The sequence below is a fragment of the Cyrtonyx montezumae genome, unplaced genomic scaffold, assembly GCF_038088225.1.
Source record: "Cyrtonyx montezumae isolate F1298 unplaced genomic scaffold, pur_monq_1.0 scaffold_12, whole genome shotgun sequence".
NCBI lineage: Eukaryota > Metazoa > Chordata > Aves > Galliformes > Odontophoridae > Cyrtonyx > Cyrtonyx montezumae.
Genome location: NW_027071848.1, coordinates 11,243,727 through 11,532,084, shown reverse-complemented (window position 1 = coordinate 11,532,084; position 288,358 = coordinate 11,243,727). Strand labels below are relative to the sequence as shown.

At 37.3% G+C, this 288,358-nt stretch overlaps 2 protein-coding genes across 3 annotated transcripts; one reads left to right on the top strand and one right to left on the bottom strand.

Annotated features, from left to right (window-relative positions):
* Positions 1–107,270: 107,270 nt before the first annotated feature.
* Positions 107,271–242,676, bottom strand: DYNC2H1 (dynein cytoplasmic 2 heavy chain 1). Its single transcript, XM_065730035.1, has 89 exons — positions 242,440–242,676; positions 239,277–239,447; positions 238,532–238,667; positions 238,026–238,144; positions 237,338–237,482; positions 235,901–236,133; positions 235,485–235,619; positions 235,275–235,388; positions 234,977–235,088; positions 234,668–234,792; positions 233,128–233,303; positions 232,187–232,382; positions 231,636–231,731; positions 231,053–231,205; positions 230,858–230,956; positions 229,001–229,140; positions 228,679–228,907; positions 227,802–227,929; positions 226,467–226,582; positions 225,138–225,265; positions 222,325–222,474; positions 220,599–220,804; positions 219,712–219,867; positions 219,505–219,619; positions 218,959–219,129; positions 218,360–218,742; positions 217,888–218,020; positions 217,683–217,800; positions 217,402–217,514; positions 217,195–217,314; positions 216,089–216,239; positions 215,234–215,436; positions 214,592–214,774; positions 214,189–214,371; positions 213,817–214,040; positions 213,043–213,158; positions 211,299–211,498; positions 210,383–210,647; positions 209,844–210,051; positions 209,326–209,455; positions 208,186–208,341; positions 206,912–207,171; positions 206,043–206,289; positions 205,105–205,256; positions 204,057–204,201; positions 203,251–203,353; positions 201,800–201,967; positions 201,546–201,670; positions 200,282–200,530; positions 199,424–199,532; positions 198,914–199,027; positions 197,945–198,087; positions 195,850–195,928; positions 193,633–193,787; positions 191,724–191,861; positions 189,487–189,600; positions 188,082–188,242; positions 187,810–187,933; positions 187,242–187,363; positions 186,431–186,517; positions 185,313–185,439; positions 183,298–183,439; positions 182,699–182,808; positions 180,934–181,032; positions 179,866–179,989; positions 177,921–178,084; positions 177,369–177,488; positions 175,368–175,502; positions 174,452–174,595; positions 172,348–172,437; positions 171,262–171,327; positions 167,521–167,571; positions 166,710–166,787; positions 165,569–165,700; positions 164,152–164,224; positions 162,624–162,784; positions 159,913–160,038; positions 158,291–158,401; positions 156,828–156,983; positions 155,228–155,303; positions 153,941–154,152; positions 152,126–152,230; positions 144,217–144,333; positions 135,583–135,792; positions 132,358–132,447; positions 118,929–119,038; positions 118,532–118,613; positions 112,292–112,408; positions 107,271–108,651 (listed from the first exon to the last, which is right to left on the bottom strand). The coding sequence occupies exons 1-89, from the start codon at positions 242,629–242,631 to the stop codon at positions 108,493–108,495; spliced, it is 12,909 nt and encodes a 4,302-aa protein (XP_065586107.1). The 5' UTR covers positions 242,632–242,676; the 3' UTR covers positions 107,271–108,492.
* Positions 242,677–242,910: 234 nt separating this feature from the next.
* Positions 242,911–255,127, top strand: DCUN1D5 (defective in cullin neddylation 1 domain containing 5). Of its 2 annotated transcripts, XM_065730033.1 has the most exons (8): positions 242,911–243,060; positions 245,720–245,811; positions 247,864–247,934; positions 248,129–248,220; positions 252,111–252,219; positions 252,312–252,416; positions 253,230–253,332; positions 254,136–255,127. In XM_065730033.1, the coding sequence occupies exons 1-8, from the start codon at positions 242,972–242,974 to the stop codon at positions 254,189–254,191; spliced, it is 717 nt and encodes a 238-aa protein (XP_065586105.1). In that variant the 5' UTR covers positions 242,911–242,971; the 3' UTR covers positions 254,192–255,127. The 2 variants fall into 2 exon arrangements, with proteins under 2 accessions (XP_065586105.1, XP_065586106.1); XM_065730034.1 differs by lacking the exons at positions 242,911–243,060; positions 248,129–248,220 and having other exon boundaries at positions 245,796–245,811.
* Positions 255,128–288,358: the final 33,231 nt, after the last annotated feature.

Genomic DNA, 288,358 nt, shown 5'->3' with positions numbered 1-288,358 from the left:
AAATGGTGTCCCTTAGGGGTTGGAGCTTAAACAGCTACAGTAATGACATAAACATCAGGGTCAAGAGTACCCTCAGCAAGTTTGCAGAGACACCAGTGTGTGTGGTGCAGTCAATATGCTCGAGGGACAGGATGCCATCCAGAGGGACCTAGACAGACTTGAGAAGTGGATCCAGGAGAACAACATGTGGTTCCACAAATCCAAGTGCAAGGTCTTGCACCTGGATCAAGGTAACCCTACCAACTGGGAAATTATTAAGCACAGCCCTGCTGAAAAGGACCTGGGCATACTGGCAGATATCAAGCTGGACATGCATCAGCATAGTGCCCTCACAGACCAGAAAACCAAACATAACCTGGGATGCATGAAAAGAAGAGTGGACAGCAACGAGGAGGTTATCCTGCCCCTCTACTCTGCACTGGTGAGGCCTCACTTCTGCATCAAGATGTGGAATCCTCAGTACAGGAGGGACATGGACCTGTTGGAGTGCACCTAGATAAGGGCCACAAAAATGATCCATAAAATGGAACGCCTCTTCTGCAAGGGCACGCTGAAAGACCTGGGGCTGTTCAGCCTGGACAAGTCTCTGGGGTGGCCTGATAGCTAAAAGGGAGGTACAGGAAAAAAATGGGATGGATTTTTTCACAGAGTTTGTGGTAACAGAACAAGGGGAAATGGTTCAGGTTGGATAGAAGGAAGAAGTCTTTCACAGGGAGAGTGGTGAGGCACTAGCACAGGTTGTCTTGAGATGCGAAGGATGCCTTGTCCCTGGAGACTTTCGAGGCAAGGCTGGATGGGGCTTTGAGCAACATGATCTAGTTGTGAATGTCCCTGTTCATTGCAGGGAAGTTGGACTAGATGGCCTTTAAACGTCTCTTCCAACTCTAAGGGTTCTATGATTCTTTGCTTCTGAATTGTGGATATTTCACAGCCTCTGTGGATATATTGCTATGCTCAATCCGAATTCTCAGTCTAATCATTCCTAATAATAAACATAATCATGTTTAGTCTAATAATTCTTTATTACAATGGGGAATTTCCTTCCTTATGACTTGCAGATATTGGTGTGTATCCGATCAGTTTGTACCACCAAGAAATATATGCTTCCATCTTACTGATAATTCTTCTCAGGCAGATGAAGAAATCAATTATATTCCATCCCTAGTCTTTTCTCTTGCCTGAACAATGCCAAGGAACAACAAGAAACAATTTATGAAAGTAAATAAAGTGACCCATTTATTGTTAGGAAGTCTAAATTAGGTTCATCAAGACAGAAATATGAATATGATGATGTATGTATGTTTTGGCACATAACTGATCAGATGGTGCCCTTGGATACATACAGATATAGTGAATTTCAGTGATATCTGCACATACACCAGAACAATATTTCCATTTAATTCTGTAATATGGTGAATAGGAAAATATATTGCTCCTTAATACTTACACTGATTTCAAACTCATCAATATTTAATTTACTCGATAAAATATATTGATTTATGACAACAAAAATCAGCTTCTGCGTCTTGTTTGAAATCTAGATAGAAATGAAGGGTAAGACCAAGTTAAAACACAGGTACAAAATCATTATGGTATAAAATGCAATATATAGAATTATGCATGTTAATTCATCATTTATTTTCAGATTACCTTGAACTGCAAGAAAAAATTACTCTAACTGCCTAGTTGCCTCATCTTTAAATAAACTCATATCTGAAGTTACAAAACACATATATATTTAATGCTGGCTTCATTCTCCTGCTCTTTATTTTCAGCCAAGAATATAAATTGTGAATGGCAATCAAATGATTGCCATCAAACTATGAATAGACCTACAAACCCAGAGAAACCTGTGGGTAGTGAGTGACAAAAATGTAGACAAAAAGCTCCCATATAGGTATCTGCAGTCTTGCTTCAGTAAAAGTAGGAACATTATATATGTTTCTGCTCTCCTAAATACTTAGAAGAAAACCCTCTCATTTATGAGTGATAGCTGTGAGTAATACTGGGTATTCAATACTGATCATCACAGAAGCCTTGGAGCTTCATCCCAAAAAACAGAGCTTTCACTCCATGACTTTGCTTTGCTTGATTTCTCTTGTGCAGAACAGAACAGGTCTTTTTGGAAACATCGTTTTTTCATGCAGACAATATTACAAGGAGTAAGAGTTGAGTTCTCTGTCTTGAATTTACAACTGTGCCATTGAGGGTCTTGTGAGTCACCATTTCCTGATTTATTCTCTCCAACTGTAGATAAATAAAAAGGCAAAGCCCAGAAGAAGATTCTCAGCAGGCAAGAATTAGTAAGAAGATGCTGAATCCAAGGTGAAACCAAAAGAATAAGAGCAATATTAACCATCAGGTTCAACGTGATCTTCACAGATGGTCACTAGGTTGAGACAAAGCAATCATATTCATCTACATTACTGAGAATGCATTGCAGTTTTCTGCCAGATTACTTGTAACTGACACCTGCAATGGGAAGGTTTCATAAAATGATAGACATATTGGTTGGGTGGACGTCTTGAGGCCATCTATTTCAATGTCTCCCTCAAAGTGGTTCTGTTGCCAACATGAGATCAAGTTAACCTTGACCACGTCTAATTAAGCTATGCCTAATTCTGAAAACCTTGAAGGGTACAGACTAAGTAATTTCTTGCATTTTTATGGTATCTTCCTAGTGAAAATGTTTTCCTAAGGTTTCTTAAAAATGGAAGATTTCGTTTGTTCTTTTTATCTGATTCTAACACGCTAGACTCAGAAAACAATAATAATACTTTAACTGGGATGTGGATGAAATTTATCTGCATAAGTCCAAAACTGTACTTACTTTCACAAAAGATCTACCATTGAAAAGGGTAGCAATATTGTGCCTTTTTAAGAGTATTTCAAATATACTTCAAGTATTTCAAATATTTTCAAGGACGATTTCAGAAGTATGAATCCAATGTGGATACATTCAGCAGCTTTAAGAAAGAACCTTAAGAAACAAGACTTCAACACTCAATCTTTTCCTCAATATTCTCTGGAATTATTTCAAGTCATTCCATGTTCAGTATATATTTTCTGGTTCCTAACACAGAGTTGGGATTCTTTATCATGGGCAACTATACCTAAAATGTTTATCACTTTTTATTGGCTGTCATGTAATTAATTCTCTGAGGTGCAGTCAAGAAATCATAACTTTAAACCAACTGAGGATTTTCCATGGGACAAGAATGCTAAAAGTGTGTGCTGAGATTTTAATGAATATAATAAAAGTTTAAATGATTTGTTCCACAGGGACAGGTCATTAAATTTAATTAACAGTCATATGCTTTGAGATCCTTTGATATCACGAACAGTGTAAGTGTAAGTTATAATGATTTCTTTGTAAAATAGAATCAGTGAAATTCATTGCTATACTAATTTCAGCAGTGTTATTCAAGGACTAAAATCTGCTGAACGGAAACAAGAATTATCTTATATTAGAATATAAATAAACTTTCACATGATTCTGAAAGCTTCAAACAGTAATGTCATCAAAGTACCTTCAAGAAAAAGCATACAATAAATATTACTGATAACTTTCACTTTACTCACAGATTTTTGTTCTTAAAACCCATGATAAATAAATTGACTCTATCATTTCATGCAGAAAGAGGAGTTCATTTTGTTTCGCTTTTCACTTGGTAACACGGTGTTTAAAAAGCTGAAAAGGAATGTAGTTACATGAACACATGTGAAGTATAATGGGTACTGAGTAGTCTTCAGTCTTGCCCTTAAAAATTTAATTATACTCTTTGTATTGTCTTAAATAGGTGCATAAGAAAATTGTCTGTATTCTGTAATCTGGGGGAGGGGGAGTAGATTTGTTAAGAATTATTTCATGTAATTTTCAAATTTTGTTTATCAATTCTTAGAATTTTACTTAAAGTTTTGTTTTGTTGAATCTTCCTTCTGTAGAATCTACTATGGAAAGCAGTAACTACCCTTGAAATAAAATTAAACATTGCATTGTATTGAAGACTTTACCAGGAGAAAAGAGTTAACTGTGTAACTCCCTTAATGAGCAAACACTTTGAGAATTGTTCTTACTTCATAGGAAGGAGATCACATTTACATGTATTTATTTGTTTGTTTGTAATGTTCGTTTCTGCAATTGATCTTCTGTAAGTCACTTATATGTAGTGGATTTTCAATAAGTGAATCTTAACTGCTGCCCAGTGATTTTTTACTTCATTTTGTACTGTTGTTAATTCAATTCATCGATTTAACTTCCATTATCCTAGTCTGGAGGACTGCAGAAATAAGATTTTTTGTTCAATTACAGTTAGTTTTGGTCTTACAATTTTAATGTTTTCCATTTGGTGATATTTAGCTATAAAATCTATAAAAATGATAGAAGTTCTGTGGTATTTTTTGTATGTTTGGTTTTTTTTGTTGTTGTTGTTTTTTGTTTTTTGCTTTGGGTTATTGTTTTCTTTCATTCCAAATTATAATAGGGATGACCAAACTGAGGAAAAAAACATAAGCTTTGGCAGTAATTTTTCACATTGTTTGGACTCCAAGTCTCAATAAGTATATGACATAAATAGAAAGTTTTATCCTCAGATAAAGAAATCATATCTAATCAGGAAGTAATATCAAGTCATCTTGTTTACTACTGGAGTTTTTAAAAAAATCTGGAAAGCAAGTCAGAGAATTACAAATACACAGTTATGTTCATGGTAATTAATTTATCTTAGTTAAAAGTTAAATATCAGATGGATGTTGCAATCTAATCTGTATCAGTAGAGAGAAATAATGACCTTCATATGGTATTTTATCCAATATTATAAAAGCTATTTAATGTGGGCATGGCTATCCGTTCTAACCTGAAGGCACTCTTGTCTCCATAGCTGCAAGGGTGCACCAATTAATGTGCTCAGACCAGGCACTTAATTCTTTTAACAGAACTTGGGTACAGAGAAGTCCATGTCTAATATACATAATTCCCTAATATTTCTAAGCTTTGTGCATTCATGAAAATTAGTTTGAAATTTTAAAAAAGCAGTCTCTCATAATTTTTCAGTGCTTCTAATTTCAATCTGAAATCAAAACGTACTTAAGTAATGAAACTGAAAATCTTTTTCTACTCACGCATTGAAAAAATGAAAATAAAAAAAATAAAGAAAACAGTATGACAGGGCCATCACAAAGTAGCATGAGAAATCTAATAGTAACAACTCAGAGGAAACTTGAGTTGTTCCTTGACCAAAAGCAGCAAAATCTGATCCTTCATCTGAACTGATGAAGGTGGCTGTTACATGTATGTGTGGTACTAACACTTTCTGCTGGTGTTAATTAATTGGTGCACCCTTGCAGCTAATGGAGACAAGAGTGCCTTCAGGTTAGAACAGATAGCCATGCCCACATTAAATAGCTTTTATAATATTGGATAAAATACCATATGAAGGTCATTATTTCTCTCTACTGATACAGATTAGATTGCAACATCCATCTGATATTTAACTTTTAACTAAGATAAATTAATTACCATGAACATAACTGTGTATTTGTAATTCTCTGACTTGCTTTCCAGATTTTTTTCACATTGCACAGTAACTATCAATAAATGGAATAAATCATAGTTTGCTGTGGCTGATCTGAGACACAGTAAAAGGAAGAAGTCCCTGAGGTTTCAGTGGCACCAGGAACACACCAAAGATCTGTGAAGAAATTGAAAAAAAAAAAAGGGGGGGGGGGGCTGGGATTCTTCTTTAATCTTTGGATAGTTTCCTCTGGATTGCTTCATCTACAAGTAAATGAAGCCTGATTACTAGTCAAACTGGTTTTGATATTCTGTATCTCCTGTTCAGAGCCAGTTTCTATGAAGGAATTCATGTTAATTCTTTGAAGAAAATTATTTTAATTTGTTTCCTAGTAAGAAAACATCTTCATAACCAAAAATCCTTAGCAGAACATCTGCCATGATCAAATGGAAAGAAATACTGACTTTCTTTTACAGTCATTTTTGAAGTATTAAGGTCACCTATTGAAGTCTTGGTAAGAGAAAGCTAAAATGCAAATTGGATTAATTCACTGAAACTTCTGTAATATATACAGAACAAAGAAAACTGAAGTTTGTGCTACTTAGAAGGAATAGTCACTTTTTTCTGTGTTTGAAGAAATATAGCTAATGGTAACTTGTGAGAATACAAATTCATGATAATTGTGATTGCAGTCATTAGCAGTAACAGAGCAGTATTTCACTATAGGACAGCTTATGCTAATATTTACTTTGAATTTAAATGTTGCTACTGCTTCTCTGCCTGTTCATCCCTCCCTGACAGGATGCAGGTAACTGTTTCTTGCAGGCAACAGTGGTGATAAAAGCTAGGGCTTGCAATCTAAAGAAAGCTCTTCCCAATGGCATCTAAGCTATTAAACAAAGCATAGAACGTGATCTCTCATTGGTTATGAATTCTAGCCCATTTCTTTTCTACAGATACATAACAGAGAGCAGCTGCTCCGTTAATCGTTGTCTGGAGACCTTAAACAGTATCTCCTGGATTCCTCTCAGTCTGTCACTGATCCAGCCACCTCAGCAGCACAAATAATGCCTTCTTCCCCACCTGTTTTTGCACTGGCAGATCATACTAGCAGGCACTGCAGAGCTGGACTGTATTTTACCTTTCAGTAAGTCATGAAAGGAGTCAGATAGTTAAAATTGCAGAATCAATTTCATATGTAAACCTTTTGTCTAGCATGCAGAACACCAGATGATCCATATTTTTAACAGCTTACACTTCTTTGTAGTTATTAGTTTGGAAGAGGTCATCATAGACAAGGAACATTTAGAAATCCAGTCATGTTGCCATGTTTTGTAATTGTGAACATATCTCCCCTTACTCCCACCCGTTTCTGCAAACTCCCATTTCTCCAGCTCTGACTTTTCCAGGGTAAGAACACCCTTATCTAAAGTCACAGAGTGGGATGTCCTGATTGAGTTTGATGTTCAGTGCTCTGAGTCATTATGCTTCTAGGCACACACCTTGTAGATCTTTCCCCTTGGATCTAGTCACAGAAGTTTCTGGAAGCAGGTGGTAGAGCCTACCTAATACGAAAAAATGCAACTGCCTTTAACTTGCATCACTGAGACTATGACACTCAAACTATCTGTGGCTCAGACACTGAGGAGAGTTCATAATGCTCTGATAATGAAGCTGTATTTGGTATTATAGGTCAATACTAGGAAATAGCAGGACTGAAAGCTAGACAAAAATGAACGTGGCAATTAAATGCCTGTAAAGTGTTAGTTACTTTTTTTGCCTTCTTTGTGATGATGGATTTACATTCAGCTTCTTAATTTTCACTGGATATAGAATTTAAGTCAACTAATAGACAGCTTCCCGTTGTTTTCAAGCAACCTCTGACACCTTGTTGCAGAGCACTTTGAAATCAGCTTTGGACTTGTTTAAAAAACAAATTCCAAATGCTTGTTTTCTCATTCCTTTCCACTGCAAATACATATGAGAAATTTCACCAGTTCATAACAACAAAGCAAGTAGCAGAAGGTGCTAAGATAAGAGATGATGAGGTAAAAGCAGTTGTGGGCTGATGGTAGTCCAGCAGCTACACTGGATGCTCTCTCTTTGTCTTTTTGGTCTACATGTGGTATGAGAATTAGTCTAAGCCTCCACAGGAAATATTGTACAACTCTGTTGCTGAAAACCTGCAGCCTGTGATTGTACTGGAAAAATTATCAAGGCTTAAAAGTCAATGACTGCAGCTATACTGCAACAAGAGTGATGCTCACATTTTAAGGATTGTATTTGGTATAATACATTCAATGTAATACATTTAAAAGAAAGTGGGTTTGTTCAGAGTACCTTGTAGGCTTATGCAGAGATAGAAAGGAAAGTGCTTTAAAGAGAACAGCACCATGGGAGTCCAAAATAAGCCATAAACTAAATCCACAGGAATAAAATATTAATGCGTATTCATATGTGCAAAATAAATAGAAATTAAAAATACAAGGAGGAATGAATGCATAACCTGTGAAGATAACAGCAGTATATATCATATTTTGAATGTGTGGACTGCCAAATCTTTGGTGAATGGGACAAGTGTGTGCAATTGAAGACATAATTTATCCCTGAGGGTAAGAGCTACTGTAGGAGGACATGATCAGGCAGTGATCTGGTTAGACACATTTCAAGTTGGCCATTTGTGCCCATTAGCAGTTGGAGGAAGAAGAGTCTTAATTAGCAACAGTGTTGGAGGATTTTAAAAATAAAGGTCAGAAAACTTAGTGGATGACTGAATAAATTGGAAATTAAAATTGTGTTGTGTTCTGCTGCTGTCTAGTTGTGGATAAATCACATCACAGGAAAGACACTATAAAAAATCCCCATAGAAGACCTGATGTTTGGAGCATGATTAAGTATAAACTGGAGCAGATGGCTTTTCATCTCCTTGTTCCCCTCTTCATTTCCCATGTCATTTGATCTCATATACTGGGCTTATACTGGGCTTACCACAGAAGCAGACAAACATTGATGAACATTGTTTCGAATGTCAGGAGCCTTTAAGGTCTGTAACTTGGAAAACTGCTTCTCCCAAGAACTGAATCTACACGAGATCTGAGTTTCTGAGGCAGCATCCAGGTGGAGGTGCTTCAACCTACTTGGAATTCAACTCAGAACCACAGAGTGCCCTAGGAGATGGATCAGCAGATAAAAATGTAATTTCCTTTTTCCCCAAGGTTCCGGTCCAAAATTCACCATCTTAAAGTAATAATTAACAACAACAACAACAAAAAAAAGCAGAATTTTAAAAGTTAGAAGATGAACTGTGAAAAAATTTATGAAGCTTCATTTTCTTGCTATCACACACTTCTCTAAACCTTTTTTTTTTCAATAACTTTCTAAAAAAAAAAAAAGAGTTCTAGATCCGTGTCTTTTATTGATAACCTAAGTAGAGATGTAAGAGTTAGAACATTTTCATAATACTAGTCATATTATTTCTTTACAACCTGTGAGTACTCTAGGAGATATTCACATTTGACAGTGCCAGTGGATGTCCAGTTTGGATATTGGGAGAAATTTCTTTTCAGAAAGAGAAGTGAGGCATTGGCACAGGTTTCCCAGGGAAGTGGTGGAGTCACCGTCTCTGGGGGTGTTCAAGAAAACAGTAGATGCCTCACTGAGTGACATGGTCTATGGTGGTCACAGGCATAGGATGGTGTTGATGATAATGATCTTTCCATCCTTAATGATTCTATGATTCAGAAAAAGCAAGGGGCCAGTTTTGTATTTAGTATTAAATATTATTAGGTATTATTTTGTATTTGATGTTAGGTAGCAATCATTTATGCAAGTTAGTCAGTGAAGGATTATCCAAAAGGAGTACCATTAATTTTGAAATTTCACCTATACATTAAAAATTAGAAGGATGTATGGAACCTCAACAGAAAGAAAACTTTCTTGCTCAGTCAGTACACCATTTCACTCAGTGCACTTTAAGGACTATAAAATGTAGACCAACTGTACAGAGTAATACAAAAAGAAGAGATTCAGAAATACATATGGAAAGTTTAAGATTATTTTTTTACTTTTTTAGCTAACAACATTTCAGCTCTCATAGCATGTTTTCCAGAAGAACAAGTTGCATTTCTCTGAGGCTGCTAGGAGAAGGACCAGGTGAAGGAAGATTAACCTTTAGTTAGAATGTTTCTTGAATAGTAATTAAGGGTCAATAAACAGCAGAGCAGATTAACCAAGAATGTCGGAAAAGTCCCTTCCTAATAATAAAAAAGCAACTATTAGGATTTGTCTACATATGTTTATAATTCCGTACTGCAGAGAAAAATCCCGAGGAAAAATTTCTGTTCTTCTGTGATCACAGGAAATGTAGCTGAGGTCTGACTCTTCACATGGTGACTACTGTTAGGTTATGTGATTTGAGGCCCATCCCCATGGGCAGGAAGAAGCAGAGGGGTCCACTAGCACTTGAGCACATATCACCTCCTCAGGCCATCAGACAGCCTCCACCTCAGTGAGGTCACTGCCTACAGGGCTGTGGAACTCATTATAGGTTGCAGAGAAGGAGCATTTGGCAGCTGTACAGACATCATAAATCTAATGAATATTTCAGAATTTAGCATCAAAGCTAGGGCGTCTACATTAAAAATGGCTACTAGCTTCTTCAATTTATTATTGTGTCTTTCCCTGGATTTTTTTTAAGCTCTGTGTGGTGCTATGTCTCATGGATTTATTTCAGTGGTCCTGTACCTTGGTGTTTTTATTAGAGCTGAGCTGCAAGACTTATACAACTATAAGAGAAACTCAGTTAAAGAGTCATAATGCCAGCGTTACCCTTCAATCATAAAAATATTAATGTACAAATTATAGAAATAAAAAAGTAAAAACAAAGGACAGGACTAAGCATATTTATTAGCTCCTGAAAAGTTGCAATTTTGTGGTCATTCATTAGCTTATCACACTCGGGACTGGTGGTCCTGGACCCACCTCTTTGTTTTAACTGTCAACCCTATTTCTCAGCATCTGGCCATTTTTCCCCTTAAACTGTCAGGAGCCTGTAATAGCTGTCCTGCTGAGAATTGCTTCTTCAATGAACATCTCCAGTTCTACATAAAGAAAAGAGGACAAAACACTGGCATCCACAGAATAAGATTGCAAGCTTTATAAACCTATTATTTGGGACTGCTGTTCTTTGTGATTGATGGTCTATCTACTTAATTAAGTAGGTCTTTAGTCTTTCGCTCACTTAACTTTACTCTGACATGGTCCTGGGCCAAGTTCCACTGTTTCCCCACAGTGATAACTTTACTGGGTCTGTTATTCAGATAGCAGTGCTTGGTTTTACATAGGATTTCATTTGGGAAGGATTCTTGCCTTTAAAGCTGTGGAAATGGGCTACTGGAGAGTGCTCATTGGATCTGTGTGTCGTTCAAAGATCTGCATTTAGGATCTCCTAGGGAAAGCATCTTTGAGGTAACCAGAACTGATTATTGACAAATGATGGTCAATGCCATCTTAATTTATCTTCAGATTTTCCATTTTAAAAGTTTGAAATACTGCAAAAAATCTATATCCTTGCGAGTCAAACTTTGGGTTCAACAGAAGCTACTTCTTCTTATTCTCCAAATGGAAATTTTTGTAACTCCGATAACACCCACCACAATGTCTATGGAACTGAGTACATAAAACAAATACACAGCAGTGGTTAACATAATTAATTGTAGCTACTGACTGATTGAGCTTCAGGACAAACGTGCAACTGGGAGAACTAAGAGCTTGGAATAAAGTGGTAACTGAAATGTTACCAAACTTATCTTTCGGGTACCATAAGAAGGGATAGGTGGGTTTTCCTTTTTTGTGCTTGACTGAATGACATGCACAAACTGGGCTCAGAAAAGTTCCCTGACACTGAGAATTAGACCTAAGCACGAAGAAGCTAGACGTGTTGTAGTTTAGATTTTAAAGAATGTCTCCTTTTGTGTACCTTTGCACCTTTCAGAAGAATAAAAAAAGGACCTCAATTGTGAAAAAGGAGTCCTTTAGCAAAGATCTATTATAAAGACATGAGTTTATCATGGGCATATATCACTAAGTACTCTAGTCTGGCATGTCCTGAAGTCTGAAACATAATCTAAAATCCATTATATTTTCAAAGCTGAAGCACAGAAACCAAAGCTAAACTAAAGCTGAGTGAATTTCCACTGTAACTCACCTAGGGATTGTGGTCTTGCATTACAGACCTGCTGTTTTCCTGTTATTTTCAATGCATAGTGCTTCTTTTAGTCTAGTCTTCCTTGCCCAGATCAGGAACTGGAAGGCACCAGAAGAGAAAGCAAGAAGAAAATACGGCTTTTGACAAAAAGAATAAAAAAATATCAGTCTTGAGCTGTGTCAGAAATCTAAATAGAAAGTAAAGGTGGACTGCAGGAGCTGCAGCTGGAACTTCAGTGGCAGTTGCTGGAATGTCACATGCTTAAAATGAAACAGAAACTGAATTCTGTTAAAAATTGAACCTAAAAGAGATCAAACTTTAGATCTATTTGTGCCCCACTGCTTAAAATTGCATGGGATAAGTCCTCTTGCAGGAACAACTTAATAAACTTCACTCCAAGCAAGACAGATATCCCATTTCAGCATGTCAGAGTAAGGCATGGCAAAGACAAGTTCTGATATTTTCCCTCCATTTAGTATTTTTTGAATGTTGGAAACCATGGTTTTACTTATGTGACCTCTCTGCTAACTCACCCTTTCCTTGATAATATTAATTTTAAAAATCCTTGGGTTACTGTATAGCTATTGCTGACTTGAGCACAAAAAGATGCATTTAGCTGTTATTACCCCCAAAAGCTGTGTTCAAGCCAGTATGAGTATGTATGTTGTTATTTTTGCTCTCATGCATCGAGAGACACCCTACAGGACTCTGTCACTGGAAGCTAACGAACCTATTGCTCACACCAGTAATACCAATGGCAGAATATATTGCAGAAAGTGTGGGCTGAGGTGCTGGGGATTGGTCCCCATCACCAGAAGGAGAGAGCCTAGATGAGCTATGTTTGCATGGCTTGCATTCAGGGCAAAGTCCTTGAGGACATTCAAAATAAAATTGGGGATAAGTAATGTTGGGACTCAATGAAAAATACAGACATCAAGATTAGGTTTGTGTACAGGATATGGTGCCAAGTCTTTGCACTGCACAGAGAGCTTGGACATGGATTCACCTACATACAAACACTTGTAGTGATGTTTCTTAGCCTACCCGCTTGCTGAAGTCTAAACAGCCATTTCTGCTTTGCATTAAAAGGAAAAATCTGGGCTTCAGGATTTTTTTTAACAGGGACAGCGGATCCAGGAATAGCAATGGCTTTCTCTGACGACATACTGATTAAATGAACTCCCACATACTGAAGCTTCTTTAGCATACTTCAGCACACCTTAGAGAAGAGCTGACCAGTCCATTCCTGAGGACAGAATTACTTTGAACAAAAGTATGAAGTGTAACCAAGAACATCATGTTTGTGGGAGCTTTGCTGGCACGATCTGCTGACATCTGGAGCTCAGCTGTCACCATGCAGTATAGACACACAGGGCTCTTTACACAGACAATTTAAGGGAGGAATTAGAGAAGCCAGTGGAGGAGCTGTGATGAAGAAGGATATCTGACAGAGAGACAGTCGACTCATTCACCAGATGGACAACTCCAGAACCCAGACCAGTGCATACACAATTAAGGGCCACTCTCACCTTTGACAAAATCAAGGCAATAATTCCCATGCTAACAAATTGCTTGATTTGCAGAGCCATCAGTCAGCTTGTTACCCTGTGTGCTCTGAAGAAGATTTAATCCTGAATGATATTTAAACTGCTTGCTCTTGTTCTCTGAAGGTGCCAATTAAAAATCCAGCAGGGTATTAAGATGTTTTTAGGTTGGTTGCATTGAGAATTTGCTATTAGTTATTAAAGATTTCTAAATCACTGCTGGAAGTGATTCTCCAAGAAAATACCAAGAGCTTCTCAATACATCACAGAGGACCATCACTTCAACAGTGCACACAGATGCATTTTTGTAGCTAAGCCTTTTTAGGTTTCCTTTGTGTTTATGCATAAAACATAATGCTATCATAAACATTTTAATGACTATATAGTTTTAGCAACAGCTTTCTCAGACTTACAAGCCAGAGGTTAAGTACATGAATTTGCTTTGAAAAAACATACTGTGATAGAACATAGAAGTGAAAAAAATTAGATCACCTACTGTACTTTCTTGGTGACTACAAAATTGTTCCCTAAAATGTATTTTGCAATGCTTTTGTCCAGAGTGCTTTTAGCTGAACTGAAGATTCGAACTGCTGACCACTGCTGCTCTTGGGACATCTTACCACAGCTTAATGGACTTCACATTTAGGAAGCATTTTTCCAGATATTCAATCCTGTAGGTTTTATTTCTGTTTTATGTCTGTTTATAACACACCTTCCATAAATAATTGAAATGTTTACCCAAATTATACTGTTATGAAATGGAAAAATCATTCCAAACTGGATAAATAGCATGCCTCTTCCTGCCACAAACTTGTCAGAAGTTGCATTCTTGCTTTTAGTGACTGGCCTATATAAAAGATAAGAATCTACTGTTACCAGCAATTTTTGGAGTTGCTTTTTTTTTTTTTTTTTTTTGCTCAAAGGAAGTTTTTCAGATTCATCTCATAGCCAGAAACTCCAAAAAAATCTCAGGCACCTAGACTAGCACTTAGAGAGAATGCACTCAAGAAAGTTCTAGAAGGAAATCATGAAAGCTTCTGGGTCAGCTGCTGTGTAAATATGAAGGCTGAGTCCTTGCAGCTTAACTGTTCAAGTCTCAAATGACTCTTTTTGCCAGAGAAAATCTTAAAGTAGATCTGTCAATTTTAGTTTTCACTGAGGACATCTCTGTTTCTCTTCAACTCTCTCCTACAGTTGCTATGTCACTTCAAACCTGGCATACTAGAAAAGACAGATTAGGACAGGAGCTTTTGCCAGTGAGCAGCAAGAATCCCTTCCACTTTGACAAAATTCATTGTATATATTCTCCAGTACAGTACATCTTAAGACAAGAATGCAGGCAAAGAACATATATATATACAATAATACATATGCATATATATATCATATACTATGTGTATATATAAATACGCATTTTATGTATATATAAAGCAAAATTGGATTTGCATAATCTGAGACTGAGTATCATGTTTTTTCCTCAAGCTTTACTTTCCAAATGTTCTTAGAAAGTGAAGCACTGCCAGATCAGAACTTCAGGATTAAATTCAGCTGGAATTAAAGTTTATGTTTTACAAAAGCAGAGATTTATGCAGCAGTTCCACCCCGCAACTCATGGTCCCCTTACTGTTTTTAATTTGCTCACCTTTCTCCCCATGTCATCTAACAATACTCCCCTGCTCTTTGTTCATCTTTATTACCATCTGAGATCTTACCTTCCCCCTCAACCACAGTGTTCTGTTCACAGTGTTCAACCCAGCTTCTGGGATGTGTTTAATCACTTAAGTAATTTATCTTGGATAGAGAAGATGAAGGAAAGTTGCCAGTTTAGCTCATTTGTGCTTTTAGGAAGGAATCATTTGCATCTAAAGAATTTGAGCAATATTTCTTAGGGATGTTTTCCACCTCAACATTGTTTGGAAACAGATCTCATCAGGCACATGACAATATCATATTTCTCCTATGTTTCTACTACTCCCACATCATCCCACATAAAATCACATTTGATTTTATTTTTTTCCCTTGCATTAGAGAAAGGATTGAAACATGGGGATTATCTCTTTCAAGACTTCCACACAGGACCACACCTGAGTCCTGATGAAGAGCCATAGAGCTGGTGTTCAAGGCCAGGTTGGATGGGGCCCTAGGCAGCCTGATCTGGTGGGAGGCAACCAGCCCATGGCAGGGAGCTGAAGCTCAGTGATCTTTAAGGTTCCTTTCAACCCAAGCTTTTTTACATTTCTATGATTCTAAGACAAGCTGATGACAACTCTGCTGCAGAAGTATTAGCCATGAGGTACGCCTTGGAACCTGACTCTATGGGACTGCACAGTACAAGAGCTATGTTCTGGTCTGTCTTTGTCCACACCACAGCCTTTACATACACATAAAACACATTCATCCTCAATAATTATTTTCTATAGCTTGTTGTTTGTCTGAGCCAAACTGCAATGTCCTTAAGAACCAGTAAACTCTCACATAAAGGAGTAAGGTTATACACAGTGAGAGCTACATTTCTATTTTTATAGGACTTTGTGTAGTATTGAAGTCTGTGTGTTTGAAAGCTTATCTGTCTTTTTATCTGCATCAAGTAGGCATAATACAAGCCATTGCCATTCTCCCCAGATATTGCACTGTTTACATCTTCAGACACTCACAGCCATAACTCTGCTGATTCATCCACAGCATTACTGTTGTCACTGCCGGATGACAGCTGGAGTTGCTGCAAAATAAGTTCTACGTTGATATCACAAGCACCATGAAGTCTATCTCTACTATTAATCATGTTATATGTGAAACTGAAAAAGTCAAGAACTTGTACCAATCTCATGGCTGATGTGCCACCTTTGATTACTGAATGTGTCATTAACTAAAGTGGGTCAGCTAGGTAGATGAACACAGTGCTAAAGAGACTGGCTCTTCTGCCTCTCCTGACAAGGAGACATATGGTGGAAATACCCAGATTGCTCAGCGGCCCCCACATGCTGTTTCTGAATACTGTTGGGTACAGGGATTCACTGGTGATGGCATGGGGAGGGCTTGGTGGCCACTCTGCTCCCACTGGCATTGCCCACCCTGCACTTTCACAGCTGATAGAAGCCCAGTGAACAAATCCCACTCCTTCCAGTGGTGGATATCAAAAGCTGGGTGAAGGGTTTAAATCAGGATATGAGTCATAGAACCTCTAATTCCACCCTAAAAGGTGAGTGCTGAAAGACTCCTTTGTCAGTAGAGCTTGTTTTGAAGAATTCTCTCACTGAAAAGCATTGCTTAATTCATCCCTTTGAAATGGAAAAGTATTTAGAGCAAAGTTGAAATACACAAGAAACCTTGTATGCATGGGAACTATCTCTCTCTCTCCATCTTTTTTTTTTTTTTTTCCGTTTGTTTGTTTCATCTGTCTTCAATTCAGCTTAACTCTGCCTCAGAGAGTGTCAGCAGCTCCCAGAAATGTAATGCTGTGCATTCAGGGGAAGCCCAACCAAGCTGACTTACACAGCAGGCAGTTCAGGGGGTTTCCTTGTTAGACAAACCATGGCCTCTTTAGCACATCCTCAGAGTGAGAGCAGGGAGAGGACACAGGTCAACAGCCACCTCATGGCCGGGCCTGGGGACATTGGGCAAGGGTGGAGGAGGGCTGCAAGAGCTGCACAACCCATGTCTCTCTCTTTTGCCTTTTAGGCAATGTCTTTGATGGGAGTTTTTGCACTTCCTGTGCAACCACATACCTCACTGCTTTTGAGCAACCAAGCAACCAGTCAAGCTGACATCATTCATTTTGTCTGCTCAATAGCTATATCCTCCATTTTGTGATCAAATGCACGGAGCAGTACCTCCATTATCCTTCTCTGAATAGTGCAATGAAGTCTCCAGAGGCAAAACACTACATGATTATTAAAAACTTTTTTCTAGTTTTCCTTCTTATTAAGCACCCATAAAATTTGTTTAACTTGAACTCATAGTGAACTTTTCAGTAATGCAGAAGCCCCAGTGTTCAACCAAATCAACTCCTTTAAAACACATGTCCATGTTGTAGCATTATGAGTCTCCACTGTGTGAGCCCTGTTACTCTCTGGGAAAACAGAGTGGATAAGAATTGCTTAACTAAACTGGAACAGTTTCTGTAAACAACAGTTTTCCTTGTTTAAATTAAAACCACTTACTTTTTCATGTACAAGATGGGAAATGAATCTGGAACCCAGAAAATGCTCCACTTGTTCCTATTACAGGATCACACAGATTTCATATATAAATTATTTGAAATCACCCAGTCTGGTCATTTTTAAGGGAAGAAATGTGAATAGAGAATTCATGCACTGTGTTACAGACGCTAGTGAGTCTTTACAACTGAAAACAGAAATTTGTAATGGAAACTGCAACTCATTCTTAACTACCCCAGTGCACGCATGCTGTTGTAAAATGTATGGTAAAAAAGTTATAAAATAACACAACTGCAGAGTTTACTGCAGCAACTGTGCATTAACAGGCAATAAAGCACACGTCATTTACAGCAAATTCAGTCTGTTATAAACTTCAACACTTAACTGCTATTTTATTGCACCTATAATGATCATGAAACTGTGATTTGCATTCAGATTATGCACAAAAGAAGCAGTTCAGGAAGCCATGCCGTGCTTTCATGAACACAGCACTGTCCTATGTTGACTGCAGAGTAGAATTTGTACAGAGGTATGAGGCAGTGTTCCTTGAACACTTCCAGTAAAACAATCCTGTTAATGGGGTGCACTGAACACCTTTACATTCATAACTGTTATGTCATAGCTACAGCAGAAACGGGTCAACTTTCTTGAAATGAAATTCAGTGCAACTGAATACAAATCAGCAGAACTGTTAATGAAAAGTGTAGAGAAGATATTAAGAAAGATTTAAGCACACTAGGTTGGTTCTTCAAGTCTGTGAATCTCCTATTTCCCTGTTTACAAAAGCAGAATTACTCTTTGTTACAAGTAGTCACTGGTGCTAGTAACTGGCTTTAGGTCCTCAGAAGAATTTGGCTCATTAAATATATCATGAATGAAGGCATTCCATTGTTCAGCTGTGACTGGGACTGTGCTCCAGCTCTCGCCCTGAGTCCACCATAGGATGGCAGTTCACTGTCTGTATTAATGGAAGGAAGGTGGGTTTGGAACTAGATCTTTATGACAAAAGCGATCAGTGCTTTTTATTTCCTGGAACCAAGTGAACATCTCTTTCCTAACTTGACCACATGCAAAAGGCAGATCCTATTACTTCTCTCCTGCTCCCTAGGACACACATATTAGAGAGGAACCCACTACAACTTGCCAGGCACTCTGAGCAGATGCTGGTCTAAATGATTAGCAGAAAAATATTAAGCTATTCTCATGGCCTCCAAGAAATGATCCTCACTTCTTTTTGTAATATTGGGTCCTGTAGACCATTTATTAGCTGAATTTTGTATATTCACAGAATACCCTAAGTTGGAAGTGACCCTGGGGGATCACTAAGTCCAACTCCTGGCCACCCATAATCCAAACCCTATGTCTGAGGGCATTGTCCATGCATACCCAGAACTCCAGCAGTCTGTGCAGATCAATGCCCTGGGCAGCCTGGTCCATCTCTGTCAACCTTCTCAGTGAAAAACCTTTCCCAAACTCCCACCTGACTCTCCCCTGATGCAGCTCCATGCCATTCCCTTGAGCTCTGTCACTGTCACCAGAGATAAGAGCAGGACAGCCCCTTGCCTCCCTCCAGCCCAATGCCTGACCTGATGCAATTCAGTGTACAACTGACCCTATCGGCTGCCACGGTGCACTGCTGGCTCATGTTCAGCTTTCTATCAAGTCAACTTAAAGCAGTCTGTTAAAAAGTATTCACTAAACAGATTGTCTGCTTCTACTGTTTCTGTCTGGGATGAGATTAATTTTCTTTAGAGCAAAGCATATGGCACAGTAGTTTTGATCTGTGACTAAAGCAGAGTTAGTAACACAGTCTGATTGTTGTTAAACAGTGCTCAAACAGCATTAAGACCTCTGTTTGTCAGTTTGCCCCCACTAGAAATAAGGTTGGGATTGACAAGGATTCTGAAGGGGACTCAGCCAGGATAGCAGATCCCAGATGACCAAAGTGTTATTCTATACTGTATAACACTATTAAAAAATAGTGTTATAGCAATTAAAAAGAAGAGAGGGATGATAGTATTCCAACATAGACATTACTCCCTGATTTCATACACGTCCTGAAGTCTGTTTGCATTTTGGCAGAATGACATTAGTTGGTGCAAAATTTTAAGGAACCAACAAGATTCCTTTGCAAATGGTTAGAATGATTATCTATGCATTGATAACTATAATTTTTTTACTTTACCTGTGCAGATGACCTGCAGCTCATAGAAAATGTTAATCTGATTTCCAAGTTACCTATACAAAAATAAGTTATGTTGATATATAATTAAATGTGTGCTTTTTCTTGCCAAAATTGAGAGCAGTCTTAACAAATAGTCTGGATAGAATAGGGCCAATGATAAGTGCTAGGACACATTCTTAACATCCTCTTCTCAGCAGTGAAATAGCTTCACTCCAGTCTGTGAAGTACTACTGAAAATAACAAAGGCTTCAGGAATATGGAAATATAATGTAATAATGTAATAGCTAAAGTTTCGTTTGTTTGTTTTTGGTTTTGGTTTGGTTTGTTTTTTTTTTATAGGAAATGGGAAAATGTAGTGGGAGAAATAAAATAATTTAGAAGTAGTGCAGAAAATCATGTTGCCTAAGAACAAAAGGTTTTGGCCAGTTCAGAAACACTGTTTTTGGTATTGCCAAATCTAACTGTCAGTCAGAGATTTTGTACTAACACCTGAACAATTCATAAGTTAAAGACCTAATGTATTGCCACCTTCCAGGTGTATTTGTGCAATGGAATATTTGCACACCATCCCAGGAGCAAGGTAGAATGTACTTTCTTAAATTCTATTTAAAAAAGATTATGTCAGAAATATATGCCCCCCAAAATATTTTCATCAATTCCTATTTCAGCATCAGAATTTAATCAGCTCACTAGCTCCTATGAATCTCAATAGATGTGAGTTTGTGGAGAGAGAGAGAGATAAGGTTTTGTGGAAAGTTGAGTCATCCAGAAGAAATTGATGGCAATAACCAGAATTCAAGTAAAATTAATTTTCTTTATAAAAAAAGTGTGTTTCAATAAGTCTCTCTACCTATGTCACTAGAAAGTATATAAACAGTCTTTTCAAGTTAAACAAATTTTCACAGGGGCAACAGAAAGTATTGAGAGTGCATGGACTACTGGAGAAAAATACTCACAAAATTATTGCATTTTGATATATTCAATGCATTTATTTTTTTATTGTTTTTTTTTTCTTGTAGTAACTCACTCCCCTCAGTACCAGTACCAAACTAAGTTCTTTTGGACTTTTTCTAGTAGGTGCATCAGAGTTAAAATAATGAATTGATGATCCGAATGGGGAAAACAATTGCAAATAATGAATACTTAGCTATATTTTCCCTTTAAAACTGCCTAACAGGTACCCTGGATGACCAACTGCAGTCCATTAAATAGACACACCTCTTGTTGCTAGAATTAGGATGATTCCCCTGATGACTTGATGTTTTCCTGTGGATCAAGGTCACTGAGACATCACACATCAGTGTCTGGCTGTGATCTATCATCATTTGCAATGATTTCAACATTTTAAATAAACATTACCAACTGTTCAGTTTCTTGAATTTGAAATTACATGTAAGTAATCTCTGGCTGTGAATGTGATTAAATGCCAGCACTGGTCTCTCAGCCACGTGCATGATGTATGCCGGAGGTCTGTGGGCTGTCTGCTGCTGCCCCACATCATTTAACCTTGGCAGTGTGGTAGGAATCACAATGGCCCATTCTTCTCTGGCAGGATGCTAGGCCAAGCTGAAATTCAAAAAGTGCCTGCAGAACTCTCAAGAAGGGGCAGAAATCTCAGTTAACATTCAAAGGCTGTATTCATTGCTGCTGTTCAGTTGAAAAGATGGCTTGACTCACCCTCAGGGATTTGACTCCTCAGCCACCCGTACAGAGTAGCAATGGTTCGTTGTTTGCAATCAAGCTGTCTCATCTTCCTGAGCTTATTAGAAGAGCAACTGTATTTCCAAATCTGGAGAGGAAAACTAACTTGCAATATATTACAAAAAAGTATTGCTGCACATTGAAGATAAGAATAATTTTTTGGCCCTGTAAGATGGACACTGCCAGGTGTAAGCATGAGTTAAGGCTGTTGTTAGCAAACTAACATTAATTCTAGTTGATGTGATGCTTAGTAAACAAGACTGATGCAGAAGTACTAGTTACAAGTGTGGGCACACATAAACCTCCTAAAAGGGTGGTAACTTCAGTAGATGAGATCTAGTGGTTATTGACCTTCATATATTTTTTGGACTTTGGGTTTTAGTTTATTCAGGAATCTTTTAGTGTTTCAGTCTATGTTAAAAAGGCAATAGATGTGTGACAAACACGCTTTAAGCAGCAGCTGCTAGAAGTACTTATCAAAGATTTTCCCTACAACCAAAATGTCTCAAAATAAAAAGTCAATTCATTTTTATATTGATTTGATTTATTTTACTTTTTTTCACACAGCTAGATGAGTTTTGGGGTTTTTGTCTATAAATAAGAAGAAAGCATATGTAAGATCAAAGATTGGAAAATTCTTGCTGAATCATCTTTTCTCTTCAGGCACATGTCACTGGAGAATCACAGAATCACAGAACTGTAGGGGTTGGAAGGGACCTCTAGAGATCATAGAGATCATCTAGTCTAATGCCTCTGCCAAAGCAGCTCCCTAGCCCAGGTTGCACAGTTAGGCATCCAGGCGGGTCTTGAATGTCTCCAGAGAAGGAGACTCCATCACCTCTCTGTGCAGCTGTGCCAGTGCTCCATCACTGCACTGTAAAGAAATTCCTACATACATTTGTGCAGATGTTCCTATGCTTCAGTTTCCGGGTATTTCCCCTCGCCCTATTACCACACACCACTGAGAAGAGCCCAGCCTCATTCCTTTGCCTCCTGCACTTTAGATATTTATGACATGGATCAGATACCTTCAGAGTCTTCTTTTTTCAAGGCCGAACAGACCCAGGTCTCTCAGCTTTTCCTCATAAGGGTGTCTTTTTTGTACTGAGGAGCCCAGAACTGTGTACAGTATTCAAGGTGAGGCATGGTCAGGGCAGAGTAGAGGGGGAAGATCACCTCCCTTGATCTGTTGGACACACTTATTAATGCACTCCAGGATCCCATTGGCCTTCATATCCACCAGTGCACTCTGCTGTCTCATGGCCAACCTTTCATCCACCAGGACACCCAGGTCTCTCATAGCTCCTCTCAGGTCATGCCGCGACTTGTACTGGTGCATGCAGTTATTCTTCCCTAGATGCAAGACAAGACAGGATGTTCAGCAAATCGTCCAAATTTTTCTTTTTTTTTGGGGGGGTGGAGAGTAACTCTTTCTTCATATGCAATGTCCAGGACACTATTGCTATGCAGTGAAACCATAACATACTAATGGGAACTGGAAATATTCTTGAAGTCTTATGTATTTTTCAACATATTGAAATGTGCCTCAGCATATTTTACTAGCATATGGCATTGTCATTTTCCATCAAGTGAAGAGCAAGAAACAAGAGAGGGAGACATACTTTCTTCCCATGAGCATTGTAGTAACAACAGTTAAAATTAGAATGAGACACAGTAATTGCACTGAGACTTGCCCCCTCTGTCTCAGAGTGATTTCCTGCAGAATCATACAACCCATTTTCCTAAAAAACGAATATCTATCCTGAAATACAATTTGAAATCAAGTCATGTATTAGGCTCCATCAGAGCTTTAAGTTCATTATAGGTGAGAATTGTACCAAAGTACTCAGTGCAACTATTTCCTACATTTTACTAAGTACCTTGTTTTGACATTTTTCCCATACACAGAAGTATGAGACATCACATGATGTTTAATACTATACAACTATAAAAAGTTGCTTTCTGTCAACAAGGAAGACTGATTCAGTTCAGCTGATCTAAAAACAAGAGTTTCCATCTTCATCACAGTGTCTAAGATGTATTTATTTGCCATCTAGTATAAAGTTAGTGCCATATTTGATAATTTTTGCTGTGAAAATATATATATTATCTTCATATACATTTCTTTGAGTGAGTGTAGAAGTTGACATCTATTGTTACAAAATTGGATTTTTCCATGGATTTGATATGTTGGAGGCTGAAGCGTGACTAGCTGACAATTGGATTTGAGTGTTGTCTCAGAGACTATTAGTCAGAAAATTCATTTTGAAAATTGGACTGAAAAGAACTGTGGCAGAATTTTTGATTAAAAAAAAATGCATTTATATTTCCTATTCTTTCCTGGCATATCTATAATGCATGTGAAAACATGTTTAGAGATATAGACATTGCTCTTTGGGAAACATCTGAAGTATTTAATAAATTTTGGCCAAAGTTGTCCTTGACCAAAATTTCAAGATAGATGTTCAAATATGCAGAGATCACACTGTGCAGATGACTAGAAAACTCTGAAAATATAGCACTATCTCCTGTCCTACTTTGTACCTGGAATTTCACAGCCTGTCTAACTTCTGTTTTCTTCAAGGCAGTAAACAGAAAAGCCTTCATATTTTTCAGTTACAATTTGGTGTTTTTACTTCAAATTAATTGCTCTTAATAAATTGCAAACTTGTAGCAGGGAACTAGCCTGGAAGAATAATTAACAATGCAAACTTGATAATACTGAGTATTTGGAAAAAAAAAAATGCCATCAGTATGAAGCTTTGTAAAAAGGTCTACTGAATTTTAGAAGATCATGATGCTTCCCAGTTCTTCAGCAAAATAGAAGCAGGAACACTCTTGAAGTCATTAAATTTGAGAATGCTATAACAGAACATAAAAAAAAATTTTAAAGCACTATTCAGTTTAGTAAGAAAGCACAAACCATACTATAGCTTAGCTCCAAGTTTCTTTCTTGGGAACCATCATTTTACAAATTATTTAATAATAAAATGGTTTTGTATTCTTATTATTTGAATATGGATTTGAAAACTTAAGAGGAAAAATTCTGGCATTGTCCTACAACATTTTCCATCTTTACTAAGAATAGGATCAAAAACACTGAATTTCCTCAAATTATTCAATTTAAAAACATATTTCTCAGAACAAATACATGTTGATATGAGAATCTGATCTCAAAATATACCTTGCCTTAACTACCGATTGTCATACTTGCAGACATGCATGAGCAAAGGGGCAAAAAAGCATGGATAAACTAAGTATCTGCTGTGTGATTTAATAATCAAGCAATTTTGAAGTGTGTAAATCATCTGTTAACTGGAAGGTTTTCAGTACATTACTCTGAACTGACTGATTACTCCATCTGCCATCAAGAGCAATGGTGCCATTCTGCCTTTTTTCATTCCCAGGGCTCTTATGGTGCCATGTACATGGCTAACATTCTTTGACTCCTAGCTGGATTTACTACTCACCCAAAGTACAGTACTAACACACTGCATCATATGTTAAACCAGATCATTTGTTGTTTTTACCATATAGGTAAATGACTTGACGTTTTCTCAGGCATGAGGCAAGCTGAAGCCCGTACTGTGAGGTGAAACACAAAATTAACTTTCTAGGTCATTTTTATTCTGTTTTCCTTGAAGACGAGTAGCAGTCAGAGATAAGATTTAGCATGAGAAAGAAAATGAATAACAACAAAACTCTCCTAAATCATGACACGAGTTCATTTTCTTAATGAAATTTGGAAGAATGTCTCTCCCATAAGTCAACTGCTGAACTATTATGAAATTAACATATTCCTATTTCAGTCTGCATATTTTCGTTCTCCTTATTTATCACCACAGCACCTCAGCATCTTAAGATTGTTATATTATTACACACAGCATTTGTTTGTCAACCTCCCCTCTGGCAAAAAATACTTGTAATTTTGTTTGGTCAGCATCTAGGTTGCTGCTGATTGATTAGTGGATGGAACTTCTGTGCATTTCTGTATAAGAATACAAATAAAAATAAATTTATCTTTATTATGCAAGAAGCCAAAAGATTTCTGTCAGTTCCTTATTCTTGCAAAATCTCACATAGTACCACAGTTCACTCCCCACTCCCCTTGTAGGACAGTATTTCCCATTATTTTCTAACATGGCAAAGGAATTTATTTATTGGCCCAAGTTATCATCACTGGTTTTGAGCTCCTTCATACTTTACACCAGAGACAGACCATTAGCTTTACCAGAAGCAAGAGCTGAAAGAACAGAATGGAGTGTATGCTGGATCATCACAGAGTGGAATCTAATGGAGCTATTTATCCAGCTAAATGAAACTGATTGAAAGTTATTCCTAGGTCCTACTTTGCAAGAACTTAAGAGGAAAATCAAGACTGTTCCTTAACTACAGACTGTTTGCTCAATAATGGGCATCTCTATTCAGACAACATCTACAGTGCATTTGAAGTGAACTCTGTTTTTTCAGATCCATCTCACACAAACCGTTTTTCATCTATAAATGTATATTGCCTTGATAGTGGCAATAGAAATAAAACCATATGCGATGGACAGGTTCAAATGAAAGATGTGCCTATATAGTGAAGGCAGTGTAATTATGTAGAGAATACTGAAAACTGAGAGACACCAGGGGCTACTGCTCAAATACAAACAGCATGTATAAGTTGGTTGAGGAAAAAAAAAAAAATTTTCTTTTTCGTTGATTTTGTATCAGAGCATTAGTTAGTGTCTTAACCAGAAGCAGTAACATGCACGAGCCAAGTATATGTACCTCTGCAAGTTGCCAAATACAAAGTGCTAATTATACATTCAGATTTATTCCACTGTTGCAATACATATGACATCAAAATTTACGAACAGAAACAGTACTACATCACAAGTATGCTCTGATTTTGGCAATACTCATGTTCAGATGCCAGTGTTTTCTGCCTCAGTAAAGTGTAAGATTTCAAAAGAGAATGAGAGTGCTGCTTGCTGCTGCTGAATGACCACTGAACACCATGAATACTTCTCTATCCCCAAAGCTGGGCATTAGAAATATTCCAACGTTTCATGCTAAGTTGACAGAAGTAAAGAACATCAGATCTGCAGTCTCAAGGTTATTCTTTAAAGAGATGTGTTTTTGCCTTCATTTTTTCTTCCTTTTTTCTTAAAACAAAAGGTTTAGCTAGTTGCTCATGAGAAGATGCAAAATAGAATGAAATGTCCATAATCTAGAGTGAGGAAGTGGGCTATTGCTCTATTCATTTCCTTGTGGTTAGCTGAAGTTTCTCATTTCTCAGAGCATAGCTGTCAGTGGACATAACCTCTTAGGAACCCAATTTTCTCACCATTTTTCTGTTTTAAAGGCCATATTCACATCTGCAGCGTTTGCAGATTTTTGCCCAGTTACTAAGCCTCTTTCTGGGGACAGACAGAAGGGTTAGCTCCAAACTACAGGTGTTACTCTGCCTGTGAAGAGTACTAAGTGTCTCTGTTTATCACTGACTTCTGTCTAAAATGCCCACTTCCACAAAGACTGTCCACAGTTAATGGAATATGAAACTATCTATGTGTGTCTTATTGCCCTTATTATGACAGAGAAATGATTTCTTCTTATGACAGCCAACCTTGCATGCATTGCTCATGTTCTCCGGATGTTCAGATGGTGCTTGATGTCTGTTTTGGCAGCACAATTCCACCTTGGGGTAGAATTAAGTTCATGACTATGAGATTTAAAAGTATTTTCTGTAAATATGTGCACCAAAGGAAACCTGCCATCTATGTACAAGTCTTCAAATGTATCTGTGTTTATCTTTGACTTTCAGAAAACCTTCACATAGATGTCCTAACCAAATTCTAAGCACTACAGCTGAGTAAAAATTATTTTGTCTTTAATACTTAGAGATGACCAGCATTGTATTAACCATTAACTTAGTTATATAGATTACTCAGATTCAGCCATAATTCTATTAGCTTAAGATAATTTTAGCCAAGACAGCAATTGTCCAGTGGGCAGATAGCTCTATTCCATATTGTTTTAACTTCAGCTTAGCTGTGTGCAATTTTGTGGTGCAGCACCTACTGCTAATTAATATGCAATGATAACAAGTAATTTTCTTGTGCAGAGCAAACTGCCTGTGATTCTATAATAAAAGTTTAGCATAGTATAGCAGCAGATAGATACCGAAAACACAAGGACTATAAACACAATTGGCAGTGTTCTGTTGCTGGTCAATTACTGTAATCATGTGCATTTAGTAAAACAATTTTTAGGGTTAGGAAAAGTGTAGAGGAAAACAAATAATGTATGGAATTAGGAATCACTGGAAATAAGGGAAGTGTATTGTATTAGCATATAAAAAAATGCAGAATATCAACACTATTGACTTATTGAAAACTACCTGCACCGTCCTCTCATAGGCTTGGGACAGAGGGTAACAGAATGGTTGAGCAGAACAGTTGGGAAAAGGGGTGTATACTGGAATATTTGTATATATCAGCTCTCACTGTATTCTCATTGTAATGAGATAGTTGCGTCCAGACTACCTGCTAAAGCAGGTACCCTACAGTAGGCTGCACAGGAAAATCATCCAGGTAAGGTTTGAATATCTCCATTGAAGAAGAGTCCACAACCTCTCTGGGCAGTCTATTCCCTCAAAGTTCCCTCATGTTTGTATGGAACTTCCCATGCTCTAGTTTGTGCCCAGTGTCTCTTGCTTTGTTGCTAGGCACTGCTGAAAAGAGCCTGGCCCCATTCACCAGCTCCAGACCTTTATGTATTTATAAGCACTGATAAGATCTCCTTTGAGCCTTCTTTTCTTCTGGATGATTTCTTAGCCTGTCCTCCATTGGACTCTCTCTGATAGTTGCTTGTCTTTCTTGAACTGAGGAGACCAGAACATGACACAGTACTCCTCATGTGTCCTCAGTAGAACAGACTAGAGGGGGAGATCACCTCCATTGACTTGCTGGCCACACTCTTTTTAATGCATCCCAGGATACTGTTAGACTTTTGGCCACAAGGGCACACTGCTGACTCGTGGCCAGTTTGTTGTCCAACAGGACACCAAGGTCCTTCTCCTCAGAGCTCCTTTCCAGCAGGTCTTCCCCTAACCTGTACTGATGTGTGCAGTTATTCCTTCCCATGTGTACAACTCTGAAATTGCTCTGAAACTGCTCTTGTTGAACTTTATTAGGTTCCTCTCTGCCTAACCTGTCCAAGTCCTGATGCACAGCAGCACAGCATTCTGGTGTGTCAGCCACTCCTCCCAGCTTTGTACTGTCAGAAACTTGTTGGGGTGGACTCTGTCCCTTCATGCAGGTCATTAATGAAAATGTTGCATGATAAGAAAATTACCAAAATTGCCAATTTATTCAAGTTATTGTTTTATATTAGCAAGTTTCATATGTCTCTGTTTATTGACAAGTAAATATTTTCATGAAGGTTTGAGATATTGTTCCATTAAAATTCATCAAGTGAGGAGAAGGAATTCAGTAAATATTCACTCTCGTCCCATGGAGAATATGAGGAGGCCTCTCAGCATGCTCAGGGAACACAACAGCTCTCTGCTGGTGGGCAGCCAAGAGCAGAGGGAATTCTCCCATGGCTCAGTGCCAGCCCGACGTCTCCTGTGTTGTGTTCAGGCTATTAACATCAGATGGAAAGTCAAGGCCAGGGCAACTCTCTGTCAGAAAACACGTCACCACGGCTTCTGGCAGCGGCATGGAGCAAAATCAGGCTGTTAGACCTGTGCGAAGAGCCAGACTGGGGCCAACTGAACCAGAAACCAGATGTTGCAAGGGAGTGTGCAGTCAGCTTTGTGCTCCTCCAAAATTGTGTCCTGTGGGCCCCAAGGGTGCAGTCAAAAATTGAAATTCGAGTCTTTTGTACAGTGCACTTCCTTGCCCAGGATGCTGGCCTTCTCATTTTGCGTGGTACCTTTTTTTTCCCCAAACTACAGACACCGATTTCCTTTGGAGTCATACTCAGTAGCTGCTCTTGTTTGTGTTACACTACACGCGCACTGGAACAGGAAGTCAAATCATTTCTAATGCATTGATAACAAAATAGAATAGAAAGAAACGTTCTACACAATGACATGTAACTTCATGCGTCAGTACATTATGTTTATAGATAAAAGCTTCACTTGACTCAAAACCTTTTTCCATTATTTTTACTTAAGTAAAGTAAATGACATTTCCTTTTACTTCTGAACAAATCAGTAAATACTGGAGATCTCTTTCAGGTGCCTAAATTTAGGCTAAAATCCCATTCATGTTGCCAATATACTCTGGACTCTAGATGACGCTTATATGCCCTAAATTATATCCATTACTTACCTACAAGACCTGTGAGGAGAACTTAGAGAAGCTGGGACATTCTGAGTGGAAAGAGTTTACTTTTCAGAACACCGACAGAATTATAGGGGTTGGAAGGGACCTCTAGAGATCATGGAGTCCAACCCCCCCGGCCAAAGCAGCTCCCTAGACCAGGCTGCACAGGTAGACATCCAGGTGGGTCTTCAGCATCTCCAGAGAATGAGACTCCACAACCTCTCTGGGCAGCCTGTGTCAGTGCTCCAGTGCTCCGTTTTACATGGTTAAAAGTGGCATCCTGGCCCAGAGTCTTTTAACACTGTACTGAGGGCAACCAGAGTTCTCTACAGAGAGAAAACAATAGATGTTACTAAATGTTAATAAATGTTTCTCCTTTGTACTACGAATATCAGGTGTATAAAAATTCTTAAAAATAGGGTGGCATTACAGATGATTATGAGAATTGCTATGCTATGTTCATTGTCTTTGCTAGATTCCAGTGTTCAAAAATATTACTTAGACAGAACATCAGAAAAACTTACTTGATGTGGTATTTATTGTGATCTGTCATCGTATGAAATTTACTTCCAAAGGCGAGATTAGTTCTTTTTTATTTCTTATATAATCAGATTTTATCAACCAAAAATGGAATTAAACATTTCTGGTGTCCCAGATTCCACTATAAACTGAAAATATTGTACTGGTGAGCAAAGATAGATTCCTCAATGAGTCACAAAAAATGTAGATTATCAACACGCAACACAGGAGACAAAGACATACCATAGCCAGGTTCTAAGCAGTGGTAAGCTGACCTGTTGCAGGATCTGATATCAAGATATGTCTGTAACATATAGTGGATTAAAAAATAATAATTTTCAAAGAAGTGTGCTAAGCATCACTGGTAATGCTGTTAAGGCTATTGGTGTTACAATGACTAGGGAGGCCCAATTACTTCTTACAACTAACTGGAATAAGGTTGCTGTGGGGACGGCGTTGATCCATTTTTTCAGATGACATGTGGTATGACATGAGGAAATGGTCTCAAGTTGTGCCAGGGGAATTAGAAAGAATTAGGAAGAAATTTTACACAGGAAGAGTGCTTAGGCCTTGGAATGGGCTGTTGGGGAAGTGGATTCTCCACCCTTGACAGTATTAAAGAGATGTGCGAACATGGCATTAAGGGGCATAGTTGAGAGGTGAGACTCAGTAGGGAAGGTTGATGGTTGAACTTTGTGATCCTGAAGATCTTTTCCAACTTAAATAATCCCATGATTCCATGATTCTACTGCAGGGAGTAGGGTAGGAACTTGACCATTTCTCAGTGACTGTAAAGTCTGTGCTGTCAGTATTGGCACTTTGTTCAGTATTAATCTTATCTAAATAAGTCTATGGGAAGGAACCACCAAATTCATTTTCTAGAGAACAATCTCTGCAGGAAGCCTGTGTTATTAAATGGTAATTACCTTACACACTTCTCCACAAAGCCACATTTTGCTAAGTGATCCTGGCTGATTCTTTGTCTCAGGTTGTTTGTTTTCATAGAATCATAGAATCATTAAGGTTGGAAAAGATCTCTAAGATCATCTAGTCTGGTTGTTGACCCATCACCACCATGCCCACTAAATTGTGTCCCTCAGTGCCACACCTATACATTTCATAAAAACATCCAGGTGTAGTGACTTCACCACTTCTTTTGTTGCATCAGTCATCCAGGTATGAGGCTATTCACTTAGAATTAGAACATGTCAACTGTATATGGCTAGATAAAGGTCTAATATCATTCAAGAGAAAAAAATCAAAGCTGCCATTTTATGAGAATGGTGTGTTTAGTTGCACAAGAGTGTAAGAGTCACAAGGATCCATGTGGCTTACTGGCCTCTGAAAAGCCAGTGTGAGCACGTCTTCTGGCTGGGTTGCTATCTCCCACTTGAACTTTCATCCCATCCCATTACATTATAAAGTAGACCAGTGAAAAGCTAAGAAGTTGCCAAGAGATCTGTGTCAGATTAGCTCTTTTGCTAATAACAGGAAAATGAGGATGTGAGCCAGTTACATCTGAGTCAGAGTCCGGCTCCCACCCTGCTCCAGGCAGGGCTTTTATGTGGCCTCTCATGCAAGCTAGATTAAAATGTAAATTCTGGATCTGGAGCAAACAATTTTATGACCTGTAACTTCAAATCCAGAGTTGGGAACAGCTATGGAAAGCCCCTTAAGCTTCTGCAGGATTATTCCTTTGTGAGGTGGGAAGGTAGACAAATGTACTGAAAGGGAGGGAACGATGTAGGACAGGGAAAGAAAAGAGATTATCCAGAAACAGATACTAAACTTCATAAAAGTGATATGAAAGGTGACCAACCCAAGGTTTTCTAATTATAAAAGTTCTTCTTTCACTTTATGTTTTTGAAGCTAACACTCGTATGTACTGACATCACTCAGGCAAGCACCTTAAACAGAACAGCCAATATCTACTGAGCCATGGTTATTTGCTGATCATAATGAAAGCCTTCCTCTTGAAATTACAGTTGCCAAGTCCTTTTCTCTGCAAGCGTATAGTGAAGTGAATAGTACTGCTGAAGTGTTGGATTCTTTCCCTCTTACACTAAATATTTTTGGTGTCTATTAGCAAAGATTTTACCTGCAATTTAGCAAAAACTTCAATAAAATGTTGTTCATAAAATCTTCTGGCATTTAATCAAGATCAAAGTTTTAGAAATCATCATAATGTCGGCATTTAAAAAAAAAAAAAAAAAAACCAGACAAGAACGTTGCTTAAAACATGGGACTGTAGTTTCCCAAAATGAGTTGTATAGAAGTTTTATGCTGTAAAGCAAAAGTACTTCTTATTCAAAAAGCTGGGTCATAGCTCATGGCTGCTAACAGAGGAGACTCTGGGGACTGTTAATATATATAATTTATACCTAATTAATTTCAAAAGAATAATATATGAAACATAAAATGCAGGCACGAGTCCCTTTCTATCTACCCTTTCAGCTCAAACTTTTTTAGGACAAGTTCCGTCTCTCTGTATATTGTTTCTAAACTATTTTGGCAGCTGCTGTAATATGAGGGGCACTCTGAAAGTAATGTCTCTTATTTTGTGATGCTGGTCCACAACATCAGAGGTAGATGTTGGTGGAATGGAGCAGAGATTGAACTTTCCCAACAATATTCCATTACACTTTGTTGCTGTGTGAGAGACAGCAGCAGAGGGGCAGTCTGACAAATCGATTCTGACATGGAAGTGCCTTTGAAGCTAAAGCATGGAACTGAATTCTTCCAAGCTGAAAAAATGGCACCCACTGGCATTAATCAACACTTTCTGAGCATTTATAGAGATCACACAATAGATATCAGCACAGTGAGGTGATGGGTGGTGTATTTCAGCAGTAGCAACAGCAGATGGCCATGCACAGTCACCCCACAGAAAGAAGAGCACCTCTATCATCCACATATGTTGGGCAATAGTGGTAATTATGTTGAAAAACAGTTTTTTGTAGCTGAAAATTTACTCTATCGACTAGCTCTTGGTATTTGTTGTACTTTCCATGGAAATAAATAGGAGGCACTATTTTTGAAGCAACTTATGTATAAGTCATTCCACAGTGGTATATAAAGAATGATGAGTAAAAAGATAGGGAAAAATAGTGTCTGGCACTGATTTGGGACTACAGATAAGAAGTGGGGGGAGACTCATCCAGGCCCATCTCTCAGTACTGCCTCTGCAGTCAAAAGAAAGTAATAGGCAATGCAGAAAATGTTCACCTCCCTGTAAGCCAAGTATTTAATACATGCATATCCAGAAAATGGTTAATATGACCTACTTCTCTTCACCAATTATGAAGGAAACACTGAAAGTAACTTTGTATTTAGAGGACTGTTCTTTAGACACCCAAAGGCAACCCCAGCCATGGTGGCTGCCCCTATGGCAGCAGAAAGTCTTCACTCTGTGGTTACTGATGGAAATCCTCACACAGCTCCATTCCTTGCTGATTCATCCTGTACTAAGACAACTAACTGTCACAGAGAATCCAAATAGCTTAATAGTTAAATTTAAGGTACTTGCCAGTCTTCACTCATTATTCTCAATATCTTAATATAACACATTAAAAATACAATATCATTCTGACATGATTGTTCAAATTCATTAATGCTCTTTCCTATGCAGATCCTATGTTATCAAAAAATTGTAATCTAAGGACCACAATCAGCATTCAGGAAACAAAATGTTTTGCCATTGCCTACAGATTGGCTTATTTTCATGCTTTTGGTTTTGCAAAAGCGTAACAAATTCTTCTAGTTTTTGAAGAAAATCATATGTCCTGTGTTAGCAGTCAACAACAGAGTGAAATGCAAAAAAGAGGAATAATCCTCCAGGTCACATGGAGGTATGAAAAGCCAAAATCAGTAGGACAGTCCCTGCTTCTTAGAAAAGTACATCTGTTCCCTCCTATTGCACAACAAACAAGCATTTGATGTGTTTATTGCATTAGGAATTTTCCCCTTTCTTGGATATCTTTAGAAAGTGGTCAGACATAGGAAAAAATTATCTATCCTTTGGTTTCATGCCTGCTCCTTATGTGACTTATGTGACCAAGTGCTTTGCAGACAAACCCACGTATTTTCTATTGTGACAGTTTAGTTTAGTAATTATCTCTTTCAAAACAGGATGCTTTGCCCATTATCACTCTGCGCTTAGCCTGACCAAACCAACCCATGAATTTTTGGCTCTCTCAGAAAAAGTCTGCAAGACAGTTAGTACAAAGGAGTACCACACCACCGATACAGAGATTGCCTGTTACCTGTCAACAGGATTTATGTTGACAGGTAACAGGCCTTGTGCTTATGTCAAATTCTTTCTGGATTAGTCTACAGACAAATATCACAGACAGAAGTAAAGTTGCCAAGTGGGAGGATTTCTTCTCCTTTGTGTGCTCAATTTCTCTATTTATTTCAAATTGGAAGTTCTTTTTCAGAAGTTAATGTCAATATACCACTTATTAAAGAAAATGAAGAGATAATTCTTTACAGAAAGGGTTCATAAGCATTGGAATAAGCTCCCCAGGAAGTGGTTGAGTAACCATCCCTGAATGTGTTTAAAATCCATGTGGATGTGGTGCTCAGGGACATGAGTTAGCGGTGGGCTGTTACAGTTTGGGTAGTAGGGTTTGGTTACAGTTGGATTTGATGATCTTAAAAATCTTTTCCAACCTGAGGAATTCTATGATTCTATGAAATTAAAAAAAAAAAAAAACAACAACAAAAAAAAAAAAACCCATGAATATTCTTAATTTATAGTTTAATATCAGTTAGCTTCATCAGGGATGCAAACTGTTGTGTGCTAAGCATTAAATGGATAAGACAAACTAGAGGAAGTCTGCTCTACATGTTGAATACTGCCTATAACATTGGCTTATCTGGCCTGTGGCCTGCCTTTGTCATTTTCACTTCCAAGCTGACTGTATTGCATAGTGATAAATGTAGTTTGTGCATGTTGTATTTTTTCATGGGACAAAATGTTTTTTTGTTTTCATGAATAAAATGTCATTTCTCCATAAAGTGAACAGATTAACAGCAAACAGCAAATAGGATTCCATCCTTGACAGCAAAACTGAAAACAGTTAAGAACACAGCTCATCAATAACATGTAACAGTAAACCATAAACAGAAACTCCATCTTCCCTACAGGTTATTACATAAAACCTGAGACATAGCATAGCTGCATCTGCAGTGAATGCCCCAGCAGTGCTTTTTCCAGAGCACACCTAAAACCAGACCCACTTGACAGCCATCAGTGTGGTCCTCTCAATCTTCTGACTGCCTCTGCTGAGGAAACTAACCATGTGCCTCTTTTAGAGGATATGAAGAGGAAAGAGATTCTTGTTCTCTCTCTTGGTGTTCTCTTTGACTTTCATTCTACTTCTTTCATTTACCAAGAATCCAGTATGAAGAACTGCAGGACTCTAATTGCAATGATTCACTCTCCCAACTTCCTGGCTCTTTGCTGAGTTTCATTCCCCTCCATGGGAGTTCCTTGGGTGTATACGCCTCACATAGTCCTTTAAGAGTGGTTTCTTCCAGCTTGACCAATTTGGTGTTTGGAGAAGAAAGAAAGACAAAAAGCCTCACATGCAAGACAGTATAGAAAAAAACATCACAGCCAGTTCAGCATTATTGTTTCTCTGAAGATTCTGTCCTGCTTTATCCCTAGTTGTCCTGTGATGACTAGGCTATGGCATTTTCACTGATGTACAGTGACTGAGTATGTTTCATCCTGAGGGAGTCCTGGCTCAGGCACTGTCCTCCAATATGATAAGAGAAAATGTCCTTAAGTTGTGAAAAAGGAAGTTCAGATTGGATATTAGGAAGAATTTATTCTTAGAAAGGGTGGTGCAGCATTGAACAGGCTGCCCAGGGAAGTGGTGGAGTCATCATCACAGGAGGTATTTAAGGAAAGGGTAGATGTAGTACTTGGGGTCATGGTTTAATGGGCAATTTTGGTTGGACTGGATGATCTTAAAGGTCTTTTCTAACCTTAATGGCTCTATGATCCCTGAGCTGGTAATGCATTCAGGAGGACTGGAGCCTCTGTCAATTCCACAATGCCCCTTCTTCAGCCAAGTTTCAGCCCTTTCACTTGGGTCAAGGATGCAATGGAATCACTTGACATAAAGGGCTCTTAAAGAAACAGGATAAAAATTAGGGCAAGGAATTGAAAGTGTACATGGGAATAAGAATGGGATACACTAGTTAGAAATTTAGGAGGTAAAGTCCAGCAAGGAGGAAAAACACAAAACCTTCTAACTACTACAGAACTTGCAATTGAACTTGTCTTTCAGATCTGCATGCTCTCTTCTGCCCTGGAGGATTGTCAGCAGTTTCACAGTTAATGTGCCTCCATGGCAGACAGCCAAACAACTGTAACTGGAAATTACAGAGGTTATTCTGACTTGCCAGAATCAGCCTTGCTGATACCTTATCTGTGGTCAATACTGTCCCACATGAATTTTTTTTTTCATTTCTTTTTAGATTAAAATGCTTCACACAGGCATTCAGGCAGCAGAGAGATGGAGGTTTTATAATCATTGTAGCTCCCCCTCCACTATCCTTAACTGACTTAATACCTTGGATGAACAGTGCTGCCTCAATAGCAGCTATTCATAATTTATTGCCTGCTTCCTCGGGAAGTGGTGAACTGAATTCTTTATTGTGGAACTACCCAAAAATATATCTGCACTGGGACTATTGTTATAGTATCTTGAACTAAAACACTGCATATATTTCTTCACAGAGAAACTTGCAGGTGAGAATGAAGCTCAATGAAACAAGAAAACAGAAATGGGGAGAGGAAGGGAGTGCTCTTTAGACACTAGCTGAGAGTAACTGTAGGTACAAATTTTTCTTTAGAAGTGGGATTTAAAAATTGCCAAAGGCCATGCTGAAAGTAATCTCTCAGAATCAAACAATTCCCAGGTAATTACAGAAGTAGAAATTAATGAATATTTCTGGGAGATTACTCCCAGTACCCTCAAGCTTTTTGTTCATAGGCAGACAGATATCAGAAGATAATTCTGTTTTACCTGCTTTATAGAGGATGTCCACACTCCTGTGACAACATAGAATGAGAGGGGTGATTCAGTGGTCAAATGAGCTGACAAGACTGCAGCCTCTCTTCTAAGTGTATTGTGAGCAGAAGTTAAAAGATTTTGCAGTATCTCTGTGTGACTATGCAGTCCCTCTCCCCCCACCTCTCCACCCCCTCCTCAGCCTGGTCATCATTCCCAAGGCCTAGTGCATACAATGAGGATCAGAAGTTCTTGTCCTTGGGACTGAACAATCAAAGTTTCACCACAGGTGCTCAGACATCTGACAGCAGACACCTGGTTCATCAGAACCAGTTCTAAGTTGTGTGACTATGAGTCAATCATCTTACCCCATAAATAGCAAGGAGCCTATGAATTCCCTGGAGAGGTCTTGGCGAGCAGCTGGCTGCACACCAGAATCTCCCCTTAGTAGGGACACTGTTCATGGTGCACAGAGATTCACCCAGGACAATAGTAATGCCTTGCCAGCAAATGTTCAACATGTGATTTATTGTTTTAGGACATACTAGCTTCACTAAGTTTTGATCGTAGATCCATTATGTATCCCCTACCCTCTACATAGCTAATAGTCAAGTGAATCTTGCAATTTTTAACCCTGTTAAGTCACTGTTATAATCATTCATATTACCATCTTATATCTATTTACATCAATAAATATAAATTTCTGCCTTCCTCTGACAAGTAAAGAATGAAGTGCTTTTGTCTCTTCCTGCTAAATTTTGAAGCAAGGATGAGAGAGAGCAGAAGTAATGTAATAACAAATCAACATCTATAGAATATAATCTACTTGGCCACAAAAAAGTACAGCACATAAACATCCTTGGGTAGTTTATCCAGGTTGCTGAGGACTAGGAGGAATGCTTGGGCCAGCTCTCTGAAGAACAGCTAACGGAGAACTGCACATAGGTTCATAAATTCATAGGTTCATAAGGTTGGAAAGGACCTACAAGATCATCTAGTCCAACCATCCTACTATCACTATCCCTATCCAACTACTAAATCAAATCCCTTAGCACCTCATCTAAACGCTTCTTTAACAGACTTACTGGGCCTTATTTGCTTACCAATGATGCTATGTAAATATGTGCAAAATGCTGTTTCCATTTTAGAAAATTGTACGTGGTCCTACACAACACAAACAACAGACAATAAACCCTGCAAACATGAACAAGGTCCATGTATATCCAAAGGAGACAAACCAACACCGTACTGAGATCAAATGCCAGAACTCCACAGAGAGCCAGCATGGGGCCACGAGGACCCATGAAAACCTGTATCCATGCTGCCTCTGTGCAGAGCAGCTTAATGCACTTATGCATTCACAGAAATGCTGATGGGTGTTTAACAACTAAAGATAATAATCTATAAATTAGGTGGAGCACAAGAAAGGAAACGAAAATCTAATTATACCTATCTGAAATTAAAGTGGAAATAAACATATTGTCATCAATATTACCATCAATTAAAGACCAACAGAAGTGAACCGATGGATTAATGTGTGTTGTCCTGAGGCCATGAGATCAGCACTACAAGAACAGTAGGCAGTTTGGCTTTGGATTGCTGTATTGCTCCATGTGGCAGTATGTGGCTCTGCATGCACTGCCCCATTCTGTGTCATCTCCAGGAGTATAGGGCACTCTCCACAACAGCTCTGTCCTGGGAACCAAAGCATGGACACCAGGGACAAACAGGAGGCTTTTACTTCAGAACTGCACTCCTGATCCAAGAAAACAGCAATGCAGACATATCCCTAAAGGTCTTCCTCAGCCACCAGAGGAAAGATACCAAGAGAGCAGTAACATGTATGGCATCCTGTGTGGTCCACTGAGGGATGAACTGATGCAGACTCTCCCTGTTTGGATCACTTATTTCCCTTGGTAGATTTGTTTTGGTTCAGCTTAGTAATAACAATTATTAGCAAACATTTACTACCAGGATTGCTGATTTATTTTCTAACTCAAATTCTCCTATCGACAATTTTTATGCTAAGGAATTTTAGCTAGATACTCAATCCTGTTCAATCACACCATACTGAAATCCAAAAAACTGATTAATTATTATAATTAATACAAATTACAGGTTAAGAAATAGCCATCTGTCAGTTTCTATCTTCACTCCCATTCTTTGTAAGCATTCCAGGAATGTAAATAGCAGGCAGGGAAAACAACTGTTTAAGCTAAAGGCCATGCTGACACAAGAACAAATGGTTATAAATTGGCCATGAATAAATTTAGGCTGCAAATTAGGAAAATTTTTAGACAACACTGAAGTTCTGAACCAACACATTTATGAAAACCATGGGGGACAAAAAAAACTACTTTTGAAGTAGGGTCAGATGTTGAAGAAAGACATGAAGTGATATGGAATTGGTGAGACACTAGAAGAAAAGCAGTCACTCCAGAAGGCTCTTGTGGAGCCACGTATGTGACACTGCAGCTACAGCCAGATCTCTATATGGCACAGGAATAGGGGGAGATCAAGCTTTAAATGAAAGAGAAGTTTCATACTATCACACACCAACAACTCCTTTACTTTACCTGGCCTAGATAAGATCACACAGAATAGAGCTCAGCCATAATTTATTTGAAGATCAAACCATGCAATTCTTCCTTGCAGCAATAGAACACCCTTTAAACAGTTAGACAAAAAGTTTGCTCAAATGATATTTGTTATGTGTGTAAATCATAACTAGCTACTGCCGTTCTGGATGTTGAAATGCATCTCTTCCATTGCAGCAATTTCCCCCTTTTGTTTTTTATCAGATTATTACCTTATATATAGTTTAATAGAGTGGGCTTATAGAGTTTATGCTAACAGTAGTGATGCACTGGTCCTTATTGGTTGCCCAGAGAAGTGATGAGTGCCCCATCCCTGGAGACGTTCAAAGTCAGGCTGGATGGAGCTCTGAGCACCTGATGGAGCTGCAGGTGGCCCTGTTCAGTGCAGGGGAGTTTGACAAGGTGACTTTTAAAGGTCCCTTTCAACTCAAATGATTCTATTATTCTATGATATCATACCATGCAATCCTTTTCAGAACATTAAGGGACCTACAGAGATCTGAAAACAAATTTGGTACACGAGAAACCAAGAAAAGGAAGTCTTTCATGGATGGATGATAGATGAAAATATATATTGAATTCTGGAAAGAAAAATTCCGTTACATAGTTTAATTTAGGCAATGAGTAGTCAAACAATTTGTTTTAAATACATTTCTGAAACCATTTCTTACTCTTTTTGCAGCATTTGTACATATTAAAATTTGTAATAGAGATTATGTGGTTTATGGAGCATATTTATTAAATTATCTCCAATTCCTGCAATCTTTTCAGTCCTCATCTTTTTCCTGTTTGCATAATATAGCCATAACTCCCTATTTGCATTGCAATTTACTATTCAACATAAGTAGAAGGATTGGAGTTTCACCTTAAAATATTAAATGAATTATATCAGAAGAATTAGAATAACAATTTTGTTGCTGCTAGCAGTATAGCAGAAATAAATAAAATATTTTTTTCTATTAAAAATGCATGAAGTTGCAGTTTTTCCTGTGGGAAAACATCACCAGTAAAGAACGGGAATGATCATCTAGCTTCACTACAGCTGGAGGAGAACAGTTTTTTGTGAAAATAACCTACTTTTTACTTTTGAATGGCTCCAATGTCACATTTGCCTACTCTGCACCAATTCAGACGATTTTGAAATTAACAGATCCAGTGTACAATACCTGAAAAACAATTTTAGTCTCAGAAAAAAAGAAGAGAGAAATGTGACAGCATGAACATTACCAGCTATTCCCAATGCTGAATGAAACATAAAAAAAAAAACACCAAACAAAGCAGAAATTCAGAGGCTATCTTCATTACTCTATTAGCTCAGAAATGACAAGGACAAAATATGGCTTTGTCCATCTATAATATTAAAAGTTGGCCTGTCCTGGATTCAGCCCAGACAGAGAGTTGATTTTTGTGTTTGTCTGTTTGATTTTTTTTCTTTAATAGTGTCTTGTGCTGTGCTTTGGTTTTAGGAAAAAAAATAATGTAGATAATACACTGATGTTTCAGTTGTTGCTGAGTAGTGCAGTGCAGAGCCGAGGACAATTCAGCTTTTTATACTGTACTGCCAGCGAAGGGGACTGATGGAGCATAAGGAGCTGGGAGGGGGCAGAACCAGGACAGCTGTTCTAAACTGGCCAAAGGGGTATTCTCTAACATATGATATCACGTGAAAAATCTTTAAAAACTGGGATTGGGCAGCCGCTATTAGGGACTGGCTGGTGGTGAGCAACTTCTCTGTACAGCACTTGTTTCATAAATACACATGATATTATCATTACTACCATTATGATTTTCCATTTCTCTTCATTTTCTTGATCTTTGTAAATGTTTTTTTAGCTCAACTCAGGAGTTCTACTGTTTTTTCTTTTTTTCTTTTCTTTTTTTTTTCTGACTCTTTCCCCCATCCTCCTGGGATAGGAGAGTGAGGGAACGGCTGCATGGCGCTAAGCTGCTGCCAGGTTAAACCACTGCATACCCTCTGAGCCATGGTCAGTTGTAATCCATAGATTGTGCTAAGACATTTCAAAAACTGCACTTAAAAATAAATAAATCACAGCTGTGGTATTTAATCATTTTTCCACCTAAAAACTCATCCAATTGGAGATGTTCACCACCCTAAAGCTTTTGAGCAGGACTGAGATAGATATTCTCTCCAGTGGGACTGAGGCTGGGGATGACCTTTTATCCCAGCTCCTCAGGGGATTGAGACATCTGCTGTGCAGTTCTGAGCCAAATGCCATTTTTGGCACAGTCCTATGCCATTGGTTTGCTTTACACAGCTCTCTACTCAATGTGAAAGAGCACTGAATGACTCTGCTGAAGGATGAATGTTCCCTGTGCAGTCAGCAGAAACAAGTAAATGCTCCACACTTGATCATTATTGAAAGACTTTCAGGGGTGGCTGTATCTGTTGAGTCTATAGGGAGTCTGAGCAGATGCCTCAGGGCTTTGAATCATGCTGGTCTTACATTTAAGACAATGCAATGCCTAACTTACAAAATGAGCAATATGGAACCACAAACAGGCTAGTTTTGAGTCAGGACTTCAGAATTCTCACTCTTGGGACCATCTGATTTAAGAGAGATATGAGCAAGGAGAAGCACACCAATGGGCGATTACTGAGAGAGCTGGGATCTGGAGCACAAGGTGTGTGAGAAAATGTTGAGAGATTTAAGCTTGTTAAGAATAAGGAGGATGTGGTTTACAGCAGTCTACAAATGTTTGCGTGAGAATTAAAAAATAAGAGAGCCAAACTCTTCTTGGTATGACAAGGAGCAACAGCCGCAAGCTGTGGCTTGAGAGATTCCATTTGTTCATTAAGGAAAAATTCCTCACTTGTGAGAGATGGAACACTAAAGAATGTTATCCAGAGAGGTGTCAGATCTTCCTTGTTACAGGCTGCACTGGCCTGGTCTGGTGTTGGTATCCACCTTACATGAAGTAAAAGAAGAGATGAGATGATCACTGAAGTCCCTTCTAGTCAAACCTAGTAGAGTTCTGTGATTCCATCAGCACCTCTGAACTCGTCTTGTCAAAGCAGTCCCCCAAGTTCACACATTTGGCCCCTAACGAAAGGTAAGAGCTTCTGTCAGATTAAGTTCCTAAAAACTGAGATCTTGTATCTTGTGATTTGTATTGGCAATTATGTGTACAAAGTTCTTGTTTTACTAGTCAAAACAGGCAGATCTATGTAGAGGACCACAAGACCTGTGCTGACCATTTGTGTCTGCAGTGAACTTAATGCTGCAGACAGTCCACATTTACTGGGAAGCAGAAGACATGGGAGCCAGTTAAATGCTTACCTGTTAGAGACATGGAGCGGGATGTAATATGCAAACAGGTTTTTTTGCAGTGCTGATTTTCTTACAGCAAGTTTCTGTGTTGCTCTGAAACAATAAGAGTTACAGTTCATATTCAAAAGCAAGAGTATAAGACTGTCTTTTACTTTGAAGAAATACAGACTGGAATTAGTAACAAGACAGAAGTGTTCTAAGAGAGTAAGAACATCCACAACAACATCAAACGAAAAGATCTTCCTATCAGCTTTGTATGCTTAAAACATACACAAATGCAAAATGAAAGTTAACGTCAGCTCTGAGCAGGCATTTCCTTTTGGGTGAATGATGGAAGAATGTTTAAATGTTCATAACATCAATTACGTTGGAACTTTGGAGAAGAGAAAAGGTTCCTGTGTTTCTTACAAGAATGATGCAGGAGAAGAAGTGATTAAGATCACTTTGAATGTTTTTAAGTTGATTGGCTCCCAGATCTGTTTTTTCCCCTCAAGGGCATGCAGTTTTTAAGAGAACTGAGAAATAGTAGAACTTAAGAAGTTGCTCACATTCATTGTGACTGATAGCCATAGATGAGAAGTAATTGCAAAGAACTTTGTTTTCAGAGTCGACTCTAGCATTAGGATGCTCAAATCAGCCAGACGTAAAAGAAGTGGCTGACTTTGGCCTGAGTTAGGGAACAGTCTTATAACGTTATATCTGTTATCAACACATTAATGCATATTCCTGCTTTCCTCATGAACAATTCCCCTAGTGTAAAGCACCATCACTTTTATGACCAATGCAAGTAAGCTGAGTACGAAATCCCTGGACTGCACACTATATACTTCTCATGTATAATCCAGTACTAAAATAGAATGTAATGAAAATATCACAATTATTAGCATATGTGTCCTTCTAATTACATATGGAAAAAGACATACTAGTAGAAATCATTAAACTCAAGTGCTTTTTCTCAAGTGCCCAGAAAGTCCTAGCTCTGACTGAGCCAGTCCCTCTGCAATAGTCTTATGTTATGATTAAGGAATCTATTATAATAAATGGTATTTATTAATGATATAAAGTTTCTGATTTGCATCTCTTCTCAGGTTCAGTGAATCAAATCAACTAATGTAATTTTAAATGATGCAAGCATAAAAATAAAAAGTGGTACAGATGTCGCAATACTGAAATTCTGAAGATTAATTTAATTTAGTACTAACATGAAATGAAACCAGGTCAGTCCTAAACAGTTATAATTGTATTATATTTTTGGGATACTCTGAGATCACGAAAAACTGAATTTGTCTACCACCGTTAGTAGTTTCTGTGTAAGAAAAATGACTTTTCATTAGTTTTCCAAAGTCATTTTCAGATGTTTAAGAGCAGTGTAGTGTCCCAAGGAGATCTAAAGCTCACAAATATAGTAATAAATATTGCTACCATGTAAAAGAAGGTGATTAGACACAAAAAAAAGCAGGGAATAACTCATGAGCACACCAGAAACTAATGAGGTTTAACAAGGCCAATTGCAAGGTGTTGCACATAATCATATCATAAAATAGCTTGAATCAAGAGACCTCAAAAATCATCTAGTTGCAATCCCACTGCCATGGGCAGGGTTCTAACCACTAGATCAGGCTGCTCAGGAGCCCATCAAGCCTGGATATGAATGCCTGCAGTGTTGGGGTATCCACAGCTTCTCTAGGTTAAGGCAATTCAAGATCTGAGTACAGTCTGGGAGAAGAATTCATTGAGAGCAGCTCTGCAAAGAACTTTGGGTCCTCATGGACTAAGAGCAGGATAAAAGCCAGGAGTGTGTGCTTGCAGCCCAGACCAACAGTATCCTGGAGTACATCAGAAGAAAGCTAGACAGGAGAGAGGGGGGTGACTGTCCCCATCTAGTTTGCTTCTGTATGGTACCATGTGAAGTACTGTGTGCAGGGCTGGGGCCCCAAAACAAGAGGACATGGAGTTATTGGAGTGAGTCAAGAGGATGATCAGAGGGCTGGAGCACCGCTCCTATGAAGAAAGTTGTGGGAGCTGGGCTTGTTTACCTTGGAGAAGAGAAGGCCCCAGGGAGACCCATTGCAGCTGTCCAGTAATTGAAGGGAGTTTACAAGCAGAAGCAAGACCAACTTATTACATGGTTTAATAGTGATAGGACAAGGGGAAATGTCTTTAAACTAAAAAATAGGAGAGATTTAGATTAGAAATTAGGAAGAAATTTTTCACTGAGAAGGAGAGAGGGAGCTGCCCAGAAAGGTGCTCCGAAGGTGTTCAAGGCCAGGGTGGATGGGGCTCTGGGCAGCCTGATCTTTTGGGTGGAAAATCTGCCCATGAGAAGGGGATTAGAAGTAGATGATCTTAGGTTCCCCTCCTACCTAAACCATTCTATGATTCTATGAATAACTTCCTCTTATGAATTATGTGTGTAAGACATGATGGTGGTTTAAATTCCACGCCTAAGCAATGCTAAACTGGATCCAGTCTCTGGGATTGGCTTACAGGAAGAAAGAGCTATCAGAAGTGAAAGAGGAGAGTAGCTGATAGACCACTATGACATGCAGCAACGCATTTCTTTTTCTTCCCAATATCGGTGTCATTGTTTGATATTTTGATTACAGACCTCTGGAGGCTTCTCAGAGTTTCTGAAAATGTGGCAGAAGTACAGACTAAGAGCTAACCAAGTCCTACTGCATACACCACTCAATTGAATTAAAAGAACTTTGTACTGTGTTAGAATACAATCTCATTCATCAACTCAACTTTTAATTGAAGTAAAATTTGAACCAGAAAGCAAACAAGTAGTAATGAGTCAGGAATAGAAATGGTAACTGGAATTTTTCATTGAAATTTGAAAGCTTTGTATAGCCCAGTCATTTAGCTTCTCTAACACTCAAACCCCCCATTAAACCCATTTAAATCCTGCCACATACCTTAAATATCTCCTGCTGAAGATTCTCACAAGTGATCTCTGTGTCTTCTGTCCTCTTGCCTAAGCGATTATGTCTGTCAATGTCAATGGCCTCATCACAGGCAGATCCTTCACTGGCAAGAGGTATGTATGACCTGGGGTGTTGAGGAGGATGTTGAAGTGTGTCAAGGAGGGCAGAACCATCGCTGTTAGGAGAGGCCAGAATGACCTTCAAGAAACTGAAATCCTGTACAGTCTTTCACTTAAATAATGTTGTATCGCAAAAATATTATTCCTTTTCCAGAAGGCTGTACCCCATGGAGAAGGAGGTCCTTGGGCAGTCTAAGTATAGACCCTAGCACTCCAGCTCCAGAATACCACTGCCAAAGGGATAAGAAGGAACATTTGGTGCTTTGCCTCAATCAAACCAATGCAAAGTGAGGTACTGGGTCCTTTTGCATTATATTGGGTAGGAGTTTCATTGTAAGTACCTCAGCATTTAAAATTTGACCACACAGTATACTACTGTAGACAATTTTACAGGAAGATGTAGAAATATGACTAAATGGGCCTCAACTGTGTAATGGAACACTGTGTGTTACATACATACTGAACAAGATAAAATAAAGTCAGAACTTCAACATCTGCTGCTGTCATCTACAGGGCAGATTCTTACAAAAGGCAAATTTTCTCTCACTTTCATGCCTTACCTGACTATGCTATTTACTCCAGAAGAGATCTATCCTGTGGAGTATGATGTGGAAGAAGCTACAAATGAACAAGAAAGAGATCCCAGGGGAGGATAATGCAAGAGAAACACAATGCAAATTCAGCCAAAAGAGCCAGCCAAGACCCAGCTGAACATTTCAGTAACAAGAAACGAGGCAGGGCTGTGCATAGCAGCACACCAGAGAGTTGTTCAAGCTCTGTGACTGAGAGAGAAAAGTTGTCACCATACTGCAGCTGGTTTTTATTACATACTTCTTGTTGTTCATCAGAAGGCACTTAATAAAACAGATCAGCAAATAAAACACAAACGGAGTTTACAGCCACAGCATAAAACCAAATAAGCAGTAAAAACCTAATGCTAAAAGATATATTTTCAGCCCTAGCTTTGGGAGCACAACAAGCTGAGCTCTGTGCATTTCAGGCTGGAGGATTTCAGAGGAAGTCAGAAATATGTGATCTGAAAGAGGTTTTGCAACCCTCATGGACAGGCCCAAGAGCACCTCTGCACCTTTATAGTAAAGCTGCTGAAAGTGTAACAGATCAAATTCTGCTTTTAGCCATGTTCCATGTGACCACACAAGCTACAGAAAACAAGGTTGGTGTGTTAATGAGAGAAAATTTTAACTGAAAGGATAGCAATTTCTTCCAAAGGGCAAAATGAAAAGCAAGATGCAGTTTTCTTTCTGGCATTCTTTCTACCACAGCTACCCAGAGGAAAAACTGTAGCCAAAATCTTATAATTCAGTTCAACTAAGAATAACTTCAGTCTAAGCTGATGTGATCATCTATGGCTAATAACTGGATTTCAAAATATCTCTAGGAGGAAAAGAAAAGGCAAAACTTTGTAAATGATACAACTCTGTTTTCACTATATTATCTTTGTTTTCTGTCAAAACAGAGCAAGTCAATCACTTCTCAGGGTTCTTTCCAGTTCACCTTTTTTTATCTCTCCATAAAATGGAAAACATGCAAGTTTCGTAAATTAAAGAATTTCATGATCTTCAGTTAAAAAGTAATTCGGAAAACAGATTATTATTTTGGACAAGAAAACGCTATATCTCAATGCTAGAAAAGAATAATCTGATTGCTGTTGGAAGAAATTGAAAGCAGCAAGAAAGAGACTACAAAATGATTTAGGAAAGCAAAGACTCATGCCCTCTGATTTAACAGATTTATATTTGTCAAATTTAGTAACACTAACAGAATATGGTCAGTATGCTTTAATAGCAAAGGGCAGAATTCCTATTGGCAAAGATTGACCTCTGGTTGATTTGATGCAAGAATGTTGTTGAATTAATCAAGTGCAACAAATGATAAAGACCTTAGATATATTCCAGTAAGAAGTGAGCAGAACACATATATTTTTATTGCAATGGTACATAGAAACAGGGAAGTCTCTTTGAGTAAAATCACAATTTAAGTGAAACAATGAATGTGACATATATTAACGACTACCCAACTTCCTGCTACCCTCAAAATTAAAAGGGAGATGAAGTTCCATATTCAGAATATACTAAATTCAGACACAGGTCTGCTGAATATGGGAACAGACTTGTATGTAATTTACATCACCTTCCAGACCATTTACCAAAAAAATTCTACTAATAGATTTTGACACTGTGACCAAGTAGGTCTGTAAGTATCTGGATTATTGCTGGATAATCTTATGTACATGTATAAATTATTTACACTCTGCTTCTAGGATAATTTATTAGTAGAGCAAATAAACCTGGTTTTCCAGTTCACTGAAAATTTCAGTCTTTCATAATTTGGTTTAAGTCCAATTCAGTCAATACTGTTTTTTCTGAATCCTTTACATATAACAGTCATCTAAAATGAGGGGACAGTGCTATTTGGAGTGCTATCACATCTGAATATCTCTCAATCCATTGCCTTTTTCCAAAATAAAGTAATTCCTTCTGCTTTGTCAGGAGGTGCTCATCCTTAAGTACCAGGCCCTGGAGATAGTTTGCAGGACCAGCTGTTCCCAAGCTGTGTGTCTGGACAGAGCTTACTATCTATTTCCACAACACAGAACATGGCTATACTCAGCCTCCACAGCAAAGGGATGTGAAACCTAAAGGCACAGAGTCCACTCAGGCCCCTCCTGGAGAAACATGACTCTTCAAATGCCATGTTAGATCAGGGAAATTGGAGTCAAGTGCCTGAAGTGCACTGCCACAGATTTTGTTAACCTATTGAGCAATGAGGGGATCTGCAAACATTACTTCAGGCAAATGGAATATTTTCATCTGTTGCCATGAAATTCTGCCCTCTTTAACCAAGGAAAACTTGTTTTGCACAAAAATGAGTTAGCTTAAGTAAAACTGCAGCTTCTTATCTCAGGAAGCAAATTTAAAAGAAAAGATTATAAAACAGAAAAATAATTCATGTTAATAGAAAAGTCACTGGTTCATATTACTGGTCCAAGCTAGGGGATTCACACACTTAATGTGAGAAGACTGCTCTGAGTTATAATAGTTAATGTAGGCATCTTCAAGAGGTAAAGAGATTCCTGGATTTAGCTAATCTTTGTTTTAACAATAATCAAGTCCACTTTGTGCACAAGCTCACTATTCCTGCTCAAGACAACTGAAGTCCATACAGTTTGGATATGGATTAGAGGTAAGTTCATGTTCAAGATACATCCCTGTATAGCACAGACACCACAGACACCATCTATTTTGCTGATTTTAAGGCCTTGATCCAGTTCTCTAGGTGTCCTGTGTAATTCTGATGGCCTACCTGGCCATCAGTTGCTGATCTTAAAAAAGCATGGACATCTGTGGGCATTGCAAATAGTCCCAGGCATCTCAAAGTACATAGTATATGCAAATATACACATCACAGATCACAAATTGATAAAATGAGTCCCAGTGTACAGACTGGTCAGCAGTGAGCCATGACAGCTGCTTTTACTGATTTACTCTTAACTGTCCTGTCTGGTGGAGTTGAGTAGTCTGAACAAGCAGCACAGAAGAGAAAAGCATACAAAAAAAAATTATATATGTATATGTATGTATATATAGAGAGAGAAGGGCTATGGGAAGATCTTATTCTCTGCACATTTAAAGTTAGCTTTCAATAATTGCTTTTTTTGTTCTCACTCATGAATTTAATCATGTAGTCAGGTAACATCTAGCATATGCACAGGTTATCACCAGCATTTGCAATGAAAGCATTCGGGAGCAAGAAGTGTGGGTGGAAGTCCATCTCCTCAGGGATGTAATTCTAAAACCCCGCTGTGGGATTATTTTCTACTTGTCAGCAAAGAGCAGCAAATTAATAGCTATGTTTAAAGACTATTGCACATTTCTTCCAAAATTAAATGGCCACCCCCAAAAATTGCAAAGTAGCTTAGTGGTATGCTACAAAAGATGTTCATCAGTAAGTATCCAAACAGCAGCAGAGGCAGCTTTCAGAAACAGAATCCTCAGGGGAACAGGAAGACATAATATCTTTTTCTTGAGAACTTTTTCTTGATATTCAGCTTTACCCTCCCCTGTCACAGCTTCATGCCATTTCTTCAGTTTTATCTCCTACTCTGTAACCCTGTTCCTCCTGCATTCCTCTGATTTCCTCTAGCTGCCCAGAGGTGAGATAATTCAGTCCAGTGTATTATGTGCCAACAGAAGGGAATCTTATTACTTGTTTCTTACCTAGGCTCACCAGCACTGTTTGGCAATCAGGAGCTGGCCTTAGTCTGTTTAGAAACCATAGAAAAATCTGTAGGTTCCTATGGCAGCCAATGCTAGTCCAGCCTTTTTCCTCATCATCCTTCTTAGGCCAGAGCTGAATGCTAAAAGAATAGCCATGATCACAGAGGAGCTGCTCAGCAGCATGCTGTTCCCATGCTTTCTGTCTTCCTCTACTCCACAGATTTTATAGACATTCCAGTGGCTAGAGCTTGGCTAATGGAAAATGGACTCGGGACCACAGATGAAACTCAATTAATAAACCAAATTCTTTTCTGTAAATAAATGACAGTAATTTCAGTGAAAGGCAGATGTAATTTGCAATATTAGAGTCAGCTCAGTAAGGGGAAAAATCAAGAGCAGGGGATTTTGAATTAACTTAGAATGAAAGTGGCCTTGAATTAACTGGAATAACCTGAGAAGTTCAAAAACTCACTGTAATTGTTGTGATTTAATTGAAATACTGGCAAATGTTCTTAACCAGTGATTACATTAGCAGCTGTGGAAATTTTAGATGTGATTGCCCATCATCAGTCCCCTCTGTCTCCCAAAATAAAGCTGTCACAGACTCCTGCACCTCCTTCAGCCTTGTTCCTAGACTTCACAATCTTCAGTGCTGCCAGCTGCTTCCAGCCAAGCCAGGTGTGTGGTTGGCCCTGGACAAGCTCTACCACTCTCTGCAGGGTTGTGTGATACACTGTGAAAGCCATAGAACTGTAGGGTGCAGCCCTCACTGGTGCTCCTCTAGGAGCCCAGAGAAGACAAAAGTCATGCAGAAAAATTCTGAGAGCCCCAAGAATCCACTTCTTACATATAGTTTAAAGACATTAAGAAAATCTTACAGTCAACTGTATTCTGCTGATTATCTGAGAGGATCCAGCTTCCTGGATGCTAGGGCACTGGAGGATGGCTATCTGGGTGCCTGAAGGAAGCTCAGCTTGGCAGCATGCTTTCCATGGACACAAGCATGCATTGATTTAGGAATGAAATAGCATAGTGGACGTGTAATACAGCACTTCCCTTTGCAGACAGGTTGCTAACCTTGAAACTCCTGTGCTGAGCTTCTCATTCACATTGTGTCCACTAAAGACATAGGGCAGAACTGGGAGCAACTTGATGAATCATGAGCTGAGAATGTATCCTTCCATACAAAGGCCAACATTCTCAGTCAGAGTTTGCATATGGGATTGCAGGGGAACAGCAATTTATTATTGTTTTTATTCTTACTTCATTTATGTTTAGTTTTACTTCTAGATTAATTAAATCTGGGAAAGAAGCGGACAAGTCGTTTTAACTTGTGATACTGTAAACATAAATTCATTGGGGAAGATTTATGGAGAAATATCAATTGCAGTGTTCACAATAATGAAGTGAATTAATAAAGCAATTAAAGTTCATCAAGTTGAATAATTGCTGGCAACTGGCTTTACTAATGACAGAACGATCTGAAAACTTCACAATAAAAGTCTCTTTGCAAAATGTAGCCTGCCTCATCTCTCTGAGAGTTTCCAGAAGAATGAAATAATGAAGTTTGAGTTTTCTTGAGATAGTCACCATGGAATATCACCTTCAGTCAAAGGGCTTGCTTTGTGCATCTTCCTCTTTGTAAACCCAATGGCTCTAAGAATTATTTGAGATAGTTTTCATTGACAGCTATTCATACAAAGCATAGCTGTCACAGAGGAAGTCCAGTCCTGTCCTGAACAATGGTCATTTGAAGGTTATATTATATTCTTTCCAAGGCCAGAGAGAAACAGAATATGAACCCACTGTGTATACAGGAAAATCTTATGAGAGAATCTGCTTATGATTTATGCAGTTTTTATATCATTAACTCTCTAATCAGTTTACAAAAAAGAAAAAAAAATCTGAATGCAGTTCACTCTTACAAAATGGGCATTTTTAATAACAAAAAGACAGTTTCCATCCTGATCTTACACTTCAAATTTTACATTCATAGAATAATTTGAGTTGGAAGGAACCTCTGAAGGTCATCTAGTCCAACTCCCCTGAAATGAACAGGGACATGCACAGCTCAGTCAGGTGCTCTGAGCTCCATCCAGCCTGACTTTGAATGTATCCAGGCATGGGGCATCCACCATGTCTCTGGCCAACACTGGGATCTCTCGTTCACTGGGATAATAGTTTTGAATTATCATAGGATCATAGAATGGTTTGGATTGGAAGGGACCTTTAAGATCATACTGTTCCAATCCCCATGCTATAGGTCAGGACACCTTCCTCTAGATCAGGTTGCTCAAAGTCCCATCCAGTCTGGCCTTGAAGTTATGTCATTTCCTATGTTGAAATATTTTAAGTAGCATGTATATGGGTTCACCCACCTTAACTTGCAGGCTGTTCTTCCCTCAGAACTTGAGCAGAAACATGATCATCATGGCAGTCATACAGCATGATACCTATATACGCTAGGAGTACTACAGAAAATACCCCAAACTCATGAGTTTAAAATACTTATTGTGCATAAAAGGATACAGAGAAGCCTGGTCTACTTATTGCTGACAGTATTTGTACTTGCAAGATATGTTAAAAAAATGTAATGCCTGTTAATCCACAGCAAGGATCATGCAGAAAAGCCCAGCCTGGTGCTTTGCCTCTGACATAGGCAAGCAGTGGGCAAGACAAGAATGTAAGGGAAGAACAAATAACAAGTGACACTATTTGCAGTTCATCTTCCAGAAAACTACAGCTTTGGGCCTCCTTGAGTGAGGGCTTTTCTCTGCTCCTTCGTGTCTCGGAGCAGGGGGGCTCTTTCCTGAGAATGGTTCCACCTGAATCTCAATAACTCCTTGCTCTTTTCTATGCCATTATAATTTTTGTGTTTATGCTTCTCTTTTCCAAACTAAAGAGTCGTTGCCGATTTATCCTCTCTGTATAGCCATACTATCTCACAGACCTTATTATATGAGGGCTGCTCCAAAAGCAATACCTCCTATTTTATTATATTGGCCCAAGATATCAGAGTCAAATGTTGAGCTGTTGAGGTTGAATTTTCCTGCCACTATTCCATTATATCTTGTGCAATAGATAACAGCAGAGAGGCAGTCTTACAGAATGGTGTCTGACATGGAAGTGCATATGAAGTAAAGGTGTGTACCTGAGTCCCTCATGCAGAAAACGTTGCACCCATTGACATTCATTGATGCTTACTGAATGTTTATGATGACCAAACAGTAAAAGATGTAAGCACAGTGAGGCACTGGTGGCACTTCAGCAGCAGTGATGTGAAAGACAAGCCACATTCTGAATGGCCATGCAGATTTTTACAAGCACAGCATGCAGGCTCTTGTTCATCACTGGTGAAAATGCACAGCTAGTGGTGGTGACTATGATGAGAAAGTGTTGTGAAGCTGAGAATTTGCTGTACAAATAGTGCTACTGTATGTGTTCTAGTTTCCATGGAAATAAATAGGAGGCATTACTTTTGGAGTAGCCTACACTATTGCCATCCCTATTGGTTAGCTTATACCTGAGTGCCACGAAGCAAATCAGGCTTTTGATAGACCTGTGGCCAGTTAAGGATGGCGACATCTGAGGAGCCACCCTCACACAGGTTTTAGCTTCCAGGGCAGATTTATGGCAATTTCAGTAAGAATGATGAAAATAAATGAAAATGAAAATGAAAATGAAAATGAAAATGAAAATGAAAATGAAAATGAAAATGAAAATGAAAATGAAAATGAAAATGAAAATGAAAATGAAAAATCCTTACTTTCATTCCTCCCAAGAATTCACATTGAGTCTTTGATATCCCACTCAGACGTCCAGCTGAGGAGAATTGTGTGCCTAATATCCATAATTACCCAAACTAAAAGGCATGGACTGAGACCAGCAGTGTAAGAAAAAGGCATGGCAATGAGCTCTGCCTTGTCTGTGCAACCAGCAGTGCCATCCTGCTGGCCAGGTGCACAGTTTATAAGTAAAAGTCCATTTCAATTTGTTTAATTTCTAAGGCTCTATGCAATTTCCATTCCTGTCTGTGTGTACAGTTTTGTGCTTCATAGTTTATGTCATGCAAACAGTCAGTAAATCCTGAAGACCTCTCTTCATGCAATTGCCTCTATCCACTGACCCATTCATGTGTTTTGTCTCCAGAAAAATCTGCATGCTGAGCCAGCGTGGCAGCATCCAATTCCTGAGGGCACATAAAATGGCAACAATGATCACTGGTTTAAATAAATATAGCAGCAGTGGCAGCAATGCAATCTATTTCCACAGTGAATATAATTTAACATCCATGTTCAGACACTTCCTGTTATCCATCAGTTACTGGATCAGTAAGATATAGCATGCACAGAGCCAGCTGGGTAATTGTGCTGCAGATAGCAGTTATGGCTGTTCAAGGAGTAGGCAAGTCAGATGGTTAAAACCTAAAGGAAAGCTAGCAATTTCTGCCTGAAATTCTTAATCTTTCACCATAAAGACAAAATAATTAAAAACTTCTAAAAATCATTTCTTCACAGTCAGAATTTCTACAGCACACTCCTGGCAGCTGCAGGAAAATAGGGAGCAGAAAGATCAACTGGGTCTGCTGTCCAGTGGCAGTGCCAGGTCCTTTTCTATATAGCTTTTAACACATCACAAGACAGTCATTTACAGTAAGGTCCTTTTCAATATAGCTTTTAACACATCACAAGACAGTCATTTACAGCAAAGTGATGGGGTTCCCACTGTTTCCCTTTTGTGGCTATTTCTCAATCACAGAATCACAGAACGGATTGAGTTGGAAGGGATCTTAGAGACCATCAAGCAGACCATCAAGCTCCAGCCCCCTGCCATGGGCTGGTTAACCCTCACCGGCTCAGGCTGCCCAGGACCCCATCCAACCTGGCCTTGGGCACCTCCAGGGATGGGGCACCCACAGCTCTCTGGGCAGCCTGTGCCAGTGCCTCATCACCCTCTCAGTGAAAATTCCCCCCCCCCTAACATCTAATCTAAATCACCCCTCTTTTAGTTTAAAACTGTTCTTTCTCATCCTATCACTAATCTACCTGTGTAAAAAGTTGATTTCCCTTCTGTTTATAAGCTCCTTTTAAGTATTGGAAGGCTGCATTGAGATCTCCCTACAGGATTCTCTTCTTCAAGCTAAACAAGCCCAGCTCCTTCAATCTTTCTTCATAAGAGAGTTGCTCTAGCACTCTCAGCATCTTCATGGCCCTCTAAACCCACTCAGTCTTGAGCCCTAGGCCTGATCACAGTACTCCAAATGGGGCCTCAATCTAATCACAGTATTAAGTTTTGTCCTGACACTTTCTAAAATTTTTTCCTCTCTATCACTTGTTTTAACCGTCTAAAAGCCCTGAGATTCCTATTGTATAAGAACACATATTTATTTCAACCAGGGCCTTAAGCTAGGACTCGTCTGGCCCTATATAAGATGATAGCTCAGATCTCCGGCGTATTCAGTAACATCCACTAGTCAATATGACTAGCTAGATAAAGTTCCCCCCAGTTCCTCTATTGAGCTGATATGTTTCTCTTATTCAATATAAAGGAAAAGCCTAACAGAGACAGAGAATCCATGTAAATGTGGGAAAGTAAAACTAGGAGACAAGTATCAATCTCCTTTTCAACAAAATTATTGTTACTGCAAATAAAAATGGAAAGCTTGAGGTGTTCTTTCAACCAGCATCTTCAGAAACTTATCATACCAGAGCACCAAATGTCCTACTCCCTCCTAAACAATCTAAGTATGCTCATATCCTCACCAACTCAGTAACTGCAATAATAAGCCCAACAGTATCTTCAATACTCTACTTTCTATAGTATTACTACCTCTGCCAAACCCCACGTAACTGCAACACTGATTTAGTGAAATTAATTCTGGCTTAATTTGCAGCAGACTACAGTTTTGAATGAAGTACTGCTCTTACATGCTTATAACAATGCAGGAGGGAGTTCTTCTCACCCCTAGAGCAAATAAATAGTAGAGAAAAAATAAAAGAAATGGAAATGTAAGACCAAAATTCAAGTAATAAGAAACCAGCAAAAGGCACAGCCCTGGCCTCCAGCTCACATCCTGTCTTATTTCTACTGTTTGTTATAGACATTCGGATTTATGAAGGATCCTTAAAAATGTTCTCAGGAATGTTTTAAAATAGGAATTATTAGGTAAGGTGCTACCAGATGCTCTTAAATCAAGGCATTAAAAATAATCTTGCTTTGTTATATTTTACCTATATTTTCCCCAGAATTCTCATCCCTGTTGATTATTTGAATCTCAGATCATTTTCTAGTATGAGCATTTCCCACAGCTTAACTGACTTTACTGTTTGTTGTTTTTCTTTGTTTGGTTGGGTTTTTTTTTAGGGGGGAGGTGTTTCTGATGTTTCATTAAGTTTACACTGGAGATTTCACAGCCATGTGAAGTGCTTCAGCTCCTGGACACACACAGCAACAATAACTATAGCTCACTTTCCTTAGTTATGGCCAGTGCAACACCTTCTGTGCATTTAGATTGTATTTTCACATCAGTTATTTTTACATATGTGTTTTTCAGCATAGCCATGTTCACCCTTCACAGCTATCACAAGAATGCTCAGAGATTCCACCGTGTGCCCCACTGGAGGAATCCGTTAATTGCATGTATTGTTAAGCACAGGGACATATAATGTTTTCAAATAATGCCAAATGTGAGAAGATCTTGTTTGATCCTTATTTTTCTTTATCCTGCCCACTTTGAAACTGAGATCGCTCACCCCGACCAGGAGCCCTTCCTGTTACTCAGTGGACTACATCAAATACATTGGTCCCTTTGTGCAAAACTCATCTGGCAATGGCAGATGTAAACACCAGACTGCAGCAATCACGTTGCAGGTATAACAGTTTGAATTCATCACTACAGCTCTTAAAAAAAAACCAAACATGTCTTTCTTGCTGCTTCCCAAACAACATCTGAATGGCTGGGGTGGCTTGGGAGGCTATATGATAGAAATTTCTCAGGGACACCCCAACTCAAATAAGGAGATAGATTCCCAGTGAACATAGGCCCATACAATAACCACAACAGCACAGGTTCTAGCTTAGTCTCTGTGTACATCTTCTCTCTTATTCCAGAACATTCAAAGCTTTCCTGAAATTATGCCTAAGTACTGAGTGGCTGAAGACACACCTGGTAGGTACCAGAAACAGGTAATTCTGACTACAACCCACTTTTCAGCTACTGTTTTAATACAAGCTCAGCTGAGTGGAAATATTTTAGGTTTGTGCTGGTGTCAAATCAGAAAGCCTAGCTTTCCTTCACCTGGAAACTTGCTTTCTCTGCACTGTGTTCTCCTTCTTATTAAATAAAAATAAGTAGAAGATTAAAACAAAAAACAACAACAAAAAAAAACAAAAAAAAAAACAAGGAACTAGGACTACTTCTAGCATGAAACCCAGAATGGCTCTGTGTTATCAGTCCCAGATTGAATGAATTTGCAAGAGGAAACATAAGTAAGGAAATGTGTGAAGTAGAACAGAACAAAATATAGGGAAGAATGGGCAGTAGCACATCCCTCGCAGTCCAGGAACTGGAAAAAATTGTCAAGCATGCAGTGTTGCACACACAGAGTGTTCTATAGCATATAGCCTAAAAGGTTTAATGACACAAATATGAACCAGCTAGTTTAAGCTTCTGAGCAGGACTACAAGAGCCAAGAAGATGGACTAAAGCCATTTAATCATTCTTCTTGAGTACATTTCATTTATATCTATAATGGCAAGTTAGGAGTTGCCAGGGAATTTTTCAACCCCTGGTACTCAGTAATTTATGCCACTGAACTACAGCATGTAGCCCCTTTTGGTCCATCCTGATACTGTCCCAAAGAATTCTTGGGCACACTTTGGGTATTGGCACAAGCCACAAACCATTTTCTACAGGCAACTTAGATATCCTCATGGTATAGCAAGGTATGATTGTTCAGTTTCATGACTACAGACTCTTCTGCATCACTTGGCTATAGTGTCAAAGTACAACACCATACAAACTGTTTCCTAACATATATACACTCTTTTTGTTCCTTTTTTTTCCATTTCTTAATCGCTTACTGTTAATGATGACTGTTCAATATTTGTTTTCCCAAAATAAAAGATTAGAAAACTTCTTCGTTATTTCATAATTACCGTTCCTTATTTTCACAAGGGATTTGGTGTCTGAATTAATTCTATTTTAATTATGTTCTTTGTGTGTAAACAAAGTGCTCTTGTTCCCATGGTATAACAAAATATGACAATCTCTCTCCTAAAACTAATGCATATTAATCAAATTGGATTCTTAAAAGGGAGATCGAGGCATAAATTAAAGCTCTGACTAGGGCAGCTTCAGTTAAAATCTGAGTATTTACATTAGATTTTTTCCATTATTGATTCTACCTTTGCAAGGAATGAAGAAAGCAGAAACACCAATTGTCATCCTGAACACATCCTGAGTGGTCCTCACTTTCTGAAGCATGGGAGGACAGATAAATCCAGCAGGAAATTAAAGCTTGCAACAGCAGGGTCAGTAGAACTTTTCTGTTTGCTCCAGTGTAGAGCCCAAGACTGTAAGTGTGCATTAGTTAGAGTTTCTCAGGACTGCATAGGGCAGCAAAAGTAGCATGAAACACAGTTCTGGTAATTTGGAATCCCAGGTGCCATAGAAATAAGAATAGACATGCTAGTGCAAATGATGCAGACTAGAGAACATATGACAAACTCCTTTCCTTAAAATCCACACTGGATAATTTTCCATGATCTTGTTCTGTCTTCATTTTTCTGCTTCTCTAGTATCCACTTTCTCATGCTTCAGTTAAACTGGAAGAAGAGTCTGTAACTACTTGCACGGTTCTTCCTTCTTCTTTCCCTAGATTCTGTTTTCCCTTGTAGCATAAGGACACCTTTAAGATTATTTTTTCACACTGTGTATCTTCCCCTCCTTCTCTCAAAGGGATGTAGAAAAAATATCCCAGTAGATATGTCTGTCCAAGAGCGAATTTTTGTCCCAAGAAAAAATGACAAAATCCCACCACAGTCAATCAAGAGACTTGTTTCTGTCCTGTACTTTAAATGTATGTTAAATTGAAATTTAATTATGCATTTATGAACTGTTATAATCCAGTCTGTTTGCTCATGGAGGATGGCAAGGAGACGTCTTCATGTCCATCTGGACATGTCCTTCTCTAAAGACATGCCTTTTTTTCTAGAATACCCTTATTAAGAAGAGATAGTGTTTTGTCTTTTTTTCTCAGAAGAATGTTTTCAGTCATCAGAATACTCCTGATTTTCTGATTTATCAGGTTACAGGCAATTACTGAGCGTCACATCACCTGGAGTGCCATTATGCAAATTTACATATGGCTTGAAAGCTCAGCTTAGGCAAATATTTATCATCCTTTAAAGCTTCTCTTGGAAAAAAAAACATCATACCTTCTGTTCTCCCTCATCACTTCCCATGAACCATGATTTAAACAGAAGCTGCAGCTAAAGGGAAGGTCTGCTGAGGAAACGTCTGGTGCCTGTAGAGAAACTCCCCTCAGAATTCTGTGGAAGTAAGACGAAGTGAAGAATCACGAAGAAATGCCATATAAAAAGACACATGTAGGTAAAGATCCTCTTTGTCCAGAATTAATTTAACTCTCTTCTCACCGATTCTGTGCTGTATACTCTAGGGGAAGGTGCTCATTTACAAGGATGTTGTTCCAGAGCAAGGCTTTCTCCCACCAAAGTTGCTGGAAAATTTGCTACCATCCAAAAAAGAAAGATAGGTGTTATCCTTTGCTCTGCCCACTGATAAGCTCTCTCATGAATTTTGGTAATCTAGAACAGAGTGGTAACCAGCATAACAATATGCAATGTAAAGTTTGTAAGAATAAAAGGTGAGAGATTTATGACCTTAATTAGATTTCCTTTGGAGGTATTAATGACTGTTGGCCTGAAAGTGAATGTGAACTAACTCTGATAATCCTGCTTAAAAACAAAGCAGCCAGTGCAGAGCTGCCATCTTTGATTTTCTGCAGACAAACTCATAGGCAAGCCACTAACTGGGGAGTACAGACACTATCAGGCAAGTCCAGGGAAGACACTAACTGGTTAGTAGAGACTTGAACTTGCAGTTGCTGAAAAGAGAGGGAGAAAAAATGTGAGCTCTCTTTTGTTAAATCTTTGTGTTTAGGCAAATATCAGATCCAAGCATGGCTTGAAAAAAGTTCAATCATTTATAAACACTCAGGGCTGACTTCTCCAAAAGGCAGAGAGGTGGCAGAGAGGCAGACACAGGGTATATCTGCCTGCCCATGCCTGGTGCTTACAGGGTCTGTACGTGAGTTTGTAAAGGTCACCATGCTGCCGTGATGAGCTGTTACATCTGGAACTGAATGTCTATGAATTTTTGTTGATTGGGCAGAGAAGTACAAAGTACTGGTGGATGTAACAAATGTGCACCACTGACTCAGCCAGCTAGAAGCCATTTTAGCCATCCAGAGTAACCAGGTTTCTGTGGGCCTTGTCTGCTTCACTCCATGCTGTGTTGATACTTCTCACAGCCAGGAGACAGCACACTGCTGTCCCATCAGCTGAACACCACACTCTTCCTTGTCATTAGAGGATGCCATTCACATTGTGGAGATTTTATTTACCTGTATAAACTGAACATAAGTCACACTAGCAAACTTTTTCTACCAGTTCTTCTTTATTGCTCCTGACTACACAGTACTGAAAAAGATATATGTTGCTTTCCCAAAGATACAACATAATGTAGCTCCTGATTAATGCTAGAACAGCATCCAAGAAGTAGAGGAAGAAAAAGCAGCTTTCTCTAAATAATAACTGATTCAGTGTTATGTACAGCATGCTGACCAGGTCCAAAAATAGGTGTATAAACCCAGAAATTCTATCCCATAGCATAAGGGAGCTTAAAATCACTTCCAGAGGCTACTGATTTTCACTCTATCAGCTAAAGCCAGAGGTACCTTAGCATACATTCAGATAGCAATTTGAGCTGCCTTGAAGGAGTCTTCGGTCAGAAGGAGGTGGGGTGAGGGTGGAGAGAAAAATCTTTGTTAAGTACGAATTAGTAAAATAACGATTTGCTCATTTTCTCACCTGTTTTTCCTTAATTGTCTTCTTCGTCAAGAGAAATTTACAACCTAAGTTGAATCAGAACATAGTCGTACTCTGTTAATGGCTCACATAAATCAGGCAAATTAGCTATTTTTGCAATTTTTCTTCTTGAAAGCTTTAAGATCAATTTATGCTGTCTCCTCATTAGAAGAAAAATGCCTGTGCTTCTGTGTTGATAATGTCGAAGCTGTAGGAACTGTTGTATTAACCCAGATGTTTCTTAACAGATGATTTTCCTAAAACTACCTCGTTCTCCTGCTCCAGAGCTATCTCGCTCTACTTCTTCGTAGTACTAGGAAATGCTCACAACTGTGCTCTGGGTAAAAAAAAACAAAAACAAACAAAAAAAACCATTGCCATTATATAAGTGCAGTCTCTAAAGAAACACTGCACATTTTCAAGTGTAGCAATTATTCTTTTTTCCTTCATTTTGGGGATTCTTTTTTATAGAAATCTTAAAAAATCAACACTAATTATCAGAGAATGCTGACCTTGCTATATCCTTGGGCACCAAATTACTTTGTGATTATCTGCCAGGTGAACTGACCATTTTCATACAAGCTAAATCCAGGAGCCAAATCCTCATTAGGAAATGACAAGCAACTGTTCTAAATGATGATGAAGAGTATATAAAAATTCTTTCTTCATATATTTAAATAATACTCTTCCAGCACTGCTAAACTAAATCCTGCTCTGCTTTTTGTGTTTCATACAGCTTGCTTGGAAGTCCAAGTAGTACGGCTATGAGGAAAAGTGTGTCTGTCACCAGGAGTGGAGAGCAAGTCATGATCTGTAAGTAAGAGAACCTCCTCAAATTTTTAACTGTGTACATATTTCTCCATTAACAGAAGCTATGTGGTCCAGCCCAGAACTAACATATATATTATTCAGTGTGGATCTCATCAGGACATAGAATGCTGGTGCATTTATATCAAGCTATTTAATACTTACAGATCATCTCCTCCAAGGTCAGGAGCACTGCATCCCAATGAAGAGGAAGCCAGAAATGCCAGAATGCCCTCATGGATAAATAAGGAACTCCTGGCCAAACTCAGACACCAAAAGGAAGCCTACAGAGGGTGCAAGCAAGAACAGTTAAGCTGGGAGGAACATGAAGGCACTGTTCAAGTTAGACAGGAATCAAGTTCAGAAAGCTAAAACCCATATTGAACTGAATCTGGCCAAGGACATCATAGATAACAGGTGGAGCTTGTGGAAGTGTCTAGTTGACAAAAGGAAGACTTGGGAAAATGTGGGTCCTCTCCTTAAGAAAATAGAGACTTGATTACTTGGGACAGTGGAAAAGCCAAGGCACTGTATTCCTTCTTTTCTTCATTCTTTACTAGCAAGACCAGAATCCAAGGTCCTAGAAGCTAGGCTGAAAGGACAAGGCAAGGAAGAAGTACCCTTGGTAGAAGAAGATAATATCAGGAAATAGGTGAGCAAACTGGACATTCACAAGTCCGTAGGCCCTGTGAGACGTAGCCACAAGAGCTGAGTGAGCTGGTAGATGCCACTGCAAGGCCACTCCCTGTAATCTTTATTCAATCATGACAAGTGGGAGAAGTGCCCAAAGACTGGAAGAAGGCAAACACCATTCCAGTCTTCAAAAAGGGCAACAAGGAGGACCCAGGGAACTATAAGCCAGTCAGCCTTACCTCAGTCCCTAGAAAGATGACACTCATCTTGGAAACCATTTCCAGACACATGAAAAAGAAACTGACCAGGAGAAATCAGCATGGATTCAACAAGTGGAAGTCATGCCTGATGAATCCAGTAAGTTTCTATAATGAATTCATCAGCATGATGGATGAAGGAGAAGCAGTGGAGATTTGTCTTCCTTGTCTTCAGTAAGGGCTTTGACACTGTCCCACATAAGAACCTCAAAGAAAAGATGCTGAAGTATGGGCCAGATATTGTGTAATGGCCAGACCCAGATTATACTGATTAGTGGCTAGAGGCCAGTGGTGAGCAATGTCCCCCAGGGTTCAATACCAGGGGGACAAATATCAGTCTTGTTTAACATCTTCATTAATGATCTGGACAGAGGAGCAGAATGCACCCTTGGTAAATCTGTGGATAACATGAAGCTAGGAGGAGTGGCTTATGGTGGGCCATGCATCCATTCAGAGGGATCTCAACAGGCTGTAAAAATGAGCTGACAGAAACATCACAGAGTTCAGTAAAGAGAAGAGCAGAGTCCTGCACATGGGAAGGAGCAACCCCAGGAACCTGTGGTCTTAGCAATTTCTTTTGGTAAGAGAGAAGGGAAGATGTGAAGAGTCCAGAGCCAGATTCTTCTCAGTAGTGCTCAGTGCCAAGAAGCTATTGCCTCTTTTAGGCAGTTGTTCACAATAAGGGAGAAAAATTTTAACCTACTCAGTAGTATTCCAAAAAGAAAAGTTCACACTGTGGAGTCCTGCTGGTTCACTGATCCCTTGGTAGGCAATCTGTCCCTGCTATGTACTGCATGAATCACAGATGAATAAGTAGAAATGATAGTTTGAGTGATTAAACTATGAACTTACTACAGGAACTCTAAATACTTTACATATAGAAAAAAGACCCTGCAGGACACCAAGGTTGATGTTCACATGAATTCTCAGTACAATAAAGGCAATCATATCCTAAAGACAGAAACTGGAAGGCAGATTTATTGTACTGTCACACTACGTGCCTTCCAGCAGACAAAACTACCATTTGTTTCCTCTTTTGATATAAATTGATTGTGTAGGCACTCTCAGAATTCTGGTGATATTTCAGGTGTCGAGTGTGATCCTTGACAGAGAGAAAAAACAGTTGTAAAACATTAGCTATCTCCATCATGTACCACTGCTAAAGAGGCCAATATTTATAGACAATAGTAAGCCTGAAATTATTTAAAACTTCATTAGACTTCCAGCAGTAAATATTCTCTTCAGATGTTACCTTGATTTTCATGAAAATGTGGATTTTTATTTCAAAATTAGTAGAATAAAGAACATCATCTTTGTCCTGTAATGAATTTCATGGGAAAAAAAAATCATAATTAGGTAATATTTTTGTTCATTCTATTGTGACTCTATATGTACTTCTGCATTCTGAGACAAGCTAGTGATCATTTGATCATTTCTGTTGGGACAAGCAAAACTTAACAGTTAAATTTCCATGAATCTGAAGTCCTTATTTCAATCTTGCAGCTTATTATTTATTTATTCGTTTGTTTGTTTGTTTTTCTGTGGATGAAGCAGAAGTAGGTATTTGTGAGAGCAGGAAGGACATATTCAAAACCGTTCCTTCTCCATCTTTTCTCCCTTCCATGAACAGTATGGTTCAGTAGGAGAGGCCACCTCTGCATTTGAGAGCTTCTGGGACTGCTTTTGGATTTGTGCACCATCTCTCAGAGGCATGTTTCCACAACTTGGCATCCTACTGAGATGGAGCTGCTGGTAGATCAATTCCACTGTTATGACTATGTCTCTTCTCTTTGAGTTGCGGCAGTGTTAAAGCTGGTAGAGAACAACTGCCTGGTAGTTGCTTTCTGTTTCAAAGTGAAAATGGATCACAGGACACAGATTTATGAAAAAATAGGAAAGAGATAATGTTTTCATAGCTCTCTTTGTATCTTGCAAGAAATTCAGGTTCCTGTTGTCTTCAGTAACTTAAGAATTTCCAAAGGACCATGATAAGACTGTGGAGTCTTTTGTTGTCTCTCCACCACAAGAAAATATGTCTTCTCTTAGAAAACCCCAGAAGAAGTATTTTTCACCAGAGATAGATTAAGAAAGCAAGATTTTATTTCTGTGAGAAATTTTGAAATGAGCTTCTGCTCTGAACAAGGTTGTTTATAATGAATGTAAAAATATATGGAAAGAAGATTGCCTCTGTTAAAAAAGGGAAATGACAAGGCTAAAAATGTTGGCATTTTCAATTCAAATTAGAGTACTCAATTTGCTATAAGAAAATCAATTTTAACCTGCTATATGAAAGGTGTGCTGCTATGATTTACCCATTTTTGACATGCTGGCTCCAATTTTTCCTTGTTTACTTTCCCCATCATATTTTTTATTTAATTAACAAAATTAAGATTTGCTCAGGTAAATTATTTGTTTTACAGAATCATGTTTTCTGAATTGAATGTTGCTGTGTCAGTATGCCTTGATTGCAGCATGCAATACATGCTCCATGTGTACATGACCGTCTCCACACAGATATACTCCATTTTTTTTCTGGAGTTCATATGAAATCTCCATTTTTTACAAAAACAGTCTATAACTTTTATTCTGTCAGTCTTCCACCGGGGTCCCTCCACCTCACTGCAGCTTGTATTAAGCATTACTGCTCTGTCATTTGTATGTACCTGCAAAGTTAATTCTGTCTACCAAAATATTACTGGAGCCCTGATTTAAGTGTGGGAAATGTATCTGGAATTGAGAATGCTACTAAAACCACAGCAAACTACTGAAGTGTGCCTTATGTTTCTCTAAATTGCATCTGCCTGTGAGATGTAACACTATATGCTTTGGGATTTGTTTTATTTGGCCTGTTGTCTGTGTAAGGCTAAGACCATAAGCAAAATAAAATCTGAGTAACTAAAATGTTCAACTTTGAAATAAGAAGCAAAGGAGAAAAACATGTATTGCTTTTTCTCGGTCTCCAGGTGCAATGTTATTGCAATCAAAGTAATTATTTTCCCAACTTCTTCTATGCCTTCTTCTATTCTATTTCAGAAAACAAAAGGGAGGGAGGGAGGGAGGGAGGGAGGAAAAGGAAATGGGAAAACCTTCTTTAAACTCAAAAGACACACAAAACATCTTAGATTCATATTTTTCCTCAATATTTTCAAAGAAGATTTTGTCACTAAATTACCTTCATGTCCCTCACAGTTAGCTTTCCTCTGGCTACACAAGCAGCCCTTTTGCCTTTAGCATGATGGGAGTATTTTGCAGACATCAGTCTTTATCCTGAGTCACAGCAGCACTAAAGAATCCTGACTGTGGCATTGGATGTAAAACACAGAGTGATTTGATTAAGTTCCCTCTTGAAAATCTGATATGGGCAGCTTTTTTATACTATCTTATAATGTGAAAACAAAATGAAAATCTGAAATTAATAGGCTATAGAGAATTGAATCAGCTGCATGAGAGATTGGCTAGCACTGCAGTCCTCTATATTTAGTGTAAGAGCATGCTGACCACATACAGCAGGGATAATGGTTATTTTCAGGCTGGTATTTATCAAAAAGGCCCATAGTGTTTAGGTACAATAATTTATAATACACCAAAGGTTTAAATTGGTGAATGGATTAACAAACTTGGAGATAGGTGATGATACCCTGGAGTCCTTCATCAAGATGGCAAAAATGCTTAATGCCTGTGCATCTTCCTCCTCCAGAAGGTACAGAATATCTCAAAGGCACATCCCAGTGGTAAGATGAACATGCTGTTTTTTCACAAGCAGCATAGAAAGGGATCAAGAGACAAAAGAAGGCGGAAGAGCCTAGAGGAAATTATATTGATTATTGTCAGCACGGTCCCAAGCATGTATTGTGCTACTCATCACTGAACAGAGATTATATTGTGAAGCCAATAGGAATTAAAAGTAGTGGAGCTCTCAATCTCACAGAAGTCACTCAGTGCTATGATGCTTGTATGACTTCTTGAAAGGATGAGTGCAGCATGAAAATTAAAAGATTCTAAGCAAAACATGATTAAATTCTACTCCAATACACATTCTTAGGACTCTTCAACAAAATAAGAGTACATCAAAGGCCACTGATGTAATATATCTCTTTACACAAGATAACTACTGTAGTTCACAGACATAGCTTTGGCACAAATTATAAGATGGGTCCCATGAAGTATGTCCCTTGTCAATGCTGTGGATCTAAGAATGATTAATAAATACCATTTGTTCCTACTTTATACCACTTACATTGTTAAACCAAAGACATATTTCTAAGGTACATGCTGTTAAACATATTGATTGATTTGAGTTATATCACTCAACTTCCTGGCGTGATAAAAGAGCTCATCAGTTTGAAAAATCTTTCGAGGGAAAACAAAACACTCAGATTATATATATTCTTTAGTAACTGTAGCCTCATATATGATAGTGGAATCCTCACAGAATCCTAAATTCACTGAAAATGTAGGATGGAAATAGAGTTTGGAGGTCATCTGGTCTAGCTCTCCCATTGAGTTCAGCGCTAGAAGATGTAGGTAAAGTTGTTGGGGAATGTTGTGAAGCTGAATTCTGAGTATCTCCAAGGATGGAGCCTCACAGTCACTTGTAATGTCTCCAGGGTCATCCACCTCTGGGCAACATATTCCAGTGCCTCACCACTCATCAGTTATTGTAAAAAACTGCTTCTTTGTACCAAACCTAAATCTCCCCTCTTTCAGTTTTTGCCCTCAGTTTATCACAACACACCCTACTAAAGGAGTCTGTCCATCCCCTTCTTCCTTACAGTTCCTCTTAAGATACTGAAAGGCCGCTATCTGGTCTCCACAGAGCTTTCTCTTCCCTGGACTGAACAGCCTTAGCTCTTTCAGGAGAGAGGGAGGGTGCTCCAACTCTTGGATCATTTTTGTGGTCCTCCTCCAGACACACTCTTAACAGGTCTGTGTCTCTACGGTACTGAGGACTCCACATCTGGGTGCAGTTCTCCAGGTGAGGTTGCATCAGAGCAGAGTAGAGGGGCAGGATCACCTTCCTCAACCTGCTTGCCATGCTTATTTTGGTGCAGCCCGAAATACAGTTGGCTACTGTGCCTCCTCTGATTAGATAGTTGTAGACACCAGTAAGATCCCCCTGTACCTTCTCAGTCTGAATAGTCCCAGCTCTCCATACAACCACATACAACAGATGTTCCCACGCCTTTGCCATCTTCACAGCCCTCATCAATCTCTCTCTGTTACATCCATGTCTCCCCAGTTCTGGACAGCTTCCAGCTTCCCTTGTTCCTCTCCAGGTTCAAGACTTGACATTTCCCCTTTCTGAGCTTCATAATTCTCCTATGGACCATTTCTTCAGACTTTCAAAGTCATTCTGAATAGCAGGCCTGACCTGCAGCCTATTGACCAAGAAATTACTGGGAAAATGCTATGCTTTTAATACAGCAATGCCATCTGAAGGGGGGAAAAATGGCTATTTTACAGCATAGACATACTGAAATTGTTGTTCAATGGAACCAGGGAAGCCATGGACCTGGGACATAATGCTGGTTTGGTCTGTGACTAGCAGAGACTGAATTCCATTGAGAGAAAAAGCAGGGAAAATGCTAATGTAATTACTTTCCTTTGGAACAATACTGTCTAAGTGAAATAGCAAATCTGTATTTCATGTAATAGGTTTTTTTTACAGTAGTTAATAATATAGAAGTGTGAAATATCGGGAAGTTAGAAATATTCAGATTTTATTTTACGACACATGAGAAACCCCTCCATAATACAGCAACATTTTTTTTCTATATGCTATTTTTCTGAAAGTAAGATCTGACACCCCACAAGCATGATTTGCTTGTCCTGTGCAATTTAAACACTGGCTTAGGTAAGGTCTGTTGTAACTCTGTGACACTTCATGGTATACCCATTGCCTACAGAAGACAGAGATTTATGGGATGGACATATTTTATAAGAAGAAATAACCTTAATTGTTGTAATGAATTTTAAATTAATTGTCATATTTTTTTTTTGTATAGTTTAGAGGTTACAAGGGAGAGAAGTGATTAGCTAATATGATTCACCACATAGCACAGGCCACAGCTGAAAGCCTAACACTGACTGCACACCATAATCACAAATGAGCACTGCTCCTTTTTTCCACTTTTGGTACACAAAGTCTACTAAGAGAGACTTAGTAGAATGTTTAGAAAAATAAATAAATAAATAAGAAAAAGAATATCAGAATTTAGAGATTAGTTTATAGAACCATAGACTGTCTTTGGTTGGAATGGACCCTTAAGATCGTTCATCTTCCAACCTCCCTGCTATAGGCAGAGACACCTCCCACTAGACCAGGTTGCTCACAGGCCCATCCAGCCTGGTCTTGAATGCTTTCAAGGAAAAGGCATCCACAGTCTCTCTGGTCAGCCTGTTCCAGTGTCTCACCATTCTCACAGCTAATGATTTCTTGCTAATATCAAGTCTAAATCTACTCTCTTCAAGTTTGAAGTCATTTCCCCTTGTCATGCCACCATATGCCCTTACGAAAACACCCTCCTCAACTTCTCTATAGAGCTTTTTCAGATAATAGAAAGCTGCTATAAAGTCCCCACAGAGCCTTCTCTTCTCCAGGATGAAGAGTCCCAACTCTCTCAGCCTGTCCCCATCGGGGAGGTGCTCTGACCCATCTTCATGGCCCTCCTCTGGAGCCACTCCAACGGCTGCATGTCCTTCTTCTGTTGGGGGCCCCAGAACTGGGCACAATATTGCAGGTGGGGTCTCAGAAGAGCAGAGTAGAGGGACAGAATCATAGAATTGTGGTGGTTGGAAGGGACCTCTGGATATAATCAAGTTCAACCCCCCTGTTAAAGCAGATGACATCCTGTGATATCACCTCCCTCTACCTGCTGGTAACACTTCTCCTGATGTAACCGAGGATACAGTTGGCCTTTTGGGTTGCAAGTGTACATTGCTGGATCATGTTGAGTCTTTCGTCAATTGATACTCCCAAATCCTTCTTATCAGGGCTGCTTTTAAGCCATTCTTTGCTCAACTTCTATCTGTGCTTGGGAATGCCCCAGCCAAGGTGCAGAACCTTCCACCTGGCCTTGTTGAACTTCATAAGTCTGTCATAGTCCCACCTCTCAAGCCTGTCAAGGTCTCTCTGGATGACATCTCTTCCCACTAGTGTGTCAACTACACCACTCAGCTTAGTGTCATCTGCAAACATGCTGAGGGTGCACTGTTCATGTCTCCTACAAAGATATTAAATAGAATCGGTCCCAGAAATGATCCCTGAGGAATGCCACTCATTGCTGGCCTCCATTTTGATAATGAGCCATTGACTGCATCTCTTTGTCTGTGACCGTCAAGCAACTTGTCCATCCATCAAGTCCATTTTTCTCAAATTTTGCAACCAGGACCATGCAAAAGTGTCAAATGCTTTGCTCAAGTTCTGGTAGGTGACATCAGTTGCTCCTCTTTTATCCACTGACACTGTAAATCCACCTTAAAAAGCTACCAAGTTTGTCAGACTTGATTTGCCCTTAGTGAAGCCATGTCGGTTACCACCAATCACCTCATCTTTATTTTCCATGTGACTTAGTAGGGCCTTCAGGAGGATTGAGATTAAGAGCTCCTAAGAAATGATTTGGGAGCAATTGAGAGGTGGTGAAGACCTCAAGAACAGCCCACTTGCTGTATCATCATCTTTCAGGCCACCTGAAATGTGCCAGTGCTCCCCAGTACAAAAATGTCAGGGATCTCTGGAAAGAGTCCAGAGGAGGGATACAAAGATGATAAAGGATGTGGAACACCTCTCGCATGAGAAAAGGTTGAAATCTGGGTCAGTTCAGTCTTGAAAAAAGAAGACTCAGAGGGGATCTGATCCACATCTATCAATATCTAAGGAGCAGGAGGAAAAGAGATGAGGCTGGACTCAGCAGTGTGTGGCAATAGCACAAGGGGAAATGGTCACAAACTGATGCATAGGAAGTTCCACACAAGTGTGCATGGGAACTTCTTCACAGTGCAGTGACAGAGCACTGGCAATAGTCTGCACCGAGAGGCGGTGGAGTCTCTGGAAATGTTTGAGACCTACCTGGACGCCTACCTGTGCAACCTGGGCTAGGGAGCTGCTTTGGCAGGGGGGTTGGACTAGATGATTACTAGAGGTTCATAAGTTCATAAGTTCATAAGTTCATAAGGTTGGAAAGGACCTATAAGATCATCTAGTCCAACCATCCTCCTATCACTATCTCTACCCAACTACTAAATTAAGTCCTTTAGCCAACCCCTACAGTTCTGTGATTCTGTGGTAATTTTTCTGCGAAGAGAGGCAGTTCCCTGAAGTGACACTGACAATAGGCCCATTACAGGCATAGCCTCCAGCAATAGCAACATTTCAAACTCCCATTCAGCCATCTAAGTGAACCGGGAATTTTAGATATGGTTTCAAGAGCTGAAGACAGTGTATATATTTGGACTTTGGCATCGATAATTTTTCACGTTTGTAGTTTTGAGCAAAGAAGATGAATGCACATGAGAATTTGAACAGACTGACACAAACCATTTACATTTGAAAATATCCTTTCTACAGAAAAAAATTCAGAGCATGACTATTCCATCTTGGTGAGCATATCACCTGTAGGACTGCTGAGCTTGCAAGAAAATATTAAATGAGTTTTTTAGTAGAGTACAATTTTTTAATACTAATGACTTACCTGCGATCTGATGGTGTAGAAGGAAGATTCACTTTACAAATTTAAGTATCTATGATCAAATGCATTTTTATTCTAACACAACAAGAACAATGCTATAATGCACATCAAAGACTCATTTGCATATACGGCCTCATTATTTTACACCTGCTGAGATCTCTAACTTTTTGTCTACTGCATCAAAGAAAGATTCAGACCCTTAAAAGTTATGTAAGACAAAATGTCCTCAGGCATCCATCTTTTTTAAAATAAAGTGAGAAGTGCACCTCATGATCTTTCTTGGATAAAGGGAAATGAAGGTCTCAGTTAAATTTTCAGTGTCAATTACAAGAAAGTGTTGGGAAAAGAAATCTTTTGTCTAAAAGATTACATGGCATAAATTATTAACTGTAATATTGTGCCTGTCTTATTGGGAAATACTTCTAAATCACAAAAACATATTTTCATACAAAAAAAAAAAACAAACCAGCTAATTGGGAATTAACTTTCAAATAATGCATCTACATCAGTCTATCTTGTATGAGTGGGTGATTCAAGCAAACTAAAAACAGTCTTGTTTAAGGAATTCCTCCCAGGTCATACAATGTAATGGACTCAGTCTGGTCATGCCTCCTTCTGGATCAATTTTAAGGGCTAAATAATATCATCAATTGATTTAGATGTGGTTTTTGAGCAGACAAGGCAGTAACAAGGTAGAGGAATGAGTACTGGTCAAGAGAAAGACCACAGCTGGTAATGTGGCAAACATCTGAAGAAATAAAGTTTGGGAGGAGCCAAAGTGTTCCTGACTTTCGCTTGGGAGAAAAAAAAAAACAAAACAAAACAAAAAAAACAAACCACAAAGTCGAGCTATTTCCCTAAAACAGTGGGTTGTGCCAAGAGCAGGTGCCACCAGAGGGTACAGTGGTTCGCAGGTCAGGAGCTGGGGCCGGAGCAAGACTGCCGGGGTTGGACAGGAGGAAAAGGCCATGGAGAGGCCCCTGGTGGGCTGCCTGCCCTGGGAAACACTGACAGGCATTCACCTAGCAGGGACCCCCACTTGGACAATACTGTATTTCTAGGAACAATGTACTTCAGGAATGTTATCTTTGTGGAAATTGAGCTTTTCCTCTCCCTTTCCTTGCTTTTCCTCTGACCAGTTTCCTCCTCTCCAGATAATGTTCATTTCCAACACAAAGACTTTTTAAAACACAAATGATGTCTCTATACCAAATAGAGGCCACAGGCATGCTTCTCCAAGCTCTTAACCCCTGAGAGCAAAGGTGAACAGCACTTGTTTCTAAGGTATTGTGGTTTCCTACAGGTACTGTTTAACTACCCTGCCAACAGTACTTTTCACTCACAAACATAGTTGTAGCAAGGCCAAGTTTCCTTCTTCTGACAAGAGTTATGAGTATTTCTGAAGTCACTGATTATAATTTCTGGGTGTGCTGTTTCATAGCTCTAAAACCCTTTATTCATAAGCCTGAAAGGTGTGACAAAGAACAAAGCAAACGTGCTATATGAAAAGAGCACAGACTAAGAAATTCTGGAAGATTTATTTTCTCTATTCCCATCCAGTAACAATTAGTAACATCAACTGAACAAAGAATCCATCAGCTTAGCTTAGTTTATATTAAAGCACTTAAGGTTGACACGGTCCATAACCCACCCTTTAACTTAATGACCAGAAAGCCCTAGGATGACTCCAGCTGACAGGAAATTCAAGTGGAAAACTGATGTTGGTCAGTTTTTCTCCTATACCTTTCCTATTAGCTTGTGGGAATGACAAGTTCTCAAATAGCTTGTGTCATTCCCCCTGAATCGATGCTTTCAATACATTTGTGTCTGAACAGAAATGTTCTACTGTACCTTTTGAGGTAAAAGCCAATATAGAATTAAAAGAGAATATTTACCATCTCAAAAGTGATGGCTTCAAATGTGTTTAGGTTACTTTGCTTTTTATTTAACAAAGTTTGAATTTTAACAGTGGTGAAATGATGAAATTATTTCACTGTTCTTTTTCCTTAATATAGATCAATACTGAAATAATGATGTCAGTGTCAGACCAGAGTCATTATGGTCTATTAGATGAGTATATGTCTGAATAAAAATAAAGCATTTTAAGAAAAAAAAAAGGTCATATTTACCAGACATAAGTAGATATAGCTACCAGAAAGAAAGTAGAATCCCCAGCTTCTCCATTTTATGTAATGCTAAGAGGACAGGACTATAGCCATCTTGTGTTATCTTACAATCTGTATGATTTATGATTCTGTAATTGTAGAAAAGGTCTAGGCTGGAATATTGTCACGCAGTAGTCTACAGGCTACGATGATGGATGAACTACCCAGGGGCAGTCCTAAATGGGAGCAAAGAAAGGTTATGACCCTCTGGTGTGGAAAGGACCCCTTGGGAAGGGTCAGGTGATTCTCCATTTGCACAGCTTCCTGCTCCGCTGCTTTTCTTACTAGTTCATCCTTAGTAGCAGTGTTCTGCCCCATTCTTCCTGTTGATGAACCACAGCCCAGGCTGCCAGCTGTTCAGAAACCTCAGCTGAGTTGGGAATATATGTCGCCTGTGAAGTACATGTTCCCATATGGTACTGCCTCAGTGTGTGTGCTTTGGTTAAACAGCATACAACATGGGATAGTCCTGTCCACAAGTAAGAAGAGTCTATTTGTAGCTGCACAAGATGAATTCTTATTCCTCATAACCCCTGGGCAGGGTCTTTTCACCATCCCAGAGCAAACATCATTTGATGATCCTTGGATCAAATTGTAACTTTGCACATGTTGTTCTCATACAGTCTCTGCACTTATGCTCGTTTTGCATTGCCTAGGTCAGGCTTAAATTTCATCCACACTACAATTAATTAGAGCCCAGGAAGAGTTCATTATGGCATATTCAGTGCAAACCAGATACCCTAATGATCTAGGCTTTGTTAATGCTTGAACTTCTCCACATAGGAGCTCTGGAGATCTCCTGCCACTGTCCAGGAAGCACAGGAAAGCAGAATGGATAGTCCAGGCTTGAGAAGAGGCTCAGAGCCCCTCTTAAGTGACAGTGTAAGGATGGACATGGATACAGATGGTTCCTTCTGTACTGCTACTGTGATTTATTTCTGGGGTCCTGCATTTGGCATCAGGGGGTACAGGGTGGTTTTTGTCCATAATGCCATTAAAGAGGTTCTGCATTATCTTGCTGTGCATCTGGGAGGTGCTCTACATGTGTCACACTGCACTGTGTGCCAAACGTCCTTGGCACTGAGTGAATCCCATTATCGTGTGCTGTATCTCACCAGGGCAGATTTCCAGAAGAATGGGCCTTATTACACTTCAAGCCCCACAGCTCACAGCTTTGAACCACTCAGTGTGAGGCCTCCTGCCTATGTCCTGAGGTGGCCAGGGAAGTCCTGGACTTCTTTTTGAGCTTCAAACAAGTTCAGAATTTGTATTACTTTATGAAATAATGAAAGAATGGTGGCAGCCTGGTATGCTTATTACCTGAACAGCATAACAGTCGGGTGAGATAATAGCACTGCGTGAGCACCTGTAGAAAACAAAGGCTTTCTGGAATACTCTCAAAGGAGCAGTCTAAGCCAAAGCACCAGGACTTGGGACAGTCCCACCCATACAGAGAGGTGGAGCAATCCCACTAACCAAACCATCCACAGCTTTTACCTACAAATCTCTTCCATCTTCATGGAAATATTCGGAGTAATGTAGCATGCAGACCATGGTTAACAGGACCTTGGGATGAAATGAGAAGAAATCCAGACTGAGAGGGTAAGTACAGCCAATGGCTGCAACACTGATACAAATGCTGACTGATAATTCCTTTTCAAATTCTGGAAAATTTTTTTACAGGAGCTGTGACAGGACTGCTGAAGATCCATGTAGGAATATTTCAAACATGGTTTGAAGGCTTTCTGATTCCTGCCTTGCCGCTCAGCCCAGCCCACATAGAGTGCTCTGAGCCATGCCCCTTGGTCCATGGCTAACTACACATAGATAATCCAATAGAAAACTGCAAATACGGATTCCACATAGATTCTCACGGAGCATGGACGATAATATATCTCCTCTGCTTTCTCTTTCCTCAGCTGAGGATTTAACCTAAAGCTACACATGTCTGTAAAATTACTTCTGGAAGAATATAATTTCCCTGTTCACTAGATTTACTTGTATTAATTAAAAGAAAATTCTCAGTCACATACTATTTGGCTGGGACCATAGCATACAGATCTTTCTGAATAAAATATACTGATTGCTTAAAGTAAATTCCTTCTTCAACAACTCCAGTTAAATTATCTGCCTATGCACATTTAATCAGCTCATCCCATTAACAGTTAGGCATCAGTCAAAAACCTAAAATCCAGAACAAATTCTATTTATATTGCCTCATTCTGACTCTATCTAGATCTACGTATGTTCCATGAAAGTCTGATCAGATCATTCTGAAACTTGACTCGATTGTATTTATATATATATATTACATTGTATTCTTTATTCCTTTCCTTAAATTGACATCTTTGAATAGTATTTCCATTTTTGATCGCAAAGCATGCTGAAGTCATAGGCCGCTTATTACAAAAGTTTTTCATCTTGGTCAGTCTTGACAGGGCAAGAGAGGATCTTTCAGAGAATTCAGATTTGGAAGGGAATTCAGTGTGGGATCTTATTTTTTTATGTTAATTTCTAGTTGTTCTTTTTGTGAAGAGTTCTATTTCATGACAAAGAAGGCCATTTCAACATGATTTCTCTTTAATCAAACATCACAATATTCCAGGCAAGATAAGTCAGACTACTCTTCTATAAAAATATTTTTTACTAAAATTGACAATGGAGAGTACATCTATATATCCACAAATTGAATCTATTTTTCTCTGTTTTTACTCAACAACAGAATAGGAAAAATCTCAGAAATCTATACAGTTCATTAAGATTTAGATAAGCAGACATTAAATATGCAAATACTACACGTGTTTCATGGTAAACATAGCAGTTACTTTTCATTGTGGGGCTTTTTTAACACAAATGATATAGACAGGCAGCCTTTCAGATGCAGGTTGAAATCTTATCAGGAGATACACAACCCAGAGCAATGTACTGAACTCCTTATCATTAACATGGTCACAAAAATCTCTGTAGAATTCTTAATTCATATTTCTACTGAAACAATGTATTTGGGTTCATGACATTACTTGATTCATAGCCCTAGCTGGATCCCCACTGTTAACAACTCTCTCTCAAGTTGTCAAAAAACCAGTAGGGCTCATGATCTTTAGCACTGTGCTCTTGGATGTTCAGTGATATTTTAAAATAGATCCAAGCTGTGCATTCAAGGTGCCAGTGCCCTGAGCAGAAGGGATACAGGTCTGCAATGTAGTCGCACTCATATTCTATGGGTTTACAAATCTTGCCAAACAACTATTATCACAACCTCACTATGCCTAGTGAACTTCTATTGTGGTAGAATGGTCAGCTTGTAGAATGGCTGCCTTTGTCATTTAATAAGTGGGGTGCCTGTTAGAAATGTCTCTCTTACTGTGATTGCCTTTCTTCCCCATAACACAACATTGTCAGATTCTTTGAGTATTTATTATCCATTTAGTGAGTAATTATCATAAAGTATCATAGAAACTACAGATTGGAAAAAAAGAAATCTTTTTAACTTATAAACAAAATTACAACAGAAAGTAACATTATTATGAATTTACAGAAGAAATAATGTATGTAATATCGATTCCTCAGTAGACAACTATCACAAAGGTTATCAGATTGATATTCTCCTGTGTGTGTAATACACAAGGCCTGTAGTGGTTCTGAAGACAAGAACAGCTGTGTAATACAAACTGACATCTGTCTGGGTGCACTATCACAACTCATCCCTTATATTCCTAGATGCCAGTCTAAGATGTTTATTCACATCCATGAGCTCTGAATGAACAATTCCCTTCCAAGACAGGTGTCCATTAGCAAAATAGCATGTCTCATTTGGCCTTAAGCATGAGTGACAGCTAATAAAAGCATATGAACATGTGTTATGCATATGTGCCATAAGGCATAATCCTATTTGCAGAAATATTTCCTATTGCTCCAATTATTGTGAATACTGAAGAGTATTTCAGCATGGACAGTTATGTACATAACATCTGTGTCCAGGATGGGAACAAGCAAATATTGTAGAGTACTATTTACAAACATCCTTTTAGAGGCTATGCAGTTTCTGATGCCTGTTGACAACAGGAGCCATATAAAGACAATTTACTGACATGTGTTGCTTTTGTGCCAGCTGTTGCAGTAACTGCTGCTGGTCCCCGACACCGAGCTGGAATCAATGAGCAGCACAAAGCTGATGCTCTTCTTAGTGCAAAACTGTAGTCCAAAAAGCAGAATAATTCAGAATAATTTTCCTTCTTTTTTTTTGGGGGGGGGAGGGGTGTTACTTTTTGAAGCACAGCTTGAATGGAGCATCTACCCAATAATCCACCAGGTAGATTTCAGCATTTGTGTCCGCTTTCTTGCCCAACGCCATACAAAGAATGAAATGTTCAAGCTCCTAATATGCTCCCTGGTCAGAAAGACACATTTGGTTTTAAGTCTTTTATGTGACACTGTTTCATCAAGAAGATCATAAAAATTTAAATTACTTAAGAGGAGGAAAGGAAACATACAAGTGCTATGAAGACTACTGAGAGCTAGTACAGGTACGGCTCTGCAGCACACTTTTCATTTATGGAGTTGCCTTCTTTCTCCTAAAGAGCTCTTCTAACTGAGACAGACTCCAGCAGTCAACATTGATTTCAGCTGCATCTCTGCAATACAGTTATCTGTGATGAACGTGTTTAAGCTGATAACTCAATTGCATCTGAAGGCAAGCTGTTTCAAAAGAGGAACTGCAGAGCTCTTGCTAGATGGGTTTTCCACTACAAAGCAAGGAACAATGCTTATCTAAAGCAGTGTGGTATTTTCTTCCCAGCTGGCCAAATTAACAGGCCTGTGGGAGTGTCTATCTCAGGTACTTTGACAGCAAAGAAGGACTGCTGCTATAGAGCACAAGCTCTGTAAGATCAGAGAAGTGTAGGAAAATGTCCAACATATCAAGAAATTGGTTTCTGCATATGACAGCCCAAGTTAGCATCCTCACTGTCCTACTGTTAGATTTCCTATCACCTTCAGTCTTTCCTCAGTTATGCAGTCATCACTTCTCAGCACCTCCATAGAAAAAAGACTGCAGAAAACAAAGATATTGGCCATAACTATGCAGTGGTGATTATGAGCAATACAGTTTCACAGCCTCATTGAGGCTAAACACTATTTCACAATATTGTTTGACTGTACATGCAGACCATCATTGCCTTCTGGATTTGTATACAGCAGGTAGCAAAATGGTAAATTAACTCACGAGGCCTTGCCAGATGACAGAGCAGCAGCAGAGGTCTGTTGGACACATGGAGGCAGCTGACAACAAGCTGCTGCACAAGGGCTTAACAAACAGATGAAAGTCACTGTTTCACAGTCCTGTGCCCAAGAGCTAATTACAGTCCTTATTATTCCTGCAGCCTCAGCTGTGGTCTTTTCCTCAGCATCTTGTGTGCTTCTTATTCTACTCCTCAGACTTCACGCCACTTTGGATTCCTGATCCTGGGCTTAGCTTCCAGTTGTATTTCTGTCCTGCTGTCTGCATGGCTGCATATCTTGATTCCCTGATTTCAACCTACAACCTCTGCCTTGGCCTCCAAACTGTGGCTTAATCCCAGCATACATCTACACCAGTCCAAGGCATTGCAGCAGGGCTTGTTCCCTAACTGGGACTTGTGGTTACACAAAGGAATAGTAGCAGCTTACACCCATGGCAGGTAGATAGGAGTAACACATGCAGTTAATCTTTCTGCTGCAGGGAGCATCTGGTAATTGGGCTGTGAGTACACAGCACAGGGGTGAAATGGTGAAATTCCTCAGTGCAGTCTTCAAATTGGATTGAAGGATCAAAAAATTTTAAGAGTTTTCAAAAATGACGGAAGCTTTATTGCTCAGCTTGTAGAATCCTTTGTATTATCACATTTGGAGACAGATTGCAGCAGAAATGACAGAAAAAAAAGGAGATGAAGGAACCAATGCCATGCCATTGCTGTGTGGTCCAGGCAGCAGCATGCTCTATATCAATGAAACTGCTGTTGTGGAAATTGTAGCCCTCACTGGCATCAACAGCACATGTCCAGCTGACTGTCATTGTCCCAGGGTTTAGGCACCAGCACCATCTTGCAAAATGATTTAGAAAGAGATCTGATTTACTTGGCTTAATCTTTACTTGGCAGGTGAGATTTTTAGCATACTGTAAGCTGTATCCCCAATGTACTACCCCAATTAATGTACCATCCCAAGCCCTGTAGGCATAAAGGGCTAAGCTGTGCAGACAGCACCCCATGCACAAAAACTACAAAACCTTCTCCCTCTTTCTGAGTGAACGTGCAGATGTCCTCTCCCTGAAACTGAGGCACAAACAAGCAGGCCAGAAGTGGGTTTGTTTGGAGCACAGAAAGCTACCACTGCTGCAATTTGGAAGGCTTTCAACACCGTTCTCCTCGTGGAGGCAGATGCCACAAGCCACAGAGTTTAATAAAACAGTTCTGACCCAGGGTTTACAGCACTAAACTGCACGCTTGAGGCCAGATTAGTAAAAACAGATGGGCAAAATATAAAGCTGCATAGACTAATTGGGCGCCCTGTTGGTGGATGCTTCCTGTAATCAGGGGAATTTTGAATGACATATGTTTATCTTTTCCCCCTCCTTCAGATACCATTTATTATATACAGTAATTAGGTACCTGGCCCTGTGATTGCTGGGCTGAAAATCCTGACTAAGATTTTCACATGATGTGTGCAAGTTTTTCTATTGGTAAAATATAGATCCTCTACCCTTACCACTCCCTGGGGCTCAACACAGGACCAGCTGTCAGGAAATCACCGTGATTAGAGTTATTAGCATTAGGGAGACATCTCTGACTCTGTAGAGAAAGGCACTTGGAGGTCACTTTTTCAGTCGGGAAGGAAAGGGAGAAAGGGAAAAGGATTGAAGGATGTGGAAATAACTTCAGGCATATCACATACCTGCTTCAGCTGAAAGTACACACATTTATGCCTCTGTCCAGTTCTTCGGCCTTAGACCCTTTACATATATATTAATTGCTCTTGATGGACACAGGCTCATGCTACCTGTCCTGGGAAGTGTGTCACAGCCAGAGAAATGCAGGTGCATATTTTCACCCACCAATAATGCTGCTGGGATTTGGGGTACGGGGCCTGGGAGAGGAGCTGGTTCCAGCCACAGATGCTACACAGAACACTCCTCTGGCTGAGTTATTGAAGACAGGCATTGAGTAATCTTGTTCCTACCTGTATAAACTGGAATCAAAAGTGAGTTATTCAGTCAGTGGAAATAAATGGATTTTTCCAGCTGGTGTGGCTGGCGTGTACTGTGTATATCACATTTATATATCTTCCTTCCACCAACCAGCTCCCTTTTCAATAATCAAGCTCTATAGCTATAACAATTCTACTGACTGGAAAGAAATGTGTGTTCAGAACATGCACCAAGAGATAAATCCTGATACAGCAACAGGAACACATTCTGTGCATTACATGTGCCAAAGGAGTAGGATTTATTCAGGTCATTTATGCTCCACTGGAGTGGAAAAAGGAAAAAAAAATAGGCCTTTCTGTAATGAATTGAACCCTTTGAGTCCTGCAGAGAATAATCCCTATGCATTAGCTAACAGGGACTACCATCCATCAAGACAGCAATGGATGGCTTTGTAGGACTACCTTGGACCCACAGCCACATGTTCATAATACCTTCCTCAGGCACGAGCTGGAATATCCTTTCCCTGCAGCAGTCTCACACATGACCATGGCTAGGATGCTTCCCATGAGTTCTGTGTGTGCAGGAGATGCTATTGCAGTCAGTCCCAACAGCAAAATACCTCTTGCAATTCCCTGACCTTTCTGGACAGGCTACTCCAAGTGGTGAGTTCAATATTGCACAAATTATGGTTCATTCTGCAAAAATTCCCTGTGGCTTCAGTGTGACCATCCTCCAATTGGTTGTGCAGCTGCAGAGCCACAAAGATCTTGTGATCTAAACAGGGAAAAAACAGAGGGAAAGGAGCACAGCTGGCAGAGCTGCAGCTGAGACCAGAGTTGACTTCAAAGGCACTAAGCCATCACCATTCCTTTCTACAGAGGAACGAAGACTAAACTTGGGAATTTCTGTCATTCTCTATGTTTATTCCTATAACTGTGAACATTCTTCCTTGATGCTACAGAAATAGCTCATGCTCAACTGTAGAATAACCTGACGTATGTGTGCAGGCATGGGCTGGTATGTCACAGTTGTTCTAAACAAGCAGTGTGTCCATCTATGCACTGAGGCACCAGTGTGTTTTCTTTCTCCATTGCACTCATGGCTTATTGGCAATTAGGAAAGAGGGTTGGAGAAGAAGAATAGGGCAGGGAGGAGATGGTCACAGGTCTTTATTTGTACTTTACCACCAAATAGAATAAATCCACTGGGGTATCATGGGCTGCCAGTCCACAAAAGGAGATGAAACAGCAAGCTCACTGCATCTGATGCACCCTCTGATGGGATCAGCACCGAGGGTGCTGTTAAACTTGATTGGATCATGACCCCCCCCAGAAAACGAATGAGGCCAAAACAGCAACAAATTTTCATGGAATGCAAGAAACACTGGTGGGAGCTGTGCTCATGGAATATTTATATAAATCCAACCACTTCTGTAGTGTTTTTAAATGAAAATGGAATAAACTTATCTAGATTGCTGTCAGTGTAGTAATGTACATATAGATCCAGAAGGATGCAACCTTTTGTCTTTCGTTGTGGAGGCATTTTACGTAAACTCTAGATTTTTCCTCTTTTTGAGTAGAAAATTGCAGACTTTCAGGATGATGCACTTCAAAGAACTTCAAGCTACACCAGAGGTCATCAATTATGTACTTCAAAGAATCATAGTATGGCCTGAGCTGAAAAAGAGTCTCAAAGATCATCCAGTTTCAACCCCCTGCCATAGGCAGGGTGGCCAACCAGTAGATCAGGCTGCCCAGAGCCACATCCAGCCTTGCCTTGAAAGCCTCCAGGGATGGGGCATCCACAGCCTTTTTGGGCAACCTGTTCCAGTGTGTCACCATCCTCTTTGTCATTCTAGCTATCTGTTCTACATCTGTATCAAAACAGGGAGGGAGAAACAAGAACTACTACACTATGATTAAAACAGTCCTCTCCTGGGAAGGTAGGGTCCTTTGGAGAGTGTTGGAAATTGTTCATAGAATCATAGAATTGTTAGGGTTGGGAAAGATTTCTAAGATCATTTACTCCAACAGTCCACCTACCACCCTACATTTTACTGCCTCTGGACATTTTCTTACATATCTTACAATTTTCTTTAAAATTAACACTTCTTCCTGTTTACCTAATCTATGTCTGTGAGCTACAGACTAGTGGTAGTTCTGACACAAAAATCAATATAGATGTGACCTATCAATTTTGCCAGTCTGAAAAATCTGCAATTTTTACCCCTAAAATCTATTGTAAGTTTACTGTTGCATATTCTGTTAAGTTTAATTTTATGATACTTTCTCCTTGACTCCTAATGTTCAGGTTTTTTCTCATTCAGAAATGCCAGGTTTTTGTGTGTTTTTGTTTGTGTGTCTGTTTGGTTTTGTTTTAGTTTTAAATTCTGTATTCTGCTGATGTTAAACCAATGGCTGCTTAGGGCTCTCCTCCCCTCTTTTATGAAATGGAAGCACTATGGGTTTTTAATTTCTGACAAGATATTTGAGAGGACAGTAATGTCAAATGAAAAGAGATGAACACATACAATATACAGTTTTGCAGTCCAATAAACATTGGTAAAGGTCTTTCACATGGAGGTTTGCATTGAATCTCAGCTCAGGCTGAAATAAGAATGATATCTATGCATATATATGCATTCCACAATCATGATTTTAGAGAGACAATTATGGAAATTGTTCAGAAACCCAAGAGATTTCCAGTGTATTCTCCTATTTTCAAAGAAAAATAGAACTTTGCCTTAACACAGAATATGCAAAGCCACACAACAGAAACTGATTCATGTTTTGCAACATATGCAGTGCATATTTATCCCTAAGACAGTAAACATATTACCTGAATCAATGAATTCATAATGGCTAAAGCAGATATTCTGAGTATGTGTGGGTGCCCTGATACTTCTGCCTTGCTGAACTCAGTAGGAAAACAGAGCAGGAACCTGGAGCAGGAAACAGCAATGATTGCAGCAAAGTCAGCAGAATCCAGTTGCACCACTGGACTGGATATCCAAAGTAAGCACAAAGAATTGTCAGTGAAGCAGTTACTGATGTATTTTTCACAAAAGACCTCTCAAAATAATGTAAATCTTAGAAATACACCACCAATGAAGTAACTGCTCTGTTTTTTATACAATCCTGAGCACAGTTGTCCAGTTCTCTTCCCCAAGTCATTATGTTGAATATGAGGACATTAAAAACAAGGAAAAGTTGGGAGGAGATCTGAAGATTTTCACAGATAGCTTGCATCTAGGCCTCTCTCCTACTCCACAGCTCAAGGTCTATTCTTATCATGGGGTAACTGAGGAGTATCAATGTCATCAAACAGCCCCAAAAGGAGTGATAAACCAGAACTTCCTCCAGCAGAAAAGCAGGCCTTTCTCAGCTGAATTTGATAACAGGATCAACAGAGAAACACTGTACTTTCTCTTCACCACATCCTCTATACATCTATTAACTAGAAAAATTACCCCAACAGCAGGAGACTTACACTTTTTATTGGGATAGCACATTAAGTATTCCTGGTGCTTCAGTAGGGGGAAAAAAAACAGATGTAATTGTTCTGAGCAGAATATATTTCCATAACAATGAAATCTCAAAATCAGTCCCCTGTTCATTTCAGCAAAGGAAAAATTAGCATATCTCCAGATATTTTGGGTCAGTGGGGATGCCATTATCTGAATCTGCAAGAACCATTTCAAGTTGTATTGTTTTACGATGGCTCTGTCACTGCATTGTGACAAAATGGCATGATTTTTGGCCTAGACCAATAGACAGGGATTAATCAAGCTGTTATTTTTGTTCTTGTATACCACCAGTGGAGACTTTTTAACTAATCATCTGAGATACTTATGACTATGGAATTTGTTGAGGGTTTTTTTTTTGTTTTTTTTTTTTTTTGCATATTCATAAAAGAGGAGAATTGTTCTCCCTTAACAGAACAGTCTGTAGAAGAGCAGAGAACCAACATTTCCAGTGAAAGCATGTACATGGCCTTGTTACAAGTGAGATGAATCTCTGCCTCTGAAATGATTTTTTGAATGCTCTGAGAATCTGGACTAGTCTGTAAATAACTGGGAATTTTTCTTTCAGACAAAATTCCTGCAGAGTTCAAAGGGACAGCAGGAAGCACTAGATCTTCTCCTGAAGCCATATAAAAATTCAGTAAGAAGAGAAGGATCTACAGTTCAGCTGTAACATGGGAGACCATTACCTCTACACCTGGGAGATAGTACATTTGAAGGATCCAAAAAAACTCTGTAATCTTCACCAATCTCCATGCTAAAAGACTAAAATTCACAGACAAAAATTATAAGCTGCTGCTGGGAACTTGAAATTGAGTTTCGGCACAAATGAGAGTCCAGGTCTGACAGACAAGAAGTACGATCATCTGAATTTGTTTCATGAGAAACCTTTCTTCTTAATCAGCCGAGGTACAGTCAGCACTAAGGCAAAGGGCCAAGCCATAACAAAGTATGTCTGACACACCAGTTGAGCTGTGCATTTGACTGGGCAGTGTCTCTCACCACCTGACAAATCACAGCTCAAATTGCTTTCTGAGAATCTGTTTCTTCAATGCCAAATCCTCCAGGAGTATAATTTCCAGAAATATGTAATGGCTATTTAATAACAGCTCCATAGAAAGGCTGATCATATTTTAATATTCCCAATGATAGAATTTTTTGTTGCTATTTCATGGTTATGGTCACCTGTGCACAGCCTGGGATCTCAATGGAGCACATCCTGTGAAGAGCTTTTTCAAAAGTCTGGAAAATACTATGAATCACGGAATCACAAAATTGTAGGGTGGAAGGGACCTCTAGAGATCACTGAGTCCAGCTCCTCCACCAAAGCAGCTCCCTACACTAGGTCACACAGGTAGGCGTCCAGGTGGGTATTGAGTATCTCCAAGGAAGGACAATCCACAGCCACTCCGGGCAGCCTGTTCCAGTGCTCCATCATCCACACTGTGAAGAAATTACTTCACACATTGGTGCAGAACTTCCCATACTTCAGTTAATGCACATTTCTCCTTGTCTTGTCCCCACAGATTACTGAAAAGAGGTTAGCCATGTCCCTTTAACTCCCACTTAATATATTTATAAACAGTAATAAAGATCACCTCTGAGTCCTCTTTTCTCAAGGCTGAACATACCCAGGTTGCTCAGCTTTTCTTCATAGGGGAGATCCTCCAGGCCCTTCACCATCTCTGTGGCCCTCCACTGGAATATTTACAGAAGACCTTTGTTTTTTTTTGTACTGGGGAGTCCAGAAATGGATACAGTACTCCAGGTGAGGCCTTACCAGGGCAGAGTAGAAGGGCAGATCACTTCCCTCAACCTGCTGGCCAAGCTTTTTTTAATGCATCCCAGGATGCCACTGGCCTTCTTCGCCACCAGAACACACTGCTGGCTCATGGTCAAACTGTTGTCTATAAGGACACCCTTATCAAGGTCCCTTTTGATAGAGCTCCTCTCCAGCAGGTCATGCCCCAACCCATACTGATACTTGTGGTAATTCCTTCCCAGGTGCAAGACTCTACACTCGCTTTTGTTAAACCTTATCTGGTTTCCTAATGCCCAGATCTCCAGTCTGTCCAGATATTGCTGAATGGCAGCACAGCCTTTCGGTGTGTCATCCACTCCTCCCAGCTTTGTATCACTGGCATAGAGGGTAGATAATATCCCCTCATCAAGATCATTGATGAAGATATTCAACAAGACCAGACTCAGCACCGAACCCTGAGGAACACCATTTGTCACAGGTTTCCAAACAGACTCTGCACTGCTGATCACCACCCTTTCAGCTCAGCCAGTCAGCCAGTTCTCAGCCCACCCGACTGTCCACTCAATCTAACCCACACTTTCTCAGCTTTGTTATCAGGATATCCTGGGAGATAATATCAGAAGCCTTGCTAAAGCAATGGTAGACGTCATCCAGTGCTCTCCCTCCATCTACCCATCTGGTGATGCCATCAGAACATGGTATGAGCATGATATTCCTTTGGTGAATCCATGCTGACTATTCCTGATAATGTTCTTCTCTTCCAATTGCTTGGAGATGGCATCCTGTCAGAAGTTTATGGACCAGTTCAGCTCGGTTCTGTGACTAGTGGGGTGAGGGACCCACGGACTCTCAGTCCAGAAAAGGGGAACGGGGAAAATGGAGAGGGTAGGGAGATGGGCTAAAAAACAAGACAGTGGCAACAATCTGAGGAGGAAAACTAATTGACTAAATAAGATACCTGTATCTGTTGCTCTTTGATTCCTAGTAACCCCACAACAGACAGATCATCTGACAGGACAGGTAAAACAGACAGCTGCTTAATGTTGTCTGTGTCTACAGCAGCTATTCCAAAAGCTCATCAATACCCCTTGGGATCCTTGAAATGTCCCCTTCTGAGGTAGTCAGTACCAAGTATACATGCAGTCCCTGAGCCAGTCACTAATAGGATGATTCTTCCAGTCTTTACCGGGGAGGCTTATTTCTGCCTTCATCACAGTCAATTCTTGAGATCCCTCAGTCACTCCAGAATTACAGATCAGTTCTGTCCATTCATGACTCGAGGGCATCAGAGTGCATTGTACATCAGTGTCCACCAGTACGTTGTATTTCTGTGTGTCTGATGTGCCAGGCCATCGAATTCACACAGCCCAATACACTCTATTATCTCTATCATCCCTTTCCCCCACACGTCTGAGCTATTGGTTACCTGCAGTAGCTAGAGCAATTGCATTGGAGGTTGATCTCTTGCAATTGTCTCACCTGTGCTCATAGTACAGGAGTGGGTTTTTTATGGCACTTCTTCATGTCTTCTCCATGCTCACATAAGTAACTCCACGAGGCAACACGCAACAGATTTATTGGAATGCAAAATAATGCAGTATAACACAATATAATTGGAATTGAAGCTAATAAATCAAATAAAATAAGAGAGAGAGGGCCTTACACTAAAGCTGAAGGCTAGTGAACTTCCACTGCTAAGAGGACCAGTAAAAGAGGAAGTCTCAGGATTTGCCTGCAGTTTTATCTTTCCCTCTGGGTGAAAAACAGGAATGCAAAGTCCTTTGGTGTATGTAGTTCTCTTTTGAGAGCCAGATACCTGGAAATTCAGCAGTCCATGGAACTGGAGCATTAACTCTTTAACTTCCAGCGCCCCACTTGGTATTACAATGTGGAATACTGATTAAAAAATGAATAAAACCAAAACCATGACACATCGAGAACCATTATCCCATCACCTTTCCAGAGAGAGTTGTGAGCTAAGCTTTTTAGACTGGATGAGTGAAAACAAGATTTCTGTAACCTGTTTCTTTCCTAAGAGCACCAGCTGACCACCACTGGGTGCATGGTAAGAATTTACTTCCCTACCTTCTGCCTGAAATGCTCAGAGCAGATGCACATTACTACAGTGCTCAGTCTTTCCTTGAAATGTGAGGAGAGGTGGAGTATGTGCCCAAAGGTGGAAAACAGTGTTCTCTACGAAGTGTCCACACCCCAGCTGCATCTAACCTTCCCCTGAGAGCAGCCAAGACAAAGCAGACTATCTAGAAGATGGAGTGGTGTTCACATCTCCCATTTAAATAGTCTGAAATGTCAAAGGAGCATAGAACTCCCCATTATATCTGCCAAAGGTGCAGATTTCTCAATCAACTTGGCTGCCCCTTGCTTTCCTTTTGATCACGGAGCCAGATCATAGAATTGTAGAATCATTAAGGTTGGAAAAGACCTCTAGGATCACCTAGTCCAACTGTCAACCCACCCCAACAATGCCCACTATCTGTGTCCCTCAGTGCCACATCTACATGTTTCTTGAACTCCTCCAGGGGCAGTGACTCCGCCACCTCCCTGGGCAGTCTGTACCAATGCCTCATCACTCTTTCTGAGAAGAAATTCTTCCAACTATCCAACCTGAACCTCTCCTGGTGTAACTTGAGGCCACTCCCTCTCTCCAGTCCTATCAGATCCTGTACCTATACCTGTGATTTATCCTGGCTTGTGAGAGATGTGTACTAAGTCCATGTGAATCAAGCTGCTCCCTGATGGAGATGTGATAGCGCACGAAGTTATGTTTGCAAGGCAAGAACTTGCTAGATTAGAAGGCCACATTTTTCTATAGCCAGCTGACACCGGAGTTCAGCTCACAGAAACTCCATGCTCTCAGGTTTGGAAATGCTTGGCATCACTACTGGCCCATTTTGCAGAGTAGTTACTATGTGCTTTACTGTATGAAGTAAAACCTAAAGGAAGAGAAAATTTACATGAGTTTTCAGACCACTAAAAGGCAGTTTCTAGTAATCGGATTATCAGCCCAGTTGAGTCTTACTCTTGGCTTCTGTGATTTATTGCTGGCTTCAACAGCTGCTGCTCTTCTTAGGATCAGCTTCCTATGAGCTGGGGAAGCAAAATATGTTCTTAAGGCACTTTGCATTCTTAATGGGCATTGAAGTAATCCTAGACCTTGTTACATTTCCATTTTTAACTGAATTAGTGAGCCTGTTAATATGTGCAGCAATTAGGCTTTTCCTTGCAAATAGAGACAGTTAGAGGAGAAATCTTTTTTTAATATATCTATCCACATCACTATCAGGGAACCATTTACTCTACATTAATTACCAGTGCATTGTAATTCCATTTTGAATAGGTTTCACAAACCCAAGACCCTTGAAGGACAGTACCTCCAGGGAAAGAACATCCATAAAAAATGTTCTGACCATTGTAGGATAGTGATAGGGAATCAAATTGAGAGCCTGGAGGGTTTATGCCTATTCTCACAAGAATTTTTATGGGATATTTATATCTACCTGGAACTGTCACTTTTTAGGGCTATCTTTAAAAATATTCCACAGCAGCCTAGGACTTTCAGTTTATATATTCTGTTTTTATTTAAAAGGGAAACTATGCCTCACTGTATTTCTAGCATTTAAAATAAATCTGATGTAACACACAGAAAGCATTGCTAAATTCATTGATTAGGTATTGATCATTTTAATTGTGCCATTGGAAGATGAAATGCTCCCTGGGATTGGAGTGCTTCTTTCTGCATTCTGTGTTGTACATCAATTCCGGAGAATTTACTTGTATAGTTAAGTGAGTTATTGATGTGACTGCTGCAGTTCACGTAATCCAGATTTCTTCACTGCTGTGATGCAGGGAGCAATAGATCATAGGAACCTCTGATGCTTGGTCAGTTAGCTGCAAAGCAAAGCTAAGATTTTATAGATTTGTTTAATACCTTGATCTGTCACCCTTTTCTAATAGCTAATATAACCAATTACTCTTAATGAGCCTTATAGGACAATAACAAATGAATAACTCTCTTTGAGCAGCACCCAAACTACTATGAATAAGAAAATACAAACACAACTACAAAAAAAAGGGATTGCCACCCCATGAACAGATGCAGGCTGGATCTGCGCCTGTAATGGAAGAGCAAAACCTGTCTAAACTGACCTGGGTTTTGTATCCGGCAGTGAGAGATATGATGAGGCCAAGGCTATAAGCACATCACTTCCTTGTTAAGATTTCCTGATCTTCAACATGCTGTTTCAAATTCTGAAGAAAAGGTTATTCCTTTAGAAAATGAAGTAGTCCCAAAAGTGGAAATGCATGTATCAAAACCCCAGGAAGATTCCCCAAATAAGAAGCATATAGCAAAATACGAGGAAGTTCTGTGCATCAGCAGGTCTTTGTTCTTCCTCTTTTGCACTTTGTTTAGAGAAAAACTAAAGGTGTTCTGGTAGGAAAGTTAACTCAGAGGGGTCTGTAAAGATATGGAGAGAGGAAGGAAATCTCCGAAATGAGACTGGGACTGGTCAGTATCCATGACCAAACACTTGGGTTGAGATTGGTCAGATCTAGAAGGAAGAGATGAAACAGTTTTCAGCATATTGATATATCTACCAACAGGTACACGAAGTATTATTTCTCTTCTTTACTCAAAAAGATCATCACTGATGTTTTTTATAACATTTCTGTAAATTTACTGCCTTGAAGTTCTCTGCCTCTCTAAGAAACCTGAATGAAATTACACACTTTCCCAAACCAATACTCCAATCTGGGACAGAAAATGGACAAGTAACCTCAGTAAATCACAGAATCATGGATTGTCTGAGCTGGGAATGGACCTGTGGATCTGTCTGACCCAAGCCATGCTCCAGCAGGGACACCCAGAGCAGGGTGGGCCATGTCCAGGCGGCTTGGGGAGATCCCCAAGGAGGACACCCCACAACCTCTGGGCAGCCTGTGCTGGTGCTCCATCACCTGCACAATAAAAATAGCATTTCCTTAAAACCTGAGAAAACACAGGTGTTTTCATGCCACCATAATGCAGCTGCCACTGCAGAGGTAGAAGTGTGTGCCCTCGCAGTGAAGAGACAGCGTCTCTGTGCCTGTGGTGTAGTGTAACAAGGTATGATAGTGTCTTTACAGACACAGATGTTCAATTTTTTCCTAGAGAAGTAAACTGAATGTGTTTTTTCATGTACTGAGCTTGATAGGTTTACCTGCTCCTGTCCAAAACCTGCCTGAGATCCCTGGGTCCAAACAGTCTTTTCTTTCATTCCAGACCATGATCTGATGCTGAAACAACTGCCTGATCTTCTATGTGGATAGACTATGGGATCAGCCTAAGCAACATGTCTCTTAATGGTTGGCTACAAACCCAGATCAAAATATCTACACTCATCCAGAATATGCCCAGCATCAGCGATGTGAGGCATGGTGATGTGGGCAATGATAGCTGCAGTGCAGCCTCCTCGCAGCACTGAGATGTGCAGTGTGATTCCCTTCAGGAAACCTGGTTAGGGCACTGAGCCAACAGGGAATTGCCCTTTTTCACAGGGTCTAAATCAAAACACAGGTCCTAGAACTGCATGACTTCAGTAACCTTAGTGGAGCCTCATTAGCTTTGATGGAACAAGTGGACATGACATTAGATGCTGAGGATTTGCTTGTCATCTCCATCGTAGCTTCACGTTGGGATGCTTGCTGAGCTACAGAAATCTGTCGCAGACTAATCTGCTTGGGATGTCAAAGAAGCTGGAGCTGAAGTCTTGATATATGAATCTTCTATGCTGATAACTCTCTGCTGAGCTCTGATGAATGCATAAAGGATTGGCAGATGAGTGGAGTTTTTTGATTAACTGTGCCAGTCTATGCACACTCAAGCTTCAGTGAGATTGTATATTGTCAGTCTGCTGTCTCCTGTGTGCTGAATTCTCATTTAAGCTTTTGTATTTAACTGGAAATTCTGATTTCTCTTTCAAGATGCAGTTTAAAATGAAGTTCAAATCAGACATAATTTAGACCATTATAAAGACCATGTAATATTTTCTGTCTCTGTGAGTAGCTTTGAGATGGAATTACCTTTAATGTTTATAACTTCTTGTATTCACTTTTGCATTAATGCATTTTCCTTAACAAGATAAAAATATTTCTCTGCCATTCTCGAGCCATGCTCATGAATATTTCTGTCCTAGGTATCAAGCTCCTCCATTTCTGCAAAAAGAAGTGAATTTCTGATGCCTTAAAGGGTAACTGGAGTGTAACTGAATCATCCAGACACAGATGAGGACATAACAATCTCTAAGAAGATCAGCATTTGTATCGCTGTATGCAAAGATGAATAGGTACAACCTGGGCAAGGCAAACAAATGTAAAGCAAATTCTGCATTCCCAAACTTACACAAGAAGAGAAACAGTGCATCCTATTCTTGTTGTAATAATGCTGTTTGTTGGAGTAGTGCCTAAGCAGCCATTAATTTAACTGTGGACAAACAATGGGTTATCCAATGCCTGCTCTGCTCCACCTGACACATAAAATGAGGCTATGAAAACGTGGGCAGAATATAACAGAAAGAAACCAATGTAAGAAGACACAAATTTGCCTCCACAAGCCTAGTGGAATTTTTTGCTTTCAAGCTGTGGGTGGCAGTTTGGTTCTCAACCTGTTCTTACAGTGTTTGCTTTTCATGGTGTTTTCAGTGGGTCAGTTTCTACACTGGTGAGAACCAGCCTGGCAGTGTTTAGCTGACTCAGATTAGCTCAGGTGTGGCTCAGTGCACTGCACAGAAGCTCCACATAACCAACGTCTGATCCCATTTTTATAGCCTAATTGCACTGCCTGTAGCAGTTAACCCTGTTTGCAGTCATGAAGGTGAGGCAGTACCCTCTCTCTCCAAAAATTTTCACCTCCCGGTGCTTGACTGAATGCATCCCTCTGTCTGCAGTGATGTATTTATCAGATTCAGGTATAAGCAGGCCTGTTCTGCATTGTCCTTAAATACACTCCCCACAGCTGCTATACATTTTCTCCAGTATAACAGTGATAGAGATTTTACCCAGCACTACGTGTTATTTAATAATTATGGTGATTTATTGTTTCACTGCTGCATCTTGAGACTTCTCCGTCCGTTGGTGTTAGGAAGTTTTTGTTCTTAGGAATTCCATCTCCTTCAATTATCCTTTGTGTACAGGAATCCTCTAATCTGTTATTTTAGTTCAGTTAAGCAGAGCATAAAATCAAACTCGGTACAACATTGATCATCACAACAGAACAATTTGTTAAGGCAAGTGATCTTCACAGTAGGATAGTCCTGGTAAGGGAGGGACAAGGGGAGCAGTGTGAACTGGGTTTGGCCTGAGGTGTTCTGCATTGCTCCCTGCACATCTTTCAGAGAAGGCTCAGCCTGGTTTTATTCCTTCTCACTGTGGAGGGCAGTAGGCACGTAATGCCTGCATGCTCTTCTATACCATTTACTATTCCTAGGCCATGCAGGACTCCGATCAAAATTTATGGTCCAGGAGTGCTACTGGGGCTTTGCTGGTGTGGTTATTCAGCCTGATGTATTTACAACGCTTAAATGCAGGTATTTATTGCTGATGTGTATCCCTTAAGCTGTCCTTTCTGAGGAAGCCCCCAAGAGGTCTTTATGAACAATTGGTCATGACTGAAAGTTTTTGAAAACAGTTTCCACTGTTTCCTTATGGGGACAGTGCCTGCAGATATTTCTGGTAGAGTGCCCAGCAGAGCTAGGAGAAACCGATGAGCTGTGGCTGAAATCTTTCTTATACTGTGATGGGGAACCCCCAGGTTTGGGCTTGGACTTGAAGCCTTAGAGAAAATACATTCCAAAGACAATTCATTTTGCTTACGTTGGGATTTAACAGACATTAAAAGGTCCATGAACTGCAAAATGCATTATCCATTTGCTCTTAATAGCCAGCATGGCTTTACCTGAAAGTGTGTTAACAATTAAACGGAACTAAGAGTCAGTGAGAACAAGGGGAAAGGGGAAAAATATCTCACACCTTAACAAAGGTTCTAGTTCAATACTTCTGAGCATAGTCTAGAGTTTCCAACAAACTTCAGTGTTTGTTAAGATGTTTTTCATTATGACAGCATCTTTCAGGGCTCTGTCTTCCATGTTTGTGGAACCTGAGCTCTGGGGACAGCTTTCTTCAGCTGTTGATCATCCAGTCCTAATTTAATCATTCTAAGCTTTACTTTCATCTTGAAACTTCATCCCTAGCTAAAGAGTTTTAAATATCTTGGGTATTTGTCTACTTAAAGTATCTCTGAAATTTATTTGTGACATTATGTTCTACTTATTTATTTAATAAAGTGCAAACATTGGAAGACCACAATTTGTGCATTACTCAGTGCTTTGGTTACCTGGCTCAACACACCTCTAAGGTGAAAACTCACTCCCTTTGAGCAGTAGTCCTTTCAAAATGCCTTGGTTGAAATAGTAAATGTCTTCAATCACCACAGATCGGACTCATCAATCTATAAAGTGTTGGCCAGTCATTCAGAATTCATTGAAAGCCATTGGAAAGAAAGAGACATCTCTCTTGACTGCAGAGACTGCTCACTGAAGACTTCATGGAGGAAAGTATTTACAAATTCATGAGATGGTTCATTCCACTTGCTTTCCATTCTAGCTTTATCATTGGATGAAAGAACTGATGAAAGGGTGGGAGCTTTTTTGGTCTCCTTCCTTCTAACTCCATTTCTAATTTTTAATCTATAGTTATATAAAGAGACAATTAAAAGAAGATATAATATTTTTCTATTCTGTTTCTTGAGAGACTCTTACAAGTGTTTTCTTGGAAACTGATTATTCACTGATGTAGTTCATGGGAGCAAGAAAATTTATCCAATGATGTCAGTGGATAAGAAAAAACTGTTCCTCTGCAATGTGTATCAAAGTATTCTCAGAAGTAACTGGTAACAAAAGACATTTGAAAAAGAAATTTCAGGCAGAGGGGTGGCAGTGTAACTTCAGCTGTGGGAATACTCAGAAGCAGTTTTTGAAATCCATTGTGGCATCTATTGCAGCTCCCACTTGTGTGCCATGTTGAATGCTGCTGTCTGCACACAGGAGCTGAGATGGGTGCTGCAGCTGCAGCTCTGCTTGGGTGGCACAGGGAGCCACTGTGGAAGGCCTGGGCTGTGGCTCGCAGCATCTTTCCCTGAACTTCATATTGTAGGACATCGCAGACATCTTACTAACTGAATCTGAAAACTTAGCAGACTTCTGGTCTGCCTGGAAATACTCATTTTTTTTCATTTTTCATTCCATTACACAGAACAAACGTGTGTTGCAGGAGGAATATGTTACAGGAAAACAGTGCATGTCTTAACAAACCCTGTGAATGCAAACTCCTATCATAAGCCTATTCCACTTTATGACTTCTCATGGTAGCCTAGTCCAGTCAAATACCACCTGCTTTGGAACCAGACAGATATTTTCACCAGAAGGGATATAACATTTTAGTAACATTTTGGATGAAAGGTTGTGCTACATACTCTGAAAGTGCCCAGACTCTGAAAGCTGAATTCTCTACAAGTGGAAGTGAGTCTCCAAAGTCCACCACAAATGTATTCCTGCATCTTGGGTAAAATTGAGCATTTTGTAAATTAATTCTCTTGACCTAAAATTTTATCATTAGCTGCTTGAAGACACTATGTTTTGATGCTTCACTCACTCTATTTTGGTACTGGGCTTATAAGCCCTTGCACAGAATTTCAGATATGAAGAAATAAATTTAAACTTCAAAATGGAAAATTCCTTATAACTGAGGAATACAGTATTTAATATTGCAGCAATGATAGTAGGACTCTTTAAAGCATTTTTTTTTCTTTTTTATTCTTTTTTATTCTTTTACTTAGGACTAGTTTCGTTATACTTTCCTTCTCAGGAGTAGCCTTGTTTCTAATGAGCTGTCATTCTCCAATGCAAAAAAAAAAAAAAAAAAAAAAAAGTCATCATGAATTTCTTAACTGGCACCATGAAAATACACCCCAACCAATGATTTCTGCTGTTCATCACAGACATGGCCCCATTACACAGAACTGTTCAAGGTTAAATTAATTCTGTGAAGCATTTGGTCAGCTGGTGTGAAGCAGCACAGTATCCCTGAAGGCAGAGAGGGATGTTGATTCACACTTACTGACAGTGTCCACATAAACTGTTCTCAGTTTTTCCATGACCTTTTACTAGGCCTACGCCTTCTGATGGTTAAAGTGACTGATATTCCCCTAGACATGTTTTCATATTGGAAGATGGCAAAAAAAATAATTTCTGTGATATGAAATTCACTGTAAAATCCCCCATGGATTAAACAATCCCCAGAATATTTCAGGTCAAAGCCCCACCTCAAAGTCTCCCATCTCCCTCTCTAGTGAGACACCATCCAGCATTCCTCAATAAGCATGGCAGATCATTATTCAGGATTCTTCAACTATTTTATTTTTTCACTTCCTTTTTAGATTTTGTTTTTTAATCCAGTTCCATTCTACTGACAATTTTACATTGTTTTGTTACTTTATAGTTTTTCACTTGCTTTTTTTCAGGGTGCATCAACTTTCTCATACTTTATTGTGGGCTTGTTTACACTTTCACCAATTGAACATTTTCATTTCCATTCAATGTAACAGAATAAATTAAATGAATAGTAGAATAAAATACATTTCAAATATCTCTTAAACTATATGAAAATGATCTTTACTGGGATTATTTACAGTGGCATCACAAACACATGATAGAGTAATTCTGACTTGCCTGTTGCACTACGAATTTCAAATCTCATCACTTCACTCTCATACACAGATTTGTGCTAGGAAGAGTTCAGCCTGAAACCTTCAGGTCTGTTCCTTGGTACATCAGGATTCCATCTGGAATTTCAGTCAAGGTACTTTTATTCACATTAATCCTAGTCATTATGCTGCTTCTGCTCCAAGAGATCCCATAGAAGCAGATGTAATCTAGACTGTTGTTTTATATGAGCTACATCACAACTGCCATTATAGAAGATTCTTCATTCTCTCCCAACAATTGTTTAGGGTAAGTTTTCCCTCATTTTAACTTGTCTTAATGGCCACTGAGTAACAGACAAGTTGGTGAAATTAAGGACTGAGCAAACACATGGATCTCCCTTCTTGCTATTAACATGTTTTTGCACTGATTATTTGACAAAGCAGCAGCATCTGCAACGCAGAAATTGTTTGCTTACATCTTTGCCACCTTTAAGGATGATTAATTATTCAGTGTCTAAAAGAAAGGCACTGAGGGTCCATGGGTTAAGAGAAAACCCATTCTTAGGGATAGTGTGGCTGAACAAAGCAGAACCAGAGAACTTAATGCAGACTTCTTGAATGAGTTTGCCATTGCATGAAGAAAGACAATAAATATCTGCCCCCAGATTCCTCTTTTAGTAAAGATCAAGTAAGAAACTGTGATCCTCAGCTGGTGTAAAATGCCACACCACCATTTCATCCCTCGCTTACACATCACTCCGCATGTTGTACAGTTTAGCTTTTTTTCCCAACATTTCCCATATTTTGCAAATCCTATGCTCTATAGAATGATTTTCTTGACTCTATCAAAGAAACTTAAAGCTATTTTTCAGAAGTTAGCAAATTGTTTGTCTAAAATATGACCTAAAGTCCATGCTGACCTTTCTTCAGTTTAAAATAGTTGAGTATGGGGTATAAATGTGACATGGTTTCAATATATTTTGCAAACACAGAAGTATGGCTTCATAGAGGACCGTTAAAGAAAGTGAACTTCTCTTTCCTCTCAACCACAGCCCACTTAAATGGTGGGTTAGGTATGATGTTGAGTAGTGAGGAACTTGTAATTATACATAAGTAGTTGGTACATAAGTCCCTTGAGATCTTTCAGAACTGTTGGATGAGGAACATCTGGCACTAACAACTCAGTGTTTACCACTCGTTTTCTCAGTGTCTTCTAAAATTTCTTATTCGGATAGATTAATTTTGAAGAATGACAGGGTGAGACTGGAAGGGACCTCTGGGTCCCTCCAGCCCAACTGCTGCTCCAGCAGGGACACCCAGAGCAGGGTGCCCAGGGCCACGTCCAGACGGCTTTGGAACGTCTCCAAGGAGACTCCATGGCCTCTGTGCAGCCTGTGCCAGTGCTCCAGCATCTTCACAGCACAGCAGTGCTCCTGGTGCTCAGAGGGAACCTCCCATGTGCCCCTTTGTGCCCATTGCCTCTTGACTTGGCTCTGGGCACCATTGAGCACAGCCTGACTCAGTGCTCCTTGCAGCCCCCCTTCAGGTATTTACTGATATTGATGAGATCTCCCTCAATCTTTTCTTCTCCAGGCTGAGCAGTCCCAGCTCTCAGCCTCTCCTCACAGCAGAGGTGTTCTTGTTCTCTTCCAGTATGGTCATGTGTCTCATGTAAAATGAAATAAAAACAAAAAGTCAGTGGGAATCTCTCTCAGCTTTTCTGGAACTAATATGGAGGTAAAGATTTTAAAATCATATTGTGGTTTCTTCTCCAGTACTCTTTATATATTTCAGTACCTTAACAGCCCACCATTCTTCTTGGCACACATCCTGCTTCTGATGTGTTCAGAACATAACAGCTTCTCTGAATTGTTTGTGGCCTGCTCTGTTATGGTTTTACATTATATTCATCTATTTATTCTGTGAACCGCTTTGTTTCCCATTGACTTAACCCTGAACTTGTTGATGGCTTATGAAACAGCAGTAAAACTGAAGGACTTGTAGGTCATTTCTGTATGGAGCACTAGGTGGAAAGAGCAGAGCAACATTACTTTCTGTGATTTATATGCTTTGCTCAGAATTATGAACATGTAGCTACTCCACCATTCTTTTCTTCAGGGATAGAAGCACTGTATAACTCAGGGTGAAAGGCACCTTGAGAAGTCCCCTGTTGCAGGCCCAGCTCTGAAATCAGGCCAGGTTGCTTGGCTTTTTATCTAGTCAAGTTTTCAAAATATTTGAGGGTGGTGACTGCACAAATTCTCCAGGCAAACTGTGCCACTGCCTAACATCATGAAAATATTTGTCCCTGTTCAGTCATAACAACCCCTGCTTTCCTGTCATGGGTCATTGAGCAGACTCCGGCTGCATCTTGTAGAGAACTGCCTTGTAACAACAAGAAGCTGCCAGTAAGTCCCTCCCCACAGAGCTGTCTTTTCTCCAGGCTGAACCGTCCCAGTTGCTTAATCATCTTGGTGGCTGAACTGGCTCATGTCTTTCGTGTACTGGAGGACTCAGAACTGCCCGGTCTTAGGCTGAGCATTGCTATGTAACCTCTGCAAACTGCTGGCTTCTACCATTCTCTCAACCACTGACCACAGTTTTTTATGTTTGAATGCTGCTCATTTTCTCTCACTGTACCTTTTATGTATCCCATAATCTTAGGAAAAAAGTGTCCATAGGATTTATGTCTAAATTAGGTTTGCTAGGAGTGTGTACTTCTTAGTATATTCACATTACCATTCCTTTGCAGTGAGAAGCATCCTTGCATGGCTATTTCTACAGAAATGAGCAAGGATGAGAGGTAACAGCTTCAAGATGTACCAGGGAAGGTTCAAGTTGAATGTTAGGAAAAACTTCTTCTAGGAAAGAGAGGTGAGGCACTGTCACAGGCTGCCCAGGGAGGTGGTGGAGTCACTGTCGTGCAGATGTTCAAGAACCATGAAGATCAGTTGGCATGGTGGGGGTGGACTGATGGTTGGACTTGGTGATAGAGGCCTATTCCAGCCTTAATGATTTTATGATTCTAAGGAGCCTGGACATGGGGTTGTCATATGATGTAGCTTAGTGACTGTCAGTGCAACCCACTTGATGTAAATGGGAGTGAGGGCTGTAATCTCAGCAGATGCTGAAAATAAAATTCCAAAATCTCTAATGAAGTCCAAACAGGATGCTAGTTACTCACTAATATCCTTGTAATGCTTTGAGAAGTGGCCACATCATTGTTTCTTGCTTTTATTTAAATAAAATTAAAAAATTCAATCATAGGAACCTAATTTTAAGTGTGACTATCAAAACTAGTATGGAAGTATCTTCCATAGGTAATAATATTGATGTGCTTGTATTTCCCTTTTATTTTGAAGGGCACAAAAACAGTTACCACATTAACACACACACACACACAAACTTGCTCCCGTGGTTCGTTTTCACAGAGCTCTGTTAGAACCCAACAAGCAAATAACTGGAATTATCTATGATGGAAGATCTTTAGTGCAAATGTCCTTTTCATTGAGAAAAAATTATGGCATTTAACCTCAGATGCCAAAAGGAAAAGTGTAATTTCTCTTCTCTGGCAAAACCTGGGGAGATTGATGCTTCAGGAAGACCAGTGAAGTAACTCCCAGAAAAAGGGCTTGAGGTAAAACTCCCTTATCCTCTGCAAAGAGAAGAGAGAAAAACTGTAAGCAAAAAGAGAAAAGATGGTCTTCTACTACAATACAATTGGCCAGTGTTTTCATTTAAACTTCACTGAGAAGGTGAAAGATCACAGTAATCTTCATGACAGGAGTGATTTTCACTCCTTCATGTGCATCCCTCTGCATCCCACCCCTCCCCATCTTTCGAGAAGAATATTTCCCAACAACAATGTAACCCTGGGTGAAACTCTTTCAGGGAATGGAGGTAAGATGTCTGTGTGTGTTACATTTTGTCCAAAATGATGAATACTGGTTTTGAACAGATGAAAATCAAGTGTTTCTACAGGAGACTTCTTCCATTTTCCTAACATATTTCCTCCTAATTAAAGGTACTCGACTGCAAACTTTTTTTTTTTCTTGGTAATGCTTTTAAAATGATGAAACTTCAGTAAATGTACTCTGGCTTTTAAGTTCAATTTTTCTCCTTTTTTTTTTTTTTTTTTTTTGTCTTCTATTTTTTGGAGATACTGACTTTTAGAAAGGTACACAAGTTGTATCTATAATAAAAATGCAGTCTTAACAGTACCAGTGAACTATATGTAGAATCGATTTTGTGAAAATGCACTGGATTTCAAGCATATTTTGAAATTCATGTCCACCTAGATTTCTTATTTTTAATATGCTAATTCCCTATGAGAATCACAAGGAAAATTTTTCAAAGTCAATTGAGTAGAACATGGACTGGAGAGGGTGAGAAAAGCCTGGCTCCATCTAATAGACTTCCCTCATCAGATGCCCCTCAGACCTTCTCTTCTCCAGCCTGAGCATTCCCAGCTCTTGCAGCCACTCCTCATGACAGATTCTCTGGTTTCTTATTATGTTTGTGACCTTCTTCTGGACTGTCTCCAGTATGTCCACGTCTCCCTGGTACTGGGCAAAGCACTCCAGGTGAGTCTCTCCAGGGCTCAACAGAGAAGGATAACCTCCCTTGGCCTGCTGGCAATGCAATGCCTACTCAAGGAGACAACGAGGCTGTTGGTTCTTCATGCTGCAAAGACATATGTCTCCTCACTGTACCTTCTTGCTATGTGGACACTGAAGTCCTACAGAAATAGTTGCCAACAGCCTGGTGTGGTTAGTCAGTACCTTGTCTATTTCCACAATCAAGGCATCCCTCCGTACTGAGAAATTCATGTGCTGAATCTCTCTTTTTTTATTCGTACAAAGAACTATATCACTACTAACTATAAGCATTTTCTAAGACATAGACGCTTATTCTGCAGTTCTGATAAGAAATCTTCCTTTGGAACAGACTGTTGATGCAAAGCTATATATCCTATAAATTACCTTTTCCCTCCAAACCCCCCTTCCACTCCGGACTGTCTCTCACGAGGGTCTATGCCACAGTACCATCTAGTGGCAGGCGCTGATACGACCATACCCAAAAAAAAAGAAAAAAAAAAAAAAAGAAAAAAAGAACTCTTAATCGTTGATATCTCTTAGCAGTCTCAGTAGAGAGATAATAAGAAACATTCACTTCATCTTGGAAATAGTACCATGTAGGATAGCGAGAGAATAAGTCACCTTGTCAGTGACTGAGTTAGTCAGCTCTGATGATCAAATTACCTCTCTGGTACATTTCATAAGCACAATTACTAATTACTTTCCCCAAAGATGATCTTTTCAGATAGTCGCTTGCTGCTCTGAAAAGGTGACCAAAAATAAGTGAATCTAACACCGGGCAAAGACGCAAGGAACATCTCTAAGACGGGGTTTTACGGGACAATTTGTCTTCTCTTGAGATGCAAAGCTAGAAATGCTTCCAAAACACTCTTTTAGAAATGGCTCTCAGAGGATGTGTGTCTGATACTCATCATAGGCACACAGTTACTTTCATTTAGGTAACTTCACCAGACTAAAATAAACGCCAGACAGAATCTTTACATCATTATATGTGCTTTCAGTTCATCTACATATTGAACACGAACATGGTGATGAGATGGTTTGATATCCAAAAGTATAGTAGCTATGTACCATTACATGACTTGAAGATCCAGATTATTTGCACTGACTAGTCTCTTCAAATAGCATCTTCATACTACAGTGAGTCTAGAATCAGGCTATGCAAAACTTTCATGGGTATCCTATAGCAATTCTTTTGTATTATCAAGTAAAATAACTTTAAAAAGGAAGAAACATTTAATTGGTAGATAAATCTGTAATGTAAAAACTATTTCTCAGGCAAACTGCAGACAATATTAATAGTTAATAAATTATTGGTTAAATTATAATTATTGTCAGTGGTTCTTTGTGGAGTCTCCTCCTTGGAGATATCCCAAAGGTGCCTGAACATGGCCCTGAGCACCGGCACTGCTCTAAAACCTGCTCTCAAACCTGCTAGTGCAGTGTTTGGGCTGGACACGAGTCAGCAGTGTGCCCAGGTGGCCAAGAAGGCCAGTGGCATCCTGGCTTGTTTCAGAAATAGTGTTGCCAGCAGGAGCAGGGAAGTAATTGCCCCCTGTACTCAGCACTGGTGAGACCACACCTCCAGTACTGTGTTCAGTTTTGGGTCCGTCACTGCAAGTAGGACATCAAATCCCTGGAGCGTGTCCAGAGCAGGGCAATGAAGCTGGTGAGGGGTGTGGAGCACAGGGCTTATGAGGAGGGAGCTGGGATTGTTCAGTTAGGAGATGAGGAGGTTCAGGGGAGACGTTATTGCTCTCTATAACTACCTGAAGGGAGGTTGTAGTGAGCTGGGGGTCGGCCTCTTCTCTTGTAACTAGTGATAGGATGAGAGAGAATGGCTTTACATTGTGTCAGAGGAGAGTCAGACTGGATGTTAGGAAATAACTCTTTTCTGAAAGAGTGGTCAGGCACTGGAATGGGCTGCCCAAGGACGTGGTGGAGTCATCGACCCTGGAGGTATTCAAGGAACATTTAGATGCTGTGTTAAGGGACGTGGTTTAGTGACAACTACTGTTGACAGGTGGATGGTTGGACTGGATGATCTTACAGGTCTTTTCCAACCTTGATGATTTTATGATTCTGTGATCATGAGAACTGGAAATAAGAAACCTGGATTTTCAAGAGACACTCCTTGAAACTCATCAGCTGAGTTCTCCTATAAACAGTTTTGGCAGCTAAAATGAAATTATGTCAAAGGAAGAAGTGCTGAATGATGTGGCTTCATGTATGGTGGTACCACGAGCTCAAGTGAAGGAGGTTAGCCTCTCAGGTGGCAGCTCCTAAGAACACTACCTATGTGTGAAGACCTCCAGCAGAGTCATGATATCCTGTCCCCTCAGAGGAAAATGAAGGACTCACAGAGTTGTTTTCTCAGCCGTGACTCAGGCTTTGTCTTCAGAGTCTTCTACACTTAGCTTCTCATTCATAGCGGTTGTTTCCAAAGGATTAAAAACATTGAAAATGATAAGGATTAAAAATAAAAATGGAAAGCTTCATCTAAGAATTTCTAGCCCTAATCAAGCCTGTGTATTTTTAGTATGGTAACCAGTATTATGCACACTTTATTTAAACCGATTTTTGTTGATGAAAGATATTACATCAGTTCAAGATGCTGCATAATGATTCATAAGTGATGCTTTTGAGCATGGAGTCCAGTTTTTCCCCCATCAGCTCTAACAATTATATAGCTGTTTTGGGAGAAAATGGTGCTTTTCTGAGTACTTTTGTCTGAAAACTGAAATAAAAAAATAGGGAGACGAGACCAGTTTCCATGCTCAGTTCTTGGCATAACTTCCCATCCACAGCAGCTTTTACATTCCAGTTCAATTCCAAAAACATTGTGGAAACTGTCTTAAATCAACTCCACAGTTTAACCTTAGTACTATAGCAGTGTAAGGTGTTCTGTCACAACCACACGTCACTCTGATGATAAATTTAGCATGCATGCCTTTTCCCGGCTCGTTCACTTACACTGTTTTGCTAAAGCATTTGATCTAAAGCATTTTGTGCGGGAATTCAGTAGCTAATGTTGAGATGTGCAGGCTGTGAAACGAATGACAAAAAGCAAGTATTTGTCATCTTTTATAGACAACAGAGCATTTTAGAAAAACTAAAATTTGTTTCTTGTTTTGGAAAAGCAGCCTATCTCAAAAAAACAACAAAGAAGGACTAGGGCTTGACTGTTCAACAAATGTGTTCTGTTAGGGAGCACAGCATGCCCTGTGACAGTATCCTTGCTGTTAACTCGCTAAGTGCACCCAGCAGCTTGTCTTCTGACAGATGACAGCACCACTACTTGACACACACTTGACTGCTATGAAGTGCAAAAGGAGAAAACAGTTTCTTTTCAAATATAAGAGAAATGTGTCTGTTAGGAAAAACAAATATTTATTTTAAAAGCAACATTACTGCAAAATCTCCATTATTTTCAGTGGGGTTTTTATGGTTTATTCACTTTGCGTTTCATAACTTTGTTTCCTAATGATAGCAATTTGCACTTCCTCAAGGCAAGCCTCCATTTCAGGTCTTCAAAAGAGACTTTACCGAGTGGTAATTTGTGTTTGCTCAGATCTCTCTATTTCAGCCTTACAAGCTCCTGTACCCTTGAAAGTGAAAAGCAGAGTAGGATGGTGGGTACACCGGTGAGAACATGAAGGCATTTGAGATGTTTTTATTTCTGATGTTTCCTGACTCTTACTTCTGATTGGCCTACACTTGTGACACAGCTGTGCTGCAGCAGTCATACACATTCTAGTTCTGCCTTTTACTACCAGAAATGCCATCCTTCTCACACTGTAGTTATAGCTACCTGAATTATCTTTCCTCTATATTGCAACATTGCGTAGAAAAAATATCAAATCATACAATGTGTATGAACAATAAGTACCAAAACACACATAAATAATCTCTATTCTCTCCTTAGGTCACTTGGGAAACTTCCAAAACATCAGCATTATCATTAGTCTTGAGAATGAAAGATCAATGAATCAGTCAAACCTGCTGCTCAATGCACCACAGTCATGTGACCCAGATAACATACAGATCTAAGCATTTAGTGATGACAGTATCATCAAAAAAATACTAGATATCAAGCTGCCAGATTAGCTTGAGACTTACTTAAATCAGAAGGACTCAGAGTAGAAGTGTGCAGACAGTCTGAGTAATGTGGAAGAGTTCTAAAACACGGGGTAGAACAATCAAGAGGAGATTTAATCAAGCAGATTAACGTCGTTTTCTGCTCACAGCAAGAAGGATCTCTGTCAGAAAGGCAGTGACAACTGCCTCTGAAAACTGGTGTGAGCTGAGAAACATTCTGAGGTTCTGAACATTATGCAGAAGATATTTGCAGATGCAGCAGGAAACAAACTGGCTGTTCCAAGGAGTTATGACACAGGTCAGTTTCTGACAAGAAATACAATCAATTCCTGATCCTGAAATACAAGAGAGGATACTGTGGTATGTGTGTAGGAGCCTCTCTTCTATGTGCTCTATGTCACACAGTCAATATCTATATACAAATAGTATCAGTAAAGGCCTCCTCACTTAATATATATAATGAGGAGACTTGAAACCAGATTCCTGTAATACCTGGCAGGGTAGAGTGCATCTGTGAAACATGCAAAATAGGAGCAAGCAAACAAACAAAAACCCTAAATCCTCAAAGTGTCATACTAATATTTTTCTTTCAACGCTTCTACATCCCATTACAATAAATTTTCTCTCCTCCAACACATAAGAGTGGTTATAGGATACTAAGTGCAGCACCTACTACATTTCCATTCTCCACTCTCTGAACAAGATAGGTTAAAATACTGACTTCTATTTTGCAGACACTTTCACTTTCACCTCATGTTAGTTACCTCAACAGCTGTATGTCATCATCTGTCCAAAAAAAAATAAAAGCTGGAACTAGTAGGAGCAAATACACCCTCAGCTTATGGAAAAATGAAACCCCAAATCCACTCTGCTTTAAGGAAACACAGTGGATCCAAACCAGAGGGCCAAAACACGATGTTTACAGGTAATGAAGAGAACTGAAAGCATAATTTCCCTCAGTAAAAGTTGTTTCCTCTTGTTCCTGATGTTCTTACCAATCAAATTGGTGTCAGGGTTCTCTGAGCAGGTATATACACCTTTTGTTGGAAGCCTCATCATTTTCTTCCAAAATTTTCTTAACAAGCAAGCATTTTCTAAATTTGCTACATTTTTGTTCTTCAAATCAGATTCAAATGTATAAAGGAGGAAATTATCTAAAAAAGTGCAGGTAAATCTAAACTGTTGTTAAAACAGATTCAATTTCTAATAGGTATGTGCTCTTGTAACAAATTATTTAAGAACATATTTTTATTAGCAGAATTAAAATCAATAGATTTCAAGTAGGGGAAAAAAGATCAAGCTTAAGAAAACAACAGAATAAAATCCAGAAAAGCCTTCAGGAAGCTAACTGTAAATGCAGCCAACTCTTTTGCAACCTTCCATCCTCCTCCCTCCAACCATCAATGAAAATGCAAGTGAAATACAGTTTTATTTGAATGCTACCTCAAACTAAAATACAAAATCCATCAGAGGTATGAGAGCCAAGATGCCAATTTTCTTTTGTATGAAAAGTAATAAAGTGCTTTCATGCTATAGTCTTTAAAAATATTTCTTAATGTCAGTCTAGAATTGTAGCTAAATATTATACACTTTCAGTTTTTAGGTTGAGACTTTGCCATTCCTAACACTATTTCCTATGGCAATTTGGACTCCCTGATTCTTCTGGGACTTTGTTCAGGGCACAACAAAGGTATGTCAGCAGCCTGACATGATTTCGTGAATCAATTAAGTCAAACTTGACTATTCTGAGCTAAAAACAAGACTCCCCGGATATCTCACATCAGAAATCAAGAGCATGATTCATTCCCCTGTTAATCACCTAGTAACTGAGTGAAAACTCCTCCTGATCACCTAAGGAACAAGTCTGTCTAACCTGTGCATATATGTACACATTCTAATTGGAATGTAGTACTGTTTCATAACATGCTTTTTTTGCATTAACTTCTAGAAAACAGCCTCGATGGCAGTCTTACTGGATATGTAACTCCACATGAAGTTTATGAAGCTCTTATTATTTACTGTCAATAAAAAAAAAAAGTAATTTCAAGAAAAACATCACTGAAACAGAGTAAAGCATTTATCTTGACTTTCATGTTTAAGTAAAATATCAGATTTCCATGACAACATGCAACTTTTATCATTTCTTTTATGAAATAAATGAGATTTAAGAGTGATAACAGTTACCTGAGAATTGTAACAGTTCAAAAAGTATAATGAAAAAATCTGATAAAATACATTTGGTTTGCATTTATATCCAATGTTTACTGGGCAAAACAGTGCAGACTGCAATAAATCTGAGAAAGAAATGCACTGTGTTACAGTCTAGAGAAATAATAACTCAAAGTAACAGTTTGCTAAGTATTGCTGCATTAACTTCTGCCATGTTCCACAAAGATACAGAGAAGTTCCACTCAAGTAATATTAATTTTAGACAGATTAAAAATGGAAAAAAAGCATTTATAAGCCACTGCTTTAAAAATATATGAGCAATGAAACTGAAGGGTCTTTCTAACAAGGAACAAATGAAGTGTTTAAACAGTTCTGAAATTGAGCAGTTAATTTAATGCAGTCTCAGATTACTGATTTTTTAAAAATAAAGCAGCTCCACACTGAATCCACTGGTCTTGGTTTCCTCCACAAGGCACATCGATATTTGTCACCACACGGTCTCTCTCCATGCTGGTGTAGACTGGTAGAGATATGCACTCCTCTGGAGAATACGGACCATATGCATCCTGTCAATAAAGCAGCACTTAGTTAGCATTTGGACAACAAAATACATGAAAAAGTGTAATTTCCAGAGATATGGTATCCAAAACAGGATACAAAAATAAAGGCCAGAGCCTTCTGCTCCCTGGGTAATGTTGCTCCAGCTGCCATCTGCACCTGAGTCACCTGCAAGTGGGATAAATTCCTTTCATACCAGTACATGACAGTTACATCTAGGGTTCTTTGGCACTTCTGGGAAACAGTCTGATTCCATTAAGTGCCTTAACAAAAAATTATCATGTTAACTTCAAGTATTCAAATTTGAACATTTTGTCCATTTTCATCTACAATTTTGGATTCTTTTGTACATTTACTTTACTACTGGGCAGCATTGCAAGCACTGCTGTTAGAAAGACTACAGGTATGCTTTAAACACTCCTCTGGGGAAGATGCTGGTAGAGGCACAGCTTTCCCTCTCAGGCTGTATATACGCTCCTAAGAAGAAGAACAGTCCCTCTTCCCTTTCTCTCCTACACACTGTGTAGACCTTGGACGTAATTTCCTCCTCAGGTATTGCATAGGTCATTGCAACTATGCATGCTTGTAGAACCGAGCTAAAAGACTGACTAGACTTTTCTACAGCATATAATTCAGGTTTCAGCACGAGATACTTGTAAGTAATTTAGGACTTGAACCATTTGAGATGTAATTTTCCCTCACACTCAAAATCTCCCTTCTTGTCAATAGGAAATTGTCAAAAGTTTTCAAGAATCAAGCAACAAAGCAGCAGCACATGTGTCACAAAGGAATTAAAAAAAAAAAAAAGCTTTTCTTAATGCAAATCACACCTAAGGCAAGTTAGTGAAGCTCCAGTATTAGAAAATAGCTAGAAGCAGAAAAGGTAGACACATAAACAATAACTGTTTGAAACACTTTGCCTTGCATGTTAAGAGTTAAGACATTTCTGAAGAGTTTTGTTGTTCCTTTTGAAAATCAACTTCCCTTGTCTTTTGAACACCAGTGTTTAAATCCCTGCAGAAGGTGATTGCTCTGCAAGAGTTAGATTTAAGAACTTAATACTCAGAAGTTTGTAAAGAGAACTCAGCTGTTCTCAGAAGGATTACACTTACCACATTTGTCCCTTGGTTAACACTATTGAGGAAGACAAAATGCTGGCAAATTTGAGAGTAAAACATCAATCAATGCTCTGCAAGTACAGCCAAAGATGGGAAGCCCAAAGCTGTTTGCCTTCAAAGACATCTTTTTGCACCTTTTTACTTTGCGTTGAAATAGCTGTTCGCACACTGTTCTCAATCCCACTGATGTTTTACAGAATCACATTATTTGAGGGTTAAAGCTATTCTGTTATAGTCTTTTTAAACCACATGACCTTCCCTTACATGCATTCCAAAATTCTTCTTTGTCTCCTTTGCCTCACACACAGTTCTATCTCCTTCAGTTCTATCCCTTTACAGTTTAGGATTAGTCCATGAATTAGAACCAGAAAGTGCTTCCACAATTTAATAAGCACCATGTTAGGAGTTTAAAACACTCCATTTTGAGCATTTTGAGCATTGTTAAGGAGAAGTATCTCTGGATAAATCCTGCAGAAGGCAATTTTAATTCTTCTTCCAGACAGTACATTTTATTTTAGTTTAGTTGAAAATGACCTAAAAGATTTGCATTGTAAACATAAAGATTTTTGTTCAGTGGATTTCACAAGAGGGAAAAAAACACATAGATTAAACCCCAGAGAAATAGAAGATGAATATTCTACTTTGCACACTATTCTTCTACAGGGAAGACAATGAGATCAGGAGAAAGTGCAGAATGTCTGAGATCTACCTTGACATCTGTTTGAGAACACGGTGTTTGATCATGGTCAGTTCCTACAGCGAAGCCTAGAGTAAAACATCTGAAGGATGGGGAAATCTGAAATATTTTCCTTAGATTTTAGGTACATTCATTTAAAATATGAAACACATTGGAAACATTTTAATACACTGATGATTGAAGTGTCTCATACTTGCACAGAGAAATCTCCTCTCTGATGTCACATAATACCTTTGAAGTTTAAAGAATACAGACTGCTGTTCAGAACTGAAAGAAACTGTTTTATGACAAGAAGCTAAATGCTTTTTAAAATAAGATGGGCTTACTTATAATCTTCATCTTCAGTGATGTTACAATTTAAAATAATGTGTATCAACACCTTCTCCCTCCTGTCTCTGAGTTCATATATTAAGAAGTGCGAAATTGTTGTATTTATTCCATGTATCACCTTTTGAGCAAATTAGAAATCTGTTTCTTTCTCTGAAGCCAACAAACATTTGTAAACTACTGAAGAACAGACATATCTATCACTGATCAACACCGTAACAGATTTTGTTCTTGTTGCTGCTGTTTGGTTTTGTTTCTAATTTCCAGTATCTTCTTTCCCATCAAAGCTGGAAGGAGTAAAAAAGATGCTGGCTAGTACCTATTTGTCTGTGTAAATCTTGACCATTATACTTCCAATGCTGCACTCTAATGCAATGACTTGTTTACAGAGCTAGAAATAATATTGAGAACTAAAAAAATGTGGGGATACAGTGCCATGTTAGAAATGGAGCTTGTTGGGCAATATCTATCACAAGATATTATAAACTTCATCATCAACTTAATTAATTATGATTCCTAAACAATTCTAACTGAAAAGTCAGCTACTTGAGTCCAGTGAACTTTTTTCTTTAACATTTCTTTAACCAAACCCAATCTTATCTAATGAAATTCATCTTAACTACTTGATGATGGAATGAACTTCCCCAAGTGCCTAACTTTTACAGAGACCATAGAAGGAGCTAAAATAACCAAATCATATTGGGCAATTAACTTTTAGATAGCTGTTGTGTTGTGGAATCTCCTTGGAGATCTTTCAGAGGCATTTAGATGTGGCCCTGGGCACCCTGCTCTGGGTGTCCCTGCTGGAGCAGTGGTTGGGCCAGAGAGACTCAGAGGTCCCTATCAGCCTCAGCCACCATGAGGTTCTGTAAATTCAGACATAATGAAACCTACAAGTTTTCTAAAACTTTCCTATGTATATGAATTTTAAATGCCATATATCCTTGAAGAAGTTCTGCGTAACTTTTTTTCATTATTTTTCAGACATTTCTGTTATAATTGGAGAGTGGAAGCAGTAACAGTTCTTACTGTTTGATTTACTTCATTTTCATCTTACACACTTGTGTGAGTGTTGGGAAAAGGTTTCCTTTGCTTACAGATAACATGTTATCTATGTCTTCATTGCTGTTACATTTTCATCTGATGTTTAAAATGAAAAAAAATTACACTGTAGGAATGAACTCCCAAACTCACATACACATTTAAGAAATACTTTTTTGAAAATATTTACATTGTTTTAAAAATGAAGAAAAAAAGCATGACTGAAATAATGCCCTTATCTTAATCTACACAATAAAAGTTAAAAAAAAATCAATAAAGTGATAGGTGATAAATAAGTTTTTGTTTTATACTGAAGAAATATTTTTTTATTATCAAATATTGAAAAAAAAATCATTAAACTGAAGGAAAAAGCAACTCAGCAACATCATACTGAAGAGCTACTACACAGAAAAAAAAAAGCAAATTATAGGTCTTGAAAGTTTAGGGCTTTTAATAATTTAGTACCTGTGGAATCCAGGCCATGTAACAAGGGAGAACAGATGACACACTGGGAGAGTCATGTAGATTTTCTGAGAGTCGACTTCCATCAAAACTGCAGCCTTCCAGTAGTAAGCCAGTGATCTGCCATGGAAATACAAAATATCAAAACATATATTCAAAATCGTTAGCAATGATTATTTAATATTTCAATAAACAACAATCCTTTTTACTGTGATGAAGTCTTTCAGGACACTAACTATTGCAATGCCATGTGTGACAATAGGAAACGTGATTTAAAAGCATGACTTGGGCCATACTTCTGTGTACTCTTCCTCTGATTTGGAGTCACAACCTTTGAAATGCTAGAGACAAATACCTGCAAATGTCCTCGCTTGTGAAACTGCAGCTGTCTGGCATTAGATTAATGGAAGAATGATAGAAACAGCCAAGTCCATAATGATTACAGTGTCATGAAAATGAAAATAACTATCAATGAAATAAGCATATATTTCTGCTTGGAAGTCAGAGCATAGCTTTCAAAGAACTGAATTCACAATTATGCAGTTTCTGCAGAGGCAAATAAATTATACTGAAATAATATGAGAGAAAATGTTATTTAACATAATTCAAGATGCCTTAGTTAAATTAGTGTCTGGAAAAAATTAATAAGAGCTACATACATATTTATATAAATAACTTTGCAAATGCTTTAAATTTAACACTTTAAGTATACAATTTCAATAAACCCGTACTTTCAGACTCTGAATAAGACATATTTCATTATTTTATTTTAATTGAAGTCCTGAATAAGTTAATGACAATAATATATATCTTCTATTTCTTCCATAAAAAAAAAATCAGTATCTGTTGATCATTTCATTTTGCCAGTACAAATAATAATGGTTTGCCAGTAAGAATGTTAATAGTAATCAGTATGCCCCCAAAGAAGTGGTAAATTTATTATTAATAATAATAATAAAATTTAACTCAATAATAACTCTCATGCAGCTTTTCAACTAAAACTGGAGCACATGCCTAATGGCAGAATGTGAAAATCACCCATCTGCAGTACTATCATATTAAAGCCCTGTATTAACTACAAAAAATCGAAGGGGGTGTTCATGAAATACAAAATCATTACATAGTGCTGGAACCAGGAAATGTTGGAAAAAGCTGTTGGAAACTGAATGTGTGACCGCATAACCAAAACATCAGATAAAAAGTAAACCCACTCTCCTCTGCCAGAAATGTTTAGATGTGTACGCAGTGCTGAAGTGTAATGTAATGATGAAAGCCTGTAGAACAGAAGATGCAAAAAATAATCTTCCCAGGTAATTATGGTATTTCAAAACTAATTTGCAGACAAGAAAAGTTGCAGATGAGCAGCAACGTTACAAGGGTTAACTGCCTTTCTTCGAAAGCAATGCCTTCTCCATAAGTGCTGAGTGGTGGTTTTAATTGTTAATACTTTACTGACTGTGCAGTAGCTAAGGACACAACTTACATTTTTAATAAATAATTATATTCTTTATGTAAACAGACTAATGGCAGCCTACACCCCAGAATCTTGCTCCTTTAAACCTGTGTTCAAACTCAGGGCTAAGGACTCTTCCTTACAGTGTACAAGCTGTATATATACGTAATCTAACATTTGCTACTGTAGTTAAAAAAGAGAGATAAAAATTAGCTTTGTTGTATCTTGGATAAGATAGTGACATTCTTTGAGGAAATCTATGCTATATACTGAGTAGGACTCAGAGTAAAGCCTCCAAAATTGTAGCAAAACTGGCTCAAACCATCCCCAACCAGAAAGGCAACGGTAGTATGATTTTTTTTTCTCTATCTTCATTAACTTCTCAAATTATTACAACAAAGACTTACTGAAATGTTAGCAATCTTTTCATGCATTCTACTTGGAACTATTTTTCAACTTCTTGTCAAAGCTTAAGGTCCTTTCTCTGGCATGAATGAACTTTCTTGTCCTGTTTACTTTGACCTCCCTAAGGTTTTCAGGTGTGTCACTTTTAAGGTACAGTGTTAACATCTCATTGCATTGTTTCTTTTCAAACACAAAATGTCTCCACACATAGAAGCTGGAAAAAAGCTGTCTTGATCTTGGAGTGTCAGCAGTCATTAATGATAACCTATCTACATTCCAGTACCACCTCATCTGTCTTGCACAGATAGAATTTATGAAGAAAATAGTTTAAAAAACACAAAATGAATAAAGTAGTATTATGATTATACTGATGTTTCTCCAGAGACTTCCTTCTGTACCCTGCTGTTCACCTTGATACCTAAGGCTTCACTTTATTATACACACAGGTCCTATCACATGCACTTTTATCTCACAACATTTCTGACTGCTTTTAAAGCTCTTGTGTATCTCTATCATAAAAGTATTAGGAAGATCCATATCTTGTTTTTCCTTCTGCTCTTTCTGCTTTCTGCAGGCAGTTTTGTTATGGAGATGGGTGTTTGACAAAGTTATTGAAGGAAGACTGATCTGACAAAGAGGTTTTAAAATTTATTGCTGTGTGTTCAAATGTCTGGCAAACTTGAACATCTCTAGAAGGCAGTTGTACAGAAGTGGGTCACGTTGAAAAATCTCTTTTCACAGTACACATGTATTTTCTCTTGATATTGGTAGTTTGTTTGACACTAGTTATGTAAAATAAAAGCAACATAACTCCTGGAAAACTTCAACCAATCACGGGATCTCCTATGAAGATGAAGACCAAAACTTTGACTTTGATTCAATATTTATTCAAAAAAAAAAAATCCTACTGGAACAATGCATTTTCAGATACTACTTGGCTAAGTGCACCCATAGCAGTGTTCTCTTTTCTATGATAGATGTGTCATGGTTTTATGATGTTTTGGTCATTGGTATTCCACATCATAACATCACGTTGTGCACTGGGAGTTAGTTAATGCTCCAGTTCTGTGGATCACTGCCAGTTCCAGATATACCTGTCTCAGAAGAGAAGAAATATGTACCCTGTACCCCAGAGGAGTTAGCGTTACTTTGCATTTTTTCCTCTTCCCTTTCCCAGGGCATAGGTCCATGGGTCCCTTTGCCTCATTTGTCATGGAACCAGGCCGAACCAGTCCGTACACCATTGACAAAATGCTATAGAGAAAATACAACTACTATGAATTACATGGATTTCACAGTATCTATAGCACATGTAGAATTTTTGCAACTCAGGTCAAAGTACTGGCTGGAGTTTCAGTTCCTACAAAGTATTTGCTATTTTGTGTCTATTAGTACTAGGTTTACTTTCAAATCAACTGATGACTCTTTGTACAACGTATGCTGATATCAAGGTCAAAAGTATCTGTTTCCAACATTTCAAATTCTCCAGTTAATTTTTCCTTTTTAATTAACGCCCGTTTCCCATGAAATTATACAGCCTGCTGCAGATGTCAAGCACTCATAATTTTACTTCACTACAACCACAGGCCTCCATTGTTAATTTATTTATTTTCCAGGTTGCAGGTAAAAACAAAAACAAACAAACAAACAAAACAAAACCTTATAATACTTATAAAAACTTATAATAGTATTTCTGACAATTACAAAGAGCACAGCTTTGATATTAATGTTGATTATGTGCATTTGAATACAATATTCTTGCAGCACATTTTATTTATTTATTTTAATCTCTACCCAAGCTCATGTTTCTGCAGACACAAAAGTATGTCTATTCACATATATAATTACTATTTGTATGTATGGATACATACACTCGTGGGATGCCAAGAAACATTCTATATTAATTTTATTCATCATTATTTTGTGGTTCATTTCTAAATGGAAACAGACCTTCAGCTTATTACCTGATTTTTTTTAAATGGGACAAAATTCTTATCAGCCCTATCTGCAGTAAGAAGACTGTCAAATCAGGAAGTAACAGTTACATGTAAGGCTGAGATACACAATATCCAGCTTATGGCCCAATTCACAGAGATCATACCTATTTAATGAGATTATACATAGCTGAAAATAGCAAGAGTAGAAGTTAGTGTTCCTCTAACACTTTCCACCTTGCTTTCACAGACATCCTCTTGTAATTGTTCCAAGCTTTATTCTATTTGAGTTCCATGTAAATTTTTCTATTGGTAAAATCAATATCAGTTAAAATTACTATAGGACGACCTCAGCAATAATGGGTTCTCTTCTGTTAGTGAAGAAAGACCGGTATCTCCTGAAAGAGATTTAGCTACTCTCAGTTCTGAATTGATACATGTCATTTTTCCTTGACAAAATGCAGTTGGCAAATGCAAATTTCTGATTTAGACACAAGGTGGGATATAATAGGGTCCCATCCACCAACAGCATGTTCTTAAAGACTGATGTATTCTGCTGCCTGAAGAGTTGTCTGAGTCACCTTTTTCAAAACACAGCTCTCCGCTCTGCAAGACTTGCTTGAAATCTTGAAAGTGTAGAAACAATAAAAATTTTACCAGTACCAAATCATATTGCATATGTGAATCAAGCTTAACATGCAACTCAAGGCTACCTCAAAGGAGACAGGAGGATGATTTTTCTGTATCACTGACATTTTTATGACTTGGTTAGAGTATATTTTAAATTAGTAACATGCTTGGTATTAAGCTTTATTAATACTTTTTTTTTTCCTTTTTTCCATGACAATGTGAGAACGCATTCATAGGAAGGAATCTGTGTTCAGCATGGCACTCTGCTCATCAAAGATTCAATGTAGAACTGAAGATACCAGTGAATACTTAATGATGCACATTTATTTACTGTTTTTACAGTGGACAGGAAAAGACTCAAATCAAGTGAGTAACCTTGGCAGTATTCTCACCACACAAATATTTCTAAAACAATTAAATGGATTTACACATAAAAATCACAACCAAAATGTGTTGTCATAAAACTCTTTCCCTTAATTAACATCTAATTCTTTAGTTTGCAAGCAGTCATTTCAATCTAGCAACTGTAAAATGCTTAACATTTTTTAGTATACGAAAATTCTTTATCCAGGGACATCAGGCATTTGACACTGATTTCTGATAGTTGACAGAATGATTATGAAGAAGTCCAGGTTTCGAGGATTTGCAGTTGCAATTTAACCTAGAATGAGTCATCTGAAACGTTAAATTCAATTTTTGCTTGTTTCTCTGGACTTGGAAGTCTTGGGTGAATCTGAAACCTCAGAATGTGTGATTTGCACACTCACAAGCATATCTCAGGGACACTGTTCCCTGAAAGTTCCTTGGTTTATTTATTGACAAGTTGTAGAATCTCATTTGGTTCTCATTAAAAGAGGCAGACAACAACTCTTACTAAAATATCCAAAATGATTAATTTCCTAAATGAAATTTTCCAGTTCCAACAGGAATTAATTTGACAAAATTCAGAAGACTATACTGTATAAAGGTCAGATTAGATAATTACAGATATTTTTTTCTGGCATCTTAATATTTTAGAAATATGAAATTCTCATCCACTCTCTATTAATAATTTTGAATACTGTCAGAAGCTGACCTAGGACACTGATATTGCCTGCAGCCTTGTGTCTGCCTGCATTATTAGACTAAAGGAGTGCTGCCACCTGTTTCCTGTGCTGAACACAGTCCTTTGAGTATTATTATCATGGGATCAACATACATTGGAATCAGTACTTATTTTGTGAATTCTCTATAAATTTAAGCATAAGACAGTTGCAAAGAGGTTCACAATCAGAGCACTTGAGTACTCTATCTTGCTCCCTAGACAAGTAGTGAGTTTATAGCTGCTGGCTGTAGCCCTAAGCATCCTTTAACAAACTGTTGTGTCTTTGTCATATCTACAGCTAATCCCATTATTGTTCACTTAGTTCCTAAAAATCCAATTTCAGTGATTCAGGAATTTCTAAGACATGGTCTTAGATTTATACTTCTGTATGTATATCCTCTTGCTACAAGCCACAAGTCTCTTAAAGATCTTCTGGACAATAGCTAGATATTGCCTAAATGAAATAGCAGCTTCCATTTTATCTAAGAAGCAGATGAAGGTAATGGAAGAAGAATCTGAAATTTGAAATTTAAATCAGGACTCTGAAGATTTTTTTGCAGCTGTATACAATTAACCAGCATTTCTATCTCCAATATTCCAATTTATTTAGAATTCATTCTTCCAGAAATTTTAGTGACAGGTAATGTGGACATCTCAGTCAAATGCTATGATAACTATGAAGGGTTTTTTACTACGTTAACTCAAGAAGAACAGACAAACACTGCTAAGCACAATACCTTAACTTGTAGTTTTCCTTCCTGTATTCGTCCTTTCCACGATGCTGCAAATTTAAGGCTGTCCACTGAACAGCTCATTACTCTGCAAGGGAAACACATACACTTATACAACAACAATCAATGAAATGCAAAACCCTAAACCAATGTAAATCAGTGTGCACCCTATCACAGGAAGTCTTACTTTGAAGAAAAATACATTATTAATTTCATTCCTTTTGGTTTTTTAAATCAGTATTTAAACAAGTAGCTTGCAACTATTTCACTGTTCAAGTAATAAAAATGAGATGTTTCTCGATAACTGATGTGATTTGTTGGGTGAAAATGAGATAACCTTCTTTACAAATAGGGAACAATGGCACATTAACACACATAGATAGGTAGATCATTTCTCCCTTACCTTGCAGTCTCCTGGCGTAAGGCATTGAGAAATGAATCTGGATGTAAGAGCTCTGAAAGGTCCAGGGTGTCTGACAGTAGTTTCTGTTTCTCTGCCTTTTCTACCCAATTCTAAAAGAGAAAAAAAAAAGGGAGAAAAAATGAATCCTGAATTTCCTGTCTGATTTTTCAACAGTTTAAGTTGATGTGGATTTGTCAATACATATGATTAATGAAAAATAATTGTGTAAATATACTGTAATCTCGAAATTGAATATTAATTTCAATTACATTACACTGCCAAACAGTCAACACAATTTTAAAGTAAGCAAGCCAGCAGTTTCTATGTAATGTGACTCACTCATTCTAAACAATCAAGCTTTTATTTCATTCCTTACATTCTGCAGCTCACTTCATAGGATGAAACTCATACCAAGTTACTAATGCTCTACTGAAACCCTATTTCGTCTTTACAAAAATGAATGTTCGTGTTTTCTTTGTCCAAATGGTTAACATCACTGCCTTTGCTTTGTTGAATCCAGACAAATAATTAAATTTATTCCAAGTAAGATTAAGATATAAATTCACAGAATTTCTGGTAAGATAAAAGCTGACCTCTTTTAGAGCTTGTAGAAAGAAAATTATACGAGCGGAGGGAATAATTATTCTCATTTATCCTGTTGTCCTAACTTACTTTTTCTCACAACTGTGAAGACTGTCTCTATGAGCACCAATCTTGATAAACTATGAGTAAAGAAACATGCAAAACTCACTCCTACTTTTTTCTATCATTCCATAAAGGGTGCACTCAGTGTACCAAAAAGCCTCGTACTAGTCAACTGTTTCAAACCTGAAGAAGCAACAGTTGCTAAACTCTCTTTTGAAGCCTTCTTTTACACCAAATGGGATGTTGAAGACATCATTTTAGACAGATCTGAAATTCATTCCCAAATCCAGAAAGCTAGGAGGAATGTCAACGATACCAGCTCACTATACATGAATGCCTTCTCATCAGGGTGGGCTACATGCTTGACCCTCACGTGTAGGAATCTGCAAGGTTTGTTTGGGTTTGCATTAAGGGCATGTTATCTGTCCATTGCTGTACAAATGCAAACAACAAGAGTGTCTAAAAAATACCAGTGTACAGGCAAATCATTACATTTCAGCTTCATGAGTGTACATAAAGCATCCACCAGGCATCTGTACTCCATTTTAAAAGTGCATTAGTGTATTCTTTGACATGCTGATCACCTGATTTAATAGAAACATCTCAGAGTGAAAAAAAATCCAAAACATCAGTAATATCACCTTTTTTTTTGTTTTTGTTTTTTTGTTTTTTGCTGCTACTGAGGGGTGGTTTACTTTGTCAGTGTGTGAAATACATCTCCATAATGTTTCCACCATGCACAAAAACTGAATCAGTGACCTTTTCTGTCTGTCACATCATCCCAAATGATAATGAATTAGGAGATTCTCACTTTCCATTTTCATTAACTAAATGTACACAGTTAATGGTTCTTGTCTGCCTGAATTTTTAATGACTTTGCATAACAACAGTATTTGCAGTAAATCTGCAATCAGGTTATTGTTTTGTATAATACAAGTAGACAGAAACATCTCAACTTGCATTTAATATAATCATTCTACCGCTGTCATCAAATAAACTTTTAATGTAATTGCTAAAGAGAAACACCGTCAGGAACATAGATGCTCATGTTTCATCCAATTAAAAGATCAGTATGGGTGATATTAATTCTAAACTCACATAATTAAATTGCATCAGGAAACACAATAGCAAAAACTTTCATTAGATCACAAAAGCAAAGTTTGTAATTGCTGCTTGTATTGGTCTAAATAAAGCAGAAGACATAACTCATTCATGCTGTTCAACAAATATTTAGGTTTTATATATTTAAATATTTAAAATGTAAATCTGTTGCAGGTTAACTCCTGCAGGGACGTCAACCTCACATAGCTCCTTGCAATCTCCCTTCTAAGTGAGACAGAAAAGAGGTTCGGAAGGATAAAAATGAGAAAAGACATGGGCTGAGTGAGATGGAGGCATTTTAACAGATAAAGCAAGCTGTCCCAGCTCTTTTCCCATCCCACATACTCACTGGCAGGGAAGCATGAGAAGCAAAAAAGTCCTGGACTCAGAATACGCACTGCTCAGCAACAACTAAGGCATTGGTGTGCCACCACTTTTTTCATCATAAATCTGAAACAGTGCTACACCAGCTACTATGAAGAAAACAGACTCTATATGAGCCCAAAATAGTGCAAAATGCAATTTAAAAAATGATAATGAAATATATTTAAAAAACATTGTAAAAATTGAGGTTATTCTCCTTTCCACCTCATATCATCATGTGGCAGCATGTTAGTGAAGTGCTATGGTCTAAACAGATGACAACACTCCTAAATGGATCATTTGTCACTAGTACATCCCACACCTCTGCCCTGGATGCCTAGAAAAAGGTCATGTTTTCAAGGAGAGAAACCTTAGGCTGAGCTGTGGAAAGACTCAGGTGGTGTTTCTTTAAAAGGAGAAATCTTCCAACAGATTAGCAGTGATATCTTCATTTCTCTCTCCAACCCTAACTTCAATAAAGGTACACGCTGACTTCATTTGTCAAAATGACGCAAAGTTGTCTGACTTATTGATCTTGGATGGCCATGCAACATTTCAGTCTGAAGTGACTTCTTCCACCAGCAGTTTAGTAAAAACTTTGTCTTTCCAAGTAGGCCAAAATAATCCATGCATTTGTCACTTGCAAGGATTACAATGACAGGATGACCAAATGCACTAAGATGGTGTTAGCCATAGCTAATCATCCCCCTGTGGGTCAGTTCAGCATCCTGATCAGTGTTGGCCCAGCTGCCTCCTCACTCCCACCGCCCACAGTACAGCCCTTGGTGTGCTTGCTGCAACACACAATTAGTTCACACCTTCAAAACAACTAATAGTCAAGAACTAAATTCATTAAACACAGTTTTCAGCATATTATTAACAATACATTTTTAGTTCCCTGCGTTAATTATGACAGTTAATAATAGCTGGGAAAATGCATGTGAAAGCTGAAATCACAGCACAATTAATCAACAGCATTTAGCTGTGAAACTAAATTAAACAAATCCTCAGTCTGTCTTGGGAATGCTATGTAAGTTATTTTTAACAGTAAATTTCCATTATATCAATAATTTCATATATACCAATACTGTAGTCTAGGATGAAAATCCTAGCCCTGAAAACATTTATATCACATTCATAAACTCAAGAAGTTTTTAATACACTCTTTTTAACTGTTAAATTATTTCACATTTCCTAAATCTTTCACAGAATGGTTACTGTTAAACAAAAGTTATACATTTAAATTTGAACTGTCCCTGGTAGATTAATATAGCATTAGATGTGTATAAATATCATATCTAAGCTTATCAGCAATATGCAAAAAGCTCTGCACAGCAATTCCTAGCAGAATATTTCGATACTTCAATTAAGGTGAGTTTCTATTTTGCATAATGAAACAATTTTATTTTCTTTACCACAGTAAATCTGAAAGTACAGTCTCAGGTGGTTCAAATAATATTTTTTTCATGTATCTTAACATCCAAGAAGCATTTACTCTATTTGAAGAACAAGCCTTCCTTATCTTTTATAATCCCAAAGCAAATAGAGCACCTCACATTGAACAGTGGAAGGAATAAAGAGGCTGCCAGATTTTCCTACTATCATTTATACAATTTTAGGCACACCACTCTACAATGAATCAAGTGCTTTTCCTTCACCAGTTTTAATTCATCCTGATTATATTCTATGGTGTTATTCCCTTGCTACGGTCCCAGAAGATAACTTTTATTGAAATAGCAAATCATATAAATCACTACAGAAGTTGTTTCATTTTTGTGCCTAAACATAACACTGTATTTGGTATTATATGAATACACATAGATAGAAAAGATATGTAGTACAATCCTGTCTTTACACCAGTTTCAGAGGCATTCAAAGTTACTAGAGAAAAAAAATGCAAGAAAATAGAAAAGTCTGAAAGCAAATGATGGTGACAACAAACACTGCAGGGGTGGACAGTTGACTGTCACAGCTGTGGTATCTGGTGGAAAACATCAGCTGAAGTAACTGTGATACACTGTAAGGAAATGACAGAGGCATTCATTATGGCACTAAGTACAGAGGAGGAGTGTGGTTACCCAGGAGCAACTGGGATAAAACAATTTGCTCCCTTCCGGAAACTTTATGACATGTGAAACCCTTGAGCAACTGTATTTACCCTATAAAAGCAACACACGAATACTGCAGTATTTCAGATATATGTTATGATGTCAGTACATACCAACTTTTAAATGGTAAACAACAAAGGTATTTAGTTCAGACTTAACGTTTATTTTGGTTTTGGATTTCATTGGTATTTTAGAGTACAAACAAAAACGGCTGTTTAGTGCTTTAAATACAATTCTATTTCTTCATTTCAGTTCGATGTGCCTCAGAAGTTCTGTATTTGTTTGGGGAGTCTGAATGTTAAGGCAATAGCAGATTGTTAGAGCATACAAATTCTGAGTCTATTAGCATCAACTTGCTTGCTAACAATGTGCCAGAAGCAGATGTGCACTAAGGCAAAGCTGAGGGAAGCATTAGCAAATGTGATTTTATTCTGGTTACTGGATTAATTCATTTTTATCAAAACGGGAATTTAACTTTCATGAGCTGCTGGTTCCTACATTTAATAAGGATATCAGAATGATGACTCTACATAAGAGCTGTAATTCTAACACGTTGCTGATCAACATATCAACTTTCAGGTATTTTCTTGACAATCATGGAACACAGATTATGGTCCTACTTCCAACCTTCACTGAAGTTGCAGGGCACAGAAGACAATGGCATATGGTATTTATTTACAGATAACAGACAGGACTGCTGACCCTAATCCTCAAGCCAACAGAGAACTGCTTCTTTTACTGTGCTTCACTTTCCCTGGTGAACCTCCCACGAGGTACGGATTTTCCAATTAAGCATGTCCCTCACACTCCTTGTTCCTCTTCAGAGATAATGACCGAGTTGTGCTGTAGTCATCAGTCAAAAACTGTTGGGTTTTGGGTTTTTTTAGCTGTTTAGCAGCTTTCTGTTAACATTCTCTCGAGACTGACAGAATTCAAAGAAAATCCCTCAACCATGCCTGCTTAACAGAACTCTCCTCTATCAGCAACTATTAAGCCTCACCCTAACTCTCATGTATGTATGCAGTTTATCAAACAGAGTAATCTAATCAGAAATCACTTAACTGCATGGGGTATATATCCCAAAAAACATGACAGAAAAAAGGAAAGAAAACTCTACTTTTCTACAAGGAAAAAAAGAGATCACAGTACAAAGTCCGGCTGGTGCAGCCCCACTGGAACAAAGAACTACATGGCTGCCTGGTCCTGTCCTGGAACACAGCACCCAGGGACACACCGTGTTGACTCGTGTTAAGGCTGCTTACACAGCACTCAGCAGAGCACTACAACTGCTCAGACTATCAAAAAGTTTGTTCAACCAATAATAACTTTGTGTTGACAGAGAAATTAAGATTTTAATCGGTGCGATAAATGGCTATGCATAAATGTTTGTTTCTACACAGTAAAGCATTTAAATTAAATGTAACTCAAGTACAGCTTTTCGTAGCATACAAAACCTTCGTTTAAGCCTGAAAGGGAATTTTTTTGGTGACTTAACCTCAGGAAACAGCTCAACATCAAGGCTGCAGGCTGAACAAGAGATCACTTTCAGACGTTCTGTCTCATTTGTGGGTCAAACTCCTCGGTATGCTTTTATCTAGTCATTGAAGTCCATTTAGTCTCTTTAAGTGGGACATTACTATAGTCCTGGGATCATGAAGACATCTGTTAGTCTGGGCTGGATGAAGATTGCCCACCAAAAAAAAATGCACTTTTCAAGCCTTACTCAGATGATAATACTTTCCCACACACAGAGTAAGATATTTTTTCCCAAGGTAGCAAAGTGCTACAAAGACCTCACTAAGAGAACACAGATGAAGAGTGGTCTTTTACACTGTTGCCCGTAGTATTCTCCTGGAGAAGCTGTCAGCCCATGGCCTACACAGGTACACTCTGCTGGGTAAAGAACTGACTGGATGGCTGGCCTCAGAGAGTGGTGGTGAATGGAGTTATATCCAGCTGGTGACCAGTTACGAACGGTGACCCCAGGGGTTGGTACTGGAGCCTGTTCTGTTCAGTATCTTTATTGATGACCTGGATGAGGGAATTAGTGCACCCTCCGTTAAGTTTGCAGATGACACCAACGTGTGAGGAATTGTTGATCTACCTGAAGTTAGGAAGGCCTTACAGAGGAATCTGGACAGGCTGGATGGTTGGGCTGAGGCCAGTGGGATGAAGTTCAACAAGATCAAGAAGTTCTGCACTTCAACTACAACCCCCAGCAATGCCACAGGCTTGGGGCATTGTGGGTAGAAGACTGTGTAGAGGAAACAAGACCTGGCAGTGTCCAACAAACATTTAGGTGTTGTACTAAGGATCATAGTTTATCAGGGAAATAGCTGAGGTAGGTGGACAGTTGGCCAGGATGACCCCAGAGGTCTCTTCCAACCCTGGTGATTGTATGGCACAATGCTACACTTACGCCTGTTCCCAGGAAGTATCCTGAATAGGCAGACAGAATAACCCAGAGAAAACTTGCAGATTTTCTTAAGGAGCACACATTTGTCAGTGTTACTTTTAAATGCACTGTTTTGTTTTATCTTTAGTGTTCTCAGTTTGAAAATGATTTCTGTTACACAAACATTATTTATAAATCTAAACATTTAGCAGCAATAATATCTGGGATTTTGATAGCTACCAAATACAGTTTCAATTAAATACTTCACATTTATGAGAAACATACAACAATGAAGTGTTACAAATCAAATGTATATTCCTCAGAACAGATTTGACATTTAAAAAATATGTAGTTTTTATATTAAAAATTTAGACTAGAGTATCCCTTTACCCTCTGCTTTATATTTTGCAGCACAGTTTTCTCCATGATAAAGAATGAAAAATGAGTTATTCAAAATTAGGCAACCCATATTTTAAATTTTGAAAATTTAAATACATACAATCCATTTATATTTACCATTGTATGTGTTCACCTTTATCTCTGTATTCTGAAAATGCCTTCTGAATCTTAAAGAGAAAGATCACTGAATGCTGTTTATTTTATTAGACTTAATGAAGTATAAAACTACAGCATTAAATCATACACACACAAAACATGACCCAGTTTCTTCTCAGTTCTGGAGTATGTAGAGAGTAACTTGCAACCATAGAGTACGAAAAGAAACAAATCTGTTTAAAAAAAAAGGAACCAAAAAAAAAAAGAAAAAAATATAATTTTCTTTAATTTTTTAGAATATGCACAATAACAATGACTTATTTTTTATGAAACAAAAAATCTTCCTATGAGTGATTGCCTTCTGCAGTCAACTTTGTACAGTCATATAGATGATCAGCCGTTCAGTAGTATGATGAACAACATTGTTCAAACTTCGGCTTACAAGGTAGCGTTTAATAATGAAAAAAATACCAGTACTCATAAAACATGCTTAGAATTGAGAACGTGATCAACAGGAGTTGAATTCTGTTGAAACAGAATACATTTCAAAAGATTTAAGGCTGAAATTTAAAAAAAAAAAAAAAAAAAAAAAAAAAAGTAACTTGTGGATGCCCCCCTTATAGAGGATCTAAATTTCATTGGAATTGAGCTTCAGTAATTCACAATGAAGCCAAACCAAAGGCAAGTAAAGATATCTTTCCTTTCCCAGTGCTGCATTATAAAACCTGCTTTCACACAAGAAAAACCAATTATTTTCCCAAACAAGGGATAACCCCTGTACACTGACACTAGTCCCATTTAAAAATGCAGAGTTTGCAGACTCGGTGTGGAAAATCACTGGAGTCTGTAAGACCCATTTCATTTAAAGAATAATGATTTCAATATCTCTGGAATGTAAAGCAATCAATCACTGCATAAAGCAAAACAAAATAAATAAAGAAATGAAACAACTTCAGGAACTGTTCCACGTCAGGCACCCATGCATGAACACAGCATCTCAGTAAGTCACAAGAGGACATGAACTCCTTGAGCACACAAAAAAGCTTCGGCTTCTGCTTTAGCTTCCTTGGAAAATAGGCCTCATTTCAGTGGACCACTTCCACTGCAATAGTCTGATATTTTTATTTTACAACACAGCCTTCAGAACTCCTGTTTAGACAGTGTATCTTTACATGTTTGTACTATTCTATATACCTGCAGCTTACCTTAGGAGAATCAGTGATTAAAGAGGGATAAGATATAACACTAAGATCTATTAATCCTTCATATTTGCCTTCTCCATGAGAGAAAGAAAACACATGAATTTTTACTGTGGTCCTATTACCAATTTTCCCAAAGCAGATATCATTTGGATAAAGTAAGTTATTTAAAGATGCCTCCTGGCTGATAAATTCGAAATGCCGTGGCAACCAATTAATGCCAGGTTCTTAGCAGATCATGTTAGTTTATACTTGTATTTTTGTTCCGATATTCTTGGCAGAATTTTTTCAGAATGAAGTGTACTCTTTATAGCATTTTGAACTTTGATTTAAAACAATGGAATGAATAGATTTAAAACAACATTTTTAGGAATCTTTCTGTTTAATTAGAATACTAAATCTGATGTATTCTGCATTGCATTGTACACATAATTAGAGAACACTTGTTGCAATAGAGGAAGAGTGATGGGAAAAGCAATAGCAAAGTGGGGAATGCAGCCAACCCATCCAAATCAGCTACTGCTATCACAGTAGACAAATCATCAAGCTCATGCTCCAAAATCCACTAAGGCAATCCATCAAAAGAAACTCTGAAAAGCTGTGCAAACTAGGCAAGATACTATAAGGGATACAAGCCTTTTCATGGACTGCCAAAGTGGGGGAATACGTAACAGGATATTTAGGGGTAGTACCAAATTTAGGGAAAGAGGGGATTCAGAGTGGATCACGGATGAATGAGAATGGCATCAGCAGAGTCTGTCCTGTCCTTTATGTTCTATCTTTACTTATTTTCTTTTCAAGTGTGTTCTCTGTTTGGGGATAGCGAACCCACTAACAAACCGCATGCCTCACCAGAAAGAGGTCTGAGCTGTGTGCTGCAGACCGAGGGACTGAAAACCAGACAGCACAGAGATCAATAATCAGAATCAAGGAGGATGGTTTTCTTCAGCAGTGAACCAAAGAACCACAATAGGGCTACTCATGCCCTCAGTGTTTTTGTAGCTGCCTGTGAAGGTGCTTCCCTCCTCTCTGTCAGGCTTCGTGTCTGGCTCTGTCTGTGTGGTTGCTACTTATTCTGGAATTCAGACTCAGCTTTGCAGGATGTGGTAAAAGGGAACAAATAGCAGCCCATAATCTCAGCAGGCTCAGGAGGTAAGGAATCCCCTACATCCTTCAGTCCACTGGATTAAGCTTTCCTGAGTGTATATTTAAAGGAAATTTATAATATTTATAATATTTAAAGAGGGAAATACAATTAACTATGAAAAAACAGATGATGAAGTTCATATAAAACTGAACCTATCAAAAAAAAAATCAAAAAAAAACCCCACTATGGCCTTCACTGTAGTGAAAAATTGAAGATAATTTTCAGAACAATGAGAATATATATTTGCCTTTATTACATTCCTGAAAAATCTAAGATATATTTAACTAATGATAACATATATTTATAAATAATAATGGAAAGTCAGAGGAAAACAAAAGCTAATTAATAAATGATTAAGAGAAATAAAAATCTTTGCGTAATATGCATAAAAATAAACTGGAATCACATTTAAGGAAAGAAGATGTTTCAGCCTAAGTGCATAATAAGAAATACTCCACGTTTTTTGGTAAAATTCTTATTAAAATAGGAACACAGAAAATGTGTTTCAGTTGAGATCTGCCTACAACCTTGAGAAGCATAACAGCCTGATCAAGAATTTCTCTGAATGAAACAGTACTATATATTTCACATAATAAAATTACATCAAAAAGGTAATAATCATTTGTGACCAATTTCTGCTTTTGCTAATTAAAAAGAAACAAAACAATTTACAATTATGAATACAGTTAACTACCTACTGCAAAGGTTTGCTTTAATAAGCTGTTCTTCCTGGACTTAATTTGTAAACCATTTAATCATAAATCAAATGCACAACACTGTCAGCAGTTTGACGAAAGAAGAAGAAAGATTACTATCGTGGTAATATAACGCAGTACATTTGTCTCTAGTTAACTGGAGTAATATATGAAAATAAAAGTTTTTTGAATATGCTTGGTTAAAAGCCACGTATCTGTTGGACTACTTCCACTTTGTATGGAAGGTGAACTCCATGAGGAAGCTTGTACTTTATAATCTTAAGTTCTTATTTAAAGAAAACACAGAAGTGAAGAAATTCATACCACCAGATAAATGCTAGAAGACACCAACTGTGAGTTACTCTTGAAGATTAGAAGCACAAGTTCTGTTTTGATTTTTTTATAATGGCTGTTATAATCAGACAAAAGACCCAGAGGACTAAGTCCAATTCCAATAATGTGTCCAAATAACATCTGAATATGCATTATCACTTGCTGCTATACATTTTCAGTTTGTTTGTTTATAGTTTGATCCACTTCTGCAGGAGAGGATTAAGTAAAATTAAGTACTAACTAAAATAAATGATTTCTATAACAAGAATCTTATGGATGCTTTGGAAACTTCCACTGGGTAGTTTCTCTAAAAAAATTAATGACTAGAAATCCCATTCCCCTCAAATCTTCTTTCTGAACATAAGTCAATGCTAATGTTCACAGAAATATGTGTCATATTCCACCAGACAAGACCATCAAAAACAAATGATTTCTATTTCTTGCCTGGAGCTAATAGAAGACTGGTCACTCCTGAAAAAAAACTTCCTACATAAATTCAAAATACAGAAATTTGTGTCTTTAGATATTTATAGAAGCAATTTAATTATCTGCCTACTAGCTCTCTGCCAATATAACTTTCCTGTCAATTCAAGTACTAAAGACATTTCTACACAAAGGTATGTCTGAACACTGAAATTGTAAAGGAAGCTGTATCAGCTCGCTGCTCATAAATCCATAGTGCCTGATGGGATTCCCCTCAGAATGCTGAAGGAATTAGCAGACTTTATTCCCAGACACCTCTCAACATTTTACCAGAGGCTGTGTATGTCAGGGGAAGTCCCCACTGACCAGAAGATAACCAGCTATATATTCCTACAAAAAGGGCATCAGAGAATACCCTGTTAGTCTAACCTCAGCCTCTGGAAACATTATGGAGAAGATTTTCCTAGGAGATATTGAAAGGCATATAAAGATAAAGCTATTATCAGGCACAGGTGGTCTGTGTTGCACTTTCCATTGTGGACAGCAAAGCAGCAAAATCCCAGGCTACAGCAAGCAAGAATTTGTTCAAACACAACAACCACAGACACAAGGAAAAGAAGTTGCGTCCCTTCAGAAGGCCTGAAGTATGCAGGGACCTGCAGAGAGATACCCCCACCTCTGCTGCCAACCCTCAAATGGGGTCTGGGAAGGGAGGGATCCTGGCTCCACCCATTCCAGTCACTCAGGTGCACTGCATGCAACTGAGCTCCCCTGGGTTGGCCCTGCCTTCCAACCAGGGGCTCTATCACTGTTTCAAGTCATGACTTAGCATTTCTACTGCAACAGTCAACAAGGTTTCATCAAGAGAAAGTAATTTATCTCCTTCTATGATAAGGTCACCTTCTTGGTGGATGAAGGGAAGGCAGTGGATGTAATCTTCCTGGATTTTAGGAAGGTCTTTGATGCTGTCCTTCCCAATAGCATCCTTCTGAACAAACTGTCCAACCAAACAAGTTCATATGACTCTCGGTGATGAACTGGTTGAATAGCAGAGCTCAGTGGATTGTAGTGAAGGGGGCTACATCTTGCTGTTAGGCACAAGCAGCAATCCCCAAGGCACAATTCTAGAGACTGTCCCCTTCAACACTATTATCAGTAGTCTGGATGCAGGAATGGAATGCAACCTCAGCAAGTTTACTGTGATGTTCAACAGGGAGATACTATTAGCTCTTTGGAGGGATTTGAGAGATATAGACTGGAGTAGAGGGATCTAGATGGGCAATCAGCAGTGGCGTGAACCTCAACAAAGATAAATGCTGGCTACTGCATCTGGGATAGTGCAATGTCAGACACAAACACAGACTGTCTGGAGAACAGTTCAGCAGTAAGTGATTGGTGCTGGTGCCAACAGCTCAGCATGACTCAGCAGTGTGCCCCAGCAGCCAAGGGGCAAACTGCATTCTGGAGAGCATTAAGCACAGCCTGTCCAGTCAGACAAAAGATGTGACTCCTGCTATATTTAGAGTTTCTGTGGCCTCATCTTCAATACTGTGTGCAGTTCTAGGCACACAATATTGAGGGCACACAATCTAAAAATATTAATGTATTTGAACCATCCAGTGGAAGGCAACAAAGCTGGTAACAGGGCTGGAGGGCATGCCCTGTAAGGAGGGGCTGACATCACCTCAGTTGTCCAGTCTGGATGAGGCCAAAAGGCAACCTCACTGCTCTGCAGCAGCCTGAGGAGGTGAAGAAGAGAGAGGTGCTGGGCTCTGTTCCTGGAACTGATGGCAGGACAGAACAGCACAGAACTGCGTCATGGGAGGTCAGAATGGGCCACAGGAAGTGTTACTATATTGTGAGGGTGGCCACACACTGGAACCAGCTTTGTAGAGAGGTGACTGATACACATGCTTGTCGGTGCTCAAGAAAATGTTCTGAAATTCTGAAAATGTTTTCATTAATGTGCTTTAACTTGTTTAACTGTGAAGTGGTCAGGCAGCTGGACTCAGTAATCTTGGAAGGTCTTTCCAACTTATCTGTTCTAAATCATAGTCTTTCTCTTCTTTGTTGATTGACAAAGCTGCTTTCTTTGTTCACTCTGTATCCTCTATAATATCCCCTTGTAAACCTGGGGTGTTTTATTTATTTGCTCTGAAGACCGCTTTCCTTTTAATTTCTACATTATCTCTATTAGAATTGCTTTTCTTTCTCTCTTATGAATGTCTCTCCACCAGACTGAAGGTTATGTCTTTACTTAGATAAATCTGAGTATTATTTTATCCCCCACAGTTCATCACAAAGACGTTAATGACTGGAATCTAAGACATAAGTCCATTGTAAAGTAGATAACAACCTTAGTATTTTTAACTTAACATATATAAAATTACTGACTTCAAATTGCTTTGAATGCTGTCTCATTTTAACATACATCATACAAATTCTAACTACTGTAATGCAATACACATGATATGCTGCGTCACTGAACAATAAAATACAGATTTAAAATAACTCTTTAAAATTACCTGTATAGCAAGTGCTCGAGCTACAAGACTTCTAATATATTGTAAAGGATCTTCTGGACCTTCCCACTTGCTTTGCCACGTGAGGGGACACTGAAATAAAAAGATAATTAATGAAAGCATTTCAAAAGTATTTCTTTTTAACCTAGTAATCTGAATGAAGTGAAATAATCTGGAATATTTATACAAAAGAAGGAAGTTCAAGTAATATAATGATGAAATCATATAACCACTGACAGGAAGGTCATAGTTTTGCAGATTCCTTATGGGGTCCACAAAGATATAGAACTTATAAGAACCTCTACTATTCAGTCAAGAAACATCAGCAAGTTCCAAAAAAACTTAAAAAAGGCCTAAGTTTCTCTAAACACCATGACATGATCTTTTCAATCTCAGCAATAGGTCCCCATTCCTTTGGTTCTGCCCCTTCATACATCAACATGCAGTTGTGTGGCTTTCTAGTAAAGGGAACAGTGGCACAGTTCCTCCACAGTATCATTTTTTCACCATCTTAAAGTGTTTGTTGAATAACAACTAAGAACAAAAGATCTCCACATATAAATTTGTCATAGATTTCAAAAAGAAAGCCCTATGGGATAGCACTGTTAGATTCCCTCTTGTTAGAAAAAGGATGAAAACATCAATTTTACCAAGTCTATAGAAATTTGTAAAGCATACTGAAATTATCCTGTGAGATTTTTTACTTGAAAGAGAATTGTTGTAAAATACAATCTGGTGAACACTGCAAAATGCTAAACATGCTGGGCATCTCAGTTTATACTGTTCCGCATTTGCAGCTGTGCTTTCATTAAAGTTCCTGATCTAACTGCACATGCACTGAACAGATTTTCACAATTTGATCACAGAAGTTCTTATGAAAAGGTATCTTTCAAAGTATGTTTCACATCTACTTTATAGATAAAATGTCTTTTGGATCTTTGAACACAAATTCTGTAGGATATCTACAGAACAAGTACACAAAGCAATTAGCTGCATGCTTTTTTACGTTCTTCAACAGAGTAAGCATTATCCTTCATTTTGCAGACTCTTACTAAATATGCATTTACAGACAGCTCACCTAACTGTCATTTAGAATTACATTGCTAAAATATCACTCTAAAATAATCTAAGTTCAAAAGGAAGATTTTAGCTAATTGTTTGTATGGAGGCATATTAACATTTCAGTTTTGCATAAAGAGTGTTGAAACCATTAGAAGTCATACATTTATTGAGTTTCACATTTCTGGTTCTACTTAGCAGCTTCTTCAGGAGCTATAATCTTAAAAGAACTAAAATATTTGTTCTTTTAAAATATAACTTTTTAAAATACTCATTTATTATGGAATGCATGACCGCATTAAAATAAACAAAAACAGTGTAGAGAAAATGCATTAAGTAAATCACTTCAGATGACAAATATGCAAAGATGTGGCTGCTGTGGTTACAAGAGACTGCTATACTAATACTCTCTGAAGGGCTGCTGAAAAGATTGCTTTATGGTCACAATGCAATACAGCGATCTGTGTCAAGGTAAATGGTTAAGTACACATATCAGATGTCTAGAATACTTCATTCAACAGATTAGGAAGCACTGCACTAATGCTTGGGAATGATAAAAATGCATAGAATCATTAAGTACATTTCTGTGACAGTGATTGCAGCTTCCAATTTAAGGGTGCAGCTTAAGCACACAAGAAACCCATACTCTTGCTCAACAAGAAGATAAGTATAAATACTAAAAAACTGCCATTATACATATCCTTTGCATTCACTATGACTTGTACTTTAGCACCAGTTTCAACCACACAGTCAAAATGTGTTTAAAAAGACAATGAGAATTGCTACATAAAAGTGCTCATTTATCCTAATTGTACTGCAATTTTGTTCACAAATGCTGTTTTGTTAATCTAAGAAGACAAAGAATTAAATTATTGGTTTAATTAGAAATTTGTCAGATCAATAAATAAGACGATCTGAAACAGGAGTTGTTCCACATATGCAGATATACAAAATATGTGGGAATTACTGTTCATTGTTTATCTATGCATTATCATCAAGACAATTGATAAATAGCTACAGGTGGAAAAAAACACTGAGTTTCACATTAGTGTTTGACTATCTTTGGAATGCAATTATTTAGCTAACACAGACATAGTGTGTGAATTTGCAGACACTAATTGTACCAGTTAATAAACAAACCCAGTTTGATACCTGAAAACACGGATAAAACACATGTATCAATTTTGGTTACTCTTCTCATAAATCAAGAATATAGGGCAATAGGATAGGTTAATCTGATAGGCACATATCTGGTGTGGTGTGGCAGTAATACACAATGAATACGTGCAGATTGCAAACTGATTATGACTGCAGTAAAACTTAAAATTTAAGAAAATCTAAAAATAGAGAATGGGGACAGATTTGCATGTTTTACTGGCTAATATATTTGACTTATATAAAATGATTTGGTGTTTGGTATGGAAATAGTACTAAACAACTTCTAATCTTAATGGATTTGTCAGTAAGAAAAAAGCTTAATGAAAGTATAATATACTCAGAAGCTTCTGCAAATAGTTTAAACAACACTTTTCTGGGTCTCATTCCACAAAAATACATTTCTTTTAGTTATTATCCATCATAAATATTAGTAAATTAAATATTTATATAGAAACACACACATATATGCAACTTTTATATATACAGCTAACTAGAGGCTTTTTCAGTGGATAATCCTTTCTTTCTAATATCAAAAAAGCATTCTGAAAACGGAAGGCTATCTGGAAGGTTTCCAGATAATGAATTTACTTATCTCCAAACAACACACAGCTTATTCAGAAGGAATTTGTTAACCATAAGAACTACACAAATGTGACTAAACTCCAAGCTGTAAAAAAGCTTTGTTTTAATATTGGAAGTTGCTTATGATTGCTTAATAACTGCTGTTTGTAACATAGCCACTCGTCAAAGGACAGAAATAACCTGTCCTACTCAAAGAGTGCTGAAGGCCTTCAGACAGTAATGAACCTTCACGACACATCTGAAAATCCATTTTGAACTTCTTAAGCATAGTCATCACCTAAAGGATCCATGAACGATTAGGAACCTCTGGAACTCACTGCTAATAAAAAAAAAAACCTTGGAATAAATGGTGACATAAAAACATGTACCAAATATAGTTGAGTTTTTATTTTCACTGCTTGTAATATAAATTTGTGAAAAATTACTTACCTTCTGATTTATCAGAGTACTTGCAAGCCTTTGTACCTCAGAACTCAGTAATGAGGTACCTCTAATGACTTTACTTAAAGAAGCAAGTGACTGATGGACACTTTGCACAAGGCGAATAGCACTGAACTGTTCAAGAGTAATGAAGGATAAGATTGGAGATCCTTGTCGCTCCGTAGGAGGAGTCACCTTCTGATGAATCAGGTTAGAATTCTAGAAGAGAACATGTGATAACCAATTAATAGACTGAGGGAAACTACGATGTTACAACACATATTCTTTGTTCAATTTGTGATATGTCAAAAGGTATCACCTGTTTTACCTGCTTTGGCAGGGGGGTTGGACTCGATGATCTCTAAAGGTCCCTTCCAACCCCTATGATTCTATGATTCTGCGAAAAGACCTTGTTATCTTCGAAGTAGTTCAGACACTCCCTTCTTTTGGATGCTGAATCAAAACTACAGTACTTTCAATATTCTCTCTGTGATATTCAGTAAAGGCACCGACCTTCACAGACAGCTCTGTTTACCTTATTACTTTAAAAGCACTGAGATTCCTTAAAATTATTAATCTAAATCACCATTAATACTATTTACATCAATAGTATTTACATTAATATACCAATATAACAATCAGCAGCATACTCTGCATAACAAGACTGCATTGGGCACTATGCACCATGTTACAGATATACAGATATACTTTGATAAGACTACATACCTTTTTCATATATTATGATGCAAAGCATAAAATTCATACATTTCATCCCAAAACTTTTTAGCAGGAGCATTGCATCTCTTAAATACAAGATACATACAGTCATATAGTACTTTCTTTTAGCTATATGTAATTCTGTATGTCTCTTTTTCTTGTCTCATTTGTTTATTCCCAACACCTGCTATATATTACCTTGATATAGAATAAGTTGCCTTACTTAGGGAATTATTTTGAATAATGGGAAAACTGAAGCAATCTTTTTTATAATTAACAGTATAGATAGTGTGACTGTTCTACTGAGAAAAAAAATTCTACTTTTCAGAGTAAAACGTTTCAAAAACGTTTAACTTTAAAAAGCACATTTTAATTTTTGTGTATCACCAAGGATTACCACATAGTAAGTACAACACAAACATATACGTTACCAGTACTTATAAACCTTGCCAGCTACACATGGTATCCATTTAAAGTAGAGTGAATAATAAATAGAAGTACTGTGTGTTTTAAGCAGACAATTACTGCATGTCTACAGAACAATGATGCAAACTTTGATTACATTTCGAGAATCCCCTCCCAATTGGGGATTCCCCTCCACAATTATGTGTGGTACTATTATGGACATCAGTGTATAGAGAAAAGTCACATGGCTTATGCTGCAAAACGGTGTGTGTAATCAGTTCATTACATCATCCTGAAATATTTAAAGTATAGCAATTAATGGAACAAAACTTACATTGTAAAATTTGTTTAGCTTTTTTTTAGAAGGTGAATATTTTACTTTATTTTCAAATCTAGCTTCTGTATTACATACAGAGTAAATACTTCTGACCTTATTATGGATAAATTCCGACTTACACAGACTCTGAGAAGTACCCTTGCTCTCAACTTCACAATGCCATTTCTGTTATTTACTAATGTTACATTAGAGACATTGAAAACCTAAATTTACTCATTAATTTGTATGTCTGATTTCATTCTGCAAATGTTAATTCATATGCAGCTTATTACACAAACATATTTTAGTATGTGTTCTGAAACTGCCAAACAGATGTGACAAGAGGCTACAGTGAATTCTACTTATGGAGCTTAAACCTTTATTCAGAAAGTCTACAAGCCACAAATGAAAAATGCAAAATGCAAAATAAAAAATTCTAGCTTTGGGGAAAAATGTTTCACTAGCTCGTTTTATACTAATTTATTAAAGATAAAAACTGATTTTACTTTCTGTGAAGTATATGTTTTATCAAGAAGTGCTTCTGACTTTTATTCAGATTTAAACTCCTGAACTGTCACATGGCATCTTGCTATCCAGAACATGGGAATTTTGCCTTCATAACCATTCAGAACACTCAACTTCAAAGAAAAAAAGAAAAAAAAAAGAAAAAAATATTGAAAGATTGATAATACTAATACTTAACACTACGACTGACTGCAAAATGAAGGACAAGGTCCTTCCCACACCATAAAAAAATGCATACAATTCACTGTTCAAAGCGTAAAAAACATACAGCATTTATAAAAGTCAGTGAATGAATTTTGCCCTTGCATGAACCCTGAAATCACAGTATGAGTTCCATTTAAGTTCTTCTAAGGCCATAGTTTGTTGAATATATAAAAATATAATTATGTGATCATTGCTCCGGATCATATTTGATATAAATTGCTTCTTGGCTCTGTGGCACAGTCTGGTTGATTATTTTTTGTTGGAGTATTTAATTGCAGAAAGGGACAGAAAAAAAGGCATTGCTTTGCTCAATCTTTCACATATCCTAACTCCATTCATGCACTCTTACTAGAGCAGGAAGCCTCCAAGATCCTCCATGCTGTCCGTTATGTAACTGTCTCCTATGAACTGCACATTCATTTCATAACTCTTTAATGCTTTCTCCTGGGAATTTGCTAAAAGAACCAATCTGTTATTTTTATAGCAAAATTAAATGTGAATACTGGTATCAGCTTATACATTTAACGTTCTATTACATTCTCTTAAAATCTATTATGTATATAGCTCACATCAGCTTTAAAAATTTTCTCATGACCTGCTTGGAAATGAAGATGAAGAACTTCTGAAGCACGGAGTGCTCTTTCCTAATCATAAGAAATTTGAAGATAGGTTCTAATCTTTAACATTAAATACTATATTATACTACCAATATTAAATTAGATGTATTTTGAGACTTTGATCATTTTCCCTCTTTCAGTTCTGTACTTGTTACTATCTCTGTACAATGTAAGATTTTTTACAGTCTCAGCTAATCTGCTTAAGCTTTCCTGCACTATCTTCCAAAACTCAGCTTCTTTAAGTTTCTTTTTTCCTATGTGTCCTGAAAGCTGTACCCTCAGAAATGTAACAGCTATAACGAAAATATATTTTCTGCATTTCATTCCAAATTCAGTTTCATTTGTGGTGTGTTTGGAATCCTCTATTGGTCTTTTGATGTGCTTATTCTGCCCTCCTGTTTCTCTGGCTATTTGCTTAGATATAAAGCTTTTACTGTGTATTATACAATCATTTCTTTGCTGGAAATACATGAAAGAATGGCCCTATATTCCCATTTCAATGATTTTCCTTAGTGAAAAAAAGTAATGCTCTTTTGATAAAGCTGAGGTTTCTATCTTATCTAAAAGTGCAACAACCCACTATTTTTCAACTGTCTTGCAGCATTATGCAACTTTATGTAAACAATTAGTTAACCTTCAGTTACAGCAGAAGACAGAGAACATGATTTTGGCAGCCATGACAGCTTATGAACTTACATTCAGCAAATGCTGGTTTGAAGCAGTTTCAGAATTTTTAGTATGAGTGGGCCTTTTAACTTTCATAGAGGTATGGAAGAGTTTCCCTGAAGCAAGGCAAAAAAAGGCACCCAGCCTGCAAACAAAATGCAGCACTTTTTCCCATCTCTGCAGCAGACCATCATTTGAACATGATGGAACAATAAGGCAGCCCCAGTTGGAGCCTGCAATGTTTGTACTTCCCTGATAACCATCATACAATAGGCAATGCCTGCTTTATTTTGGACAGTGCTGTACATCTGTCATGCTCCAATATAAAGGAGGGAGACGAGGTTCTTTGATTATATGTATACCTGGCGTGAGATTAAGACAGAACAGGTCAAATGTTAGCCCAACCAGTTTACTACAAATCCTAGTTGCTTAGGGATATGGGGAAGGGAAGGTGGGCGATAGAAAAGGGATGAAAAGCAAGGAGTAGAAAGCAAGAGAGGGAGAGAGCATCACCACCGTGGAGTCCAGCAAGGTCTGTAGTAGGTACGTTGATCTCAGGAACTCTCTGGTCACTGTAAGTGATGGGAGGGAGCTAGGAAGCATCGCAGCAAGCAGACCTGGGGGACATTCTTCCACAGTGGTTTTCCCCTCAGGGAATTCTTCTTCAGGAGTTCTTCTCTGGGAGTTCTCTCAAAATCCTTGGTTCAGGGAAGGTCTTTTATCCCCCGTTTCTCAGGTTTTTTTTCTTTTCTCTCTGTGTGACATATCTGGCTCAGCAGATAAGCCAGAAGGGGTGGCACCTTCATTGCCATGCAGAAGCATTATTGGCTTTTGTGGTGGTCACTCTCCAAGCCATACCCCAGAATAAAGACTATCTGCCCCTATTTCCGCTTATCTTTACAAGCGTAAGCAGAGACACTGAGGCACCATGACACCCATCTAGTCTAATCAGCAGTTATCAGCCAGAGTCTTAACACCAGAAAAGGCCTCACAAAGCAAGCTTCGTAAAAAGAGAAAGGAAAACAGTTTCTGTCCTTCATAACATCACCATGTAACAATTACGTATTTATATGGGACCTGGTCTACACTGTCACGGCAGAAGGCAGAGTGGAAAGAGAGAAGGCAACAGAACTCAAAGAGGCTGGATTAGTCTGAAGGTCCTGCCCTGACGAACAGGCAGAGATGGGGCATCAACCAACATCAAGTAAGATGTTTAAAATCTTGTGTAACAGTTGTCTGACAAGTTATTTAGTAGAGCCTTCATTTTCTTCAGTAAATAATCTTGTATGTAGGCTTATACTGAATGTGAGTGGCTTGTGTGGTGTATTCTTTTTTTTTTTTTTTTTTTTACTTAAAAAGAAGCTAAATTTCCTTTCTCAGTAGGGAATAGATTACATTACTGACCCTATGCCTGTTTTGCCAGTGGCAATCATTAGAGAAAGATCCAACCCACTGTTTTTTTGTTTGTTTGTTTTTTTCATTCCTATTTTCTCAACCTGCTCTTTTGAGAAAAGGGAGCAGGAAAGCAGCACAGTGGATCTTAGCTAGCAGTAAGTGTGAAACCATCACATGGGCCAATATCAGTGTTTTATCATCAATTTCTCAAATTCTTTGGCTACTTAAATTCTACCACTGATTATGTACTCCATACTAATTTTATGGGTTTAAACACTGGTGTTTAATTCAGAGAAATATGTAGCTTGTAGCTATTTATTATTTTATCTAAACTTGGACACTCACAAAAATAAAAAAGTGATCATCATACAGTATTAAGACAGTACAGACAAACATACATTTGAAGATTATGATAACATTTCCATAGATATTATATAAGTCAAATCTATTGCAAATTTTCTCATGCTTTAGAATCATCAGCACTTAGATGCTGAATAACTATTTTCACAGCACTTGTAAGATAATCTTTCTTGAGTAATCCTTGATTTACATACTCAGAACTGGAATAAAAATGTTTAAAAACAGATTTAATCTTTGCCTACATATTAATGAGCCTAAGTTGCATTACTGCTTTTGGAATAAAAAATGAGCAATTTTAAAAACAGCTTTAAAATTATTTTGACTATAATCAATTAAGATCTATTCTGGATTATAGATCTATTTGGACCTATACTTCCTGAGTTTCAGACAGTTTGAAACAGTTAACCATAATTTCCAACTACCACTGGGAATAAGTACACTGGACATGAAGAAGACACTTCTTGTAAGAGATGCAGGTCTTGTTAGCATCTATCCCATCTGCTTCTGCTTCACTACTATCTGTGTCCAACAGATAAAGGAAAAAAATATAATGGTAGTATGCAGGTACACAAAAATGATATGCTTCCAGAACTGAGAATAAATTAAAGAAACTTTAGAGGTGTAGGATTAAAGAGGTTTTTTTGTGATTTTATTTCTTTGTAATCAGGTGATCATTTTAGCTAATATTCTGTGTTCATGCACACAAGAATTAAATCATGTGTGGATGTTGATTTGAGCAGCAATTCAACTATTTTCGCTATTTCAGTTCTAGGTCTCACTTTAAAACTTCTGAAAACAAACACTGAGCAATGAATAAAGAACTATAATGTTGTAATGTATGTAAATTTTTTGGATGTAAAGCCAACAGTCTATTAAAACAAGATAAATGCATATATATATATATATATTCATTTTAAAACTTATGCAGACATTGTCACAAACAAAACTGCATCAGGCAAGAGGTCACCCTATTCTAAAGGGGATCTACAAATGACAAAAAAAATAAACCTATTAACAGCAGAAGAAAAAAAATACCAGAAGAAAGGTTAAATAGACTTCTTGTTCTTTTTTTTCCCTGCAAATTATGAGCAGTAAAAACATAAGTCAAATACAGATTCTTTTCCAGATGCACACTGTGGTACTCTTCCCTCTATTTAAAATAATGCAAAAGCATAGATAGGCATCACAATCTTGATTCTGGTGGGCATCTAGCAACATCAGAGATGTCTCACTTTGCATTTACATCCTATCCTGTAGATCAGTGTTCTCCTGTAGCTTCTGTGTTACACCTGCCTGGCCATGAATATTTGATTATTTTGGATATAGAGAACAAAGATTTGTTCAAGGTGACTAAACTACGCCCTTATTACAACGTAGATCAAAAAGAGCACTTTGCATCTCTAAGGAATTTTTCAGGTATAGTGCATCGGGAATATCTACTTTCACATCAACAAAAGAAAATCTTAGAAAAAAACTAGCTGTTCACTTCTCTGAACTATACAAACTATATGGTAACTGATATGGCGAAAATGAAGGACGGTCAGTGTTCAGAGACTGTTCAGAAACCACTGACTGTATAAACTAGTAAGGCTGATACTAACCCACAGTGAACAGAATGATTTTGTAGTTAAACAAAGACCTCCTGCATCCATAGAATTACCACACACTAAGCACAATTTGAAATATTTGTGCTTTTTGGGACTTAAATATATTATATTTAGCATAGCAAAGAATATATAGCATAGCATTTTTGTATACAGTGGTCCTACAGAACTAAAACTGCTAGGAAAAGGCCATACTAACTGGCCTTACACTGTCAGAGGTCCCAGTAATAACTTTCTAAGCTTGCAATCAATCTGTGAAGAGAGCTTGCTCTTTGACAAGGAATTCAGTAGTAGGTATCTCCTGACGTTAAGTATAGGACAACAAAAGCTTTGAAAGTTTTAGGCTAAAAAGAGAACTGTGTTAACTATGAACAGCTAGCCAATGGTCGTCTACTGGTCACTGGAGAAGGGCAACATTATGATCTGGAAAGGAACAGGGATAAAGGATTAAGACCCATTTTGTAACTGAAAACTCTTATAAAGGGGGATCTCAAATTTGAGGGCAATGGGCAACACCTCATTTGAGCCCAGCTTCCCCTGACAAGGAACTCTAAGGCTTGATTATCTTCACCTGGTTATCTAAGATCACCAAGGACCACAGTCATCAGCAACAAATATGTGGCTTTCAATTCATGCTACTACATAGACACAACTAATTTATGACACAAGTTTTAAAGAATAAGTGTTCTGAATATGTAGTCCCGATGATTAATGATGCAAAAGAACTAATTGCTAGCAACAGGAGCTTTTAAGGAGTATTAACGTAGCAGAGCTTAAAACTGGTTTCATTTACCAATCTTCCAAACACTACTATCAAAACCTCTAATTTTCTGATTGTATATGTGTACATATATATGTATGAAACTGTTTCATTAGAACTCTTGAAGAGAAGGATTGCAGGCATAAAGCTATGTAAAGAACCAACCTCCCGTTAGTAAGGTACAATGGAAGGTGTCACATTGAAATATACTTCTGTTCCTTACAGGATCACAGACCTGATTAACAACAGTCCATTTCAGGGGTGGCAGATCCATCATAAATTATTTAGTATCAAGAGATTATTTTGACAAAAAAATTGATTTATCATACACTTAGTATGTATAGGAAAAAGATTCAAGACATTTCAAAATGTAATTTTGAATTCTAATGTATACCTCATGTCACTCTTTTGTATGCTATTATCTAAGTAAGGGAAAGGTTTTTCTCATTCCAGTGTTCTTACGTAGAAGACATATTTTTTGGCTGCAGTGTCTCTGGTCTATTTCTTACCACCGAGGAGACAATGTGGACTAATGTCTAGGTAGGCACCTGACATTTGGTGAGAAAAATCTTTCCCCAGCATGCCTAGTACCTGCATTTCAAAGATAATGTGCACACATTACAGCTAAATGGAGATCAACAAAAACGTCTGGAAACCAAGCTTAAAATCACATGTGAAAAAAGCAGCCACCAAACTGAACCCAGTCAAACAAAAAGGAAGTGATTCTGGATACTGCAAGCTTTGTAGAGAGGATTTTAATGAACCATCAGCTTAAAACTAGTGAGTATACATCAATATCACACACAGAAACCTTTTTGTGAATATAAGATGTTAACCACAACTTATGAGTGTTGTTTCACTTCCATATGAGGAAGAAAGTGATAGGCTGTTATACCACATGCAATCTTCATAGCTAATTACATATACATAACATTATACTTCCCAACTCAAATGCATTTCATTTACTTCTAAACTCCTTATGTTTCAGCATCCAAGACAACTTGTTAAACCTTACTTTTAAATTCAGTTTCTAGGAAGAAAAAAAAAGTTATCTTTTCAAAGCTACTTTCCTACCTGATTAAGTTTCTTCCATAGGCTGAGAATAGGAGAAAGCTCAGCAGACCATATTTCTCTGTCAAATTTGCAGCCAGCACTCACAGACCTGCTTAGGATCCGAAGCTGTGAAATTACCTGAGTGTTGGGAAAACAAATGCAGATCTTGAAGAAGGATAAACAAAAATGTACAAAAAATGCATGTAGCAAACACTCTTCAATTTATCTATGGATACTTTTCTGTGTTCTTAATTACTAAATATAATCCATTTAAACACAAGCAATATCTATATACAAACATAAACCTGAGCCTCATTCAGATTAACCTCAAAACCAAAAACCTTCCTTATTTTTCATATCATATTCATTGCCTGTGTTCAACTATAATTTAAAAACTAATGAGGTATATAATTCAATCAAAATCCTCTTTTCCACATAATCTACAGAAAAAAGTTTGAGCTAAAAAAAAAAATCATATACAGTATGTATCAGGCAACAAAACTCCAAGAGAACTCTAATAAAATTCATTCTGATCTCCCATGGATCTCAGATTATCTTGCTAGCTCAAATTACTTAAATGTACATTTACTCATAAAAAAACGCATTATTTCTTTTTTTAAATTAGCAAATACACATTTAAGTATTAAAAGAACAATTGCTGAATTCTCAGGAAGAAGGGGAGCTCTTGGTTTATCAGATCCAACTGCTTCTCTTGTTAGCAATCCAGGAAACTTCAAACAAATTGATCAAATATATGTGCATATTTGTAATGAAATACCACAATTATACAGAGAAAAGGCAGTGTGACCCTTAAGCAGGGATATTTTAAATATATTAATTAAATTTTGGTTAATTTTCATGGAACATTTTTTGCACGGCATGTTATAAAAAGACTTTGTGTCTTTTACTTTTCAAAGTACTGAGCTTGATAATAGATATTTTGTTAATTGTTCTAAAGGACTGGATTTATGCAATTGGTAGCATATTAAATCAAGCTGTTTCTGCTGAGCTTGCATTTACTTTCTTTTCTTGAAACATATATAATGAAGTAACGCATCCTTTTGTTTTCCTGATAAATTTTATTTAGCTGAAGCAAACATTTTTTTGTTTTTTATCCCAGCCTCCATAGGCAGTATGAAGTACTACAAGATGGTACTACACTGAACTGTTACTTTAACATTTAAAACAATTACTATAGTTTATTCTTATGTTTAACATCTCACAAAACATGAATCCAGATATTAATATCTTATAAACAAGTATATATATAAATATATTGTACATAAGCCTACTTTTAGAATAACAAGTTTGAAGATACTTTAAGACAAGCTAAAATAGTACTGATACAAAATAGGGTTAATTCTGAAAATTTCTTTGTTCTATCACAAATGAAAATATGATCTGTTCTCCTAGAGAATTCTGCATACTCTGTGAATCTTACAGTTCTTAGAGAAGATGAACAGTTCCCTCCATGGAAGTTGTACTCATCTCTAGGCAAAACAAGTTTATATACAACAAATATGATTCTCATAGAAAGGACAGAAACAGGTCTAAGGTATGGCAGGACAGAAACGTGCACACAGACTGGTTGAGAACCTAGAGTGAGACCTTGACAAAGATGAAAAGGGGAATGCTATTAGGCATCAGTATTTAAGGGTAAAAAGTAATTTTAGGGTTGAGAGAGGCCACTGTGCATAGTCACTTAAATAGAACTTACCACAGAGAAGGGCAAATTCACCACAGCTACCTGTAGGCTTTTACTTAAACCATCTAAATAAATCACCAGGACTGATTGACCTTCTCCTCTTTGCTTTTTCAACAAACAGATCTTACGTGGGCTATGCTGTTCTTCGTAACTCCTTCCTATTGTCTAAATACTTCCTATAGATGGGTCTACATTGTAGAATTTAGTCTGAAGTTTTATATTTCCTGAAAACCTAATTTTACACCTCCAGAAGTGAGCTCCTCTCATTAGATTATGATATGTGAGGTAGCTATCAACAGGTCAGATACCTACTCTAAAATAAGAACCATCACGCCTTAAACATGATGGTTCTATGTCCACAAAGAGTGCTTTGGAAGTGACCAGACCCAAATGCAGACATGCAGATCCTTTGCAGTCTATTTTGGAAAGGTACAAGGCAGACAGAGATATAGTTACAATACTAAGCTATCTGAAAATCTAATTATATTTGTATCAAAAAAGATAATCAAAATCACAATATTTTTTACAATAGGTAACCTTTGTATATTTACCTTTGTAATCTCCACGCATTCTGTTAATACATATATTAATATTCTTTAAAGCCCTTGTATGTTGTTAAGTGTAGTTCAAATACACATCTAAATATTTTGATTATATGATAATTAAGGGAAAATTTACCATAAAAAAGGATATATATACCATGAAAGTATGAGAGAATGAAAATAAAAGCAATTAAAATATAAAAGCAAACACAAAAAATGGTCTGGTCACAGATGGGTGGAGAAGGCTATTCAGAACAATGAATCTTTGTAGAAACTGCTTGTTTTAAGTGAGGGAAAATAATCATCAAAATATTTACAGTTAAAAAAAAAAAAAAAAGAAGTGATATAGTAACCAATTCGTGAATAGAGCATCTAAAAACTATGGACAGCACACAGAAACTATTACCGAATATTTTGTTCCTCCTTAGTGGAAAATTCATGTATTGTATACTTTTCTTCCAATGTCAACTTGGGAGAATGTAAATTGCTTACATCAGTAAAGGTGGGGTAGTTGAGATTAAAATGTCAATATTTATTTGCCCTGTTATTAAAACTAATTGAGTACCTCACCTTTTTCATCTATTTCATGCTTCATGGTTTTCTCTATATGCTGCTATATTATTGACTACTGCATTGTAGTACAAGAAAACATATTTAGAGAAATTAAAAGAGTAAATGAAGATTATGGAAAACAATAAAGATAATGAATGATCCCATGTAGCTTTGTATGGAATGACTAGAAAGTCATGTTAGACTCAAACAAAAAAAAAAAAAGGAAGAAAGAAAAAAAAAGGAAAAATAAAAATCAAGTAATGCTAAGATAAAACATTTCCTCAAAGTTTGATAAAAACAGAATTCCAGGAACACAAAATCAATTTCTGTTCTTTACTCATCTACAATACAAAGAAAAAAAGTCTTTGGTAATTCACAGCGACAACAAAAATAGGTATTTCCGAAAATACAATATATAATTAAAACAGACATATATAAGTGTTGTACTTATTTCATAAAGAATCTACATATACATTATACAGCAGAGTCAAACTTCACATGTGGTATTACATGTTGAGAAAGAGGAATGAAATAAAGCCTACAATGTACTGTGAAATTCTATGTCACTAAATGGAAAAAAAAAAATCTAGGATAAATAATTCCTGAACTAAGTATGATAACTGTTCTAGGAATAGAAAACAGAACAGATTTGCCAATATCTACTTCTTCATTTCCCCAATAACTATAGAACAGATAAAAGGATTTTTATTTCTGAAAAGAAAGCTAACAAACTTCTCTCAGTAAATCGATAGGAAATACCAAAGTAGATACACTACTGCCATCTACCAGTTTTAAAAGGCTTCATGTCTTTGCACTGAAACCACATCAACATTTCATTTCCCTGATTGAAAAAATATATCCCTTTATAGAGCTGTTCAAAGAAATATGTCAATTTTTAAGACTTTACCATTTAAACCAGAATAGGAAGTGGTAACACAGTCACCTTGGTACATATTGGCAAAGTAGTAACTCAGGGCACTGTGACTATTTCTTCCTTGACCACAGAGTGTCAGAGCAGGGAACAGATTTCAGTGTGATTTGCCTGCAGACAGAACTAAACGCTTCCACATTGTTCACAGAGCTAATTCTATGGGAAATAATAAGTTTATTTTATAATCAGTACTGCACTGATGCAGTGCAGGGGCAGAGGGTTATGTTTTCCACTGTGGGTTCCATTCTGTTCTGTGGCACAGAATGCCTTTCACACAGCACCATAGGTATATGCAAAATGCTCCTCAGATTTAAAAACTCTTGCTTGGTACTCAAATTGTTCAAATACAGGGTAATAACAAACACAATTTGGCCTTACTCATCTATTTCTGCTACAGCCTATTAGTCACATATATTTGTGATGTGGGACGCATTTAATAAATGTCAGCAATTACATGCTCTGCACAGTTAACACAAACGAAAAAATTAAACTTATTTTAAGAAAACAGCTTTATGTTCATCCTGACATCAATTGCAGTGATGTAAATAGTTCAGAATAATTTCAACTGCATACTTTTCAGTAATCATGCCCATATATTACTCCATGCATCATGATTAGAATTATGGGGAAGTGGTAGATACAAAATTAGATGCCAGTGTTCACAACCCCTTTAAGGATACAGAGTTTGAAAATAAAAATATAATCTGCTGAGGAAAGAACAAGAAGCTACAGCTATTATTGCATTACAGCTGAACTTCAATAAATAACTGCAAACCAGAGCCCCTCTACTCTATATAGTAAAATGCTACAGTTACATACGTAATTTAGTACTGAGTGGACTTATGCACCCTGAATTTACTTTAGCTGACTTGGGTAACAAAAGCAGTGGAGATCAGGTGTATAAGCTCAGGTATGCTTCAGCAGCCTCACAGTTCCAGGTATCCTTGTACACCTGGAACATGTTGTCTCTGTTGCTCTAATTTGTAAAGTAATATCCAGACTGCAAATGTGCTATTACACTGCAAACAAGATCTACAAGACATTGGAGAGAAGAAGTATGGAATCCACCACTTGCTGAAAACAAAAAGGGTTAAAGGTTTTCTTCAAAAAAAGTTGAATAAAAGAACCAAAGGATAAGATGATGTTTTACTGAAGTCAATGGGATTACTGCAATTACATTTAATGAGGCAAGATACACTTCATGTTTTTCGACCTTGGTTCACATTTGCTTGCCTTACTTGGTTGCTTTTACACTCTTTACCATTATTAGTCTGCTATTCATTTTAACTCCGCAAGTATACTCCACAAAATAAAGAGTAGTAAACAAAGGCAATAGTTTTTTCCACAAAAATATCCAATTTTAAGCACAGGCAAAATAGCAATAGCAATCATTTTAGATGAGTACTATATTTAGCAGCGATGCTAAGATATGATGAGCTACTTGCATTAAGTTTACACAGCAAGGCTGAAGTAGCAGTGCATAGGCTGCAGGGGTGGCTGTGTGAGCAGTACCCCATGTCAGAGCACAGCAACTCCAGCTGCTCCCACAGGGATCAGCCACTGCACAGAGCTGCACTGTGAGTGATGCTGGGAGAGAGGATTGCAGGGAGGGAAATGGTGCTGTGCAACTGCAGCTGGGAGAGGGGGTGAGAGATGGGGGAGCAGCGGCCCTGCAGACCCCCGAGGTCAGCACAGGAGGAGGGCAGGAGGTGATTAATAAAACCCCTTTTACATTTCTCAGCTTTTATTAAGAAAATTATCAACTTCTTTAAGACAAATGCATGCTTTACTATCACTGAATTTTTACTTTCTTCTCATGAACTATTCAATTTTAAAATACTTATATATGAAATGAATTGATGATAACTATATTTGGATTATTATAATTCTCAGTGGAGAAATGGAGAAACAACCATGTTTCAATTTGTGGCCCAATTAATATCTATTTCTTCAAATAGTCCAGCATCCCACAAACACCCTGCTAGCTACAGCAGTTCTATGAAATGGCCATTAAAATGCTCATTGCATTATTTTTACAAATACTGACTCACTCTTTTATGTTACGTGCTTATCTAGAATGGCACAGATTATTTCCTGTACCTGTTGGTCTTCCGCCAGTAACACACACACACAAAATAATTAAGATGAGGTGGCTAATATTCATATGATTCAGGTTAGTTGAGATGAATTGAACATGGGATATATATATATATATATATATATATATATATATATATATGTATTTTTTTTTTTTTTAGAAAAACAGAACAAATAGCAACAATTGAAGAACTGGCTGTGGGTTAGGTTTATCATACTTTCCTATCAAAGAAGCTAGACATTAAAAAAAAAAAGAAAAACATCACATGAGATTATTCCAACATTTCTGCATTTTCCTTTCATCTTCCTAGGATGGTTACTAGCAATAATTCACACCAGTTTGCAGGTATGCTGCAAGTCTTGCACTGAATGAGGTAACTTTTAATTGCTTTTTCAAGGTGTAAAATGTATACATAGGGGTCTATCCACCTCAGTGCAGAAATATGATAAGCAGTGTTTCGTTGAAGATATTATTATTCTATTAAAATTAAAATAAGGGATGAAATAAGTTCATAGGTATTCATAAAATGGACAAATACAGTCCTGAAAAATAAGAGAACACTCTTATTCTCAATAATATTGTTCTCAATAATACTGTTCTCAATAAGAGAACAGTACAGCTCTGTGCAACTCTACATAAGAAAAAAGATGTCAGTAAAAATATAGACTGAGAAAGAACAATGTCTAGTAGATGAGAAACACACAGGATAGTAGATACATATTTATAAGAGAATACGCCACATATTTATCACAGACTCTGTGCTCATTGGACACATGGTATCAGATTTGGTCTTTCCAGTATTATTAAAATATTGGCTGAGCTGGTTGCAATATATTTCTGGTTTCCATATTCATTCAACATTTTTCTGGTTTGGCTTGCACCAGGGTATATGACCAGGAAACAAAACAAAACAAACAACATAGGGAAGGCATTCATGTTATTTCACATTACAAACCACAGAATCATCCACCTAACTGACAGAAATGGAACAGGAGTACAAACTTACATAATTCTTACTAATTTCCCTATAACCTTTCCCTATAAAAGGCAGCATGCTACAGCTATGCAGAAAATTAATAGGATTCTTGATATACAGACTAGGTCACTTCACAGCTCCAATATTAGTTTCGCAATCCAATCAATTTTTATGTTATCTGACACAATTAATTTACCAGTCAAATAAATTATTCTAATCACTAAAGATCTGTACTGCTTAACTGCACTTATATATTAATAGAGCAGTCTCAGCCAGACTTTCTTCAACAGAAAAGCAAAGAAGTCAAAAATTACAGAACAAGAACATGGCTGTAAAACAAAGATATAAAAATAAAACACCATCTCTTTACTAATAAAAATGAACCTGGAAACATAAAACTGCAGGAAGTGTCAAGTAAGAACTTAATTATTGAATACATTCTGTTCTGAAGCTCATTATCTCCCAAAGTTCCATCATGAGGGATGGATGCTAGAGACCCAGTGGCATAGCCCAGTTTAAAGATAAACAAAGGATAGGGAAACATGCTGGTATGGAGCAACTTCATTGATAACAAAGTGCCAAAATGGTATGTTTTTTCTGTATTTTTAATCACATTATAATAAATAATACATTTTTTAATAAATGTATAAGAAGCATAAAATCCATTTCGTAAACATAATGCAACTTTTTAAAGGTAAGTATTTCTGCCTTGCAGACTGAAGTTAAAAAGAAAAGCTTTTTCCATCATGACAAAAGAGTTTCTACAGAGTCTGCTTTGATGTATTCACATGTAGGCTCATAATGTCTGTACAGAAATCCAGACTTACAAAAAATAAGCAAACCATTTTATTTGAATGAAGTATTTAAGAATGTCTTGCTTCTGATAATTCCACATAATTCTACTTTACAGGCAAGATGTATAGAGAGTTTATTTGGAAGTTTATGTTACAAAATTGGAGTGGATACTATAAAAATATTCTACAGACAAGTGTCAACATGCTTCAGAAATCCTTCCATTTAGCCTGACAAGCTTATGGAAATTCACATTTATGAAAGGGTGATTGGATTCTAGAACTTACCTTATAGACAGAAAGCATTCAAAGGTAAACAAAAAGTATTTTTTTACCTGTGAACTGATCATACGTTGTGATGAACGAGCAATATTAGCAGGTAGACCAAAAAACTCAGGTTTGTCATCTTCTGGAAGGCTTTCAATAATATGACGATAATCCTACATTTGAAGAAAACACATAAGAAACATAACCAAAAAAACTTTTTGTTAAGTTTGCAAAAAAAAGCATTTAATTAAGTGCACTGTATGACACTTTGATTAAAATGTATATAGCATGTTCATAGTAAAGGTATCTTGGAAATTTTATTTGTATTTTTTTCTTTTTATTTAGTAAAAATACATATTTTTTAACAATGTTTCCACTCTAAAATAACAAAAAGCAATTAAATGCATGATCAATGACAACGTAAAACAGAAAAATGATTTCAGCATTTAGAATGGTAATAGCAAACAGATCTGCATAATAAAGAATACACTTCTGTATAAAGCTCTGTGAAGGTTTTACTAACACTCATAAGAAGTTAAATAATTAAGATAAAAATAGGTTTGCATGATCATTGGAGATGAAGAATAGAGTCTGCAGAGGTTCTACTCTCTAATCACTAGTGAAACTTCTCGTATCAAACAGAAAGACGCCCTGTGGCCTAAAGTAGACTAATGATCACAGATGTCTCTCACTGTGACCCTAAAGACAATAAAATACTTGGTATTTAAAGTCTGCCTGCATCCCGTTGCATTGTCTCATCTGCATTTGTACTAAATACCGAACACATCCATCCATACACATTTTATCACTGCAAATAATTTTAGTGAGTGCTTGCAGGATCAGGTTTAATGTGTGTACGATTTACTATGACATTAAATCTTAGTTTAGTGATAACAACAGTGGCAGATCTATCCACTGAACACCTCAGGAAGATATATTATTCCACTTAACTGAAGTAAGCAAACTTAGCTTCATTACTATTTTTCTATTAATCAAAGCTACTTAGAGAAAATTATTTAAGATATTTAAGTATAGAACTCTTATACAAATTGGCATATAAAAATTCAGAACTATTAACTGCAGTGCAGGTAAAAAGAAGAGTTCATCTGTTTGGCCACATTACCTACCACAGCAGAGACCGGCTTAATTTATTTCTTTGCTCTCTATGATATTAACTCAGCACCTCCATAGAAAATATCATATTTAAAATAAAAATACCTCAAAATCTAAGCAGTCAGATTCCAGGAAGAGAATGTGAAACAAAAGTCATTTATTTTAACTGGAGTAATGCTGTTTACATCAAATCATACTACATGGTGGTCTAGTATGGAGTTCAACACTAAAATGCAAATGAATCTTAATAACAGTAATAACAGCAGTATGTGAAAGGTCAGGGAGATATGAGCTCTTCAGAATCTATTGAATTCCCTTTTGTTTGCCCTCCTGAATACTAAATGAGAGTCAGAATTTATTTCTACCTCAAAATAAAATGTCATACAGCCTCCACAGCGTGGTAACAAAATATGTGAGAGTGCTGACAAATTCTGTAAATTAGGAGATATACCTACATTCTGCTATTATACTAATATTAGTTCATATACTAAGTAATATAAAAATTTAATAACATTCTTGTCATAAGATGACACAACTTCTTTTATTCAGTTCTTCATAGCTCTGCTGCTTTGTACCACAGTACACCCAGGTATTAAAGGAGAAAGAGACAAGCACAGTTCTGACAACTTAGGAATCATCTGCTCCGTGCAACAAAAGTCTCATATAGGTAAAGATATCTTTATATTGTATCTCTGGATTACACTGTGGATGCAATGATTCTTCAAAATAACATATTTCAGTGCATCATAGGACTGAAAATGTATACTTACCAAAATACTGCAAGAATTTGGTAAAGAGATCGAATGCAGGAAAGTAGTCATCTTCCTGCCTCTAGTATGTACACTGCCAATGACACTTGAGTTGAAAAGCTGCTCCAAGTAGGAACGAAGAACCTTCATATCAAAGTAATTATCGATGCGGCCTCCATAAATTGCATTTTCAAACAAGCCACGCACAAATTCCCACTGAAAATCTTTGGAACCTATAAATACTCTCAGTATTAGATTTTTAGCAATTACCTCTGCACTATACACACTTCTTAAGTGAAAGGAAAAAAAAATCACAAAAACATCTAAGAATTCATTTCTAATCATTTCTCGCATTCTCATGTGATGCATAAACTGATTAAAGCAAAATCAGATCACTCACTGAACACTTTACTGGAAACGTCAACTTCCAACAAAAAAGGTTCAGGACAGGGGCTTTGTAAATAATTATAAACACACCACACAGTTCTTAAAGCTAAGCATATTACAGTTAGTTTCCTGGTCAAGGAGCTCTTCAAATTACATTTTTTCTGGCTTAGCAATACTCTCTAATTTCCAATAACCTATTTTACTACCTGTCCATAACAGCTGACCTGAATAACTAAACCAATACACTGTAGCTTCCTAGTGCAGGTAAAAGTCTGATCAAAAAGAACTTCTTAAATGCCCCCTGAGAAAAAGGAAGCAGCAATTATTTTAAATAGGTTTTTGTTTTTATTTTGTAGTAACTGGCATATTACAAGTACTTGATTGTTCCCTCAGAGGAAAAGATATCTTCATAGCAATAGGTATAAGGTATATATAGCAATAGGTATAATAGGTATATATAGCAACCTGATCTAGCTGTAGGTTCACTGCAGGAGGGTTGGACTAGAAGGTCCCTTCTAACTCAAACAATTTTATGAATTTCACTACAAAATGCTCCATTCCCTCATTCAATGAATGTTAAGAGCTCGTACTTGGAAGGGATGGAGACAGATGACTGAAGATTCCCTGCATTCCTGTATTTCTATTTCCTCTTAACTTGGGAAGTAAAGCAGAATAGTTTTGCAGTAGTGTTTGTATTTGCAAAAGCAGTCCACAACTGTTCCAATGAAGATTCAAATGTAAAATGTAAACACATTCAAAGTATACTTCAAGCAGAAAGACCCCACCACAAACAATCACACAAAATAACAGATCTATTAAATATACTGTGAAAGTTTTTAACAAGATAGAACATTCTAAATAAGAAACCCTAAGAAGGGTCAGGCTACAAAGGTAAAAAACTTCCCTTAAGAAGTGACTTACCCTCAAAGAGTCCATCAATGATGTCAAAACCAGCACGGAGATCAGATAAAGAAAATTCATAGAACTTGGTCCAACCCTGACATTTTAAAAGAAATGCCAATAATTCAATTAGTCACAATATTTTAATAAATAGGTCTGATTATCCCAATACAGCCTGCTTTATACTATTATCAACATACTCCTATTCCCTACTGTCAAATAAATATATATAATGAGAACAACAATTACTGCTACTATTTGAGCAAGAATGCGGATGAAAACATGCATATTTTGATCACCATAGTTCATATTTCCATTCTGACCTTGGTGGCATTATTCTTTACACAGACTGAATGTGTACTTTGTGGGTCTCACAAAAGCCTTTCAATGTAAATAAGTACAAATAAATATTGGCATATGATAAAGGAAATCCAGATCTCAGTCTCCCAGTGTTGTATCTTCTTAATGGTTGTACCTTGGCATATGGATCAAATCCAGATAACGTTTATGTGAGATGAGTATTTTCAGGTCAAGACTGAAGCTGATCACAATCATGGTATCAGTCAGCTTGAAGGTCATAAACTGGCAAGATGCTGCAGTCTCTCAACGGTTTTAATATGCCTGTTTTGACAGATCTGCACATAGACTGAAGAGCTTATTGGCTGGGATTAACTGCAGTTCAGCAATGCCAGGAACATAAATCACCACTAAATCTACATAAGACAGATTTATAGTAGAATTAAGGAGAAAGCACTAACCCTGCCCTGTGTCTGTTGGAAAGTTATTGGCAACTTAACACTAATTTGAACAAATGCAAATGAAAGATCATATACTGTATCAGTACTTCAGTGATTTTCAACTATTCTGCTTCTTGAACATCACATTCAAAGTTTGCTCCAGCCAGAGGCAGACAACTTTGTAATTCATAAAGTCAAAACCAACAAAAGAAGTCCATTCCAGGTTCTGTCAGAACAAATCTTTCGGATGACAGGTTAATTTCATCACAAGTCTAATTAAAATAAACTAGACACAGAATAGCTTGTTGTGTTTATTTTCTTCTCCTTTTCCTGTTCAGCTTAAGTGTCCATAGCCAGAAAAAACGTTTTCTTCAAACAAAAACTTTGTTAAAAACCTATGGAAAAAAAACATTTTACAGTCTCAGAAAACCACTATAATCCTCTCAAGAAACAAGTAAATTCCATTGTTCTTCCTTCTCTCTGAATAGGATTGCTATGTAGAAAGAAGAGTAAATATTGCATCCTCCTTTTCACTGAAGTGCTTTTTTATGACTTCCACGCAGTCCTAAATAAGTTTTTTTCCTAACCTAAACAAAAAGGATTCATAGGATATTCTCCATGGGACCTCACTCCTGCATCACAAGCACACAAATCACACGGTATCTCCATGCAGACATTGGCAGTTTTCAGAAGGACAAGAATTTATGTTACCGAGATTTTATTTTTAAATTAAATCAAAGAAAATTATAAACATAGGCACCAGAAGTATCAAAGTTTTTCTCAGCTCCGAACATGATCCAACATATATCTGATGAAAAACAGTTAAGTATAAAAGCTAAAAATAAAAGGGGACAAATTTTTAAAAGTTAGCAAAAAAGAAATACCTGAGGAATATAATTTCTTCTTTCTTGACATACAGCATGAAACCATGCTAAACAAAAGAGAGAGTGGGCTCGAGACAAATTTCCCTTCTTATTAATTTGTTCGGGTGTCCAAGATTCATAGGTGCGTAAGAGGTTCTTTTTGAGGCCTGGAGGTGCCTGCACAGGGAAAAAACATAACCACTTTGTTGTAAATAACTGACACTTTTAAGTTCTATTTTCTTAAGTTCCAATTCATCATATAATTAAGTTATAGTTTATAAGTAGTACACATAACATTTAACATGAAAAAAATCTGCCTATCAAAATTAGAAATAATTGTTAGGAGGACCAAACTACAGGAAAACAACTTAGTGAAATGAATACTAATTGATAAACTTAGTAAATATAAAATAAATTCATTTTTTTCATGCACAAAAGCTACATGTCTGTTTTTTTGAAGCTCAACTACCAAGTACCATTTCAGTGATGAGAACAATCTGGCCTTACAGCATGGCAGCATTCTGTTAGCAAATGTAGGGCAGATAGGTACAATAAATCATTAGTCCTCTGACTTATTAAGTAGCATTTACAACCAGTATAAATAGCAATAGGCTACCTGTACATAAGAACAACAATTGCAATATTTAGAAGTAAAAACAACTTATTACATAGCCAGACATTTTACAATGCAATACAAATGTCGCAGTAAAATTTGAAAGATATTTAAATCATATTTTCATCTTAATAAGAATTTTTAAATAATGTTTGTTGATGAGATTTTGCCTACAGCTGAACTTCATAGTCAATAACCAGTAGAGCTCCTATCATCTCCTAATGATCAGGCCACTTCCATGAAGCTGAGGGAGCATGGTCCCAGTTACTGCTTAGGTTTAGCAGTCTCGAAAGCAAACCTCAACTTTTAGTGAACATCTTTAAGTATATTTTCTACTACATAGGAGGACAGCCATTCCTGCTGAATGATGTCAACATATATAACGTTTCAGAATCAAAAAGAAAAATAAAGAAGAGTCTGATACTGCTCTGCAGAGGAGGACTTCCATCAAGATAAGAGGAAATTCAAAGGTTTTCATCCGCATTCAGGATCCATGTAGGACTTTATTTTTATGAAACACTGACTAAATGCTTATAAAAATTTGGACCAGAAATTAGAAGTATTTCACTGTGGTAAATTAATTTTGTTTTCAGACTTTCAACTGGAAAAAAAATCTTGAAGGAAATCTTACAAACCTTCCCTTTAAAGCACAGCTGATGCAAATTTCTTCATAGACATTACAAATGGTTGTTAAAGATATCTTAAGGCAATTTCTTGCATTTATGGGTCTACACCTGCTTGAAATGTAAACTGAAATCAGTTATTTAAATAGTCCACATTATCCACACTTTAGTGTATGTAAATAAATAATTTCCTAAGTGACAAAATTTATTCTTCTAAAACATTCAATAAAAGCTTAAACAGATCTTACTTCATAAGTGATTTTCAGGCTCGACTGAAGCAAAATTGGAGTAAATTTTGGATGAACTTCTGTAGTAAGCCAAAGGCGAAAGTTTGGTTGAGGCTGCAGTGTATTCAGCTCCTGCCAAAGAGACGTTATATACTGAAGTTTTCTATTTTGTTTTTCATTTAACACACCGAACAGTATTTACAAAATGATATCTTGAATTGATAAATTATGCTTGTTTAAGAATTTTTATGTGTTTTTTGAAAGTAAGGTTATTAAAAATACTTGTTTCTGTACTTTCTATGTGCCTGCTATGCTCAATTTCATCCTGGATGCATCAAATTATTTACAGCTCTCTCCCATATTCTAAACTCAGAGCATAACAATATACAGCATCTCTTTACTTCTCTTAAGTAAAGAACACCAAAAGGCTAGATCTCAAAAAGAGAAGGCTTGGACCATGAGAATTCAGTGAACTTCATCTTAATATACCTTTGCAGCTATATTAATTTCTGTTTTTTTTGTTGTTGTTTTCTTTTATTATTTTTTGTATGCAGTTGTTATATGTATCCTTTCTATATCATGATTCACAGAAAACTCTGAATAGAAAAACTGAGTTTTAAGAAAATAAATATTGTTAAATGCTATTTCAAATACAAAGATTTCACAAAACATACATTTCACGCATTCAAGGCCAAGAACAAAGCATTGCATTTGGGCTGGGGAAAGAACTGGAGAAGGACTGCGGAGAAGGACTTGGGGGTCCTGGTGGATGAGAAACTGGGCATGAGTTATCAGTGTGCACTTGCAGCCCAGAGGACTAACTATATCCTGGGTTGCAATAAAAAAGGGGTGGACAGCAAGAGAGGAATTGTCCACTCTACTCAGCTCTTGTGAGGCCCCATCTGGAGTACTGCATCCAGGCTCGGGGCCCTCAGCACAAGAAAGACGCAGATCTCTTGGAACAGGTCCAGAGGAGGGCCAATAAAATGATCAGAGGGCTGGAGCACCTCTCCAGTGAAGAAAGGTTGAGGGAACTGGGCTTGTCTTGCTTGGAGAAGGCTCCAGGGAGACCTCTATTACGGACACGTGAAGGGAGTGTATAGACAGGAGGGGAAACAAATGTTTACATGGGTTGACAGCGACAGGGGGAATGGTTTTAAACTAAGACAGGAGATTTAGATTAGATGTTAGGAGGAAGTTTTTCACTCAGAGGGCAGTGACGCACTGGAACAGGTTGCCTAGAGAGGTTGTGGATGCCCCATCCCTGAAGGGGCTAAAGGCAAGGCTGGATGTGGCTCTGGGCAGCCTGCTCTAGTGGTTGGTGACCCAGCCCACCACAGCGGTGTAGAAGAGCTTTTCAACCCAGGCCATTCTATGATTCTGTGATAAAATATGAGAAAATGTAACAGGAGCATTTGTTGACTCACGGTGGCAGAAACACTTTACACTATATGAAAATTAAAGCAATCACACAAAGGAAGAAGCTCCTTAGATATGAAGCTCTTCACCTTATTCATGACTCAGAAACCTGCTAAGGTTTATTTTTCAATTGTTGGAATTTAAAACATCACCATGTAAACACATGTTGTTTCAGAACTGCTTAATAAGTTTCCAACACACAGTGTTGGACTAATCACCCTTACCTTTTCTAAAACAGGAAGCCAAGGTATGACAAGATGCAGATTCTTTAAACACAGCCATTCTCCATTGCGTGCACATTCTTTCAAGGTCTGAATAGCTAGGTCAGCTTGACCTTGGCCCATTGCAACCTGAAAAGAAAAATAACTTGTATCAGGAATTTATCATGCTTCACTTAAATACAAAATTAGAAAAATTGATGAAAACAGAGTTCTTTCTTTGCAACACATATAATCTGAACATCTTAAGAAATAACATCCATAGCCTTTTTACAGAAAAAAAAACAACCACACAATACTTGGTGATAGTGATGGTATTCCCAGGGAACTCAGAAGTGATTTAAATATCAGTGACAGAACTGTATTACTGTAGAACTGCTGATACAATAGAAATAAAAGATAAAAGCGAACAAAATTTCTTCTAAGCTAGGAATGCTTTCTTTGAACAGAAACTAACAATTTCGTATTGACAGGAGTGAAAAACTAAGGTTTTTATCTTTCCAGCTGGGAGATACAAATAACTGAACAAGAAGTCTCTTCTCCACTTTTTATGGTTGCCATATTATTCCAAAATAAATTTGGAAATCAAATAAAAAGATAGAGGCAAAACTGAATATCCAGAGAAATCAGTAAAAACTGGAAATAAGGGAAGGACTTTCAGCAGCACAATTACTACAACTGATGTGTGACTTACTATGCATTCACCTAAGCTCTCCTCCAGAATATAATTGGAAAAAGTACTTAAAAATCCAAACAGCCTAAAAGAAACTGTTTTTAATGGCTATAGTAAGTCTTGAACTGACATTACGACTATATCAAAACAGAACTGTTACGATTAATACAATTTATGATTAATACAACCAAATGCCTCTCAATAGGAAATACATTATGTCCTTTTATGCTAAAAGTCCAATGAAACAAAGAAGTTTTGGATCTTAGCTTTATATGTCAATACAAGGATATCCTCTGTCTAAACAGAAGTATAATATCTTGAAATTATTTGAAACAGCCAACAGATAACTTAGAAAGATTGAAGCCACCAGAAAATCTCATAGTATAGCACACAAATTTAGTGATCCATTCTTTATCCCATAAGAGAAACGATTTCACAGAGAAGAAAAATCTGATGTGAAAAATACATGCTACAGCACTGCATACTCCAGGAAAGGAACAATTGCAAGAATTCCCTAAAGGTAACATTTAATTTCATATTTTCCCTTTCTATAATAAGGGATAAGCTAGATAATTCCTCTCCATACATATTTCAAACAACCGAAAAAAAAATGTTTTAATTAAAAGGTATGAAGTGTATGAGTAGTGTGTATTAAGTATATTAGAAAATCACTTGTTTCAGTAGAGTAATTCAACCTAAAACGCATCTTGCATAGCCCAACCTGCTGCTCAGGAGGAGTAGCAGAAACAGTTACAAATGGTAAGATCAGGAGTAGAGGGCTTTGTCCACCAAACTCTAGGAAACATCCAAGGGTTGCAGCAAGCTATTTGTTTGACTGCTCTCATAGTGAAAATGTTATCATTACATCCAGCCAGAACCTATGTCATTACTTTCATTATTTCTTGTCTTTCCATCTTCCCTTGCTGCAGAGTGTGGGCCTTTTTTCTCAGCATCCATCACGTATGTACTGAAAGGCTGTTATTAAGTCATCTAAAGATTTCTCTTCTGCCTGGGCACATGCTGGTTCATGTCCAGCTTCCTGTCCACAAAAACCATCCAGTTGTGTTTTGCAGAGCTGCTCCTCATCCAGTCAGTTCACTGCCTGCATCACAGCAAGGGGTTCTTACTACCCAGGGGCAAGACTTTGCTCTTACTTCTTGTTGAGTGTTATAAGTTTTCTTTCAATCAAGGGAAGCTAAGGAGACTTGTGACCCCAGTGCTTAGTGGCAGGGCATCTAGTGACGAGGCACATGGAAAAGGCTGAGGTACTCACTGTCTTTTTAGCCTGAGTTTTTTATTGGCAAGCCTCATTCTCAGGCCTTCCAGATTTCCCAGGTGTACTAGCAGGAGTGAAGCATTACTCATATAGAGACAAATTCAGGAATCACACATCATATTTAGAAATACTTAAGTCCAGGACAAGAGACAGAATTAATCAAAGAGTGCTGGGGGGACGGGCAGCTAATGTCATTGCAAGGCTACCTGCAATCATCTTCTAATAGTAATGTTCATTTGGGGTGCTTCCTGATAAAAAGGTAAATCTATAATCAAAAGGTCACATCTATCTTCAAAAAGGATAAGGAGGAGGAAATCTAGGTAATTGCAGGCCAGTCAGCCTCAACTGCGTGCCTGGGAAGATTCCTGAGAAAGTCCTCTTCCATTTCCTGCATGGTTGACCTTAAACATTTTTTTTTAATAGACATAAAATATAAGAATTTGGTTCAGGAACTCCCATCAACAGCTTATCAGTTAACATCTACTTGTAGTATTTCTCAAAATACCAAAATACTCATAAACACATAACATCTTATTTATGCTTTCTGTTGAAGAAAGAAATGTTTAAGTTCCATATCAACAGGAAATTATGAAGTCTAGTTTACAGTGGGTTTTGTTTCATATTTTCATTATTCCACCTTAAAAGTAATAATGCTAACAACTGTCAGTTGTCAGTTTTTAATACTCTATTGTAGTTAAAAAAATAAAAAAAGTAAAATGGTACAGAACAAACTGTGGGTTTTAATAAGTATGCTCATCTAAGGCTGACCTGATGGTAGCATTCAGTATTTCCTTCAACACTGGCAAGTTCTTGCAATTCTTGAGAAGGATCAGCACCAGGAGAAATAATTATCAATATGGGCTCAGTTTCCAGAGTCTCTTGATACAGACGTTTCAGATTCAGAGGTGACGGAGACAATTCTTTTATTCCTATAATTAGAAACATTATGGAAATAAAGTGATGACATAGAATGAAGTGCTCTTCAGAAGATTTTTCCTATTATTCAAATAAAATCGACTAGCAAAATGGTGGGATGAAGTAAGATTTCTTCAAAGTATAAAGAACAATACTGTTCTTGCTTTTGTTTTAAACTTGGTCTACAATTCATATATAGTGTCATTTTTTGGTGTACAGATCAGCAGAATAAATGGATAATGAAAATTTTAACTGCAGTATGACTCATAAGTACACATTACTATAGATTCTGGCATACCACAAGTCAGAAGACCAAAAATCTGATTAAAAAAATCTGTTAATAACATGTTACTTAAGTATAGTTAAATTGCCATGAAAAGGTGAGATGTACATACACAAATAATTCAAATGTCAGGATCCGAGTTAGGAAAACATAAAACCTAAAATCTTCCAAATACAAGCGCACTCACAACCTTTAAATTGAGGAATTACATAACTTGCAAGCACTACAAATAAAGCTTTGCAAAATGACCAACAGTTAGGAAATGTTGATGAATTTTCAGAAAACACTGTTCCAGTACAGATTTGTGAAGTTTTTATGTCTTCTATTGACATCTATCATTGCTGAAAACAGCAAATGCTAGACAAACATATCTTCTCCACTTGTTTAGTCATCCTTACGCTCATACTCATGACTGCTTAGCCCCTCCTGACAGATGCGTAAAATAAACCAGTCAAAATAAACCAGAGTCTGATGGCAATGTTGTCGTTCTTTAGCAGTGCAAATTCATGCACCCAGGTTCCTGAGAAGCTGCACTGATTGGCTTTGATATTTTACATAATTTTATGTTAACTGGAGATGACAGCTTGGCCTTGCATTGACTGAGAAACAGAATAAAAAGCTACGACTGGGCAACAGATGAGAACATGTTCACATACAACTTCAGTTATTGGTACCACCTTTAACGATGATAATGATGCTAATTTAAAAGAAGTGCCATTCTTAACAAGTAACTGCTTAGCCTAATACGTTAAAGCATTTGTGAGATTAATGACTTAAGAAAATGAATACAGTGCAAGTATTATTTTAAACAGTTTGGGTTTTAGGAAGTGGGCATGATGTTTTGAGAAAGTAGAGCGATCAAGAATCCCTTAAAAGATCATGTCAGAATTTTAAAATCACTATGCTTCATAAACCAATATAAGCACTTTGTAACAACACTTTATGAAAACAAAATCAGAAAATCCATTTACAACAGTTAACATTCTAAAACTTAGGAATTGCATATGAACCATAAAGTTAAAAAAAAAATCTAACATTAAAAAAGAAGATTTAATGATTTTCTTGTTGTGCAAGCACTGTACTGAAAAATGAACTTACCCAGAGCTTTACATGCAAAAAGAGCCATAGCACTCTGCAACCTGTCTGGTCTAAGAGCCTGGACCACAAGTACCTTCAAATAAAATATATTCAGGGGAAATGAATTTATGAAAGTCCTATGTAAAAACTAACAAAGCAAAGCTCTTCAAAGAAAATATCTTTTTAAACTTTTATCAGTTATTTTCCCTAAATATATACAACTATGTGATCATTCTTTCCCAAGATAACCTATTATGATAATTCTCTTTTATGTACTTTTCCCATTAAATAGAGCTGGAGGATAGTTCTACATCTCATGTCTATTTTTAAGGTGGAACATTTTCTACCATGTTTCAGAATAAACAAATGTTTCATGCAAGTAGCCAGAAAAATAGAAAGTAAATTTAGCTTTATACTGTCATGCCAACATACAATTTTATACATGTATTCAGGCAACCCGCTTTAGCAGGAGAGTTGGACTACATGATATTCAGACATCCCTTCCAACCTCTGCAATTCTGTGATTTTGTGAAACACTCCTAATACTTCCTGTGCAAGGAATTAGGTATGAAGTATGCTGATTATTCCAGATTTATTTACCTGTAGGTATGTTTTATGGCAGTACATTGCACACACAACAGTTTACACTTCTTCGAATATAACGTGACTGAGTAACACCCTTTTGCATTATGGTTCTTCTAAGTTCTGTGAACCATATTTTAGAAATTCTCTAAATAGCCAAACAGAGAGCCCTAATGGCAACAAACATGAAATTGCATTGCTTTAGACACAATCCCTTTCCTAGGCCCAATAGGGCTTCAATTTACATGGATTTTCTTCTTCAAGTGTGATACGACAGCATATTTTGAGAAAAAGTAATGACAACCATGCTTCAACAAATGCAAGAGGAATAACATCTTTCTCTTCCTAGGAAGAAGGATTCTATCAGTGAGGAAGAAACCTGCCTCTCTAACATTATTGGTGAGCTCCTTAATCAAGCTTTCAGAAAGGGAAGTATTTCATGGCTACTTTTCTAAAAAGCAGTGGCTTCTAGAGGACTTCTGTGTTCTTTTTGAGGTGCATTTGCAGATGTAAATATGCTCAGTAAGCTGAGAAATTCTACAATAACAAAGCAAGCATGAAAAAATGTTGACACCTATTCATAAAACTTACTCAGTAAATATCAATAAAGAATGTGTTACTTTGCCATTCTTGACTGCAGCCAATACACTAACACAAAAAAGACTCAGATAAGAGAGAACAATATACATATTACAGAAAAAAAAATCCATAATAGACTAGCTGAGCTATAAGACAAAGACAAAATAGATATTGTCCGTGGTTATAATTCAACAAGGTTTCCAACCTAAATTCTACAGATGTAACAGTCACTTGCAATGCTGAAATAAAAATTTAATAATTTAATACAGAACGTTACCTGTTGAAATAAAGAAATTCTTTTTACAATAGTAGCTGGGAAGTCTTGCTCACACACAGAGCTCTGAGAAAAAGTGCGCCACAGACCTTCATCTTCAAAGCCAAGTGTCTGATAGAGACTTGGAAGAGAAGTCTACAAAACAAATAATGCATATTTAACACTGTATATTTTCCGTAATTTATAAATATCACTATGACTATTAACTTGTAAAATACTTGTGCATTTCATTAAACTCCCTTCAATGTTCATCCTGGAGTTCAAGAATAAAAGGTTAGAACATAAAACTTGCTTATCTACTTCCTGCAAATGATAAGTCTGTATTTACAATAGTTCTGTTTTTAAATTTCAAGGCTCCTTGTTATTAAACTTTGCGCTTAAAGTTATTCTTTTCCTTAAATCACAATCAGGTTCTTTTCCTGTCAGTATACACTACTGATTGAAACTGCCTAACATTTGCTTTTTTTTCTTTAAACCCTAACAGTCATGTTTGTCATACCACTGTTGCAATTGCTTCTGATCTAAAGACAAACTAAAAATAAGCAGTTGTCAGTCAGCAAGAACAAAAATCCCTGCCAAAGCCTGCTTAGGGTTTTCCCTCTTGCTACTGAGCTGCATGGAGGAGGAGAAGAACCTAAGCTAGAAATTCTAGGTCCAAAATTTTTAATTAGTTGTTGTAAAATCAAAAGACTTCAATTACAACTGTGTTAGGATTAATCAAAGCAATTAAGTTTTGTGTTGTTTTAATATGAAATTACTTGATTTGGGCAATTAAAATCTCTGTTTGTATGAAAATCTGTTTTGTAAAAAACTAGTTTCCTAATTAAAAACCTGGCCTATTTTAATACAATATAAACAGATTTCTGAAAAGGCACAACATATGAGAAACATGTTAACTTAGTAATCTTTGCAATTTTTCTTTTCTCAAATTTTTTATTTATGCAAATTGTAATTCCTTGGGTGGACTAAGCGAGGATGATAAGTTCATAACTTGGAATTTTGTTTCAAATGAGTCCATAATAGACCACATCTTATGGAACATATAATAAATGTTTTACAATAACAAATGCTTCCATCTGATGAGTACCCGAGTGCAAATTATAATCACTTTTAAGTTCAACGTAAACTGCCATGAGATATATACCTTCAAAGATGCCACTGCACAGGCTCGCTCCTGTTCTATCCAAGAAGGAATCTGGTCGTGAACACTTCTTTTTGAATCCTCATTGAAACAAATTAAATTTGACATATAAGTTACACGATTTTTTTTGAAACAACACATTCAGTAACAAGTCAGCAAAACCCAAGCTTTTAACGGAAAAAACATTCATAATACGAATGTTTAATCTTTTGCTAAATTCATAATTGATATTAAAAAAAAAAAATCACCAAAATTCCTGATTCTAAGAATGACTAAAACAGGTAAGAATAAGGCATGGTTCACTTTTTTCCTCTACCCTTTTGTACTGAAAGGTTAATTTGAAATCATACATATTTAGATAAATTGAGAGAAAATAAAAAACTACAGCATGATCAGTAAGGCATGCAACAGATGTCTCTTAGTCTAGGCTGTCTCTTAGGTAAATATGCAAGAATATTTCCAGATGCAGAGCTCTAAGGCTGCTGAAAAATGTAATTCAAATTTAGCCAAGCATATGGATGATTCCATCAATCCATACAAAGACTACAATTCATGTATGCTACTGTGGGAATAGATTAAGAAACATTAATTTTAGTTGCAGTAGAGAGGTTAAAATCATTTAATATGCTACTAAATAAAATGAATTGCAACTGTGCTAATAGGAAAAAAAGAGAAAAAATGCAAAAAAAGCACAGAAAGCAAGTTACCATTTTCAAAAATGTTGTAAAATATTCATGTGAAAATTTATCTAGTCTTTTCATATATTCAACATAAATGTTTATTATTTCAAAATACACAAATTAAAGTAGCTTACTGATTTTCTTATGGTATCTCCAATGATCATGCCTGTAAAAGTCTCCCATTCCTAGGAGGAATAAACGAACAACTCAGATAAGTCACCAGACATCTTTAAGAATAAACACTAGTGTACAGCACCATTTAAGTGAAACGGAAATTATTTAGAGGATAAACAACTTAAAACCTAGCTTCTGAAAGAGTTACATGACATTTTTAAATCTCCACATAATATTAACAATATTTACCTCACACAGAATCCATTTAAGTGATTACAGTGCTTTACAAGAAAATAAACATATTCATATTATCCAAATACAGACTAGCAGGAAGTAAGATGGATGGTAAGGACATACATACTGTCTGACTGGGTATCACAAGGCCTACAGAACAGAAAACTACCAGTTCACTTTTCAATACTGTTTCATGTCTTTGAATCCAAACTATACAATTACTAGAACAAGATGAAGTAAATCAGCTTGGTATTATGAATATTTTGGTTGCATTGAGAAAGCTGAATCTATATGTAATTAAATCCTTTAGATTTTGTATTTCTAGCCAGGAAGAGAGTCCTTAACCATTTTAAGACAGATTAGTTAAGAATCTTAGAATACTAGAAATGATACAATCCTGTAATTGGGGATGGTAAAAGATTTATTAATAAATCTTCAGAGTACTGAAAATTCACATCAGCAGCACTGACAAATCTCATAAACTTTATTTTTTGTTTTACAGACAATAGTAACACTCCAAATATAGAAGTCAATCAAGTAAAACCACTGATACAAGCTCTAGCATAGCTTTTTGTACCCATCAGTCTAGTTGAGTCTTGAATAAACTCTCTTTTACAATCATAAATTATGATCCACTCCCCTTAATAAAGAAAACATATGTTCAGAAAGAATACATAAAGCCTCACTAGTTTTAAAATATAATATCGCACAATGTCTTTATGTAGAAAAATCAAAATAGTATAAGTGTAGGTACGTACAAGTATCTCAGAAAAACCTACACATATTAATGCAGGAAGATAATATCTTAACATTAGAATGCTTTGTATCTTAGTAAATGTTGTGCAACAAAATTTTTCACTACTATGGTAAATACTGAAGAACACAAAATTCTTTAGTAGCACAGTAAGCAACTTCTAATCTCACCATATCAAAAGATTTTAAATAAATAGCATTAAAGAATGACCACTTTAGCTTCATTTTTCTCAGTAAACATTTGGAACAGGCAAGCTTTTCCTAGCAATTTGACAACAAAAAAAAAATCTTCCTTTCAGTCAAGTGCGAGGAATATTGATATTTGACTCTCGAGTACTGAGATACTTGGATACTTGTGCATGCAGGAAATAGTCTTGTACATATCCTAGTTACATTAATCTAGTCAAGAGCTCTAGAAGCCATTGGAAATGTATGCTAAACAACAGCAAACAACAAAGAAATCAATACTTCTAAATCCTTAAGAAGCCTAGCCAGCAGGCTCTAGTTTAGTTTAGAAAATGACTTGCAGATTACCACCTTCATGAGTTTATAAATTCAAGGATTAGAAAGATGAAACAGGTTTTATTCAGACCCTTAAGGCAAGTAATGTAGATGAGTTATAGAAGTTCTATTAATGAGAAGGAACCACGTTTCTCAATAAAAAGTTGTATTTGTCAGATATTTTCATTGGAGAAATGAATCCCACAGACAACGAGATTTCACTTGGTCAATCCATACGTCTCCAACAGAACTGCACTGCATTCACAACATCAAAAAGTTTCAAAGTTGTTCACCAAATTCATATCCTTTAAACAGAAAAGTTGTGTTACTTCCATCAAATTTACTATCTGATTTACATCTTCTTCCCTCTTATGGATGCTCCTCTACTGTAACATCTACTGAAATTTGACACTCCTGTAGCCTCCAGAAAAACATGGGCATATTCTTCCAGGCTCTATATCACCATTGTGTAGGTATTGTGAATAATTAAATGGTGGCTCTCACTAATCAGCTTTCAACATTAATCCAACACCTTAGAAGGGGAAGGTTCTGGGAAATGAGCTGTCCTACAGAAATATGAATTAGCAGTACCTAAGCTCTGCCACAATTTTCATGGGAAAACAGCAGCCTCTAAACAACAGTAACTTCTCCATGAATGAGAAGTTCCATTAGGTTTCTTTCACACTGCTGTGAAAGAATAAAAGCATCATATGACTTCTCTAATCTTTTTGTGAATGTGCTAATACTGGTATTGCCTAAAAATTTAATGCACAGACATTTTTATTACACATTATTTGAATCTTTATCAAATTAATCTCAGTATGCTATCCAAAACATAAAACATTCCAGGATGAGATATCATTCCTATCTAAGAATCACAGAATCATAGAACAGTTTGGGGTGGAAGGGACCTCAAAAATCATCTAGTTCCATTAGCCCTACAGTGGGCAGGGCTGCCAGCCACTAAATCAAGCACTAGATCAGGTTGAACAGGGGCCTGTCCAATATGGTCTTCAACACCTTTAGGGATGAGGCATCCACAGCTTCTCTGGGCAGTCTATTCCAGCACCTCACCTCAATTATCTGACATCTAACCTAAATCTCCACTCTTTTAGTGTAAAATCATTCCCTCTTGTCCTATCACTACCTATCCTTGTAAACAAAAAAAAAAGTTATTTCCCTCCTGTTTATAATGAGATTTTTCAGAAGCCTTCTGAACAAGCCCAACTCCCTCAGCCTTTCTCACTGGGAGAGATGCTCTAGCCCTCTGTTCAACCTTGTGGCAGTCCTCTGGACCTGCTCCAACAGCCCCATCCTCTTGTTGCTGGGGGCCTCAGGCCTGCATGGAGAATTCCAGATGGCACCTCAAGAGAGCAGAGTACAGGGAGACAATTATCTCCCTCTCACTGCAGGCCAGTCAACTCTTGATATAGCCAGGGTACAGTTGGCCTTGCAGGCTGCCAGTATACACTGCTGACTCCCATTAAGGCTCTTGTCCAACAAAAGCACCAGGTCCTTCACAGCAGGGCTGCTCTCAGTGAATTCTTCTCCTAGTCTTCCATTACACATATCTGAGATTCCCTATGTCTGAGTACTATCCAAACATTCTTTGAACTCCAGCAGGCTTGGTGCTGTGACCGACATCCCCCAAGGAACCTGTTCCAGTGGCAAATATAATATATAATATTATTATATATAATATATAATTGCTCTCTCATCCACAGATATCTTAGACAATAAGCAGTGAATAATCACTGGATGAAATGCATAAAATGAAACATCATTACTTCACTTTCCTGAAGACTCTTTGCCCTAAGTGTAGTACATTGCAGAAACAGAGTTTTACTTTCTCCTTAGGTACTGCACTCCTTTTCTGCATTTTGACAGCAAGGCAGGATGTGCAAGCAACAGTCAGTCACAGAAGACATGTATGCATTCCTGTACTTGTGAAGGAATATCTAAACTGAAAGGATGCTTAAATGTCTAGCCATGTGGTGGAAGGAGCACTGATACAGCACCCACAAAAAGTTGCACTAACCCTCCATAAGCATCTTGTTCAGTCTCTTATATAAAAGGCAACTCTTTACCTACCTTTCTAATGGTAATCATCACTTTGAACATAATAAATTCGATGCTATTCGAAACACAGAAACCTAAACTCCTGAGTCCTGTACACACTGACAAAAACCTTCCAACCATTTAATGTTAGGTAATGTTAATGCTTTATCACATATTAGGGACATCACTTGCCAATTTTCTTCTCTAGCACTTACATTCTCTTGAAACAGTTCAGGGTGCATTCCTCGTACAAAATGTAGAGCAAACATTAATTGATCAGCCTGAAATAAAAGCAAAAAATTAAAATAAAATATTGCATTTCCGTGTTCATCAGAAGTCACATTTATGCCTCAGTAGTCTTTGAAATCCCACATGGAAAAGAAGCAGAATTAGCAGCAGACTGCTGATCATTCTTTGTTCTCCGAGTCCACTATCAGAACAGGATGCTAAGGTGGATGGATCTTTAGTCAAGCTGCATGGTAACTGTTACACTTTCAACATCTCCCAACCTCCAGCCTGATAACCCAATGTGAAAATCTTTCATACTATAAATCTCCAATATGTACTCAGGCTTTGAAATCAGTCATCTTTTCTGACATATAAAAATAGCTTGCCTTTCACATTCAAATAATGTGATGACTTATTGGAAGGCTTCACAGCCTTGATTTCAAATAAAGACTTTAAATTATTATCAGTATTCCATAAGATTACACGTGTGAACTTTGATCAATCAAAATCCTTAGAAATATTGCTACTTTGGCAAGCTCAATGTACTCAATCTACTGTTGCTAGATTTTTTAGGGGTAAAATCTTCCAAGCTATTTCTATTCTCACCAACCAAACTTCAGACTTGCAATATTTATACTAGTGGTCAGATGGTCTATGCAGACTTATCCTCTCTCAGCCTAGGACTATAGCCTAGGACAAGCATCTCCTCTGTTGACTGCTCCATTTGAAAGTAAAAGTGAAAATGACTATCTATTTCACCACACAAGCAAGAAGAGAATAGCCATCTGATGCAGATAGCAAGCGAATAAGACTTTAAGAGCATTATATGGCCAAACAGAAAAACAGACGGAAACAAACATGCTAACAGGTAAGAGATTTGGGGCAGAGATGAAAAGAGGAAATAAAACACTAAAATGTATGTTCAGGGCTTTTTTTGTTTCCTTTCAAACAAACAAACATAAAAACAATCACCCAAAGCCTTACAATGACAACTGTGTCAAACACTCATTCTTGGGAAACACTAGAAATAAGACCAAACAGAATGAAGAGTGCCCAGAAAAATACAGTCTTACCTTAAACAAACAACGGCAAACATATTCATACACTGTATGTTTCAACGTGTAAATAAGTGACTCGATTCTTTCATCAGTATTGCTTGAATCCTAAAAATAAAGTTATGATTTCTAAAAGTTATGTGGAAGTAAAAAAATACTTTTATTACCAAGTGAATTTCAGTTGGAATGACACAAATTGTCTGCACGCTATGACACTCGTCATTTCTAAAAGATACTATTAGGAGACCTTATTGCACTCTACCACTTCCTGAAGGGGGGTTATGGTGAGGAGGGGGTGGGCCTCTTCTCCCTGATAAATAACGACAGGACGAGAGGGAATGGCCACAAGTTGCACCAGGGAAGATTTAGATTAGACCTGAGGAAACATTTTTTCTCTGAAAGAGTGGTCAGGCACTGGAATGGCCTGCCTAGGGAGGTGGTTGAGGCACCATCCCTAGCGCTGTTCAAGAAGCATTTAGATGAGGTGCTAAGGGATTTGATTTAGTAGTTGGGTAGGGATGGTGATAGGAGGATGGTTGGACTAGATGATCTTGTAGGTGCTTTCCAACCTTATGAACCTATGAACCTATTGAGTTCACTTGTAGCTACCAGTAAGCACAGGACAAAATGTGAAGTTCATGCTTACACATAAATAATTGGGCCTTGAATAATTTGACTGTGAATGTCATTCTACATTACATCTAAGGTAAACATAGAGAGAAAGAGATAATATTTTCTTTTCTTAATTTATTAATATCCTTGATTTCTCACGATTTCACTCAGTAATAAATTGCTCTTGTATTGAATTTTTAAACAAGTAAACCATTTCTAAAAAGTATGTTGACATTACATGTATTAGCTAGACTTCCAGACAGTATTTGGCTCAAGTGAACTAACTAGAAAACAGTAAACATAACTTCACCATAAAAACTTACAGACTAAAAGAGCAATTGTAACAGGAGAAAACTAAAAGAAAGACAGGTTAAAAGAAAGAAGCAAAGAAAGAAAAGAAGGAAAAGGGGCAGTGGAGATGCAGGTAAGGCTTATATAAAACAAATTCCTTTATCTTGCTGAAATAAGAAGAGGTTAACTTATAAAAAGAAGGGGAATGTGGATTCACAACTTGCTTTGACAAACATCTTGTCAGTGTTTAAAAGATTGTATGAGACAATGCAGAAGTGGACAGAGGCAAAGAAAAAAGGAAGAAAGCAGAGGTGGATGTGACTGACAAAGAGAAGTTGAGCTTTAAAAAGGTCAACATAGTAAGCAGGAAAGAGAAATCACAAAAATGTGTGAAAGAAAGAAGTTAGAAATCTCATGGTGGGGAAAAGAAGAAATAGGTGAAGAACTAATGAAAGCAAGAGTGCATCGCTGGAAGCATATCTCTGCTCATTACTGGAGCTGAAGTAAAGTTGTAATCAGAGACATTACAGTAAAGGGGAATCCAAAAGTGACATGATTAAAAGCAAGCAAACACATTTTTCAAGTGGAAACAAAAAGAAGATGAATTTTGGAGATGCTGAAAAAATAGCATATCATTAATCAGTGTGCATTTTTGGGTCTGAAGAATGAGGTGACAAGGGTTAGGTCCACAATTCTACACTTCAGTAAGAAAAATGTAATGGCCATGAGAAGAAGGAAATGAAAAAATGACATTTCCAGACAAATATGCATGCTTAGAAGTGTATAAAAACACACAGAGTTTTGATCCTCCTTCAAATACCTTGACAATGTAGAAATACAGATATTTTCTTACTCTACCCCTTGTTGACAGAAGTAGCTTTATTTGGATATTAGCTCATTACTGAAAGCTTTATTTAAATGGAGTTATAATCAATTCCTAATTCATTGCAGACAAAAAGTAAGACTAAAATTAAAAATAGGAGCTTGTTCTCAGAAGGTTCAGCAATTTTACAATTCATTTGTAATATAAATTACATTAAAAATCATAACACGTTTTGATCATAAAAAAATTGTGCGCATATACGCTGAATAAGTAATGTGTAACAGTTCAGCATCAGTACTTATTATACATTATTCTCTAAAACTGTCCAACTGAAAAATTCTAAAGATCAAAGCGGATCAATCCATCTGAACACACAGCTTTAGTAAGAGAAAATACCTGTTCATTTTGCAGCGCTCTTTGGAAAAGCCGTAGGAAAGCCGCCAAACTAAAACGGTACATATTATTAATTTTGGACAAGTCAGAGATAATAAAATACATCTTGCTAGCGCTCTCAGCTAAAGGGAGATACGCGTTCCTCTCCTGTGGAGGAAAGAAACATAGATATACATAATAAACAATATGTTGCTGCCATCTACTGGATACTGCATACACATTCATGCTATTGAAGAAACATCCATATGACTCTCACTGGTTGAGAAAACAGAATACTTTCTGACTTTTCAAGCTAAGGCACACGCACTCAAGTCTCCCAAACTGTCTTTAGCTTTTAAACATGGCATAAAACATTTTTGTAAAAAGTTTTTTCAGTTGTGAAGAACATCCTGGAAATTAATTCTAATTTCCACTGAGGTCTCCACCCGCCACAGAGCCCTTCCCGAAACTTTATAACAAATTCAAAACAGAACAAATAGGAGAAAAATGCAACAGGAGAAAAAGTTGTAGTGTGTTATAAAAAAAACAGTGTGCCAGATGAACAGCACCACTAATTAATTAATTTTTTGCAGTACTGAGAGATTAATTACATAAGAATGTCCATATGAGTCTTCAAAGTCAGTCATATTTGCAGTTGCCAGTAGTAAAAATAGAAAAAAAATAAAAATCTAGTGATAGCCAATGGGCCCTTGGGAAAAATTCCTTTAATTCAAACTTGCAGACTTTAAATTGTGCAGATAATCATCGCATGAAAAACAAAGGAATTTAAATACTGAAAATGCTTTCTGTACTTGTATATCTCTTACTTCATAACATGAATTCAGTATGGCACTGATTTTATTCTCCTGTGGATAATCTATATATACACAAGGTTACAATTTTTAGCAGAGAAAAAAAGTAGTAGAAAGTTTTTTTCTACCTGATCAAGGGAACTCTGAAGTCTGTGAGATTCAGCAAGTGATTCCTGGATGAGTGCACTACTTGCTTTAGTCTGATTCAAAGAGTCAATCAGATCTTTATTTTCTAGAATATTGCCTTGTGATGTTGCAAGTGTCTGTAAACAAAAAAATCACCTATGTTACACAAGTGTAAAAATAAAAAAAAACCTGAAAAGTAAACATTTTGAAATCTGACATATATCCTTCTGAAGCACTGAATGCACTAAGGGTACAGGTGGTTCACTGCAAAAACTGATTTGCTGTACTAATGAAGGACAGAAAATAAAACCCAAGACCAAACTCTCAAAACCCAGATTGCCAAATTCAGAACACAAGCTGCCAGTTAGCTTTTAAGAATTTTTATGATTATATTATTATGAACCAATATCCCAACGGTAAATAAAAATTAGAAATGTTGTTTATGTCTATTTAACTACCAATTTAACCCAGAATTGGCTACTTGCAATTACTTGTTGTACTCAGTCAAATTCTTTCTCACTCAAAATAAATAACTAAATGTATAAATAAATAAATAAATAAAAAACCCAACTAATTAAGAACTATCCATACAATTTTGTTCTCATTTCAAACTGAGAGATGAATATTCATAATTGCAATGGTTTCAGTTTTGTAGCCAAAAATACCTTCAAAATCCTTGTAATTACCCCTCCTGTTTCCTGAGTTCTCCCATTCAAACACTTATATATACGATAAGAACAGGCAAAATGAATGACTCCTTGTCATCTAAGTGTTTTGATTTTTTTAACCTAGTTTTCAGTAGACACACTTCAGAACAATTTCTTTGTCAGACAACAACATACAATTTTACCTCTTGTCAGTTACATTTCATTGTCAGGCTTCAACTGCAAGGGAAAACTAAATGGGTTTCATACACATTAGACAGTTAAACTTTTATCTTTTTTTTTTTGGAACTTATTCAACAAGTATAAATGCAACTACATTAATTCTCTAGGCCACGAAAACATCTTAATATGCAACATTTACAAGGACAGCCAAGGGGAAAAAAAATACATATATACCCATGTTCTATCCTCACCTTATCACAATGCACACCTAGCATTTGAAAATTAAAATGATTATTGTTCAGTAAAAAATATTTTTTTCAAGCATTTGCTTCAGTCATGAGCAAATAATCCAGTAACAATGATTCAAAGGTTCAGATTTGCTGAACTGAATGAAGACGGTATACAATATTTTAAGTCAAAAACAGTATTTACCAAACTCTCACAGACTGTTTTGTGCATCTGTTTTGCAGGTCTTATAAACTGTCAAGTCTGAGAAGCCACACCAGTATTTCCTATGACAATACATCAAGATATGTGGATGTAGAGATTCACTTAGTTATCTAACAGAAGAGTAGGACAAGACTATTTTTTTCTTCATGGTGTTTGACTTTGCAATGAGAAATCATAGAAAAAGATAAGAGATGACACAGCATGCATGCCTCTACCCCATGGTTTTAGAAAGAAAATCATTTCTTTCCAAACATTTCTTTCCAACATCAGTACTTCAGATAAGAATTCTGATGTTGCTTTAGGATCAACGTGAATTTAGCTCAACAACCTCAACCAGCAATTTCCTTACAAAAATCAATATAGTGCCAGTCAGTTTCTACTGAGCTTTAGGTTAGTCCTTTCAGTGCCAAAATATTCTCATTTCAGCGCAATCAGGAATGCCAAAGCTGAAACCAACCCTGGTTTACTGCAAATTCCTTAGGCATCTATTACTTCCTGAAATTTGGCAACATTTGACAATGTTTAGTATATTGAAATATTGCAATTTCATGACTGACATACAGAATTATTATCTTTTCTCCTCCAGGCCAATAATGCTTTTATATTATCAAATCAAGAATTAGGAGGGATATTTATTATAAAGCTTTCATTTTCTTCATTTAAGAAGATAAAAATTCAAAAACTATCTTATTATTCTAGCAGATAAAACAGGTAACTCTATTTTACCTCCAAAAGAGTTTCCTCAAGCTTAGCTAGTTGTATCTTCTTATTTTCTTCTTGTTGTAACAGCTTTGTCTTCTGCTCTTCCAAATCAGGCTTTTCATGCTGAATGGTTAAGGCCAAAAGCTAAAAAGAAAGATTATTTTATGTAGTAGGAAATATTCTAACATTTCATCATACATGTTAACAGCAATTAGGCATGATATATACACATCAATTGTATAGCAGTGTGTAGTCTATGCTTCTGAGAGCAAAATTCTAAGACTTGAAAAGAAAACAGAAACTTAGTGTTTAATCTCTTGTAATTGAAGTCAGTGACATAGTTTCAATTTTCTTTATTGGTCTTACTACTTGATCACAAAGTAAATAAAAACAAGATTCTAAACTTTCAATTTAGTATCAGTGTTGATTTTATTACTTCTATTTGTGTGGTAGAAAATATCTCCACAACCACTAACACAAACTGCACCACGCAGTTTCTCCCAGAAGCTAGAGGTACCTATGAATGTTTATTATACACATATATAAACATACATACATATTGTTTTTATTGCCTACCTGTCCTCTTAAACCACTTGCTGTAGTGGTAAAGTTGACTTCCATAACAATAGAAGAAGCATCAGGTGGGATGAAGGGATTAGGGTTCCTCGTTGATAGAAAAAGACGGAACTCTTCATTATAATCTATCATTTTTTCACCTATTTGTATAGCATAGCGGGGTCCTGAAAATTATAAATACTTATTATTTTCAGATAATTATGTATTGTTCACAGAAAAAATATGGGTATTTGTGTTATCCATTATGACCAATAGATTAGAAGATACCTTATAAACAATTTACACATTAATTTTATTAAGAATTATTAAAAAAAAACTGATGGAACATAACATATTCTGCATTGTTAGACAAAAAAATCGAATAGTATACCTTAGCATATGAAAGTTACATGATGAAAATATTTAATTGACCAGGTGCATTTAATTATTACCCAATACAAAAAGAATAAATGGTAAAATAAATAAATAAATAGAATATGTACAAACAAATATCTGAAATCTTCAAATGATGACAGGAGAAAAAAACCTCACAGAAGATACACTGGATAATTCCATTTTTGTCAAAGAATTTTACTGTCTAAGAGTAACAAACTTTCCCACAAAGGTATGCCACTCTATAAGCCATAAACAAATACTGGCTAAATACGAAGGTTCAATATTTTCTGAATGTGATACCAAAGCATTAGACTGTCTCTTAATCTGTTACATTTCTTTTACAAGTTTGATGCTGCTGTACAATCATAATTCCATTAAAATATTATTTTCCATGATATTGTTATGAAGAAAGAGTATAAAACTACAGATCCTGGAAGATAGACTTATTAGACAAAAAGAAAAGATATTCCATTAAAAATACCTCATAATTTTGTCCTACTGTTAACATATTTTGTTTAATCACAGGAGGAAATAAACAGTTTAATTAATTCCAGCTGTCGCAATTTCAATCTATATTTGTACTGATACTTCTTTTACTTATCTTAAGATGCTTCACACAGAATTAGATCACACACATACACACACACATATATATATAGTTTCTCACCACTCTCCTTATATCAAATATTTCCATACTAGCCTTGTCAGAAAAGACTCTAAGAGGCACGACAAGTTTTTTGCCTCCTGATAATTAAAAAACGAAGAACAAAATCATAATATGAAAAGTTTCAAAGTGAAAATTTCTCTTCCACAGAATTTTCTGAATTGGCAAAGTTATGTGCTTCTCTACTGTTAGCAGTAGGAGTGAAAGATCAAGAACACTCCAAGTATAAATCTCTTGCTAAAAACACTGGTACAGATGAAAATCACATATCAATTTTGCTCCTGTGCCAAGGACCAGAATAAATTGTAAGCTTATATTGTAAAAATGTCAGGTTGAAAATGGAATCCATACAAGGACAAAGTTACTATAGCAGATAAATTCACCTTTTTCCTAAATTCATTTCACTCTGTGCAATGGAAAGATGTACAGTCATTGCAAGCAAATGATTCAGACAAGTCCTTACTACCATCTCCACATTCTGAGAAACAGGATATGTGTACTTGATAGTCAAGTGATGAAAATGACTCAAAAAGTGACCATTTCTGCCTTTTGAAAGAGAACTCCCTAGTTTGGACTTGCACAGACCTAGCAAAACCATGTGTTTGAAATTACCACTAAAAATTAACCTAACATTTAAATTGTAGAAGAGTTTATATAATAAACACTTCACTCTAATTCCAGCTGAAAAAACTCTTTAAATATTTCGTAGGATTTTTCAGCTTAGCAAACAAGAGCATACCTCTGGAGTATTTCTTGTGTTTGCAGCAGGTAATGATTAGCAGCACATTAAAGAGGAAAATAACATGTAAAACGCAGGGTTTAAAAAAAATAAATAAATCAGGTTTTATAAGATCTATATGGATCAAAAGCTTTGAACAAGCATTTTTAAAGATGTCAGTCACTTACCTTGGACAACAAGATCTTTTCTTAGCAATGGGTAAAGTACAGGTTCCATTCCATCCATCTCCTGTATAATAAGCGTTTTCCCAAACCTCACTGCCAGCTCAAGAGTCGTTAGGAAGTTTGTATCCTGGGCAAATCAATATCCTTCGATTAATGTTATTTTTAATGTCTTGATGAGAGCATTAAGCAGTGAACATTTTATTGATGCTTTTAAAACTATTTAGGAATGAATAGAATGGCACCATATCAGGAATCTCAACCTAAGCATCAATAGTAGAGCTATACAATTCTACTACAAGCATCACATGGCAGCCACAAGTATATCATTTAAATAAGTTTTCTAGTAAAGGAACAATTCAGCTACTGACATACAATCAACCTATTTAACATGCCTACCACAGACCTACCATAGGTCTTATGTCACGTATGTCAGGTGTAGGTGGAAGTCCTGACTAGTTAGAGCATCACTAGGCAGCTATGTGTCCAAACTGAATCAAGACTTAAAGCCAAGATTCACATTCATCTTAAGATATCAACTCATAGTCTTTTGTCCACGGCCATCTAAACACACACTTGCTTTTTAAGATTCCATTCCATTTCCAGTCACTGGAGATCCAAGGTGATGCAGAATCCTAAAGGTAATAAAACCAATCTGATGGCAGGTTAAGTATTCAGTTGCTATTACAGTACCATTTGAAAGGAGCCAAAACACCTGCATGTGGCTGGTAGGAATCTCTGCAAGGCCTATACTTTTGAAGCAATACCCTGAGACCAGGTGCATGAGACTTTCAAATGGCACCACAAGCCTGCCAACATTTGTGCAAATGAAACAGGCATATCCACCCACATAAACTAACGTGGTGGTTTAATCTCAAACTGAAATTCAACCTAGTATTTCCAATGTAAACAATACAATATAAAAATCGCAGGGAAGAAGTGTATATGTACTCCTGAAATCCAATGAATTTTTTGTTGACAGTTATCACAACCCTTAATAAACTTCTCTCTAAAGTCTGGAACTGAGTGTTCTCAAGCAGAATAGAACTGGAAGACCAGGAGAAAATACTGAACCTGCTGGTTAACAACTTCCAAACGTGATTCCTTCAAATGTGTCTTCAACCATTCCGTAGCCCGGAAAGAAGGGTCGATCAAAAATGGGCAAACTTTACTCTAAGAAAAAAAAACAGAAAATCTGATTTAAGAATTGAATTGGATGGGTAAAAAAAGAATACTGTACATCAAATTAAGTCCAAGTCCCCTTTTATTTCTCTACAGTGATATTAAGGTTTAACTATAGCTTTCATTAACAAAGTATTTAAAGAAATAATAACCTAATAACAAAGTGAAATCAAGCAACAGTAGAAGGAGAACACTGTTATTTGGTTTTGTTTTTTTAACAGTTTCATGCCTGTCCTGTGGATGATAAAACTAAAATATAACATTCATTACTAGTTTTAAAAGGATGCTAAATAAAACAAATGCACAAGAAAATGATTTGAGCTGAGGAGTGGCTTGATTAAAGCTCTTTACACACAGTGAGACATATTTAACTAAAAAAAAAAGATGAAAAAATTTATTTTCAACATTTAAGTATATTTGAGAGTATAAAATCATATTTGTTGAAGAATTTTGTAATTCTCACTTTATAAAGTGAGAAAGGAATAGCTAGATCTAATATTAAGATGATAAAGCAGAATTAAATTGGAGAAAAGACTATAACTGGTTACTGAGAACCATCAGTTATCCAAGCTAAATATGTGTGGCAAATGTAAATTCTCCTCTCCTAAATGTCATTAAATCTTTATTTTCCATCAGATCTTGTAACTACATTATAAGCACAGCATTATATGAGTGCACAATTGCATAATGTAGATTAATTGACACTTATTCATATGCAATTATAACAATGAACCATGAATATAAATATATTAATATGTAGGCTGCTCTGAAAGTAATGCCTTCTATTTTCTTATGCTGGCCCACAACTTAAGGAGGCAGATGTTGGTGCATGGCAGAAGAGGCTGAACCTTCCCACCAATGTTCCATTCTGTTCTGCTGCCATGCGACAGATGGAAGCAGAGGAGTAGCATGACAAAATGGCATCTGAGTGCATATAAAGCCAAATTGTGGAGCTGAATTCCTCCAATGGAATGGGAACGGTTCACCTCTACTGGCAGAGATTTTTACTAACATGGCTGTTCACTGCCTGCAAAAACAGAGCTTGTGGTGCTGGTGACTGTTGAAAACTAGCGCTTTATAGCTGAGAATTTGCTCTAGCAAATCATCTTATTGTGCTCATCACATCTGTTGTAGGTCTCATGGAAATAAATAGGAGGCATTACTTTCCCCACAACTTACATATAAATATATTATTCCTCTCTCAGGTATTGGCTACTGTTTTAAATGAATGGCATTTTGTATCCTATATCACATAGCTGATGTGATCAGTGCTTAAGGGTTTCACATCTAGATATTTTGAACAACATCTACATACATCCTTTCCTGTTTTCAAAACAAATCAAGTATGAGAACATGCCAAATGCACATTTATTAGGACATAACCTTCCACTTGTATTATTGTTAATGATGACTAATAGAAAGTTTCATCTCTTCGGCATCTGGAAAAAAACTGCAGTACAGAGAAGAATTTCCCTCAACTGATTTTTTTTTTTCCTCTTTTGAGTATCTACAAATACATAAATGTTTTTTCTCTTTTTGTATGCTTTATGATGCTAGTAAAACTATGAAAATTAAATAGTTCAAAATTCCTGAAAGATATCATGCTAATGAAATCTGCAGAAGCTGAAACATTTCCAAGATTCAAAAATAAATTTACCTGCAAGATAACGAGAGCATTTTCTATTGAAAGGTCATCTGAAGGTAAGCCTTCACTTTTCCAAACTAACTCCTCACTTTCTGTACACAGGAACCGTCGTAAATCAAACTCTGATAAAAGAAAGATTGTATACCTCTGTTAATATTTATAGTCTGTACATTTTAAATTCTACACCACTTTGAATGAAGATTCTGTCTTGATGGAATGTGAGTCTGTAGATATCCCTTATTTTATTTGTTGAACTTAATGCTACTTATCTAGCTGATGTTATATAAAAATGGTGTTGTTAACAGACAGATAAAAATGCTTACTTAAAAAACAGAACCCATAGGCAAGTTTCTAACAGTTAACATGAATACTTTCATCCATGTATATTTTCCTTTCTAAGCAAGGACTATGGGGTTAAGTATTTAAAAAAAAAGTATTTATAATCTTAAGAATTAACAGAATAATCCCAATAAATAGTCCATCTGTATATACAACTACAGATTGAATAAGACTGAATACTGTTGCTTTTCATTCGGGAACACTAAGACTTCCTTGATCAAGCCTAATTACACACAGATACAACACATAAATGTATACATAAATGTACATACTTTCAAGGCCTGCTGATTTGGTCCAGTCATCCAGTCTCATTTTCCTCTGATCCTCTGGAGCAGCAGAAAGGTAGGTAATAAACGCAGCTGCTAACTGAGCTCTTTTGGGCAGCGTGGCCAGTTCATCTCTTATCTCTGACACCTTTAAAAAAAGTAGAGTAAAGAATGGATAGGTGTATTACATACAAAAAAAAATGTATTTCTCCTAAGTTATCAAATAGTATGGATTAAATTTAGCTGCCATTAAGAATATAACTGAAACAGTCACTCTCTTTGCATTTCACATACCTACATGTAGCTCACAGCAAAACATACCTGAAAGTGTGGAAAAAGTTTTTAGCTCTCAGCTATAGAAAGGATAGATGTTTCTGAGAATTTGGCTCCTAAAAAACTGAATCTGATGAACACTTCAGTTTGTCAATTACAGTCTACTGGATAAATCATAAATTAAGACAAATATGTACCATTACAGTAACAGTTAGTAGCAAAGTTTTACTTCTTCCTCTTTACTTTCAAGGGAGATGAATACAGCTTTTTCACCCCTGAATAAAAAAAACCCTATTCTCAATAGATTATGAGTTCCTGGCTAATGTATCTCCTAGTTTGATAGTTATGTTAATATATCTATACCATATCATTAACTGTAGGGTAACTTTCTAAAAAGAGGGGTAACATCAGAGTGAAGAACCTGCCCAGGCCTACTACTTCAAACTGAGTACCTGAAAAGCTAATTGCAAAGGAAAATTTTCCACTTGTTTTCATTATATCCAACTCCAATTTTAAAATCATAGAATATCCTGAGTTGGAAGAGACCTGTAAGGATAAGCGAGTCCAACTTCTTCCACAGAGGACCACTCAAAAATCACACCACATTTCTAAGAGCCTTCTCCAGATGCTTCAACTCTGGCAAGCACAGAGCCATGACCACTTCTCTGTGGAGCCTGTTCCAGTGACTGACCACCCTCTTGGTGAAGAATGTTTTCCTGATATCCACTTTTTGTACTACAGCACCCAAAAATGCATACAGTACTGTCATGGTTTTATGATTTTTAGTTATCAGTATTCCCCATCATAACATCATGTAGTGCACTGGGAGTTAAAGAATTAATGCTCCAGTTCTGTGGGTCACCAATTGTTCTAGGTGTACCTGTCTCAGAAGAGAAGAACTACATACCCCAGAGGACTTTGCATTATTTTGTGTTTTTCCATTTTCCATTCAGAGAGAATGATAAAGCCGCTGGCAAGTCACGAGATCCCTCTTACCCTTTCAGAACATCCCAGTAGCATGAGCTCCTGTGCCGTCTCACCTTCAGCGTTAGAGTAAGGTCTTTGGTTCCAGAAGCTCACTCTCTAAATTTTATTTTATTTATTAGCTTAAATTCCAATTAAATTGTATTATATTGTGTTTTGCATTCCAATATCTTATTCAGTAAAGAAGTTTTCCTCCTCAGATCGTTGCTGCTGTTTTGTTCTAGGCCCATCTCCCTGCCCTTTCCTTTTTTCCCTTTTCCCTTTTCCTTTTCCCAGGGCATGGGTCCGTGGGTCCCCTTGCCTCATAAATCATGGAACTGGGCTGAAACCAGCCTGTAAACCATTGACATTTTTGGTGGAGAATGCAGGCATCAATCCCACTAACTCTCGCAACTGGTAACAAAAAATCATAAAATCATGACAAGTACTTTTGATTGTTTCCTAAGTTAAAGGGTCCAATACCTGAAAAGTTCAGCCATCTACAGTCTTTTCTGACGAAAAAAGATGCAAAAGAATTGAATGTTCTACACAAAATGCTGTGTTCTTTTTTACACATTCCATAGCTATGTGATACAGGTAAGACAACTTGTACAGTGAAGTGAAAGGAAGGTTCAGAAGAAAGAAAAAAAATTACTTCTGATGAGAAATCATATAAATGTATACTTAACAGACTGGTTTCTTAACTCAGATTCTCAAAACAATGCAAAAAATTGACTTTTCAAACTATCAATGATAAGAAGTATGTCATGAAAATTTTCACTAACCTGGGTGCTCCACCTTTGATGTTCTCTATCAAGTTGACTAATCAGTACCTCTGCAGCTTTCAATGTTTTCTGAGCTTTACTTAGTTCTGCTTCAAGTTTTGCTGCTTCTGTTGTTCTACTCTGAAACCTGTAAAACAATTACTGTTTATAATTGCTATCACGAACTCCTAAAATTATGTACAGTTACTTCAAAGGTAGCTTAATTGACTGAAATCGTCCTGTTTATTATTCATGAAGAACGCAACAATTCTCTTTTATATCTTCTGCTTCTCATGATAGATGAGCCATTAACAAAATTAAAAAACACAAACAAGGCTGAAAAACACATTTGCAATATACACTATAATATCTGAAAATCATTCCTCTCCCTACTTACGCAGCATGACCTCATTTTAGTGGTTGATGTTAAGTTTTGCTGTGCATCTAGTCAAGCCAACAGCAGTTTCAATGCTATTCACCATGCTATGAATTTGTAATTTTTTGGTAAATTTTGTCTATAAAACCTTCAAAGAATATTGTTAATTTATAACTTAACTTTTAAATTTAGAGTTCAACACATAGTATTCTATTTTGTGAACTACTGCAAAATAGGATAATGCCACACAAAACAGACAAAATTTAGATTTTATTTTATAATGTTTAACATCCATAAAATCTGAAGCCCTTACCCTTTGCCACTACACTCCCTGATACACACTCTGTCTCAAGCTTACTTGTAGGCCCTCTTTAAGTACTGGAAAGATTCTATAATGTTTCCCTAGAGCTTTTTCTCTTTGAGACCAACAAGTCTAGCCCTAACAAGACACTGAAATCTTCTTAGACTTATAAGGTGAGATACGCACTACTTTATATTTGACATCTGCTCTCTCCTATAATGAAGGTTTCTAACTTGCTCATTCATTAGTGAGAAGGCATTTGGAGGACCATTTCATCTGATCAGTGAGATGAAAACCAGGCTAATAGCATCCATTAACCACTACTGATTGAATAGATATAGTCTAATTATGGATTCTTCTGATGTACAATTCTCTTGGTGCAGCTTGGCCACATTAATTTCATAATTAATACTGTTCGTCCATGTTTTTACTTATATCTTGAAATAAACAAACCCAACATACTTATCTTTCAATTCTGATACTTTTTGACCAACAGAGTTCAGAAGATCTTCTAACTTCCGTTTTCTGCCTTCAGTTTTCTTGAGATTACTAAAAAATGTAATACTTATTAATTTAAGACTATGGATCCAAAGGAAAAAAATAGTCACTGTAACATAAAAGTAATTTATATGGGGACAGTGTAGAGACATTCCTTCTTGTAATCTGTATCAGCAAAAATCCATTTTCACATTTAAAATTGTTTATTACTATTCATCACATATCTTCTAAGAATGCAAAACAAACACATAACAATGAAGTATATTTCTCAAGGTCAGATAAAATTCACCCAATATATTATTTTAAGATCTAGCAAAACAACCAGTACAGATTCATTGGATTACTGGTGGTCATAAGACTGTTTCATATCACTGAGATTATAAGGAGAAACTGGTAATTCTTGGTATATGCCTATAAAAAGGGAAACAACACTTCTCATATAATAGCATGGGTTAATCACAGACAGAATGTATTTTAGGCACGTCTGTGTTGTTCATTTCTCCTAGACACATTTCAAAAGGGACTGGGGTAACTGGACATTAGTCAAAAGACATCTGAAGCACAGCTTCCAGGGAAAAAAAATATTTTTTTTTTTCTTGCAGTTTTAGACAGACACAATTCCATCTCAGCATGAGACAGAAACACTAAAAAAGAATACTTATTAATGAGCTACAGTTTCTTATTTCTTTTGCCGTTAACAATCTTCTAGTTCTTTCAGTCTCTTCTGAGCTCACTGGCATTAAGCATGCTTATTTTATAACAGTGACTAACTTACGCTTCCAAGACAGTCTTCTCTTTTTCCAAAGGTTGAATTCGTTCTAGGACGTGGGAATACTGGACATTAGCATTTACCCAAGCGGCCAACGGAGCTGCTGCAGCACTGGCTCGTTTGGCATTCTAAAAACAATTAGTAACAGTTACAAGCAAGTCCATGAAATAGAACGTAGATTAAATAAATACAGGATAAATTAACTGCAACAGATTTGCAATAAGACAACTTCACTAATGAAATGATGTTTATATATGGTTACTAAGAGTACATATTGTAGTTCACCAAAGAAAATAATGGGTTTACAACTATAAAGCTCCACAGGCACTAAGATGTTTTAAACGAATGAATCACTGTGTTCTTTTCAGACAATCACAACTTTTGCTTTAAAATCAAAGAACTAGTATCTAATCTACTAGGTACTATCAAATTAGGTCTCAAAGATCACTAATATATTTAATAATCATTAGTTCCCCTTTTTTAGTTAATTGTAGTCTTATCATCATGTGGGTTTTTTTTGTTGTTGTTGGTTGCGTTGTTTTTTTTTTTTAATTTTATGTAACATGAGAATTACTTTAGGATCAAAAGAGGTTCTGTTTCTTGAAAGAAGTTCTTCAACACTCTCTCGTATTTCTTTTGGAATGTTACGGGCATCAAAGGTTGCAATGTCCTCCTTCACTCCTCTTTTGGCCAAGAAACTGTTAAAAGATAAAAATAAAGAAAATACAAATGTTAGAGGTTACTTCCATACTAAAGAATTCTGCACGCACAATTCCTGAAGATAGCAGGAAGAATTTCATACTGCAAATTACTGTTTTAAGATTAGATCTTAAATAAGATGCTCACCTCTTCATGCTCACCCACGATGTATCAAAAATCCCCATAAGCCGCAAAACACCTTCTAGGATGTCTCTGATTATGTCAGGGGGCATTCGTAGCGACCGAATTTCTGACAGCGACTCTGGTTTTATGTTTCCAACTGCTAATTTAGCTTCATTAACCAGTGGCTTGGAACATAAAAACAATCAAAAGAGACATGAGGATATCAGAAACAGAAAATTTGCCATTGTGACTTTCATATATCTTTCTTTCAGTATTAAACACTTTATTGTCTAGGCAGCCACTAATGATGTGCACTCATATGCAAAAATTACTAAAAATACAATTACTTTAAGTTATCAGTGTATCTCCATATAAAACAGTACATTGCTATCCTGACACTCAGTAACTTTCCAGTCAGCATTACAATTTATAAGCTTAATGCACAAAACACTGCCCATCATATTTGCTCTTTCACATCTTAAAAGTTTGCTGACATATGGGCATGTTTTAATAACAATGTTAATTGCTATTTACAGCTAGACCCAAGGATATCTATGTAATAAAGTCATGCAGAAGTAGAATTCATAAAAGTTTTCTTTTTTCAGTATCTAAACAAGTCCAGATAGTCTTTTCCTTACCAACAAAGCAAAAAGACAATGAGGAAATGGAAGTTAAGGAATCGTTAAAGGTTGTGCAAACCTTGCACATCTTGTACATTTATCAAAGAGCACAGAAAAGGCATTGACTTAAGCTTATAGTTCCACATTACTTTCAAAGAAAGGATGATTCCTGGGTATCTATGATTTTCAAAAGGTAAAAAAAAATACTGTGGTGTACTTATTCTTTAGTAAAATTCTGAAGTATACAGCATGAAAAATACAGATGGTAAAAGAAATGATTCAAGACATACCTCCTCCCCCAAAAAGTGATGCTTAAAGGTCGTTAAGTACTTCAAGCAAAGAAGTATGATATAGTGCCATTAGGATATACAACTTTCAGAATTAAGCAATAACTGGAAATCAACTCTCATTAAACTATTTCCCTCCAGCTTATTGTACAAATCCTAGTTTCATCAAGGAGTACTGTAGTTGATCTATAGAATATATTAGTAATTCAGAAATATTACATAATGTCTGAGAACTCAGCTGTAGACTATGACAGCATAGAAATAGCAACAGGAGGTTGGATTTTATCTGAAGACTTTCTGCAATTAAGATCAAACAGAATACAAACTGAATGCCCAAATGGCAACCTAACCCTGGGAAACAGAATTAACTGTTTTCTAACATAGCATGGTTTAAATATTTAAACAATTAAAAGTAAAAACTAAGAAATAATAGGATAAACTATACAAAAACATTTTTGCATGGCAGAACTTCTGTAAGCCAAATCAGACTGGAAAGCACAATATTTCCTTAGTAGCTTTTACCTGAACCTCCTTCAGTTCATCCTCAATTTTTCTTTTTCTTTCTTCTATTTCTGCAGCCTCTTCTGCTATTCTTTGTTTTATTTTTTCCATTTCCGTTTTTTGCTCACTAGCACTCTGTAAAAAAGAATACCTTTCATTTTCAAGTGTACACAGATTTTATTTTCAGGTCTTTTATCTTTTTTAGTCTTCATTAAAATATAACTTGTGTTAACACTGTAAAATATAACTTGTCTTTTTTTTTTTTCTGCCTGGTGTTAACACATCTGAAACTTTTCATACTAGAGGTTGTATAAAAAAATTCATAAGCACTAGGCTTATGTTTATATTTATGTAATTAAATCATATGGCATAGGCATCTTTTGATATTAACTGTGTCTCTTTCCCTTTGTTTGTTGTACCACTGACAAGATCAGTATCTCTGCTTTCTACGCTCATTATAAACTTTTCTCTCCTTGCCTATGACTGATACTCCCTTCTGCAGGAAGAAGGATAAGAGGATAAAAAGCATAAGCATCTAAAAGCATAACACTGACAGCCTCTAACATATGTAATGCATACTTTGTGAAATGTGAGCAGCTCACATTTCTATTTCTTCCATGAGTGTATTGAAACTCACCTTTTCAATGGCTCTAAAAGCAACAGATGTTGCCTTTAAATTACAATCTATTATCCTAAAAATACTATTACAAGATGTACCTGTAAAGCTGCACCCACCTCCCTAAAAACCTACACACAGAACACAAGCTGTATGGCTTTACATTTTTTTTTCCTGAGATTTTACTGTGCCTACTACAGAGTGGGCATCACCTAAGCACTTCAATACAATACATATGCAACATAAAATTACAATAAGACAGACTCTATACTACCTGAAGTCAATTAAGAAAACAGGAACTATGAAAAACAGTCACAAAACAAATAATGAAGTTTAAATGCACAGAATAAATACGTAATAGTCCAAGATCAATTCATTTAAAAGATCCAAGATAATAAAGCCCAGTGTATTCTTCTGTATTTCCCAGTATACAGCACATTATTATAACCAGCAATTGTTGAACAGAGTTGAAGCTGTAGCAAAAGTAGAAGTATAAAAGAGGAGGAAATCTTAATAATTTTTCAGAGTAATTAATCTATACTGTAGTTCAATGTGTCACTGAAATCCATTAAAGTATGTCACTCAAATCTATAAAATATTAACTACATAAAACTAGCTTAGATGTTTAATGCAAATGTATGAGTACTGTCAGATAGGTCTGAATAAGAAAACCTTAAAAGTTCAGTTGTAGGTCAAAAGTCTTACTCAGAAAGAAGATAAAAGAGGTTCATGCATTACAGTTCTCTCTCTTACATAAATTGGAACATTTGACGTGATATTAAAATGTTAGAGGTCACCTGCACTTTATGCTAATCTAAATCAGAATTCTATCATAATTTTTCTAATCTTCACAGAGTCAATGTGTTTCCTTTTTTTTTTTTGACCTACACTTTCCCCTTGTCCAACAATATAATACATGTTGCATTGGTAGCAGCTAACTACTGAACAATAAGAGGCACAGATTTAAAAGACGAATCAAGGGAAATGACACCAAAATTCTTTGAAGCCAACAGTGAATATATCAAGCCAATTATAATTATTTAAGTAGTTATGCATTAAGGAGAAAGACACTAAAAGTACAAAAAAAATTTGCTAATACCAAGTAGGCTTATAAAAATGGAAAGTAATGCACCAATGCACAGTAGCAGCACAGTGAACCAAATGTTTTGAAAGATGGATATTTCAGGGAGTGATAAATTTTGAACAATGAATTTTATTTGAACTCAACTTCAAAGGATTAAACATCATGAAATACATATTTAAGAGTCCACAAATTCAGTTAATAGGATTTGTAACCTAAAAAATGCTACTTGTTAGTATTTTCTTCATACTGTTATAAGTATTGTAAAACCAGATCAATTTAGATTTATGAACTTCTAGAAAAACTTACAGACTAATCTGAAGTAGTAAATGCTACTCTTGTACCAGAGAGGCTCTGACCTCTTCCTAATCAGTTCAGACACAATGTAAGTTACCTAATCCCCTGTTCTGTGACAAATATATTCAAGCCCCAAGACTCATGTGTTCCCTTAGGCAACTTCTTGTAAAATCATCAGGCTTAGCATTCCTTGAAAACAACACAAAAAGCACAGGAGTTTTTTTGTTGTTTCTTTTTCATTTCTGGTATGATCATATACAGTACCTGCATAGACACTGTTATTTCCTGAAGGGCAGCATCAGCTTCATCCTGCTTAGTTTTGAGTAAAATGCTTTGCTCTCCAGCTTTTTTGTTCAGTTCATCTACAAGGGCTTTAGCTTCATTCAGCTTTGAAACACCTGCCTAAAGAAGTTTGTAAGAAGCAATTGCTTAGCATGGAATTTTAAATAGATTTAAGTGAAGACTGGTTACAAACAATACACACAGATTAACAGACATTCTGCATTAACAGATGCAGACTAAGATTATTCATTTTCAGTTGATTAAAATAAAATGCATATTTCTGAGTACTCCCATGTAAATTTCAACTCCAAAACGAGACTTTAAACCTCTTTAGGTATTGGCATAATCTTTTTTCTATTCTATTTAGTAGCATTTCAGTTAACTGATTCTAATTCCTTTAATAGTGAATCAGCAAAATTTAAATAAATGGAGGCAAATAAGATCCTATTTCTACATATTTGTGCATTCTCTAGAGAACTTGGATGTATATGAATATCTTCCCTATTTCTTTATTCACAATTTCTAAATTAATAATTTTACCAAGAATTATTTCAACACTTCTGAAAAATGTATTAAAGACAAAATTAATGTTCCATCTAGCATACGTACATCTAATTTTCTTGTTAACATTTACTTGAGAGATTTCAAGAAGTAAATGTGTGTTTGTCACAAACAAATCAGCGCTACTACCTAAGTAAATAAGCAGTTGCTGTCACTGCAAACTTAAATCCTTTGTAAATTGCTTAATACAGGGATAGAAAACTATTGACAGGATGAATAGGAAGAATACAGAATTTAAGACAAGGAAGTAATTTGTTTCAGAGATATTTTAAGAAAAAAGACAGCATTGCAAGTGTGCTTTCAGAACAGTAGCAGGAATCACTGAGAAAAGGAGGTGAAAGTGAAAAGTGAAAAGAGAAAAAGGAAAAGCATTAACCTACAGGCTCATATGGGTTTTTATGAAAAATACCTTGTGAGAGGAAGGAGGCACTTATGGAAGGCCAGCATGTTTCAAAAATAACTGTGGTAAACATACAGACCACAAATAAAGCAACATCTGTGAGACTAATTACATTGGGACTACATAAAGGTTCAGTGTGTGAAAAAGTCTGAAACATTATGTGAGGCAAGACATCCCAAAAGAGAATTTTGACCAAAGCAACAGAAGTAATCATGAAGCCAAGGAGTTTACAGCTCGTTAAAATATATAAGGATGCAAGAATCACACAAAATAGGAAGTTGCTGTATAGATGAAAAGATGTATATATAAATACACAACATAGGACTTAAGCTAACCAAAAAATGATGCTTTGTTTCCAACACAACTCCATTACATGAGTAATTTGAAAAAAAAAAAGTACTTTTTACTTTTACAGGAAGACATACCCATTCTGATATATTATGAAGCTAAAATATTAATGAAAAAGAAGCTACCACCCTTAGCCCTAAGGTTTTTAAACAGAGATGCACATTAAGATTCATACTTTTCCTGATCTGAAATCACAGCATTAGTATATGCAGACAGAGGTTATCCCACACAGGCTTGTAACATGTCACCATCTACAGCTCACAGTAGAATCACAGAATCTTTAGAATTGGAAGGGACCTTTAAAGGCCACCTAGTCCAAGTCCCCTTCAATGAACATGGACACCAAAGTGAGGAAAGGCTGCCCAGGGCCTGATCCTGCCTCTCCCTGAAAGTCTCCAGGGATGGGGCATCAACCACATCACTGGGCAACCTGTTCCAGTGCCTCAACATCCTCCCTGTAAAAGATTTTTTCATTATATCTAACAAAATCTACCCTCTTTGAGCTTGAAATAATATACAAGGCATTTCCAAATGTAAGAGCATTTTGAAAAGCTGTGTGTTAAAAATGTTTTAAATACATACCTGCAAGTGTTTTTGCCTTTTTATCAGCTCTGTTCTTTTACTGTTGTTAATTGAACTGTATACACTAAGGAATGTCATATACCTGCTGGGCGTTGCTCCATACATTTTACATGATTCATGGATTGCCAGAAATGACTTCCAAAACTCTGAATCACCTATACAATAAAATATGTGACACAGACAAAATCATTTTAGAAAATCATTTGGAAAAAAGAAACCCCAAGCAAACATTTTATACTTTTGTTGGCTCTGAGACTTAACAGTGATAATTAGACAAATATTTCAGAAAAAGTTGCTAACAGTAGTATTATCAAGATGGGTGTTTCAGTGGGTCTCCTAGATTATGTTCTGCTCTTTATTTGTAAAAGGGTTACAATTGATGTTTATAATAAAAGAAATTATTCTCAAAATGAGCTTTTACTTTGAAGAAATTGAAGTCCTTTGGTAGTCACAACTAGTTCAGCATTACAAACCAAACTTTCTTCTCTTAAGTGCCAAACATACGTTTACTCATATTCTACCTTTCCTCTTGCTTAGCACAATATTAGATATGGAAGGTAAACCAAAGAATTCAAATTGCCCCTAAATGTTACTGGCAGGGAAAGGACTGAGAAGGGTAAACCAAAAGAAGAAATAACAAGTATATGAGTAAATTGCATTTGTCAGAGAACTATGAAGTAACTTATTTTTTGTATCTGTCCTGATAATCCCTCTATATGCTGATGCAGAAAAGCAAGTCCAAAAAATAACATTATGGATCTGATCTGTAAAAGTAAGTAATCTTAGGACTTTCACACAAAAACCAACTTTGGAGCTATTCTGACAAGCACTGCAGCATTTTGGGATTCTCCCCTTGTGGTGTTTGATGTAACATGATGGAATACAAGAAATATATTCTGCAGAAGTTGGGAATATGGAATTTTCTCAATAAAATCTCAGGTCTCAAATGTTGACTGAGAATAATCCTAAAACAGAACCTAACATTATGCATTGTAGTCACACAGAAGAATCTGACACGATATGAAATTCCATCTGAAAGTCTCTGCATGAAAGATAGCTTTGTAAAGTAACTGTATCTCAGTTGTTAATGCCGAAGACATCAAATAAAAGTACTCAAGTACAGCCTATTTTGCAGATGAAACTATGTATGGGAACTGTCGAACCAAGGCCTGAACCACTGATTGATCACCTGAGGTGAGCACTGAGTCAGCTGCAGGAGTACAGGTAAAGGAAATTCACCTGTAAGACCAGAAGGAGTGGAGTCTGACTCCACCTCTCCTAGACTCCATTTAAAGGCTGACCACCACTGAGGAAGGATCTCCTGTTGGAGACCCCTCCTTTGTGGAGTTTCCCCCTGTGAGCCTTGATCTTTGGAGACAGGTGAGTATTTCCCTTATTATCAATTGTCTCTTTGCCATCTGGATAATCTTTCTAAATTACACCATCTATCTTGACTGACAATACCACTTGGTATTATTCATTTTGTTTCTTATCCTACAAAGTAGGAAAATCATTCTCAATGGCAGTGTTAGACTTACAAGCCTTAAGAAAAAAAGTACAGGTTGACCTCAATGAAAGTTAGAAACACTTTTGGCAGAAATGTCATTTGAGTATGAAAGCAAATTCTACTCTCAAACCTATGTATACACAAATCTAAGTATAATGAATAAAATCGCCTTCTATTCCTGTAGCAAAAGATGTAGGTAATCTCTTCATTTTAATGACCAGATAAAATAAATGCAAGCAATGACTGAAGGAAGGATATGTCCCAGTTACAGGACAAACTTCACAATCGAGCAGGAAGTTGGGTCTCTCTCATGGGGAGGACAATGCTAAGCCTCTTATGTCTGCTGAATTTTAACTTGGCCTTTAATCTCACTTTTTAAGACTGTTTAAATGAAAACATGAAGTTCAGCTGATGAAAATAATGCACCCCTGACGTGAGAGCTCTCAATGAAGGGAAGACATGAGAATATCTAAGGACATTCTATGTTGGAATCAGCAATATCCTCAGCAGGCAATGGGGTTTGGTGACACAGGACACATTTTCTAGACTAATGCTCCCAAGTGTAAAATGTCTCCCATGTGGACAATACTGAAGTTCATGAATATGCTAGCAAAAACCTACTCAAGTTACTCATGCCATCACCTATGTCAACACAGTAGTAAGTGTTTAATGAGAAGTTGTAACAACCACTTGGTCCACCAAAATATTACCTGAATGTTTTTTCTGAAATTCCTTGTGTGTTTTTTCAGTCTTCTCTTGTTCATCATCACACAAAAGCATTTCAGGTATCTTTAAAAAAAAAAAAAGTTAATGAAATTTGAGTTAAGATTAAAAAATAATCTAGTAGCTAATTTGAAAAGACTCTAAACTGTAACTTTATTTAGAATAAAGGACTTATACAATCTCACATTGAATAGCTCAATTCTGCCATTCTCCGGAACTGATGATTTCTTGCTCTCTCAGGCAGAGGAGCTTTTGCTGGCTTTATGAATGAAACATTCCTAAAACATTCCTACTGCAACACAAATGTTAAAGGTGTAAAAAAAAATGCAGAACTCAACAGAAATCAGAAAATAGTCAAAGTACAACAGTGTGGCTGCAACAACAAAATTAAACAATGCCTAAGTCTATACAGTATTTGTCATGGTCTAAGATGGAGTATGTGTTTGCCTTCAAATGTTCTTGACTACACAGTGTAAAAAGATTAAAATAAATGAAAGGATTTTCAAAAATTCTGGCAGATAATTAAATGACTAAATATCCAGTCTGTGCTCATACACCACTTCAAAAAAATCCTCTGGCAGAAAAAGCAATATATAAGTAACTTCTGCTTAGTGGACAGAGCTGGTCCAAACATTTTTGCCAAAAACAACTTTCAGTAAAAAACCTGCTGCTGAACCTTAGGAGCAATGTCACAAAGGGGACACCTCATAACCCAGTTAGATGCCTCCTCCCATGGCTGTTTTAGGTGACCAAACTGAGGATCCAAATTGTGAAACCCACCATGATGAGACAATGAGTATAACCAGATTACCTTGCAGACTAGATTGAAGGGGTTACTGCATCAGAGGTATGAGATTCAGTGGAAGAGCATTTCAGGTTAGCACCCAACTTACTATTGTGGGGCACCTGGAGGAACAGGCTCACAGAGGAGTAAGAGGGTCCAAAGCCAAGCACGTGATAGACTCTAAGGTCCTGGGGGTCAACATATACCTGGCTGAGTGAGTGCATGCACATGTCATTGAGTCATCCCACAGACAAAATGGTGGAGCATAGATCCAAGGTCAGCTACTAGATGGCCTGGAAGTCTAAACCCAGTTACTGGTAGGATCCATACAGAACGCATGGGAGAGTGTACATAAACATGTGTGTGTGCACATGAATTAGTGAAGCCACAGCTGGGTTGAGGCTGCGCTCATATGTCTGCATATGGAATACGAAGGAGCCAGAGCCGGACAGTAGAAAGACTGTTTTTCTAAGTCCAGCTAGTAGGGGATCCACATCAGGCATATGTATATAATTTGCATTATCACACTTCATTATGATCATTATGACAAAGGGAAAGAGGATGAGGTCATTGGTGTTGTTTGTTGTGTGTACTTCTGCTGGACGAGTTCTGCGTGGTCAGTGATGTGTATACATGTACTGTATGGGGATGTTTGTGTACCTACTGGGAATACATGCTCAGCTTCACCACTGGTTCAAGTTGGAGATGTGCAAACTCCACCAGCCTTGTCCCTGTTAGGGAAATGGATTTGGGAACCACCTAACATATGGAAAGAATATATATCCTTCTGATACTTAGACTGAAAATATACTAAGATGCAAAGATTTCTATCCTAAAAAGAAAACACTGACAGTTCCATCAAGCAAAATGCTTCACAAAGAATAAGGTAAGGTCTACAGTGTAAACTTATATCAACAAGAGCTAACTGTATTGAAATTACTTTTAAACTAGCTGTTGGGCATACTAATAACAGTGAATACCATCATCAACCATAGTTTACTTTATCACTTTGCATTTGGTCCAATTGTTTGTTCACAAAGACTGTATTAAATCAGAGTCAGATTAGGTAGTATTTTGTTCAACTCAGACCACTAGAAGAGCAAAAGACAGTTATGAGACAAAAACATTAATACTATTTAACTGTTGTGTAGAGCTTTGTCTTCATGACACTTCAGAAATGCATTAAGTAAGAATAACGACAATTATTCCTTACTTACTCCAGTTTTCTTTACCAAAATGCAGTTATTTATGTTGACAATCATTGAGGCACATCAAACATTTCAATTAAAGCACTTCACCTTTTTCATACTGTTTTCAGACCAGGTTTCCATCCATAAGACCTGACATTTCTTGTACAGTGCTGGATTACTTTCACAGTTGATTGTGAAATTTACATTGGTGGAATCCATGATCAAGACAACATGTAGGTTCTGTTGGACCCCTAGGGAATTGCAGTATACACAGTAGATAACGATGTGACTTCATAATAGTAGATTTACTACAGATATAGCATAACTTACTGTCCCTTCAAATACTTATCAGAAAATATTTTTTGAGAAATGATACTATTATACTACAATACAGCATGGTAGAAATGTATGTAAATTCAACTTAATATGTTTATATAATATCAATGATTCGCATTAAAAATATATTGTAATATACATGGTTTAGAAAAGCTGACATTACTTAAATAGGAATCACTGGTTAATATTCTAATAGTTTCTGTACTGATTAGTAGTAGTTCCAGGGTCTTTGAGTAGGACTGCAAATTTCTATGTTCATTCACTTACTTATTTATAAAATACTTTATCTTCTTATTGGCCAAGAAGAATTTTTTTTTTTTTTTTTAAGAAATTTGTAAACTTACTTTAAAGCTCTCAGAATGTAAAGTGAGTTCTGGGTAAAACTGACAAACAAAAGAAAAATTTACTACAATGTACATGAGCTAAACAAACCAGAAAACAAGACAAATGTTTTCTTCCTTGTAATTACTCTCCACAGCAGAATTTACAATATGTTTTTAGAACATTCATAGATAAAATATTTCAGATAGAGGAGTAAATTTTTCAGATAGAGGAGTAAATAGAGGAGGCATAGAGTTCTGCGCCTTCAAACACCATACTGTAATTGCAACTCTAGCCTGTTATCTAAAAAAAACTAATGTTCAAATCACACGCAGAAAAGAACTTACTAATTATTTACTCATTATTATACCACTTTGGTCACCTTGAAATAAATTATAACATATGATTTTCTTCACTTACTGTATGTGAAATAGTTGAAAATAGGTCCAGTAAATCCATCTTGTGAAGCTTGATCCTTTAGAGGAGACAGCAATGGTTCTAATTCTTCTGCTTTATACAGTCCAGGAACTTCTCCTATTTGAAAAATGAATTTAGGATTTCAGATCAAATCAGTACTTCCCTCCAAATCTTCACGAGTTTCATTACACAAATTTCACCCTTCCTTTCTTATCATGAAATTGACAAATTATATGATAGCGATTCTATTTAGAATAAATATTTGACTGTGCTTATGTTACAGAAGTAGACCTTAACAACTCATTCTAACAAATCCAAACATAGCAATCCAATGCTGTATGTGAAACAAATCAAAACAGATTGCTTTGTGTCAGGTACTCCAGCAAAACAAACAAAGAAAAAAGAAAGGTAATGAACAGTTCTACGGAAATAAAATTAGTAAACTTCCAATTCTGCCTCACTGAACCACGGCTGTGTCATAATAGTACCATAATCCTTTTGGATTCATCTCACCTGAAGACAGTAAACTGTTGATCATCTCAAGGAAAGTGGGATGAACAAACTGGTAGTCTTCAAGCAGCAGTACCACCTGCTGAGCTTCAATGCCAGCAAGCTCCATCACCTAGAAGGAGTTTAGATGCTTCAACTTCAGTGTAGAATGAATGTCTTTCATTCATAATAGAACAATCATCTTCTCATGACATAATATCACATCTTTTTTTTTCCCCCCAGCATGTGAACTGTTATACATTTTGAAAAGATTATCAGGTGATTCAGTTACATGAGATTATAATTAGTGAACATTCTACCTAAATTTACAACTTGGTAATAAGAAAACAATTACAGCAAACTATTTTGTAGAGTATAGTTATGCTTCAGATGTGACTTAGTTCTGGTGTATTCCTTCTGGGGACTCAGCTGTAAAATTTTCATTAGCAGTTCTGAAGGTACTGAGAGTTCCCGACTTAAGGTTTGCATTTATTTTTGAATAAAGTGTGTTATTTCACCAATCACTAAAATTTAACTTGATAGAACTACTACCCTATGAGCAAGCAGACCACAGTAGAGACAGAATATGAAAACATACACATGAAGAAAAGTTTCCAAAATCCATGTAAGCTTGAAATAATATTAAAGTCCATAACACTCAGAAAAACAGCTCTATTCCAATACTCAAAAAAGTACAGTTTCAGGAAAGTACTGTATGCACATCTACACAGGAACATCTAAACATCTGTTTAACTTTGACCACTGACATTATGCTTCTCTTAAAATTTCTTTTCCACACAGTATTACTGTCCTTCAAAATTCCCATTCTTTTCTAAACGCACACAAAGAAAACCTGAGATAGCAGAACACAAAGTTACTTACGTGTTTAAGATCATTTCTGAACTGTTTCAGCTCATAGCCTCTGGAAATTTTGGGAGTAATTAGAAATGCTCCATGCATATGACTAACTAAGGAGGTAACTGTTCGACGACCTACACCACTCCGTCCTGCCAAAAGAAGTGATCCTCCAGGAAAGCTTAGTACTCTGTCCACTCTAGACACATAATTGAGGACTTCCTGGAACAGTAATATCTCTATCTCTTTTTTGTCTCGTCCATAATGAATAACACCCTATTGAAAAAAAGCACAACAATAACTAATGCATTAACTGACAATAAATACAACTAGTAGGATATCGAAGCATCCAACATTTAAAAGTTTAGAAATTAAAGTACAAGAGGCTATGCTGGTCTTCATTACAAATAAATTATTTACATGATTTAGATATCCTGCTATCTTTATACCAGTAATGAATAAATCAAATTTGCTTAGTAAAGGTATCATGCAACATCCCCAGCACTGTAATATACTGGTATTCTTTCCTTTATTGGAACAGAAATATACCACTGAAATAATTAGTATTAAATAATGAGCCAGATCAAAGTCTGATCTGTGTCTCTGACCACAGATTAATTAATATTGACATAATGTTGAACAGCCTTTCGGGTAGTTAATTGCTGTGTAATTCCAGAATACGGAGTTTTCTAGTCAAATACGCACAACAACAGATCCAAAGATAGTTTAGTATAGTAAGGCAGAATTTAATATCTCACTGTTAAGGTCCAGTATAGTTGCAGTCAGATTAAAAAATAATAATAATAATAAAAAAACTATAATTAAAAAAACAGATTACTGAAGCTACTAAACTTCATCATTTACCTATTGGTCATAAGTTGCTAATTAAGGATAGAGAGCAGTTTATCATCTATACCACCAGTCCATCAAACACTGCTAATATGGGGCAGACCTCAGTTCTCATCTAGTCAGCCTAGCAGAGTTAGCATTAGCATTTCTTCATCACTTTCATTTTTCATATTTTACAAACATAGATGTACATCAGTCTTTCTGATTACCAGCAAAAGCAACTGACACACTTTTATCAAAACCTACTCTCTATACAATAATTCCTATTGTCTGCCACATAGCATCACAGATCTTCACGTGAACAAATGTAGGCAATGATTCCTTAATCTAGCAGGAGACTGCACTCTAATTCTATGTCACTTACTCAAACAAAAAAAATATGAAAGTTCTTGGAGCCACTGATACAACCCCATGCTATGTATATTCTTCAATCTCGTCTCACCTTTTTAATAGTATCTATCAAGTCTGTTGAGTTTAGCTTGCTAAGTGGCTTCCCATGTGGTGGTAGTGCTTGTCCTGGAGTAATGAATGCCTCTTGACAAGCTCCCCAAGTTACATAGAAGTTGTCTGTGAAAATAAAATTAACTATTTAGAGGTTTAGGTACTGATGCACCACCTGGCTTGATTTATTTGATGTTATTAAGCAAGTCATGTTCAAATATTTCAAATTAACCTAATATGCCTGAAATACTTTACCTTCCATGTTGTCCAGAATATCTGAGCCCCAGTCACTTTGAAACACTTTCATCAAAATATTATCAAATACATGGAGATCCTTCATGCCAACAATTTTGTCACGGAACAAACGACATGCTTCATAAGCAACTATTTCCAATACATGGTCTGCAGTTTGTGTTGATGGTCCTGAAAACAATTATATAAGGAGACAGTGAACTTTACATTTTTCAGTTAGTTCTACTTTTCTGAAATTTCTCATTTAAAATATGAGATTGAAAATGAGTAAGTGAAATTACATACCAGCAGGAGAGCATCAGTAAGGAAGAAGTAAGAGAAAAAGCAAATATGTTATGAAGTGGTTTTAAATATCTTTGTGTCACATCAAGGTAAAATAAACATCCTACAGAAAGCAGTTACTCAACTTAGTGCCAGCATTCTAATGAAAATAAACAAGGTATTGCACACTAAGTAAAAACAGAAATACAAAATTCCAAGCAATTAAAATGAACAAAAATAAAAAACAGGAAACTTTCAAAGGGAAAGACTGATAATAAATACCAAAATAATAATAAATCCCCTAAACAGTTTTTATTATAAAAACGCCACTGGAGAATACAAAGATATAATATTCTAATAAAATATAAGGAGGAAAGTGAGATTAGTTCCAAGAGGTAGTAAATTACATGCCCTATTGTTCATCATCAAAAAGCCCAAGTATATGTCACCATTAGATTCAAAAATTGAGTTCATAAATATGCTGAGATGACCCATTCATTGACTGTCAGTACAGCTTTTCTGACCTCATTCAAACTAATTTTATACCATCTGATGATCCAAGAAAGTAAACAGAATACAAGTCTAACATTGTATTACTTATGTAAGCCCTTCATGTAAACATTTTCTCTAATTAATCTGAGAGCTAAAAATGCAATGACCTAGTAATAATAGTTATTTCAAAGATAAAAATTAGTTTTGAAAGATATCTAAGTTATCTAACCGGAAACGCATACAAAATTGAATCTCCTAAATCTCACCATTCCAAAATAAAATAAAGCCCTCTGAGGCTGGACTGTAATTATCAAACATTCTGATACATAGAAATGTGTAAATACTATATAGATCAGATAGAAATCTATTTGAAGAAAGCCTCTGGAATGACAGAAAAAAAGGTTATACTCTCAAAATAGATAAATAATTAAACAAAAAAGAATGCAACTCCAGCCTACTTATTTCCCTTAAACTACAATCAGAACCTGTATGTATTTGAAAACATCATACAGTTATTCTCATTTGTTTACTCTATAGAATATACTGTTAATTATTTCCACTTCTGAGTAACACAGTTTGCATTTTAGAAAAAGTACCACAGGGGGGAACAGCAAATTGCACATTAATTCATCAGTAATAATTTAAGCCATTTCAGAACTGCTTGATGAACTGCTCAACAAAAACCAAGTAAAGTGACTTACCACCTGATAAACTGTATCTGAATAAACCAAGAACCCACTGAGTAAGAATACACGGTGTAAAAAGGTAATGACCATGATCGTCAACTGTGAATTTTGCTCGTACCTTAAAAAAGAAATTAGTCAAAAAATAAGACATGTTTTTAAATGGAAATATAGCTTTAATTTTCTCTAAAATACCAATAGTAAATTAAGGCAATAGATTTAAATAGTATTATATTTACACAGACTTTAGTTGTTTTCAAAAGTGCACTGATTAACTGTCATGTTTTGTGAACACAAAAGATTTTCTCTTAATTAAAAACAGTTGATTTACTAGGCAGAGGTTTCTTAAATTTTACATGGGAGGATAAAATGAGCTTCTGTGACTAAGCATCTATTTTAACTGTGTAAAATTTTAAGATACACATAATGTGTGCAAGGGACTCCAACTTCCTATCTCTCTTATTTACAACATCCATTGATTGCTACAGTCTCAGGTGATAAAGTAAGCTATCTCTTGATTCAGTAAGCTGGAAAACACTACTATCCACGTCATCACTCAGGAACTTCAAGTGTAGATAGGTTGATTTCCAAAAATCACACAATAAATCTGTAGCAAAGCAAAAGCCCTTACTACTTCTTTAGTTTATTTCTATTATCTAGAAACCTTCCTAAATCAGACACCAACATTACGAAAAATATATGAATGTAAATTTTATTACTGGTAAAGTTTTTTATTTCCTTGTTAATATCAAAATGTAATTATTAAAATATATATACTTCTGAACTCTCCATCTCACTGAAAACAGTAAAATAAATTTCCATACCTGCTCGTACACTTGAACCATAGATCCTGCTAGCTGATGTATTTTTGCTAAAGAACCCCAAACAGGGTGATTCTTTAGGTTTTTCTGTAGTACAGGTTCCAAGTAGGCACTATAAATAGTTTGCAGTTGCTCTCTATCTGGATAGCTACACAAAAAAAAACCCACAAGAATTATTATGGACTATCATTCTAAATTTCATTATTAAAAAGATTCTAAGTTATACTAAGTTATATTGACAACTACTGAGAAATTTCAGTGAATAAGATTTCCATCTAGCAGATAAGTAACGTTTGTTTTCCTGCCACTATTGCTTTACTTCCTGAGGCTGCCTTCACAAACTCTGTCATCACTTGCAAATGCGTTCAAGATTTGAAAAAAAAGCAACAAAACAAACACAAAAAAAACTACCAACAACTACAGACTACTCAAATGGTTTCTAGCACCAAGAGGTACCAAGCAATACCAAATAATGGAGTGACAGAATGGTTTGGGATGAAAGAGCCCTAAAGACCATTTAGTTACAACTCTGCTGCCATGGGCAATAATGTGCTCCACCTGGCCTTGATTACTTGCAGGGAGATAAAATCCACAATCTCCCTGGACAACCTGTTCCAGTTCCTCACCATCCTCATGGTAAATAATTTCTCCTTACATCTAATCTAAACCTACCCTTTTTTATTTTAAGACCACTACCCCTTGTCCTGTTAGGACATTTCCTTGTTGTCTCAACCTATCTTCATAGGAGAAGTGCTCCACCCCTTTGATCATCTTCTGGGTCCTCACTAGACCAAGGTCAACATGTTTCTGCCTCCCAAGCTGCAAGCCCCATAGCTGAATGAAGTACTCCAAGTGGGGACTCAAGAGAGCAGAACAGAAAGGAGGGGAAAAAAATTTTAAAATATCACACCCTTCAAAATGTGAAGATCCCAAACTGTTAGAAATAAAGGACTAAAATAGCCACATGTTTGTGAGGAGTAAATTCAGCAAGGGTTCTATAAACAACCTGAATCTGAGTTCTGAGTATCAAGCCTCACTTTCACATACTTACTCAACTGCACAAAGACGAACAATAGAAGTAAATCTGGAGGTAAGTTTATGTCTTCCTAACGTTCCTCCAGCAGTCATGGATGCCACAATCTGGACGTTTTCTAAACCAACCCACTCCAGATTTTCATCATAGAATCCTTGGTATGTCAGAACCTTTTAGAATTACATATTATTAAATGCATAAATGAAAGTTAGCAGCGTATTTTACAAAAAGTTATTAGTGAGAGATATACAATTTCCTTAACTGTCAGTGGTATGCTCAGTATTCTTATCTTTTTCCCTAACAGTCTCAAATGTAAATTCTTAAATAATCATAAAATCCTGTAAAGAAATTCAGTATTACATGCCGTGAGATAAAGGGAAAGGACAGAGCTGTCTAGAATTGTCCATAATGGCCTGGTAATTCTTCCTAGGGAAAGAGCACCTAACATTATATAGGATGTTAGGCAGTCCATCAGTGATACCGTACTCTGAGTAGATGATCAGTGATGAAAAGCTTTATATCTAAAAGCATACTAAAAAGAAAGAAATCTAAAAAGGAAATAGGTGATGTATATGGATTGCTTCATAGCAGTCATTCAAAGAAATGTAGAGAAAGAATATAATAAGCAGGAAAAGATATAAAAATCCAGAGAAAACTGTTTTTAAGCATTTCATTTTGAATTCCAGTCTACAATGAGAAGAATATTGTGTCACATCATTAACTAACATTGTCAGAAACTGCTTGTGTTATAACTCAAGTACTATCTTTACTATTTGTACATATAAGCTCAATAAAAATAGGATCTTGATTCCATCTGATAGCTATATATCCTATTCAAGTACAAACAAAATAATGTCAATACAGGTACAGGATACTATGTCAATTATCAATGTAGGTACATACACTGAACTATTTCCAGTGTATTTAAGTCTCTTTATGAACAGGTAAGTGTTTACCTGCTGCAGAAAAGCCACCAGAGTGCTTGTTCCCCATTTATCAGGTTTAGGTAGATTTATATCTTTTAAGTACAAGACAAGTCTTTCACAGTCCTTTGGTCTGAATACTCGCCCGGTGTTTGTACTTATTACAATGCAAGTTTGACTTAATTTCTGTATAAGATGTTGAGAGGTAGTTTGTGCACTGCAGTGAATGGCAGCAATCTGAGTGGATCGGAGTTGAGAAAATGCAAAACGAAGCAGCATCCTAAAAAAGCAAAAGTGTGCACATAAGTATAAGCAGGATAAAAGCATTCAAATTCTGAGTATCCAAAGATATTTTATAGCTTTTGAATTAAAGTGCATATACTGTACACTATAGTTATGAGGTGTTGCACGAGGTTTGCTGAATTTTCCATTTCTCTATCAAGATAATTTTAATTAGTGTGCATTAACTTTAGTGTAGAGCACATATGCATAATAGAGACCTCTCTTCAATACTTTGTACATATTGATCTAACCCATGTAAACAAGGAACCTAAAATAAACAACACGATAGCTTAATTCAGCAGCCTGGACAAAGTGCCTAGTATGAGACCAAGACCAGGTATCTGAAGTGCCTTTCAGCTGTTGCTGAATCACAGTAAACGTGCTTAAAACATCTTGTTTCACATCTAAAGGCCTCATACAAATGTCTCAGATGCATATTGTCAGCTTGAGCTTTCCCTAAACTTGCCACTACAGAAGGTTTGTTTTGTTAGTAACGTAAATGTGTTATATTCTGCAACTAAAAATGAGAAAATCAGAGGATAAAATTAATAAAAACATAATGAACTTTTTCAAATACCTAGAAGTATACTATGTTTAAAATAGCAAATGTGTGTTTTTACCCCTTTCCACAACCTTCAGGACCCACAAGAAGAAATGGCTCCTTATTATTAAAGTCTAGCCAGGGTCTAAAGTAATCTAAGCCTCTCTGCATGTCAGGAGTTTGGATGACAGGAAGTGTTTGCAGATTACTGAAGTTATCAGCTGTTAGATTTTCAGGTTTTTTCAGCTGATATAGCATTAACTGTCCACTGACAGCATCATAGTATGTGTCCAGGGGCTTCCTTGGATCTGGTGGAGATTCCCGTGTCCAAGTGAAGATCTTTAAAAAAAATAAATAAAGTTTCTGTTAAATCCATATCCCTAACAGCAAGGGCTACTATTTTAATTATTTATAAAGAACGATCAGTGTAACTTCGTAAACAGAAGCATCCAATTCCCCCATTTTATTATTTTGAGGCTTCCTTTGAAATGAAATTTGATCACGTTATGCATACGCTTTATGATGAAGTCCCGAATTAAACAGTAATATATTACTCTTCCACATAATATTTTTTAAGAAATATAAAGAATTAAACTCAAAAAAATCTAAGAATATGAAATAAACTGTATTTAGTACACCTTCACATACATTTTTTTAATATTAGACAACATTTATAAGAATAATGAGGGCAAGGTAACCTTTTCATCAATAACTAATATCCATAAGTTGAATTTCACCCTTGACCATCTACCCTGCATATGTTACAGCTCCAAACTGTCTGTCTTCTCTTCAATAGGAATCCCAAGTGTAACTGTGCAGATAACTCCCTCCAGGGAGAGCGTTATGCAGGCTCTATGGACAAGTAGGACACTTAGTTTTCCAATGGTGTTCTCTTATCATCGTGTCTTCAAGCATTTACACAAAGAGAAAACCACACCCCAGAACATAAAATCCATAACTTCTAAATAATGCAGTAAGAACACCTTCCTGGTGAGGTGCATAGCTTCCAGTGTTATTATTCCATGCATTCTTAACACAAAAAATAAATGTGGTGGAGATGCAGTAAACACCAAATGTCTGCTGTAGAGGTTCCTCGCATAAAACAGTATGAACAGAGGCTGCTCTGCGTCACTTGGTGCAGTGCAGTGCTGGATTAACCTAGCAGTGTATCAGGGACATGTGAAACATTTCTTTACTTCTAAGCTACTTTAGCTACTTCTCTATATGCAACACAGATAGCAAAGAAATTAGAGCACAGATATTCTATTACTGTGAATCTTCATTTTGAGAAGAGGGAAAATCACCTTCTAAATGTACCAAGAAATGTTTTATGAACTTGATTAAAAAGATTACCTGCTTTGCAAATTCTTGTCGTGAACTCATCCTGAGATTGCCACCAAGACCCCGGAACAAGTTAACGACAAACTGTCCACGATCAGTACACCCACGAAGATGAGAAAGTCCATTCATCACAGTTCCAACTAAACTTGTTTCTACCACAAAGTCATTCTGTAGATGGCAAGTGAAAGTACATTTAATCATATTCCTAATAATATATACAATGTATTGCTAGCAGAGTATGCTTTGGCCCTCACACTTGATGCAAATTATTTTATAACGTTGATTTGAAAGTCTTAAAGTTGTGTTAAATTCCATGTTTAATTAAGTATTGATGTAATTTAGCAATCAGAAACCGACATAACTATATACTGGAAATCTCTCTAAGGAATAGATTCTGAATTCTGCTCTTTACCATCAAAGGATGTTGCTCAAGACCAGTGTCATGCCTTTCCTTAGTTTCCAGCTGAAGATACTTCAAAAGGAGAAAATTATCCATACGTGAAAGAGGGGAAATAACATTAAAAACACAAAGGAACCTTTGGGGCTCCAAAGGGAGGTAATGCAGGTGTTCCAAATATCAATTTATTGGCCATGGCAGTGAAGATTTCTCCTATATAATATTGTGTGCAAGGTAGAACACTTGATAAATGTAAATGCAGCTCCTTCAGAAGATCTATGAAAATTCAGAACTCTGAACTATCAGGATGCCTCTTCAGGTATCTGTGATTTTTTTAGGTGTCTAGCTTTACAGTTCACCTCAAACCATTAAAAGCTCTGGCTTATAACATACAATGTTTCAAATTTTAGGTTTTTTGCTCTGTTGTTACTGACAAGTTTAGAAAAACTTTACTTTACACTTTCTCATTTTTTAGCTTAGACATTCAGATATTTCAGAGCTTTGGAAAAAAAAAAACTCACAAAGAACTGTTTGTTATGGAAAATTTAGTCTCACGTGAAGACATGAATTTTTCCAGTTTCAGTTGTACTATATGAAACATATCAAAGCAATCAAGTTTTAGAAACTTACAGTGATTAGAATTGTTCTAGTACTACCCCTATGAAAAAACAGTTATCAAAAAAGCATTGTGATTTCTTTTTGCTTAAATTCATCTTAATAGAAGCTGAAAAGTGATCAAGTATTCAGTTACCAACCTGCTTGACAACCCAGTTTAAAGCCTTTTCAAAATAGTCCTTAATCCAATTTTCAAGGTTGTATCTGCATTCTTCAGGTTGACTTCTTAGCCAAGATTTTATCAGAGAATTAAGATCTGTATCTTCATCACTAAGCCAAAGCAAAAAAAAAAACAACAAGATTCAAACAAACAGAAGAGTTCCACATCTTCACATAGATGAGTTAAAATGGAACAAAATTGTAAGAAATATCCAGGGACTTTTACATAAGAATTTGTAACCAACAAATTTTGTCTCTACTGGTCATACAGAAAATAATCCAGTACGTACCTGAAAAAAAGTAGGAAATACATTAGCCAAAAGGTTATAGCAGCACAGCTTTGAAGATACATGAAACCCTAACTAGATACTCCCACTGATTTGCTTTGCAAGAGTACTCAGGTAATCCAACCACTCTGCACAGTTTAGACCATCTTTCTATAAAACTTTAGAAGATTTACTTAATTGAAGAAATTACAGTACTCTCTGACTTGACTTACCTCAGAAAGATCATTCCCATTCGAGATATTGTAGCAGGAGAGGCACAGCTAAGGTCGTGGGTTTCAAAAATAAAGTTGACATTTGAGCCAAATTGAATTCTTTCTCCACTAGGCATAGTCAACAATCTGTTGTCATCCAAAACAGAATTCAAGGATTCAATCCATTCAGGATCAATATCTCCATCACAAATTATCCAAGAAGTAGTATCTATTTCCAGACAGAATTATAAAATATCAAACCCAAGAGAAACAAATTAGACAGGAGTTATATCCTTTAACACTATTTCTTACTCTTTCTTTGTTATAACTGTAATATGAGTTCTTTAGGGACATTCTTCCTGTTTTATCTTCAGATGTCTGCACTTACTTTCTTAGGTACAGAAAAGCTGGAAAGTGTCAACCAGTGTTCTTCAATATGACTGACACCAGTTTTATTAATCTGTGGTTAGCATAACATAAATAACATTTTGTAAAAATTTAACTAAAAATAATTTCAATAAATTAAGCAAAACAGTACATCTACTCTCTCCTAAACATACCTTGGGGTTCTCGTACCACTTGTCGAGCACTGTTTGTAAGCACACCATCAGACCATTCTCTGGTATCCATGTCAATATGGCCAAGCAACTGATGACGAGGCATAGCTTTGGGATTCATAGTGTACTGTTTCACTACTTTGCCAGTTTTACCAAGTGCTGTCTTTAACATCCGCCAAAGTGTTGATTTCCCTGCACCACTTGGACCTACAATAACTACACCCATTCTTTGACGTAATTGTTCATACAGTTCCAAAGCTTTCTTGACCTAGATAACAAAAGAATCAAAGGACAGCTGAAGTTGTAGAGCTAAATCATTCATTTTTCATGTTCTTCCAATCAACTTTGCATGCAGTACCCTTGTTTCTATAATTATGAAATAACAGGTATTTAGATGATCAGTTAAAATTCAGTTATGTAAGAATAGCAATAAACTTCTTTTGCACATTAGAAGTATTTCACTAAATTGCTAATATGAATAAATCAGTTATCTTTGGACATTGATTTTTCCTGAAAAATTAACGAATGTTTAGTCAAAAAAACTTCAGTTAGCCCAAAAAATAAATGAAAATTCCTGAGACATGGAATTGCTTGATAAAAGTAAATGGTTAAATATTTAATTATTTCACTGTCCAAAACACTCAAAGGAATTTGTACCCAGCTTAAAAAAAACCTCTATCTTATGCTCATATTTTAAGACTTCTTGAACTTTTTTTCATTCAACTACACAATCAATCTCCCATACTTCTGCCATACATATATATTCTTACAGAAATAATCATAATCTAACTTTGTTATTTTTTTCACTTTTTCATAAAACATATTACTCAAAAGTAGAAGGAATTAAGTCAAATGTACCATCAATTAGTCCTAAATAAGAACAATTCATTTTTGTTTTGCTGTTCTATACAATGTTTACCTGAGTGTTTATAATTTCCAAGCCTGCCTCTTCAAAGGCTTCCTGCAAAGCTGTAGTTAACTTGGCATACTCCACATCTTTGAAGTCAATGCCAGGGAAGACATCTTTAACCAGTGCATCAAATCGTGCACAGTCTGCAAACGTCAGCTTTGACATGGTATTAAGCCGCAAAGCTTGAACCACCAAGTGACTTTCATTAACTGGAAATAAAAGCAAAGAAGTCAGATTAGTGTTCTGTTTTTGGTTTGGTTTTTTTTGGCTTGTTTTATTTTGGTTTGTTTGTTTTTAGCTTAGAACATATCAGCGCTTGAACCCATATTGTAAGACATTGGAAGTGGAATCATAAGAGACACCACAATTGAGTCTTTCTAACACTTGGAAGTTAGACAAGGGACTAAGTATCATACATACTGACAAGTGAATTCTATTACAGACAGTTATAATATCATATATACAGATAGTTATGCTGGAGATAGAACATAATAGCATAACGATTAAAGCAGCACTAAGAGTAGCAGTGCACAGTGCCACGCCTACTACAACAGCACAATCATCTTTTTATAGTGCTTGTGTAAGAAATGTCCTAATTAACTACAAATACACCAGAAGAGGGACACTCTCCATAGCTCCTCTTGAATCTGAAGTACCAAGGAAATTCTAAGTGCTTTGGGACTAGAAGGAAAACAGAAACAAGGCATCCAGAAAATAATACAAACACTCCTAATGAGAAAGGCACAGGGCTCTGATCCCTGCTCTTTCTTTTTTAACCAAATTATTTTCTCATGTAAAATATGAACTTTTTAAGAGTGTAGGATTAGGAACCACTGGTGAAAATCACTGTTTGTTTGAATGCATGACTGCCCTCAATCAGAATGCAGTGTAGCCCAGATTCGACACAAAGGACAGAAAGTCTCTATTCTCTAACATCCCTTTCCTCTGCATCTTTCCCCAAATGTTCTAGAGTCAGAATATTAGTGTTCTCTTACAATATTTGGAAATTGTTCAAGATTCTTCATCCTGAGCAATGTTATAAATGTGTAAGTTCCTATAGGCAATTTTTCTAAATAAAATGATAAATCATAAAGAGGGAAAATATTCACATTAAGGAACTTGTTTCAGAAAGCAAAGCAAGTAGTATAAAATTTAAGCAACATTTAAGAGCATGGCCAAGACTTTGACAAGTCAGACTGACTGAACAATACAAAAAAAACAAAGAAACTTCTTCCTTTTTTATCTTACTAAACAGTTTTTAACTCAACACAAAGTTTTATGTTTGTTTTTATCCCAGCTCTCTCTCACATCCCACTGGGAGGGCAAGGAGTGAACGAATAGCTGTGAGAAACTTTAGCTGCCTGCTGGGTTAACCCACAACAGTGACAATTTAGCCAACCTCAAATGAATCAAACTGTTCTGATGACTGATGAATAATGACAGCAGAGGACCTACAGTCCAGGCCTAACCAAAGTGAAAACAATAGCCTTTGAGAATCATTTACAATCATCAATAAATTCTATATTCTATATTCTTATTATATTCTTCTATATTCTTATTATATAAAAAAAATCAATCTAGAATATTACATTAGTCTTTTCTGACTGACAAAGAAGGACTGCCATGGATAACTTTTTCTTTGCTAAGTTGTTTCTAATCCAAGGTATGGCTTCTCAAAACTCTGCTGAAGAGGTAGAGAATGATAGCTGTAGAGTACTCTAAATAAGCAAAAGTTTGACATGATCAATCTTACTTTCTTGCTTTTCTGCACTTCTCTTCAGCTGACGAAGAAGACTGCCACAGCCTCTCAGAACAGTCTTTAACGCTCGTAAACCCCAATCATAGTGCTGCTGTGGTGTCAAAAGCTCCCTAAATTTAAAAACAACAGTGTTGAAATAAGTTTTAGGCAACATTGCAAGATTTTTACCTTTTTTTTTTGGCCAATGAATATGCTCACAATATGGTTTGGGGCAAAACAGAAGCAGAAGAGATTCTGCAGTACCATCTGTAATGCATTTCAGAGGTACAAGCAATGATAGTCTAAAATTTTCAGAGGAAGAAGATTCAACAGCTAATATTTATATTATCATCCTTAGTGACATTAAAATCTATTAGAGTTTATAACTGTGTTCTCTTTATTTTGTATATTATAACCAAATAGCCATTTCTATTTAAACTACTTCAGGAGTCCCAGTATATTGCAATATTTTTAACATAATTTAAATTTGTCACTACAGAGATTTGAGTGGTACACCAATCAGACTCAAGGGCTATACTCAAAGTAAAAGTCAGATGACTTGGAACCTGCATTTTATGGCTAGGTTTGTTTCCAACACAGATTTCTGCAATTTTCAATTCATACAACATTACAGAAAATTAACAAAAAGTACACACAGATTGTATCCCTACAGTAATGATTTGGCAAATACTACATAGAAAAAAATACAGTGTGAGATAACCACTAGGATCAGTGTTACCTTCCAAAGGCAGAAACATGCTAAAAAATCTTTTTTTTCAGGATGCTTACCTTGCTAGATTGAAAATAGCCACTAATTTTCTACCAAGTGTTTTAGCATACTTAAAGCCTTCTGAATACAAAATCACTTCTGCAATAAGTTCATTGTCTGGATGAGTCATAGCAACTGGCCTAAAAAGTTGTTTGAGGTTATCAGGCAATTTCTGTCTTCCTCCATAATCTTTTCCAGCAGGATTCATAGTGATAAAAATTCCAGAATTGTGATCCATTTCAATCTGGAGCCAGAAATGCAAGGGTAATAGTATATTGTTATTTTAAAATATTGAGAAGTGTATAGTGTTTAGTTATAGTATTTAAATTAGTAGAAACCCAGTTCTTTCAAAACTATTTTTATAAGAAAACATTAAGACAATTTTGTTGTACCTTTTTTCCAAGCAATTCACATGAAGGACTATGTTTCTTCAAAGCATGCTGAATTGTCTGAATCTGCATGGACACTGCAGACAGTACAGCTTCCTCAAGTCTATTAAATTCATCAAAGCAGCCCCAGGCTCCACATTTCACTAAGCCCACAAATATGCGTCCCATCGACTTCACGTCAATGCCCTTAAAAGTAAAAAGTAATAACAATAACAAGAAAGTAATAGAAGAATATCTTTGCACCTGTTGAAAAAAACCATCACCTTAAATAACCACAAATGTCTAAGAAACTATTAAAGAAAACTTGACAAATTAAGACTATTTTTAGAATGCAATATTTCTCTATGAAGTATGTGAAAAGGTATCTTTGAATTTTTTAAGATAAATTATGAGAAGCTACACACACCTCATCACAGTTAAAGACTAATACTTGTCTTCCAAGAAGTCCTCCCAAGGCCTTTACTGATTCAGTCTTCCCAGTACCAGCTGGACCATAGGGATTTCCTCCAAGGCCCATCTTCATAGCCTGAGTAAGTGTTAGGTAACACTTATCTGTCAAAGGTGTATAAACAAGTCTAGGAGAATTACCCTGCAGAAATTAAACAAATTATATGGTTTAGTACATGTAAATAAGTTAAGATACAATTTCATTACCTACATTCAAAAATTAATACATTTAAGAAGAGATTATAAAACAATGAGTAAGATGTTCAAAATAATGAAATTTTCCATAGTTTTACAGAATTACAGAAAAAAATCTTTAAAAGAAAACAAAAAAAAACTGAAATCAGATCAATCTGCAGCCATATTAGAAAGTATTATGCATCTGTATTGTAGCTGCCTTCCATACAACCATTATATTTACACTGTAACAATCAAGAACTAAATGTAAGCATCCTATTTTTTAAGATTTTCTGTGAAATATCACAAAAAAGGCACAACAAATTTGGAAAACAACAGTAGTGGTTAGAAGGCAACTAGCAGTGTATGAGAAATGAAAAACTGTCTTATACATATTTAAAAGATACCAAGCACAAATTAAAAATACCTGATATTCATAAGTATATTGGAGTTCAGCATCTACCATCTGAACATAACAGTTTTGGTCTTTCATATAAAATCTCAACTGTTTCTTCCAAGCCCAGTCTTCAGCACTGTGAATCTGAGCTTGATTTAGCTGCTTCACCAAATCAATGTTATGAATAATATCAAGAATCAAAGCTTTAAGCTTGAGCTCAAGGATTCCTGATTCTGCATACAATGAAAAAAATAACAAAAAACACGTTAGCAATTCTGACATTCACTGGGTTGCTTTCTGTTATCATTTGATTTTATAAAGATCTTGTTTCAATTATATATATTTACTAATCAGCATCAAATGAGATCCTGACAGAGGTAGCAAACCATCATGTAATTTTTGCCATTGGGAAGGTCAGTGACAGCCCAATGCATGTGATTTTCTCTGCCCCTACATTCAAGAGATTGAGATAGAATTTTTTCCAGAAACAAATTATTCCAAAAGAGTTTAATCCACTTGATAACTGAGGCACAACTTCTTAAGTGACATGATGAGGGTCTGAAAACCATACTGCATACATTCTGGAGACTTCAACTCGGAAGAAAGGGAGAAGGGGAGGATTTCTCTATACACAGTTAAGCTATGTGGTGATACACATACATTCATTTATATTATATATGTATGAATTAGGTAAGTTTACAAATATATAAGCTCTCCAAGACAGTTTTTAAGCTAAATAAAAGACAGTTATTTCCTGAAATATTAAATACACTAATGTTGGCAATACTAAGTAGCTAATTTGTGATTTCCTATTTAAAGAATGTTAAATACTATACAGTTACAAAATCATTGTGAGGTCTAACATATTGGAGTTTATTTTTGTACCTGTACTGCCCGTATCTTCCATACTTGTATCAATGCTAGTATAACGTTCCAGTTTAGCCAAGAGTTCTAATTCTAACTGTTGCAGGTTATGGTGTTTGATAGCACTTTCAACATCTTCAGTGAACTGAATTTGTTCTGCCAAGGAAAGAATCTTCGAAAGAAAAAAGTTCAAATTACATTTTAAAAATACAGAAGATAAAGGAAAAGAATCATTTACAGTTGGTCATTAAGAAAATGTTATCAATGTTTAAAGTATTTTACTGTAAATTTAAATGACTTCAAACATTTGCTGTCCACTTAAGAACAAAAACTGCCACATTTTAATTGGTGATACAATTTAGCAAAACCTTGTAATGCAATCCAATAGAGAAAATACGTTAGCAGTTCATGGCACCAAAACTGTTCGCAGAATCTTTTCTTATTAACAGATGTGTAATACAGAAACTAACAAATTTCAGGCATGCTGAGCCTGCAAAGAACTCTGATCACATCTTTCACTTTCTGTGCTACTGACCTGCTAACACAGCACTTTGCATTCTGTTTTCTGTATACCCCTTATGTTTTAAGTACTCTAAGTTCACTGGAAAAGTACTGTTGGAGCTATTCAGTTCAGTCAAATTTGGAACCAGAAAGAACTGGAGATTGTAAATTGTAAAACCCTGAAGATTTGTAAATTAAACTACATAATTTGTGTTACTGGTTCAAATTGCATAAATCAATTTCATTTTTATTACTATTTCTGTTCACTATTTCTGTTTACAGGGATAATCTTCAGACTTAATCGCATTCAAAGTGTTGTTTTTTTAATGCAACAAAGTTTTAGCAGCTCCATATCTATTACTGCCAACCAGCTAAGATCAAGATTTACATCATATTAATTAAATTTTATATAAGATTAGGTGAGATGTAAAACACATTTCAAACATTTACATAAGAATTACAAGGAAAAAAAAACATTTTAAAGAATTTCTTTATATTACATGAAGAAAATTTCTCTGTGATTTGCCTGAAGTTCTCTTGCAAATTCATATGCATAGTTTGTGAGTCTTTAAAAATAACTTATTTGGTGTATCTGAGACTACACAGCGGTGCTACACATCTACTACCTGGGAAGGAAATAGTGATGGATCAATGGAACCTTCTGATTTTTTTCCAGCATCAACACAATCAATTAACATCTTTTTCAGAGTCTCCTTCATCTCCACAGCCAAACTGCTTAGCCAGACCTGACAAAAAGATTTAAAAACTTCAGTTACACTGAAAATTAGTCGCTCATACCTTTTTGGAAATAAATCTGGATGTGATTTTCTTACCTCCACATCATTGGACAGAAGAACTTTATTTCTAAGTGGCACAGTTTCTCCTTCTACTGACTTCATGGCAATTATGTATTTAAATTCTTCATCAAAGCTCACACTATGAATGCCTATTTATCAGAAAATAACAATAAAGTCAGATATTGTTAACCTTAAACATTTATTCCTCCCTGTCTAGTAGCAGAAAAGGAGGGAAAAAAATCTCCAATAGACAATTTAGCTTAAAATAAACTTATTTATAAATAAATACGCATCATAAATAAAAAACAGTGCATTACCAGCAAAAAGTTTCTTAAGATGAGACTGGATAACTAAAGGATTTGTGGATTGTCCTAAAATTTCTAGTAAGTCATCATCTCCAATGAAATAGAATCTTGGAAATGCTGAGCGCTTTTCCTGTATAAAAACAAAAGATTTTTTTATTTATTTTAATTCAAACTTACTGACTTTCTTTATAAGAAACTATATTAATGTCAGTTGTACCTCTAAAAACTCATTCAAAGATCTCTGACATCTCTGAAGCTGATCTAGTATGGCAATTAAGGTATTTCTTATTCCTGCTCGGGTGTTCAATGAAGTTATTCTATTATCTCTTCTGATATCTGACAAAACAGATCTTGACAGAAAAAAAAAGAGCAATTCATCAAAAGACCATTACAATTTTAATCTGAATATTATATTAATAATATAATTATAATAACGTATATTAATATACATTTGTAGCCATTTAATTAAAAATTAAAGAATTGTGAGTTGTATAAACATCTGTATATAACTTTCAGTTTTAAAAATCTATGATGAAACATTTCAGAATTTAAAACATAACTCCAACATAATTTAATAACAACTGTTTTTTGGAACAGTTCTTCCTCATATTTCCACTGTTAATAACAACATTGTAACACACACAAGTCAAAGATGGTACAGAAAATACGATGCATTCCAGATCACTAACCTAAAATCTTCATCAACTCTGGTAAAACGTGTATGATCTTTGGGCAGAGCTCCACGGCCAAATATGGGTTCTAAATAGACCCACTTCCTCTGTATTAGGTTTAAATTTTGCAAAAACTCATCCAACTCAGCCAGTTTTTTCTCCCACATGGACACTTTATCTTCAAAACCTTTGTAATATGGAGAGTCTTTGAGGGACTGCAGAAGACAGCGATGATCTCCAACTTGGTTGACTATGTCCTTCCAGTCTTTAATAAGCATGACAGTCTTGCCTTGGCTGTCTTCATAATCTGTTAACGTAAAGACAGCCCCAACTCCCCAAAGTTCAAGTTCACGTAACGCTTCTCTGATTGTAACTTCACCTTGAGCCCGACAATTCAAGTCCTATTTAAAAGCAGAAATACATTTTATTCAAAACAACAGGCCTTGCGGTGTTACTTTTCATTCAAGAATCAAAAAATTATATTTCTATATTAAGACAAAAAAATAAATATGCATACAGAACTAGATGTCCTATAGGAAGACACTGACACATTTAAAAAAGAACACTAGATAAATAATAAAATAGAATACAGTACCTTTATATGTCATTATTCATACCTTAAGTTCCATGGCTTTTTCTATAATGGTATCAGTCACTTTAAGCAGATCTCCAAACAGTAAACCCTGTAGAGTAGTACCTCGGGGAAGACCCAGAAGACGAAACAGATCTAGCCAGTGGTCTGGAGAAAGATGCTCTCCTCTAACGTACTTTAGGAGTGGAATTATCGTCTATGGGAAAAATTCATATGGATCTACCTAGTCTTTATGCAAACTGTATCTGTTTGTTTACAGAGAAGCTATTAAAAAATAACATTCTTAAAATAAAGCACTTTTTTTTTTAATCCTGGATTTAATGTTTAAGAACTTTCTCAGGAAAACTCATTGTAAAGTGTATTTAAGTAAATTGTAATACCCTCATTATTCAATATAAGGTACTAAAAGACTCTCATAAACAAATTAAATGTTCAAAACAGCATCAGGAGATACTTTCTTAAATTGTAACTGATTTTTTTTTCTTGTGAGAAATGTAACATAGTGAAATACATAATCCAGTAACACTAGTCATTTTGTATTTTATACACTTTTCTATAAGTAGCACCTTACTTTGTATTTGTCCACTTCTTTTTGCAGCTTTACTGTCATTACAGTGTGTTCTTCCATCTTCCTAATTTTATCATGCCAGTTAAACAAAAATTCTTCAAATAGGTATGTTTTACTCCTGTATGAAAATCAAATACAGAAAAGATGATAGTAACACAGTAGTATAACCATGCATACATGTCCATGAAAAATAAAGTAAGAAAATCATACCTAAAAGTAATCCAGTCTTCTTTGGCTTTCTCCTGAAAACCTTGATAAAACTCTTCATACAATGCCCACAGTTCTGCACAACACTTAATATCCTGAGATACAACTTTTGACAATGAGAAGTCAGGCTCTTCCAATTTAAAATGATGGCATTCTTCACTGAATAAAAAGATAAATGCATTATACACTATGTTATTCAATTATACATTCATGATTTAAGAAAAGCAATCACATTAAAATTGACTTTCAATCACATTAAAATTGACTTTACTTTTGAAGTAAGTTCAAATTGATTTGTTTTTTCATTATAGGTAGAAAAATCACAGTGGTTTTATTTACTACCACAATTACATGCCAAACTAAGAACTGAAATAGAAAATGTTGTCCACTCAGGATAAGCAGCAATGAGCTTATCTAAAGTAGGCAATTCAGGGGAAGAAATCCTTCCTTCCACACAACAGTCTAACAGACAGGATGCTTATTCAAGAAATGCAAGAGGTGAACTCTAGCCCACTTAATTTACAAGATGACTGAACAATATGTACCCTTCCTTGTACCAGTATGACAAACCTCCGTTTACTGAGAAGTTCTGATGTCAGAATCCAACCTTTTGTTTATGTATTCTTTTCCTTAGAAGCTTAAGTCCTGAACTTTTCATTAAAAAAAAAAATCTGCACAAGAAATTCATATAATATAAAATGAACAAAAAAATGAAAAATAATGAATAAAAATCATTTAATATGAAGAAAACTGAACTACCAATATTATCTGCAAGATAAAATTTAATTAACATCTTGTAAGTTATTGTTACTGTAAAAGATCCATTAATAATATACATAATATACAATAAAATACATTAATGACTAAAATATACAGGGAAATAAACATACATGAGTTTTTCCTTCGTGTTTTCAAGTTCATCAAATTCTTCCTTTTTTTCCTTTATGATCTGAGCACTTTTCTCAAGCACATCCTGATCACCTGTTTCAATTACATCATCACTTGGCTTTAGCTGATCCCAACGAGCTTTAAATTTTTCCAGGTCCTGAAGATATATATTAATACGTGACATCACATTTCTCTTCATCACTTCAATCTGTAAAGCAAGAATTACAAATGAGATTTCTTTAATGGATCACAACCGCAACTAGTATCCATCAAAATCAAAGCAATCACATTGTTCCTACTTCATATGTAGGACCCTAAGAAACTGTTCATCTTTCATCTAGAATCTGTTCATCTTTTATCTTTACTGAAGTAGTGGTGATGCATTGCCCAGGCAGTGGTGGGGCCACCATCTCTGGAGGTGTTCAAGAAAAGGGCAGATGTCACACAGAGTGACATGGTCTAGAGCAGCCACAGATATGGGATGGGGTTGGACTAGATGATCTTAGTGGTCTTTCCAACCTCAATGATTCTATCTATTCTATGATAAGCGTGACGGAGCACTGGCACATCTGCCCTGAGAGGTGGTGGAGTCTCCTTCTCTGGAGACATTAAAAGACCCACCTGGACGCCTACCTGTGCAACCTGGGCTAGGGAGCTGTTTTGGCAGGGGGTTGGACTCTACGCTCTCTAGAGATCCCTTCCAATGACTACAGTTCTGTGAGTGTGATCTTCTGGTTTTGTTTCAAAAAAAGGGGTACTGACTTTATGCTGGTATGTAATATCTAATTTTTGACCGATGCTAGCCATTCAGCCTGCACGTGGAAGAACTGCAATTTATATGACACATTAGTATCTTCAGTAATAATATAAATGAGTTCAGCAATGTCTCAATGGCCTGGCAATTACAGGACTGCACGTAGTTTAGCCAAGTTGTGCAAAAAATAAAAATAAATGGAATAACCAACAAGCATCAGTACTAAGAACATAATAAAATAAACAATATATTTAACTGTTCTGTTTTCTTCAGGAAACCACTGATTTGCATTAAGCCATCTCTGTCTTTAGGTCATTCTTTGAGACAGAAGGACAACATCATTTCAGAATCAGTTCTACAGAAATCTCATCTAGCTACTCTTTAAATAGTAGTATCTCCTTACAGGCTGTCATCAAAGTTGGTGTTAATACTGAACAAAGAAGATATACAGATTTTATATAATTCAAGAGAAAGTATTTTCCCAGACTTTGTTTTAGGAGGAGAGACACAAAGATCATCAGAAGGCTGGGGCTCCTCCCCTACAAAGGAAAGTTGACTGGAGAAAAGAAAGCACTGGGGAGACCTTGCTGTGGCCTTCCAGAACTTAAAGGCAGCTTATAAACAGAAAGGAGACATACACAGGCAGACAGTGACAGAAAAAGGTGGAATGGTTTTAAACTACAAGAGTGGAGATTTAGATTAGATAGCTGGAGAAAACTTTTTAGAGGGCAGCGAGGCACTGGAACAGGCTGTCCAGAGATGTTGTCCATGCCTCACCCTGGAGGTGCTGCTTTAGCAGAGGGTTTGGACTAGATATCCTTTTCAACCCCTGTGATTCTGGGATTCTGTGACAGGACGCTGGGAAGCCTGATCTTGTGTGCAGAAACACTACGCATGGCAGGGGAGTTGGAGTTCCATGATCTACAAAGTCTCCTCCAACCCAAGCCACTCTACAATTAAACAATAAATGTTACCTGCTCTGCTATCATAAGTTGGTGGCTTTCCATCATTAATTCAAATTTATCCCACGTAGCTTTCAGGTTACTGATTGTGTCCAAGCCCGCACCAGCCACAGTCCGAAGAAGTTTGTTTTTATCCTCAGCTTCTTGAAACAGGAGAAAAATCTGAATTCAAACAGATGAAAAAGACATGTGAGATGTAAAAATTCAGTAAATCCTGTTTATCCAAGCAATGAATAAATTCATAAGAATCACCACTATTTTATCCATAGATTAGACATCTATATCTAGTTGCATTTTTAATACTGTTTACATGAAAAGTAAAATACTAGAAAAAGAGTATCTGAGGTGCTAAGAGAAATTCTAAATCTTGATCCTGAAATACTTCCTGTAACATAATGTATTGTGAAGCAGGTAACTTATTGTAATGTAACAATTATTGTGAAACCTGCCAAAGCAGGCTCCCTACACCAGGTCGCACAGGTAGGCGTACAGGTGGGTCTTGAATATCTCCAGAGAAGGAGACTCCACAACCCCCCTGTGCAGCTGTGCCAGTGCTCCGTCACCCTCACCGTAAATGAGTTCTTGCGCACATTTGTGCAGAACCTCCTGTGCTGCAGTTTCTGTCCGTTCCCCCTTGTCCTGTCTCCACACACTGCAGAAAAGAGTCTGGCCTCACCACTTTGTCCCCTACACCTCAGATATTTATAAACCTGGATCAGGTCCCCTCTCAGTCTTCTTTTCTCAACGCGAAAGAGACACAGTTCACTCAGCCTTTCTTCATAGGGGAGATCCTCCAGGCCCTTCACCATCTTTGTGGCCCTGCGCTGGACTCTTTCCAAGAAATCTCTGTCCTTTTTATACTTGGGAGCCCAGAACTGGACACAGTACTCCAGATGAGGCCTCACCAGGGCAGAGTAGAGGGGGAGGATCACCTCCCTTGACCTGCTGGCCATGCTCTTTTTAATGCATCCGAGAATGCCATTGGCCCTCTTGGCCACAAGGGCACACTGCTGGCTCATGGTCAACCTGTCGTCCATCAGGACACCCAGGTCCCTTTCTACAGAGCTCCACTCCAGCAGCTCATCCCCCAGCCTGTACTGGTGCATGCAATTACTCCTCCCTAGATGCAAGACTCTACACTTGCTTTTGTTAAACCTCACCGGTTTCTGACTGCCCAGCTCTCCAGCCTGTCCAGGTCTTGCTGGATGGCAGCACAGCCTTCAGGCGTGTCAGCCAATCCTCCGAACTTGTATCATCAGCAAACTTGCTGAGGGTAAGCAAGTTTCTTATCTTCCTTCCACTATCCCCTCATCAAGGTCATTGATGAAGATGTTGAATGAGACTGGACACAGCATGGACCCCTGGGGGACACCATTGGTTACAGGCCTCCAACCGGACTCTACACCACCAATGACAACCCTCTGCACTCTGCCAGTCAGCTAGTTCTCAACCCACTTCACTGTAGATACCCAATGGTTGATTCAAAAATGGTATCAGAAGAACAGAAATTCAGTATATATATTTACCTGTATATGTAATGGGCATGGCTGGAAATAAGTTAATTTTCACCACGGCATCTGTGTTATGTTTTAGAACAGAGACACTTCATATAGACAGATAGAGTATTCATATAAAAATGCATTTTTTCCTCTTATAATAGGAAACAAAAAAACTTGTTTTTTCCACATGTTAAGAACCAGCCAAAGTTTACTAAATAAAATAATCTTTTAAAGTCAGAAAAAAAATGAACACCGAGAATTTGACTCATTATAAAAAATGATCTGTTAACTATGCATTCCTTCAAAAACTAAGCAATGAGAACATGCCTTAATACTAAGGAGCAATGCTGTCTTCTAAACTACAGAGAATTGTTCTTTCTCTGTCATCCAACAGTTGTACCAGAGAGCTGCCATAAAATCTAAATACTTAACAGTCCTTACTGAGTTAACTAACAATCAAACTTCCAAAGATAAAAATTAAATGTCAGTACAAGGACTTGTTAAGTACACTGAAAAATTCTTGTTATTGTCAGAGAAGATCACTGAAATTAACCTACTGACTCATGTGCTGGCATAGGTTTCCAGAACTCCCTGAGATTCCCTCCTTCATTCCACCTGCTTTAAAGCTGCAACCTCAAAAGTTACGGGCATTTTGTAGGTCCTGTGTTGTACCTGCCAATCTTGTACGAAACTATCAGATATGCCAGGACATGCTAAGAACAGAACACACTTAAGTCTAAACAACTGAATTAAGCAATTAATGGTGAGAGAAGAGTTGGAGTTGGTGATACAGAATACAACAAAGAGCAATATCATTGTGTGTCATGAAAAATATGTATATGACTGATTGCTCCGCACCCCTTCCAACGTAAGACACAAATGGTATGAAGTTAACAGACAGTAGGTGAAAAAAAAAATGAAAAAAGTGTCCTACTTGTAATGAGTGACCAACTACACTTCATCAGAAGATAGTATGAAAGTCAAAAGGTGTATATGCCCTCAAAAGGAGACTAGATAAGGCTGTAGGAGAGAAAACCAAAGTGCTGCTATACACAGAGAAACTACTTAAACCTGAAAAAGGTTCTGGTTAGAAGCTAGAAATGTAGGAAAACATCAAATATGCTATCATGACTTTATATTCTCTCTCTAGGCAGCCACATTATTCCACTGCTGGAGACAAAATACCGTGTTACATGGACCTCTGCTCGGACTCCACAATGCCACCACACATTCTACATTAGTATTACATTAAATATAAGTTTTGTTATCAGAAAGCAACCACGTATTTTTATAGTTTTTGTCTTGGATATAACAGAATTATCTTACCTCTCCTTTTTTTTCATGTAGATTTAAATATTTCAAATTGTCTTCTGATATTTCTTCCACAGTTTGGGGTCTAACAACTAATGTTTCCATGGCCTCATTAAGAAATGAAGAAATGTCAGAAAGGTGAGCTACATAAAGAAACATGGAAAACACAGCTATTAAGGAAAACTATTTGTGTTAAAAAATAACAAAAGTCAGACAAATGTGCTGTGGTACAACACCAGCATAAGAAATAGTATTGCATACAAGGTATTTACTTAAAAATTGCAGATCCCAATATTACATGCTGCTTCAACAAAGGCTGGATGCTCGTGTTTACATACAGATTTTTAAATTTAATACACTACTTGCATTATATTACTTAAAATGAAAGTCAGTCTCTTCTGAGAATTAAACATACAGAGCTAGTGCATTTATTTGTACATGTATTGGTGTGTCTTTTTATGGCAAAAGATAAAAAATGTGAATTTTTTGGAGGGTGGAATGAGAGTCTTGTTTTGTCTTGATTTAGAAGAAACTAACTACATAAACCACCTTGCATAGAGAAAATATTCACAAAAAAAAGCAAAGCTTTGTTATAAAGCATAATAGTTATGCTATGCTCTCTAAGTTTGTTGTTTTGTTTTGTTTTTTTAATGTATTTTCTTAACAATTCCAGGAAATATTGCATCTTCCAGAAAGCAATTCATCTACGAGGCTATGGAAGTAATTCATTCTCTGTGTAATCCTTGCTCTGAGTTTCTTGTGCTGATAGTTATAGTCAAAGTAAAAAAAAAAACCTCCTCATCTACATCTTATTCCTTTTTTTTTTCTTCTTTTTAAACCTTCCACCAGACCCAGATACAGAGACACCATCCAAGAGACCATCCAAGTATGGGGAAATATTTTGCACTTTAACACTCTGAATTTTAATAATCTATGTGACAAAGAACTCCATGGGAAAAGTCTGGATTATTGAAGACTTCTGGTGAAGTATTTAAATTTGTGAAACAAAAATCTAATGCTATGGCTAGTGCATATCATGGTGCTTCCTCCAATTAACTTCAAAAATCCACAACGTTTTCTCCACGTAGAAATTAGCAGATGAAAGTCTATGTGTATTCCATTATGTCTGGAACAGACGCTGCCAAAACACATAAATCAAGAGGTCACAGCTTAGGCCTGTAGTGAAAATCAATTAACAGATAACTTATGCTTCACTGTGATTTCTGCAATTTACTACCTATAAAGTAAAATATTTCTAAAATAAAAGGAGTATTTAACAAATACAGTACCATCAGTGCTCACAAGTACAACAGAAATAAACTACTATTCATTGAAGTTATTTACCTTGTATAGATTTTCTCAAAGAAATGACAAGAACATCATAGAAGTTCTGGATAAAATCATCAATCGCAGTTTTCACAGGGTTGCAATTAACAGTTAAACAATCTATCTTGATGGTGCTTCAAGAAAAAAAAATTAAAAACAGCAAGTATTCAGTAGTACATACAAATCTCAACAGTTCTACAATGTAGGTATGTCTATAGGCTATAAAACTAGGTTGAAGTAATCTCATATTGTTCTATAAATACAAGTTTTACCTCACTAGATAAATAATTGTGCTACTCATAGCACCGAAAGACAAATAACAACTGTCAAGCATATATACACTCAACGTTATGGTGACTGTGGTCTACAGCTCTGATCTTTCCAATAGTGAGTAAATTACTTGATTTTATACACTCAATGACAATGAATTCAAAATGAATATTTTTATACCCAGGAAGAAAAATATTAGTGCAGTGATGTCCTGAGGTCTCTAACTTCCATGAGATTTTACTACCCCAGGCTTTCATGGTGCAAAGAACATAAGAAAAACCATAGTGAGTCATATAAAGGACACATTCTCTATTTCTGACAGTGGCTTCAAGGAGATGCCTAAAGAACACTATGAAAAGGACTACCCTGCTATACCATCTTCCTGAGTACCCTGCCTCAAAACTAATTATTTTCAAGTTGTGACACAGTGGTTTCAGATTTCAAGATCCTTCAGCTGATTTCTTTTCTGCTCTCTCAGTCTATCCTCAAACATACGGAAATCTATACTATTCAAAGTATCATTTAGCCAGCAAGTTCCACCAGTCCATTCTCCTGCATGAAATGTGACCTCTTTCTGCTTCCTCTGAAGGTGGTTCCCATCAATTTCATTTGGTAGCATTAACCATGCAATACACAGAACCCCATGTAAATATCTGTAAGAATAAAAGCCTAAACTACCGTATCTTAAGCTATAACTTTAAGGATGTAATCAAATGCTTAAATACATGAATTATTTAACGTATAACATATTCTAAGACTATTTCAAATAGCCATGTATAATCCAGGTAAAATACCACTGTGTCTTTTACTATCTCTAAATCAGCCCTGAATTTTGAGGAAGGTTCCCATCATATGAAAGAAAGTCATTAAAAGTATTCTGAGGGGTTCTGTGGAGAAAAGGAAGTAAGTATGTAAAAATAAAACTGAAAAACAAAAATCTAAATCTGTAAAAAGTAGGACAGCATTTAAAAAACACTTGAAACTGTATTTATAACTCCATATGAAAAATATTTCTATTTTACTATTGCCTTTAAAGTACCTGAAGGAATTCATTATTCAAACAAAGGAACAGTTACACTATACCTGGGAAGACGTTCTGCTTCCTTTCCTCTCACTTTTAAAGCTTTGAAGTTTTTTTCCCAGTCTTGTTTGCTAGAAAGATGCGTCTTTGCCAGAGTTTCCATATCTACTTGGCCAATTACAATCCAATCCTTCTCAATGTTGTTTGTTTGAATTTCATGAAAAACAAGTATTTAGTAGAGCAAAACCACACTGATTCTCAGAAATATTAAAATATTTCAATAATCAAGGCTACATTTTCTTTGACTTTTGTGCTCCTTCAGTTACATACTGATTCTCTTAGGGTAAAAGAGGAGGTACAGAATGATGTGACATATCCACGCTTCTAAGGATTACAGAAGGACAGAACGGCTTGCATTGGCAGGGAACTGTAGAGAACATCCAGTTCCAGTCCTCCCTACCACGGGCAGGGATGCTAACCACTACATCAGGCTGCCCAGGCCCCCATCCAACCTGGTCTTGAACGCTTCCAGTGACAAAGCATCCATTTCTCTGGGCAATCTGCACCACTGTCTCACCCCCTCTGACTGAAAAATTTCCTCCTCATCTCTAAACTAGATGTCCCTTATTTTAGTTTAAAGTCATTTCCTCTTGTTCTTTGGGGAAAAAAAAAATTCAGTCTCCTTCCAATTTATAAGCTTCCTTTAAGTACCAAAAGGATGATAAAAACAGATCTTGAGTAAGGGTAGAAAGACTGCAATAATACAGATTTCAATGGGAACTGTACATAGTTTCAAGCTTCATGTATTTAAGTGGTTGGCTTATTTACTTTCTAGAAAAGGACTGCATGTACAAATTTCATAGCACAGTTAAACCTAGAAGGTCTAAAGCCCAAAGAGGTATAAATCAGAAGTATGAATCGGTCAAATACTGAAAATACCTTGAATTGATTACAAACTTCTGCCAGCCTTCTGAACAAATCTTCTGCTTTACTGAAAGCAGTCAGAAATCCATTTGCATTTCTCTCAGTCATGACAGCAAAGATCGACTCTTCCTCTATTTCACTCACTCCCCTAAACTGATTTGGAATGGAAATGAATTTCTTCATTTCTCTATAATATCTAGCTCGTACTTCTTCAAAAGGAGGTCTGAATTGCAACCGGCCTTGCCTAAAAAGAGGAACAATACAAAATACAAAACCTAAATTTTTGAATGCAATTTGAGCCAGAATATTTTCTCTGTAGAAGAAAAAGAAATCTTACTTGAATGTTAGATCAATATTTATTTCTGGTAAATTCTCATTGAGTGCTTCTAAACCTCTTTGATACTGATGCTCCAGAGCTTTGTAAAGTTGATGATTCCAGTGTTGTCTCCAAGCCATCATATCACTTGATTTGAAACCCTAAAATGTAAAAATGTTTATTTTTGTTATTTTACTCTATTTGTCTCCTCAAAACATTGTTACACAAAGCTCAGCACAGTAGAATGACTGATCTTGGAAAAAGCTCAAAGAAATATTGCATGATTTGATATTAAGTGTAAGAACTCTAGATCTTACTATTTTAACTGAACATAGGAATAAGAAACAAAATCCAAATCAAAACAGTCTCTACTGTACTTGAGGTGAAGAATTTCAAATTTGTTCTAAAATAGAGGACTCAGCTAGAGATAAGATACAAGGATGGCTGAATGGGAGGTCTAAACACATAACACAGCTTTTACTTTCCTCTTACATATAACCTACCTCATACTGTATTTTAGAAAATTCTTATGTGTTTAATTAGTACCAATTAATAAGCAGATACAAGATTTTATGTTAAAGAATTGGAAATTTCTTTGGAATGTGCACATGAGAAGCACAGACATCAATTTTCTGGTACTATACTATATGTTTCTGGTACTTTACTATATGTTCTGCAGACAGAGTCCTGAAATCATTTTCATCTACCACAGGATTTTAACAGCTTGCTGGCAAGAGCAATCAAGTATATCAGCAAGGTATAGGAAGACTTATAATTTGTAAAACAGGATATAGTTTGCTCACTTTTATCACTTCTAATTAAAAAAAAAAAAAAAAAAGAAAAAAGTGAATGAATATAGGTCTGCTCATTTTCACATTTATTAAATTCAAGATAAAAATTTGGAAACTATATTTCAGAAGACATTACCATACAAAAGCTGAAGCAAAATACATATAGGGCTAACCACTTACTTATTATTTACATTATTTTGAGAAAATGGCAAATTTTATAGGAAAAATAAAGTAGAACTACTGCACTTTTGACTAGTAAGTATATACCAATTAAAGTGATTCACATTTGTATTAGAAAGGCCAAGGACAAACATCCATCCATCTAAGATTATTGACCCATTATTGTTAAAGGCAACAGGAAATAATACATTGACTAATGACACCTCAAAGTAGCTTAGGTGATATTTACAGTTAATTGGTATTATATTCTTAACCAAAAATTGTAGACAACCACATTGTAGACAAACCGGTAGACAGATAACAAATAAAAGCATAGCTTCTTCATTAGTTCAGTCAAAAATGCACTCTAAACACATTCTAAATCTAAATTTTATACATTCATCCTATTCTACCTTGAGATTATTCATCACTCTAGCCATTTCTGTATTTCAACATGTTAATGGCACAGACCCAACTGTCGCAGAAGACTGAAGGTCTTCCCATTTATTCATCTAAGGCCAGTTATCCAAACAAGTGTTCTACTTCTCCCATTACTAGCATAACAACAAAAAAAAAAACCTATCCTCATTATTAAGCTATTAACCTGTTAATCAAAATTAATCAAATGAACTTATGAACTTATTATTCATCACTCTAGCCATTTCTGTATTTCAACATGTTAATGGCACAGACCCAACTGTCGCAGAAGACTGAAGGTCTTCTCATTTATTCATCTAAGGCCAGTTATCCAAACAAGTGTTCTACTTCTCCCATTACTAGCATAACAACAAAAAAAAACCCTATCCTCATTATTAAGCTATTAACCTGTTAATCAAAATTAATCAAATCAGAGTATGTTTGAGTCTTAAATTTGATTAGTATTAAAAGTCAAAAGTTCATTCCATGCAATAAGATAATGAAACCCTGCCTGTGACTCAAGGCTTGCAAAACCAGTTCTGAGCTCCTGTAGTCCATCTTTCCAACGCTGCTGCTGCCGAAGTAGATCAATATTCATAAGAGATATAGTCTGTGAAAAGAATTTTAAAAGATAACTATATATAAATGAAAGAAAGAGTAAAGTAATGCATAAAAAGCACAATTTCAATGTCACCTGAAAATATACCTTTTCAGTGAAGTTTGTGTGCCACTTTCTGAGTTTTCTATTTTCAGTGGAAAGTCGTTCAGCAGCAGCTTGGAGTTTTTGTATATAAGCTTCCAGTTCCCTGGGATTATCCCATGTTATTTGAGCATTTCCTCCAGGACCAGACTTTGGATGCTTAAAAACACACAAACTTTGTAACATTCAATAACATATAGAACTAGATTATCACGTGGTATACAGAGAGTGACAAGATGAGAAAGATGTCTTTACTTTCAGTAAAAAGTGCAACACACTGCTATGCTACAGAAATAACAAGCTGGCAAACCACGAAAACATGGCCATACCATTATAGCTACAGTAATGCAGTGGGGAAAAATTAATGCCAGAACTAAAAGTCCATTTTATGGCCATGTCAGAATTCACTCATCAGTAAGTAAATCAAAGTACCAAAAAGGAAGTCCTGTTAATTTCAAGAAATGATGATGAAAAAGATGATGCTGTTTAAATTGACTGCACTTAAAACGTCCAGTAAAAACATAGGAGAAGTACCACAGGGTATACAGATTACACTGAAGTTGTAAATATAAGAAAGGAGAGTTCTAACCTTAATTATCTGTTCAAATGCTAGGGCAGATTGTAACATCATTGGCTTCTGACTCTCAATCATTTGCTGATCAATAGAATTATAAAAATGTGCCACCTGTAAAAATGAAGATATTAAATTACTAAGAACAGATTATTTATATCTCAATACTTATATAGAATGAAGGTATTGTGCAATCAACGCTACTAAGAAATTAGTAATAGTAAAATATTTATAAAGATAAATTATATACACTGTGATAACATGGTATCTTCTTCTAGTGATGAATTCTGAGAGTAAAAAAGCCTGCCACATACACACATCTGAGATGATTATGCTTCATCTTTATGCTTCATCTGCTTTCAATTATCCCAGACATCTTCCAGGACACAAGACAAGACCTAAAAACAACCTGCTTCCTTCCAAACTGGCAGCTGAACTACGAGGAATACCCTACAGTAACAGAAAGCTTAACCACACATTCCAAGCTGAAAAGATAATAATCAAGAAATGTTCTATTACTAAAAATGGGAAATCAGAAAAGGAAGTTATGGTGGCATTTAATCTTTTACCTGTTTGAGGATGACCGCTTGCTTAGAGAACTTCTGTGCAGTGTTTGCAACATGCTGTATTTTTGCTGGTATAACAAAACCAAGTGCCGATAGCTGACGTACTTCTCTTAGGAGAGTCACCAAATGGTCTGAATAAAGTATGTTTAATGTTCCAAAAACGTGATCCAGCTCCATTATTGGACTATGAGCTTGGATGCTACAACAAAATCAAATTAAACACATTAGTGAATAAAATTTCATATTAGTTCCTTAGGTTCTTTTTATAATTAAGTAGTAATTATAGAAAGCTTGAAGTAATTCTATTATATTTTTCTATTTTTATTAACAATTTGAATTACTCAGATGTTAATCTAGCAACCTTCCTCTTAATTCAAAGCCTATGAAGACAATCATGAGGCAAAACATCTTGGAAGAGATGTTAAGGCACATAAAAGATGAGGAGGTGACCAGATATCGCCACCGCAGTTTCATCAAGGGCAGACCATGCCTGACCAATCTGGTGGCCTTCTATTAAGAATGGATGGCATCAGTGGAGTGACGTTGTCTACATGGACATGTGCAAGGCCCCAGACACCGCCCCACACCACGTCCTTATCTTTAAGTTAGTGAAACATGATTTTGAAGGCTGAACTATTAGGTGTATAAAGAATTAATTGGATGGTTGTAGTCAGAGAGATACTGTCAACAACAGTCCACTGCCAACTGTCCAGGTGGAGGCCAATCCTGAGTGGTATCCCCCTGGGGTCCATTTTAAGACCAATATTCTTCAACATATTTATCAGTGACAACCTATCCTCGCAGAACAATGAAATGATAATTAACTTTTTCATTTTGTTTTTCAGATAATTTTTATTTCTGTAATGTTTGCCATTTCTAAAGCAGGTGCTATTAGTTACATATCACTACAGATGTTAGCATCATTTTAATGAAAATGTATTTACCAAAGTCCTGATTTGGGATTTGATACTTCTGACTGGATATTCCTAGACCAATCATCGAATTGTTCTTGTTCATATGCTTTTAACTGTTCCAGAAAGGAATGGGCACTCTGATGAAAAGTTTGAAACCCAGACAAGTCAGATAGAAGAGCCTCTGCCAACTTTATAGCATCATCCACCTTGAAAACAACCACAAAGAAAGAAAGCTTAATTTCACAATATTAAATTAGAAAATAGGAATCACCACAATACAAATTAGTATTAGAAAACACTCAGGTGAGAGTCAAAAACAGATTACAAAAAGAATGTGAATCCTAAATTGCGTACTAGGTGTTCAAATTCCCCTTACAGTGAATTGAGACAGTTGGTTTGATAAGCTGTCCACAACAGGAGCCTACCATTGTTAAGATACCACAGGGTATCTCACCTCATCTTCTGTTCGTGTTCCATAAAAGTACAAATCTTCCATGTCCTCCTTTATTTTATCTATAAAGGCCGCGTCAATACTCAAGGGCACTTCAAATGAGATTCCAGACCTACTCATGGACAACTTAATCAAAACCTAAGTCAATACCATCTCTGAAGATTTGAGAGGAATTCAAACATTCAGCCCAGTCCAAAGTAGACATACAACTGACACATATCATCTGCAGTGCTTTTTCAGACTCCAGCAGAGTAAGCAGGAGAAATCATTGTGAAATCTCATCTGCTGCTTTTCACTCCGGAGGACAAACAAAAAAGTAACATCTTTCAGACCTTCACCCTTCATCACATTTAGCTGAAATGGGCCCCACAAATCTCAAGTGAATCCAAAAATCTGGGCTAATCATTATTTTGGGAAGAATATATCTATTATTCTCATTAAAATATGTCAATGACACTCAGGTTTACAGAAAGAATTTTTCTTATATCTAGCAAATGCATTTCAAGAAAAGAAAAAAAGTCTCAGAGTTCCAAACGACGGCATAAAAACAAACCAACAAAAATGACAGAACTTAAACAGACATGTTTGTTTTGACTGTTTGTAAACACAGAAAAAGAAAAGAACACAGAATTGCTTGCCATTTACTTCTACTACAAATAAAATGCACTCTTAATTTAGCAATGTAAATTCCTTGTCTGTTGCTGACTCAGAAAAGTAATACCAACAAATTTGTTTGTCTTTAATTGAACACTGTACAGGTTAAAAAAATATATCAGAAATAAGATCTCAGAATCTAGCTATGTGTAAATTTTACTACAGAATTTAAAAATGCAAAATGGAGAATAAAGTTTAGTAAAAACACCTCCTCTCAGGGTTTTATTTTTTTATTTTTGCCAAAAAATATTAACTCATAAAAGGAAGCTGCTTGGTGTATTACAAAAAGACTGTCTTCTGTGTCAGTTAATAAAACTAAACACAGCACACAGTATCACTGATTACACAGCACATGAAAGTTCATAATCTTTTAATGCTGTTTTCTCCACAACTTCTTATGTCTTATGTTCACACAATAATATCATCTAAACTGTAATGAAATCTGACAGTTATGAAAACTGTTACCTTCATCTCCAGTTGCCGTACCCATACGATGTTATTGACAACTTCAGAAAGATTTTTGCCCAACAGAGGTCCAGAAACATCACCAGGAACACCGTGGCATCGAGTTTCAAAGTCTGTCTGATAGTCTAACACAAGCAGAAAGTTCATGTTAGGCAAGAAACTTCACAGAACAAGCTTAAATTTCTTATTGCTGTTATAGACACATAGTAGATATACTATGATATATTAGTAGATATATTAGAAGCAAATAAAGAATTCTATTCTTTGCAAAAAAACTACTGCAATTTAAGACTGTTAGATAGTTCTTACCTTTGACATAATCTTGAAGTCTTGCTAACAATGTTTCCCTTTCAAAAAGCAACTCTTTGCTCGTATTTGGATGCTTTATCAGTTCCTTGTATTTCTGAAATGTTTGAAGGAGCTAGAATATTAAATTTAAAGAAGTTGGTACTTTCTCCTGAAAAAAATTAAATATATTCTGATACCACTCCCTATGGCTGTCTATAAATACAGTCTTTGGCTGTAAGTATCCATTCTTTGGCTCAAAACATACTGCTTTAGAACTTTTATCTGTAGGGAAGATTTTAGATTGCAAAAATAACTGTACCTGTTGAGGACTGTCTTGAATTTCTGAAATAAATTTCTTCAATCTGATTGCTATTTTTTGTTCTGCTGGTGCAATAATTCTTTCAAATTGAGAGACAGCAGCTTTCCATAATGGCTAGAGATAACAAGTGTATGTGTTAGTTTAAGACCATTCATATAAATAATAAAAAATACAGAAAGTTTGTGTATAAATTAAAAATAAGCAATATACCTCTGTGTAAGGATTGCAGTGTACAGGATTTAGCCCAGCAAAGGGCTCAAACACCTGAGCAAGGTATAGATCATTTTGTTCTCCAGATGGCAAGAAGTATGCAAGTTTTTCATGCAGTGTTCTAACAACTAACACCTATAACAGAAAAAAAAAATTACATATCCAACATACTTCTAGATAAAATTTACATTTAAAAGCAAAAGCACGCAAGCAGCATTACACCTCTCTACCTTTTATAATAAGTTTTTAAAAGCTTACACAAGCTTACAAATCATATACTTGCTCTAAGAAGGCTATAAGAAGTCATTTACTGTCTTTTTATAACTTAAAAGCATGGCATTTAATTGTGTCCAATGAAACAGATGATAAGTCTTACATGATAGTAAGTAATAAATTAAAAAAAGAATGAACATTACCTCATCAAGGCGCTTGCAGAGTTTGATTAATGATTCAGGGATATACTTGTCATTTTTCCATTGATGCAGAGTATAACGTTGCCACAGCTGTCCAGTTAAGCACTCACAAGTCGACACCCACTGCTCACAAATTAAGATGCCAGCCTTTATATTTTCTTTAACAACATGAAAAGCATCCTCCCACAGATTGAAAGTTCCTAATTTTCTCTGAACAAGCCTACCTAGACAGCTACCTAGAACACAAATAAGTAGACAAAAGCAAAATGCTGTTTGTTCAAAACAGTTCCTTTAAAATCCACGACAAGCTCCAACTACTGTAATTCCTCCCCATGCATACAACCAACATCAAGAAAATTCAGTATCTTACAACAGTCCAAAGATGTGGGACTGCTGTCACAAGAATGAGGAAAGCAAACACTCTGCATGTCCTATATGACCACCCCCTCCAATCCAGTGCTTAGCTGTATATGTACATCCTCATTTCAAGGAAGTTGGACTAGTTGACCTTTAATGGTCCCTTCAACTGAAATAATTCTATGATCCCAAAGCACGTTCCCTAGAGTAGGTTACACAGGAAAGCATCCAGGTGGGTTTTGAATATCTCCAGAGGAGACTGCACAACATCTCTGTGCAGCCTGTTCCAGTGCTTTGTCAGCCTTAAAGTGAAGCTTTTCCTCGTGTTTCTATGAAATTCTCTGTGTTCAGTTTCTGCCCTCTCCCCATGTTCTGTCACCGGGCACCACTGAAAAGAGCCTGGCACCATCCACTTGGCTCCCACCATTTATTTATGAGCATTGTTAAGATGCCCTCTCAGTCTTCTCCAGGCTGAACAGACCCAGGTCTCTCAGCCTCGCCTTGTAACAGAGATGCTCCAAACCTCCCACCACCTTTGTGGCATTGCACTGGACTCTCTCCAGAAGTTCCCTGTCTTTCTTGAACTGGAGAGCCCAGAACTGGACACGGTACTCCAGATGTGGCCTCACAAGGGCAGAGTAGGGGGAGAGATCACCTCCAGGGACCTGCTGGATATGTTCTTTATAATGCACCCCAGGATCCCATTGGCTTCTTGGCCACAAGGGCACACTGCTGGCTCATGGCCACCCTAGGACATTCAGGTTCTTCTCTGCAGAGCTCCTCTCCAGTAGGTCAGCCCCTAACCTTAACAGAAGCAAGACAGATCTAATCCACAAGCTGAAAGGTATGAAACTCCATACTGGTATTATTTACGATCATCCCAAGCATGCCTGAAAGTATCAACCAAGACTGGCTCTGGACAACACAAACCAAGTAATATCAATAGATCATAATTACATCAAACAAGCACCTTAACACTGTAAGCAACCAGTGGAATCTTTAAATGGAGGAATATGCCTGCTCTAGGATTCATTTTACTTTTTCTTTAAATGTTTACTTAATAAAAACAGTATAAGGATTTACCTATTACATCCAGAAGATTATGCATGCGTGGCTGTGGATAAGGATCATGTTCTGTTTGTCTCCATACATTATCAACAGTATCCCTGGTAGCTTCCACTAAATCCACAACTTCAAGTAATGAGAGATTATCCAAGTTGTAATAATGCTAGGAAATAGATATAAAATCACTTTGCAAGTAATATCACAGAAACATTTATACTCTACAGAAGCTACTAATTGCTATAATTTCCTGTGGCCTATTGCATAATAGAATATGGAAGAATCCTCTCATAAAACAATAAAAAGTAATTTAAATTTAAGCTTTTAAGCTTTGATAACTGCAGTGTGATTTGACCAAGTGCTCTTCAGGTGAGTAAAATTTTGCATAATAGAAGTTCACTGTTATCCTCTGAGTTTTCTATTATTTCAGTCAATTAGCAAGAACAAACCATAGTACGCTCTTACAGCAGCTGCTGGGATTTACCAGTCAGTTCTGATCCTCATTAACCCTGGGCATTCCCCTGCAGCACAGTCACTTGGTACTACATAAAAGACATTTAAAGTCAAGTATTGCCTAAGAAATATTAACTAAATAGCCATATAGTCATATCTTTGGACAGAGCATATGTATACTACTGACTTATATTATCACTACGACTTTTTTAGTAAGTCTACAGATATATCAGTGATTATACAAAATCAAACATACTTCTGCAATGTCCTCAAATAGGTCTCTGAAATGAGAAGCTCTCTCTTTACCACACAGTTTATTTCCATGCTGAGCACATTCTTTCCAGAACTGAAATTCATCAGTTGGTGTAAGGATTGCTGTAAATAAGAACAGAGTGTTTAAATACATAATGTATGCTCACAAAATACCATCAGTCAGAATATACTTATAAAGCAAATTTTTGCCTTACAATTTGGTGATTACCCTTAAACTTTTGACTCAAACAAAATGTAGCATCGAGTTCATACCAAGAGACCAGAGTTGACCATCACCAATTCCAAACTACAGAGGATAAGCCGCCGCACAATTCTGCAGGCACTGGGATCATAAAGACTGAAGATTCAAACTATCCAACCATTATTTACTTCTAATTTAAAACCAATTGCATTTATTATAGCAATATAATTAGTAATGTTGATTACTACAAGACTAGTGGTATTAATAGTATGATAACTAATTATAGAAAGCATAATTGACAAAGAAACCTTGCACATCATCTTCAGTGAATTCTGATCCTGTACAACTAGGATCCGATCTTCTGAGCACAGTACTCAAACCAGCTTCAAGCTCACTTAGAAGTTTCTGGAGTTTGGGATCCAAAGTTTTACTCCATTTCTCATCCTACAATAAAAATGTCACAAGATGTGACTCAGATGGCAGAACTATTGCTATTTCCCCATAATCGAAATATATACACAAACTCAGAGATAGAAGGCAGCCACCCACATGATGAGACACTACAATTTATCTTCCTTAATGTCAAGGAAAAGCATCTTCTCCTTCTCATTTATAAACTCAGGATAATGCAGTGCCATTTTTTTAATCACAAATTTATAAGTCAACTGTTGGATTTATAAAAGGACTGAACATGTTCAAAATTCTTCAAGAAAACTTCATTTAGAATGTGATTACACAGTAGAATCTGGAAAGTGCTAGAATCAAATACTGAAAGTTACTGTGTTTTCTAAAAATTTTATTAATGTTGAGATGTGAAAGAAGTTAAAAACATGAAAGTGCTGAAATTCTGTTTGTTAAAGTCACAAAATATAGCCATTATATTATTTATGAAAAGTGTCTTCTTTAACTCAGAATTAGAACTGTCTTTCATTACTTAGGCTCTTTATAAACATTTTACACTGAAAAATGTATGACATAATAGTTAAGATATATTATGGATTTCTGATCTTTCAGTTTAAACGTACAGACCATTTAAATCAGTATACTGTTCACCTTTAGCAATAGTGGTGCAAAGACTTGTCGAACAGCTTGATAAAGGGTGTTAATTGGTGAATCTAGCATAGATGACACAAGGATATTACTGTGAAGATTATCTTCTGTAATTACATCAGGTCGCAGCTTAAAGAACACCAGCACATTATTCTTTGAATCAATAGCTTCGATCTGTAATAATGAAGGGGGGAAAAATAAAACACATACACAAAAAAAATAGCGTTCGTTTAGAAAACTGTCACTGTCTGCTTATTATACTAGATTACTCTTTAAAGAAATGTTTTACATCTAGAAAAAAATAATAGAAAATACCACATTATTACATATGGGTTCTGATAACATTTTGGTAGTGTGTAATTTGCACAGAAAAATTAAAAAATTTATTACAGTCCGTCCTGAGTTGACAGGAACACTAAATGTAAATTCCAGCACTGAGCACATAATACCTTTTCTATCATAAAATATCCACAAACACCTGTTTTTTTATACTGAAAGCTTTACTTACCATTTTCTGTGGACAAAACAGAAACCCACTCTTGTGCATAGAGAAGACTGAACAAGAAGGATTTAAACCTTTACTTTTTTCTGGGGTTTTTTTGTCACATTTTTACACTGCTTAACTTAGAAAATACTGTTCTAAATATTCAATATTGACTGCCCAAGTCTGCAGATACAGAGCTCTGCTGCAATTCTGTGGACCAGTCAAAGAAAGAGAAAGGCATGCCTCCACCCTCAGCAAGTTTGCTGATGATACAAGTTCGGAGGATTGGCTGACATGTCTGAAGGCTGTGCTGCCATCCAGCAAGACCTGGACAGGCTGGAGAGCTGGGCAGTCAGAAACCGGTGAGGTTTAACAAAAACAAGTGTAGAGTCTTGCATCTAGGGAGGAATAATTGCATGCACCAGTACAGGCTGGGGGATGAGCTGCTGGAGAGGAGCTCTGTAGAGAGAGACCTTGGGTGTCCTGGTGAACGACAGGTTGACCATGAGCCAGCAGTGTGCTCTCATGGCCAGGAGGACCAATGGCATTCTCGGATTCATTAAAAAGAACATGGCCAGCAGGCCAAGGAAGGTGATCCTCCCCCTCTACTCTGCCCTGGTGAGGCCTCATCTGGAGTGTCCAGTTCTGGGCTCCCCATTATAAAAAAGACAGGGATCTCTTGGAAAGAGTACAACGCAGAGCCACAAAGATGGTGAAGGGCCTGGAGGATCTCCCCTATGAAGAAAGGCTGAGTGAACTGGGTCTCTTTCGCGTTGAGAAAAGAAGACTGAGAGGGGACCTGATCCAGGTTTATAAATATCTGAGGTGTGGGGGACAAAGTGTCGAGGCCAGACTCTTTTCAGCAGTGTGTGGAGACAGGACAAGGGGGAACAGACAGAAACTGCAGCACAGGAGGTTCTGCACAAATGCGCGCAAGAACTTATTTACGGTGAGGGTGACGGAGCACTGGCACAGCTGCACAGGGGGGTTGTGGAGTCTCCTTCTCTGGAGATATTCAAGACCCACCTGTACGCCTACCTGTGCGACCTGGTGTAGGGAACCTGCTTTGGCAGGGGGGTTGGACTCCATCTCTGGAGGTCCCTTCCAACCCCTATGATTCTATGATTCATCAGTAAAAATTTAAGTTGTTCCACAGCTCTTGTCACCTTCACAGTCCAACTTCTGGGCCACAGTTCCAAACATTTCCTCAAAGTTTTGAACTGAAATTTGTGGTAAAGAAGAATCCTTAAAACAAAATAATGTTCTTAAACGTTTACTGAACAATAGTAAAAGATATACCAACTGAAATCTCAAATTCTTTGCTATTAGAAACATTTGTGAACTTACTTCTCTTAAAAGAAATGGAAGGTCAGCAAGAACAGCTTCCAGTTTTATCAGACAGTATTACGCTTAATTTCTTACCCTGAAGTCTACTGCTATGAATTTCCCCCAATTCTATGTTGTTTCAGTGAGATTAAAGGTAGAGCATTACATCACATTACATATTGCACAGCTGCTCACAGCAGCTAAGCAGCACACCACAAAAACTGGTATAGATCTGTGCTCATTCATGTATGAATGTCACAAGCACTAGGCTTGACAGTCTGTACCACCAGACATGGTGAAGAACTCCTTGAGAACAGTGGGGTCCTTGGTGTAGGAGAAGCTGGACATGAGCCAGCAGTGTGTTCTTGCAGCAGGAGCAGGGAGGTGATCATCCCCCTGTACTCAGCTCTGGTACGGCTGCACCTCGAGTACTGTGTTCAGTTTTGGGCCCCTCACTACAAGAAGGACATTGAGGCCCTGAAGCGTGTTCAGAGAAGGGCAACAAAACTGGTGAGGGATCTGGAGCACAAGTCTTATGAGGAGCGGCTGCGGGAGCTGGGATTGTTTAGTCTGGAGAAGAGGAGGCTCAGAGGAGACCTTATTGCACTCTACCACTTCCTGAAGGGGGGTTGTGGTGAGGAGGGGGTGGGCCTCTTCTCCCTGATAAATAATGACAGGATGAGAGGGAATGGCCACAAGTTGCACCGGGGAAGATTTAGATTAGACCTGAGGAAACTTTTTTTCTGAAAGAGTGGTCAGGCACTGGAATGGCCTGCCTAGGGAGGTGGTTGAGGCACCATCCCTAGTGCTGTTCAAGAAGCGTTTAGATGAGGTGCTAAGCGATTTGATTTAGTAGTTGGGTAGGGATAGTGATAGGAGGATGGTTGGACTAGATGATCTTGTAGGTCCTTTCCAAACTTATGAACCTATGATCCTATGAACCTATGGAAGGTCAATTATATCCTGGGCTGCATCAGCAGCAGGGCGGCCACCTCTGAGCAGTGAGACAGAGGTGATGGTCCCCCTCTACTCATGAGGCCCCACCTGGAGTCCTGCATCCAGGCCTGGTGCGTACAGCTCAACAAAGACGGAGCTGTTCACTGGGTCCAGAGGATCATCCTCTTAGGAAGAAAGACTGCCTGATAACAACAGGATAAGGGGCGGCTGTAGGCTGGGTGGCCTTTAAGCTTCTTTCCAAGCCATTGTACGATTGTACGCAGCCCACGAGTTCCCAGCTCTCAGCGCAACCCACGGGTGACACATGGGACACGGGACCGCACCGCGCCGGGCCGTCCCCGACGCCGCTGTTCATCCCACGCACCGCGCGGCGGCCGCGGCCCGGGGTTAGGGCTGTACCTTGTTGGAGGCGCGAAGCCGCCCGCCCGAGTGCTGCACGACCAACACGAACTCGTTGCCGTCGTCGAGGAAACCGCTCAGCTCGGGTCGGGCGCGCAGGGCAGCGGGAGCGGTCGCCGCCGGGTCCAGCCCGAAGTAGTTCGCGGCCGTGGCCGAAATAAAGCGCTTCCTCGAGTCTCCCTCCGCGCCCATAGCTCCGGATACCGTAGCCGGCTCGGAACGCCAGGCCGCGTTTCTATGGCGACGGCCAGTGGCGTGGGCGTGGTCTCGGCGGAAGCCCCGCCTCCTCGGCGGCGCTGTCACTTCCGTGTCCGCGCCGTCTGCCTCCGGGTCGCCGCCGTTCCGTTGGGTGCTGTTGCCGCCCGGCTCCCCGCTCCCACCTCGGGCGCAGCGCTCGCTGAGGGTCGGCTCAGCGCGGCGGGGTGGGACGGGGCTGCTCGCACCTCCGTTCTTGCCGAGCACCAGCGGCCGGAGCGGGGGGGTCAAGGCGGCGAGCCCCGGCGGCGGGGCGGCCCCCGGCCGAGGCAGAACGATGCCGGTGAAGAAGAAGAGAAAATCGTCGGGGCCGGCGGCGGCGGCGGCGGCGGACGAGGCCGGCCTCAAGAAGTATAAACTCGGCAGGTAGCGTCCGCGGCCTCCGGCGGCTGCCGCCGGTTGCGGGTCTCGGGCGGGGAGCGGCCGCCCCTTTGTGGCCGGCGGTGCTGGCGGCCACCGCTGGGAACCGCAGCAGGAGCGCTGCGCGGCGGCTCGTGTCTCGTTTCTGTAGTGAAAGGGTGGGTGTGTCCCAAAGCGAAATCGGGAGAGGTTTCCTTAATAAACGTGGGACTGTGAAGGATCGCGGAGCCATAGGGACCTGCGGAGATCGCCTAGTCCCCACCTCCTGCTCAAGGAGTTCCCTGCGGTGGGACACAATGGAAAGCACCGGGGTGGGTTTTGACTGTCCGGAGTAGACTTCCCAGAGCAGCCTGCTGCAGTGCTCTGCCTTTCCTCATGTTTTTATGGAGCTAATTTTGCTCTGCTTTTTTCTGCTGTCCCTTGCTCTGTTGCTGCATGTCACTGGATAGAGCCTAGTCCTGTCCACTTGAGCCCTGTACTTCAGTTATTTATAGACAGCTGTAGGACATTCATCAGTCTCTTCCAGGCTGAGTAGTCCCAGGTCTCTCAGCCTTTCCAGGCCTTTCATCACCTTTGTGGCCTTCCACTGGTCTCTGTAAAGTTCCCTAGTTCCCCATCTTTCTTGAACTGAGGAGCCCAGAACTTGGTACGTTGTTCCAGATGTTGTCTCACCGTTTGGATCCAAAAGGATCTTGTTGACAGTGCACAAAGATGCCACTCAAAGTCATGTTGCCTGAAAATGGCCATAAGAATGGTACAGTGTAGCAAGAGGAGCATCCCTTGTGGCTTTGTGTAAGAAGCCACAGGCCTTCTCCATCTCTTATTGCTTTCCAAGCGTAATAGAAGTGTCGTGGTTACAGTAAACATCCTGAAGGCATCAGAATACAACAGGCTTATGAAATCAGTGCTACGGGAATGGCTATTGCAAGAAACTGCAGCATACACTCTTCCTCTTTGGTTGACCAAACTTGAACTTAACACGGGAGCACCTCAGCTTCTATTTTGTGATGAGCGTTCAGTGTGGATAACTACTTCAGAGGGCACTTACTGTGCGTGTTGATCTTTTATTTGCAGTCTGAACTTATTCACAGCCACTACTTAATAACATTTCTGCTGCTGGCATTGTCATGGAGTCATAGAACTGTTGGAAGTTGGAAGTGACCATTAAGTCATGCTTCTCCTGGTGCTTCTTCTCATGGTTGCACCTCCTGGAGCATTCAGAGCAAGAACACGTGTTTTTTGATGCTTTACTTTCTTAAGCAATCTAAATTCTTCTGGTTTGTATGACAGGTTTTCAATTTCCTTGCCCATCATAGTCCTTCTCTGCAACTGTTCCAGTTTCACTTCTTGATTACTGATAACCAAAATTTCAATCTTTATTTCTTTTGACCTGAAAAAAACCTTCTGAAAGCTGCCTGAAAAAAAAAAAAAGAAGCTCTATGAGAAAGCAAATGAACGTTCATATTAACTGGTCACAAAATGGTAATGATATGAACATTTCTAATTAAGTGTTTACATATGGCGACATATTACCAGTATTATTTAATGGAGTGTGTAATTGCAAATAGATATACACCAAAGTGGTTGAAACCTACATGCAGTGGCTCTCCTTCTTTCTAGTGGCTTGTGTGGTGGCATTTGGATATTTGTCTTGTATGTCCTGAATTGTAGTTTTCAGAACATAAGGCTTCATTTTACCTCTGCCTTATCTCCTGAGGGAGCTTCAAGCCATTCATAGGAGCTGAAATTGACATTCTCCTTTTCAAAATGGCAGTCTCAGCACTGCTTAGTTTTCAGTCCTCTCATACCATCTCTTGTCACTTCTTTCTTAAAGGTAATCTTAGTGTGTTCTAGAAGTACTCTGTGTTTGAGAGAAGACATTGTAAAGGCACTGTAACTCCATACTGCATAAAGATTTTTTCATGTAGTCATGTTTCTAATGGAAACAATCATGTATTTTGTGCATTCTTTCAAGGAAAGTCAGTTTTTGTAACTTGTACATCCTAGGCAAACAGGATAGTGTGCCACGTAAGGAAGGTGATGTGGGGGTGGGAGCTGTTGTGCACAGCTGTTTGGGTCTTTCCATAGGTTGTATATTACTTTTCTGGTACGGGCACCAAACAGCCATAGAACTTAGAGATTTAATAACAAGTTTAATATAACAATCTGACCGAGTTTTCTTCCCAGATTTGGGTGCTTAAATATAAATAGCCTGACTTTTAAATCTGTCAAACTCGGCAGCTCCTGTTGACCTAAATTAGATCTGTGCATATTCAGCACCCTTGACTGAAGACCATGCTGCTTATTAGAGACCAATGTTAAAGTCTTATATAAAAGTAGATAACGCATTTGAATTACTGAGCAGTGATGTTTTGAACATCTGCGTGTGGATTTTTGGTTTAATATCTACCAGGTAACAGTATTTTGTCATCTCAGCAGAATTAGTAGTTGGATTAAATCAGGCTAAGGGAAGGTTGCATTTCAAGGTAGCTTCTTGTTCCAGTGAGTGTTAAGAAATAGGACAACTGCCTCTTAAATTCAGCTTTTTTATGTAAATTGACTTCGTGAAACAGTTGATTTAATTTGAAGTAAAAATAAACAGATGGTAGCTGGCTTCCCGTTTCTCATATTAAAATAACACTTTTTATCCTTCTGTTTCTATAAGCTATTGCAGGTCACAAGCCTCTGGTAAAGTAATAAGTGGAGAGGAACATTTTTCAAGCAAGAAGTGCCTAGCATGGTTTCATGAATATGCAGGTAATATGCAATGTATTCATATTCAAAATGGAATGGCTTTGTTTAAAACAAATCAGTGTCAAATATTACTTGTGTTTTACTTTGTGTCCTCACAGAAACATAAGCATGTCCACATTGACTTCCTTGTCAAGTACAGTTGAATTCACATGGCTTTTATGAACACGTGCTCAGAGTTGATTCTCTTTTACATTTTTCTCTTCTTTGTGCTTCACAATTTTCCACACCATTCTTCAAAATTAAATAACTGATATTGTTAAACTGAGTGATTCTACTGCTGATTAGAAAGGGACAACGAGAAGCTGGGACTGTGGTAGAAATTTACTTCCAAAGTGATTTGTAATCAAATCAGAATGATAATGAAATAACAGTTAATGACCTTAGCTCCATGTTTTCATCTTCTAGAAAAATGTTGATACATGTTTGTACTGGTTCTGCTGGGAATCTGTCCTAACATGTTTGATGTCATAAATAACAACTGTCTCATTCACAACAGTTAGAAGTAGGCTCTTGCAAATAAGTTAACTTGCTACCCAAGTAATAGCTGCCATGAGTAAATGTCTAATGTATATTGCAGCTTGTATTAAAAAATTATCCCAGTTTATTTACTAATTATATGATTTGAAATTCTGTATCTGTAAACCATCATCAGTTTCATTTCTTATCTAGTCACTAACTGAAGTCCATCATAACTACTTGGTGACTAAAACTCTTTATTGGCACACTCCTTAATAAGATATGAGCTGGTTCTCTATCTTCCAGGAACAGGTTTGAGCATATGATTCAGAACCAATACCTTGCTGATAGTCCTTCCAGAGTGATGAACTACTCTTGATTCTAGTAATCTGCTTTCTCGATTAGACTTGAGGCATACTGTTTTGAAGTCTTTCCTGTGGAAAATTTCTTCCCTGTTCTGTTGGTTTTCTTCTTATGTGCAAGTAACTCAAATGTCTTTAATCTGTTAAGGCCTATAAATTTTATTGTTGTTGAACGTAGGAAATTATACTTGTTAGTTAACCAGTATTCTAAATATGCCATATGTTGTATCTCTTTGTCATTTAAACAGAGAGACAGAACAGCATTTTTGTTTATTTATTTATTTGTTTGTTTGTTTTTAAGTAGCAAGATTTGCCAAAAAATATTGTGTGGTATTTTGTTTTGGAGCCCACAGCCTTTACCTTTTACACAGTCTCTTGTTCATTGAAATGGTGTTAACATCAGGGTCCCAGTTATGTACAAAATAGCATATCAACAAGCCCCCTGATAATGCTTGGCTGCCCAGAAGTAGCAGTTTTTGGAACAGGCTTAACAAGAATAGCTGAAACAAGATGGATTCAGAGAAATGATGCATTTTGCAGTGTGTCCATATATGCTCTTTAAATATACTGTATTGCTGCCTTTTTAGGGATGCTTCATGTTAAGAGTGAAAGGTAGCAGCACAACATTAATTGTTCTGGTCAAGTCATATTGCTTTATGCCTAGCATTTTTTCAGATTTATTGTAACTGTTTAGTTCATAAGGAGTTAAATTTTATTGTAAGTATCATTATCTGCTGTGTTAGTGCAAACCCATAAGGATAGCAGTATTGAAGGAGTAGCATGCGTAACAGTAAGTCAGACAGAACTAGTGCTTTTGTGTTGGTAAAATAACTGTTTGAAGAACATTGTCATAGGGCAGAGATGATCCTTGCTGAGTTTAGCTGTGTCAGTGTGAAGTTCAGTGGATACTTATGAAAACCTACGTAAGAAAAATAAAGTATCTTGCATGCTATTCTGGGAAGGCAGTTCCCAACAATGCTCTATTTGTTTTGTTTTTAGTCCAGATGGTTATTTCATTGATGACAAGTATTTCATACCTGTCTGCGTGTTGCAGCTGATGTAATGCTTCTAACACAAAAAATGCTTACTAAAGTAATGCAGTGTTTTTAAGGATAGCTTGTGTAAAAAGTTGTCTAATTTGTGTCTATTTCTACCTTGAAATATGGTAATTAAAATGTAATTTATATTTCATTGAATGTTGCTCCTATTTCAGTTTGGTTTGTTTTTGGTTTTGAAGGTCCTGATGATGTTGTAGGGCCTGAAGGAATGGAAAAATTCTGTGAAGACATTGGTGTTGAGCCTGAAAATGTAGGTTTCTTTCACTATACTAATAATACTTTTTTACTGGATTAGACTTAGTTCTGCATACAGCTCTTCATTTCAGTAAGCAAGGAGTTGCATATCTTGTTTGAATGCTTGGAGCTTTCTTCATAGAAGTCTAGAAATCAATTTTTTCTTACATACTAACTCCTTTTCTTTTTCCCCTTGTTTGTTTCCACCAGATTATTATGTTAGTTTTAGCCTGGAAGCTAGAGGCTGAAAGCATGGGATTTTTTACCAAGGAAGAATGGTTAAAGGGGATGACCTCATTACAGTAAGAGGGTTTTTGTTTGTTTTTTACATATCAAATTTGAGCATTCTATTAAATTTTTGTACCTGTAGCTTTATGAATCTTGCCTGCTATTTCTCATATGTCGGCAATACGTCACAGAAGCTCTTGGTTTTTAGGTCTGGTTTCAGTCACCAGCTATTTCATTTCATCAGATTGGGAATCTCATGACTTCATTAAAAGTTTTGTCAAATCTTAACCAAGTTTTGATGGCATGTTAAAATATCAGTTATCAGACACGTGTTCATGGAGATCTCAGATCTGCTTCTATCTCAGCTCTGGTATTCCGAGAAGCCGGTTACTGTACCAGAGCTTTATAGATGAGGACTTACATTTTATACCCAACTGGAAGGCTTCAAAAATCTGCCAGTCTAGCGGAAGGTATGCACAGACGTGCATGGAATAGACAGCTCTTCAGAGCCAATAATGTGGACTTATTACAGAGAGAAATAATCTAGTGTAGTTATGAATCCAGTCTTCATTTTAAGAGTAGAACTTGTTATCCTATAGATGTAATGTGTTTAAGACCAAAAAGTGTGTTTTACTTCTGTGCATTTTTACATAAACAGACATAATTGAAGCACCTACCTAGGCCTAAAAGTTACTCGGGAAACAAAACAGTGCATTCTGTGCCAGTAGCAGGCTGTAGGCTAAGCACCTGAATAAACCTGTGGCACTCACACGAAGGAACTGAAGACTCAGTGACTTAAAAAAGCATAAATCTGTAGACTTGTGTTCCTTGTGCTTACTGGGAATGAGAGATCATAATAAAAGACTCTGCAGGGGTTGAGGGACTCTAGGTTCTTTTTAGAGGTTTGACAGAAATTTTGAAAGAAAAGGATTTACACTATTAGACCAGTAGTATCACTGTATTCTTGCACAGCATTATTATGGTTTTGCATGAAGAAATTACACTGCAAGTATTAAAAGCCCAGCATGTATTTTGTCTGATCTATACTACAGAATCCTTATTTCAAAACGCATGGAAAGCCATGCAATGTACATTGCATCAACAGCACTGGTTCGAATTCAGCTCCAGGTTAAGACACCTGAATGTGTGGTTAATGTGCAACGTCTGGATTTCTTAAGCTTTTACTGTAGTTTCTGGAGATCTGGTCAATGCACTGCAACGTAAGGTGGCATTCAGTGTACACCAAGGCCTAGTGTCACACTGACTGAATTACTCTTACGAGTTGGTTAACTAGAGCTGCATGAATCGTAGCACCTAAAGCTGAAGACATCAAAATCTGAGCTCTTGGCTACAATTAAATGCCAACGTTAGGATGGCTTAATCTTGAAGTAGCACTCTTCATTTTTAGGTTTGTTTGTTTTAATCTGTGGTTTTGTGATATGCTGTTTAAATTTCCTCTTATAGAGGAAAGGAGAAAAATAGCATGTGGTATGGTATTTACTGTCAAAATTTAGGTGGATCAGGCATTAAAAGGCAGTTCATTTTACTTAGAAGTGAGGATTCTAGTTTGTCATGTTCACAGAATCACAGAACTGTAGGAGTTAGAAGGGACCTCTGGAGATCATCAAGTCCAACCCCAGCTATGTTGGTAGCATGATCCCTGACATTTACATATATATGAAAGCTGCTTCCCTGAATCTAAACTAACCATCTGAATGTCTGAAGCCCTTCTCATTGCTAGCAGAACACCTCAGCTGTGTGATTTATTTGAGCTCTTTAGATGCCTTGTTAGGATGAAATGAATAGCTCTCAGTAAGTGACTACTTACACTTTGTTTTCAAGTCATTGGAGGCTGAATAACAAGTACTGACCTCTCGGGATATGTCAAGTAGCAGAGAAGGACATTTGTGTATTCATCAGGTGTGGGCTTTACAGACCTACAAAGTAAAACATTGCATTGCATTATGAAGGCTGCCACTACCCTTGCTGTTAATAAAAGGCTGTCTTGGCACTTCTTCTGTTGTTTTCTTATAAAAACTTGATTCTCGTGGATCTCAGTCATCTTGTTCAGCTGTACTTGTAAAAGAGTGGTTTGGAAACTCCCTGGTGCACTAATGTGAACAGAATCTCTGGCTGGGTGTGGAAGTTAAGAGACATGTCCCTGTATCAGACCTGAGAGTAGTATGTGTCTGAATGTGATCAATTCTCATCAACCTGTCTCATCAAGGCTGCTCTCAATCTGTTCTCTGCCCAGCTTGAGTTCGTGATTAGGATTGCCCCAGCCTAGGTGCCAAACCTTGCATTTGTTAGTGCTGAACTGCATGAGGTTCTCATGGGCCAACCTCTTCAGCCTGTTAGGTCTGTTTGGATGGTGTCCCTTTCCTCCAGTGCTCCGCTCAGCTTTGTGTTGCTGGCAGGCTTGCTGAGAGCACATTCAGACCCACTGTCAGTGTTGCTGACAAAGATGTCAGTGCTGGTACCCATACTGACTGGCGTTACCAAAAACAGACAGTAATACCATTCTCACTTTATATTTACACTTACAAATATTTGAGCAACTTTAAAATAAAGTGTTTAGTAGGAAATGTAGGTATACTGTCATTTGTGTGTATTATAATCTCAGTTGAGTTCTACTGACTTGTTTATTTTGTTAGCAATGTAAGCACCATAAGTTCTTATAATTTAATTATGCAACCTAATTAGCTAATAGTCTTAGCACTGATCTTAGCTTGGACTTTGTCCTGCTACACCTTGGTGCTGCTAGAGACGATAATGGAAAGCTTCCACTGAGCAGTAAGTCTCCACCAGCTGGAATGGCTATGTTTTTCTCATTGCAGCTGTTCTGATAGAGACAGAGCTGCATATGAGCGTGCATGGGCTAGCAGAACTGAGGAACAGGAATATCAGCTGCAGGGAAAGTACTGCATCAAAGTGTGACATCTTAGCAGTGTGCTGCAGGACTCCTGAAATGCCTTTTGCTGGGGGCTGCTGGTGCAAGTCCTTAAGGAATCTGCTCCCTGAGAGGCAGGCTGCCAGGAGACAGGCATGTACACCAGAGGAAGTATTTACACATATATTCTCTGTGTTTCTGAAAGTATTATTTCTGTCAAACAGAGTATGGGATAAGGTAGATTATTTTTAACCCAACACAGCTGTTATTTTATAAAAATAAAATATTATAGTGTAACAACTGTTCCTTTAGAGTGTGCCTTTCCCATGGGGTTTACATGAGTAAATTACATTCACCAGTGCCAATGTTGGTGAACCTAACCAATTTTTTATTATTATGAAACGATTGCTAGGTAAAGTACAGGAAGACTTTCCTTCCTGGGGTTAGTAATAAAAAGAGTTTTTGCCAAAGTGTTTTCAAGCCAACTAACAGACCAGTAAATTCTTGCTCAGCTTGTGAGTTTTCAGTTTAATAGCTACTGCCTAGTCCAGGTAGTGTAGGCTTATCAGGGCTTGCATTTGTCAGTCATAAACCACTTCCAGACCTCAGTAAGTTTTGCTAAGTGCCTGCTGAGTCCTGCTACTAACAGGTACAGGCTTGGAAGTGTTTTTTAGTTTTTGTTTTTTGTTTCCCAGATGTGTATGGAACAGAATCCAGCTGTAAGAGCTCTATCACTTCGACGTATATTGAGTGCTGTTGTCCTCAAACTTTCTGAATGATTGAAAGATAAGAAATTGATGGGTGTGCCATAGAGAGACTTCTTTAGAAGTTGATGGATTTAAAAAGGCTGATATTGCTGATATTTTAAAAAAAAATTGTTTGCTGAACCTCAGTAATCATCATTTCAGTAAGGTGCATGTCCAGTGTCCAAGTCACCTTCACAGTGTTACTCGTGTGATAGTGCTGATTGCATTTTAGTGGTTTTATTTTATTTTTTTACACTTCCTGGCGTTTTTCATCATCCAGATGCTTTGTTTTGAACTTCTAACATCATTTGTTCTCCTTTATTTTAAGGTGTGACTGTACAGAAAAGTTACAGAGTAAATTTGACTTCTTGCGGTCACAGTTGAACGACATTTCATCCTTTAAGAATATCTACAGATACGCCTTTGATTTTGCAAGGGTAAGACTACTAGGATGTTAGAGAAGTTCTGATTTTAGTTATTCAGTGAATGCGTACTTCAGTGTTCTTGTGCTTTCTTTATTTAACTCTAGGACAAAGACCAGCGAAGTCTTGATATTGATACTGCAAAATCAATGTTAGCACTTCTGCTTGGAAGAACTTGGCCACTGTTTTCAGTATTTTATCAGTACCTGGAGGTAGGTGCTTTCTTGAGTTTTAGAATGATGGCATGCTAGTTGGGCTGTTTCCTGAAAAGATTTCGGGACTTGTGTTGTTTGGGTCATGAGTGTATCCATGTTTCTCCTTTTCCCTTCTTCAGGCTCCTTCTGAAACAGTGATGTGCTTATATGCATCATAGATCACTTTGCCTCAGTCTCCTTCTCTAATCAAAAGCAGCAAAATTCCATCTTAATTAGACTATGAAGGTAAAATTAGTAGAGTCTGTCTTTTCAGCTACACGTGCTAAATTTCAGATTGGCCTTGTGTAGTTATGATGTGTAAGTACCTGAAGCTCTGACTGCCTCTGGAAGTTCTTTCTTAGCTATGAGCAGTTTAGTAGTGTGGATGCATATACACTGCACAGCATGCTAGGCTTGGCACATAAAATCAGTGCTAAGTTGGAAAGTACACGTCCCTATAGTAGTGCTGTTTTATATCCTGCAGAAAAGATTCCTGTAGCTGTTCATTCTGTGCTAAGCATGCCTTAGTTGTGGGCAAGGTGAAAAACTTAAACATTTTTGAAGCTTCAGAGTGGTGAACTGATTTCAGTTTTGCTCTTCTTTCAAGAAACTATTCTGTGTCATTTTGGAACTATGAAATATGTGCTGCGTAGTCTCCTGAAAACTGGAAAGCCAGGGGAAGAGTAGCTAATGTTGCCCACAGAATTGTTTTTTTAGGAACTGACTGAAGATTACAAATGAGAGAAACTGGAGAGAATGTGCAGCATTATCATATCAATTGGTATCAATTGATATCAATCATATCAATTGTTTTGAAATTTTTTTCCATAGCAATCGAAGTATAGAGTCATGAACAAGGACCAGTGGTACAATGTGTTAGAGTTCAGCAGGACCGTCCATGCAGATCTTAGCAACTACGATGAAGATGGCGCATGTAAGTAATCGTAGCATGTTCTTTATTTAGCTGTTATTGGTAGCATTTTTAATTGGCATAAGAAGTGAGTGCATCAAAGAGAAGCAATACTTGAATGTAGAAACTAATTATTTTCCAAAAATGCATAGATAAATTGTCTAAACAGCCACTCACTTTCAGACTGCAGATACTAATTTTAGAAGCAAGTCTCTGGCATGACAGTGTACTTAAGCCAACTTAATATCCAGTTAAGGATCTAGTAAAGCTGCTTACTACCTGAAAATACTGTCTGTAAGCTAGACTGTAAACAGCAACCTCTTATTTTACATGAAGACATGTTAAATTCCAGTCAAATTATAAAGTAGCCTAGCTGCTGGTACTTGAGAAATTATTTCTGAGCTTGAAGTCTACACTTAACTGATAGTCAGGCCTACTATGACTGAATTGCAATGGCTATCCCATTTTGTTCTGCATTTTCAATTATGTAATTCTGGAAGCTCCAGCAAGGAGGCCCATTTACTTGGCCCATTTTAGAGTATACTCTTATTTTGATACTTTCCATTCAACTCAGTGCAGCTGTTATGTGTATTAAGAATGCTTTTTTTTCATTGCTCAGTGTATAATGTTATTCCTGCCACCCTTGGATTGAAGTGATTGTAGTCCTCTTCGTAAGTGTCCATAAGTCTTTGGCTTTGCTCCTCAGAAGTGTTTGGCTGTAAGGGTTAATGTGGATGTTGACTAGAGTCAATTTTAACCTCCATGTATTAAGAGAAAATGTGGGAAAGACACTGGTAGATATAACTCTGAGTTTCTTCCTTTTGTAGGGCCTGTACTCCTGGATGAATTTGTTGAATGGCAGAAAGTTCGTCAAGCGTCATAGCAAGAATTCAAAAGAAAATGCAAGGTTTTTTTTTGGTGCCCGTCTGTACACAAACTAATAAGAAAAACAATGGATTGCATTTTCATTTTTATGAAAGACTTTACAGTAATTTTTTTCCTTTTTTAAGGAAGTTTTCTTGTTACATGTGATATGGGCATTTGAACCACACCTCTTCTGAGACTGAAAGTTGGAGTTCTTGTTTTGAGTCTTATGTTTATAGCATTTATTTCAGAACAATAAAGATTCAGATTTGTGACAAAGGCCTAAAAGTGAAGAATGTCCCTTGAATGTGAGTGTGGTGTCTATTTCTAAAACCAAATCTTTAAGATTATCTTTCTCAAAAGTGCCCTTTGATATGATTTATTGAGACCTTAAAAATGCTTAACTGGCACTGTTGCTTGCTGGTGGTATGATTGTCTTGTGCAAGAAATGTTAGAAAGAATGACTAGCTATTTGAGCCCTGGGTGGGGGTGTGTTAACTTGCATATTAAGTATTGATCATGGGTTGTGCCATAGTTTTCAGCTCCTCCTGGAGATAAAGGCCTTAAACTCTGTTTGTTTTGTTCCGTACTCACCCAGTGGCGTGGCATTTAATGGCAGATGCTTTCTTAAGCAGAGAGGTGTGGGGCACACATGTGGCTACACATACAGGGTAGCGGAAAGCTAGTTGCCTGTACTTCAGATGTCACTGATACTCTGGTACAGTACTGCAGCTTCAAATTTGTACTTCAGCTTAGACTTTGAGTTGCTTTGGATAAGATGTGCAATTTATACATTAAAAGGGAAAGCTGGAAAGACTTAGCTTTGTGCTTTGCTTCTTATGTGTTTTAGACTGGAAGCATTCACAACATGACTTTATTTCTCTTGAAGTTTTTCTGTGACGTAAGAAAGATTTAAATCATCTGCTTTTGACCTGTATGTAAACAAGCAATTAATTTTTACCGTTATTCATGTGTTCAGTACAGTAGTTACTGTGATTGCCTGATTAGGCACTCAGTTTCTGTGACAACCTTTAAATGCAGTAGAAGTTTGTCACTCTGCCTTTCTGCCCAAGAATCTGAATGCCATCCTTGAGAAGGAACAGGATTTTAATGAGTAAATATAAGAAAACAAAATAGAAGGAAAGAATGAAGCATTTGTATCTTCTACTATATATTATATTGTTTAGACTGTGATAATGCCACGAGACTCCAGTCAGCAATCAAGGCCTCATTGTGCCAAATGCTTCAACAGCTTGAAATAAGAATAGACAACGTAAGCCAGGCATGACTTGAAGATCTTTGCCTCAGGGAAATTACTTCTGTTTTGCACATCCCTTATTCAGACTAACAAGTGTGAGTTTTCCTATCGTTAAGGAGAGCTTCATTCCCAAGACTATGGATTCTTTTCTTACTTTTATTTTTATACAGTGATGGGAGAAGGGTGGGAGGGAAGGCTGAAGAGAAAGCAAGAAATAGCAGTAGGAAGTGGGACAAACTAGAAGTGTGCCCATGCTCTCATTCTATTAAAGGAACACCTCTGCTACTTGCCACTCTCTGAAGATGCTTGCTGTTGGGACTGCAGGCAGTAGTGTCAGTCGGTGGTGTTCCCTCAGCCTTTCTGCGAGTCACCTGATAGTGCAGCTGAGCCTTAGAAGTATGGTTCTGCCCAAGCCAAAAAAAGCTTTGGAATGAAGAAGAAAAAGCTGAGCTACTGTACAAGCACAGCGGTCTGCCAGTGGCTAGTGTCTGTGCATGCAGACACATGCACTATGGCTGTTTTATTTTCCACCCTTTTTAAGGGAAGTACTTAACTTCAGACCTTGCGAAGATTTCAGCAGTTCTCTTAAATAGGTTTCAAGTTGTCCGTTCACATTGCTGATGATTCTGATTTCTCCCGTAACAGAGTGCCTTTTGTTTGGAAATTGCTCTTCCATACAGAAAGTCAGTGCCAGAATGAGAGTAACTTCAAGAGGTCCCAAGAGCCACTGATTGAGTTCCTGAGATGCACAGGACAATGATACACCAATTTCTAGGGAAGATACTGCTGTATCACTGCAAGGGCACTGATCCTGAAATGTCTTTCAAAAATTCACTTCAATGACTCTCCTAGCTTAGCCTAGTTAGACCCAGTTATAACTGGAAAATTCTCTTTCCAGGAGTTTTGAAATGCAGGTAGAAGTTGAACGTTTTCTAGTGTGGTTGGAAACAAAAAAAAAAAAAACAACACCTTTTTTAGGGAATCGTAAGCTGTTCTGAATTCAACTTTAACCAGTTGGGCTTAGAGGCTGGTGTTACTGTCTAACAGTAGGAGTGATGCATCTACCAATCCAAGATGGTCGAGTACTTACAGTTAAGGTGTAAGACACTGTGTGATGTATCATCTGTATCTCTGTTAAGGTTTTATCAGTATTCCTCTAATAAATCCACATTTCAGGGATTTATAACTTGGTTGTGTGTGTGATGGGAAATCAACAGTTACTGTAAAACTTTGACTGGGAATGAATGTATTTAAACAACTTAAAATCAATATAGTTTTTCAAATTTGAATAAAATAGGATTTTAAGTTATGTTTTTGTGCTCTAAACTGCAATCAGATTTATTGTTTAAATGTGAACTAATGGCTTGTACAGTGTCATTGTGAGCTGGTCATTTTTATTAGCTGTTTTGTTTTTGGTTTTTTTTTTACTAAATCACTTTACATCTTACTGTGGAAAAGTGCCCAAAACTGTTTATTTATTTTTTTTGTTCTGTTTTGTGCACATCCACAAGTTGAAACTGAGTTCAGCTAAATGTTCTCGTTAGCCTTTTAAGTTTCAGTTTTGCTTTGCTCAGGTGCATTTTAATCTCTCACGTAAGGAAGTGACACCTTTTTTTGCCATATCTTATAACAAAAGTTCACAGGTGAAATATGCTGCCATAGGTATGACAAATAATAAAAGCAAAGGGGAAATGTCTTCCAAAACTAAATCATAGTGATGTCTATCTTGATGTTATAAACTTCGCTTTAATCTCATTTGATTCTCCGTTACTTAGCTAATTTTTCTCCGTTCTTAAGTTTTGCGGTTTAATATGAAAGCACCCACCTGTTCATGGAAAAAGCCATACTGGTAGATTGGAATGTAATATTTCTTCTATCTAAAAATGTGATTTTGAATTAAACAGTCATGTATGTTTACCTATATGTCTTTAACTGTATATGTACTTTTGATCACATTTATCTTTGCTGTTTAAACGTATAATTCTTTATTAATGACTGTAATTTCACATTTCTATATAGTGGAACTTGAATTTTGCATTTAGATACAAATTTGGTACCAATCAAAGATTTTCCTTCCCCTCCCCCAAAGGAGACACTGTAGTCTATATTTTGGTTGTTGAGGTTATTTTTCCTGTCTTTCTTTGAGCTTTGAGCTGATGTATTGATACTGACCAAAAAAAGAAAAAACAAACACAAAAAAACAAGAGGGACCATAAGTTTAATGTTTCTGATGTTTTGTTCATTTTTCTTAACAGCTGGTGAGCAGTTCTTTCAATGCAATGTGTACAAACTTGTACAGGTTTAGCTTTGTTGAGTATGATGAATAAAAGTGTTATGTAATAGGGCAGAACAAGTATTTTTTGTCATGCTGCCTTTTTTTAGTTTTTTTTTCTTGTGAATGTGTAACTGTTTTTAATCATGAAGGACTTACTTTCAGCAAAGTGGATCAATCTAATTTCTAGCTGAAGCCTCGATGATTTCTTTACTGCTCTGTGCACCAGATCTTAATTCAGAGCTATAGCAAACGCCATCTTTGATCACACTCATGTTGGTGGATGTTGATATAAGGAGCAAACCTGGTAGTTAACTGTCCTGAGCTATGCGTTCAGTCAGCCTTGTTCCAATAACCTGCTGCAAAACTTATGAAGGAAGAGAGATTCAAGTGTTTTCTTCTTACCCCCTCATCTATTTACCAAGACAGTGGGCACAAAGTGGCACACAGGAGCTCCCTCTGAACACCAGGAGCACTGCTGTGCTGTGATGGATCAGTGGCACAGGCTGCCTGGAGGCTGTGGATTTCCTACCTGGAGATCTCCCATGGCCTCCTGGTCATGGCCCTGGGCTCTCTGCTCTGGGCGTCCCAGCTGGAGCAGGGCTTGGGCCGGAGGGACCCAGAAGTGCCTTACATCCTCAAGTGTTCTGTGATTTACCTGGCTGTCTCTTAGCATATTCTTCAGTAAGGATTTTTAGAGCACATTACAAAAGGATGAAAGGCAGTGTCCTACTGTGTGTGTTAGAAGTAGTGCCACGATTTCCTTTTATATTCTGCTTTCTCTGTTACTTGGCCGTTTCTCATAGTTGAGGTTCCTGTGCCATACCTGCCTTAGGACACCTTTACTTCTGTCTGTATCTAATCTATGGAAAGGCCACATTGTTGTCTCTACAGATTCACTTCCATCCCCTTTTGACGCTGAAGTCCCTCCTGAGTCAGAGGGATGTTTAAGTGCACGCAATCCAGGTATCTCATCTGTAGCTAGAAGAGATGGCAATGCTTCCATTCTTCTCTTTTTACCCTTCGGTATCATACATTCTGAATTTCTTTTCTGACAGTGAGAAAGGACAACTTAGAGCTAGGTAAGCATGTTAAAGACGGGGTGTATCCTTTAAGATGATGTTAGCTACTGTTACCTTTATTTCATCTTTTTAAACCACTATCAGGGTTTTTACCTAATTAAGCTAGTTTCTCAGATTTGTGTGTCACTTCATCCAGTGAACAAACTTTAATCTTACTCCTGGTTTTGTCCTAATTAGAATATGGCATTCCCTATACGTTAGAGTGGCTTTCTTTTTTCTTTTTTTTTTTCCTTTCTTTCCTAAGAGAAATTTCTCTTTTCAGTGGTAACTCACATCCTGTGCCATTGTCATGATGGTACATTAATGAATCTTTTGTAGGTGTTATACTGGACAGACTTAAATCTCAAGGATCTGGGTACTATTTCTTGACCCACATTGGTTCCAACCATGTTTCTGTTGAATAACCTTACTATTTTATAGTTTATTAAAATATTGTGATTGTGTCCTGTTCTTCTAGAAACTAAAACTTTAATAAAGATGGTTTAAACAACTATTTTTCATCTTAAACTTCCTTTCTTCATTCTTTCAATTTAAGAAAAAATTGCTATGCGTTTCAGGATTCTTATTGATCTATGTATTTTTATCAGCTTAGTAGTAAATTAATACTGATAATAAAATCACCTGAAAGTGTTTTTGGCTTATGTAAATTCTGTATAACATAGAACTTCATTCTTCCTGTGTGGTTTTCAGATGAGTTTTGTTTTTGCTGTGCATCTTATGAATTAAGGGGCTTCAGCATAACTATTCCAACAAATATAAGTTATTTCTGATTTAGTAATAAGGTTATTCTTTTTCATTTTCTTTCAAATTTTCTATTCTAAATTAGAATATTTCATAAAGGTTTACTGAACCTATTGCAAGAACTTAAATTACAGTAAAACGAAATAGTAGTTATGATTTGTGGCCCAGCTATTCTGGACTGCTTGTGGAGTTCTTTACATTCAAACTGATCTCCAAATCAATTTAGAAACAATAAACAAATGATTAACAGCTAATGTTACGTCCTCATATATTTGGCCAAAATACTTTAATGTGAATATGTAAAATTGCTGGTCAAGACACAACTAATTCAGAGCACATCTGAAATAAGTTGTTATTAATCTATGAGAAATGTAGTCACTTAAATTGCAGATTACAGTCACAATAGAAAGAGTAACACTAGTTATGAAAGGAGTAGCTCCTTAGTAGATCTGGCACTTGCTTCTGCGTAATTCTTTTGCATAGAGATTTGAAGTACTGGTTTTCTTTCATAGATTTATGAAGCAGAAAGCACAGCTTGTTTCCTCACATGCCTTTCACTTTTGCATATGGAATGTAGTACTAATACAAAACATACTGGTGCTGAAGTGCTGTGGCCTGGGAATGAGTCATGGCACTGATTTTTTTATATAAAACATGAATCTTTCTGACACAGGAGAACAGGAGATATTTGAAAATGTAACATGGTCAAATTCTATCAATTTTCTAATCATTTCTATTTGTTTAACCGGTGTGATGAGTTGTTTCTGCTTCAGAGTTTTAGCCTGTGTATGCACATGTGCAGACATTTTTATGTAATGAAAAAGATGTTCCATCTGATCTTCAATTTGTTGAGAACTAGGAAGGTTCAGTCCTCCTCTTCATGTGTCTGGAGGCTGCTGGGTGGGGTCTGTCAACTTTCTGGCCTTTTCACCAATCTGCCACAACAGTGGCTTCCTCCCATCTGAATGGCTCCGTCCTCAGAGCTAGCTTAAAATTTTGATGGTGAGATGCTACACCCTTCCTCAGTCTTCAGTAGGTTTATTCAAGACCCTTTTTCAGCCTGTGATGGTGATGACTGTCATAAGGAATAGGTACTCTGCTCTGGAAAAGTGTCCTCATGGAACTGGAGATGCCAAACCTAACAGTGTTTGTTGTACTGTTACTGACACCTGTTTGAACAACCATGATGCTTATGTGCCAAGATCTCCCCTTAGCCAGTGTTTCTGGTTTGGATTGTTTATAGAACTGTGAGCTTGGGCCACTTATTACATTTTGTAAGGGTATTGTTGTGCCTGTGCTGTACAACTGAGTATACTATATACTGAAGTTAATTACGATGTACAATGTTAAATTGAATGCTTATAGCTTTAAAGATACAGGATAACAGTCTGTAGAGCTTTTTCATGTTTTTGCTCTACAGTATGCATGATGCATAGCTCAACAAACCACTGATCTCTAAAACCACAGGAAAGAATCTTAATGGTCCAACGCTGTTAGTAAACAATGCTTTAGCTTCAAAATATATTTTCACTTACTACTTTATTTCTTGATACCCATTGTAATCTTGTATTATCTAACCAGAGTATCTCCTTTGGTTAGAGAGCATGTTCCTAATCCCTGTTTCATAAAAGATTATTGTGTTTCTAGTAATTTGATAGTCTGGGGGACAGCTAGCATAAAAGAGGATAAGGCTTTAGTTTCATTGCATTAAGTACTGCACTGTAAAAGCTGTGGTTCTGATCTAAGGACATTGCTGTCTTACAAATAAATGCAGAAATGCTGTGCTCATTCTTTCCATAGTGTTTGTCTTTCAGCTAGAATGTTCCTGAAATTATAATATTAACTTTTTTTCCATATAAAGACATCCTCTAAAATTGCACAATATTCCTTCAAAATGTAAGCATTAAACCAAGAACTTATTTTACAGTATTAGCTTTATCAGTTCAAGACAGAAAATCATCCCATTCAAATTCATCACTTTATCGATTCATTTATCGATTTTGTTTGCCTCAAAGCTTTTATTGATATTAGTGTAGTTCAAGCTCACCAATCAATCCAATCGAGTGCTACAAATATATTGGTCAAACTTTGCCTTTCTGCAGCCCAGCAACTTCCAAGTTACTTTGTTTATGCCGAGTTAGCTCTACAGATTCTCAATTGGAACTATTCCATGCAACACATAGAACTTCCTGTAAACAAGAGATTCATCATGCTTTTTCCATGTGTTTTGTCTGTTTGTTTGTTTGTTTGTTTGTTTTGTTTTGTTTTGTTTTTGCAGGCTGAGCAACAGCAGCGTGCTTCCAGTGCACAGGCATTGTGGTATGCAGAGATGCAGCCCCTTTCAGCCAAACAGCTAAAGATCTCTGAGCCCTTTTCTGGAAGATAGAGAGTTTGCCCCAGTCACGGGCAGCCCAGAGATGCCTTCATAGTTTCCACTTCAAAAAGATTTACCAATAATTTACTGTGGATATCTTTATCTCTCTGTTCTGTTCTTACTGCAAATTTATTAAGTAGATGACTTTCAAAACTTGATATAAACACTAAGCACATCAAATACCAGAAGAAATGCTGGTTGAAAGCCTCACACTAAACGAAAAAAATGCACACAATGAGATGTGTTCCACCATCTAGATGTATATTTTCTGTTTACATAAGCTACAACCTTATATGCACAGAAGATTATAAAGCACTCTTCTGCTAAAATTACCATATTTTGAACTTAGATGTGCACTTACAGAATGAATGGCTGTCATGTATTGATTTACAAGCTCTTTATAACCAACAGTGAGTGAAACTTCACTGTTAACAGTAATGTAGATACAAAATTATTTTCTGTTTAACAATGCTATGCCAGAAGTCACAGGGCAGGTCACTGGTATATCAGGATCTGTAAATCTCACCTGCTTTACTGACCTTTACAGTCTTGCCAAAGCTTCTATTGCTATGTGCTTGCAGGAAGAAGAAATGGATGGACTTTGATCCAGCTGCACAGATGGAGTTAGTTCCGTGCATGCACATGTACTAATTCTATAGCTTTCATCAACTTTCCACATAAATGTGCCCAGGGGAATTGAATGGAGAAGCATTATTTCATTAGAAATTTGTTTATTTGACTTACCTTTTCAACAAGCCAAGGGGGCCTTTATTCAAAATATATTGTCAAATATGCATGTACTTACTGCTGCTACTGAATGTTTGTTATTGGTGTGAACATTGCCAGTGCTTGCTGTTTACAACTAAATTAGAGTGCATTAACAATATCTCAAAAAACAAAAACGAAAAATCAAAACCATTTTTTTTTATGAACACAAGGTCACATATAGACAAGAAATCTTCTCTCTTTCCCTTCCCTATCCTGTTCACCACCCTACCCTCACAGCCCCACAGTTGTGAATCTCTCTGGTGTATAACATCTGTAGAATGGAAATAATCCTGAAGGAACTTGCCAGAATGCTGAAATAAATACAAGTGACTATGGTTAGATAGTTTTACTTCATTTAGCATTTTTCTGAATTATATAGTAGGAAAATCACATAATTCGAACTAAACTCTGAAAACAATGTGCGATGAACTAGAGCTACAGTATTTCAATACAGAATCACAGAATTGTAGGGGTTGGAAGGGACCTCCAGAGATCATCGAGTCCAGCCCCCGCCAAAGCAGCTCCCTAGCCCAGGTTGAACTGGTTGGCATCCAGGTGGGCCTTGAATGTCTTCAGAGAAGGAGACTCCACCACCTCTTTGTGCAGCTGTGCCAGTGCTCTGTCACCCTCACTGTGAAGAGGTTCCCACACCCATTTGTGTGGAACTTCCTATGTCTCAGTTTGTGGGCATTTCCCCTCATCCTATCACCACACAGTGATGAGAAGAGTCCGACCTCATCCCTTTGCCTCCTGCTCCTTAGATATTTATAGAAATATAGCATAGCATTGAGGAGCATTGTAAACATCTTGGAGAAGTTCTTTTAGTTAGAATGGTTTGGGCAGGAAGGGACCTTAGAGATCAAGGCCAGGACACCTGCTATGGGAAGGGACATCCTCCAGTAGATCAGACTGTTCACAGTTAACATTAAAACCATATTTTCCTTCTAGTAAAAGACATATGTGGATCAATCATATTCCATATTTTTTAATTCTGTAATCCTTGTTTAAAATGAATGTTTCTGTTCCACTAGCATTACACCTGGTCTTTCCCAATTCCCCCCTACATAAGGAACATAAAAATGTCTTAAAAAGACCAAAGCAGATGAGAAACCACTACATTTAGTAGCATGATTAAATCCAACCATGAAAATCTGACTGACACAATTCAAGTTAAGTTACCTCATGCAGGAGACTGAGACCAGAGGCGGTATTAATCAGTAGCTGGAGGAATATTGAAGCAATTGGCTTCTAGTTAAAGCAAGTAAAAAAATTCCCACTTTTTTTTTCATTAATACTTTATGTTACAAATGTTTTACAGTAATTCAGGCTTCTATCTGTGGCATTAATCTGACTTTGGCAATTGTTTCAAAATTATTTTCAAAAAATGAAATCGGAGATGTTGAAGTATGACAATTTTTCTTCTTAAAAAATTATTTTCCTTCTTTTTGAACTAGGAGTGCAACACTCATGCAAATAAGTCATTTTTGTTTTCTCAGAGTATTAAAAGAGTGACTAAGTAGATCTCGCCTTCTACAACAGGCGTTATTATTCTGACAGAAGCGCAACCCACTGTTGTGACTAAATTAGAAGTCATCATCTCCCTGCTCTCTTCTATATTTTACTTCCAAGAAAAATGTGCTATGCTTTGGAATGCTAAAATATAGCAAGTTCTTTTCAGTTCGAACCATGAGGGAGGATTTGGAATTTTTTAATGGCACAACTTAGCAAATTGACTTCTAGGTAATTGCAACCAGAGGAGTTGCAGTGATGTCTCATTTGCTGACTGAATGTGCATTTAACACACATCATGCACTTGCTGCAGTGCAACACTGGAATTTGTCTGTCTCCCCTTCTTAAACTAAGATCAATTTCATTAACAATCACATTCACATCTCAATTATGGTCCATGTAATCTCTTTATGGGACAAGAGCCTTTAGGATTGGCTCTTTCCAAAAATATCCTAGAAAATATGTGATGGCTGACATAGTCCTGCCAACATTAGAGGCTACTCAGCAGTGCTAAAACTTCAATGCCATTTTTGTAAGAGATCTGGGTATGCTGTCTTTGGGCTGTCATAAACAAGAAGGAATACCTAAAATGACAGCTACAGTATTACACTTGGGGCAATATGCTTGAAGCCTAAGACTACGGTAGTATAAAAGCAATCTAGTTTATTTTTTGACTCTTGAATTTGACCTTAGAACTCTGTGTATCTAAGAAATAAAGTTTTTTTTTCTTTCCATAGTCAATGGTGTACGATGTATGTTCAGGAGGTCCCAGGAACACAACTCTCTTAGCTGATATTACTGTCTGGAACAAGATTAGAAGTGAGCATGTAGAGCCCAAAGATTTGGGTGCAACATCTATAGCTCTAATGGGCCACGGCTTCTGATAGTTCCCAAGATGTACAAATATCTCCCCCTAAGCTGATCCATTTGGCAGTTCTGAGCAAGCAGATGCCCAGATCATTCCTAAACTCTGTAGCAATTCAGACATCTGGCATCTTTTTTGTATGTGGACAAAATAGGAGAGGTATAGGATCATAGAATAATTAAGGATGGGAATGACCTCTAAGAACATCAAATCCAACCATCAACTCACCTCTGTGCCCAGTATATCATGTTTCCCTCAGTGCCATATCTCCACTTTTCTTGAAAACCTCCAGGGGCTGTGACTCTAGCACCTCCCTGGGCAGCCTGTGCCAATTATACCTAATTATATGAGCTGCAGACAAAAGACAGTTATGAACAGAGAAACCAGTCTTCCTTTCGCCCAGTAGCCTAGAAAGCTTACATGTCTTTTAGGAAAGCTTTTATAAACATAAACTGAAATATTTCATTTTAGTAGGATGTGGGTTCATTTGAAGGCCACTGGAAATATTGACACCATGTAAATCAACTTTCTAAATTCTCTTAAAATCACTTTTAACCCTGACTAATAGCAAGTCTGGTTCAACGGAAGAACTGATCACTTTCAGTGTAATCTCTCAGCTGAATAAAGAGGTTGACGGTAAGTCAGAGATACTAAATGAGTTCATCAGACTATCAGAAGCTACAGCAGGTTGGGCACTGTGATTGCCTGTGAAAGGTGGCATCATAACTATTCTGCTGCCAAAACTAAGCAGGAGATGCAGGATCAGCTATGATACAGAAGGAAGTATTATTACAACTACTCTCTTCAGCAGTTGGGATTTCCTGGGAGATCGGGCCCAGCCCATCTCAGTTCAATGCTACTCATGAAATAAGTGTTCAAGTCCCATAAAAAATCAGAAACTGTAATAAAAATTGGATTAATAGAACACAGGAATTGTAACATGTAGGAGAATGACCTGTTTACCTATGCCATCAGGAAGAAGGACACGATGTTTTTAAGAACAGTAAAAAGAGAGCGATCAAACATGTTTCCCTTTCCATTAATAATTTTTGTCCCTTGTAATTTTTTTCTTAATTTTAGGAAAGATAGAGACATAGGAAGTCTTTCAAGAAATTTTATTTATTTTGTCTATGATCTATAGAAAAATGGAGTAGATCAAAAGCAGAAGAAATTACTGCTCCTGAGGAATCACACCTCCACAGCTAGCCCACTTTCACTACTGAAACTGCCCTATTTTGAGCTGAGCTGTGTGTCTCAATAATTCTTTGCTGCAGTATATATGTTACTTAAGTGTGAATTGTACTTGCTATGTAGGACAATGTGTTAAGTGTTCTTATAGCTCTATCTGATTGCCATGAAAAGAGCAGATTTCAAGAAAATCCTGATTTCACATTCATTGCTTCTCTCAATTGCAGCTAAGAAATAAAAGGAACATTTCACTTGTGAGGCGTTCCAGTACATAAAAATTATGAATAATTTCTCTTCTAAAATAACCGTAGTTCCTTTATCTCATTCAGATTTTTCTTTCCAAAGGAACATTGTTATTAGAAAGTCTTTTTCTGTTTGGAATGTGAGTTCTTCTCATTGTTTAAGGAATTGTTGCACATGGGCCATGGGTTGCAGCCAGGTAAGTCAGCAGTTTGGTCAGTAACTGGGCCAGCTGTAGGGGAAGGAGAGACCCTGTGAGTTTTGTTCTTGAGGCTCATGGAGTGTTCTGTAGCAATTTTTCCTTTTGTTCTTGTAGAAGACAGCTTCGTCACCTCATCTGAAGTAGACTTGATATCAAAAAGGTCATAAAACTTATAATTTGTTTGTATATCTTACATTACAAATACTGATCCTTTTGAAATTCCTACCTCCTTTACAGAAGTTTTCTGACAGCTTATCCATTTCCTAGCCTTGACTGGGAAGATTCCTACTCACTTTAGTACTACATAGGCTTATTTTCAACTAAATATTATGTAATGGCAGGCATTGTTTAAATGTTTACAGTGCAACAGTTCCCTAGACAAGCTTGGAAAAATCAGAAGGCTGTGGGTCTCTAGAAACAATTTCAAGATTGTAAACAGAGACATCTATAGCAAATGCCACCAAATGTATCATTTAACAATATGCTCTATTAATTTTCTAATCTATATTCTCTGTTACATAATATGAGCATCTCCTGTAAGACAGACACATTTTTTTGATTACTATTTATGAATTGAAGCTTTGATTCAGAAGTCACGATACAACATCATGTGGGCCATGCAATTTAAACTGATACAACATTGTCCCCTCCCTGTATCTATGAATGTAATAAGAACTGAACTTTTTACTTGCTTAAGTGCTGCCTGGTTTTGTTATTCTTGTGACAGCTGGAAACTTTCTCCATTTGGGAAAGGACAGTTTCTACATACAGCTTGGTTATAAGAGTATTGTTTTAAGAAAACCCAGCTATATGTGCAACATTACTATTAGTAACAAGGCTGTGATTTGTTATTGAGCATTACTGAGCATTCTTTCCAGCACTGTGTGGTGATAGAAATGGCCACAAACACAAATGTGCGTGGAAATGGCCACAAACACAAATGTGCGTGGAAACTTCTTCACAGTGCAGTGACGGAGCACTGGCACAGGCTGCCTTGAGAGGTGGTGGAGTCTCCTTCTCTGGAGACGCTCGAGACCCGTCTGGATGCCTAACTGTGCAACCTGGGCTAGGGAGCTGCTTTGGCAGGGGCTGGACTAGATGATCTCTAGAGGTCCTTTCCAACCCCTACTACTGAGAAGAGTCCAGCCTCTTCCATTTGCCTTCAGATATTTATAGACAGGGACATTTATATTTATTTTCCAATTCAGATAATTATAGACAGGGACATAGACTTGTCTATGACACTGGAACACAGTGAAACTTCGTTAAATATTAATTTAATGGTTTTGGTAATGCTACTTATTACTTCACCTACTTCTTCAGGAGTAATACCTGGTGTCAGATTTTTGACGCTGGAGCAGCGTTGAAGTCCTATGAACAATTTCAAAGAATTCATTTTTCCATTCTTAAAATTGCGGAAAAATTCTGCCCTACGAAAGAAACCAATCAGCCTTATTTCCACAGTAAGGCGCAGACGTGCACGGAGCTCAGACACGGCAAATGTTAACATTTCAACAAAGATGTTACCACTAGGGGTCTCCTTGACTTCAGAGTTCAAACTCGAGCCCAGAGAGCAGCCCAAGTTTCACTAACGCGTTAACTCAGTCCAAACTGAACTCTTTCCGTGCCTGGAGATGGCGTCAGTGAGCCCAAGTAACCTTATTTCTTTTCAAGTCGCAAGTTTTTGTCCTTGTAATTCTAGTAAATACGGGAAATAAGCATAGCAAGCCCAGGCACAGCAAGGCTACCTATTTATGTTTATATTTCTTGGAATATTTATTTTAGCACAAGAACAGAATGAATAAAACCAGAACTTTAAATAATGTTTATCTGTTGGATAAGCATTGCTAAAACACTTCAGAGAATTGCTGGAGTACGTCTGATTTTGAATTGTGACCTAGGCATGCAACTCAAAAACATATCAAGCGATCTGATTATGATAGCTATCACTAGATAAGCCAGTTTTATGGCTTTTAACAGTTACTCAATTTTATGAGTAATCACAGAATCACAGAATATCTCAACGAGGAAGGGACCCATAAAGATCATCCAGTACATCCAGTACTCGCTTCAAGTGGGTACTTGAAATGCTCAGAATATTTAAAAAAATGAAAAATACCACTCTTTCACATAGTTTTCATATAGAACATCAAGGTGCAGTAGACTACTATAAGGAAAAGGAAAATCCCATTTTCAAGGATCTTAAATACCTAATGTTAAGGTCCTATGTTTCTTGTTGAATTCTACTATAGCTGTTAAATACCTGAATACATCACGTAGTCAGTGCATACTGAGCCACAGAACTCTATGGACTGAAGTAATAAAGAAAGAATTGACAGGTAATTAAAATTACTTTTCTATTTCTGTCCAGATACTCAATCCTCCTGCTAACTTTTAACCTATCTTTGCTGCAAAAATATCATCAAAGTATACTCAACAGCCATCCTAATATTTGAAATTTCCAGCATTTTGGCAAAGCTCCAAGCTGAGTAGGGATGTCATTCAAGGACTTTACTGGTTCAGAACACATTCTGCAATGCAGTAATGGAAAAACCAAGCTGCAGTAGGCAGAATTTTGAAGGAAATTGAATATTTTTTAATATTTTTGGTTTCCTTTTTGACATTACTGCTGAGCTATACAGTTTGTTATGGATATGCAGCTGATGTCTATCGGAATTGGAAAACATGTAGGAAATCTGCATAGTTTTGTGTTTCAATGTAGTTTCTGAATAATAATCAAAGCTACCAACTTCTGTCTAACTGGATAAGTAGCAGGACATGCTCAATATTTTACATCAAGAATATTTTCCCACTTAATCCCCCATTCCCTTATATATATACATATATCCATATATATTTATTAAATCTTTGGATAATGATACATATATAATAATGGAACAACTATAAAAATCATGTATTTTTCCCTATAATTTGAACCATACAAGATTTTATCATTTCTTAAAACCATGTCAGTGCTTACCTTGCAGCTTGGTATTAAATACAGAGAACCCGAGTACCCAGCACTCCTTAATTCCTCTGTATTATTGAAAATTTAAATCAATGCATGTCTGAATTACTAAGTATATTTGGAAAGGTGGTTAATTCCCTAAACAAACAAAGGAAACTGAGCTGTAGTTCCTACGCTTCCCAAGAAACCAAAGTTCTTAATACAAATATTAGTGCTTACTCTTAATCTTCTTAGCTCTGCACCTTGAGTCCTGGAGCTCACAAACTTTGGTCAGAGCTGGATAATCACTTCTTTGGAAGATTATTTTAGTAGTGTTGAAAAGATTGAATCTATTTGGACACTCCACGAGGAATCAGCCTAGTATGAATTGACAGCAGCATTACAATATTGAAAACTTAAGCTCAAAAGGTAAAATGTATGGCATTTTTCCAGAGATAAATACAAACCTCAAGCACAGGCTTCTTAAAAATGATTTGGCATAAAGCACTACTTTGAGCCCAGAAATTAATAAACCTGTGTTGGCAGGAACAAAGATTAGATGACTTGTCACAATAGACCTCCCCATATCTTATTTTTATGGCTGTCGTTAGTCTTGCAGAATGCTATTGTTTTTGTTGGCGGAGTAGAACTTTGACTGAAGTGCATAATACTGGATCCAAATTCCTGTAGTAGAATACCTCCAGGTATTCTTTTTGAGCAGAATGGTTTGGCAAAAGCAAAGAGAAGTAAAACCAAAACTGATCACCCACTGCTGCCAGGAGCTGTGCTGGGTCTGGTCTGCAGCCAGGGAGTTTCTGTCTGGCCCCACGATTACTACTCACAGTCACACAGCTCAGAGCTCCCCTGAACTGCAACCACTCATGGTTTCTTTTTGCTGTTAGAGCCAGTGGCAATCTGAAGCACAGAACAAAGCAACAAACATTAGCTCTCTACTGCAGAAGAACTGATGATACTATTACAATTCTGTGTTTGAGGCCTAATCAATTAAAACAATTCTTGCTTTCTATTGTTCAGTTTGGCACAAAGCTGTTCAGTTTCAAAGGAGGTTGGTGTTTAGCAACTAAATTCAGAACATCCATAGTGCCTAGTAACTGATTTAGCTGTCTCTCTAACTGGAAAAAGCTTACAAGTCACAGCTCTGCGTTTTGGGATCAGCAGCCAGAATGCAACATTTACTGCTTATTTGACTCCTCATTCCCTTTTATTCTGGGATGCAGCAAATCTTCTCTTTTTACCTGAATTGGATGTAGAAAATAAACTATTTATTTAACTCTTTCACTACTTTGTAGTATATCCTGTCTCCCCATCCTTTACCCATTTATCCTTTTTGGACCTGGAAATGCAAATCATACCAGCGTGGGTCCTCCAAGTGTGATGAATGGTAGGATCAGATGTTAAATCTGTGAAGCTCAGAAAGAGGGAGCACATCCTTCTGGATGACCACAAAGCGATAATGACAATCATCTCATTCCAGGAAAAACATTAATATTTGTTTTTCAGAGGTTGATGTTGCATCAGGCTCTACATACTTGATCCAAAATAAGGTAACTCTAGAAAGAACTGTAACTAAAATCATATTCTTTGCTTTCATCTCAAAGTATGACAGCCAAATAGGCAGATCCTGCACATAGACAACACAGAGCTTCCCGGACTCCCATTGAAGGTTTTCCAAAGCAGAGCAGAGTTAACTAAGAGCAGTGCCTTTGGGCAGCTCCAAAGACACTGGTTAACACATGTATTAATATTTATACAGTTATTACTAGGTTGAAATTTAGTCAGTGTTTATTTTCTAATACAAACCCTGAACTTTTTTCAAGTGTATGCAGTGAGGAAAGATTCCAGAGAAAGAGCAAGACAATAGAAGCTTTTAGGCTAGATAAGCTGGAGCTAATGGAAAACCTGTTTACAAAACCTACTGCTAAAATTGAAATGTTTGACATGATCCTCATTTACTAAAGAGTGCTATAGGTTGAAACTGAGGAGAAAAACACTTCCTCTGTGCTTTTGCCCTTGCTAATCATTGCTTTGAATCTCAGTGAGTTTAAGACGAATGAAGGATTAGCCTAGTTATATCAGGTATTCAGCGTGCATCTTAAAATACACCATAAGTATAAAACCTACTGCACAAATCTGTGTGCCTTCTCAAATCCTTCCTCTGAGCAGCTTGTATGTCAGTTTGATTATCTCAGAATTCTGAACTAGTGCCTACGAATTACGAGTACCAAGTGATCTGATATCCTAGACTCAGTCAAATTTTTTCTGTTATATATGTATTCTCACAGAACCTGTGAGAAAATCAGACTAATAGTGTTACTAGTTAGAATCATATAAGTATTTTCCTTTTCTATTCCATCCAGGCAAAGAAATCAATCCTGAAAGGAAGTTTCATCATTTCTTTCTTATATACTAGCTATAATATAGTACCTACAAAACTAAAAAAGAACACTGAGCATGAGCTACTTGCATAGCACGATGAGAGAAAGCTGAAATCATCATGTAATAGAGCTGACTTTCAAATGCTACTCCTCATGCCAGAAAACAGAAGCCAACAACTGCTATTACAAACACAAAGGTCCTGGATACAACGTCTTCATTTTCTCCATTTGACAGGGACTTTCTGAGAGCAACCATGTAATGTAGTCATTAGTTTATTCTGGCACAATAAGTAACCACATATTCCTGTGTGAAGAGAGAGCTTATGATCTTAAAGAACGTGTGCAGCACTCTAGATGGGTAAAGATGTGAGAAATCCAAGAAATCAAAGTCTGTCTGTACATTATTTCAAAAGACTCCCTCAAAATCCCTTTTGGAATATTCACAAATTGCAAAATAAGGGATTTTTCATTATCTGTAGTGTACTGAAGGAGGGGGACTAGCAGCTGCTCACTAGTTAAACAGAAGTCCCCCTGGCAAGAGGGCACACAAATCTCTGCTTCATCAGTGATGCTGGCTTTGGCTTCTGATTTGTGGTGGGAGCAGTGCTCAGAAAAACACCCTCCTGCCTGTGGCTGCCCTACAGTGTTCCAGTGCTGCCCTTAACTTGGTGACCTACTACAGACCTATTCTCAGTTCAGTGGCTCCATCCTATATATCAAACTCATTTTTTCTCATCCGAATGTACACACTTTTTGAGCCTGACTGAGCCTGTGTTTGAAGCATACAGTCACCTATAAAGTTAAAACTTGTTTGATGATTGCTTTTCTCATTATTATGATCACTTACTGACCAGTGATCATAGAGTACTTTGCTTAGGTTTACATTTATATTAATGAAAATTGTACCAACCGTATTTTAGGTTCTATCTTAGAAAACCAGAAAGATCACTTTCCAAGTAACAGCACTGGTGCTTGTATGGCCTGCTCATCTCTGTTTGGTTACTAGACATTACCAAATGTAGAAACTTTGATAGACAAAGCCATTCAGGACATCTACAATCACTGAAAGGCCAACACACTTGTTGCTCTATGCACTCCTCAAAAATCAAAAGTGATTTCACGGCTTAATGTTTCTTGTTCCATGTCCATTGATACTGCTGGATCATCCTTTCCACTTTTTATTCAAATCCTTTATATTCTCACACATCCCTTTACATATCTCACATATTCCTCTATATTCTCACATAGCTTCAAGTAAAGTGGTATCTTTTTTTAGCTTTCTCTTGCTCCTGAGTTTGCCTGTGCATAGTTTATGTACTTTGCTTCTCTTAGGGTTACTCTGTCCTACATTCCTAGATCTCACTAGATTATTTTCTCAGAAGTAGTACTCTACCACTTGTCTGATTTCGCAGTGGTCTACTTTCCTGATACCAACTGTTCTTATTTCAATGGCTCTCATCTGCTCTATCTTCCCAAAAGCAAACTTGCTACTGACACAGTGAAGAGAAAAGAAAGCTGTGCGAAAAAATACATAGCTGCTAAGTAATATCCTAGATGGATAGTAAGATTTGTGAGTAATTTTATAGCTTTATTTTAAACTGAAGGCTTTGTTTCATATTCATGCTTATTTACGCACAAGTGGAAGAGTTGTATATAATTAAGTGGTCTTGACAGCTATAATCATGTTGTTTTATTTTTACTTCTAAGGATCTATTAAAATGTTTACAGAAGAAACCTGTAAAATTCAGCTGGGACAAAACCATGAGAGTTCTATGGAATTAATACATACAAGATGCAGACAAATATTTATTAAGTCTGCGTGGAAAACAGAGAGAGATACTTTCTACTTCATTTGAAAATACGTGATTTTGTGATTTGTATTAAATAACTGAATTCTTTTTATAGAAAAAAATGTTTCTACAGAATGCTAAATAGCAGACTCAAAATATTAAGAGGATAAAACCAACATACAAAGAACTTCTTGGAATGCAGCAATCAGATGAGTTGTCTGACTGATATATACAAATAGAAAGAAAGGAGATATTTTACAGAAAGAAACCCCAAAGTAATCTGTATCCTCGTGAAAACTCTCACGGGATTTTCAAGGATCAGATGCAAACCCAGTTCTGAAGAAGTGAACTAAATGAAGAAGAAAAGAAGAATGAAACTGCAGGGGATGCAGCTAACATCTCGAGGAAATCTGAAAATACGTTTTGTTGATTTAGGAATATAATGGAGTTGGATATTTAGTACAATGGATGAAGAAACAAATTACAATTGATTTGAAATCAGCCTGGCCAGCATGGTCAGAGAACTATTCAAAGCACAGGGCTCGGTTCAGCAGTGATGAATACTGCTGTCCTGCTTCTACCAATGTACAGAAGGCCCACAATGCTGCCCTTCAATGCCTCGTGTTGGCATGCTTTTCCTTTCCCAGAAATCTTCGTTATTGGTTTGGATTACTACCAGTACTGCCAGTTCAGCTGTTTATATTCTGTGATACTCCAGCTGGGAAAAGTTTGTTGGGGGACAGCAGAGGAGAGCATATAGTTCAGGCAAAGCTTAATATATAACAAAAGAAGGCTGAGAAATGCTGTCTTCTGTGGCACTCTGCAGTCCTTCCTGGTACAGTGAAACCAGTGCTGGTGTCATATTCCAGTGGTGGATGCTTCCCACACCAGCTCAGACAGCCAGCCACCTCCCACTGAAGTAACCTGGGGCCTTCTTTTCTTCTCTTCACTGAAAAGAAGGAAACTTGCTGTCTGTTCCCTACAAATCTGTGATGTAAACAGCAATTTTGTGGTTATCGTTCTTAGCAAAAACAGTGCTTCCAGGAACAAAATCCTCTTTGCTTGGAAAATGGGAAAGAGCAGTGGCAGCAACTAAGACTTCCATATTGTATAGATTTTTGACCAGTGAAGAAATACTGTCCCTCAAAAATCTGCTGACACATTATGCAATTCCTAAGAAGACAAACAAGATGGGGCCTAAAGTAAGAGAAAAATATTTATGCGGTTTAGTGCCAGGACTCTGTTCCACACTCCTCTCTGCCAACTCAGAATAAAAATGAGTTTTTTGCTTTTTAGTTTTAGGAACTGATTTGCAGCAAGCTATAGTACTAATTGCAGAGCATGGGACAAGATTTTGTGATGTCAGTTAGAAGTGAGACAAGGAAGAGCATGGGATGGGGTCCTCAAACTTTGTTCCTTGGACGGGTATGGCCTGGGCTCAGGGCAGGCAAATGACTTAGAATAGGATGTGAAATCCCAGTGAGACTGAAGATTATGAAAGATTTCACTGGTATCAGGCCAAAGCACTCTATGGAAACTATGAAAGATACAAAGAGCATAAGAACACTATCTGATAAAAAAGAGCAAATTCTCTACTATAAAGCTGTATTTTTCATCTTAGTCCCCACCATTAGCTATGTCTTTAGCCTGGATCCTGTGCTCATAAAAATCCACACAAGTGGAGGTGACTCCTTCTTTCACAGCTGTTACAATGGCATTGTTGCTAGGAAAATGTTGGCTACACTGTCCAACTTGAATCATGCCAGCATCCCTTGTTTGGTCTCCATTATGGTTCACCAAGTGTCAGTGAATGTCAGTGCGTGCAGCTTCTTCAATTACACACCTCTGCTTCATAAACACTTCCATGTCTATAGAATCACAGAATCATAAACATAGACTCATAGGATGGCTTGGGTCAGAAGGTACCTCAAAGATCATCAAGTTCCAATTGCCCTGCCATGGGCAGGATTGACAATCACTACAGCAAGAACCTGATCATGTGTCAATGTCAGATGTCATTTTGTCAGACTGTTCCTCTGCTACTATTTGTCACATGGCAACAAAACATAATGGAATAATGGCAGGAAGGTTCCGCCTCTACTGTCATACCACCAACATCACCCTTTGACGTTGTAGGCCAGTATAGTAAAACAGCAGGCAGTACTTTCAGAGCAGCCCTCATATAAGAAGGCTGCTTCCATAAGGCAGAGAAAATACAGGAGACACCTCTTCCTCCATTAACACAGCCTACAATGGCATGTCTGCTTCTCAGCTTCTGAGCAGCACACAACACTGATATGCCCACAGTTCAGCTTCACCAGGCTCCTGTATGCTCACTTCCTGACCTTCAGCACCAAACTATTACTATTTTGCTAAGGGTCACTCAACATCATGCAGAACCTAACCGTACTTGTGATTCGGGGGATGAGAGTAACCTCTAAGGCAATATTTATGGTTGCTTTATTCTCATAAGTAAATTAGCTGCTAAAAAGCATGATCAGAAATTGGCTTCAGCTGGAACTGCAAACACTGCTGTTGAGAAATATATTACGCCTGAAAGCCACAAACCCGAATGGAGGCCTCAGCAAAAATATGATACTCTCCGTGGAGGCTGCAGAAAGCAGCCTATGTTCACCAGCAGAAGATAATTAAAAAAAAAAAAAGATACAGAAAATAGAAAAGAGTATACTAAGACTGCATGGGAAATTGATTTTCCTCCTTTACTATCGTTTCCCTGGTTCTTTACAAGAAAAATTGGTGCTTATGCTTTCATATTATTATTTTGCATGGCTTTCACACTCAGTGAAGTTCGTGCTTTGCCATACTATATACTCAGACCTTCAGACAATGTTCTCCCTGCAGCTGATAAAGTTTCATTTCAAAATGTACCCGTCAGTAAAGGGTTACAGCTTAGGGGTTCCAGATGTGGGGTTTTGCTGTGCCACAGCTCTGGGCTTCTCCCTCCATCCCAGCTTGTCCAGGACACAAGCTGTCTCTCTCTCTTTTCCAAAATGCCAAGGTCTCCCATAAAGTAATCCTGATGGATCCTGCTACAGCGATTCAGAAATCAGCCTACAGATTCAGGCTTCTGGTCTGATGTCTGATGGACGGTTCTGCTGAGAGAGGTGTAAGAATATACCTATCAAAGTGAATTTGAGCTAAGAGAGGAATGTATTAAGAAAAAGCTGACTTGTCTACTTCGTGTTTGAGATGGAAATCAGCTGGTCTGGAAGAGAATGGGGCTGGAGAGAGTGGTCAGCTCAGACTGGTCTTCAGACTAAACAGCACTAGACAGGAAAGAAAAGGAAAAACAAAGCAAAAGTGGTAAGCCATGATCCTTGGAAATAAATCAGGTAGGGAGGTACGTTTCTGTGCTGTGGTATTGTAAGTAGGTCACAGATTTCTTCACGGGCCAGCTGGGAAGCAGTTCACATAGCTGTGGTTTGGTCTGGGTTTGGCTGCGGCACCTTCGAGAAGCTTCTGTGAGCTCCTGTGGGGCCTGCCAGGAGCTGAGCCACCCAACGCTCATCACCACGAACCTGAGCCACCCTGTGCCCCCTGACCCATTCTGCTGCAGGGTCTGAGACCATCCCAGTGCCTCCTGCTGCCCTGCAGGCTCCATCTCCACTCCCGACCCCACTGGGTGACAGGAAGGTCTGCTTCTTTTGCTTAGTTGTCCAGAACTGCTGGTATCCTGCATGCTGTGCCCTTTACAGAGCCATTGGTGTCTTGTCCAAGTCTGCCCCTGCCCTGCTGAAAATTCCTTCCATTCTCATCCTTCTGGATGTGCAGGTCTGAGTTTCCCTGCAACTGGCTGTAACTTTTAGCCTTGCTTTCTACCAAGGGTACATAGCTGCAGATTTGTCTCCTAACTGCCAGGATAATAATATTTTTTTAACTCCACGAATTATTTCAAGACAAGTATTTTATTTACAAACAACTTAATAAAACTTCTAAATTTTCCATATCTCAAGGACAATGTGGGGAGAAGTTCAGTAATAATGGCTTTCTTGATAATTTCTATTAACCATAGAATCATAGAACATCCCAAGTTGGAAGGGGCCCTTCAAGATCACTGAATCCACGTCATGGCTCTACACAGGACCACTCAAAAATCAGACCACCTAGAGCACTGTCCAGACGCTCTCTGAATGTTTTCAGCTCAGGGTTGTGCCCACTGCCCTGTGCAGCCTGTTCCATGCCCACTGCCCTCTGGTGCAGACCCTGTCCCTAACCCCCAGCACTGCCCCTCCGCTCCCAGTGAGAGCTGCAACCGCCATCAGGCCACCCCTCAGCCTGCTCTGCTCTGGGCTCAGCACCCCAGGCACCTCAGCTGCTCCTCATACTTCTTCCCCTCCAGACACTTTACCATCTTTGTAATCCTCTTTCAGACACCCTAATACTTTAATGTTCTTTTTGTACTGTGGATACAGATTAATCCTGAATAGTTTTGCCCAAACCAATGTAGCAATTCAGTAGAAAAAAATGCTGAATTGATTTAAAAAAAGGGTTTATATGTGTCTAAACATGACATCCTTCCTTCCTTCACCCTCCCAAGAAACATTAAAAATGAAGTTTGCTCATTTCTTCCTTCCTCAGATGAAACCTGAATTAATGGTAAAGCCAGGAATCTGCTTTCCATTCTCACCACACTCCACATCCGTAAACAGTAAAACCATCAACAGAATGAGGGAAACCATAGTGGTCCCACTTGGTGGCAACCCATGGGAGTGAATGTGCCCTAAAAATCTTATAATCCCTTTCTTCAGAGTTTACAGTCACAGTCATTCTCTTTGTTCTAGAAAAAATAAGTCCTCAGTCTGCAATGGAAAAGATCCTGATATAATTCCAAAGTAGTTCTTATAAGTAATTACCTGCAAACAAGTTTGTACATTTTTTGTTCTTCTTATATCTTTTCCATCCAGCAAATATGGTTCTCAATCCCATTTCAAATAATTGCAATTTGGAAATTAAATGGTGATAAACTATGTTAGTCCAGAAAGATTATGTGTCTCTATATAACTTATATATAACTTTATATTAAACTTTGTGTCTCTAATAACTTTATATATATTTCATATAGTTGACAGAAATTTTGGATTATTTCTGTATAAAGTATATATATATAGGCAGATTATTGAACTAAAGAGGAAGTATTTAATAGCCAATAAAAGCCCTCTTGTGCAGCTGTGAACTCCAGCTCTCTATAGGACCTCATCACTCTGAAAAATCTTCCTCCTATTTCATATCATTGTCTTTTTCCACTTTCAAATTTTCATGACACTCTTTGAAATCATCTAGATCTTGCCCTGTAACTCTGATGTATATAGGCATAATGTTAACACTAGATGTTTTAAATTCTTTATGGCCATTTGGTCATGACTAAGAATAGCAAAAATATTAGTAATACTATATTCAGGTGTTAGGTTTTTTTAAAGAAATATTGCCTCTTTTTATTCAGAATGTTTAAATGACATCTATAACTGCCATTAATTATACAAAGAGACTTAAAAGAAAACCTATAGCATAGCTTTTATATCAAGTAATCAAATAGACAACAAAAAAATCTTTGTAATCTCCACTATTTCCAGTATCATTTGTTCTAAAGCTTTGTAATAGTTATTAGTATGTAATGTAGTTTTTCAACTCCATCAAAATTTTGATTCTGTACTTGGGGCAGATTTTTGAGACACTGTATCTCTGAGTTGGTAACTGGCCATGAGGATTTGTCCTGGAACCTTTGTAACCTCAGGAAAGAAGTTTTGACTTATCTAAAATGTACACTTCTGTTAGCCAAAGTCACTGTGGGATGATTAACCTGTATTTGTGGCCCAGCTCCCACAGGCAGAAGACAGTGTACAGCCCTGAGTCAGTAGTTTTATATTACCTCCGGCCACACATTCTCATCCCTGTGGTTAGTATTTACACTGCTCTAATGCCTATATAGGTAAATTGTTCTCAATGAGCATTTAATCTTGGGTACTTGGATTTAAACTTTGGGCTCTGTACTGAGTTGAATGTATGCTTGTGATGTTTTCCAATCTTACTCACAAGCTGTAGAACTGAAGAGAGCACTTGCTGGACTCACAACCATTCACAATGTGTGCTGAGGTAAGTAGCTAACTTGACATGGCAGGAACTACTGTGTAGAGCTTAACAGCTGCTCTGCTGCTTTAAAATTGGCTTCTATCCTTCCTTCATCATTAACTTGTGACAACTGGTGACGTATATGAGATAAAGAGCTTTCATATTCATCTTTTAAAAATGTTCTTGTTTTCCATTAGACAGTAATTATTTCCTCATTGGAATGCAAAACCTCACTCCAGAGGACTACAAAACAAAGCAAATTCAAGGTACCTCATAAAGCAGGATATGATGTTTCACAAGATGTTTTTGTTTATTCTGTTTATTTATGTGTGTTTTGAGTCTAGTACCAGGATGTGTGTTGTGCTTACCACGCTTTCATTTTGTGACATGATATAGTCCAGCTCCAGTACATCTGGGATTGCAGATGTATCACCTTTCCAAATTTGGGGCTATAATCTCCTCTACTGTCATTTTGCTTCCCCTTCATTTGTAAACTTTGTTATTCTTGATGGAGGCGTAAGATAGAAAATACAATTACACTGTATTTTGTCCTGATTGTTTTATTTATTTTTGTTATGGAGTTATTTTATGCAAAGAATAAATTAGGAAGCTATTCTAATATATCTAACAAAACAGAATTTCTTGAGACATATATTTCTAAAGGAAAGTCTTGCTTTTAACATGCTCCTCTGCCATGAATTACAATTAGAACATACATGATTCCGTATAACTAGAACCAGTCCTTCTTGAGAAATGCGGATGGAAAAATATAAAACACATGGGGAAAAGTTATCAAGCCACAAATCAACTTTCCTTCTTTGTATTTCTTTTGTGGAAAAGAGAAATATAAAGAAATAATAAATAAATAAATAAACAAATCCCCTAGCAAGAGTGTTGCTCAATTGAATCTGCTTATCTGTGGCTATGCTTGTGAATATTTTGTGTCACCTTCTAGCACTGTTCAAGTTAGGAGGATAAAGAATTAATCCATCAGATCTTTCTCTCCTAGTCTCATGAGAATCATCCTCCCAAATGAATTAATCAAGTCTCACTTATGAACGGAGCACATTGTTATCCTGCCTTTATTTCTCCTTGACGTGTTCTTAATGCCCAGATCTTAGGACATTCCCTAGTTTGAAACCACATTCCCTCCTGCTACATCTCTGTACATTTCTTACCTCAGGCTGTCTAGCATCTCACCTTATGTAAGATGTTGTGTGAAAATTTTTGTTTGTTAGAGGACTTTTTAGGTTTACACACACAATGTGGAAGGCAGATTAATGTATAATAGAAATATCCTTGTCCCCTCAACTAACTATTGAGGCAGACCTTAAAGTCTAAGGACTTCTTTCCATAAAAAATTTGTATCCTAATTCTATTTGACAGATGGCTCAGTCTATTGTTTTAATGGTCACATTCTCAAAGGCTGACTTTAACTGTGTTTCATTATCTCTTTGTACCAGAACTTCCCTGACAGATGGTTTTTGTTTGAAGACTAAAGATTGTTTGAATAAAAAGTGTTGGAACCTTGGGTGAAATACTAGTTTGATACTGGTCTATTTTTGTACCCAGAATGCTCTCATTATTGACATGGTAGAGAGACATTGTAGTAAAAGACCAGTGCAGATGAAATAAAAGCTGTATTCAATACCTCCTTTTTCACTTGTATCCACAAAATTTTCAACAGAACAGTACATAGAAATTGGAATAATAAAACAAACTCTGTTCCCAAAGGTCCTATTATGTATGAGAAAACAATGGACATGTACACAGATGAGTTACAATAAGAAAATGACCCTTAGTGAGTATTACTCACTACTATTATAACAGGTACATTAACGGCCCAATTCTTGTTCTTTTCTGTGTCAGTATGATAGCAAAGGGAACTATGAAGATAAATGCATCTTTCATATGTACAGAAAGATTTTTGTAATCAAGAGCATTAACTCAGCGAAGTCAGGAATGTTCTCAATATTTTAGTGTTTAGTAACTGGATTACTGAAAGCATAATAAGTTGATGTGAGGCAGGGACTGATTGAAGTTAATTTAAGAATACAAAATAGGATGAACAAAATCAAGGAATGCTTTCTCAGTAAAAACATATAAAATATAATATTAGAAATCCTGAGGCTCAGGTGATTATCTGCGCTGATCATAGAAGTGAGGCATTAATGGGGACACTCCAACAAATTTATTTATTTATCTCTTCTTCAAAGCCACTGATTGCATCTGTTGTGTTATTGTTCTTTCTTATGAAGAAAGCAAGACTGATCTCTGATCTCTGTGATACTGCAGTTGAAAATTTAACAAACCCGGGTTGTTAGAATAAATAATTCAACTTATGTTTTCTTCTTTGTTTAACTGTACATGGATCTGTTCTAGCAGCTCTAATTTGGGATACAACCTAGATCTGGAAAGGTTCAGCATTTTAACACTGGGTACTGTCCCTTGTTAATCAAGATACTGCCTGTTCTATAAAGCTGACTGACAAGTTGCCCTCTGTGAGGACTTCGTTAGATCTGGTCTGGTTTTGATTGGTTTCAGTCTGAGTCAGACAATACTCAAACATTTTTAACAAATATCTTCTGATGCTTAGCACCTACTCAGAAATATTAGCATCTCCATGACTTCATTGCTATCAGCAAAGAATACTAATTCTGTGGTACCACCTACAAATTTGATGATCTGGATTAAAGTAATCTGTTGAATCACCAGATTCCAGTAACAGACTGTTGTAGAAACAGAAAATGTTTTCTGTAAACAGAATGCTCCACAGTAAAAAAACAAAGTTGTTTGGGCTAACTGAGCAGGATTTTACCCATGACACATCTTCAGTGTCTGCAAAACCAGATTCAATGAGAGAAATAGAAGTATCACAGAATCTCAGAATTGTAGGGCTTGAAAGGGACTTCTAGAGATGGCTGAGAAGGCTGCCAGCATTCTTATCAAGATAGCTCTGAAAATGTATCTAATCATATTGGTATTGCTCTCAGTATAGGACAGTATTTGAAAACACACCTTTTATTTAATCAGAAAAATCATTTATGTAGCTAGTCTTGAAACTCTATAGCAGTTTAGTAAATGGAGGGTAAGTTGGTGGCATTTTTAACGTGGATATGTCTAATATATGTTCTTTGAAAATACTGATATAAGTAGAAGAACAGTATCTTCAAGACACTTTTTTAACTGTTTAATTACATTTTTCACAGAAATTTATAAGTTTTTTAGAGAAGTTTCTACCTGCAGATGGACACTTGATAAAGAAGCTTATGTTATGCTCTAGCATAACATAACATCATGTCAATCATCACTCGGCTAAAGGATTTAAGGTGAGAAAATTCCAACACAATGTTGTGCTAAGTTTAGCTTTGTGTGCTTCAAGCAGAAAGACTGTGAACTTAAATAACTTAATTTGAACCTCCTTTGACATGCAGCGCATTTAAGTGTTCTGCAGGTTGCTATTGTGCCGCAGCTTATTATTTATTAGCAGTTGTGGAAAATCCACCTGTGACTCATTTTTCAGACCTCTGCTTTCAAATGTCTGTGAAACACCTTACTCTTCATTGCTTAGGTAAACAAGACATGGGAGTTCCCTGTCTCAATTGTCTCTCAGGTTTTTAATAACCTAAAAACACCGTCTGAGTTTCAGACCCAGGCTTGAGTCATAGACTTTAGTCAATAGCAATCAACCAGTTTCAATTCTCTAAGAATGAAGTGAGTGAGGTAGTAATTATAACTGCACAATTTCGGCATGACTACTCATTTTATTTCCACAGGCATCTCTCAAAAACATGTACTCACTCATTCACACTTCGAATAAATAGTGTCTGGCATAGAATTTAAAGGGAGAAACTACTACTACTACTACTACTACTACTACTACTACTACTACTACTACTACTACTACGATTGTTGTGTATCTTTTGGGTGGTCAACTTAATATTTGATTGAAGCAGGGATACCGGTTGTGATTATGTAGAGAATGGATGAAGACACAATTAGCAGTGGTTACTATTTTGTCAGATATATTGTCTAAAGAATTACCTTACAAACTGTAGCTGAGCATCATCCATGAGAAATATTGAAAGATAATTTGGTTTTTCTAACCTGTGAATATTTTTAATGAGCTTGTTGACATTACTGATCTTTAATATCGACTGATGATTTCACTAATAATTTTATATTCCTTTATACTGACAGCATTCATTTTTCATTGTAATGCATTTGTGGACTACACTGTTATGCTTAACAAACTATTGGAAAAGAATGCACTGAAATTGACAGATGAGTTTTAAATGTGGGATCAATATCTGAAAATGTTACTACAAACCCTTGAAGTAAAACTGCTGATTTAGATACTATATACGTCTGAGTACTAATTTACTTTGCTTTTGAAGCACTTGAAGCACTTGGAGCCTAGGAGAATTTTCTTCTTGTCTCGTTACTGTGAAATCTGAGAAAACAGAATCACAGAATCACAGAATTGTAGGGGTTGGAAGGGACCTAAGAGATCATCAAGTCCAACCCCCCTGCCAAAACAGGTTCCCTACACCAGGTCGCACAGGTAGGCGTCCAGGCAGGTCTTGAATATCTCCAGAGAAGGAGATTCCACAACTCCCCTGGGCAGCCTGTGCCAGTGCTCCATCACCCTCACTGTAAAGAAGTTCTTGCGCACATTCATGCAGAACTTCCTATGCTGTAGTTTCTGGGTGTTTTCCCTTGTCCTGTCTCCACACACTGCTGAAAAGAGTTTGGCCTTGCCACTTTGTCCCCCACACCTCAGATATTTATAAACCTGGATCAGGTCCCCTCTCAGTCTTCTTTTCTCAAAGTTAAAGAGACCAAGTTCACTCAGCCTTTCTTCATAGGGGAGATCCTCCAGGCCCTTCACCATCTTTGTGGCCCTGCGCTGGACTCTTTCCAAGAGATCCCTGTCTTTTTTATACTAGGAAGCCCAGAACTGGACACAGTACTCCAGATGAGGCTTCTCCAGGGCAGAGTAGAGGGGGAGGATCACCTCCCTTGGCCTGCTGGCCATGTTCTTTTTAATGAATCCAAGAATGCCATTGGTCCTCCTGGCCATGAGAGCACACTGCTGGCTCATGGTCAACCTGTCATCCACCAGGACACCCAGGTCTCTCTCTACAGAGCTCCTCTCCAGCAGCTCATCCCCCAGCCTGTACTGGTGCATGCAATTATTCCTCCCTAGGTGCAGGACTCTACACTTGCTTTTGTTAAACCTCATCCAGTTTCTTACTGCCCAGCTCTCCAGCCTGTCTAGGTCTTGCTGAATGGCAGCACAGCCTTCAGACGTGTCAGCCAATCCTCCCAACTTCGTACCATCAGCAAACATGCTGAGGGTGGCCATTATCCCCTCTTGAAGGTCTTTGATGAAGATGTTGAACAAGACTGGACCCAGCATGGACCCCTGGGGGACACTGCTGGTTGCAGGCCTCCAACTGGTCTCTGCACCGCCAACGACAACCCTCTGCACTCTGCCAGTCAGCCAGTTCTCAACCCACTTCACTGTCCACTCGTCTATCCCACACTTCCTTAGCTTTGTTATAAGGATGTCATGGGAAACAGTATCAAATGACTTGCTGAAATCAAGGTAGACTACATCCACCACCCTCCCCCCATCCACCTAGCCAGTGACAACATCATAGAAGGCCACCAGGTTGGTCAAACATGACCTTCCCTTGGTGAACCCATGGTGGCTACTCCTGATAACCTCCTCTTCTTCCAATTGTCTGGAGATGGCATCCAGCACAAGCTGTTCCATCACCTTTCCAGGGACAGAGATGAGGCTGACTGGCCTATAATTACCAGGATCTTCTTTCTTGCCCTTTTTGTGACATTGGCTATCCTCATCAGGCACATCCCCCATTCTCCAAGACCTCTCAAAGATGATAGAGTGGTTCAGCAACCACCTCCACCAGCTCCCTCAGCACCCATGGATGCACCCCATCGGGTCCCATGGATTTATAAACATTAGTGTTGCCTAGGATCTCATGGACCACCTCTTCCCTGACTAAAGGAAAGTCTCTCATTCCCCAGACCCTCTCACTAACCTCCAGGGTCTGGGATTCCTGAAGGCGAGCTTTTTCACTGAAGACAGAAGCAAAGAAGACATTCAATATCTCCACCTTCTCAGCATCCCCCATTACCAGAACACCCCCTTCACGTAGTAGGGGGCCCACATTCTCCTTAGTCTTCCTTTTACATACTTATAAAAGCCTTTTTTATTATCCTTTACCACTTTTGCCAGATTCAGTTCCAGGTGGGCTTTAGCCTTCCTCGTTGCATCCCTGCAGGCCCTGACAACATTTCTATATTCTTCCCAAGTGGTCAGACCCAGAGCTAAACAAATGTTTAGACAGATATTTTTGTGAAAAATACAGTTTCAGTTCATGTAAATATATTCACAGATCTGAAGTGAGCAGAAGAAATATAATTCTGACTAAAGCAAAAAAAAAAAAAATCAGCTGAAGAAGAGCAGAGCACTGAACTGTCAGCACCTCAGAGTGTAAAATAACTGAAAGACTTTGCAAAGATATATTAGATTGATAGTAAACATCTTGCCAATTATCACTAAAACATAAATTAATTTTGGTTGGAAGGGACTTAGTCTTCCAGAGGTCATATAAGTAACCCTTTATTCAGAATAAATTTATTTACCCTGTGTTGCTATGGAATGGACTGGTCAAATCTTGACCATCTCCTTGGATGGAAATCCAAAACCTCTGTTGACATCCTGTTCAAATGTTTTGCCTACCTTAAGATAAAGAAATTTTTCTAATATCTACCTGGATTTTCCAATGTTCTTATTTGTGTTCATGACCTCTCTGTATGTTACAATGAAGAATCTGTCTCCTTATACTCTGCATTTTCTTTTAAGGTCATAGATGATAGCACCTTCACCTTCTTTTTTCCAGGATGAGGAATCATAGAATAGTTTGAGTTGGAAAGAACTTGGAGATCTTTTTGCAACCTACCTCAGTCCAAAACTGGACATACCATTCCAGACGTGCTCTCACAAGTGCCAAGTGGATGAGGGGAGGAATCACTTCCCTGGATCTGATGTTATGCTTACTAACACAAACCATAGGTTTCAAAATGGATTTGGTTAGACTGTAGCACTTTTTTAAAAGTACCTGGAATATGATGTGGTTTTGTTGTTTGTTTTTTTCTTTAGTTTTCTTTTTTCTTTTTTTTTATTTTTTTTCTACTTTGTCCAGGAAGACAAACACAAAAATCTTCTGGTCAATTTTTTTTTTTTTATATTTTTCATGTTCTTACTAAACATCAGTTATTCACACAGCTTTTGAACAAAAGATCCACATATCTGTCGAGTGGACAGCACATCATATATACTATAATTTAACTTGTATCTTATTTAACCACATGGTTGTGGGCTTTTTGTCATGTCAGCTTTGAATGGGAAATTGATCTTCCTGTTATTATTCTTTTCCTGTAAGTGAAAAAGAAGCAGTGCAACTAAAATTGCACAATGAGATAAAACAATCCTTGTATTTTGATATTGTTAGAGGACAGTTTGTACTTCTAGGGTTGTTTTTTTACTACTAAGACAGTAGAAGCAAAAATCTATGAACACGTCAGATTTATTTCTCTAAGTTCCCATTCTTTTTGCCTTTTGGATTTCAAGGTAAACAGAGTATTTTATTAAGAGCAAGAGTCAATTCCACAGGAATAAATCTGAAGTCACTGTCTCAACATACTCTGGAAGCCAAAAGAAATCAACAAAGTGGTGGGCATCGTCAGGATATGTACTGAGAACACAATGGAGAACATAATTTTGACAGTGTACAAAACATTCTTGTGTTCAGTTTTTGAGTACTTCATACAATTTTGTTCTCCACATCTCTGAAATGATGTAATGTCATTGAGGAAAGTAAGCAGAAGGGCAGTCAAAATGATTAAGTGAATGGCCAGATACCAAATGAGAAATTCGGAGAACAGGAGATCAAGGACTTGATAAAATTGAAATTTGCAATATCTTGAGGGTGAATCATAACTGACCGTTATGTATCAAACTATACAGTATTAGAACTTGAAGGCTTTCATCCAGGTTTGGAGGAGTCTGGTTTAAAATATGGAAATGAAAATATTTCTTACAAAGTGGTTAGTGAACATCTGGAACTTGCCATTGCAGAAGATACCGTCAGTCAAAACTCATCAGACACATGTTCTCCCTTGATGTAATCTCCTATTACCATTTCTAAAAGACGTAATAATGAGCTGGATTGATCCTTTATGCATTTGTATATTAAATGGAGGAAATGAAGCAGTTCACCAAAGCCAAATGAAAGCATGCTTAGTAGTACATTCAGAGTTTTGTGCTCAGGGACTTAGGTAATCCAGGTGATAGAGTTAAAAAACAGATTAATTCCTTCTCATAGAAACAAAGCAAAAGGAACTGATTCATCCCTTTGGTTTATCCTTTTAC

Excerpts from the sequence above, each read along its gene's own strand:
- DYNC2H1 (XM_065730035.1), bottom strand. The coding sequence starts at position 242,631 with ATGGGCGCGGAGGGAGACTCGAGGAAGCGCTTTATTTCGGCCACGGCC. Across the intron at positions 200,531-201,545 it reads TGATAGATACTATTAAAAAG|GGTGTTATTCATTATGGACG; the intron begins GTGAGACGAGAT and ends TTTTTTCAATAG. Across the intron at positions 187,934-188,081 it reads TCGTGGGTGAGCATGAAGAG|TTTCTTGGCCAAAAGAGGAG; the intron begins GTGAGCATCTTA and ends ATCTTTTAACAG.
- DCUN1D5 (XM_065730033.1), top strand. The coding sequence starts at position 242,972 with ATGCCGGTGAAGAAGAAGAGAAAATCGTCGGGGCCGGCGGCGGCGGCG. Across the intron at positions 248,221-252,110 it reads AAGGGGATGACCTCATTACA|GTGTGACTGTACAGAAAAGT; the intron begins GTAAGAGGGTTT and ends CTTTATTTTAAG. Across the intron at positions 252,220-252,311 it reads ACGCCTTTGATTTTGCAAGG|GACAAAGACCAGCGAAGTCT; the intron begins GTAAGACTACTA and ends ATTTAACTCTAG.